Below are 288,358 nucleotides of genomic sequence, written 5' to 3' on the forward strand. Positions count from 1 at the left end.
CACAGCTTTCCCTCCTTAAACCTCCTAAAACTCCTCCCTCCTCAAGCTCATCTGATGACCTTGTTTCTTATTTCACTTAGCCAACAGAGACAATCAGAAGAGATTGCCCACATACATATTCTCACCACCAGATCTGTCCTCTACGTGTTCCAGTGCCTGACTGTGCTCCTATCTATGCTAAGCCCTCCATTTGTGCATTGGTCCCACCTCCTCTCAAAGAACATCACTCCTGCAGCATCCGTTTTTTTCTCTACTGGATTGTTCGTGTCAGCATTCAATGTGCTCTAATATCCATGTGGAAAATTCCTTAGATTGGAAAATGTATCTCCATGAGCAGAGGGTGTGGAAATACCAAACACAGAAAGAGGCTGGCCACTCCAGTTTGGTTAAGTAGTTGAGTTTATTAAGGGAAACGTACACATGAGGTGTGTCTTGTGTGGTCTGCAAGACTAAGTAGCTCTCTTCACCATTTGACAGAAACCAAAGAATTATAGAGGGTAAAAGAGGGAATAGTAACAAGTACTAGTGTTGGGGGCAGAGATGTTGATCATGCTCTGTTGACCATGATTGTGACAGGGGTGGGGCGCCTAATAGGAACAGGACCATAATTGTTTAATGATGATTCACTTTACTAACTATAGATAAGAGGTTTCCTTACAGGCCTGGAGAAACTGGAGGATGTGCTGCAAGAAGAAAAACAGAGCTGTAAAAAAAGATAAGAGATGCCTTGGTCCCTGGATGAGTCCATTGCCTAGAAAAGGAAATGCATTTCGAGAACAAACAAAGGACACGATGTGCTTTCATTTGGTTGCTGTGCCTGGAGCCTGACTCCCTGCAGAAATTTGCCTCAGGAATGCTGGCCATTCTCTGGTTCCGGGAGCTTTTAACACCATTGAAAATTAACTACCTTGTAATTGGACTTGAGGGTTCTGGAAGGAGACACATACCCTGCAACCATCCTCCCAGGCCTTCCCCCTTGCATGCAGCCTTCCTTCATTGTCCCTATATAATCAGCCAGCTAGTAAAGGGAGGGTAAAGCAGGTTTTTCAGAATGACCTTACTGCTCTCCTATATTGCCCGCATTATTGGAATAAAGGCTAATATATGATTCAACCCAGTCTCTGCTTAATTGGCTCAAGTGGCAACAGGCAGCCTGGACCCACTGTGTCCAGTTTCACTAGTACACGAATGCAACCAAGTATGGGAAATTACATGCTTGATCAGGTCAGGACAATGTCTAGGAACCAACATGTAGAGGGAGGCAAGGTAAGGGTACTGGGTTATCTTAGACTGAATACCAATTCATTCTAAGTTGGGGTTGTGGTAAACAATCTCTGTGCTGACCTGGATTCAAATCACAGGCCTGGCAGCTGTCCAGTCATGGAGTTGTCTGAGCTCCACACCTCCCATTAACTCTACATCCCCTTTCAGTTACTGCTCCCACGTTTCTGCTCCCTTTTACAGCAAAACTCTTTGAAAGAGGTATGAGACATTCTGCCCCCACTTTCTGTCCTCCTATTCTCTTTTTATGAATCCATTCCAATAAGGGTTTTTATTCCACAATATACATAAATTGTTCTTATCCAGGTCGTAAGACTGCCGTATTGCCCAATCCAGTGGTTATCTCTCTGCCCCATCTTTACGTTTGACACAGACAGTCCACTCCCTTCTTCATCATCTGGCTTCAGGGACACCACACTTCTCTACTGTCTCACAGGCTGCCCTTCTGAGTCTCTTCTGCTGGTTCTTCCTCATCTTCTTGACTTCTAAATATATAGTTTAGCTGTCCAAGGCTTTGTCTCTTTTATAATTCCTGTCACCCCTAAGGCGTCCCACCTAATACCAAGGTTTAAGGTCCATCCTATAATCATGACTTCCGTATTTATATATTCTCTCCCCTGAACTTCAAACTAATCTATTGGAGTATCTATTCACCGTCTCTACTTGGATATCTAATAACTGTTTTATGGTACTCTATCCAAAAATGAATTCTCGATGTTCCTCAAAACTCATCCTCAGTCTTCCCCCCTTCACAAATGAAAACTCTATTCTACTATTGGCTCAGGCCGAATCCCTGAACTCATCCTTTATTTCTCTGTTTCTCTCAGGTGCTCAAGCAGCGTATCTTACAGACTCTTTCTTTGCACTATATCTAGTTATCTGACCACTACTCACACCTCCGCTGCCACCGTGCTGGCCCGACAACCATCATCTCTTGCCCAGACTCCCAGAGTGGTTCTCTACAGGATCTCCTGCTTCTACCCTGTCCCTTTCTTTCGACTCTTTTCATACAGCATCCAAAGTAAAACTTTTACAGGCATCATCTCACTAGGTAGCTTGGAGTCTCTCGGCTACCTTTCTTAGCGGTATTTTAGATGCCAGACTCAATATACCAACAGAACACTTAGCATATAGGTGGGCCCCCATCTCTGGTATAATGCTAAAACAAGTGTACTTTAAATTGATAATAATAAACACTCTTTTGTTTGAGTGGCAGATGGTTAGCATTGGTGCTTTAGTGGATAAGTCTATCCACAAAGTCTGGAGGGGAGAAAATAAGTCAAATACAGAAACCAGGACTCAAAATCCACTCACAGCAGCCACTCAGGACAGAAGCCCCTCAAGAGAAGCCAGCAAAGGATATAAATCTATATAAGGTTTTGAGAAAACACCCAAGTAGGAAATCAAGGTAGCCCTATTATGTGACTCTGTTTCTTTTTCTTCTTAACATTGATCAAAAACGACTTGGTTTTCATTTGCTTATTGCCTGTCTCCTCGTTTTTAAAATATAAACTTAATTTGATTTACTTAAATTAAGTTTGTGATTAGTGGCCTCTGTCTCCAGTGCCGACAGAGCGGTTGGCACATAGTAGGTGCTCAATCAGTATTTACAGAATGACTCGACACAGAATTAGCTTCACAAAACAGTGTTTTGCTTTTGAGTTTTTATAAATCAACCCAAAGTCGTTTCTTTCCTAGCGCACAACTAATTTCTCCCTTTTATTTTGAGGGTAGGTGAGGATGGAATAAAGTGCAACTTTACTCTGGGTTTACTAAAAGTGGAAGCGCGAAGATTAATCCAAGTATTCTGATGACATTACCCGGAGAATAACACGGTTCCTGTTCCAGCTTTGCCAATTACCGTTCACAATTCCCTCATTTGTGACGTGGGGACAATTATAGTACCTTTTATAGGGTTATTGTGAGGGTTAATTGAGAAAATAAATCCACGTCAAGGCCGTGCGGCAGCGCCTCTAACTGCAGGGACAGATGCAGGTAATGGACCCGGAGCTCAGCGCTGGGCGCGCCCCCTGGCGGCCGCCGCGCCCGCGGCCCGACCCTTGCGCGTCCGGCAGGAAGCGCGCGCGGCGGCGCGGGGAACGCGGATGCGGAACCGATCCCGGCGGAATGGCGCGCGCGGGCGCCGGGACCTCCCAGGGCCACACGCCCCGCTTCTTGCAGACCCTTCAGACCCAGAGCGGAGCGGAGGGGGCGCGGGCGCGGGTGCAGGAGGAGGACCTGAGGCGGTGGGGTCTGACAGGTCAGTGGTCCCGGGCGAACTTCCGCCCGGCCGGCCGACTCGCTGGGACTCGCCTCTCCCGGGCCGGGACCCCGCGCCACCAACAGTGCTGGGCGCCGCGAGGGGACCGTCTCGTGGGCTGCTTTCCTGCGGGAGCCCCTGCGGCGGGGCTGGGCGGAAAAGAGCCCCTCCTGGGGCCAGGTGGCCGCTGCCCCGCTCGCGCAGCTCGCGGGTTGGCGGACGCTGCTGGGGTGGGATTCCCGGCGCCCGGCGCTTGGCGCAGGGGAGGGGGAGCTTGGTGAGGCCTTGTGCGGACGGGAGGACCTTCCTCTGGAGCAGCGGAGGGCGTGCTGGCGCCCCCGGGCTTGGGTTTACAGTTTGCGTGCCGGTGGGTTTGCAGGCCTGGTCTGGGGCTTCCAGTAGTTAGTTCTGTGAAGCTCTCAGAACTCGGCCCCCAGCTCCAGGTTTCATCGTTGACTGTGCGCGCGCAGTTCTGCGAGAAGGACCCCCTGGCTAATCCCTGCCTCTCCATGCTCTATTTGAAAATACGCGGCTAAGCCAAGTTTATCAGTTCGTCACCGCAAGTAACTGTCCATTTTACTTACACTAGCCCTGCTTTCCCTGAAGTCTCCGAAGAGCAAACCTTCATTCCCCGAGGTCTGCGGGCAGCAGGGCTGACCGTATCTCCTGCGAGTGGAGACCCAGGTGCTATTTCCTGACCTGCACTTGACCTAACCTCTCCCACCCTCGTTCTCTTTATGTATGAAACAGGGAACGTAGTGCGTGCTTTAACTGTAGGATAGAACCTTGGATCACTCATAAGGGTGTAGTGGTTAATTCATTATTTATTGGGTGCCACCGAGAGCCACATACTATAAGGTGTTGGTACAGAGGTGAGCGAAACAAATACGGGCCCTGCCCTCCTAGAATTTGTGGACTAGGTTCTGTGAGTGTTTTCAGAAGTACAAAGAAGTATTTATTGAACTTCTATTATGTGCTAGATGTCAAGGAAGTGTGAAAGTTTTGTGACTCTTGAAATGGAACAAAAGGTGCAGTTGTGTGTCCAGCTTAGAAGAGGGATGGATAAAGGATGAAGATGAATGGATAGGATACAGACCTGAAAGAAAGACCTCCCTCTGAGTCTCTCAGTGTATAAGATGTTTCTCTGTGTTTGCAAGGAGCGTGTACCCAACTTACATATGAATTTGTGGACTTCTGTTTATGTTTGGTGTATGTTGTCTAAAGTTTATATGTTTGTGTGTTTGCCTATTTCCTTGCACTTTTTTAGGGATAATACTTTCAGAACATGTGCGAGAAGAATAAAGTCATTGACTGTAGACCTGTAGGAGTGTACACGTGGATGTGTGCTGACTTAGTGAAAATGAGAAGATAGCTAAGAGGTTGCGAGCTTGCATGAATGAGTTAGAGTAAGTACACGAAAAAGTAAACATATAGACAAACGTGGAAACTTGCTGTTGGAAATGGATAAATTGGTAATGGAGGGAAAGGAAAAAATAGAAAGAAGGTATATCAAAGGAATAACCATTGAATATTATAACTTGAAATTCCTATTTCTATTTATCAGAATAAGTTAATATTCTGAGAAACTTTTTTTGTTGAGCTGGTTAAAAGTGCTTATTGATTTTTATTTTTCTTCTGGTAACAGTAGTACATGTTCTCTGTAGAACATTTTAGGGTAATTTTTTGTGCATAAAGAAAAAAATTTAATCTTTATACTGCTCTTACTGTTAACATGTTGTTATGTATTCTGTCAGCCCCTGTCCTACACATGCTTATTTCTTTTTTTCCTTCTTTTCTGAGTCAGAGCAGAGAGCCAAGGAGAGGTGCAAAAATGGGGTTTCATGTACATACTTTTTTGAAAACCATAATTAAAAAATATTACTTAGTTTTCTCTAATATCACTTTAGTGGGTATAGAGTATTTCAATGTATGCATGTGCCATAATTTAGGCTCTTAATTCTATTTTTTCCCCTCAAATATGTAACAAATTATTCACTTTTTAGAAGCTGATGGTTTAAATAAATATTTTATTCAGAATTTTTTCCTAGTGATTCAAAAACTTTCCAGTAGGTTTTCCTCCCCTTAATGGTGTTATATCCCATACATGCCAGTGAACTTCAGAAACCCAAAATATATTGGATCATAATGATATGTTAGGGCTGCTTTATTTTTGGAATATGCAGACCTTTTACTTATTGCTGTTTATGCCTGCTTTTCATTACTTGACATCCACCTGAAAGGTGGGCAAGAGAATTCAAACAACTCTTTGGTGGATATTGCAGATGGACACCCTCAAATTTGTTCCTTCTCCATCCCCTATGACTGTGTTACTGCATCCTAGACTCTAGAAACAAAAGACTACATTTCCCAGGCTCCCCGGTAGTTCTGTTGTGCTTGTGACTTGGCTTTTGCCAAGCAGATGACTAAGGAGGTTGTAAGGGGAAAGTGAGGGAGAGGCCACAGTCCTGGAGGGACTTGGGTTTTCTACATTTCTCTTGGAGACTAGTCCTAACTTCAAGGGGGTTAAGTGGGTACTGAGTATCCATTTCGCTGGCATGGATTGTGGCTGAGGCAGTAGGGTCCTAGAGCTGATAGTTGGAATAATAGCCTCCTTGTTTTCCCCCTCTAGGTAACTTGTCATTTTCTTTGGCTACTTTCAAGATATTTTGTCTTTAGTTTTTAGTAGCTTAATTATGAGGTGTCTTGGTGTGTATTTCTTTGGGTTTATTCTGTTCAGAGTTTGCTCAGCTTCTTGACTCTATAGGTCTTTTACCAAATTTGGGGAATTTTCAGCCCTTATTTCTTTGAGTACTTTTCAGCCCCAGCCTCTTTTTCATCTCTTTCTGGGATGCCAGTGAATGAATGTGGATCTTTTGTTAGAGTCCTGCAGTTACCTGAGGCTCTTTTCATGTGTTTTTAGTCTTTTTTTTTTTTAAAGAAAGAAAAAATAGTTTAATATTGAATTGGCTAATACAGAAGCAAGGAGCTTGTGCTCTAAAATACTCCCAGAAGGCATGTAGGTTACAGATTATATAAGGCAAAATCCCCAGATACCATGGGAGAGGGAGCTAGGAGCTGATTGGTCAGAGGCAAGGTAAGGGTAATAATTCATTTCTTCAGATCTTGAGGGTAGCTCTGTGGTCTTTTCCAGCATCCCAAGTTGACTTTCTCATCTGTCATGTGGATCCTATAACACTGGGCTTTGAATATAATGGTGACTAAATCTGCTGAAAAAGTAGTTTGGAAGTCAGCAAATATTTACATATTTGTAACTTCCCAGTGGAGGATTTGGCCAGTAATATTGGGGGTATAGGGATTTAGGCCATATTCTTCTGTTGAAGTCCTAGAACATAGCCTGTGTGTGTGCTGAAGTGTTTGCTTTTTGGACTTGTTGTATTTTTTATTTCTAGGGATTCACCTACGCTCTTATCAACTGGAGGGAGTCAACTGGCTAGCCCAGCGCTTCCATTGTCAGAATGGCTGCATCCTGGGAGATGAGATGGGCCTGGGTAAGACCTGCCAGGTATGTTACTTAACCTCTGGTTGAGGGTGAGAGTACTGGCTCCCTACTTGGCCTCCACTGATACTGTAGGTTGGTCTCACTTCAGTGAAATATCTTCTTACAACTCATGACTATCTTTAGCTACTAGCATGTATTTTTATACTAGGCAGTGAAATGCCTGAACCTTTATTTAGAGATCATGACCTTGGAGTTGACTTTTCTAGTCATGGGGATAGTTTTGAATTGTGTTACTACTCTCATCTTACCCCTTGACATGTAGAATTTTAGTTACTGGGCAGGGTTTTTCTCTTGTAAAGCAAATATATCTGTCCCAGGGATCAAATTGTTTCTGCCCTCCTTAGCAATACTTTATCTAGTTAAATTAGCTGGATCACTTCTAATATTAATTTCCCTTCTTCAGTGAATAGTAGGGCCACTTCCCATTTTTCTGGCATGCTAGAGAAATGCAGAGGAAGTACTCTATGTTTTCTAAAATGCCTTGGACATGTAATAGTAGGACATAGTCTAGAGACCTAGAGAATCAGACGTGGCCTCTCTAGGCATTGATAAGGAGGTGTTATGTTGAGATAGATGCTTCTGGTAAGATGACCACCAATGTAGTCCTGTGTTAACATTTGTCAATAGTAGGCTTGGACTGATGGGAAATCCAGACACAGACACCCCTTGGGTTAGATATAGAAGACTTACTTGTCCACAGGCTACTAAAGAAAGTCAGTGCAGTCAGGATACACAGCAGAGGCAACTTGATCAGAAACCATGGAAGTATAAGTTTTTATATATCAAAAAGGTTTCACCAGTTAACACAGAATGAGTGAAGTTCTCATTAGTCCTTTTAGAAGCCCAAGTGCTCCCTCTGGCTCTAACCTTGCATACACAAGCATCAAGCTGGAGCAGTTCTGCAGGTAGGCTGTTCTGATCATGTGTTGGAGACTAAGGCAAGTACACTTCATTAATCTTGGGGTTATTTACAATACAATATGATTTGCAAGTGTGGTCATATGAGGATATTTCTCAGGTTAATAAATCTAATATTCCCAAACTGAGAGCTGTGGAACTAGAACAAAGGTAGGTTTCCTCGTGTCTCTGGGAGCCAGGCTAACAGACTCTTGGACCAGGTACAAGGCTTTCCAGGCAGCCTTGTTTGCCTTGGACTTTGGAATTTTCCTGAGTCTAGCAAATTCAGAACTAGCAAATTTCACTTGCCCTTTGCCTTTCCCCAGGGTGTTTATGTAGTTCTACTTTTAAGTGCTCTAAAAATATTATACCTCCAAGTTTGTCATGCTAAAATTTTGTTTAAAATTTTTGCATCTCTGTTCATGAGGGATATTGGTCTATAATTTCCTTCTCTTGTAATGTCTTTGTCTGGGTTTGGTATTGTAGTAAAGTTAGACCCATAGAGTGAGTTGAATATTTTCTTTTCAGTTTTTTAGAAGAGTCTGTGTAGAATTGTTATTGTTTCTTCCTTAAATGTTTGCTAGAATTCACTAGTCAAGCCAATTAATTTTGTAGATATATCTGGTTTAGAGTAATAAAAGATAAATTTTTTCTAAATAGCAGTCTCAGGAAAGCTAGACAAAGTGGTTTTAATCTAGTAAGGACTTATTTATTGGGTAATTTTTCTGGGCACAGTCTGGATTAGAAAGTGATAGGTAGTTAAAGAAGAAAATTATTTCTATTATAAAGTTAATGTAATCTCAGTTAAAAAAATAATTGCCACCCCATAACCACAGTACTCTAACCACAACCATGAATAGTAGTGTATGTTTTACAGTGGTTGGAATTATAGTGTACTTATAGTTTGTATTTTAGTAATCTAACACTGTCATTGTAATTTTCCATTTTATTCTGTTCTTCCCAATCATTATTTTTTATTGGCTACTTACTATTCCATCAAGATAATTGATCATAATTTACTTAAATGTCCTATAGATGAGGGGGGTGAGTTCCCCTCTTTTTGTGCTACTTAAATTAACCTCAGTGTGAACCCCTTTGGGTATTTGCTTTTTCAGTATTTTGGATTATATCCTTAGAGTAGATTTTTCTCTGAAACAGTTCAGCATTTGGGGATGGGAATTTCTCAGACTTTTTGTTTTATAAAAGAGCTATTTTCTCTGTATATCACAGCAACCTTCTAAAGAAACTTTTCTAGTCAAAAGTGTGTACAGCCATATCCTATGGTAGGCCTATTTGGCTTTACAAACATTTTCATTTTATACTCCTACTTAAGCTTATTTATTTATTGTTTGTCTTCTCACTAGAATGTCTATTCCAAGAGAACTAGTAGTTTTACCTGTTTTGGTTACTGTTTTTTACCAGAGCTCAGAACAGTACCTAGCAAATAGAAGGTACTCTATAAATACACATAGGAGGGAGGAAGCTAGGAAGGAAAGAACCTGGCAAGCAATGGAGGCCGCCATGTGGTTGGTCATTTTTACAGTCATATCCTGACACTTGCTGTATGTTTTCAGAGTAGGCCTGATCTCTTGTGATTCTTTGCATTGTTTTCATTGATTTCTATGGTCTTTCCTGATTTTTTTTCTTTGCATTAGAGGTTCAGTTGCATAAATACTGAGCACCATTGCTTATTAACTATTGATATAATTGAGTGCCATAGATTTCCTTAGCAATTACATTGAAGCTTACATGATTTCACTCATTAGGAATGGATGACTCTCCTAATTGTTACATTATTTTTTGTAAACCAAGTCTTCTGTAAGAATTTGTGTTTTCTACAATTTGTTGTTTCTCATGTGGAAATGTGATCAAAACCGCCTTCTTTTTCTGTGTTTCAGACTATTGCTCTCTTCATTTACTTGGTGGGAAGATTAAATGATGAAGGACCGTTTCTGATTCTTTGTCCCTTGTCTGTTTTGAGCAACTGGAAAGAAGAGATGGAAAGGTACAGAGTAGATGTAGCTGAAATTTTATTTTTTGCATTGATTAAGATACTTTTCTGAGTGATATGGGAAAGATGATAAAACAACATATTGTCCTAGACAATGAGTTTATATTTTTTTCAGAAAACTCTGACCTGAGGTAACATAGATAAAGACTGAGGATGTGATGGGAGGAGGGGCCAATGGATGTTATTGTTACTATTTGAGGGTCAGTCCTCATTTTCAGTAAATGTTGCTGAACTAAAGGAGAAACCATCTTTTTCATAGTGACATAGGGAGTAACCAACATGAAAAAAGAATTAGCACAAGGCCTTTTTTTTCTTTTTTAAATGTTCATCCCACCCTTCCACTTCTATCCACAGGGACTTACCCATTATTCTAGATCAGATTGCAGAGTCCCAGGACTCTTTCTGATTGCAGGGCATCCTGAGGCCTGCACATCTGCAATCCTTCCATGAAATGTAATTTTCCAGATCTGCAACCCCTTTCCCATGACTCTGCGTTTGTGTTCATCTACTTCTTTTCTTGGATTCAGATTTGCTCCAGGTCTTTCCTGTGTACCATATACAGGTGACAAAGAGGAGAGAGTCCACTTACAGCAAGACCTAAAACAGAAGCCATGTTTTCATGTGTTGCTGACTACCTATGAGGTATCCATTTGTTTCCCTACAGCAAGGCCTCTTAATCTGGGACCTTAGAAGTTGTAAAATCCACTGGAATTATATTTAATGATTTTTGAGAGCACACATTTTTCTGGGAAGTCTACTTGAATTAGATTCTCAGAGTGAGGATGTGACCAAAGGAAGCAAAGGACCATGGAGTTCTGTATCAGTTAGATATTTCTCCCTCTTTCCCGGTGGATTTAAGGTTTCCCAGGGAGGTGGCACTTGAGCTGCTGCTTGGTTGATGAGTAGGAGGCAGACAGGCAGGCAGGGGAAAAGCTTTTGTGGACCAAGGCATTATCTCTGTTACTGGAGGATGGGAATGGAGAACACTTAGTTCCAGTCTCTGTTTAAGTCCTTGTTCTTCACGCTAAGACTGGGTCACTGTAAGCAGGACTTACTCTGCCTCCTTTTTGCGTGTCTAAGATAGCGCTACTTAGAAATTATGTTCATAACGTTTTTTATTTAGCAAATGAATAAGACTTAGCTAAACCCTGTGGTTTCGGAGTGTTAGCTAGAAACTAGCTTATTAATATAAGAGTTATACCACTATCAGCCTTTATAATGTATTTTCCTTAATTTTTCAGGTTTCTTTGAAAGATGCATCATTTCTGAAATCGTGAGTATGTTGCACTTCTTCAGAAATTGTGTTGAATGTATCATGATACCCATGTCTTTTCTTCACATTTTAGTACTTTGCTCCTTTCCCAGTGTGTCTTTCATGAGTCTTATTTACAAATAGGAGGCATTGCAGGAGTCCTACAATCTAGTCCCCTACTCATTAGCTGCATATCCTTGGGTTAGTTAGCTAATCTCCATGAACCTCAGCTTCTCCATGTGTAAAATGGGGATAATTAAATCTCTTACCTTGGATGGCTGTTATGATGATTAAATGAGATAAGGTGTGCATGGTGGGTGGTTAACAGATATTAGATTCATTAAATTGCAACTTGTATAGACACCTTCAGGACTGCTGTTTGGAGATTTTACTATAATACAGGAGGTGACTGATTTGGGCCTTTTCCTGGAAATATACCAAAGTAGAAACAGTGCTACAAAATTAACTTTTTAGAAAGGGAGTGTTAAGTAGACCTCTAGTTAATTAGTTTTCAGGCTTCATATGAGCTCATGAAGTACAGGAAACTTAGATTTAACTCTTAGTACCACCTGATAATAGGGATGACATGTTGCAGTATATAGTAACAGTTATAATGTAAATTAAACAAGAGCTAGACTTTAGGTAAGTAAAAGAAGATACATTGACAGAGTTTTATTCTCTGTTGCATGTGTAGTTATGACATGGTTAGGTGGGGATCTGCATCTTTAATATTCAGAAACTTGTTTTCAATGTGCTTATCAATATTTTAAATGTTATTTCTCATTCAGATTCTTTTGAGTTGAATTTCTTTCATCTTATTTTGAAATACTAAAGACTCAGTCATAGATTTCATGACGTCCATCCAGTATTTTGTTTCACTTTTCATTTAAGTGAGCATATGGTCTTATTTTTCTTTAGATGAAGATATGCTTTACCTCCCTTTTATTTATTTATTAATATCCAACTTAATATTTGTTGAAGATCTCTTCTCTGGAGAGACAGTGTTCTGGGAGTTATCAGAAATACCAGGAAGGTAAACCATAGAGAAGATAAACTCCAGGAGAGGGATAAGAAATATATAGGTATCTATAATACAAGGCAATATATGGGAGAAGTCTCAAACAATGAGAAGATTGCGACATAAATGTTATTAGGTACTTTATATGAATTATCCTATTTAATCTTCATGAAAACCCTAGTAGGATATTATTATCCATTTGATAGCTGAGGAAATGAGGTTAGGTAACCTGTCCATGAGTAAATTTCGGAGCAGGCGTTCAAACCCAGCACTAGTGCTGTGGAGCCTCCTTTTAAGTGAGCTTCTCAAAAGATCTAGGTACACTGAGTTTCACATTGTTCAGCAGAAATACAATCTTTCTATGTCAGATTATCTGTCTTGAATCCATTCCAGGTGAATGGATCGTCTTTATTATTTAAACATAATCGTCTTTATTATTTAAAATGCTATACAATATATTTCATCACCTATAATTGGACCTATTATTTTTAGTTTTTTTGCTATTTTAAATAATGCAGCTGGGAACATATGCAGACATGCATATTTTAAAAAATATTTTGAATTGTTGAGGGGGTGGGGCGGCAACTTCCCAGGAGTGTTTGGCTGAAACCTCTTGAGAAATTATTGTTGTAACATACTATGCTACAAAATGTGCTGTGGCAGCCAGTGAATTCCATTTTAACAAATCCAATGGGTGTATCTTCCTGGACATCTGTAACATTTTGTCCTGTTCACCATGTCCTCATTTTTAACATCATCCTTTTTAAGCTATTTTGGCACCATTGTCTTCACTTTTCTTCTCAGTCTGAATCTCAGCTCTGCCTCAAAATACTTTTATGACCTTGACCAAGCCACCTAATCTTTCTGAGCTTTAGTCTCCTTGTTGGTAAAACGAACACAATAATGTCTACAGTAAAACCTTGATATAAAGGCCCGTCTGGCGTGGCTCCGTGGTGGAGCATCGACCTGGGATCCAGGATTTCGAGGTTGATTCCCGATCAGGGCACATGCCTGGGTTGTGGGCTCGATCCCCAGCAGGGGACGTGCAGGAGGCAGCCAATCACTGACTCTCTCTCACCATTGATGTTTCTATCCCTCTCTCCCTCTCCCTTCCTTTCTCTGAAATCAATAAATCAATCAATAAATAAAATTAAAAACAAACGAAAAAAACTCGATATAATGGACTAATTTGGGTGAGTGGGTGTCCTTTAACGCTGAAAGTGTGTTATGTGATAAAGTAGGTTTTCCAAAGGCATACGTTAAAAAATTGACAAATTAGTTTTTACTTTTGTAGACACGTTTGTGTCATTAAAATTAAGTATGTATGAAAAGTTTAATTTCATAGAAAAGTTTTCTATATGTGTTACTGTATTTTTAAATTTATACTGAATAGGTCTAGTAAATGCGGGCATTCACCAGTCACCAACAGTAAACAAATGCACGCAACTGTGGCATGGCTTAGTGCACAGTGGAACATCCTTAAAACTGGTGCAGAGTCACGCCACATGACAACAGAACCAGTTACTTCGAGATATGGTGTGATCACATGCTAATCATTTCCTGAACATTGTTTTTATGAGTGGTGGCTCTTGGATCTAAACATGTATACTATAGTTGTAGATATGTAATATTTATTTATGTTGGCAAAATTACTACAGTGTTTATTCCAACACATGGCCTATATGCTAAAATTTGTTAAAAGTAACAGTGAATTAAAAACAAAAAAAATAACCTGTTAATTTAATTATAAGCAAATCTTGGTTAAAAGCATTTTAAAATTAACAGGGTGTTAATTTTCACATGTGACACATGGAACAGAGATTTTGTCCATTAAATCTGAAATCCATTAAATCAAGGTCTGCAAAATTGAGAATTTACCATACTTACCATATTCTTGTAGATTGAATAATGTACATGTGGAGCCAAGCTCAGTGTCCGGCACACAGTAGGTGGTCATAAATGTGTCCTTTTGCTTTTTGTCTCTGGCTCCTTCCTTTCTGCCTTCAATGCATAGCTCTTTCCTATCTTGAAAAATAATTTCCTTAATTTTAGTACCTTATCTGGATATTGTTGTATGCACATGGTAGTCTCTCAGATAAGAAGGCAATCTGAGTGTTTCTAATAGAATGGGCTTAATATTCATCTTCCCACCAAAACTCACAGTTTTGTAGTAAGACTTTTGGATGTGAGATATGTGTTTGAGTTACACAAAACTGAAAGCTTGGATTTTTCTCTCACAGCTTCCATTGGAGTGTTCTTGTTGTGGATGAAGCTCACAGGTTGAAAAACCAAAGCTCCTTGCTGCATAAGACACTTTCGGAGGTAAACTTCTAGGATAGTCTTAGTTTTTATATAACTCCCTTGTAAAAGATACTAGTTTAGGCTTGTATAGAGCCAATTAAGTTGAAACATTTTTTTCAGTCACCTTTCTGCAGGGTTGAATGAACATTTTGTGGGTGACAGCAGGTACTTAATATAGCCTAACTTCTTCCTCTTATCTTTACTAAAATCTGGTTATCCAGTGAATATGTTTCTGCACCAATAAAATACATTGTATTTTTGGAAATGTTTCAACTGTCTTTAAAGGAGCAATTTCTTTAAAAAAATAATTTTATTATAATTCTTCCGTCTGTAATAGCAGATATATCCGATATATTGTACCCCCCCCCACCCGCTGTTTACCTGTTGAAAAAATTTGACAGTTCACATAGAGCCACAAAGAGACTGATTTCATGCCATTGAATATTACCTTCAATCTTTCTTGTCTTTGTCATACTTTTGAGTATGACACCCTTGATCTCGTTTTCTTCTCTTCATCTCTGACATCATTCTGGCAAAGTAGTTGAGAAATGTCATTGTAGCCCTGAGGTTTGCCATCTTTTCTGAGGGGCAAGTGCAACAGCTTGTGCATGTAAAGTGCCCTTCTGTTTAATCAAGTAAAGGCTTGTTCATTCATGAGACCACATGTGCAGATTTCTGTGACTATCATTGAAGTTTGGTTCCTGTCCTATAATCAGTTAATAAATTGACAGATCATTTAAAGAGAAATCTTAGATCTGGATTTTATATTTACTGGCTAAAAGTTGCAGTTTTTAGCATTTTAATGCAGATATGGCCACTATTATTGGTCCTGTCTCAAATATTGCTATCCCCCAGTGACTCCCTCTCTGCTCTATTGCCTTTTGCCTTCTTTTTAGGGACTTAGAACAGTGTCTCTTCCCCAAGGGGTTTACATATGCTGTTGTCTAATCTTATAAGGGACTGCTTCATAAACTACCAAGTTAGTTTACCAATTTACAAGGGGAAGAAGAGAAGCAGGTATAGTAAAGGAACACTAGGTTTGGGGTGGGGAAACTAAGTTCTGTGGCTGGCCTCAGAGCCTTTTCTTGTTATTTATAAGAAAACTACGGTTTAGAGGGATTAAGTGAGGAAATTTTTCTATGGCATCTATGCATCCTTTTGAGGTAAGGTATAAATTGCAGATAAGTTGGTTGGAAAAAATACATTTACTGGTTGAGCTGAGAGGTGGGGAGAAGGTTACTGCCTTTCCCCCTTCCTAATATTGTTTTCAGCTTGTTTGTAAAAGTTAGAAACAACCTAAATGTGAAACAGGGAATTGGTTATCTAATTTATGCTATATTCATACACTACATTTACAAAGTAAGGCTACCATGAAAAGTTAAATAGAAGGATATTTAATAACATGGAAAATATTTGTAAGATATGTTACACAAAAAAGTTTACAAAGTGTTATACAAAATAGGGATTGTCTCTGGATTTGTTTTTACCCAATTATAAGTTTGGATGCCAAAACAGACATTACTTTGAATAAAAATGTTAACTCGTCTGATAGTGTAAGTTGATTGTAGTGACCAATAGCCTTAGTTATCTTTGTGACCTTATGTTCTTTGGTCATATCTCTTTGCTTGGTGAACACACATTGCAAAAATCTGATCTGGTTATTGGAAACTTATTTTCGACCAGTTTCCATACTTGAAATACTATGAAAACTTTGCCCCCAAAGCAGATCAAGCATGAATGGCTGGATACTGATTAGACATTTTAAAAAGAAACAAAAGAGATTACCAAAAAAACCAAAACATATTCCAGTCAGTTTTAATTGATTGTGTTATTTTATCTATTACCTTTTCTTATGACAAAAAGAGTATCTTCTTATGACTTTCTCCCAAATAAAAATATGTAAAGATAAGACGAAAGTAAAAACCCCTAAATATTCTACTCCTCTGTATATATTAACATTTGATATATGTACTACCATATCCTTTGCTATGAATATATATACTCAAACATGAATTTTCACATATATTATTTAAAAAATAAAAATATATTATTTTAAATATACATACTGTATTTTGGTATTTAAAATTATATATATACATAGAATATAGCGTATCCATTTTGCTGTACTATTTAATTCAAATGGTATAAGTTCTTGTTAATGTCAGGTCAGAGGTCTGTTGTTACTGTTTTTCCTAACCTTTTACTTCATTAGTCACTTACTCTTGATGTCATCTGTTGCTCAAAATGGAAAGAAAGAATTTCTGTCTGGAAATGTTCGGAAGTCTTGATTTGTTATATATGACGCACTGTAAAGTTTTATAAAAGGATATTCTTGTAGTTTAGATCTTGTTTGTGCTTGTAGCTCTGGGGCCTGCTGCTATAACTTTAGGCTTCTCAAACTGCATGAGAATATGCTATGTACCTCTGATGCCTCCCTCAGTAGACTCCCCCACAGGTGATAACGTAGTTTGAATCCCCATGTAGATGGAATAATAATGACCATATTGAATACTCATGTCGTACTTCAGAGTTCACAAAGTGATTTTACTTACATTCTTATAATGGTATCTCCATCACAGGGTTATTATCCTCTTTTTATAGTTGAAACTGAGAGGTGTTATTTCCTACATCAAACAAACAGTATACAACCTGAACCTGAGCCTTTTGATTTCATGTCCCTGTGGTCATTCCGTTAAATCATGCCTCTCTTTGTATGGGGAAAGGTTGTGATGGGTAACTCAGTCTTGCTTTCCAATGTTACAGGCTTTTTACTTTATTTCTTTTTGTATTTGAGTTCTCAGTAGTCTTTAGTCTTCTGCTGACCGGAACTCCCATCCAGAATAGCCTCCAAGAGCTCTACTCCCTCCTCAGTTTTGTGGAGCCTGATCTCTTCTCCAAGGAGCAGGTGGAAGATTTTGTTCAGCGTTACCAGGATATTGAGAAGGAGTCTGAGTCAGGCAAGTGCCCTTCTGACAAATTGTTCCCGAGATGTCTGGCCCCAGAAACTGCCCTAGTGCAAAATAGGTGGTGGTTATAGATAGAAAAGAAAGAATCAATAACCATATGGTACCTTCCAGGAAGATAAAGTGCAAACATCAGATGATGGCGGATTTCTTGTGTTGTCCCAGTTGTCTGCTATTCATGACTCTTATTTGTCACATGATTCTACAATAGGGCTTCTTTGGGTGATTTTTGGAAGAAATCGAAAGTGTCTGCTGATTTTCAGGCTTTATCTTTTTTTAACATATAATTTCTATAAGGACTTTAACTTTCTGTGTTACTTCCTGAGGCAGAAAAGTATATGGGTGCTATAGCCCCAAAATACTGTTCAGCATTCTACAGCACTGGCACTTCTTTCAACACTGCACCAAAAACAAAAGTCTGGAGTGGATGTGTGGTGGAAGTGAAGGAGGGAGTCCTTTTTCACTTATACAGCTGCCAGTTGTAGGCTGCTTCCTCTCACATCTTTGCACCTCTGCCTCATAGAATGATCTGTATACCCCTATAATATTATCCCAGGCCGATTATTCAAAACAAATGTTAGGCATTCTACTACTGGGTATGAATGTCCTCGGTGAGTATGAGTTGGAAAGGCTTCTCATACAAAAATCCCCACACCTCAGGCTGAAGATTCCTCGGGGAACCTGCTCTGATTGCCGGATAAGATGTTAGGGTTGCCGGATAAAGTGTATGGCACCTAGTACAATAATACATGGGACATACTCGTATTAAAAAAATATTTGATATTTATCTAAAATTCAAATTTAATTGGACTCTTGTATTTTTTTGCTGTATGTGGCAGTTGTACATGCAGTGTAATTCTGATTTTGGCCAGTTTTTGAAGTTTATCACACTTAGGGGAGGAACAAGGGAATTGAAGTCAGAAGAACTAAGTTTGAATGTTATAGCAACAGTAGCATCTAGCTATGTGCCTTTGGATAAGATGCTTAATTTTTCTGAGCCTCACTTTAAAAATGGGGAAGTATTACTTACTTGCCCTGTACATTTCTAAGATGTTAAGCTGATCAATGAGATTATTAGTCAGAATCAAGTTCTTTGAGTATTCCTAGTTCTTGAGTTAAGAGCTAGTAATGATTTCAGAAGGAATTGGAAAGAACCCAATGAAGGAAGAAACACTGAGAAATTACCATATTGGCTTAGAATGCAGAATTGGCATGAAAATGAGAAACAAAAATGAGTTGCTGTATGTTTTCTGCTAGTTGGTCTTACTTCCATCCCACACTTCGGCTGTTTGTGGTTTTTTTTCTTTTGTTAAATAGCACGTGAACTACACAAAGTGTTGCAGCCATATCTGCTGAGGCGAGTGAAATCTGAGGTAGCTATGGATCTTCCCAAGAAGACAGAAGTAGTGATATACCATGGCATGTCAGCACTGCAGAAAAAATACTACAAGGCCATTTTGATGAAAGACCCAGGTAATCAGAGGGCACTTGTGTGTTTGGAAACTAAATGAGGATGTGGTCTTCATGCAGGGAAATATTTTATAATCACACTAGCTTTGTATAGCAAGACTGTGGGATGGAATTTTGTATTCTGAATATATTCAAGTCTGCTACAGTGAAACTGGCTGAATATCTTTAATATAACTCAGATGTTATTGGCTGTTGCAGTTGTGAAACTTTCTCCCCCTACTCCTCCACACTGTTTTCCTTATTGCCTGTAGTTAAGCAAACACTTGTAGGTGTTGCAGTCTTGCCTTTCATTTCATCACCCTGTTAGATACTTACATTTCAAAATGCTTTTGTTGAATCAGATCCACTGGGAGGAACTAGGAATGAAAGGGAGAGATAGGAGTGGAACAATCTCAGTTTGTATTTTTTTGTCCCTTGGCTCCAGAGCAGCAGTTAAAGAAGGAAATTTAGGATTTACAAAAGAATAACAGTACTCCTGAGTTCAATTTATAGTTAATTTATAGTTCAATTTATAGTGTCCTTCTTAAAACAAAGTGCTGGTTAAGGAAAGTTCTTATGGACGTGCTGTTAATTCTTAATGCAGTTCAGTGAAATTTGGGAGGTTGATACAAGTTTGAAAGATATATTATTAAAATGAGTAAGATTATATATGGAAACTTAGAGGGTTTCTTTTTTTTTGTTCAGTAGTCCATCTCTCTGTCTCTCTCTTTTTAAAAAAATTCCAGATGCATTTGAAAATGAGATAGCGAAGAAAGTGAAACTTCAGAATGTCTTATCCCAGCTTCGAAAGTGTGTGGATCACCCATATTTGTTTGATGGTAAGGCAGTGCTTTTTCTCACATTACTTTTTGCCGGAGCCAGCCGGCAGGCGAACGAGGACCTGATTGAGGGGGTGAGGATTAGAAAAGAAAGAAAAAGACAAAAGGATGGGATCGGGAGGGCCACAACCAAGGCAGAGCTAAGTTAAGCTGAGTCAGGCTGAGGCCCCGAGTTTATTGATTACAAGCCTTTTATAGTGCAACCAAACAATACCCCAAGCAGTGAAACAATGCCCCAAAGCAGTGACCTTTACATATTCAAATTCCCGCATATCCGCACCTGATTATCGAGACTGGATGTCTCCAGGTGCAACCATAAATCTCTTTATGCAAGGCTTCCATTTCCCGAAAGCAATGGTAAATCTTTAAACTACGCTACAGGGGGTAGAGGTGCTAGCTCAACCGACCCACCCTGCGGGTCAACGTGCCAGAGATTTCTCTCTAAGGCGACGCTAGGGTCGGCGAGCCCCTGGAGAGACTCCAGGGCAACACCCTACCAGGGAGACTATTCATGAGGGGCAGCCAGCCGGCTCCCCACATCTCCCCCTTTCTTTTCTAAACTACAGACTTAGGCTCTAAGACTTTTGGGCGGGTATGCAGGTGGAGAGTATGTAGTCCTATTTTTAGGACTTTACCAGAAACATTTACAGGAATCATTACAAAGGTGGGTTGATACATGACCATAAGTTGATAGTTTAGAGATACATTATACACACAATTACTGATGGTACAATTATTGCAATGGATCTGCCAATATGAGGCTTCCCGAGTAATGTTTAGGGCGCCCACGAGTAGGGCATAGGGCGGCGGGACACAGGCCTGTATATTGCGGAACTGCTGTGTCGGCCCCATAAGGACTGTAGTATTTCCCCGCTCGTCACCAGTCTGGATGTCTCCCCCCATGGCAGCAACGAGTCGCCACAGTTGAGTCTGAAATGGCCCCTGGTTCACTGACCAAAAGGACTCAGCAAGGGCCTTCCATTCCGGGCCTGCAGCAGACCAATCATGGATTGGGGACCCCCCAGTTGCATTGATTAATATACCAAGTTTCCCTCTACAGTTCATCCAATGTGGTTGTTTTGTATGATTGGTGAAATCAGGTTCACAGATAGGCACCCCTTCCGGGGGATTTGTGGCACTGCCCACAGCGATCTTACTGGGATACCATAGGTCCACATGCCAACGTGTCCAATCTCCATTCTATGGTTCTGCACCATCCTCCTCGTCTGGTCGGTCAGTCGCGCGAGGGTCTCCGTCACCGAGTTCTGGGGCGCTGGGTTCCGTCGAGGCGGGGCTCGGCCGTGCATGGAGAGGTTTCTCATCCGGTCCACGAGTGTTCTGGGACACGTGTCGTACCAGCCTCTCCGGGAGCCACCTCGGCGCTTCGGCATCCTGTGGAAAAACACACACATGCCCTCGGCCCCATATTAATATCGGATCTGGCCCATGCCAAGCCCCATCAAGCGGATCCTTCCATCTCACCAAGGCTTGGTGCTTAGATGAACTCGGCTGCCAAAGCCGCTGGGCTGCAGAGTGACCTTCAGCATCCAAAATTAAAAAATTAAGAATAAAAAGAGCATGATTTAACTGATTCTGTGGGGTTAGGGGGTACAGCTCCCCCTTTTTTATTTTAATTAATTGATTTTTGAGGGTGTTGTGTGCACGCTCGACTATGCCTTGGCCCTGTGGGTTGTAGGGAATTCCAGTCTTGCTCTGAATTCCGAGTTGGGCACAAAAATTCTGAAAACGCTGGCTGGTGTAACCAGGGCCATTATCAGTTTTTATTATTTTAGGTTGTCCTATAATGGCCATGCAGCGTAAGCAGTGAGCAATAACTTGAGTACTAGATTCACCCGGTAAGGCCGAGGCTATTATAAAGCCTGAATATGTGTCTACTGTAACATGAATAAATTTTTGCCTACCAAAGCTAGGGATATGAGTGACATCCATTTGCCATAGATGGTTGGGAAGCAGTCCTCGGGGGTTAACTCCATAAGAGGGAACAGTAGTAAGAACAGGACATGTGGGGCAGTCTTTTACTATTTGACGAGCCGCCTCTCTGGTAATTTTGAATTGTAATCGGAGAGTATGTGCATTTTGGTGGTGTAGGGCATGGGATGCCTGGGCGGCGGGCACTCCGACGAGGTAAAGTCGGGTAGCTTCGTCTGCCCGTCTATTGCCATCAGTTAGAGGCCCAGGTAAATTAGTGTGGGCGCGGATGTGCCCAAAATAACAAGAGTGACTGCGATTTAAAATGGCTGTTTGTATGGCCAGAAATAATTGTTGAACAGTGGAGTTAGTGGTGCCAATAAAGGGCACAGTTTCAATATATGAGAGCCCTCGGACTACATAGTGACTGTCAGATATGATGTTTATAGGCTTGTGTGCAAAGTCAACAAGCACCCGACATACAGCAGCTAATTCAACCTCTTGGGCTGAAGAATAGGGGGTGGTCCATCGGATAACTCGTTGCTCATGCACATAGGCGGCGGTGCCCGATGAAGAGCCATCAGTAAATACCGTGTCAGCATCGGGTAAAGGCTGGTCCGTCACTATCTTAGGAAAGATAATAGAATGCCTGAGAAAAAACTGTAAAAGTTTATCTGGAGGATAATGATTGTCTATCTGTCCTGGGAATTCAGCTAGCGCAATGCCCCAAGGTGAGCATTTCTGGAATAACCAGTTTATCTGGGCCTGAGAATAAGGCACTAAGATGGCCGCAGGCTCTCGTCCGAAATATCGGCAAGATTCTTCTCGAGCCTGTTGGATAAGAATTGCCACATGCTCGTAATAAGGGGTTAACACTCGAGCAGGTGAAGATGGGAGATGCACCCAGCGGAGTGGGCGGTCCTGCCATAGGACGGCCGTGGGGGAATGGGTGGTGGCCAGGATGCAGGCATACCAAGGCTTGTTATAATCACAAAAGGTCGCCTGCTGTGATTTTATGGCTGTCTCGACCCTTTGTAGGGCCGCCCGTCCCGCCTGTGTGAGTTGTCTTGGGGAAGACGGGCTTGAGTCACCCTTAAGAATGTCAAACAGGGGTTTTAATTCTCCAGTGGTTAGGCTTAAATAGGGTCTGATCCAATTAATGTCTCCAAGCAGCTTTTGAAAGTCATTTAAAGTACGGAGGTCGTCCACTCTAAGGGACACCTTCTGGCAAGAAAACAGGTCAGGCTGAAGATGAAACCCCAAGTAAGCAAATGGTGGATGACGTTGCACTTTCTCCGGGGCGATAATTAACCCCTGCTTACTTAAGTCCTGTTCAAGGTCTGCAAAAGCTCTAAGTAAAATTCCTTCCTGACTAGCTGCAATTAATATATCATCCATATAGTGACATAAATAGACAGTGGGATAGATCCGCCGGACTCGGGACAGAGCTGCGGCTACAAATTTTTGACACAAGGTGGGGCTATTTGCCATCCCCTGCGGCAGCACTCTCCACTGGTATCGTTGCATGGGTTCTTTGAAATTTGCTGATGGGACACTAAAAGCAAATCTCTTGCAATCCTGTGGATGAAGGGGAATAGTATAAAAACAGTCTTTCAGGTCAATAATTATTTTGAAAGTATCTCGGGGGATGGCCGCAGGAGTGGGCAGTCCTGGTTGAAGAGCACCCATAATTTCCATAGTCTCATTAACTTTTCTTAAATCCTGGAGCAATCTCCACTTTCCAGATTTCTTTTTAATAACAAATATGGGGGAATTCCAGGGGGAGTTAGAAGGCTCTATGTGGCCCTGCCGGAGCTGGTCCTGCACCAGGTCCCTAGCGGCAGCTATTTTCTCCTCAGACAGGGGCCATTGATCTACCCACACAGGCTGATTTGATTTCCATATTATCTTATCAGCGTGGGTAACAGGAATATCAAAGGCCCCACCTAAAAATACCCTAGGCCAGCGCGACTAGGGCGCGGTTGAGGCTGCAAGGGTTTTGTGATTCCAGTTCCGGCCTTTTCTGTGCTAGGGCAAGCAGGGCACGCTCTCGGGGGTCTAGTATGTTAACCCCTGCCTGTCCAGCGTGCGGCAAGGCAGTCCTCGCTGCAGCAACACCAAAACCCGTCCCAGGGTAACTAGGGGGGTCTTGTTTAAGGTCTATCGGCGGGGGGTCATCAATACCTCCTCTCCACCCGCCAGAGTCTGGACCCTGCAAGAGATCTCTCATCTGCTGTAACATTTTCTGCATCTCCTCCGCGGTAACTGCGGAGGGGGTAGGGCCAGATCTTTTTGTGCATTCCTCTGAAAGGAATGCAAACTCCCCATATCTCTCTCTCTCATACTCTGCAGCGGCTTCTTCAAGATCCCCCTCTTCCTTTGGTGTAAGTCTATCAGGCCGACTATTGCCCACAAGGGGCCCCGGCTCAAGCGGGGGAGCGGTGGCCACATCCTCAGAGTGTGGATCTTTCACAGAGTCAGCACGGACCTCTAGGGGAGGATTCATGCGGGTGCCTTCATGGCGTGGGTCAAGGCTATCCCTAACCAAATTCCAAAGAGAAAAGGTTTCTACTGGCATCTTTTGGGGTCCATGGGCCTGAAAATATCCCTGCAAGCGTTCTCCTACCTTATTCCAAGTTTCTAAACTCACTGTGCCCTCTTCAGGGAACCAGGGGCACACTTCCTCCACAAACTGCAAAAATGTACGCAGTTGTGAGGTACTAACCTTGGCGCCCCTAGAACGGAGCATTGTTTTCAAGACTTGTGCGAACAGCATTCTACTATTTTCCTGTCCCATGATTTCCTTACTCCCGATGTACTAACCGCTCTCCCTGCTACTACGGTTGCACTTACCGAGCAGCGTGGTGCACCTCCTCCGAGCGGTGTCCTCTACCGTCGTCCCAGGTTTTCAGGTCCCTGTTCGGGCGCCACTTGCCGGAGCCAGCCGGCAGGCGAACGAGGACCTGATTGAGGGGGTGAGGATTAGAAAAGAAAGAAAAAGACAAAAGGATGGGATCGGGAGGGCCACAACCAAGGCAGAGCTAAGTTAAGCTGAGTCAGGCTGAGGCCCCGAGTTTATTGATTACAAGCCTTTTATAGTGCAACCAAACAATACCCCAAGCAGTGAAACAATGCCCCAAAGCAGTGACCTTTACATATTCAAATTCCCGCATATCCGCACCTGATTATCGAGACTGGATGTCTCCAGGTGCAACCATAAATCTCTTTATGCAAGGCTTCCATTTCCCGAAAGCAATGGTAAATCTTTAAACTACGCTACAGGGGGTAGAGGTGCTAGCTCAACCGACCCACCCTGCGGGTCAACGTGCCAGAGATTTCTCTCTAAGGCGACGCTAGGGTCGGCGAGCCCCTGGAGAGACTCCAGGGCAACACCCTACCAGGGAGACTATTCATGAGGGGCAGCCAGCCGGCTCCCCACAACTTTTTGTTAACATTTCTGTGGCCAACATTATAGCAGAGTTTTTCAAAAGAATTGCCTGTATTTACTGTCTACTTTCCCCCATTTTATTAATATTTTTATGTTGATGTTATCTAATATATTGGTCATATTCAAATTTCTCCTGTTATCCCCTATAACGTCCCTTATGGCTGTTTTTCTTTTCTCTTTTCAAGTTCAAGATCCAGTCATAGATCCCATGTCTCTTTATTTTCCAGTAATTTAGAAATATGTCATCTTTTTAATTTTATTTTTTGCCCTTTTGGGTCTTTCATGAAACTGACAAAGAATCAAGGCCATTTGTTTTAGGAGATGTCTTATAATCTGAATTTATCTGATCATTTTTATATAATAAGATGTCTCTCTGTCTTGAACCCACTCAGCCTTTCACCACTGTTGTTCCTAGTTCACCAATGCTCTCCATGTTGCCCAATCAATGGTTGTCAGTTCACATTTTAATTACTGTCTCAAAAGCTTTGACCAGTTGATCACTTATTTCCTGTTCTTCACTTGGCTTTTGGGGCAGCACTTTCTCTTCTCCACCTATGTTACGTTTACTGCTTCTTAGCCTCCTTTGCTGCTCTCCCTTTATTTTATGGATGTCTGTCGATTCCTCTAAGTGCTGGTTTAGCTGCATTCTATACAATCTGATATGTAATGTTTTCCTTTTCATTCAAACTGTTTTTTTTTTTTTAATTTACTGATTGGTAGCTTTTAGCACATTTCCAGGACTTCTGTGGCTGTGGGGGCTCTAGTATGGATAGGAACAATGCAGAAGGTTTGCTGCAGTCATTTTAAGGGAATCTTTGCCAAGTAGTCCTATGAATTGTTGTAAAACGTCACAGCATCCTAATTAGGTGCATATCAGAACTTTTTTTCCCCCAGGCATGGGGTGTGCTGGGAACATATACATTTTGAAAGAAGCCTTCCAGGTTAATCTGATTGCCATCCCCAACCTGAGAATTTACTAGAGTAGACATCTAAGCCTATTTCTTAATTTGTTTTCTAGAATGAAAGCCTCAAGATTTCAATTTTGGGTCTCTTTGGCCTTTAGCATCTCCCTGTGCCTCAGTTTCCTAGAATTGGTTTGTTCCTTGAACAAATATTTATTAGGCATATTGGATGTGCCAGCTCTGTGATTGATGTTAAGCAGCTCCAAGATTATCATGCAAATAAACAGTTATATATTGCCTTAAAGAGAGACAGGACTTGGGCCCATTATCAGTTAGAAGGAGTTGGGCCTTTTGCTGTAGCCTGGCCATGGGCTTCTCCATTCATAGAGTCTGGCCTGACTGAGGACACACTATTGAGACTGGACTCTTTCTTTTCCAGGTGTGGAACCAGAGCCTTTTGAAATTGGAGATCACCTGATTGAGGCCAGTGGGAAACTTCACCTGCTGGATAAGCTGCTTGCATACCTGTATGCCAGGTAGGTGATAGGCTCACATTTTGTATTCTGAGCTGGTGACTGTTAAAACCAGTATAATCAGGAACTCACTGATTTTTTTAGACTAATTCCAGTTTTCAAAACCCTTATTTAGGTTTTACTCGTTCAACTACACCTTCCACCCCATTCCTTCCCATCCTACCCCATCACCTCAATAATTACTGTTTCCTTTCCTGAATTACTACAACACTTAGGATCCTAATCTAGCACTTGGCCATGCACTGCCTTAATCTGCTATCTGGTTAATTGAAGTGTATTAACCAAATCACTCAAGCTGTATTGTTTAATTCCACAGGGACAGAGATAACATCAAGCATTTCTTTTTCAGTTGCCTGTTGGTACCTTGTATTGAATTGGCACATAGTAAGGGCTTAATAAGTATTTGCTTTTGTTAGTCTGTGATATTTTGGATTTAACTGAGGAAGAACTTGGGAAATTCTATCTCTGAGACACGAATTGGGCATTGGAAGACCAGGTTACTTCTGGAGCCTCTAAAGGTTCAGCTAAGTGTTCAGTAGCCTGATATCCAGCCTGTACCTGATCCTCCTAGTCCCCAAAAGAACAAAGTAGTCTAGAGAAGTTCTAGCTTCCAAAGAATTTTGAAGTTGTCCCTTGGGGCATTGCCCCAAGTGGGCCTGAACCAACCTAAAACTTCAGGTTTGGCAAAAGCACCCAGCATTAGGAATATTTTATTGGCTCTGATATACCTACTGTGTGTTAGAATTGGAGAACGGCCCATAAATGTCTTCTCTCTAACCATTTTATTTCACTTGTTGAAACTGACCCAGAGTGGTCGTGTGACTTGTCTAAGGTCAGGCAGCCAACAATTGGCAGAGATGAGATTGGAATTGAGGTCCTCAACTTCAAGTTTAATGCCTTTTCCTATTTGGGACTAGCATCTTGAAGGAATTCGTCATAATTCTTCCTGTTACACCCATTGCAAGCTCAGATTACATTAGGTTTCCTAATGAGAATATTGTTTTGACAGTGCCATACTTCTTTGTTGTTGCTTTAAGTGTAACAACTTAAAATAACGGATAATATGGGGCTCTGGGCTTGACTTCATTCTTGACTTAATCCATTTTGCCTTCTCCTTTCCTCACTCCTCTTTCTATATATAAGTTTTCTCATGTATTATAAGGGATATCACCTGCCTGCCCCATGGTTCTCTAAACTAATGCTTCATAGACTTTTCAACCAGCATAGCTGTAGAAGAGAAGATAGTGACTTTACACTCCCAAGTAGAGAATAGCTGTAGAGGGCTGACCACAAGCTCTTCAGGGTTTTCAGGATTTTTTTTTGGTGCGTTTGAATTTTACATTTTACTCTTCATGTATCTTTATTTATTTGCTGTTAAAATAAAAATTTCTTCCCATTCGGTAAGTTGATATTAGAGAGAGAGGCACCTTGGTTATTCTAGGGCTTCGTACACTCCCTGGTGCATTGACACATGCCCCTGGGAATATTCCCACTCTGCTTTGAGAACTACGGCTCTGCAGGATACAGCTACATTTGGACCTATGTCCTTACATGAGGCATTTATCATTTCTGAGGAAGTCTCTGTAAATGATTATGATATTTATCTACTTCAGTATTTCATTTATTTATAAACTTGCTTTCTTTGGTAAGTTTTACGTGAAACTTTTTTTTTTCTTGCCAGGGGCCATCGAGTTTTACTTTTCTCCCAAATGACCCAGATGTTGGATATTCTCCAAGACTACATGGATTATAGAGGTGACATCCCTTGGCCACTGAATTTCTCCAGCCTTTTTTAGACTTAACAGTTCAGATAGGTTCATGAAGAATAACCTAGAGTGTGGGGATGTTACACAGGAAAGTAGTAAAAGAACGATCTCAGAACCAAAGGAAGATTGAAAGTAGAGAAGTGTGTGACCCAAGGATTGACAGCAGGGTGGAGACTTGTGGGCAGAAATAAATACATATTCCCATTGGTGATGTGATTTAAAAATATGGGTACTGGAGAAAATGTGTGTTGCAGAAATGCTGAGAATTTTTGCAAATGTATAATAAGTAGTTTTAGTGAAAGGAGCTCTCATTGTACTGCAACATTCAACACAATGGTCGAGTACCTATTTAGGATCAGTAGAAAAGATGAATACTGAAATTACAGAGATCCCACATATAAACCAAGAAAAAGGTAAATGAAATTTTTTTCTATATAGACAAGGAATTTAAGTTACCTGGGAATCTTTAATATATAATAAAATTTATGTGGGATGGTAGGAAAAGGCTGTAATATTTGTTGATTTTGAGATCAGTGGTGGTGCAATAGCAAATCCAGACCTTCCTATTTAGGAAATGAACTTGAGACTTCCGGTCAAGATGGCCGCGTAGGTAAATACAGTACTTGAATCCTTCCACAACCAAATTAAAATGACAACTAAACTACAGAACAAGCATCATTCAGAACTGCCTGAAAGCCACCTGAATGGAAGTCCTGCAACTGGGGATTTAAAGAAGAAGCCACATTGAGACTGATAGGAGGGGCGGAGACCCGGAACTGGCTGGTCCCATACCCAGGTGTGGCAGTTTAAAATCAGAGGTACCCTCTGAGGAGCGAGGGGCCCCAGCCCCATGCCAGGCCTTCCAGCCCAGGGTTCCAGAGCTGGGAAGAGAAGTCCTTATAACTTCTGGCTGTAAAAACTAGCAGGAATTGTGGCTGAGTGTGACAGAGGGCTGCTAGAGTCTTAGGCTGTTCCTCTTAAAGGACGTTCATATAGGTTTACTCGTCCATACGCCCTCTGAGCTGCAGCACTGGGGTAGCAGCTTGAAAGGAACCAGGGACATATGGGGAGGAATTGAATTGTTCTGGCATCAGGGCAAGAGCTAGAGTAGGGGGAGTGACACAGCTTTCTGCCAGACAAAAGTGCTGGCAGAGGCCATTGTTCCTTTTCTGAGATACCCCTCCCCACACACACAGCTGACAGGCAGGCACCATATCTGAGTTTCCATCAACTTGGCTCACAGTGTTCTCCCTGTCCCTGTGATTCCCTGAGACCTGCACCACCCAACTAATGGGCCCACCTAAGCGGTTCCCAGTGGCTTTTCCATTCAAATAGCCTCTCTTGCCTCATGCTTCGGACTTTTCTAAAACCTTTCAAACAAGCAACATCTGGCCTCTATATACCCCATACTTTTTACTGAGTGGCCTCAGGCCCAGTGCTAGTGGCATCCAGCCCTGGTTCATAGTTTGGCCTTTCCTGGGGACCTCCAAACCCAGCACAAGTAGCAACCATCTACAGATCACTCTGTAGATTGTGCCAGGTGACCCCCATGCAAGGCACAGATGGTGACTGACCTTGTACCTCCCGGGAGGCCCCAGAGCCAGTATACTTGGTAGCCTCAGAACACACCGGATTACAACCCTACTACCTCCATGAGCAACACACTCAAGCGCAGACTTAGTGAGCGCCAAAGTCCCACTGAAGCAAGTCATGCTTCATAGGGTTGACTCCTGCACAGCAGCTCCTCCACTGTAGTCACAGCTGATCCTTGCAGCCTATCAGCCTTGGAGGGGTTAGTCTCTCCCAGTGATGGCAACAGCAGTCAAGTCTCAATTACAACAAGACAGTGCACACAGCCCACACAGCGGCACACTTGGAGTGCCCAGCTCAGGTGACTGGGGAGGCTGTGCCACTGGGTCTTACATAACACCTACTGCATAAGGCCACTCTATCAAGTCTGGGATATGTAGCAGCCTCTACCTACTACATAGAAACAAATATAGGAAAGTATCTATATTTAGAAAAAGAACTAAATGAAATGGAGACAAGCAAATTATCAGATAAAGAGTTAAAAAAATGGTTATAAGGATGCTCAAGAAACTTAGAACTTCAACAGCATGAAAAGGATATTATAGAAACCATAAAAAAGAACCAGTCAGAAATGACACACATTAACTGAAATGAAGACTACATTACGGGGCCTTGACTGGGTGGCTCCGTTGTAGCATCATTCCATAGTTGGTTCGATTCCCGGTCAGGGTACATACCTAGGTTGCAGGTTTGATCCCTAGTCAGGGTGTGTATTTGAGGCAACTGAGAGATGTTTCTCTCTCACATAGATGTTTCTGTTTCTTCCTTCCTCTCTCTAAAATCAATAAACATATTCAGATTAAAAAAAAGAATACAGGGAATTTCCAGTATAGTGGACGAAGCTGAGAATCAAATTAGCAATTTGGAATATAAGGAAGCATAAAACACCCAATTAGAACAGCAAAAAGAAGAGTCCAAAAAATGAAGGTAGTGTAAGGAGCCTCTGGGATAACTTCAAGTGTACCAACATTTGCATCATGGGGGAGGAGCTGCCAGAAGAAGGGGAAGAGCAAGAAATTGAAAACCTATTTGAAAAAATAATGACAGAAAACTTTCCTAACCTCGTGAAGGAAATAGACATACAAGTCCAGGAAACACGAAGTCCCAAACAAGATGAACCCAAAGAGGTCCACACCAAGACACATCATAATTAAAATGCAAAGGTTAAAGACAAAGAATCATAAAAGCAGCAAGAGAAAAGCAGTTAGTTACCTACATGGGAGCTCCCATGAGACTGTCAGCTGATTTCTCAACACAAATTTTGCAGGCCAGAAGGGAGTAGCAAGAAATATTTAAAGTGATGAAAAGCAAGGACCTACAACCAAGATTACTTTACCCAGCAAAGGTAGTATTTAGAATCCCAGACAAGAAAAAGCTAAAGGAATTCATCACCACCAAACCAGTATTACATAAAATATTAAAGGGTCTTCTTTAAGAAGAAGGAAAAAAAAGATAAAAAATATGAACAATAAAATGGCAATAAATACATAACTATCAGCAATTGAATCTAAAAACAAACGAACAGCCTGGCCAGGCATGGCTCAGTGGTTGAGCATTGACCTATGATCCAGGAGATCTCAATTTGATTCCCAGTCAGGGCACATCCCCAGTGGGCAGTGTGCAGGAGGCAGTTGATCAATGGCTCTCTCATCACTGATGTTTCTATCTCTCTCCCTCTCCCTTCCTCTCTCTGCAATCAGCAAAGATATATTTAAAAAAAATAAATACAAACAAAACAAATGAACAAGCAGAACAGAAACAGACTCATAGATACAGAGAACATTTTGATGGTTGCCAGATTGGAGGGTGGTGGGAGTATGGGTGAAAAAGGTGAAGAGATTAAGAAGTACAAATTGTTACAGAATAGTCATGGAGATGTAAAGTACAGCATAGGACATATTGTCAATAATATTCTAGTAATGATGTATGGTGTCAGATGGCTACAAGATTTATTGGGATGATCACTTATAATGTCTAATCACTGGGTGTACACCTTAAACTAATATATTGTATGTTAACTATAATTGAAAAATAAAAAAATGATTAAAAAAGAAAGAAATGAACTCATAGACAGTCTCTGAGAGCCACTTGATACTTTCCGGTACTGTAACCTGGTCCAGTGGACGCTTGCAGGAAATGCCATTGGCACATTGAGGAATCCCCCGATTTATAAACAGGACTTGAGCATATAATTCTCCTCTCCAACATGGGTCTGTAGTGAAGTCTGAAGCCATCAGGCAGGCTCACCCACCAGCTCCCAAGTGCTTGTCTTACTGCTTGCATAAATAAGAATTGTACCTTAGCAAAATTGGAAACTGCCACACAGCATGGTCCACAGTGTGCTTTAGGGTTGCTCGGGATAGTCAATATTGAATATTAAGTCCAGGAATGCCACGTATATCAAGTACATGTATTTAAAACAACCGGAAGAGTAGATTATGGTAAGTTCTTTGGTAAAACAATAAAAAGACCCCTAAATTTAGATTTTGCCTGTGGAATTTGCTTAAAGTAGGGGTATGCTTGTATATGGAAAGGGACAAAGTTAGCATTTGGTTTTGAGTTGACAGTGTTTTATACTGCACAGAGTATTTGAAAAGGGTATTTGTTTTCTTCCTGTATGTAAAGGCTACAGCTATGAGCGTGTGGATGGTTCTGTGAGAGGAGAAGAGAGATTCCTGGCCATTAAGAACTTTGGACAGCAGCCCATTTTTATATTTCTTCTGAGTACCAGGGCAGGTAAGCCACATCGGCATTGACAAAAGCAAATAAGGGGTGATATAGGACTTTTACATCCCAACACGTAGTAAGTTTTTCTTTATTTCTCTGAAAGTTGAAGTCAGTACTGAGGAGTATAAAAAAAGGATATTTAGGTAGTTGCCATAAGTTTATCAAGGTACTGGACTTCTGGCATGGTGTTCTTTTATATCCAGCCTATCTTAGCTGTCATCTCATCAAAGAAGTAAGGCTGAAACCTGAGGTCATCGGGTAGTAATTCTAATCTGCTTTAACTGTTGACCTGGAATTGTCCCAGATTTCAATAATTTTGTGAAAAATTTTATTCATAATTCAGCCATGAATTTATTAAATGAAATAAGAACTTGTCTACTACTTATCCCTTTTCCATAAGTAGCTCTGGAATAGTATTGTAACAGGTTAACAAAAATTTAGTGTTTTTTTAAAAAAAATTGGGATTATGGGGATTCAAAATGCCTGCAGAGTAGGTAGAAGCTACATTCACCTCCTCCCAGTGTAAAACTGGATTTACAGCTAAATTATAAATCAATCAACCTGAATAACCAACTGAAGACTAGCTGAATAGAAGTCTTATAATAAAGGATGTACTAAAGAAGCCACATAGAGATTGGTAGGAAGGGTAGAGATACAGAAAGGGCTGGCCCTTCACCCAGGTGTGGCAATTGGAAATCTGGAGGGATATCTCAGCTACAAAGGTTCCCCCTGAGAGGTGAGTTGTCTCAACCCCATGCTGGGATCCCCAGCCTAGAGCATCAAAGCTAAGAAGAGGAGCCCACATAATATCTGGCCATGAAAATCAATGGGGATCCTTTTTGCCAGGGAGAGGTGGGGAAGTCTGCTAGAAACCTAGGTGTTCTCTTAAATAGCCAGCACACAAGTTCTCGTTCTCACCTGCTTACTTGGGGCTCCAGTAGAGGGAAGGCGACTCAGAGCAAACTGGAGTCATATGGAGAAGAACTGAATTGTGTGACCCTGAGGAGAGATCTGGAGGGTCAGACTCTAAGGTCTCTGTGCTGAGTCCTGTCCCACACCACCTACAGATGCCATCTTCCCTGAGTTAAGCACTTCTAGCCATGTAGCACTAGCCTGGGAAGTGCACTAACCTGGTCCTTCTGACTTCTCATGGCCCCCCCTCCAATGAGCTCGTGCCCTGCAGAAAAATCTGCTGCAGTTGGATGCAGTGCGCTCTGCCTTGGGGAACAATTAAGGAGATTCAAGCCCACACCAAAACACATTATAATTTAAATGGCAAAGGTTAAACACAAAGAGAGAATCTTAAGAGCAGCAAGAAAAAAATCCAGTCAGTTACCTACAAGGGAGCTCCCATAAGACTGTCAACTGATTTCTCAACAGAGACACTTTACAGCAGAAGGGATTGGCATGAAGTATTCAAAGTGTTGAAAAGAAAGGACCTACAACCAAGACTACTCTACCCAGCAAAGCTATCATTTAAAATTGAAGATGAAATAAAGAGCTTCCCAGACAAAAAACTAAAGGAGTTTATTACCATCAAACCAGTATCACATACCCATGACTATTTGGAAAATACAAATTTGTACTTCTCTCTTATGTTTAAAACTTTTCTCAAAGAGCATGTGTCCTTTTCCACAGACTATAATAAGTGAACCAACCAAGATTTTTAAATGGAAGAGATTTAAAATAGCTTCATGGCACTACAGTATTCACTTTTGCTGCTTACCACTGCTCCCCTCATTCTGTTACTTTCAGTAGTTAAATTTTCCCAAGTCAGGCAATATGAGCTCAGGGAGCACTTTTAACCAGTACAGGTTTCTGGAGTTGGAGATGGGGGTGAGTTTGAAGGAAGAGGCAAGTTATTTTGACAGATCCCAGTTTATCAATCTGACCTCTGTAGCCTGTGTCTTTCTTTTCTAGTCCCTAGTCCACATACTGCTGATCATATTCCTTTATGCATTGTTTTCAGGTGGAGTTGGCATGAACTTAACAGCAGCAGATACTGTTATTTTTTTTGACAGTGATTTCAATCCTCAGAATGACTTGCAAGCAGCCTCCAGGGCTCACCGAATTGGCCAGAACAAGTAAGAGATTTAAGCATCAGCACTTTTCCGCTTCTTGGCTCCTCAGTAGTTACGGGTTGGGGAGGAAGGTGAGGAACACAGTCCGGGTGATAGTCTCAGACTGGAGGCCAAAAGACCGCTAGGTGTTAGCCCAGGTTTACTGCTGACTGTGCAGGACACATTCTCACTTAAGTCTCACTTTGTTAAAGAGAGCAAAATCAAATTGTGAAAGGACTAGAAGGAACCTTCAGAAGTTATTTAACTCATCCTTTCTGAGTTAAGGTCTAATTCAGTTAAAAAATGAATTTATGGTGTTGTGGAACTAAGCTAAAAAGATGGATTTTACCCTTTGTCCTAAGGATAATTTAGGTCTACCAGAGATTTCCCTCTGCCACAGATAAGGAATCTCAGTTCTGGCCACCTCATCAGCCCTTTCTTGACTCTTTTGGGAAAGTTCAGTGAGAATCTTTGTGAGGTCAGATCTCTCTAACAAATGCTCAGTCCACAGATAGCAGTCTCCCTTCAGCTGTGCCCCAAACATGGCATTTTGGGTTTATTTCCTTTTAGGTGCATCAACCTTGCATGCTTGCACCCATCTTTGCAGACTCTGATAGCACACTCCTCTCCTTTGACTTCTGTACAGGTCTGTTAAAGTTATTCGGCTGATTGGCAGAGACACTGTGGAAGAAATAGTTTGTAGGAAAGCTGCCTCCAAGCTGCAGCTCACCAGCATGATCATAGAGGGAGGCCATTTTACTCTGGGAGCCCAGAAGCCTGCAGTTGATGCTGACCTCCAGGTATAATAGGTTGTTCTTCCCTTCAGAATATTTTAGGACTTAAAGTCGTTGTTCTCTGTGATGAGAAAGTAAATGAAAAGAACTACCATTGCCCTGGCTGGTATGGCTCAGTGGGTTGGGCATTGTCCCATGAACCAGAAGTTTGCTGGTTCTATTCCTGGTCCAGACACAAGCCCAGGTTGTGGGCTCGGTCTCCGATGGGGGCATGTAGGAGACAGCCTATCGATGTTTCTTTCCCACATCACTGATGTTTTTATCTCTCTCTCCCTCTCCTCTCTCTCTGAAATCAATAATAAAAAAAATAAAACGGTAGTTTTGGTTTTGGAGTCTCTTTTTATGTTGTTTGTTTTTTTGTTTTGTTTTGTAAAACAATCCAATAGTAAAAGAAGTGAGTATGGTTTAGTAATTCTAAGCAGTATAGCATTCTTTTTTTAAAAAATATATCTTTATTGATTTCAGAGAGAAGAAGGGAGAGGGAGAGAGAGAGAGAGAAACATCAGTGATGAAAGAGAGTCATTGATCTCCTGCATGCCCCCAACTGGGGACTGAGCCCACAACCTGGGCATGTGCCCTGACTGGGAATAGAACCTTGATCTCCTGGATCCTTGATCGATGCTCAGCTGCTGAGCCACGCTTGGCTGGGCAGTATAGCATTCTGAAGTCCTCAAAGAGGTTCATTATCCTGCAAGGAGAACATAGTAGAAACAGGTAGATGCAGATGTAGTGAACATTAATTGAATGCCTACTGTGTGCTAAGTATTATATGAAGTGCTTCTTTCCAGTTGTTTTTGTGAATGTGAGTAACAACAGAATGAAGTAGGCACTATCTTTATTCTCATTTTAAGTAATTTGCCCAAGGACACTCACACTTAGGACTCCAGTGCAAGTACTCTCCAACCTCCAAGCACATGCCCTTAATTACTGCAATATATTGCTTCTCTGAAAACACATGGAGTCCCTTAATGACTGAGACACATCACAAGTGAAAGTGTAAATACAAGGTGAATCGAAGGGAGTGTTCTAGTACGGACCACTCCTTATCATAAACAGTGGGCTTGCTTTTATTTTTGGTGCCAGTTGCCAAAGCCAGTCACCTTGTTGTACATACCAAGGTTAAATATCGGTATAGCCAGGTGTGTTCATGCTTAGAGCTAAGTTTTTCCCCAAGCTATTACAGAATACCTTAAGCTTTCCAAATGACTCACAAAACAGACCATCTAGAGATGATTGACCCAGCTGAAAAGGAGAAAATGTAAACAAGGAGTCAAGGTGTGAATCCAGCTTGGTTTAGAATCTCAGAGTAAGTGCACAGTTGGAAGTAGGACATTTAAGTCAGGAAAAATGATCTGAACTCTTTAGGTGGTTCCTATAGCCCTAGGGAATGTGCTGAGGGTACTAGGGAGAAGGGAGGAGAGGCAGGATAGTGCAGCGCCAGCAGAACAGCTGGGAAGGGGAAGATGAGAAATGGCTTCAGGCCCAGCAGTCAGGAGTTGTGACTGGCCTTTGTGAAGGCGGTTTGCATAGAGCACTGTGGTGGGAACCAAACTGCCAAAGGATAAAACTCTGTTAATGGCAGAGGTTAAGTACCCTGTGTAGCCTTCTCTTTCCAAGTTTGGCAGGAGGGGTGGGAGAATAGCTAACAGGGTCTCTCACTTCTCATGTGGCTATTGAGAATGCCAATGAAAAAGACTCTGTCCGAAGTGCAAGAGATTACTGTTATTTTTCAGAAAAAGAATTGGAGGCTCATAACTTGTTTTTATTATTGAGAATTGTCATAGTCAACATCTCTGATCATCATCTATCACTTTCCTGTTTACCCACTGAATAGTCTCCCTGGCAGGGTGCTGCCCTGGAGTCTCTCCAGGGGCTCGCCAACCCTAGTGTCGCCTTAGAGAGAAATCTCTGGCACGTTGACCCGCAGGGTGGGTCGGCAGAGCTAGCACCTCTGCCTCCTGTGAATAGTCTCCCTGGTAGGGTGCTGCCCTGGAGTCTCTCCAGGGGCTCGCCGACCCTAGCGTCGCCTTAGAGAGAAATCTCTGGCACGTTGACCCGCAGGGTGGGTCGGCAGAGCTAGCACCTCTGCCTCCTGTAGCTTAGTTAAGATTACATAGTATCCTTTGCTTTAGGGAGTAGAAACCCTGCACAAAGACCTTGACTTGGAGACAGAGTGTCTAGACAAACAAGAATGTTTGTGCAGAGCAGGAACTGGGTAAAAGGTCACTGTTTTGGGTATTGTGGTTTGGGTGCACTATAAAAAGCTTGTAATCAATAAACTCGGCGCGCAGCCCGGCTCAGCTCAGCTCAGCTCTGCCTTGGCTGTAGCCCTCCCGATCCCATCCTTTTCTATGAGTCTTTCTTTTCTAATCCTCACCCCCTCAATCAGGCGAACGAGGACCTGATTGAGGGGGTGAGGCGAACGAGGACCTGATTGAGGGGGTGAGGCGAACGAGGACCTGATTGAGGGGGTGAGGCGAACGAGGACCTGATTGAGGGGGTGAGGCGAACGAGGACCTGATTGAGGGGGTGAGGATTAGAAAAGAAAGACTCATAGAAAAGGATGGGATCGGGAGGGCTACAGCCAAGGCAGAGCTGAGCTGAGCTGAGCCGGGCTGCGCGCCGAGTTTATTGATTACAAGCTTTTTATAGTGCACCCAAACCACAATACCCAAAACAGTGACCTTTTACCCAGTTCCTGCTCTGCACAAACATTCTTGTTTGTCTAGACACTCTGTCTCCAAGTCAAGGTCTTTGTGCAGGGTTTCTACTCCCTAAAGCAAAGGATACTATGTAATCTTAACTAAGCTACAGGAGGCAGAGGTGCTAGCTCTGCCGACCCACCCTGCGGGTCAACGTGCCAGAGATTTCTCTCTAAGGCGACGCTAGGGTCGGCGAGCCCCTGGAGAGACTCCAGGGCAGCACCCTACCAGGGAGACTATTCATGAGGGGCAGCCAGCCGGCTCCCCACACCCACTATCCAACTACTAATCATGGGGAGATAAGAAAGGCCCGCCATCAGGGAAGGAGTGTTCCTGGTATCACTTAGCAAATCCCTGATACCCCAGTGTTTGTTTTCATGAGAACTGACCGGACTTTGTTTTCTCCATTCAAGTTGGGTGAGATACTCAAATTTGGTTTGGATAAACTGCTGTCCTCTGAGGGGAGCACCATGGATGAAATAGACCTGGAGTCTATCCTGGGAGAAACAAAAGATGGCGAGTGGATCTCTGATGCCCTGCCTACTGCAGAAGAAGGAAGCAGAGAGCAAGAGGAAGGAAGTGAGTATGGGTGAGAGCAGCACCAAGGGTACAGCCTCCCTAAGCTAGAACATGAGATGAGTCCCAGGGAAAGAACTCAGTACTGCTTCCTGGGACATCTTTCCCCACCCAGCCTTGTTTTCATCCTGGGCACACTGCTTAAGACTTACTTGGTTCAGGAACTCTTTCTAGACTGACTGTACACTGTCTGGCTGTTCTCTTATAGCTGAACTTTGAATCAAATTGATATTGATGCTTATGGTAGTATCAATCTCAAGGATTTTAATTTGTACCTTTCCTCCCTTAGTTGCAAACATCTCCTTTATTAGTAAACCCTTCTGTCCTTAGTATGGTGCTCTTCACATACCGATTCCTTTTCTGAATAGTACAATGATTTGTTTCTTAAATCGTAGTTAATACTGATTGAGTGTTCTGTGCTCGATCAAAAGTGTGCACTGTGTCATGCTCTTTATACCTAGTTTTTCATTTAATCTTCACAGTACCCCAGGGGTGCAGGTACTGTTAATTTTAATTTTTTAGTGAATCAATACATGTAAATCACGAGATAATTTGGTCATTTTCTTAATTTTTCTGAATTTGGTTAACATTTGTGTTTCTATTCTGAATATTTGAATTTCTGGTTTGAATTGTTTTTTTCACATAGCAGCTTTGTAAAGATGTTCCCTGATGTCTTATGGTTGTTTTAAAATGACTGTTTTTCTGTACCAGTGGTTTCTAGTCTTGTCTTGTCATGAGTTTCCTTTACCAGTGATTCATGATCTTGGCAGACCACTCAACCTCTTTGAGCCTTTGTGTTCCCATCTGTAAAATGGTCATGTTAATGCCTGCATCTCTCTCTTAAACAATTGCAGAAATCTAATGTAATAATGACGTGAAAGTGCTCTGATAGCATAAAATGCTATTCAAGATCACACTGTTGTTATTGTTATTGCTGGCCTGTTATCGCTCCCTCCTTCTATAGACACAATAATATACTGAAAAGGGTACACTGGCCTTAGAGTCAGAAAATTCTGCTGCCTTTATTTATTAGCAGTAAGAATTGGGGAGTCCCTTAATGCCTGTCTGAGTCTCAGTTTTCCCTTTCTTAAGTGGGGTTAGTTATACCAGGATTGTGGTGAGGCTCATGAAGATGCTTCATGAGATTTGGAAAGACTATTGTAAATCTAAGGGATTTTATTTATGATTCCTCATTTTTTCTTATCAATTTGTGACTTGTTTTTTTAATATTGCAGAAAAGGAGGGAAAGAGTTGAGTATTAAAAGTGTATTCAGAATATGTTCTTGGTTACCTTAATGTCGAGAGATTTATGCTGAGGAATAGCGTGGCATGAATGAGTGATAAGTGATTCAAGACTCAACTGGATGGAGGTATCTAACAGAGACTCATGGACTATCTAGAGATGACCAAAAGTGCTTTGGCCATGCTTTGTCCTTTGAAAAGTAAATGTGTGACATCTCCATTTGGATCCCAAACCCATCCATGTCAGTGGGATCGTAAATGCAATACCTTCATCACAAACTAGTCTTAGCACATTTAGAATACAGGTTGTTCTTTTGTTCACCCTGGTTATTGCTTTGAATAGAACTAATCCACTTTTCTATAGTATCTAACATTTCTCTTTTCATGTTTTTAGAAAATCATATGTACTTATTTGAAGGAAAAGACTATTCTAAGGAGCCCAGCAAAGAAGACAGAAAATCATTTGAGCAACTGATGAATCTTCAGAAAACCCTTTTGGAGAAAACTGGTCAAGAGGGCCGGTTACTCCGAAATAAAGGCAGTGTAAGAACTATTAATTTATGCCAGAGTAAATTCTTCCAAATTCTCATTCTAAGAGAACAAAAATGATAAAATGATGCTGAGTGTGATTTATTAAGAAATAAGTTGTAAGTGTTTGTTGAAATATAAGTATAATTACCTCGGCCAGTATGTGGAGTGGTCTCCCCCTAGCCATCTGCCTTTTACCAGTCTTCAAGCCTTCAGTCTTTCTTTCAGTCAAGATGAGTAGTAAACCCTACTTGTCTGAAGTGAAGTTGGACAGGTCAAAACTGAAGAAAACTAGTACTAAAGAAAAAATATTCTCCCCTCAAAGGCAACTATCCAGCAGGAGAAAGTGTGTTCAAATATTGTAAAACGAGGATCCCCCGAGAACAAATTTCAGCATTGCCCGAGTGTCTTGTGTTTGGGCTTGCTTTTTTGTAAACTTTTGTGTTGTAGAACTTTTAGGCATCTAAGAAATTCTGATGTCTTCTGGCTAAGAGGTCAGGGGTAACCAATGTTCCCTTACCTACATTTTTAAACTTTCCATTGGTGCATAAATTCCAGCTGGCAGATGCTGTCAATAATCTCACCATTGATGGCCTTCGTGTGTGTAGTTCTTGTACTCCCTGTGAGATAAGCCACTTGTTTTGTAACCTTTTGTGATGGGTGCTCCATTGCTCTATAATCTTCATGAAGTGACATGCTTTTGCAGCTTCTTGCAGTTTATTTTCATTTCTAATGTAGCAAAAAAAAAAAATAATACATATAATCACTAAAAACTAGAAATATAAATATAATTAACTGTACTGTAGTATAAAAACTATGTAAAAAGTTGGCATAAAAAACATTAGGAAGGACAATTTATTTTGCCACTTAATGCAGGTGAAAGCAGCCTGTCCATCTAACCCACCCCTGGGATCACTATATTACAGCAGAACACATACCCTTCTCTTCAGAACCCTGACCCCATGTCATTAAGAGAGGGTAGCAGTCAAACAGTATCTCTACTGTCCACTTATTTGGCACTTACTATGTGCTCATTGAATGCTAGCTATCAAGCTAATCATGATGTTGAAATATTCTGTTTAAGAAAGAAATATAATACATTGTAGGAAGATTTCCATTAAGAAAAACGGTTAAACCTCAAGTGGTATCCTGTAATACGGTATGCTTTCAATTTTAAAAAAGTTATTTTTCTGAAGTACCTTATTCCTAATGAAGTTAATCAAAATGGCATATTGCTGTACCAGTCATGCCAGTGCTTTGGTTGAGTTTAGCGCACGATGTCCTGTTCGCTGTGCCAGTGAGATGTGTGAAGGAAGTGCAAACTGAAGCGTATTCCTGCCACACAGGGTGGTGTGGAGATGCAGTGTTTTGTGAAATATTAAGCATGTTGCTTCCATACAGAGTGTGTTCTAGGGATGAATGGAACTCACGAAGGAACAGGCAGCCCCCAAACTTCTTGGTTATAGATCTTGTTCTTCCTACAGGTTCTCATCCCAGGCCTTGTGGAGGGGTCTACCAAGAGGAAGCGGATCCTGAGTCCAGAAGAGCTGGAGGAGAGAAGAAAGAGAAGACAAGAAGCAGCAGCCAAGAGAAAGAAACTAATGGAAGAGAAAAGGAGGAAAAAGGAAGAAGTGGAACATAGGAAAAAGTATGTGTGTATTACTAATAAAGCCGAGGGTCACAATTGGTAAAGGAATCACGATTGTATAGTGAGTCCACAGCTGAGCAGCACTTTAAAACATTTTTTAAATTTATTGATTTGAGAGAGAAAGAGGAAGGGAGAGAGACAAACATCAATTTGTTGTTCCACTTATTTATGCATTTACTGGTTGATTCTTGTATGTGCCCTGACTAGGATGAACCCCACAACCTTTGTGTATTGGGATGATGCTCTAATCAACTTAGCTACCCCGCTAGGGCTTGAATATCACTTTAAAATTACAGAAAGCCCTAGCTGGTTTTGCTCAGTGGTTAGAACGTCAGCCTTTGGACTGAAGGTGTCCCGGGTTTGATTCCAGCCAAGGGCATGTACTTTGGTTGCATGCTCGATCCCTGGTCCCAGTCGGGGGTGTGTGTGGGAGGCAATCAATTGACGTGTCTCTCTCACATCGTTGTTTCTCTCTCCCCCTTCCACTCTTTCTGCAAAGCAATAGAAAAAATATCCTTGGGTGAGCATTAAAAAAAAAAATTAAAATTGCAGGAAACTTCTATAAAGCTGGTATCTCCTATTGGTAACAGAATATTTTTTTAAAGACTAAACTTTACCTTAAACAGTTTACTTAAGTGAAAAGTCCTAAGTGCCTAAAGCAGAGAAGATACACTCAGTTGAGGCAAGAAAATTTAAGATTTTATTGTAGCTAACAAAAAGTAGTTTATTCACAGTCCCATTTAGTCATGTTCTTAAGAACAAGGACATCTGTTGGCTGCTCATTATTGAAGTATAGTCAGGAGGCAGCTAAGCTAATCCATGAGCCTTCTTGTGTATTTACAAATAGGCAGAAATTCACTCGGGCTGAGTTTCTCATTGCATTTCCACTTGGCCCTCAGTGTTTGTGCATAGCAGTGTTTGTGAATGTGCTGCATGGGAAATCGTGATTCACCTGCTTAAATTCCTTTTCTCTCTGTCCTGTTGCAGGATGGCCTGGTGGGAGTCTAACAAGTACCAGTCCTTCTGCCTGCCTTCCGAGGAGAGTGAGCCCGAGAGCCTAGAGGATGGCGAGGATGAGAGCTCAGCCCGACTGGATTATGAAGATTCAGACCCAGCCCCCATCCAGTATGTCAGTGGTGATGTCACCCACCCACAGGCCGGGGCGGAGGATGCTGTGATCGTGCACTGTGTAGGTAGGAGAAGTAGTAGGGGCCCAGGGTGGGCGCCTCAGTCCCTGTGGTGCCAGGAACCGGAGGGTGAAGCAGAGCCCTGGCGCGCGGGTGACTGATGGGCCCAGTGCGGTCTTCGTGTGGTTAGAAAAGGCGAATTTATCAAGAGACTTGGATTTGACTCGTCTCTTGTTTACCTGGTTGGGTAACCCAGCCTTTCTGGGCCTCAGCTTCTTTATCCATATCATGGGATAATATCTACACTGTTCTCTTCGTAAGATTTTTAAGAGTGAAAGGAGGCAACATCTATAAGGCAAATGAATCCTTTGGGAAAAAGCAAAATTCCAAGCATGTTTCCCCATCACGACTTTTGCACTTTTTATTTTTTATTTCCTCTGCCTGGGACCCTCTTTCTGCAGATAGCCACCATCAAGCATTGTTCAAAGGTCTGTGTGTCAGAGAGCTCTCCCCTGCTAGCCTCATATAGAACAGGCCAGGCCCCATCCTCACCCCTGCATTTTTCTGTCCCCTTTCCTACCTTATTTTACTTGATGACACATATCACCGTCTGACATATTACGTATTTGTTTCATTGAGCTAGAAAATAAGCTTCACGGGAGCAGGGTTTTTTGTTGTCCACTGCCATAACCCTAGTGCTTAGAACAACGCCTGACACGTAATACATGCTGACAAGTACTTGTAATATGAATGAATGACTCGAAATACAAGGTACTAACCAGCTATGTTAGCACCAGCTTGAATAAGTCGTTTAACCTTCCCTCTTCCTTACCCTTAAACAGGGAGTCATGTATTGTTGTATATCAGTGCTTCAACTATCTTTATGTTACATCTACTCCCCATCCTTCCCCAGTCATCTCCCAGGATTTACAGACGTACTACAGAGATTTTGCTCTTTAAGAACACTCAGTTTTTCGATGATTTCCTGTTACCATGGCCAGATATATTACAGAAAATGTAAACATATTTGAGAAATCCAACTTATGATATTCCTAGTAAATTAGATTGATTTTCCAAAGGGAAGTCTATTTGTCTACTAGTCTATTAGGTGTACCTTTGTTTTTTTAAATTGTGGACTGGACCTTGCCTATAGAACAAATTATTCTCTTTATTCTATCAGATGATTCTGGACACTGGGGCAGAGGTGGTTTATTCACAGCTCTGGAAAAACGATCCACTGAGTCAAGAAAAATATATGAGCTGGCTGGGAAAATGAAAGGTAAGGAGCACAGCAGGAAGAAGGGGTAGGAGTGGAATAAGGGATGATATTTAGGACAGGAATCAAGTGGGTTTAAAAAGTAGTAGATAAGGAGTTGGAAGAGCTGGTTAGAGTCTGAATTCTGTCATCAATTAGCTAGTTGTATTGTGACTTTGAGGCAGTCCCTTATCCTCCCTGTGCCTGAATGGGAAAAGATATTTGCAAATGATACATCTGATAAAGGGTTAATATCCAAAATACATGAGGAACTTGTGCAACTTAACACCAAAAAACCTCCCAGACAATCCAATTTGCACTGGCCAGTGTGGCTCAGTTGGTTGGAGCATTGACCTGTACATTGAAAGGTTGTAGGTTCCATTCTCAGTCAGGGCACATGCCCAGGTTGTGGGTTCAATACCCAGTTGGTGTGTATACGGAAGGCAACTGGTCAATGTTTCTGTTTCACAACAATGTTTTTCTCTCTCTCCCTCCCTCTTCCTCTCTCTTTGAAATCAATAAGAGTATATCCTCGGGTAAGGATTACAAACTAACACCTGGACAACCCAATTAACAAATGGACCGAGGACCTGAATAGACATTTCTCTAAAGAGGACATACAGACGGCCAAAATGAATAGATGCTCACCATTGCTAATCATCAGGGAAATGTAAATTAAAAACACAGTGAGATAGCACCTCACACCTGTCAGAATAGCTAGCATCAGTAAATGAACAAATAACAAGCACTGGTAAGGATGCAGAGGAAAGGGAACTCTTGTGCACTATTGGTGGGATTGTAAATTAGTGCAGCCATTGTGGAAAACAGTATGGAAAGTCCTCAAAAAATAAAAACAGCCGCCATATGATCCAGCAATTCCACTTCTGGGTATTTATCCGAAGAAAACAAAAACACTAATTGGAAAAGAGATATGCACTCTTATGTTTATCGCAGCATTATTAGTAATAGCCAAGATAGGGAAGCAACCGAAATGTCTATCAGTAGATGAATGGATAAAGAAGATGTACATATATACATATTATTCAGCAATAAGAAAGAATGAAACTTTGCCATTTGTGAAAACATGGATGGACCTAGAGGGTATTATGCTAAGTGGAGTAAGTCTGACAGAGAAAGGCAAGCACCCTGTGATTTCACTCATATGTGGAATCGAAACACACACACAAAACAGATGAACAAAAACAAAGCAGAAACACCCATGGATACAGAGAGGAAGCTGACGGCTGCCAAAGGGTAGGGTGGGCTGGGAGGATGCGAACAAAAATGAAAAACAAAACTCTTCTTACAGTATTCCCCACTTCAACATGCTGGCCCAGAGTAGGGGAAAAACGTGTAAAAATACCTCCATAACCTAATGCTAAGTGTAAGTTCCAGAATATGGTCAGGCCCTCTGCGGCCAATGTATTAAGTCCTTGCCCAAGAAACAGGTGACTTGTTGTGAATCTTACTTACAAAAAAATGCACCTTTCTCATTGCTTGCAGAGAATTTTCAAAGGTAACACTCTCACTCCCTTGGTTTTATTTTCCTATAGACAATAAAAAATTGAATTGCCAATTTGTTTAGGTGAATTATTCCAATTGTGGACTTGACCTTGAGAGCTCAAACTTACCAGATATTTTTTGAGCAGATTTAACAGACATTTTTCTTTTCAATTCTTATTGATTCCATTTGTATTTCTGAGTAAAGAAGAATATTTTTTATACTATAAAACCTTGTACATGAGGCAGGAAAGAAATATGTTAATCTACCTTAGCCAAGTAATTTCTGTTCAAAAAGTATTATTTTCTGTGTGTAAAGTACTGTGCCAGACTCTGGAGGAGGTATATTTTTGTAAAAATTGAGCTTTTTGGGGAAATAAGCCCTACCTTTATGACAGTGGTAAATATAAATATCAGGAAAAAATGATTCAGCTTCCAAATGGCCCAGGTGACACTGAATTGAGAGCTGGAAGCTACTCCAAGGACTGAGCTCTTTAAAGACACAGAAGTGAGGGCACTTAAGAGAATGTCATATCCACCTTTGAATCCCCAGGGTTGGAGCACAGTGCCTGCAATAGTAGGGCGTTCAATAAATGCAAATAGTAAACGATTATAAAATAAATATAAAATAGAAAAAGCTTTTGAGGAAAAAAATGAAGAGTGCCTATCTAAGACGGTGACAGTCCAGGAGAGCGAGAAAAGGCGAGTTTGAAACCTGATTGGACTCACTCTGTACTGAACTTAATGATCTTTCTGTTGCTCCTTTTTATTTTACCTCAGACTTGAGTTTGGGAGGTGTCCTTTTATTTCCTATTGATGATAAAGAGTCAAGAAACAAAGGGCAAGATTTGGTAAGTGAAAAAAACCACATCTCCTATCAGAGCTGAAGTATGGCTCCTGTTACCTCCTCTTGAAACCGCTCCTACTCCCACTGGCCTCTCTTGCTATATATTAGTTTGCTAGGGCTGCTATAAAATACCACAGACTGGGTGGCTTAAAAAACTAAAACTTATTTTCTCACAATTCTGGAGGCACAAGTCCAATATTAAGGTACTGACAAAGTCGGTTTCCTCTGAGGCCTCTCTCCTTGGCTTGCCGGTGGTTGGCTTCATGCTGTGTCCTCACATGCTCTTTCCTCTGGGTCCAATTTCTTCTTCCTATAAGGAGGCCAGTTGTATTGGATTAGGCCCCACCCTAAAGGCCTTTTTAATTTAATTACCGTGGTAAAGGTCTTATCTCCAGATGCAATGACATTCTGAAGTACTGAGTGTTAGGGCTTCAACACATGAATTTTGGGGGGACACAATTCAGCCCGTAATAAGCAAATTGAGCCTCACCTTCCATTGCACCCCCCCATGCTTCTGTTCATCACAGCATCTGGAGCTCTTTCCCCTAATCCCTTGTTCCCTCCCCTGACCTACAGGGCAGGCCCCTCCTAGTTGCAGAGAGTTTAATGTTGTCTTTTTATTCTCAATACTTCATGCAGTATGGCTCACAGGAAATGCTCAATAAACATTTACTGAACGAATAAGAAAACATGACTAAAAACTCTGAGGGTTTCATCATTTGTTACATGAAAAGTTCTAGAAAAGATCTTGTTTGCATTTTGAACAGAGATCAAATGACTGGTAATCCTGGTGGTTGCACAGCTTGAGCATCAGCTGGTGGGCTGGAGTACAAGAACCTCAAAAGGCCTTTCTGCTCCTAAGATTCTGAAAAATTCCTTCTTTATCCTTGAGAGCATTTAGAAAAGCCAGCATGTCTTGGACTCAGGTTTTAACCTGTCTTAAAAAGAGTAAGAAAAGCTTATATAAAGTTGCCTCAAAATAAGATAAAACAATTGCAATGGGGTGTGAAATCATAGATTTGGTAGTATATAGCTGTTCAGGCAGAGCATTCAAAAGAGGTGGAGCTAAAGCTTGAATGGTCCATAAAGGGCTGTGTCTATTGGGGGACTGCTCACACCCCCTCCAAAGGCAGGTCACTGAGTTGGCTGTGTAGCCATCTCTCTATGTTAGCTATTAATGATGGTTTCTCCTAGTTGGCCTTGATTGTGGCCCAGCACCGTGATCGCTCCAATGTCCTATCTGGCATCAAGATGCCAGCCTTAGAGGAGGGCCTGAAGAAGATTTTTTTAGCAGCAAAGAAAAAGAAAGGTAAGCTCTTCCATTAGTTCTCAGGAGTAGGTGGGTTTCTGTTTCCAAGCATGTAATATGATTTTTAAGGGGTGAGAAATGTCAAGAACCTGTTCAATATATGTGGTAAAAGTCCCGACGTGAGAGGTGGCAGAAGTAACCACCTTGTCATCTTGTATTTGTAAAGCCCTTTTTCCTTCCAAATATCTTTTCTATCCCTGTATCCATGATCTCTGTGCACCATCTGCATCCACTGGGATATTTATATCATGATTTTACAGATGAGGAAGGAGAGCACCAGAGATGAAGTAAACTGGTCATAGGCAGTTGGGAAATGCTCTCTATTGTGTCCTCTCTTGGAGAGTCACAGTCTACATCAGCAGACAGTTCTCTGTGAAAAACCATAGTTTAGTGTTGTTTCCAAACTATAGAGTTTGTTGAACTAATTGACTTGTTAAAGAGTCTTTGCTTATTTTAATTACATCCCAACCATCGATCATATTCTGTTTCCATTGCACCTATTTATTTCCAGGGCCTGTAGGCCTTTGTGTTCAGTAGAATTATTTTTCTCTATTACAGCCCTTCCCCAGAATATTTTTGACATAGTTGCATGCTTTGAGTGGGATGCTCCATGATTATATACATTTGGTTCACTGGAAACCACAGAGTGACTAGGAGTAAAGATTATTTTTTCCTATGTACATATTATACCCATCAATCCATTTTTGATGAAGGAAGACATCATAATCTATTCTTTTTTCTTTTCAACAGCAAGTGTCCATCTTCCACGCATTGGACATGCCACAAAAGGTTTTAACTGGTATGGTACTGAGCGACTTATACGGAAATACTTGGCTGCAAAAGGCATTCCAACTTATATGTATCCTTTTGTTAACTCTTAATAGTGTCCCCTCCTAGTTCAAAAGGGAAAATGTCTTAATCCAAGGCCAAAACCTCCTCTGCCACATTTTTCACTCTGCCCTCCCTTAATGAGAAAATAAGAAGCACTTTCTAACTTGTATCAGAGAAGACAAATACATCCAGGCCTTTCTGGGTGCCAATAGCTAAATTAAAAGATACATGAATGGGAGAATCAATTGAACAATTGCCATTTGGTATCATATCGAATCTTTTTCACAAAACTTGAGTATTTCCTGCAATGGAGGTCTTCTGGCGATGAATTCCCTCATCTCCCGTATGTCTGAAAAAGACTTTATTTCTCTTTTATATTTAAAGGATAACTTTGCTGGATACGTTATTCTTTGCTGGTAATTTCTCTCTCAGCATTTTGAATATTTAATTCCACTTTCTTCTGGCTTGTAGAGTTTCTGCTGAGAAGTCCGATGATAACCTAATAGGCTTTCCTTTATAGGTAACATTCTTTTTTTCCTCAGGTTGCTTTGAGAGTCCTTTCTTTGTCATTAATTTTTGACAGTTTAAATACACTGTGCCTTGGAGAAGGCCTCTTTGGATTGAGGTAATTAGGTGATCTGTTTGCTTCTTGGATTCAAGGATGTAGTTCTTTCCATAGGTTTGGGAAGTTCTTATCCACTATTTGTTTGAATAGGCTCTCTGCTCCCTTTTTCCTCTCTTCTACTTCTGATATGCCTGTTATTTTTATATTGCATTTTCTGATGGAGGGATAGTTCTTGTAGAGTTGTTTTTTTCTTATGCTCAAGCCTCTCTTCCCTCTGCATTATTTCTAGATTTCTATCTTTGATATCATTGATCCTTTCCTCTAATTGATTTGCTATGTTTTCTAAGGTCACCAATTCATTCTTCTTATCTTTAATTGATGTCTTCATCGCCAGGATTTCTTGTTAGGCTCTTTTTTAAAGTTGCAATCTTTTTGGTGAAATATTCGTTTTGCTCATTGTTTTCTGAGCTTGCTAAGTTGCTTGTCTGTATTTTCTCACATCTCGTTGAGTATTTTCAGAACTGCAATCTTGATTTCTCTTTTTGTCACATATTTCCATGTCTTTAAGTCTTTTTTCTGGAGATTTTTCATTTTCTTTCCTAGCTGCCTTGCTACCTTGGTTATTCATGGTTGGATTTCTTCTCTGTCTAGGCATTAATGTGTGAATACCACTTCTCTAGCAGATTAACACCAAGAGGTCTTTCTATCTTTTCCCAGTAGGTGGCGCTGAATCACAAGCTCTTTTTTTTTTTTTTTTTTTTTAGCTCTGTGAGATACCAGCACTGTCACCTGCAATATCTGTAGTCAGTGTAGCTGCAGTGCCCTGGGGTGGGCGTGGGCTGGGGGATTCCCTCCAGGTTCTTTGTTGTTTTGCCCTCCTAGTGATGGTGGTCTCAGTGCTCCATTAGGTCTCCCTTGTACCCTGACCTGGGACTGGTCACAGAGTGTATGTACCCTTTTTTCAGGGAGAAATGTAATTCTGCAGTATTTGTTCTCCTGCCTCCAGTTAATGTGCTTTGCAACCCTACTCCAAGGGCAAAGGGAGGAGATCTCTGGGAGGTTAAGGGGAGGTGGCCAGGCTTTGTGGCTTTGTTTCACTGTCTGAGTTGCCCACTGCCTGGCAACCATCTCCCCTTTCATGTGCTGTGTTCCTGCCCAGGATACTGTTAAGCCACAGTTAGTACTGCTCTCTCCTTCACCGAGTCTCTGTTTCTCCCTGCCAAAGGGTGTGCCTCCTGGCTGAACTTCGCAGTGAGCTCAGCCTGCTGGGCAGTGTTCCTGGCTCATATCACCCCCACTACCTTTTTGCCTCCCCCTTTTGCTCCACTTCCCCACTGTTAGGTGTTTCACTGTGCGGGTCTCAGGCGTATTTGTGAGTTGAGCAGGGAATCTTTTGTTGAGATATGGCTCTTCAGGTTGTTGAAACTTCCAGGGTGAGACCAAAGGGGATCTCTCATGCCACCATTCCTCTGATATAATCTAGTTTTGCTGGACTAGTATTTTTTTCTAATGACCTCTTGCTGTGTAAGTTAGAATTGTTTGAACTATTACAGTAAGTCCAAAATTGACCCACAGATGTTATAATCATATAGAAACTCTATCTTTTTTACTTAGATTATTGAAATTAATTCACTCAGTGGTGGTTTTCAAGGTATTTAAATTACTATAAAAACTTAGCAGAGAAGTCATGTTTTATACTCTTGCACAATTCAGGCAGTATTCAGAGCATTTTAGTACATCAGAAATAGCAGTAATAATTACTAACAACATCTGAAGGATTTATAACATGTTGAAAGGGAATTAAAGGCATACTACTTCTGGAGTGGTTATTTCAACAATTATTAAACTGGACAACTAGTCGTTTTAGTAAAGTTGATTTTAAAGTGATGAATTGTATCTTCCATGACTGATCTTATCAGATATTACTTTCCCAGAAACAAGGCTGTCATCCTTCATTCACAGCACCCATCTTCCTCCTCAGGACAGCTGGTGCCTTAAGAATCAGCTCAGACTCAGATCCAGCCTTCAGCAACCAGCTAAGAAGATTTTTGCTCAGAACTACTGTAATAGAATATTTTAGAAAGGAATTGGGATCTGGTGGGCCTCTGAGATATATCTTTTTTCTGAATTCTAATTTTGTTCTCCTGGATGTGTTACTCTGTGTTGGTACCTGTAATACAGGGATGTATAAGTTAGATGGGAAAGTCCTTTGGAAGTTTCTCAGGGCCCCAGTTTGCATAGCTATTTGAATAATAATAAATTTTCTATCTCTAATGGTTTTGTTGCTTTCTTTCCCCCAATCTAGATTTCTTCCCCTCCATCAGGTTGATTTTTTTCATAAGGGAAAGGCCATATGGATTAAGGGGAAATGAAAGGTAATAGAACAGGGTTGCTCTGGGAGAAGGAAACACCTTTGGCCAATTCCAGTTTATGCCTTGAAAGGACTGGACTCTGAGGTGGCAGAGGCTGAGCAGTGAACTTCCTGATCCAGATAAGTGGAGCCTCTTCTGCCCTTCTTTTCACACTACTCAGCCTGGAGAGCTGAAAGAGTACACATTGGCCTAGAGGCCCTTCAAATGTGACATCAAAGAAACAAGAGGGTCTCCTTTCTTCCCTCCAAATTTAGTTCAGCTTCAAGGAAAAGGGGAATGGTAGAAATGGCAGAAGCTGACACAGAATGTCAGAATGGGGAGGGCAAGGGGCTGAAACCACCAGAGAAGCAGTCATAGGGGAGACACCATGTAAGCTGTAGATTTTTTGTTGTTGATTTTTTTTATTGAATTCATTGGGGTGACATTGGTTAAAAAGATCATATAGGTTTCAGGTGTACAGTTCTAGATACATCATCTGTATGTTGCTCTGTGTGCTCACCACCCAAAGTCAAATCTCCCTCATCATATATTTGACCCTCTTTACTACCCCCTACCCCCTTCCCTCTGGTAACCACCATACTGTTGTCTGTGTCTGAGTTTTTGTTTTTCCTCTTCATTTGCTGCTTTCAGTTTTATATCCCACATATGAGTGAAGTCGTATGGTTCTTAACTTTTTCTGACTTATTTTGCTTAGCATGATATTCTCAAGATCCCAGTGATATTGTGATAACGATGCATGGTTCCAGTTGGGGTACTGGAAATAGTGAGGGGAACATTATATAGAGTATATGATTGTCTAACCGCTAAGCTGTACACCCGAAACAAACACGTAATAAAGAAATAAAAGAGATCCATTCATGTTGTCACAAATGGCAGTATTTCATCTTTTCTTAAGGCTGAGTAGTATTCCATTGTATACATGTACCATATCTTCTTTATCCAATCATCTATCAAAGGATACTTCAGTTGTTTCCATGTCTTGGCCACCATGTATAGTGCTGCGGTGAACGTAGGGGTGCATATATCTATGCAAATAAATGTTTTCAAATTTTTCAGGTAGATACCCAGAAGAGGGATTGCTGGATCATATGGTAACTCTATTCTTAATTTTTTGAGGAGGTTCATGGTATCCCAGAGTCTCTCTGCTATTTCTCTTTTTCAAATAGCTATTTATGATGTACAGGAATAAAATACTGTAGAGGGTACTGAAAAATGAAGACATATTTCCTCCTCTTACGAAGTTAACTCTCTCCTGGCCAGCATGGCTAAGTGGTTGAGTGTTGACCTATGAACCAGGAGGTCCCGGTTCAATTCCTGGTCAGGGCACATGCCTGGTTGCAGGAGGCAACCAATCAGTGATTCTCTGTCATTGATGTTTCTCTCTCTCCCTCTTCCTTCTCTCTGAAATCAATAAAAACATGTTAAAAAAAAAAATTAGCTCTCTAGCTGAGTGTTGACCCCAACTCCCCTGTGGACCCTGCAGCATGTGTGTCTTTGGCGACTGCCAAAGTGCATCAGCTACTGGTGTCCTGTTTCTGAACCATGGGCAGAAAGACATTTTCGGGCAGTGGAAATGGAATGAAGGGTACGGGCACATCTGACAGATGGAAGTTCAAAAGCAGAGCTCAGCATGGCCGGGACTGAATTTTTAGAAGAAAGCTCTTGGTGCGGCTTTACAAGATGCACACTTCTTCATCCCTAATGAGCAAAACACTGAAGCTTCCAAAAAGGACTACTTAGAAACTTTGAGGTGGAGTGGGGGGAGGGTGTGTGTGGAGGGAGAGCATGGAGGTTGGTGCTGAACTGGCATTTGTAAACACACCTAATTTTTCACAAGAGTGAACATGGCTTCCTATTTGATAGAGAAAACAGGATGACTAAATATATGAGAATTCTTGGAGCCCTGGCCTGTGTGGCTCAGTTGGTTGTCATCTTGTGGACCGAAAGGTTGCCGGTTTCCATTGAATCCCTGCACCAGGTTCAGATTCAGTCCTTGGTCAGGGTGTGTGTGGGAGGCAACTGATTGATATTTCTCTCTTTCTCTAAAAATCAATAAAAATATTTTTAAAAATTCTTGGAAGTAATAATTTCCATTTATATATAGGAACCATGTGGAAGGAATCATGATAAATGCTCAACATTATTATTTAAAAGAACTCTGTTAGGGAGATGCTAGTATAAACCCTGAGCTTTGGGTTCCCCATCTGTAAGATGGGGAAACTGAATTTTAACCCAAGGTATTGGATTCCAAAGCTCATTGTCATAACATATGTATACCTCTTTGAATGCCTGAGTTAAAACTATTTACATGAGAAGGTACACTGTGCTTTTGTGGCCATAATTTGTGACTTGAGGCTCTTTTGCTGCCAGCTCACGTGGGTAGGTGGGTCCCTGTTAGGATATTACCCCAGAATTACCTAGTTTCCAGGACTGGGCTTATGCTTTGACTCCAGTTTTCAGTGCCTCCCTAAGGGCTGAAATTGTGCTGAGTCCTTGTGTAGGGCATGTTGCCCTTCTACTTGTGAACAGGCCTGGATGATACCTCATTGGGAGTCTAATTCATCTTGGAGTACTGGGAGATACCTATTTGTCTCAAAATCATTGATACTGGCTGTCTTGCATTTACTAATGGTACCCTAGGTATAAGCATCTGACCATCACATGTCTTCTCTGTAGCTATACCTGTGCATTTACCTGGTGAGATGCCAATTACTTGATTATAAATGACTTTCTTCATGTTATAATTACATATATAGTGTGTGCACATATATATGACTATATACATTAGGGATTTATGTATAATGTATACAGTTTTTAATGATGTGTGTAAATAAGTTTCTTTAACTATGACTCATTTCAGAATAATACAAGGGTGCTAAGAAATATTTGTGATGAAAAACAGGCAATGGTAAGGTTGAGACTAATGAGGTGGTGAGAAAAGCTTTTAAGTAGACTTCAATTCAGATTCTGGTTCAAGGTGAGAAATGTGATGGGGATCAAATTACTTCCTTGAGTCTCAATTTTTTAATATATAAAATGGAGATATTAATTATAACCTGAATTGTAACCTAATTCAGGGCTGTTTTGAATATTAAATGTTAGTATATGTAAAGCTCTTCTGCCCTGCACATAATAAATGCTGAAAACAGCTATTATGATCATTATTAAAATGAGCATGACATACATCTCATAAGGTTGTAAGTATTTGCTATACAAAGTACCTGGTTAACAGATGTCCAGTAAATATTTTTCATTGAATCCTAATTTCAGAAAAAATAATAGCAAAGCAGGAATTAAACATTCTAAAGTTTTTATTCTGTTTATTTCACTTAGGACGTTTTGTGGACATTAACTAGGGTACTTAAAAGTCATTTCAATTAGGAATCTTTTTAGTCCTTCATCAATTATTTCAAGTGTTCTAGTTTCAAATACATTCCTTTCTTCTACAAACTTTTGAAAGAGATGAACACCTCCACCTACACCAAAATAATGTGCTTTGCTGGCCAAAAGCACCCGCCCATTTTTACCTAGCAATTGAAGGAATGTTTGGTGCAAAGTACCATAATAGTCTGGATTGTAAATGGTTTCTGAGGTGAGAATGAGATCATATTTTTCAAAGAGTTTTTCACTGGTTAGTACAAGCTTACAAAACTCAGTCCACTCCCCAGAAAAGAACCGGCATTGACTTAGTTCTTGGGCTACTTTTGATTTCCTGCATCTTTTCACATCTGGTTCGTTTCTGTCATTTTCTTCATCTTCCGAAGTGGAGTTAGCCACCACATTAGGTAAGGTTACTTCATCGATCACCATACTGTTATAATCTTGAAAATGAACTTCTCTTGCCCCTTCCTTGAGTGCAATTAAACCCAGCAACCCTGATCCACAGCCAAGATCCAACACTCTTTTCCCAGCAAATTTCACTTGGGCCTTTGTGAAATAAGCCAGGAGGTCAAAGGTACATTCCCAGATTTTTAAGCCTCCTTCATAAACACCGGTAATCAGATCAGAGTGAGAAGAAAAGCTTTTTGAAATGATGTTTTCTCCAGGGAAGTTCTCTTTTAACAAGATGGTTTTCACTATTGATACGTTAACGTGCTGGAGACCCGGTAATGTTTCTATGACTTTATTTTCTAACACTTTCTTTAAATCTTCAGGCACAGCATGCTCTTTGGCAAGTCTCAAGCAAGGCTGTTTTTCATGAGGCTCCAAGTTCCCTGAACTGTTAGCTACATCGAGTGAGTTGTGTGTGTCTTGGGAGGGAGCTGCATGTCCCACTGACTTAGGTCCCCACGAGTGATCCTGAGGCAAGTCAGACTGCTCTGTAAAACATTTTGTGTCCCTGTGTTTACCTTTTTGACTTTCTGAGACTGAAGACTCTTTTGAGGAATTCGGCGCCAAAGCTTCATCTCCAAGGGGCGTTAATTCATTTTCCAGATGGTCTTCTATAGTGAAATTAAATTGGAAGGTCATCCTTGCACAATCCTTCAATTCAAAGGGAGACTCCTCAGCTTCTGGATGGAATTGATGAAACGAACATAAACCTGTCTCAGTTATTCAAGTAATTTCATTTTGGTCAATTTCTCTTTAGCAGCGCATACAGTTACAAATATTTAGAGATGTTTCCAAATGACTTTTTAGAGGTGTTTGCTTTTTTTTTCTCCCCCAGTTTAACTATGGAGAAAAAACAAAGAGAAATAAAATTGTTAGTAAAAAGCAAAATGACACATTTCCTTAAAATATAATATTAAACAGCTCCCCCCCCCCAGCTATACAAGTTGCTTTTTCTATACAAGTTGTGAGGGAGATAAAGAGATTTGGAAACACACCACCTCTCAGGTGTCAAAAGCTGGATTAGAGAATGAAAAGTAAAAACAAATAAAAAAAACAAAACAGCAACAACTAGAAAAAACAAAGTCCCAAATTTTGGGGAAGGAACTGACAAGCCTGGCTACTTGGTGTATGTCATCTGTCATGACCCAGCCCAAATATATTTACCTACTATACTGCCAGAATCTCTTCACTCAGTCGGTTCCTGTTTCAAGTAACAGGAACCCAAGAGTTTATTCTGGTAAATGTGTAGCCCTGTAAAAACTTGCACGGGTCTGCTTTGGTGCAAGTTCATCCAAATGACCTCACTATACTTAGTGGAGACCAGCAGCCCTAAGCGTATGGGAGTGGGGTGATTTTGGAGTAATCAGTAAAGGTTAGTTTGGTGGCAGAAAAAGCACAAAATAAGGACACTGAACGTTTGGAGAGTCCCGTAGAAAGTGGAAGCAACTTTACTGAGACTCTTATCTGTATCTACGGTGCTATATCTGCTTCAGATTGCACAATTCTGGCAGGTGGGGTCTCTATTCCCATTACACAAGATGTACACAGTAGGGTCACACGGTTGAGTGGGCAGGAACCGGGCCCAATCCCACTCCCAGGTGTGCAATCTCAAATCCCCCTGGGGCCGAGGGTAGCAAATCTGGGGAGTTCCGGCCCTCACCTTCCCAAAACAACTCAATGCAACATTTACAAGTACACAGACCTGGGGATGCTCACAGCTCTGCAAGCGGCCAGCTCACCGCGGCGCGTAGAAACCCGACTTCCGGCCAAATGCTCCGCGCTAAAAGAGCGCACCAGTGAGTCGAGTCCTCCACCGGCCAGGGAGGCCTGGCTTTTCCCAGCCGCTCTGGGCCCGGGCTCGACAAGGAACGCAGCCCGCTCCCTCTCTATGGTTTTGGCGCCGGCGGAGAGCTCGCAAGGCCTGCCGGGACTGGCGGCGTTTCCGGTCTCGGCGGTGGCGGGAGTGTTTTGAAGCCGCTCCTGGGCGAAAGCATGTCTCAGGAGCGCGCGGTCCCGGCCAGCGCCGTCCCCTTGGAGGAATTAAGCAGCTGGCCGGAGGAGCTGTGTCGCCGGGAGCTGCCGACTGTCCTGCCTCGGCTTCTCATATCCTTCGCTGTCGCTGGCACCCAGAAAGGGGTGGGGGGCAGGTGTCGTACCTTTCTCCTCGGCCGAGTCACAGCCACCGCCGGGTCGTGTGGCGTTCCCGGGGGCTGATCCCTCTCAGTTCTTTGTTGGTGAGCGAGATGGAGCAGCAGGGGACGGAGGGCGAGCGAGGACCGTGCGTCCGAGAGCCAGGGCATGCCTAGCTTTGGGACTGCTAGGGCTTGCAGAGGTGTCCTCTGCCCCATGACTGGAAGTGGGAGTGGCGTTTTCGTCCATTCCTCTGTGCCTTGGAGTTTTTCTGTACTCGTCAAGTGCAGTTCAGTGTAAATACTCTTGGACAGGAGAGCGGAGGAGACAAGGACTGAGCTGTAAAGCGAGCCCTGACTCTAAGCTGGGTGGTTTGTGGATATGAATAATACCTTCCCCAGTACTGTGAGATTTAAAGGAGGCAGTTCTGCCGTGGTGCCAAGTCTGTAAAAGATGTTAAAATGCTCTTCTCCTCACCCTCTCCCACCTCTTTTCCTGTATTGCTGATTAGAAGGAGTTGCTAATTTTTGTTACTGGTTCCATCTGCTGGGGTTGAGTTGCTTGATGCCTCTGTTGTACAGGTGCAGACCATTTTTTAGTAGTCTTCGTGCCTTTGTGGTTGTAAATGTGCCGGGAGTCCTCACCTTTCATGTTAAAAGGTAGTTTTTTTCTATGCCTTTGAGCTCACCTTCAACATAAAACTACACTTAAAAGAAAAAGTGACCTTCACTTGAGAGAGTCTCGACACTGCACAAATAATTTTTACAATTAAAGCCAAAGACAGGTGTTATCATCCCAGAGACATGATTCATCTAGGCATTAGCACCCCCCCACTAGGTACTGAAGCCCTTTTTTTGTGGTTGTGCAGATATGCAATTGCCATCCTAAAGGATTTTGACTTCGGAAACAAAATAGCTGTCCTTCTCAAAGACATGTACTAGGTCCCTATCATGTCTCAGGCAGGGTGGCAGGCTTTGGAGTAACAAAGATAAGGAACATGGTTCCTCTTCTTCCCTTCAAACTTATAGGGGGAACTTCAGTAATTGAAAGTCAGCATTCCCACCTGATTTTGCATCTGACACTTATTCAGAAGGACCCACACCTGCTCTTCCCCCACTTGTCTTCATTGAAATACAGCAGGTCCTCGAATAACAATTTTATTCAAAGTCATTTCATTATAAAATAGGAACTTAACTCTTGTTTATATCAATTAACCTATGGAAAAATTGTTTTTTTAATACATTGTGTTGCTTTAAGCCACAGAACCAATGGACAACATTGAGGACTTACTGTAAATGGATTCACAAACCTTGAATCCTCACATCCAGTCAGCAAGTTCAATTGTCTCTGACTTCAAGCTGTATCTTGAATGTGTCTTTTTATCTCCATCCCCAGTTGCTACCACTTTATTCCAAACCCTCATCACCTCTCACCTGGACTATTGTTAATAGTTTCCTATGTCCTCTTCTAATCCAGTCTTCAAAAATAGTTATGAGTGAAAGACAGATCTTTCATTTCCTTTTTAAATCAGCCCCCAGTGGCTTGTTAACAAATTAGAAATAAAATTCAAACTTACCTAAGGCCCCATGTAATCTAAGCCTTGCCTTTTCCTCCTTCCTAGCTCACTACATTTCATCCACGAAGGCATGAAACGCCCCTGCTTCGGGGTCTTCATGCTTGCTTGTCCCTCAGCTTCGTTTATTCTCCCAGTCTTTTTGTGCCTTTTGGGGTCATTATTCAGGTCTTGGCTCAAGTGTCATCTCACTTGGCCCTTTTCAGAGCCCTCAACTTTAGGTAGGTCCCCCAAACCCATTCTGCCACACTTTTATTTCTTTGTCCTGTTTGGTTTTCTGAAGAGTACTTTATCATGAACAGAAATCATCTTGTTTGTTTTGTTCATTTTTCACTTTTCCTCACAACACTGTAAGGAAAGGAGGAGTCATAACGGCAGGAGTTTTCACTGCATTATCTCGGCACCTAGAACGGTGCCTGGCACATACTAAGCAATGAGTAAAGGGCTAAAAATATTGGGGTTTTTAAATGCCTGGAAGTCTCATTAATGATATTTCTTTTCTACACGATTTTCAACAAATTAAAGTTTGCAGTAAATCAACGGTTCCGTCACTGAAATATAATTATTTTAATGGTTTGCACTTTACATATTATTTTCCAGTCTTTACTTGCATGCCTTAGTAATCATAACTTATGTTTAATTTTTAAGAGGCTAGACTTTTTTTTTGACCTTTGCTGAAATTTCTCCATAAGGCAAGTTCTATCCTACCAGACTCAAATAAGTTAATGACTCTACCTCATTTTGAATGCTGCTGCAAAAAATATATATACATCATTAAGTTTCAGAAGAAAAATCTTATTAATGTGATGGGGTTATGGGATATTCATTTTTCTTATTGACACATTCTTTAATGATTCTTTTTTTTCCCCTTTTCATTGTTAAATATGCTTTTATTTTTTATATATTTTCAAATTTTATTTTTGTTTAAAATATTACAGATGCCCCTTTTTCTTAATGATTCTTATATTGGTTTTTCATTGTAACATTTCTAACAATTCTTTTAAAAAAAAAAAAATCTTTATTGATTTCAGAGAGAAGAAAGGAGAGGGAGAGAGAGAGATAAAAACAATGATGAGAGAGTCATTGATCGAGCCCGAAACCAGGCATGTGCCCTCACCTGGAATCGAACCTCATCGCCTGGGTCTTAGGTTGACGCTCAACTGCTGAGCCACGCCCGGCCGGGCTCTAACAATTCTTGGTGGTATACAAGTGTATGTTTTATAATGTGATTATTATTAGGATAATTTATGGTAACATATTTTGTAAGCTCCTGCTGTGTGCAGAGGAGTTTCAGTCTGATGAGGCTGGTAAGAAAGGTATGAAAATAATATGAAAACAAGATAGAAAAGTGGTGAGTGACTTAAGACAGATACAGATAAAGTATGGAAATGCTGAGAAGGGAGAAATTGCTTTTCTGCATGAGACACCAGAAATCATGGCTCATTGTAGCACTGTTTTTCAGCTGTCAAAAATATTTTATGGCTTACACATAGCTTGAAAAGGCAAGAATATCCCTGAGCAATTTTGAAAATATTTCCATAAAGTTTTTAAAAAAATATTGTTTGTTTACCTAGTAAGCATTAACTTTTTAAAAACGAATTTATGCCAGTAATTTGAGCCTAGTTTCAATCTCTTAAGGATCATTGCTTAAACTTCAAGAATGGTCCTTTTAAGTTTTTTCTCAGTAGTGAACTTCCTATTACTGTGATCTTCCTTAATTATTTTACTCCATGTATCAACATTCTGACAGTTGGATTGAGCCTATTCGTAAGTAAAACTATCTTAATTGTATGATTTATTTTTATGTTAGTAAGATCTGAGTCATACTTACCAATATAGCATTGTATTCCCTTCAAATTGAATCTTTTCCTATTGTAGTGTTACAGCCTCTATAACCTTCAGTTACTTAAAATGCCCAAGTTCCTCCTAATTACAGTACTTAAGAGTTTTAAATTCCATTTTCGATAGATAGCAAATGTGTTCTGTTTAATAGTGTATGTATAAGCACAATGTAAACTTTAAATGTTAGTTGTTAAACTGTGGTTAGACCACTGTGAAACATAACTTGCAGTCTACTGCTTTCAGCCTCTAACATGTGAAGTAGCTTTAGAAAATAGTTTCTAGGTTACAGAAAGCTGATTATTTAGGTGATGACACATTTGTTAATTGGAAAAAGTTGACTTTCTTTATGTCTTCATCACTCTTTCTTGACGTGATTTACTTGGTTAGCCAGGAGAGGAGGTAGAGAATAAAGACTAGACAGTAGTTTATATTTGTTTTGAGTGAGAATGGTTGTGGAATATTTGTTTATAATTTGAATCTGTGTTGCCTGTTGGGGTCTAATTTTTTTTTTTTAAGGAATAGAATTATTTTTTATCTGAGTATGAGTTACACATATTCATTGTAGAAAATTTGAAATATGCAGAAAAACATGCAGAAGACTGTGAAACACCCATGGATCTGAAATACTTAAGATTTTAATAGAGAACATTCTCACTGAATTTCTGTACATTCCTTTCAGATTACCTTTTATTCTTTGTATGTACATGTTTACATGTATTAAAATCGCGCTACTCTTTTGGGACCTTTTTGTTTAATTTTAAAGTACTGTAAACATTTTTTATTGTTTTTACATAATCTCTAAGTCACTTAAAGATCCTATTTATTAAAACTACTCACATCCATTAAGTGGTTCTTAATTGCTGGACATATTTTCCCTTTTTTAGCTATTATTTCAATTACTTAATAGGTCTCTACATAGATTATGGTGTTTGAAACTGTACAGCGCTTTCTGTGGGTTGTGCTTACATAGTCTCCCATTTGGAAAGAGCATGATCATTGTTTGTTGACTGACATCACTTAATATTCCTACAAAATGTGTTACTATTTTGCTTTATAGAAATTCTGAAAATCATTGTAGAAATGTTTTTACCTCATATGAACCACCTGACATTGGAACAGACTTTCTTTTCACAAGTGCTGCCAAAGGTACAGTACTATTATTAGGTGTACAGGTTATAAAACAAAGACTGTTAAAATCTAACCCCTGTTTTAGATCATTCTTAATTGTGGCTTTTAAAAAATGTTTCAAACATATTTGTCATACAAATAAAGTAGTAGAAAATAGAGCTCATGTGAAAATATGGTGGTGTTAGAGTAATTAGATGATTAAAAATTATTATATTTTCAGATATATTTCTGAACTTAAATTATTTGTAGTTAGTTTTAAATGCTCTTATATTGTAGTGCTATTAAATGAAAATTTGGAATGGGTGATAAAGGTAGCAAGTCCTTTCGTTGTGTCTTCTCTCTAGAGTTTATTAGTAATTGTTGAATAGCATTGTCTAGAGAAATGGACCCAAGGTTTATTAAAGAAGTCTTAAGATAAAAATGGCTGGAATACTGGTAAAATCAATTAACTAAGAGAAAACATCATATTTACAGATTACTGTTATTACTTTTTAGATGTATGATACTTTTTCTTTGAAAAGCTGTCTTTTTTTTTTCAATTGAGAGAATTAAAGGTACTTTGGTGCCAGGATGAAACATGTATGATAACTTGTTCTCTTATTGGAACGGAGCTCTTCTTAAGTTTAGCTTTGAGGCAAGTAACCGTCAGAATTCCTTTTACTCGTATTCACTTGGTTATTGTCTATCTGAAGAACTTCTTAGCATTTCTTTTCACCACCAGGAAAAGGTCCAGCTGCTACATACATGACAACAGGATGTTGAGCATCAGCAGGCCTGTGGGAAACAGTGGGAAACAGGACCCTCTTTAATCACCTTGTCTTGTTGCTGGCGTGCTTATTTCTGCAGTGCGTAGGTCGTTTAAATTGTTTAGAAACGTCTTAGAATTAAGATCTTAAGGTGGCCAACTTTTCACAGGTGAAATACTTAGTTCTGAGGTCACATATTGTGCCTCTAACCCAGGAAATGTATTTTGAGTTGATTGAAAAGGGGAACTGTATGTAGCAGCTGGACCTTTGCTGCTGGTCAAGAACAAATTCTAACAGCAGCTAGACCTTTTCCTGGTGGTCAAAACAAATGCTAAGAATACAAGTGAATAGGAGATTCTACCAGAAATGGATCTTGTAAAAAAATGCCCATATGAATGTTGACTGGTTAAGACTATCATCTTTTATTATGAAAAGAGTAGCGCTTATATTTGTTACTTCACCAAAAAATGAACTATGAATGATTTTTTTAATTGTTGTTATTAGATTCAAACCACAGAAATGTAAAATAAGTCAATTTCTGTCTGAGGTCTTTTTTTTTGAAGACCGTACTGTAGAATGACTATATATATTATACAGGGTGGGGCAAAAGTAGGTTTACAATTGTCCATATGGAAAATAATAAATAATAAGTAATAATACAAGAATAAATGCTGTTTCACATACATCAGTAAACCTACCTTTGCCCCACCATGTATATATAAAACATATATTTTAGACTTAATTAGATGCAGTTGTTAAGCTAGATAATATTCTAAGGATGTTACTGATGTAAAAATAAAAGTCATCTGATTTTTAAAAGGTATCTTTCCTTTCCATTGATTTCTATTTATATTAATAACCTGCTTTGTTTTTACAGACTGTGAAATTATTTGATGACATGATGTATGAGTTGACCAGTCAAGCCAGAGAGCTATCAAGCCAAAACTTAGAAATCCAGAGCACTCTAAGGAATATTTTACAAGTAAGTCAAATGTATTAGAAAAGGAGAGACAGAGGGAGCTCAAAGAATATGAGAATTTTTATACTGATATTAATTAGCCTTGTATTCTTTATGTGGTGGCCCAGTACTGGAATTATATTTATAGAATTAAAGATATGAATACATAAATTCTGAAATTTTTTGTACAGTTTCATGCTGAGTAAACATCTAAACTCTTAAAGGAAATTGAGTAATTGAGCTAGCACGCCCTAACTAACTTCAAAGCATGTGGGCAGAATGCTGCCATGTTTTTTGATGTGTGGGTTAGGATTCCAGCTTTTTTTTTAACCTAATGGCTAGCTAGTTGTCCCAGTATGTGTAGTTCTGATAGACTGAAATTCTATGAACAGAGGTACAGTGTCCGTTTTGTTCACTGCTCTACCCTAACCCCCAGTCTGACAGTTTTTAGGTGCATAAAAAATATATTGTGAATGTAACATCTTTCCTTATTTCCAGACAATGGTACAGGTCTTAGGAGCTCTTACGGGATGTGTTCAGCATGTCTGTGCCACACAGGACTCCATCATTCTAGAAAATATTCAGAGTCTTCCCTCCTCAGTCCTACATGTAATCAAAAGTACTTTTGTACATTGTAAGGTGAGTAATGGGTTCAGGTACACTGTCAATGGCCTAGAATCCATGGGCAAAGGGACTAAGTACAATAGTATTTGTACATAAGATTTTACATTTTATCCTGTATTGCATACATGTAAATTTTTTTTTTTTTTAAATTTCAGAGAGAGGAAGGGAAAGGGAGAAGGAGATAGAAACATCAATGAGAGAGAATTATTGATTGGCTGCCTCCTGTATGCCCCCTACTGGGGATCGAGCCCAAAACCCGGGCATGTGCCCTGACAGGGAATCAAACTGTGACCTGGTTCATGGGTTGACGCTTAGCCATTGAGCAACACTGTCTGGGCTGCAAATATTTTAAAATAAGTGGTTATAAGGAGGTGATAAAAAGTGGGCTTTTGACCTAGCTGGCATGGCTCAGTGATTGAGCATCAACCTATGTATGATCCTGGAGATCATGGTTCAATTCCTGGTCAGGGCACATGCCAAAGTTGAGGGCTCGATCCCCAGTAGGGGGTGTGCAGGAGGCAGCTGATCAGTCACTCTCTCATCATTGATGTATGTTTCTCTCTCCCTCTCCCATCCTCTCTGAAATCAATAAACATAATTTAAAAAAAAAAAGGGATTTTGCGTTTTGTTTGTTTTATCTTCCTCTCTATTAAGAAAGAAGTGGTAGGATTTGTGTTGTGTTACAGGGGTGCTGAAATAGTTCTGTCATGAAGTTGGGGATGAATTCCTTAATGATTAGGTGTTGTGAAAAGACATTAACTCTTGTTAGTTCATCTATGCATTCCTTAGGCAGCTTTAAAGTACAAAAGCTGGCCTGGGATTTGTGGGTGACAGGCAGTTTTGATACTGCTATTTGTTGGGTGAATGAAAATCGTTAAGTAATTAAAGCTTCTCTTTGGTGATAGGGTGCTACATTGTCATGCATCCAACCTAATGTTATTTATCTCCTTTTTAGTTTTATATTTGCAAGGTCTTGGAAGTCAGATCATTTGATACATGCTTGCATGTCTTGAGTGCACTGTGTTTAATGGATTCACTAAACATTTGTTTAATGAGTAAATATATGATTCAGTGAAAAGCATTAAATTGATGATCTCTAATAGAGTGAAAGTAAATTGGCTTTTGAGCTTTTTATGATTTGTCTTTTCTCTCATTTTCATTTGAGCAGAATAGTGAATCTGTCTATTCTGGGCGTTTACACCTTGTTTCAGACCTCCTCCAGGCTCTTTTCAAGGAGGCCTATTCTCTTCAGAAGCAGCTAATGGAACTGCTGGATATGGTCTGCGTGGACCCTGGAGTTGATGAGAATGATGACATTTTAAATATGGTAATTGGTGAGTGAAGAAACTTATTATTCAATATATAATGTGTACGGACTATACACTGTATACTAGTTAATTATTGAACCCTGATATGGCCTCAGGGTTTCTAAGAGCAGCAAGAGAGGGTAACCCTCAATATGTAAGCATTTTTCAAGTCCTGGCTTACCTTACATTTATTATTGTCCTGTTGGCCAAAGCAAATCATATTGCTAAGCCCAGAGTCTGTTGAAGAGGACTGCCCAACAGTGTGTGGACATAGAAAGGGAAGTTATTGTGGCCATTTTAATAAATAATCTCCCACAGACAGGGTAGGAGCCTTAGATGAGAACTGTGCAAATTAGTTCTAATTCTTCCTCGTTAGGATTTCTTTCCTTAGGTTCATGTTGTCATTTTAGAGTAGAAATATATACATACAGAATATTTCAGTTACAATAGGGTAAAACTTTATTCCACTAAACATTTTAGTTTTATTTAGGTCATAGGGTAGGTATAAACTTCAGAAGTTAATTTTCCATAATTTATAACAACCTTAAAAGTACGACATTTATTTTCAGTAATTATTTTGACAGTTTTTGCACACTTCATTACCTATTTTAATAAATGTCAAATTTTTCAGGAGATGCTTTTAAGTGTAGGAGATACTCATGATATTTCAATGTCTTAAATGTTCTGTTTTCTTCCTTTGTAGTTATTCATTCATTGTTGGATATCTGCTCTGTTATTTCCAGTATGGACCATGCATTTCATGCCAATACTTGGAAATTTATAATTAAGTAAGTTTTTTTGTTTTCACTTTTTGTAATTTTCCATATCTCAAATCTTAATTATTCATATTAGATTGCATTTAAAACAGTTCCTGTAGGTGTATATAATGTTCACTGACCCTGCTGTCTGATGATCCAGATAGTCCTACATGTAGCTCCCAAACCAAATTGGACTTTACCCTGCAGCCTCTAAAATAAAAAGATAAAAATAATTCTCCCTAGTTAGCTAGTAGTTCTGAAATAATGGACCAGGGTCAGACTGACACTTAACTCCTTGCCTGCTGCTACTGTTGTTAACCATTAAGTGCCCTATTTCCAGGCTGAGATGAATTAGTTACAATTAGAGCTGAATATATTCCCTTCATTATGAGCTTTTGAGTTGTTCAGCTTGAATCGCATTCACAAAGTAATTATAACAGCACGAAGAAGGGTTACTAGGGAGAGGCCTGCAATGTTTGTCAGTTTCTTAGGTGCAGGAGGAGCTACAGTTGAGATGTGAAAACGGTTAAGAACCTCTACACACATGCCTAAAACATTAAAGGTCAATGTAGCACTTTCAGGTCTTGGGTGTTTCAGGTCTTAGGTGTTTTTGCACTACCAGGTCATTAAGTTTCCAACAACTAACAGAGCAGTGGTTAGAAGTGTCAGCTCTGAGCCATGCTGCATTTTGCGTGAATCTTTTCTGAAATAACTTACTCTTCCTGAACACTTGGGCAATTTGGTTAACTTCTGTGAACCTTAGTTTGCTCATCTGAAAATAGGTGTAGTAACAGTGGCACTTTTTTAGTGGTCTAATAGAGTTGAGTTTATCAGGGTGAAATGCTTAGAATGGGTGCATGGTACATAGTGCTCAATGAATTAGAGTATCACTATCATCACTATCACCATCACCACCCTTATCACAATCACCATCATCACCACCACTATTATCATATATCTTCCACTCTTAATCCCTTCCAATTCTCTTTCTACGTAGCATTCAGACTTATCTTTTAAAAATATAACCAGATCATGTCACTCAGCTGCTTAAAATCCACTCCATTTTACTGAGAGTAATCACCTAATCCTCTCGGGGCTCTGCTGTCTTCACCAGCCTGTCTTCGCTGCTCTCTGCCTGCACTTAGTTCCTCAACTCTCCTGGAGCCTTGTCTTGGCTTACCTCTTCCGCTCTTCTCCGTCCTTTACACCTTGCCTAACCCCTGCTTATTGTTCATTTCTCGGCTTAGGTGCTGCATCTTCATGGTAGTATTCTTTGATTTCCTCACCCTAAGGGTAAGTTAGATTAGACCTCTCTGTGGTAGCACACTGGCCTTTTCCATCTTCACAATGATCACCGCCATAGTTAATTATTACTTAATACTTGCTTGTGTTGGCTGCATGTTCTGTGCAGATAGTTCAGAGGTTATGTCTTCATTCACCTCCATATCCCCAGAGCCTAGCAGAGTGACTGGCACATAGTAAGATTTCAGTTAATATTGTACATGGAGAAATAAAAGAAATAGTAACTTAAACTGATGTAACGACTTTATAGGTAAAGTCGGCATATCTTAATTATGTCATGTGTCGTGTGCACTGTGAATTTTTTACATGTTCCTTCATATTTTTGTGGTTATGTTTCTCATGGTGATTGCACTTTTTACTCATTTAGGCAGAGCCTTAAGCACCAGTCAGTTATAAAGAGTCAACTGAAACACAAAGGTATCATCGCCAGTTTGTGTGAGGACATTTTGTGCTCCTTCCAGTCTTGTTTACAGTTAGCGGAGCAGATGGCCCAGTCAGGGACACAGGTATGTATGCTCCCACAGCACTTAAACGATGGCTCTTACTTCCTTTGGCATTTAGTGAATTGCATTTGAACCCGTGGGTCACGTCACTCTAAGGGTTTTAATTTGTTTCATTTGTGTTTGTTTGCTTACCTGGAACATTGCATTAGATTCCTGTCTGCTCTCATTCTCACTAGGGTCCACCTGTCCCTCCTCTTTACATACTAACTAGTTGGTCAAGGCATTCTCCTCACCATCCTTTCATTCTTTTGTACTCTAAAGCAAAAGTCTAATGCTTTAGCCTTGTATTTATTTAAGATCATCTTGATAGAGGCACACCCAGCCTTTTCTTTACCAATCCCATGTAGCCTGCGGTGATGCAATATGCAACTCATGTGTATGTTTTCTAAACTCTATATGTACTTGCATTTATTTTGATTTCAAAAGTTATAGTGTTGAATTAGCATCCCATATATGAGCCATTGTATTCTAAAAATTTATTTCTAATGTGCTTACTGGTAATTGTAGTTCCTTTTCCTATGACAGTGTTGTACCTAGTGCCTTTTGTTCTTAGACTAGCCCTTTAAATTTTATTTAATTCATAAAGCCCTAAATTAAAGGATTAATAGTACTCAGGACCTAACAGTTATATATTTCAGTGGGAAAAACGAATTAAATATTTCTTCCTAGAGTAATAGAAACACATTCCTCGAACTGTAGACCTGCAAGCTGTCAGAGGAAATTCTTTGTACCTGTGTTCTTCCCCGCCAAGCATCTATGGGGAAGGCGGTATAAGGATTTATCCAGTCCCTAAACACTAGTAGCAACTGGTGGGGCAGGGATGCTCTGGGAAGACAGATGCTAGCAGAGGATGGAAGTGTGGGGAGGCGTTTTGGAGGTGCTTAAGGAGCTGAGGAGTAGCTTAGGAGGGGACTGACCTTTTCCCTCTTGCTTTTCTTTCTCTCTTATCTGTCCTCTCCTTATATCCCTTCTTTCTCTTCCCTTTTATTTTTTTCTGTCTCCACTTCCTTCGCATACACTTTCTGGTTTCCCCTGACCTTGCTGAAGGGAGAGGCATTAGGTTGGGCATCCCAGTGTCACAGCAGGAAGGTTCACTCTGCCACCTCTATCCTCAGAAATACAGATAAGTATACATCTGTATCCTCAGCCCCAACCTCCTCTTTCCCCAGTTCCTTCTTGCTTATCCTGACACCACAGCATCCAGCCAGTTAGTGCTTAGAGAGGAAGATTAGACAGAGGCTCTGGACAGAAGTGAGACGTGGAAAGCCCATCAACAGGATAGATAGTCTATAGTGGGAGAGAAAAGAAGACCAAAGGGTGCCTGGTGAGGGTGGCTATTTGCATTAACGTTTATAAGTTCAGCTCATATCAGCTGTTTGTGGGTGAGAATCAGGATTTAAATTGTAAGTTCTCCTAACTTCCAAGCATGTTTTTATGTTTTTCCTTATTTGTGAACATTTGGGACCAATAATTGACCATCTGTATACTGTCCATCTGCTGAAATGAAGCTTGCCATGGTCTAGAGTTTCTGTGTTCTTCACTCTAAAATTCTGATGAGCAGCGCCCTCTCCTGTTCGCTATTGATATTTATTGAGGAATCAAACTATTAAAGTTTTCCACGTAGTGTTTTCAAAAATGTCTAAATAAAAACACTAGATTTAATTAGTTGTGAGCTGTTAATGGAGGGATTATGGATATTTCAGTCCCTGTGTTTGTTTCCTAGGCTGCAGAAGCAATTTACCACAAACTAGGTGGCTTACATGAAACAACATTTATTCTCACAGTTCTAGAGGCTAGAAGTCTGGAATATGTCAGCAGGGCCTTGCTCTCTCAACCACTGTGGAGCAGAGTGTGCTCTGTGCCTGTCTCTTAGCTTCTGGTGTGGCTGGCATTCTGTGTAACCCTGATCTCTGCCTCCACTGTCACATGATGGTATCTCCCTGTGTCTTCACATCTTCATATAAGACCCAGTCAGTTGGATTAAGGGCACATCCTACTCCTGTATGACCTCATCTTAACTAATTACATCTGCAATGACCGTATTTCTAAATAAAGTCACATTCTGAAGTATTAGGGGTTAGGACTTCAGCGTATCTTTTTGGGGGACGTGTATTCCATAATAGCCCTAAAATTGACAAGATATTCATTCTCTCTTAAGTCTTGAATATGCTTTCAAAATGAGAATGTTGTGTTAGTCTTTTTTTAGCATATAGTCTTTTTTTTCTTTTTTCTTTTGTTCCCTCTACCCTCTAGCATATAGTCTTTTATCCATCAATAATTTAGTTTTTCTGCAAAGATAGGGAAATTTATTTGTAAGGCTTTTTGATACAAATTTAATTTCCACTGTAATTCCTACTTTTATTTATACATTGCTTATAGAAATTTGTATTCTGAAAAGAAACATACTTTTATATTTATTGCTACACTTGGATTTATTGCCTGCGCATTTAGTTTTTAATCAGTATTTTTTTTGTTTTTTTTTAAAGAAAGGAAGCATGGGTACTCACTGTTTTGAAACATTGAATAATAATCTTCCTTGATTATGTCCCAGCCCCCTCTTTGTTGGCATTGGGATGCAAACTTTCTGTTCTAAACAGTTCAGTAAATCAAGGATTTACGTTATACACTTGCTTTTTGAAAATATAAAAATAAAAGCTCTAGCTTAAATTGGTATGCTATTTAGTAATGAAGTAAAACTAATCTTCAACTAAATCTTGTACAATTTCCCCTTGAATGAGAAAGGAAAATTTAAGGTAGGCAGACATTACCATTCATTCATTTAATGAATATTTCCAGAGCGCTTGTTCTGTGCCAGAAACTGTACTGAGGGCTAAGTTAGTCACACTTTCTGCCCTCAGCAACTTATACTGTATTCTAGCTTGGGAGACAAATAAGCAGGTAATTTATAGAGTAGTGTGATCTGTGGAGACCTGGGGGTATGCTCATGAGGGTAAAGAAACCCAATCATGAAGTCAGGGAGGTTTCTTGTAATACAACATCTAAACTGAATAAAGTTTCTTATTGAGTCAGTGTAGGTTTATCTTTAATCTCTATTTGTGAACTTCCGTAGCACTGTAAGTGTTCAGGTTCATAATTATCAAAGAAAGGTGAATATTCATCTCACCTATTTTTGCTGAGGAAAATTGACTATTTCATATATTTTTAATATAGGTCAAAATGAAGAGTCTAATTAGTGGGTTATACAATTCCGTTTTGATTTTTTTAATTAAGGTTTTGCTATATTGTTGGAAAGAAATTGAACACAGTTGATGAACATTAAAGTTAAGACATTTTATTCATAAGAAATTATTCTCAAAATTAAAGACAGCAATGTATCTATTTGACATAATTTTATGGTACTAATTTAAAGCTCTTTGGATTATAATGTGAATTACACATTTGGGTGACATAACTAATACTTAATGAGCTAAATTGTCTTAAGTGTCAGACTCTGAACCTTACAGTAACCTTAGTATAAGCCACATTGTAACCCCACAGAGAGCTTAAATAACATTCCCATGAACATGTAGTAGTTGGGAGTGGGCAGGATTTCAGTCCAGGCAGGATGACTCCATAGCCCTCTAACTCCCTTTCATACACATAGCGATTGTGGCATTACCCAGAATTTTATCAGTTTACAAGTGTACTGCGCACTCAGAAAACCCTCATCTGTCACATAGCTGCCTAACAGGGAAAGTGAAATGCTACTTTCCTTTGCTAGAGAGAACACAGATAAGGTTTCAGTTTATTTTTGTGGGGTTAGGGAGTAAGTCTTAACAGATAACATACATTTAAAAATAATAGGATTATATTATGCATATTCTTTTGCAACTGATTTTTTACTTAATAATCTATCTAGTGCTTACTGTTTCGTGAAGATCCAACTACCTGATTCTTTTCTGTTAATCCTCATCTGAGGATGTTTTTTCCATTGATTTTTTAGGGGAGAGTAGAGGGAGGGGGAGGCGAGAGAGAGGGGGTGGGTATCATTGAAACATCGATGTGAGAGAGACATATCGATTGGTTTCCTCACACACCCAGGATTGACCCTGCAACTGAGGTATGTGCCCCTTGTCCAGAATCGAACCCAGACCCTTCAGTCCGTGGGCTGACCCTCTAACCACTGAGCCAAACCGGCTAGGACAGGCATTTAAATTTCTTTCACTTTTAGATTGACCCACAATGTTCACCTCTTGCTATTACATACTGATTTATTTTCAGTAACATGGAGTTTAAATTTTTGAATGATCTCTCATCATTTGGTGTTTGCTTGTATCGTTCCTAACAATTCAGAGTAAAATTTTCTTGGAAAATTTTTTCACTCTAAGTTTTAATAAGGGACATTTTTAGAAAAAATTATCTCATTTACAAGTTAAGCTAAGCTAATTTCACATTCTTTTTTTATTTATTATGCTTTATTTCCTTTTTTGAAACAGGATAATGCTGACTACAGATTATTTCAGAAAACACTTAAATTGTGTCGTTTCCTTGCCAACTCTCTTCTGCACTATATTAAGGTAAGGCTTATTTTTTATAATACGTAAATGTGAATAAATTATAAATTAGCATTTTAGGAAGACCTGTGTATTTGGGAGTCATCAGGAGAGCAGTATAATTGAAGATATGTGGACAGAATAGTAGTTCAGGCAGATTATTTATTTGGAGAGATGAGCAGAGAGTGCTTACAGCAGTCAGTGAAAGAAGCATCATTAGTAGTAGATATTAGTGATTTTAAAAAAAAGTCCGTATTACTCTGTTTTTGACCTTGTCCTCCTTTTTGAGGAAAAGATAGGATCTCCAATGACTTTATTGTAGTCAAAATATAGTTCGTGGTCAGCACACCGACTGCTCATCATTGTCATCCGATTTGTGTGCTGCCTGACATGGTCCTTGTGGGCACCTGCTGTGCACTCTGGTAGGCTGGCTTCTCTAACCCTGGTTCCCTGCATTTTACAGGGTGTGTATTTTGGCAGAGGCAAGCAGTGGGAGGGTAATGCTGACCTTGTAAAATGAATTTGGGAGCCTTCCCACCTCTTCATTTTTTTTTGGAGTATTTTGAGAAGGATATGTATTATTCTTTGAATGTTTGGTAAAATTCACCTGTGAAGACATCTGGTCCATGGCTTTGTTTCTTGGGAGTTTTTTGATTACTGATTTGATTTTGTTAGCAGTTATTAGTCTGTTCAGGTTTCCTGCTTCTTCCTGGTTCAGACATGGAAAATTGTATATATGTAGGCATTTACCCATTTCTTCCAGGTTGTTCAATTCGTGGGCATATAATTGTTCATAGTATTTTCTTACAATCCTTTGTATTTTTTTTTAAAAATATATCTTTATTGATTTCAGAGAGAGGAAAGGAGAGGGAGAGAGAGATAGAAACATCAGTGATGAGAGAGTCATTGATCGAGCCCGCAACCCGGGCATGTGCCCTGACTGGGAATCGAACCCCGATTGCCTGGATCCTAGGTCGATGCTTAACCACTGAGCCACGCCCGGCCGGGCTATCCTTTGTATTTTTGTGATCAGTTGTCACTTCCCTTTTGTTTCTGGTTTTATTTATTTGGGCCCTCTTTTTTTTAAATTGATGGGTCTGGTTAAAGGTTTGTCAATTTTAATTATCTTTTCAAAGAACCAGCTCTTGGTATCATTGACCTTTTTTGTTTTCTTATACTTTATTTTGTTTATTTTTCTTTTCCGATCTTTGTTATTTCCTTCTTTCTATTCACTTATTGAGCATCCTTATAATCAGTGTTTTGAACTCTGCATCTGGTAGATTTCATTTAGCTCTTTTTCTGGATTTTGTCCTGTTCATTTGGGATATGTTTCTTTGTCTCCTCATTTTGGCTGCCTCCCTGTGTTTGCTTCTATGTATTAGGTAGAGCTGCTACATATCCCAGTCTTGGTAGAGTGGCCTTATGTAGTAGGTGTCCTGTGGGGCTCAGTGGCACAGTCTCCCTGGTCACCTGAGGTGGGTGTCCTGAGGTGTTCCCTCATGTAGGTTGTGTGTGCCCTCCTGTTATAGATGAGCCTTGATTGCTCTTGGCACATCAGTGGGTGGGATTGAGCTTCAGGCTAACTGGCAGAGCTCTAGCAATATAGTTTGTTCTTCAGTGTGTCATTTGTGAAGCTGGTTAGGTGGTTCTCTGGTGAGGTCTGAAGCTGGCTATCAGGTCTGTTGGTTCTGGAGCCTCTTGGGAGGATTCCAGTGCAAGTCATGGTCAACCGGCACTTGTTCCTGGGTTTGGGCCATCTGGCAGGAGCTACAAAGCAATCTGCTGTTGGTTGCCATTAGTGCTGGGCTTGGAACCGTTTGATGGGCACCAAGATGTGAGCTGAAGTCAGCTGCCAGTTGTGCCAGGTTTATGTCAATTATTTGAGGCTACCTTCCAAGCCAAGGTTGGCCGCTGCTTTTGCTAGGCTTAGGGCTATCTGATGGGCATTACAGTGGGAATTGTTGAAGTAGTGTAGCAGAGGCACAGAGCACATTGAGGCCAGCTGCTGCTTTTTTTGGGGTTTGTGAGATTTTGGGAATGTATGCAGTGTAAACTTAGGCACACTGTGTGGAGGAGCCACTGGAAGAGGTTCCACAGGGCTTGGGAGTTGGGCTGGGTTTTAGAATCATTTGGGCCAGGGGAACAGGAACAGTGTTAGCCAGGTTAATGTAAATGGCATCCAGGGTGTGGCAAAAGTTGTGACTATGGGAAAACAGTTTATTAATTAATGCGTTGTTTTCCATATGAACAACTGTACACCAACTTCTGCCCCACCCTATATTTGGCGCCCAGCTGGTCCATTTTGGCAGTGTGGTGGGACACCTCGACAAAGGAACAGTGGCACTCTGCTTCTTCAGCCCTCAATCTATAGTTAGTTCAGATCCTTTCTGTGAGTCCCTGGCACCTCCTGCTGGGCTACTGCCCTGTCCTGAATTCCACATCCTGTGAGTATGTGAGTTCATGTGCTGGCCCTTTAGGAGGACTGCCTAGGACTCCAGCAGCCTCTGTCTTACTGGGATACAGTCCCTTATGGATTTTACAGCCAGATATTACGGGGGTCTCCTCTTTCTGGCATTGGTGCTCTGGAGCAGGGACCCCTCGCTCCTCAAGGGAGGACTTTTGCAGTTGAGATACTCCTCCTGTTAAGGGCGTGGGTCCTGCCTGCTCAGCTTCTCTGCCCTCTTACTAGTCTCTTCATGGCTTCTTTGTATCCCTTAGTTGTAGGAGACTAGTTTAGCTAGTCTGTAGATGGTTCTCAATGATGGTTGTTTTATAATTCAGTTGTAATTTTGATGTGGTTGTGGGAGGAGGCAAGCACAGCGTTTACCTCCTCTGCCGTCTTGACCAGAAGTCCTAGTTGTGCCATTTTTTTAATCCTTTCCTACCAGGGGAATTTTTAATTTAATCATCAGCTGTTTTTCTATGTCCTATAACAATAAGAAATACTTTTTTAACTTTCCAAAAGATAGCCTACCATAATGAGTGGAGCCTTAACAACACTTGAAGCCCATCCTTGCTGGGTTTTAGCTGTGTGACTTGATTATGTTACTGGATACTTTAATTTCAGCTTTCTGTTCTGTGAATTGGGGACGATGATAGGCCATAGGATTTTTGAGGGACTGAAATTAAGTAAACTGATGTACATGAAGTCTCTGGCAACATGTCTACTGAGCACTTAGTTAGAGCTCCGTGCATGATAGTTGCTAATTGTCATTTTGGTGATAGTCTTTGATGGAACTTTTATTTTTATTTTTTATATATCTTTATTGATTTCAGAGAGTGGAAAGGAGAGAGAGAGAGACAGACAGAAACATCAATGATGAGTTATTGGGGATTGAGCCTGAAGCCTGGGCATCTGCCCTGACTGGGAATAGAACTTTGATCTCCTGGATCCTAGGTCGATGCTCAACCGCTGAGCCACGCCCGGCCAGGCTGGTGATAGTCTTAACAGTAAATAATTTTAGATGCTTAGCTTAATCCTCTTTTATATTCTCATGCAATAATTTTTTTTTAATATGGCACATCCAGGATTTTATTTTATTTTTTGCATGCCCTTGTGAGAGATGTGTGTTAGAAAAGTACATTGTATATAAAGAATTAATAGAATTGTTCTATTTTAGGAATTTCTTCCTTTCCTCTCTGATTCTTGCTGTACATTGCACCAACTTTATCTCCAGGTATACAGGTAAGGATGCCATATAATTATTAAAATGTAACGACACCAAGGCAAAGATTAAGTATATGTCATTTTAAAATAAAACATCAGAGTCATTTTTCTTAATGTTTTAGTAAATTTTTATTTGTTTGCTTAAAATAATTGGGGATGACAGCTTTTAAAAAAATAGATTCCATGTGGGTTTAGCATATCTTTGTATTCTTAACTAGTGCCTTATATCAAGTGATGAATAACTAGTGTGATAAATACCAAAGGCCAAAAAAAAGAAGTTATACATACACATGTGTATTTTCTATTGGCATATTGTTTTTATCTGTTTTTATTTTATGCCCATGAGACTTAAATCACTTAGTAAACTCTGTCTCAGAAATAATATGAATTACAGGATGGTATCACACAGATAGGGGATTAGTGACATTTGAAAATCACAGTTACCTTAGAAAAGCCCTCAATTTGACCTAATCTGTCAACTCACTTATCCAGGTCCTCTCATCTCTCCCTGATCCAGCTAGTCTCCTAGACAACTTTTTCATACTACTCCCTCTTCAGACTCCCTGTGTCTCCAGCACCTTCAACCGATTCCTCATCGTCAGTGTCCTGTCACTGAGAAAAAGGAAGCACGTGGAGGAGAGCTCCCCTACCCTCCCTCCAGCACAACCACTCTGCCTTTATTTAGCCTATAGATTTAGGCCCTTGTTCTCACGGATGAACTAGCTGAGGCCAGCCAGCCTCTCCATTGGTGTGTGGGATTCCGCCCTCTCATGTGCGCAGGGCCCTCACCCTGGCAGTTACCCCTTTCCGCTTGCATTGTCAGCCTCCCTCCCTATTGTATCATTCCCAGGAGAGTATCAATGTGCTGTCATTTTTCCCATCTTAAGAACAATACAAAACAAATTCTCTCAACTCTACATTCACCAAATTTCTTCCCATTTCTCTGCCTCTGTTATACGTGGATTTTTTTCAATAAATACTGTAAATGTATTTTCTTTGTGATTTTCTTAACATTTTCTTTTCTCTAGCTTACTTTATTGTAAGAATACAGTATATAATACATGTAACACACAAAATATGTGTTATTCGACTGTTTATGTTACTGGCAATGCTTCTGGTCAATAGCAGGCTATTTGTCAAGTTTTTAAGGAGTCAAAAGATATACACAGACTTTTGACTGCGGGGAGTTTGCACCCCTAATCCCTGCGTTGTTCAAGGGTCACCTGTACTTTATTTCTTAACTATATTCCAGTCAGACTTTCTCTTCCTCCACTTCACCAAAACAGCTCTGGTCAAGGTCATCTGTGACCTCCATGTTGCCATATCCAGTGGTCAGTTTAGGCCTCACCTTAACTTGTCAGCAGTGCTTGACCCTTTCTTTTGAACTCTCTTCTGTTGACTTCTAGGACATCCCTCCCTCTTGGTTCTCTTCTGATCTCACTGGCTGCTCCTCAGCTGTCTCGGCAGATTCCTCCTCTTCTCCGGAGCTTCTTTAAGTTGGGTTGCCCCAGCCCTCAGTCCTCAGGCCCCTTCTCTATGGTCATTTAGTCTCAAGACTTTAAGTTGATATCTCTCCTTTTAATGTAACTACACTTAAGCTGACCCAAACCAGACTCTTGTTTCCCACCCATTTCATCCCCCCTCCTCCCCATACAATCTCCTCTGTGGCTTCCTCATTTCAGTTTAAATGGCAGCTTCCTGCTTCACATTGATCTGGCCCAAATCATTGCTGTCTCCTTTAATGTTTTTCTTGTTTGCTAATTAACCACATGTGTCAAGTCTATGGAGTTTCATTACCTTTTATATATGTCTTTCACCTTACTTATAATTTAATCCTCACAACTCCAGATCAGTGTCACAAGTGAAGAGACTGAGAGACTCAGGGAGGTCAGATGAATGAACCAAAGTCATTAACCACATGTGGTTAATTAGCAAAACTCTCTTGTTATCGCCTTTAGTATAAATATATATATTCACTATGTATATACAGAATGCAGCCACTTCTCACCACCTCAGCTGCTACCAGCCAGTCCCATCCACTATTATTTTCTTGCCTGGATTTTTGGAAAGGAGCATCCAGCCCACTGTCTCTGCTTCCACCCTCATCTCGCTCTACTCTGTTCTTCATACAGTAGCTAGAGTGAGTGACAAACATAAGTTAGGTCATGTGACTTCCGTGCAAACCCTCAAATGACTCAGTATTCAAATAGAATTCAATAGAGTTTCCTGTCCACTGTAACCTTGTTTTTTTTCCACAGCACTTATTACCACCTGCTATGCTATGAACTTACTTGCTCCTTTGTTTAACTGCCTCCCTTCATTAGAATGGACACTCTATAAAGGCGGTGATTTTGTGCATTTTGTTTACTGCTATATCCTGGAACAGTGCATGGCATGTATACATAGGCATTTAGTAAACATTCTTCAAATAAATAAATTAAAAATACATCATTTGATTGAAATGCAAACACTTTGATGCTCAGTAGCTGTAGTTCAAGTCTATGGAGTTTCATTACCTTTTATATATGTCTTTCACCTTACTTATAATTTAATCCTCACAACTCCAGATCAGTGTCACAAGTGAAGAGACTGAGAGACTCAGGGAGGTCAGATGAATGAACCAAAGTCACATAACTAATGACTGATGGATGGGTGCTTTTTCCATCACACTACAGAGGCCCTAATGTTTATCTTAGGTGTATCTTTTTTTTTTTTAATTCCTCACCAAGGATATGCTTATTGATTTGATTTGATTTTTTAAAATATATATTGATTTCAGAGAGAGGAAGGGAGAGGGAGAGAGAGATAGAAACATCAATGATGGGAGAGTCATTGGTTGAGCCTGCAACCTGGGCATGTGCCCTGACTGGGAATCGAACCCCGATCGCCTGGATCCTAGGTCGACGCTCAACCGCTGAGCCATGCCCAGCCGGGCTGCGTATTGATTTTAGACAGAGGAGAAGAGAGACAGAGACAGAGCATCGATCAGTTGCCTTCTGTACATGTCCTAACTGGGAATTGAACCCATAACCTTTTGCTGTATAGGATGATGTTCCAATGAACTGAGCCACCTGGCCAGGGCTTAAGTGCATCTTTTTAAATGTTATTATTTATCTCCTGCAGGACAGGGTGCTTCCATGTATTGTCAAGTGTGCCATAATTAAAATAACGTGGCAAAAAATACTGAATACATATTTCACATAGGTTTTGATGGAAGTTCAGTTTAAACCCCATTACTGAGACATTTTTCATGAAAAGGTAGCATCTCCCTTGAGCATCATCATGCAGTTTAGTTATTGTAAAGCTCTTGCTCCTGAGAAACAGCATTAATTCATAGTAAATTCAGCATTCCATCTATTTTAAGACAACTTTTAATAGAAATGATTATGCCAGAATTTATCAGAAATATCTTTTTACATTTAATGTTTTTACTGGTTATTTAAGATTCATATTTTTACAGTATTTTTAAAAGACACCAGTGTCAAAATGGTACTAAAATGAATTGAAACAGTCCAAATATTTCACTAAGATTCTTCACTTTTAATTTCAGGTCAGAGCCTTGTTATTTAGTTCTGAAGTTCTTCATCCAATTATGGTGTCAATTCTGTAGTCTGAATTTTGTTTAATAAAACACATGATACTTATTTTTTAATATATTCTTACTGCTTGAAGAACATCATTTTGCAGTACTTATCTCTTCCTGAAATTAGAAGGTAGCTGTTAATAACTGTTTCCCTCCCTTTCCAGCAACTTTCCACCCAGCCTGTATGCTGCCAGGATTTCTGAAGCCCAGCAGGAGGAGATAGCGGGCGCTTTCCTGGTTACCCTGGATCCACTCGTCACCCAGCTTCTCACCTTCCAGCCTTTCGTGAATGTGGTTTTGGACAGTAAATTAGGTAAGCTTCAAAACAGAGTTAATGTTAAAACATCTCTTATTAATTATGACATGTTAGAGACGGTTATATTCCCTTATGTAGACATCTTTATTTTAAATTTCAAATATTTTATTTAAAATTTCTCTTTTTTCTTCTTGGAACATATTTCTCATTAAAAAAATATTATGCCTCTAATTTCTTTACATATCACATGAGGTTTCTGCTGAAAAGATGTAGAATATGTTTTTAACAATTTGTTGTAACGTGATGAATGTGTTTTTATTGCTTGTAAGAGCTGCCATGCGAACTACAGTTTCCACAGTGTCTCCTGCTGGTTGTCATCATGGATAAGTTGCCCTCTCAGCCCCCAGATGTGCAAACCCTGTGGTGCACGGAGAGCCTGGTCTCAGGAGCTGCATCCAGGTAGATGTGCTGTTTCTATCCAGTCATACTGTGGAGGGTTTAGGAAGCTGTATAGCTTGGAAAGATCTTGAAATTACATTTTTTGTTGTGTCAGATATGCTTGTTAATAATTACTGTAGACTTCATGCATATGTTGCTACTTTATAAAAATGCCCACATAAAATATATAAATATATAGATGCTAAAACTATTTAAATTTTGTTCAGTGTTTTAGAAGGTATTGCCTAATAATGTCATAAACATCGTGCGTTATGGGGTAGATGTAATTATGGGGTAGATGTATCGAAAATGAGCTCTGATGGAGAGCGCGCCGGACGCTGCACGTTACCTCCTGGGAAGCGCCACTTGTATTCCTCCTCTTCCCTGGGATCGTTGCTTTTCCCTGGATATTCAGCCTCTTTAGCCCACTCTGCACCACTCCCTCGTCAGTCTCCCTAAAGCCCAGCTCTGCGCTCCCTGTTCTCAAAACTAAAGCGATGTGCCAGGCTTCTCAGCTTTGGGTTGGAAGGCGTCCCATTCTGTCTCAGTCTTCTACTCATCCTTTCGCTCATTTTCTACACGTACACCTGGCTGCTGTCAGACCTGTTATTCATGTTTACCTTGTACGCATGCTCTTGTTGTCTTTACCCATTTATATCTTGTCTATTTTAAATGTTATTTAAATCCTCTACAAAGATTTCCTAAGCCATTTCAATCATAAAATGACCTCTCCCTGTCTGAACTGTAATGTTCTAGTTTATATATGCTATCTAGCTATTTATTTTTTAAATATATCTTTATTGATTTCAGAGAGGAAAGGAGAGAGTGATAGAAACATCAATGATGAGAGAGTCACTGATCGGCTGCTGCCCGCAACCCGGGCATGTGCCCTGACCGGGAATCGAACCCCGATCACCTAGGATCCTAGGTTGACGCTCAACCGCTGAGCCACGCCTGGCTGGGCTCTAGCTATTTATTTAAACATCAAGTTTCTTCATTAATTTTGTCTTTGATTTTGAATAGTTTAGTTCTGTGATAAACAGCTGGTCAGTGATATAGAATGTCCAGGCAAATTCTTGTCGTTAAGGACTTTCTCTAATAGTGACTTGTATTTTATTTTTATTATACATATTCACGTATTGGAAATGTATACCTCTTGAGACATTTTGCTTTGCTAAGACAACCCATGATATGTTATATTATTATACCTGCTAATTATTAAACGTTAATAATGTTGGGTTCTGTATTCTCAATTTCCCTGCAGGATATCTCTACTCAAAGCCATTTTCTGCAGTTTTGAGCAGTGTTCTGGTGAACTCTCTCTACCTGTTCATTTACAGGGAGTAAAGGGTAAAGGGCAAGCCGAGGTTGCTGTCTCCTTGTATCAGCATGTCTGTGTTCACCTGTGTACATTTATCACTTCCTTTCACCCCTCACTGTTTCCAGAACTGGTAAGTTCATTACTTGTTAAGCTAAGCTGAGGTTACTATTTTGTTTTTTTTTTTGTTTCGGTGAAATTGTGATTTATATTCAGAAAAAAGTGGGAAGTTAATGTATGTTCTTTTTGACTGTCATTCTCTGGGCTTACACATTTATCTTTTAACTCAGTTGTGCCCTAGGAAATGTAATCCTAGAGCTTGGCAGTATTCAGATGTAGTATTCAGTTAAAACATTTGAAGAAACATTTTGGGTGGGAAGGTATGGAAAGACTGTGGGGAGAGGAAAAATGTGTGGATTTTACCTGCCTTAGTTTCACACACACACAAAAAAAGGTAGAGAGTTGTATGCAGCACCAAGTTTCCTGTAGATCTTTGGTATAATATATTTTTTAAGTGGAATTGGATTAGAAAAGATGTTGAAGAAATTCTCGGGAAAAATTCTTAGAACTTATGTGTCAGTCTCATTTAAGATATTACACAGTGGGTAGTATCAGCCATGTTAAATATTGTCTTTGGATTGTTAAAGGCAGAAACAAAAGTGTAGGCTTATATGTTACCTATGTTGTTTTAACAATTTCAGCTACTCAGAGAATTCTGGGTGGATTGCAGTGATTGAATTACCACAGTTAAAACCAGATTTGAATCTCCATAGCCCAGCGTGGTGCTCGATATAGTAGGTGCTGAAAAACTGCTGCGGGACTGGCAGGCAGCATAGCCTCCTTCAGATTCTAGGAAATAGAGTCTGTCCCTTGAGGGTCTCCTGCAGTTTGTGTTGTGACAGCGTTTTGTTTCATTGTGAGAAGCGGAACATGAATGGTAACTTACCGTGAACTGTTTCTCTCATCAGGATGCCTCTCTGCTGGGGGCGGTGCTGAGTGCTAATATGATCACCGCCTTGTTAGCGATGGACGCCTGGTGCTTCCTTGCTCGGTACAGCATACTGCTTTGGCGTTTGGATTGATTTATAGTAGTGACGACAGTAAATGATTTTAGATTTGTACTTTATAGAAAAGTTCTGTCTCAATACTGCTTTGATTTCCTATCATAGTATTCAATTAGGAACCGTCCCCTCCTTTCTTTGGTTGAAGTCAGTAGATGACTGTTGCTTAGGTGGCTTTGTATGTGGTGATATTCCTTGGCCATGGGAATAACTGTGGCTTAGAATAGTTAGTGCTTTATGGAAGTTTGTCCCCTTGCTTTTCTGGATAATTATATAAAGAACTGCCTCCTTTACATTGCAGATATGGGACTGCTGAGCTATGTGCACACCATGTCACCATAGTGGCTCACCTGGTGAGTAGAGTTGCAGGCCTAAATCGAGATTACAAAGTGGTGTTTTAAATATAACGTCAAATTAGTTTTTTCATTATATAAGTAACTTAGGTTCATGAAAGAGTAAAATTAAAATTACCTATAATCTTATCTCCCAAAAAGAGCTGCTGTTAACACTTGGCATATAAAAGCTTGTAAAAGCTATGATTTTAGGCTAATCTCTTCTGTCTTTTCTCAGATAAAGTCTTGCCCTGGAGAGTGCTATCAGCTCACCAACCTGTCGATACTACTGCGGCGTCTCTTCTTCTTCATGGCCCCAACTCACCAGGTAAGAATGTTCTCATTGTCACTGTCTCTAAGCAGCTGCTGAGGATTGGGTTCAGACTCTTTTTAAGGCTTTTTTCCTCCCCCCCATTTATTCTACGTTTAAATGTTGATGACATGATATGAACAAAAAAATTTTTTTGTTAATAGTCACTCGATATTTTTTCCATTGATTTTTAGAGAGAGTAGAAGGGAGAGAGGAAGTGGGGAGAGAGAAAGAGAAAGAGAGAGAAACATTGATGTGAGACACACGTCCATTGGTTGCCTCCCTTGATCTGATACCTTGTGATAACACTGTTCAGTTAAAAAGTTTTTAAAAATACTAAATCTAGAAGCTAATACTTAGCTTTTGTGCATCCATCCATCCAACTGTCTTTTGTTACTCATGTTTCTTTAACAATTTATTTTAGGTGGAGTTTATCCAGAAATTTTCCCCAAAAGCAGCAGAAAATCTGCCTCTGTGGCAACATATTTCTTTCCAGGCTTTCCCTGCTGAGCTTAAGAAGCAGGCTGCTCATGAGGTCGCCAGAGTAGGTGCTGCACAGAGCAGAAGGTGGTTTGGCAGCAGTCGCACTGCAGGGGAACTAGAGTCACTGGCAAGTAATCAGTTCGACTGATTTGATTCTTTCGGTAGAGGTTGGCTGAGCACGGTTTTAGGAACTGGGGATAGGTTGTGATAAAATGGACCAGTCTCTCCCCTCAGGTTAGACACTCAGGAGATTTTCAGATTTTTACATTGTGTGAAAGGCTCTGAGAAACATCCTGTCTTGAATGATGTAAATTACAAGTGGGCTAAGTGTCTGAAGCTTGACACAGTGGACATTGTGAAACACATTATGAAATTCCTTTATCTATATTGTAGTATTTTTGCTGACACGGCTCTGGGTCAGGCAGATGTCCTTCTGTTTGACAGGCTACAACCCCCATGTTATGCAGACCTACTCTGAGCCTTTAGAATGCTCTCTCTTAAAATAGTGGAATGAAAAAGAAATTCATCTATAAGAAGTAATAAATATACGATTTTGAAAAATGGATCGATTATAGTACATGTAGAATTATCCAGTTTAGTGTTCATTTGCTCATGCATTGATTCAAATATATTTTGAGTGCTCTTATGTGCCGAGTTCTGTTTTAGGCATTGGGCACATCAGGGAACAAAACAAGAATTCCTCCTCTCATGGACTTAAATTCTAGATTAGTGAGTCAGTAAAATAGCTGATAAGTATGCTTATCAGTTTGTGATAAGAGGAGAAAATTCAAGCAAGGATGGGGACAGGGCCTTCAATTGGTTGGGGGAAGATAAGTTCAGGATTTTTGTGGGGCTTATATTTCATTCCTGAGTGTACATATTCTGATACTCTGTTATTTAATGGCACTTGACCACAATTATCATAATGAAGACATCTGTGTATATCCAAAGGGAATAAATGTATTTATGTGCCTTTATTTGGGAGAACTATTAAATACCTAATTAGGAGTAGGCTAAGTAGCTTAGGTTTTGCATTTATTGTGCACTAATTTCTGTAGTAAAGACAAAAAATACTTTGTATTGGATAAAATAAAAGCACCTGTTTTCTAAAATTGAATAAATCTTTGATGTACGACCAAAAACTTTAGTTCACTAGGTCACTTAACCTGTTTATTTGTAAAAGGAAGTTGGTAAATCTTAAAGAGCAGTATGGTAATTACATAAAATTAAGTGGGTTGCTGACATATGGGTGACAGGCATTGTTACTATCATTCTAGTTCCATGGCCTTCACTCCCACCACACCCCAACCAAGCCCTCTCCTGGCCAGAGGGGGGGGTTGGGGGGTGTGTGATATGGGATATGTAGCTAAAAATGAATCCAGAAAAGGTATCTTTTAGTCTCCGATTCTAGATAGTGTATTTCTTTTTAAAATTTCTTTTTATATTTAATTCTCACCTGAAGGTATTTTTTCCATTGCTTTTTCAGAGAGAGTAGGGGAGCGGAGAGAGAGAGACATTGATGTGAGATAACCACATCGACTGGTTGCCTCCTGCACGTGCCTTGACTGGGTATTGAACTCGAGACCCTTGGATACTCAGGCCAACGCTCTTAACCACTTAGCCACATGGGCCAGGGCTGCTGCTTATTTTTTTTTAAAGAATAGTTTATTGATTTTTAGAGAGAGAGGAAATGAGAGAGAAACGTTGGTGTGAGAGAAACGTTAGTTGGTTGCCTCCTATACATTCCCTGACCAGGGATCGAACCTGCAGCCTCTCAGTGTACAGGATGATGCTCCAATAAACCAAGCCATGCTGACCAGGGCTAAATTGATGAATATTATAAATTAGCTTGGCCATTCTACTTGTATCCAACATATTTATTAAAATGTTCTTTTTATTTCCTTATTAAATTTCAACTTAAAAAGAAAAATATTTAGAAAAATGAAGCAAATATTTCTGTGTTAAGGAAAATTAGCTTTAATAAAATATATTAAAGAAGTAGCTGAAAAGATGGCTTTGGGTCTTACGAATACAATTCCACATGGGTTTTTACGAAGAGTTATGAGTAACTCTTACCCTCTAGAACGGCTCAGCTCCTTTAGGCTGGTGTCTAAACTCGGGTCCTTTTCCTGTCTCTCCGTAGAACATGGTGCTCTCTGCTTTGCTCGCTGTGTGTAATTCTGCTAATGAAGCTCTGGATGTTGGACAACAAACTGCAGTTATGGAAGCCGGAAGTCAGCTTTGGGCTTTTCTAAACACTAACCTGGTAAGGAAAGCAACTGATGATTTCCCTGAAGAATAATGTATTGAAGAAAGAGAATAGTATTGAAATTTCCCTGCAGAGTAAAAGGGGTTTCATTTCTTTAGGTGCTGGGTAGAGCTTGTGATTATAACTGATTTGTACTCTTTCAGCAAGTTCTTTTATGAGTGATTGAATTAGATTAGTAAAACCAGAACCTAGTAAAGACCATGTCAGACCAGCTAACAGTTTTCAGGACCAGTTGGACCCAGTTTTTAAGCCTGTTCCTCTGTTGTTCCTTTTTTCTCTTGGGTTAGTTTAGCCTGTTTTGTGATTCTGGGTTCTTTTATAGTATCTTTTGGGCTTAAAGGTGGAAGGGGCAAGTAGATGGATGAATCAGCAAAGACAAAGCCTAGTGATGAGCGATATGTGTAGAATGATATGTGTCCCTCAGGGTATTAGAGTTTGAAAATATGCATTTAAAAATCTAAATATGATGTTTGTTTCCTTTGACTAAGTAGAAATAAATGTTGACCTCTCGCTGTCCTGCCTGTGGAAGCAGAAGGCAACAGTCACACTTTTGGGAAATAATGGACATGGTTTTGTAGGTGTTTCAGCATAAAGTTTATGTGTGGTCAGATTTCCCATCTGTAGTATTTTCACTTCAACAAGCCCCCTGATCATCACAAAATATTCTATAAATATTCATTGAGGAGCTCTCTGCTGGTGACATAACTTACAATATCACGAGAGAAACAATTATGTAGAGAGGAGTGGAATTTTAAGACTCAGGATATCCAAGCTGTTCAGAGGCAGAAAAAAGTAATTAGATCCGGGTTTGCATCGTGGCTCTGCTTTTTCCTATCCACATGGTCTTGAGCAGATGGTGTGACCTGCCCCTGTTCTTCTTAGTAAACTAAGGGGAGTATCTGCCTCAGAGATTTGTAAGGCATAAGTGATGTAATAAATAGGAAGAACCTGGGTATAGAATAAATGCTTATTATAAAAGGCTGCTATTCACATGTAATTGAAAATTTTCACCAAAATTATTTTTCTTATTTAAGGTAACAGGTCAGCCTTATGTTCAACAGACACTCAGCCTTTTATTTCCACTGTTGGGATTTTTTATTCAAACTCTAGATCCTCAGCTGATCAGTCAGGTAAGAAAAGTGAGCAAGTGAGTCCTTTGTTAAGTAAGTTGTTAAACTGTGATGCTTAACTCTTTAGCAGTCTTTAATGATTTGTTGCGCAGTTTGCTTGTTACCTTTCTTGTTGAGCTGCATGGAGCAAAGTAACAAATTTGCTTGTCCAGGGATGTCTCATTTCTTCCTTCTAATGGAGTATTGTTAGTATACTGGGCTGTTAATCCAGCCTTTATCTGTCATATCTCCCTGATAGGGAATAATCAGAACTTTTCTGTTGCTGTTAACTGTCCAGAAAAATCCCTAAGATACTGACCACCTGGCCCTTGTCAGAGTTGTGTGGGACCTGCATTCATAGCATTTTCAAAGGCATTTCAGTAGTCCTGGGAGTGAGGGCTGTAACCAACATGGACGAGGGCTAATCCTCATTGTTTGAGGAGATAAAACGATTCTGAAAGAAGAGTACTGCCGAGTTTTCTCCACCCCAGCAGTTGTGGCCAGGACAGGCAGAACCGGGGTCACTGTTGGGGGAGCCTGAGGTGTTGCTCAGTTAGGCCTCCTTTGGAGGTTCTAGACCAGTGGGGAGAGAGAAGGGAAAAGGCCTTTAGTTTATCTGAAGTGGTCTAGAGGCTCTGGTGATTGTGTACATGAAAAATTTAAATATTTGTTAATTAGGTATATATTTAAATTACTTGTAACAAGGATTACTAAATTACAGAGAATGAGGGTGGTAAAATTCACTCAAATTATATGGAATACAACAATTTGAATTTGTTGATTCTGAAGGTTCTATCCTTTTATGAAAAATCACTGATAATTTTGATGTAATTTTGCCTACCTTTAAGAAATCCAAATAACTGAAGTTCTAAAATTTCAGCATAAGTAAATTGTTCACTTAGGCATTTGCCTTTACAGAAGACTCTCCTTGTTCCCTTAAATCTGGGGTTGGCAAACTAGGGCCTCCTGACTAGAATCTGCCCTGCTTTCAGCACAAGAGCTAAGAATGATTTTTACTTTCTTAAAGGTATGTAAAATAAAATACAATAAAGTATGTTGCTGCAAAATCTAAAATACTGACCACCTGGACCTTTACAGAAAGTTTGCCAAACTCTGCTAATAACAAGGAACTTCTCTCACTAGAATTTAAAATATAGAATTTTCCAAAGTTTGAAAGAAGAACATTGGCACCTGGTTCTTTAGGAACACTTTTTTTTTTTTTTTTTATGCAGTGTTGGTAGGAATAACGCTGAAGTAACGGATTCAGATCATTTGTTTTGTTCAGATCCCCCCTTCATGAAGTTTAGGCTTTGTGGAGTGTTTGGCTCTTGCAGGTTTTGCTTTGTTTCCCCTCCCACATCACCATCAGAATCTTGGGACATTTCTGCAAAATGACTATTCTTCGGTCTTTACCTCTTTAGGTAGTAGCTCTGCAGGCCTCACTCCTCAAATTAGAGCCTCCAGACCACGTTCGCTTGGCAGTCCTTGACTTTGCATCTTCTCTAGGAAAACTTTTCATTTCTCCAGCTGTCCAGGTAAAACACTTATTTCTGTTCCTGTTTGTTACAGAGACCCTGCAAGAATGTGTAAGGGGCTTCTATTGTCTTCAATTCTGTGGACTGGTGACAATGAAAGTTGGGAAAATGAATTTTGTGAATAGAGAGGGACTGTCAAAGTAGAACTCATTTTAAATTATTTTCTTTTAGAAAAATATATATTGATGCATATATATGATGCCTGTAGTTTGAGATTTTCTTTGTGGGCTTTAGCACATGAAGTTCCTGAGCAAAGAAAACTGTGTGTATAAGGAGGGAATTGGATAACTTAGTGAAGTTAAAATTATTCTTTTGGTTTTATACCCATGAAAGGGAGATTGTTTGAATGTGTTGCAAAGTATATGTAGTTGACAATTGGGTATTTATTTATGACACTGTACTGGGAAGGTCTGGCAGTTTACTTGTTGAAGAAGACCGTCCTCAGTTCGTGTCGCTTTCTTTACTGCGGTCACAACCCCACAGTTCCAGATAGCTGGCATTTTCCTCCTCCGGGGGACTAGGAAGAGCTCACTGATAAGGACCTTCTGTGAAACTGGAGCAAAACTATAATTGACATTACAGGTTGATTAAAATTTTGAAACCAAAAATTTACCAGGTTTCTAAAGGGCTTCCTTATTTGTTCTCAGGTAAATGATGCTGCAGTGTTTCCTTCCATCACCTCAGATTACATTTCATGAGATAAACGTAGCTGTTGTTCTCAACTGTGTGGGCAAAAGTAGCCAAACCTTTTTAGCATAAGAGTGTGTTCCAAAATGCTGCTGCATTTGGATCCTAATGGGCTCAGAACCCATAGAACAGATGTTTTTATTAGCAGAAATTACCTTGTATATTTCTAGGAATGTGTATATTCCCAGGAGTGAAGTTAAGGCCTGAAGAAATTTTGGGGATTCAGCAGCAAATGAGAGGCATTTAAAACCATGAGATAAGATTGATTCATTTAAGAAAAAAATTACTGAGTTCTTGTATGTGTGTCAGGCACTGTTTTAATCACTGGGGATTCAATAATGAACCAAAAGAATCCCCTTGCTGAGGCCGCAGACCAGTGAAGTGGTGATGTGCAGTGTATAGGACGGTGGGGAGTGCTGTGGGGAGAGAGCTGGGAATAGAGCATGTGGACGTGGGGCACAGCTCTAAGTGGGATGGTACAGTCAGTGGTGACATGTAAGAACCTGTAGCCAGTGGAGCAGGCCATGCAGGTATCTGGCACAAGCGTCTTCCAAGCAGGGAAAAGGCAGGTACAGAGGTTCTGAGCTGGGAGTCCGTCTGGTACACTGAGGGCGCATCAGTGTCACAAACAGAGGCAGCGGGCTTACAGGCCAGGGTCAGGTCCCTGGTTTATATGAGGGAAATGTAAGATTCAAGCAAAGGAGTGACATGACCAGTGTGCATTTTAATACGTTAGGCATATTGCATTTACTCTACTAAGGTCTTCCTCTGCTTGGTTCTCTTTAGGACAAAATTGTGCCCAACCTGTCTTCTATTTTTGCTTTGCTGCTGGCTGACAGGAACTGGCTACTAGAACAACATGCCTTGGAGGCATTTACTCGATTTGCGGAGGTAAGACCCCTCTATGGCAGTGACCTGAAAGCATTTCAACATTTCAGACACTCCAGAGACATTGAAGAACTGCTTCTGTATGTTCGTCATAAAATTTTTTGCCACAGGAGTTATTACTAAAGATGAGGCATCAAGAAATAAAGTGAGATTCCTCAGGTCCTGTGGGTAGTAGCAACCCAACAGGCATTCCCGCAGGGCTGCTAACCCAGGCAGTCTCCCAGATGCTATTTTGGGGTTGGATGGTAATATGTATCATCTCAGACTATCCTGGGGTCAGGTTGATGAACACAGACCTGTTATTTGGTTCTGTGGAGGTGGTGATCCTGCTGTGGGTGGCTCTTTCCCTCTTACTGTGAGCTGCTCAGGGACACAAGGATGATTGGGCAGAATTAGCGCTTATAGCTGTATATTTTGCAGAATGTGGTATTTATTATCATAAGGTACCCCAAAGAACTATGAGCTAATTGTCTCATAAGTGTCTTTTTGCACTATTTTTTAAAAATGCATCATGTATGTATATTTTCAACTTATTGAAATATATTAAAATTGGTCTTATTTTTAATAGGAAACAAATCATGAAGAGATAGTCCCCCAGTGCCTCAGTTCTGAAGAAACTAAAAAGAAAGTTGTATCCTTTCTGGAGAAGGTATTTATTTTATACAGAACCAAAGGAATGGTGTCACTCTGTTCTTAACCAGGCAGACTGTCTCCTTAGCTTCTTTCTGCACAGTGCCTCAGCCCAGTGGTGACACGTCACAGAAGTCAGACACATGGGTTAATGCCTGTAGCAGTGTGAGGACCATGACTGTGATTAGATTCCCACATGGACTAGTGGGTCTGAGAGGCTCATGTGCACCACTGTGGTTCAGATGTAACAGGCACGGCTTTTCTGCACTGACAGACAGGACTGACTTTTTTCAAGTGTTTTTACAGTTTGACTCAATCCTACATCTGTGCATCTTTTGTCACTTCCATGGGGATAGTGTTAGGGTTTAGTGAAGCACTAAGATGATAAACACCGGGGGAAGCCAGAGCAGTCTCTCACTGCTGTCCTAGCAGAGAATGCTGCCTGCTGTTGACCTGGTCTTTCATGATCTCCGGCAGACGGGGTTTATAGATGAGACGGCAGCTGCCAGAGTGGAGCGTGTGAAACAGGAAAAAGGGATTTTCTGGGGATCCTTGGCGACACTTACGTTAGAAGAAGCAAAGTGGTCATCTTTACAGGTAGGACTGCATTGCAGTATGGGTCAAACTGTCGTCAGAAATTCTGCCCTCATTACTTAAGGAGCAAGCAAGGCAGAAGCTAGTATGGTTCTTGTTCTCATGTTGAATATCAAAATAAATAGATCTAGACATGTCAGATCCTCCTGTTTTATGGAAGGTGCTCTTTTAAAAATCATTTTCCCTCTGAAAGGTTATGAATACCTAAAACAGGTAGGACTACAGCACAGTAAGTTTTGAACATCATACTGAATGTCCTGTCGACACACCTGTCCGTTACCTGTAGTGGCCTCTGTCCTAGTTTGTGACCCACAGAGGAAAACCTTCCAGAATGTTTATCTGATCCATTCCTCATTTCTCAAATCATCCTAATAATTTTTGGCAGTGTCTCGAAATCACATCTGCCCATTAAGAGGCAGAAATCTGACACCATTGAGGATATTTAAAATTTTTTTTGAGCACTGACAGTATATTTGGAATTGTAATCCTCAAGAAGAACAATGTTCTGGTAAGTTTTTGTACATGTTAATAACTTGTTTTCAAGACTATTATGCCTAAAGTCTGTGAAGTTAAATATTCTACCAGTAGTATAAGGAAGCCCTCAAGAATTTATGACCTTCCTTAGGCAGACAATGATTCTAAACGGTGTCTTGGCCCTTAGCCTGGCTCCAAAAGCCTCTGAAAGATCACAGCTCCTCAGTTATAAACTTAGCATTAAAAGGAAGCATCAGTCCACACGTGGGGCTTTATGGTAAAGACGTATCAGATGTTCCTAGACACCTGCGAAGTACCGGAGGCAGCAGCACTGATGGTGTTCGCTCCCTGAATCACTGTGAGAAACAAAAATACCTTTGCATATATTTCCAGGTGGTGACAGAATGTGGCACCCTTGTGAACCAGTGACTAGAATAAGATTTGCACATACAGCTTTTTATAGTTTTAGGATCTTGGTTGTGTTTAGAACAGGTATCATGACATTCATTACTTACCACATTTTTCTTATTTGCCAGCCTTATGCGAAAAGAGCCCGCCACGAGCCCCCCTTGGAAGAAGAGTACAGGTCAGCACTGCTGGCAGCAACAGGGGCCCTGGAGGCAATTGAGTTACTGCTGCGGAAGTCCCGTGCTCCAGACTGGCTTCCAGAGAAAATGCAGCTGCTACAGGAAAAGATTGATGAGCTAAAGCGTCATGGGCTCCAGGATGAAACGTGAATGGACTGGGCTGCAGCATTGCCAGACGGACTGGGTATGACTGTCATTCTCCAATGTAGTTTGTAAATGAAAATATTAATGTAATTATGTCTATACATTTTCTAACACATAAAACAACTTTTGTAAAGTTAAAAATAGTCTTTATTGGATGTGTAGAGAACAAGATTAAGGGCGATATTTCTCACGAAGAACTTTGGTACACATAATACATCTGGGAACAGTCAGTACCTTCCCAGGTCCCCTGGGGCCACTCACTCTGGAAACCGTAAACAAATAAGCTGCCTAAGGAAACCTTAGCAATTTAAAATCATTTATATACTTAATAGCTAAAATTTTTGGGTGTTGTATTTTATAATAGTTTACTCTTCTCACTGTTAAAGAAATGGCACAAAATTAAGCTAGTCAGCTTGAAGTTTTTGTATTTATTTTCTTTACTTCCAGAATTACCTGGCCTTAGTCAGAGGCACAGGCTCTTTCCCCAGCTTAGGCCACACCCAAGGTCTCTCTCTTCCTTGGCACAGACTGGAAAAGCTCCTGGTGTGAGAAAACAGGATGCTTTGGGGTTTTCTTGTCTGCAGAGCCTGCTTTTGAGGTATTAGTATGATTTTTTAAAAAAATCCTTTTTCCTAGAGTTTAACTCACAGCCATTGTCACCAGCTGCTGTCTCCCCAGTTCAGCTCCCCGGCGTCTCCCCAGCCTTCAGACTCCGCCTGCAACGACACAAAGCCAAGGGCAGCCGCTGGGATAGCATCTCCACATTTGAAAGGTCAGCATTTTACAGGGCGCCTCACACTTGTCTTTGGTGCCAAAATACAATTCCTGATGCTCCTAAGTAAAACAGCTTTCTAAGCACCATCTAATCCAACCAAGTCCTCCCGATGGCACCTTACTCTTGGTTTATTCCCTTTTCCAAGTAAAAAGGTGACTATTTACAAGTGGCCACTGAGCACTTAGCCGCACTGCTGCATTTTTCTGGGGAAGGAAAGATGATAATAGGAAGTGACATTACTCACTTTTTGCTGCCCTGATCCTTTCCACCAATTGTGCACAGGCGTCTCTCCCCTCGGCGGGAAGACAGCTTGGAGTCTGTTACGGAGGGGACAGGTAGCTGGTGCCCACGAGGGAAATCCTTACCTCAGTCATTTCTGCTGCAGCAAATTTTGAGGAAAACTGCATCTCTGGTGAGACACCATCCTTGTTGGGGACCATTGTTTCTGTCCTCAGTTCAGGTAGAACAAGAATAGTGCCTGAAGGCTTAATTTCGGGGGTCATGTCAGCAAACCAGTCCAATTCCGGGTCCTGCACTGGCTTCTTTTTCACTTGAATGGTGAACTCCTCTCCTAAACCAAGTTCTGAGGGACCCTTAGGGCGCCTTTCTTGTGATGACACTTTTGGTGGCTTAGCCTGGTCTGGGCCATCGACGCTTGGGGCAGGACTGGTCTTTTGGGGTTGGCTTGATGCCAAAGGCTTGGTATTGGCCTTCTCTGTGAACGGAAGTGAAGTGGGAATGGCCTTGTGCTCCCCCGAGGTAACAGTAATTCCGCCTCCTGGGCTCACTGCAGTGCTGAGACTGTCGTGCTCAAGGTCATCCCAAGTCTCTGTCACCTTCAAGTTCGTGAAAGGGGACCTGGCAGCCTCCCGGGGCTCTGGAGGCCACACCTGTGTGCTGACATTTCTGCTTTCAGGCTCCCCGGGCTCGCTCCAGTCAGGCCACTCCTCAGATGCTTGGGGTGTTGGCAGGAGGTTTTCACTATCTTCCAAGGTGTTTTTCACGTCTGAAAGTCCATTCAAGGGAAACGTCCTAGGCTGAGAAAATCGATCACCTGTGGGGATATGTGCAAGAACGGATTTAAGGGAAAGGTAACAAGAAATGTACAGATGTTATTTCTTGGAAATATCCTTGCAGACATAACTACAAAAGCAACAATTAGTGCTTCCTATACTAAATACTGGAACAATTGTGTTAATCCAGATGATGTTACCCTTGATGTCAGTTGTGTGAAGCCTGAAACTGCCTAAGTCAACATATTTTCATGTCTTCACTTGAAAAGGTTGCCTTTGTGTGCTCAGGGCATGGGGAAGCCTGTGCAGTGTTGTGACTACCGGCATTTCCCCAGACTTACTGAACCACAACACTTTTCCCATGCACACCTATCAACGTCTCCTGGAACTATTACTCTGATACGATTTGGAAAATGCTGCACTGAGGCATCAAAAGTCCAAAGTAAAGAAAGTATCTGCTGCAAAAAAGGATTCAAGCAATGTCAACCTGCCCCTTCTCCCAGCTGTGAAGAAAAGGTAGTTTATCACCCCGTGGCCCAGAGGGGCAGGGTGACACCTGAGCTGACTTCTCTTGTAATCAGTCTCAATGTGCCTGAAAGGCCCTTCATTTTCAAAATTTAAACTTATTACTCAAGAAAAATGTTCACTCAAGCAATGGAAAAGCTATATAAACTTACTATTTCTACCTGTCTGGGAAAGAGTGTTGTAGGAATCTCGCTGTCTGTGCTTCTTGCTGTCGATGGGCCTGTCACCAGAAAAGAAACCTTTAGGAAATACGCTAGAGGGGCTCTCCGAGACCGGCGAGGTCTGCCTGTGCTGGCTGCAGACGATGTGCGTGGGAGAATCTGAAGATAAACAGAAACTCCAAAAAATGAGGACAGTAAACCGCATCTTGCTATAGCACACACGGTCAGGTGAGCAACAGGTTAAGGGAAACAGGTATATTTAACAAATAAAAGGTAAAGTGCAGGGAGAAACATACACCTAGTATTGAAGTGGATTACCTGTCCTAGAGGTGTGTAAGGACAGGCTGAGTGTCCACCTGGTGGTGGTGGAGTTGGACCAGAGAGACAGAAGCTTAGGACAACAGCTAGTTAGAAAAGTTAACAGCCTTTAAAACCAGGAAGTTCATACTCAAGAGTGGGCATTCCTCAAAAGGACTGAAACAAAATTTTGGTTAAATACTTCCTCTACCTTAAAAAAGTGAGGGGAGTGACCTGGGCTCAGTCACAATTAGGCCACATCTCCCCTCCTCGTGCCCTTAACCCTCTTCATCCTGCCACTGTCCTCCCTGCCGAAGTCTGATTTTTCTTAACCTAACATGTCCTCTGAATTGTCTTCCTCATCTCTCAGCAGACTTAATAAGTCTGGCCATACAGGAAAACTGCAACAGAGCAGAATAAGAAAATCTCTGTACACGCCCTTGCCCAGTGGTCCCCCGTATCCTTGGGAGAAGGGCTACTTGAAAAGTCTAATCTGGCAAGTCAGTGGTATCAGACCTGATGTGTCTGCTAAGTCATGAGGAAAACCTAGTTTAATAAAAGTTCACCTGCAGCTCTGGCGCCTTTCAGTCTAAGATGACGGGGTGACCCAGGTAGATGGTATATAACATGTCTAGAATGAGAGAACTCCAGGCAGTAAATAACACCAGAGGGAGGACTTCTGCTAATTCAAAATACAAAGTTGCCCCCCAAAGACTGACCCCCTAAGCCTTATCTCCAAAGTTATACAAACCTTCCTCTGCCTCCCAAATCCCTCCAGTATGAGACATGAGCAAATTGCTCACTTGCTGTTTGGCAGCACAGACCTCACCCAGTTTAGTGAGTACATTTCACAGTTGAAGAGGTGGCAGCAGCTTCTACTCCTCTCCGAGCTGCTTCACTGACCAGTGGTCAGAACAAAGGAAGAGCTGAGCTCTCCTCAAAGCTTCAGGAAGCCGGTGTTGCTTTAAAATTTTCTTGGCATCAAATTAGAGCCCAGTCTGATGATGGTTCTTTTCTCATAAATTTCCCTGCATCTACCCACTATCAGTGAGGACCGGATTAGAGAGCCGGAGTCTCACAACAACGTCACTGTGCTACTCAGGGTTACACACATAGGAGCAGAAAAGCAAAGACCCTTTACAGCCTATGAAGACCAGGAATGACTGCCACCTCTCAGGTAACATGCGGCGGGAGCATACCAAAAATAAGGGTTTCCTAGAGTACCTAAACAGTTTTTCACCTAATAGGCCAACTTAAGAACTGTTAAAACTTTATGGAAACTGACATCTACCAAAATTTTAAATAACGTATATTCTTTGACCCAGTAAGTCTACTTCCAGGACTTGTTCCTGCAGCAGTAAAATCTGAAATAAAGATGTGTGTCTAAGGATATCTAGTGTACTGTGTAGTGGTTAAAAATCCAGAAATGGATGTAACGTCCATCAACAGGGACGTCACTGAGGGAATTATACTCAATGAAGTGAGGCAGCTGTCAAAAGGTGAGCTAGAGTTTGTGCTGACCTAGAGGCCAGCCCTGATAAGCTGCTACACACACAAAAATTGAGCTGTACAATTGTGCACAGTATTTTCTCATTTCTGTAAAGTGTGTACACATACAGCTGTCTTTTTGTGGCGTTAGAGAAAGGGATGAACGAGTTCCCACTCAGCCATTCCTGTCCCCAGGAGGAGTTGGGAAGGAAACTACCAACTGTTCCCTTACACTTCTCTGTATCATTCGACTGAGTACAACCACCTGCATTACTTGTACAGTGTTAAAAAATCTAATAAAATAACAGCACTTACAATAAAGAGACCTTTTAAGTCATTCTTACCTTCTGGAGAAAGGTCAATAGTTTTTGTAAAACTTGGGGCAGTGCGTTTGAAGATCTTGGTTCTCTGCCCTCCCACAACCACCTCTGGTCCGAGTAGGGAGACCAGCACGGCGAGGCTGTGAAGCGTGATTGCCACCATGGAGCTGCTGGTATCACGCAGGCCCAGTAGCACCTAGGAGTGGACAGGCAGTGAGTGTAGACAACCACGCTGCCTGCGATCAGGCTGTGCTTGCTCAGGTGAACTTCATTTCTTAGACGTGTGTGTTCTGGGGCAGTAGCGTGCACACTATTGTGGTCAAGGACCTACATTTTCCCTCCCAATCCATCACAGAATGATCCTAAAAACTCCAGTAAAGTGATTTATGGTCACTTGTGAGTAGATAAACGTCCTTGCCTCCTCCCGTGACCACATCAAAGCTACAACTAAATTACAGAACCACCACCCCTGAGGACCACCTGACTACTAGCTGAAAAGTCCTATAACTAAGGATGTAAAGCAGCAGCCAGAGCAAGATGGGCAGAAGGGGCGGAGACAAGGAAAAGCCTAGTTCCACACCCATGTGTGGCAGTTAAGAATCGGGAGGGATATCTCGTCTGCTGAGGACCCCAGGAGGAGTAACGGGTCCCAGCCCAGGTTCCAGTGCCAGGAAGGAGTGCCTACAACATCTGGCTGTGAAAACCAGCAAGGACTGCACTTGAGAGGCAGGGCTGCTGGAGGCCCCAGTGTCCTCTTAAAGGGCCAGACTCGCACACAAACTGGCTCAGCTCCAGCACAGGGGCAGCAGCCCAAAGAGCACCAGGGCCACATGGGGAGGGCAGGATCGACTGGCTTCAGGGAGAGAGCTGGAGGGTTAGGAATCAGGGCTGCTCCCTCCAAGGCCGGAAGCACCGGCAGGTACCATTGTCCCTTTGTGGACAGCCCCCCCCCCCCCCCCCAGCAGCAGGTGCCAAATCTGAGTCTCATTAACATGGCTAACACCTTTCACCGCCCTGGTGATACCCTGAGACTCCACCCAACTCCGGCCCAGTGGAACTTCTTCCAGCGGCTACACAGCCAATGCTAACAAAGGCCCAGGAGCCAGCAGAAGCTGGGAGGCAAGGAAGGATTTGAACCTGGAGACTTCAGGGAGCTCTTGCCTGCCGACACCCTGAGTTTGTCCTTTTGCCTCTAGAACCAAGAGAGAATAAGAGTTCTCTTGTTTTAAGCCACTGTTTTCTATCACTTGTTCATCAGTCACAGGAAACCCGAGTGGGCAAATCCTAATGAGGCTCCCAGGTGACTTATGAAGCTGAAAAGCCCTGATCTCACAACCTCTGTCCCGCTCGGTTACAATTACACGAGTTATGAGCAGTCTGTTCCCGAAGCGTTCCAAGAATGCATGCTCCTCCTGCCCAAAGAATCAGCAAATGATTCTAGTTTTTCTCAGCTTCAGGCCATTAGTTTAACCGATTGGCTTCAGTGAACGGGACTGCCATGCAGCTTTAATTTCAGCTTAACTGCTGCCTCAAGGCCTCCTGCACACTCATCTGAAAGCCAAAGCCCTCTTCCTCTTTTCAGCCTCACTGATCAGCACTCATGGGGCCCACCCCCTTGCCTTCCAGCTGCAGAACCCTGGGCGCCGACGGTCTCTGACCTGTGGCAGGATGACTGTCCTCAGCTGCTCAGGAGTGAAGTGCTCCACGTAGGCCTCCAGGTGTGACAGCAGCACTGTGCGCACATGCTCCTCGTGCACTCGGAACAGCTGCAGCAGCACGGGGATCACCCGTGAGCGGAACAGGGCCGGTGACAGCAGGCCAGGGGTCTCTCCAGGCGCATCACCTGCCCCAGAGCAGAGATGAGACAGATGAAACACAGACTGCCATTTCAGAGAAGGGTGCTAAGAACCAGACACATCCCAGTACCCTAAATTCTCAGGCCCCAAACCAAAAGGAAGCTTTTTGTTGACCCAAAATTCTTCTCAAGGCTGAATTACAAATACACTCCACCTGACAGAAGTGTTTGAAAAATACAATATCATTCTTAATGTACTACAAAGAAAGCTTATATTTTAATAGAACCCGGAACCAATAACTCTTTATACATTTATGCTTACTCCATGGGGAATTTTATATACTACACTAGACTGATACTGTTGCAATTATATCTGTAAGGACTTGGCGCTGGAGAGCTGTTGCAGTTGTGGGAATCTTTAAAATATGTATAATACCCCTGTCCTCGCTGTCCCAGAACCAGGGGATCAGGCATACAGACAAAATTTTAGAACGCTCCCCAGATGACTCAGATGTACACTCCCACCTAAGATCCGAGTAATCAGATGAAAGCCGAAAGCGTTCTAGCGAAAAGTTCACAGCTAAGGGAATGACATCAAAGTAGAATATAAAGACATTCCAGTTGTAACAGTTACTGAAACACTGCTGGCTTAGATTGAGACTGTCTAGTAAATTCTAAAAGCAGGACTCTCCCCAACTCAAAATTCTAGAGTCATATTAATACTATACTCTCTAACCTGATATGTTACCATCTACAGTGCTGATAAAGTCACAAAGTTTCAAAGCAATAACCTCATTTCACATTCAGAAAAAACCCTGAAGTCCCAAGAAGTGATCTCGGTGCTTTTCAATTTTTCCACTGAGAAAAGAAGTGGGTGCTTTGGGGAAGTTAGGAGGGGTAGGCCCCAGCGATTCGTCGCAAATGCACAAGTCCCTGAAGACATGTGCCTCGCCTCACACCTGCACGTGCTTTTCATGTGCTGGTCCTGTACATGTGCATGCACGTTTGTGACCCTGTGTGTGATACCTGCTGACCACAGGAAGTCTGACTTTTCAGGAAGACGCTCCATGTCTGTGCTGTGGGCTCTGGGCCCCAGGTCTGAGTCACAGTTATTAGGGGCCAATGCTGTTCCCCACTTCCAGAAGCAACATTAACTACACCATGCAGTAATCTCACTGTGCTCAAATATGGACTAATAATCCCCAAACTCAACTACCAATAAGAGTTTGGAAAAAAAATTCACCTTTTTTGGGGCCAAGCAGATGAGGAAGGAAACTCTTTACAGCCACTGGCTCTGCAAACACCAGCTGATTAAGCAGCAGAGGCACCAACCGGGATGCTATCAGTTCCTCCGACAAGCAGCTCACTCTGTCCAGCAGAAATCTGTGGGCAAGGAAGGAAAGCCTGGGAACTGGTCGCGACACTGGGTCAACTCCCGTGCACGCTTCAGACCATGCGGCCTGTCTCCCACTCCACCTGACATGCATTCTGAAATGAAGCTAGCGAAGCTGCCCAAGTCAGCCCCAGGTAGTTAAGAAGAATGCAGGTGAGAGGCAAGGCCAGCTCGTCAGCACTCAGACCTCCAACCTGAGCGAGGAAATGTTTTCAGCATATTGCCCCCCATTAACATCAGAAGTGTCCTTTCCCCCCACAGCCAGAGGCTTGCGAGTCAGTCAAAGGTGCTTCCCCAGTGTAAAAGATGTGGGATGTGAAATTATCCAAACTTCAAAGTAAACAAAGCACAGGCTTTTGTTACTAAACTTATTAAAACAGCAGGTGTAAAAATCCTTAGTTAACAAGGACACAGATACTAGATGTTAACGGTAATCCGACCCCGCTATACAATCAGCCCCCACTTTAATCTCCCCCCGCTTTACTAGGAAACAGGCCACTATCCATCTACAGGCCCATCCACATCCCTACTCATCCCTACCTCCTTTCCAGGCATCCAGGATGTGAGGGCCTCCTCTTATTTTTAAGGCCACCCAGCCACTGTCCCCACATTCCCTTCCCTTCCAAGATCGCCAGCAGTCCCCAGCATGGCTGCAGCTTCAACTGGCCCCTCCTCTCCTCTGCTCCCACCTCTTCAACCCTTAAAAATGTCCGCTCAACTCCACTGAGAAGGAATTTCCTTCCTCAGCAATTCTACGTGCTCCTTGCTGTGAACTCTGCAGGTTCTACCCCACACCTACCTTCTCCCCTTGCCGGGCTCACTCTGGGAAGCAGCTCCTTCTGAGACAAGCTCCACTGCATTCCTGTGGCTCCACCTTCCCGACACGCTCCCCACCTGGGAAAACCTGCCTTCCTGCTGAGTCTCCTTTGACCACTGGTCCCTTGTCTCACTCGTCAGCCACTCCTCCTCCAGCCCCTTAGCAGGTCAGGTCTCCAGGGTTACAATTTGGGCCCACTGTCCTTTTCATGCTCCCCTTCTCTGGGGGAATGTCACCAACTCTAGCCTGATGAACCCTAACAGTCATCTCCAGCTCATCAGTTTAAGCCGCCTCTCCTGAGCTTCAGACCCACCTGGCCCAGAGCCCATGCACATCTCCATGTGAAGTTCCACAGACACGCTAACATCAATTCATTTCCCCTGCACATGAGGTTCTCTGCCCCAGAATCCTAATTCATTTGGTGACGACCACTAAGGCTTGCGATTTTATGTTTTAAGTCTTTCTTATCTTGGTGTCTTCTTTGTACATGTGGCCTCATATTTACTGCCTTGACTACCTCGGGTCAGTCTAAGGGATCCAAGCCCTCTGCCTAGAGCACCTCCCTTTCTCCCCCGTGGTGTTCTCAGGACGCCCCGTGAGCTCCATCACTGCAAGGACTCTCCGGCTCCACCTGTTTCCCTCCCCAGATCTGTTGATCCGAGGGCAGAGCAGAAAGCCTGACACGGAGCAATGCTCAATAAACTTCGTTAATAAACCAAATGTCTGACCCACCTTTCCAGACCACCCGATTTCATGGACTCACAATTTTGAGGTGTTAACTTTCTGAACTTACTTAAAGAATTCAGTTTTTTCCTCTTCACTCTTCAATGTTAAACTTTTCAAGAAATTCACAACTTCTAGAAAATCATTCCTGAATGCCAAAAAGAAAAAAACGCAGGACAATAGATTAGAGAAAGCATGTCAAACACTGAAGCACAACCAGACGACACTGTAGTAACACTCAACAAGGGAACATGCTCCTGTGCCTTGCAGAAGGTTCTGTTACAACTAAGTAGCTCATGGGACAAATATCACGGAGTAAGCCCACAGGGAATCTAATACAGTGGTGCCTCGGTTTTCAAACGCCTCCGTTGACGAAGGAAATGCCTCGGAAGCTGAACATGCCCCGGCTTCCGCTGAGGGCAAGATCCTGAGGCCCAGCTGTCGGCTGCTGATTCCTCAGTTTTCGAACGTTTCACAACTTGAACGGTTCCGGAATGGATCACATTTGAAAACCAAGGTGCCACTGTACTGAGAATCAGAGAGATCTGGGGGGACGATACACCCTAAACACACACCGTTGTGGTAATGGGGTGTGGTCAGATGCGACACCTGGGAGAAACGGTTCTCACTACGAAACAGCTGTTGCTTCTCAAGTCTCCTTTGCCGAAGTGAAAACTGTTAATGAAGGTTGGGGAAGCAGCTTTCTCATACACCCACAGGAATCTTCGCATTTCTCCTGCTGTGGCTGTTTGGTCATTTTTCCCAGCCAGGCAGGGAAGAGGGCCACTGCTGTCCATCCTACTGTCCTGCCCTCTGGGATGGTTCCCTGGGAAGGAGGCTTCCCAGGCAGCCTGCAGCCCCAAGAAGCACAGCTGCCCTGGGCTCCTCACCTCACACTTACCCCGTTTCCCTCGGGCTCAGAAGCAGATAAAAAGCCCAGATGTCTAACTGAAGTCTAATCAACCTGGCTCCGCTGCCGCCAGGAGATGCTGGCCCGGCCCCCGGACTTCGGGAAGGGGAGCAGGTGTGATTTTCTTGCTTTTCTCTGCCCTCGAGAGTTCTAAACTCTTACCACACACAGTGACGAGGGAATCTGTCTACTGTGCAGGATGGCCTCTGTGTCAAGGTAAATAAAGCATTACTATGAATCACCCAAAGAATGTCACAATACCTTGGTGAACACTCCTGTAAGGAAAAGGCTTTAGAGTTCCTTGGAAACAAATGACAAAACCCTAATAACTACCAGGAAACTGCTCCTCTGCCTGCATAGCAACAGCTCCCCTATCCTATTCCAGAGGTAAGTGTCCCCTCGGGGGGACATCAGCTTTCTCTTTGCTTTGTTTTCCTCCGGCTCTCAGAATGCAAACTAAAGAGTTTTAGTTTAAAACCTGACACAGGGCTGGCTTTGCTAACAAAAGTCACGAATGTAGAATTAACCTGAGCAGTTCATAGAAATAAAAAAATGAAGGAAACAAAACTCAAACCCATCTTGAGAGGCTCAGGAACGTCTGACCCTGGGACAGTGTCATCTGTGCCTCTCCCTCTAAGCCCCCCTCTCTGCTGTGCCAGCCCATCTTACTAAAAGAAAATCTTCTGCCTAAACAAACGTAAGCTCATGTCCAGCCCCCAACAAGAAAATTTCAACAGTAAACTCACATCAGTAACTGGCGGCAGAAAGGAGCGGCCACGTTGATTAACTCCCTCCATTTCTCACAGCTGAGCCCAGGCCCCAGCCTAGCTTCTTCCCCACCAGGCGCCCTAAGGACCTGGCTGTAATGCCAAGGGCCGGCCTCCTGACAACACATTTCTACAGCTTCCTGTCTGTGACAGGACCCTGAGAGGTGAGCTGGCTCCCTATTCCCCACATGGACAAGACTCAACCTCTCTCGATTAACAAAAGGGGCCGTAGCATTTGTTCCACTGCAGCGGATGCGCGGACAGCAGGTGGTGGCAGGGGGCCGCGTGTTCCACCAGGTCCCTCACCTGAAGAAGTCATGGGACAGTAAGGTGCAGAGCGCTGGCCGACGCTGTGGGATGGGATTCAGCAGAGCTGAGTGCAAGGTCTGTTGGAAGCTGCAGAGAGCGTCCGCTGAAACTGAAATCCAGAGCGACAGTTAGTTTCCAAGGCTTCTCCCTCCTCTCAGGGCCTCTCTAGCTGGAGACTGACGAGAGCAAAAACCAACCTGTAAAAGCCCAAACAAACAGAGCCCTGGCTGTTGCGAAACAGCTTCCAGTCCTGAAGCCAAATTCCCTGGCAGGTGTAGGAAACTGTCCTGCCAACCCCACCACAGAAAAACCCACCCCAGGTGCCTCTGTGCCCATGCCCTCGTTCTGATTGTCTAACTCAGCTTGGGCCTAAAGGAGGTAATGCACGAAGGTGTGTGGGCCTTGTCACCCGGGGTGGCTCATCCAAAGAACCCTGAGTATCTGAAGGACGGTATTTTCAATTCTCCCAGGGATGGCACATAACTGCGACCATTGTAGACCAGTGGAGAGCAGGAGTTCATTGCGCACAGGGGTGCCTGCCTGGGGCCTCAGGGTCTCATTCTCGAGTACCGAGGCTGGGGCAGTTTAGAGCCGACAGCTGGGTGGTGCCTGTAACTCCAGGCGCGGCATCAGCCTGGTGGGAGAAGCTGGGTTAGGCCTGCACGAAACCTCAGCAGTGGGGTACGGGCCAGTAAGGGGCCTAACGGGCCATGTCCCCAGGACACCTAATGGGTGGCTGGAGGACGGTGGTGCAGCTGCCACTAGAGGACTTAGGAGAAAACGCTTGTTCAGTAGTATGGGCTTAAAGAGGCAACAAACGGAAAAGCTAATAAGTTATAGCCAGATGAAAAAATTCAAAAGGACTCTGAAGGAATAAAGATTAAAAAAAAAAAAGCAAGTTTGATTTAGAAATAACAAATTCTGAACCTTACTCTGTTCACCTGTTACAGATAACAGAGTCCGTAACAGCACGCACTCACTGGCTGCTTCAGTCTTCAGACCATAAATAGCATCACCAATTAGTAAGATAATAACACATGACACTGATGGCCAGAGTTCAAGATGCTTCCTATGGAAAGTTCTTTTAATGAGGCAAACTGGAGAAACCTGGGCTTCTCTCCTCCCGCTGCTCAGACCTGCCCACAGGTCACTGGCAAGCACAGGGCCCTCACTGCAATGGAGGCCTGCAGGCCTGCGAGCCCATGCAGAGCAGGCCATGGGTGGTGCACTTGTCTGTGGATGCAGCAGGTTAATGCCAACTCACCCTGTCCACTCAGGATTGTAAGCAGCCTTTCCACCAGCGTCCCGAATGAATAGGCGTCCCGCGCATGTCCGTGTGACTCCGGCAGGGTTGTGAATTCTGGCGACTAGAAGCAGGGGAGGCCATTAACACTGGAGGAGCTGACTCACAAACCATTGCTAACTGTCTCTGAAGCATGTTCTCCCTTTTTTGCATTTATTGTACTCAAAGCTAACCGGAGGATACTACTCTAGTTTATAGGCTTTTAATGGCTATAGCTTTCAAAATATATGTGACAGCAACCCAGAGTAAGCAATAAATCACTATTATTCACTATCATCAGCATACACACGTGTATAAATACACATACAATGGAAAACAAAAGTTTCATAAAACAGTACTAAATATTACTACCTAAGATGCCCAATGATATTTTTCTGTTTTTTTTTTTTTTTTTTTCCACCTTCAAATGCCAGTTAGAACCCTTAAATTGATTTAAGACCCACCTATCACCAGAAAATCACTAGTATATACACATAATACTGATCTGGATAAACCTGATTTACTTCAAATCTTAGGTTTCTATTTAAGTTTGTATTTCTAGTTGGGTTTGCATTTCCTGTAAGCACATTTAGACGTCACTTTGGGGATCAATATTTGTTTACAGTGGTTATAAGAACAGGTTTAGAGAGAACAATTGCTTTCGACTTTACCGGTAAGTATAGCTTTCTCTACCAGCACACAGACGTAATGATCACTCTTGTGTGCATGTCGGATTCCTAACTGATGGCCAGACAGGCCGAGTGGTGGTTGTGTGCTGCCTCCCCTCTTCTGCCTTCCAGCAAAGTACAGCGACACCATGACACAAGGAGGCGGCACCAACCTGTCTACACTGAGGCCCTTCTATCTTTGTTTAAAAAAATATATTTTTTAAAAATTATAGTTTATATTAAAAATTGTTTTGTATCATTTTCAGGTGCACAGCAGAATGGTTAGGAAAATCATACACTTTACATAAAGTGATCCCCGATATTTCTAGTACCCACCTGGCACCACATGTAGTTATCGCAATACCACTGACTATAGTCCCTGTGCTGTACCTTACATCCCGTGACCATTCTGTGACTAGCAATCTGTATTTCTTAATCCTTTCACCTTTTTCACCCAGCCCCCCATGCCCCCTCCCCTCTGGCAACCGTAAGTCTGTGCCCTGTATCTATGGGTCTGATTCTATTTTGTTTGTTCGTTTATTTTGTTCTTTAGATTCCACATATCAGACAGACTGCTCCATGTAAGCAATGTCACAGGTATAGGACCAAAACGTCAGCTGCGTGTCAAGAGAAGGCTCCCTGTTGTGGGGATGAGATTACTCCCAGAAGCCTTCGAAGCCACAGGAATTAGAGTCTTCTATAGTTCAGTGAAGAAAGGGGAGGGCCGAGAAAGGGGTTGTGAAGTGTCACACTCAGGTGCACAAAGAATGGCGTGTATCATCTTACCGTCTCTTCAGGAGGGATACACGCCGGGTCTCTCACTGACCGAATGCTCTGCAGAAACTACACAGAGAAATAAATAAGGAAAGGAATTCATGAGAATGTTTGGTAAACCAATCTGACATCAAGTGACAAAAACAGCAGTGAGCAATGGAAACAGCAGCCATGATACGGTCCAGCACCGCCACCCATCAAGTACACAAATTTAACTCCTAATTGAAAAAGGAAACAGGCCCAGCACAGTGAGAGGCTCCAGTAGGGACCCATGTCAGTTCCGTCCCTCCCACTTCAGCTGGTCTAACAGACACCCCTGCTGTTGGAGGCACCTGCCATCCCACACGGAAACTGGAACCTTCTCCCTCCTACACAGATGCTAACCAGCGAGGCTCCTCCACTGCGAGTCAGTCGCAAGGCTCAGAGCCCCGTGAGATATAAAAGTGGAGGATCTTATAAGCTACTGAGACAAAACCAACATCACAGAACAAGCACATTTTCACTGATACAAAGATTATTTTTTAAGAGCTCCTAAGTCCCAAACACCATTCAAGGAACTAGGAATATAAAAAGAATGCAATCAACTCCCTGTGCTCAGCCTAGAACATAAGCTACGAGTTTCAGCAACACATGCCGAGGGCCACAAAGCACAGGAGTGATTCATGTTGGGTCGGAGGCCAGGGAGGGCTTCGCAGAGGACACCGAGCTCAGTCTTCCACTGCAGCTCCTCTCACATCTCCCAGAGGGCCCACGGCAAGCAGGGTGCCCAGCAACAGAGCCGCAGGCAGAGGAGGAAGCCGGCACCCGAGACCACAGCGAGCAGCGGAGCAGCCACGCAGGATGGAGCTCAGCAAGGGCATGTGAGCTCCGATGGAGCCCACGGGCGGATGGGGAAGAGACGCGGCCTCATCTGCCTCACGTGTGGAAGCGTCTGGAACATGTCCCAGAAGGAACTACATGTGGAGATATTATTGAGACTAAGGTGATGTCTGGGAAGCAGTCAATGGGCGGAAATGATAATCAGGAGCGTCTTCCAGGTGAAGTGGCGCCTGGAAGAGGGAGAGCCTGAGGGTGCGGTCCCGGTGGGGCGGGGCCAGTGGGGGCAGGGCTTCAGCGGGGGTATTACCATAGGAGTGGGTTTCCTTTTCTCGGAAAGAATGAGTCTTGTGGTAACATGCACCATGGTGAAAACAAGAAATAAGACAGAGGACAGAGGTTCATCAGCTTAAAAGGAACATTCGAAGGGAGATCTGTGCCGGACAAAATTGTATGACGTGCCACAGGCAGCCACACAGCCCACGGGTCCTGATTCCAGCTCCTAGGACATAATGTGTGACCTGTGACAACTTGGACGATTGTGCCACAAACAATAAGTTGTACCTAATATGTGCCTGGCACTATCTGGGTGGAGCTATAAAGTATAAGACACTGTCACACCTGGCACAGACAGACACATATGGGCCATTTCAATGTTCAGCATGACATGATACCATTAAGTACAGGAGCAGAGAGGAGGGGCGCTAAACTGAAAATCTGACCAAGGCAGTTTACCTCTCAGCCTCAGGCTCCTCAGCTATAAAATAACAATGAAGAGTAAGTGACCCCAATGCCCTGTGAAGAATAAAATCCCACAATTCTAGGAATATGAGCACTGACAAAAAAGTCAAGTCTCCAAACACAAGATCATGACAACACTGAAGGAAGTCCCTGCAGAGAACCACACCAAACTACGCCATCAAATTCTGATAACGGGGCTGTCACCACTCACCTCCGGGGTGGCCTGGGGAACTCGGCAGACTGTCTCCATCCCTCCCAGCTTCCAGTGCCCATCTTCACTCACAAACACGGATGACAAGCAGACGTTGTTGTGTGTTAGGTGTCCCTGGAAAAGAGGAACAAGAAGAAGGCTGCCGCTCCAATTTTCAAAGCAGAAATTTCAAAGAACTAAGTATTAATCACCAAAAAATGGCCTGGCCAGTCTCACTTGTGGCATCCTAAATGGAAGCCTGACTCTCGGCATGACAAGCTGAAGGAGCCTGCCTAAGCACTTAGAAAGTTTAGAAAAAGGGGGAGACGCCAGGGAAGGGCTCAGTCACCTCCCCCGCATGACGAGGCCCATTAAGACACAGGCCGCTGCTCAGACACTGCACCCGTTCCCACGGGAGTCAGGAGATACGTGTCCTTAAGCATGAGTCTACCAGTCTTTACAACCTATGTGTTTGCCTCTCATGCCTGTAAAGATCAAGTTTCTTTGCTCCCACAGGTTCCTGTTTAAATCTTCTGAACTCAGACCCGTGTCACCTGAAGTCCTGTCCTAGTAGACCTAAGAAAATTCTGCCCGAGGAGGAGGAAATGGAATGATAAAGATGGCCAGAAACTCCACAGAGCACTGCAGAGCCACCACCATAAAAAGGCCGAACACCCGTGAGGGGTGAAGTACAGGCTTTCTTTTCCAAATCATGAATCATTCCCGCAGACAAGTACATTTTAAATATTTTACCTAGTAGAGCAAATATGTACCTACTTTTATATAAAACATTCCAAGGCATATACTTTTTAAAGGAAGGTTTAGAATAGTGTGGATGGTATGTCTCCATCTGAGAAGAAATGAAGGAGAGCCAGTGCTCGGGTTCGCTTTTCCAGCACGGACTTCTGGACTGAGGGCCCAGCACCGTGAAGGGACAGGACGTTGTGCTCAAGGATGGCGGGGGGCTGACTGTTCCTCTACGCTCGCCACACTAGTCAGACTTTCCGCCAGGTGCAGGTGCCTTGTCTATCAGAGGGCATATCCCCCAGAGCAAAGCATAGCAGTTCCTCTATGTGAACCTCAGATACACTTTTAGGAGAAGATAAACCCAAAGTGATATTTGGAGACTCAGTCTCCTGTTAATAGGAAACATTTTAAAAACATATATTAAGATGAAGCAAATGCAAGTGTTTCTAACCTGTGACTGGTGGTTTTAATCTTGGGGAGCTGCCAAAGGCCCTACCATGTCAGAGTGTAAACTCCACTAGCAACAGTAACTCTAACCTGTCCAGACACGACCCAGCAGCGACCCAGCAGCAGCCAGTTTATTCCTGAACTGAAAAGGGCGACACAGGGCCAAGAGGCGGTCTCACTGGTACAGAGTACTCAAATGGGAAGAGATGTGTAAAACTCTGCCTCTTTCTAAGAAATTATCATTTTCTTTTCAAAATTGAAAATGGAACAAAACTACTGAAAATGAAGAGGAACTTTGGTCCACAGCTGAACTGATGCTAACCCTTTGTCTTTGTTTTATTAACAAATACCAGCCACAGCTGTATTTACCTAAGTCTGTAGGTAAAGACTTAGCCAAAGCTGGAGGGAGACTAGTAAGCTGAAATAGTCTGTCACTAACTGCCAATTCCAAAGAAGAGGAGCGTATGACTTCTACACACAGCATAATTTACAGTCTACCCCTGGCTCCTGTGTCCAGGCCACTCACTCTGTCGTGAAGGAAGATCAGAGCCAGCAGGATGTCGTAGATCCCAGCACAGACCTCGGCAGGGGACAGCGTTTCCAAGGCCACTTCCAGAGGCTGCACCCGCTCAGTGACCAAATGAATGCCATCTGCCTCCACCGTGCAAGACAAGAATCTCAGCAAGCAGGGGTGCCGCAGTGTCTTCAGGTGCTTTACAAATGCAAACAGAAGAGTCTGGAGGTGAAGACGCAAACCCACATCCACTGGAGTTTCATATGTGTCACAGGAAAGGTCAGGAAATGGACACTTTCATTCAAGCTCCTTTCCAGCTCCCTTCCTTCCCCAGCTACCCCCCATCTTTCAAATGAGGCCAAGAATCTCTGACTTGTTTTGACTTTATTGACTTTACCAATATTTAAATAACTACATAAACGTCCAATGCCACTATGCAGTGTAAGCCAGACAGCCTGGCCCTCCCAAGGGTTACTGCTCTGACTTGAACAAAGTGCCCAAAGCAACCACCTGAGAACTCTGAGAAGTAAACGAAAGCATGCAGACCAGGCCGTGTCTCAGATTTGCATCTTAGGAGGAAGAGTATTTCTCCCTGAAATGTGCGCCTCGAGGAAAAATTCACTAGGCTTTTCCGTGTTAGGCTTGAGTGACTGTCCTCTGGGTTATGTGCCTTCTTTTACCCTCCCAGGGCTCCGGGCAGACAGCAAGTCAGACGACTGCTGCCTGGCTCAGTAGTGGCCTAGAAGCACAGTCGATATACGTTCACCTGGTTAATAAATGAAAAAGTAAATTTCATTTTCACTTGTTTATTTTAACCCTGCATGCCCAGCAAAATTCTGGGTCCAAAGTGACTCCTTGTTTGTTTACTGAAGGAAGAAAGAGCTCACTGCCTGACCCTGAGCAAGAGCCCTGTTTGGGGCTCCCTTGGGCATAGTTATGTATAAATTCTGCAAGCGAATTTATGGGAAAGGCCAGCAGTTAGCAATCAAACAGAAATATTTCTTAACTAAAGCATCTGCTGCTCTAGAGAACACAAGGAGAGACAAGGTGCATGGGCTGAGTGTAACTTGGACAGGTTTTTCAGTGAGCACCAACTGGAGGGAGGAACAGCACTGGTTCTGGGGAGAGAGATGACTGTGGCTGAGTGGGGGAGCCTAGAAAGTATTTGTCCCCAAGTTCCTGACACCTGGCCCACCATCCGCAGTCTAAGTGCTATGAGAGGGTTCTGAGCAAGGACCTCACTGTTCAGCAGGGGCAGGACTAGGTGACTGGTCGGGATGCCTCCTTACCCAGGCTGAGTGTGACACCCAGTCATGACTAGAAACTAGGCCCATGTTTCAGGGATCAGTTACGACTCAGGTAGGCAGAGAATTAACTCAAGCCTTCAGGGCTTAACTTTTCATTACTGTCTACCTCTGACTTATTATTTCACTGAGAATTACACAGAGCACTTCTTAACTATAGCCCCAATTCACTTGCAGGCTCTTAAGACAGGAGAAAGCCATCATATAATGCTGTTGAAGAAATATAACGCAATAACCGAGAGGCCTAAACTAGGGAGCACACATTTCAGGGAGAAATATTCTTCCTCCTAAGATGCAAATCTGAGACACGGCTGGATGTTCTGTCTTTAATGCCCGCTGCATCGCAATACCTCAGGAAAAGAGAAGATAGTACAGTTCCTAAAATATTTCTTTCCCGGCCCACCATTAATACACTATTGAAATACTGTCAATACTTAGAGCACTTGTGCTGAGCTAGATAAACTCTCTTTATCTTACATCAGTGATGTGAAGTCACCTCCCAAGCTTCTCACTACAAAATACAATCTGATACGGAAGCCACCACACTGAGCTTTATGAAGCTTTTGACTATGCCTATGGTCCCTGACCACGTCATGCAAGTTGGGGACACTCCCGTGAAGTAGGGACAACTATGTTTTTAAAGGCCATGAATAAAAATGCTGTTCCTATGCTCCACCTCTCTTGGCCTTCATTCATCTCATATTTTTCGTAGTAAAAAGTACTAACTATTAAGGGGTCCCACCGCGAACCTTGGCGGCCTTGTTAACCTTGGCTTCATTTTCTCTCTTGTACACAAACACCGACGCGACTCTGCCATCCTGCAGCTCGGCGGGGAACACGGCTAGTCCAGAGGGCAGGGTGACTGGGGGCCCCTTCAGCGCACAGCTCTTCAGGGCGCTGCTCTCCGCTCCCATCCCTGGGGCCGGGGGCCACGTGTAGCCCCTCCCTAAGGCCACGGACCTGAAAGGAAACAGAACATGGTCAAACTTCAGGTCTCTGCAACATGAGCCAAGGATCCAGGTGTGGCCTCCCCAACCTGCCAGTTTCGACAGTAAACTAGGCTGCTTGACAGTGAAAAGGCGAATGCTCGCCAAGGTACCGCTGGCCCTCAGCACACACACTTGACGTTCAGGGTGGGCGGCGGGCAATCACACAGACTGGCATCACTCACATCCCTAACCCGTTCACACACCTGCCTCAAGGGTTGCAAAACTCCAGTAGCACTAAAACTTCTCTGTGTCTAAAATAACTTACAATTATCAAGGAAAACAATATAAACTGGAGACTATTTCTAACAATGATGAAAAACGTTAACAAACGGGGAGCTCATATAAACAAAGTAAAACCCAGTGGAGAAATGGGACAGGAAACAGCGCACTGGACAAAAATGACAACAAGCAGAAGAAAAGGGAAGCCTCGCTGCCCTTCAAAGTTGTGCTGATAAGGGGAAAGTGCAAAACTGTCACCTCAAATGCTAAAAAGTCCCCCATACATGAGATTCTAGAAAATGCAAACTACTTTTAATGACACAAAACAGACCCAGGGTTTCCTGGTGGGGGGGCCCAGTCAGAGGGACTGGGGACAGGATGGCAAAGGGGTATAAGGAAACTTTGGGGGGGAATGGATACATTCATTATCTTGATTATAATGGTCATAGTGATGGGTGACCACAAATGTTGAAACCTGTAAAATTGTACACTTTTAATATGGTTAGTGTACTGTATGTCAATTATACTTCAATAAAGATGTTTGAAAAAGAAATCCATATTGTCTGCCTATCCCTGTATCTATGTGTGTGCGCACACCCCCCGCCCCCCCGATACTGAAGTGTGAAGAGAGCTTTGTTGCGGGTGTCAGACTGGGGTGATTCAGATGCACACAGACATACACAGTGGACCTGCCCTGTCCAGATTTGTCTTTACAACAGGGATACAGCTTACATGGTGACAGCAGGTGACGCCCAGCAGTCCAACAGGTAAAGCAGCGCAGGGTCTGCCGAGTGGGCACTGGACCTGCTGCGAAACAGGCCTGCACCCTCCCCGAGTGCCAGCCAGGACTGCAGGTCCACAGTTGCCAGGTTGTGTCCTTGGTCAGAAGGAGCCAAGAGCCTAAATATTTACGGGGAAATGTCCTTACTTTACAATGTTGGCTCAAATTTTTTTTTAAAGCCTGTATAGGCCAAACAACATGTCTGAAAAATAAGTGGCAGACTTCAGTTCTGGCTTTACTATAATTTAAAAATTACTAACTCCAGCAAACAGATAACATGGCCAAACACTCTACGTAGGCCTTTAAAATTTGAGTTTAAAGTCTTCCTCCTTTGGATAAACATAAACCCAATAATCCTTATACACAGACCCTCGACTTGGTGAATGAAGATCCACAAACTTGCTATGCTACAGAGTATGTCACACTGCTCTAGACACATGCCTGAAACAGAGAGTTCCAAGTGCTGCAGACCCACGTGTGCCACTATATAAGGAACACATGGCAAGGGGCTAACACTAGCTAAAATGGACATCTTTCAGAACCCAAGGATGATTCTGGAGGTAAGAAGGAAGTCAGGCGCTGGCCGGGTGGCTCGGCTGGTTGGAGCGGTGTCCTGTACATCAAAAGGTGGGTCCGATTCCCAATCTCGGCGCGTACAGGAGGCAACCAATTGATGTTTCTCTCTTATGTGGATGTTTCTGTCTCTCTCTCAAATCAATAAAAAAGTGTTTCAACTACATGTAACATTCACCTTTCTATGGTGAGGACAAAAAAAATGCGAGTATATGTAGGATCACGGAGAAAAGCAACTATGTTAATTGTCCTATTCCAGAGAAGGTGCAGTGCCTGCCTAGCTTATGATAACACCCCAAACCCTGCTGAGTAGGGTGGGTCAAGGTTAGTACTTGGATCTCTCTCTCCCCCTCTTAGACACAGTTAATGGGTCAGATGCCTACCCAGCACCGAAGGCCCATCTCTACACTTTAGCCACCTCTGGGACGAGTGGTCTGGTGGTCTCCCCCAGGAATTTGAACGAATAAAAGGTATTTTTGTCCATCAGCAGGTAAAAGGGGGCCATGAGGTAGAGACAGGGCTACAGCAAGCCAAAGCCATGTGGAGGCAGACACTTGGCAGGCACAGAGGAAGCCAGTGGGCATCAGGAGGGTTGCGTAGCAGCATTTACAGGGCACTTGACTACCCCCAGCTCTACATCCACTCCCTCCCTGCCTCAGTGACCCCCTTCCACGCAGGGAGCCTCAGGGACACTCAAGAAGCTGAATGGGTCTGTGTTCTTTGAAACCAATTGCCATTTCATAAGCAGAAAACTGCTGCTCTAACACCTCCGGTCTGCAAAACCAGTCGGACTAGGGCAGGGGTGGAGAACATTAGGTCCATAGATATGGCCAGCAAAATCATTTGGTCTGGCCCTGCCAAGGCAACCGTAGCAGGACTTGAAAGTCGATAAATCTAGGAGCTTTTTTCATAGCTAACTTTTAAGTTGATAATTTTGAATGGCCCGTGAATGATGTTATAAATATCCAAATGGACCCTGGAAGAAAAAAGGTCCCCCACCCCTGAACTAGGGCACTGAGTTTGAGAAGTGTTGCTCTGAAATGTCTCTCTGAAGCTGGACTAACTCTCTTTAGCCACAAAGGACGGCTTTCCAAAAAATCAACAAGAAAAGGAAAACCTGCATGGCAGACACTCATGCTGTTCATTTAGTTTTAATATGAGTCCCCAAAGCAGGTAAGAGGGCCACAGGATTCAGGGGCAGTGCTCTGGCTGGAAACTTACTTAGTCATTTCTAACCAACAGATGCTTCCTCGTGGCAATGCTGGGCCTTGCAACAGCTATTCACCTTTGACTTAGTATCATGAACTGCCCTGAGATAATTAACAGCTTACGGTCATGAAAGCTTTAGCAACAGGTTCAACTGGTCATTTTTCTTAGCAGTGAACATTTTGGGTCCTGGGCCCTAAGAAATACCACTTAAAAACTAAAAGGGAATGACTGCCTTTCCTGAGAGAACTCAAGAGAAAGATTTTTGAAAAAAGCATGATTAATGTCAACAGACCGGTTCTACCCTGTGTCTGGGGCAAACATTATTAGGGAGAAATAAAAAGATGTGGTGTTGACTACAATTTGAGAATGTCTTAAAAGCAGTAATTGTTAATTCTTTACCCCACACAATTGTATCCTAAGAGCCATAGCAGTGCTTTAAAAAGGGTAACTTGGCTCAAACGGACTTACTGAAATGTAAGACCGTTAAACAGTAACATTTGGATTTCCAAAACGCTCGTTTTGAGGAGTGAAGGGGAAAACACAAAATCTTTTAGCTTTGAAATAAGTCACAAGAAGGGAGAGGACACCCTAACACTGTGCTGTGAGCATGAGTGTATGGCAGAATCTGCCATCTCCACTCTACAACAAAGTGTTTCCCAGTTTTATCACAGAGGCCGTTTCTGACTTGAATATGGTCATAGTTTTGTGTTAGCCTGTGGTCCTCCATTCCTTGGCGTCCTGGGGCAGCACCCCAAGTTCCTGGGCCACCTGTGGATCCAAAAGCTCTGGTCTGGGCCACTGGGCACCCGCGTCCTCTGCTGAACAGCTGTCCCTCTGCTCTTTCCCCAACAACGAGCCTCCAGGATCTTGGTCCCAGGTCCCCTAGCTTGGGAGTGCCAACGATAATGGCCTGCCCTGTGAGTTCCAAGGTCACCCTGTGAGGGCTGGCATCTCTGTTATCTGGTGATAACGTCACTTGGGGTCCTTGGCTTTTCGGTCCGTTTCGGGTGCACGTCCCGCGCTCCAGCCCTGCCAGCTGACCGCGATACAAGAGGGGGGATGCGACACGGGGCTGCACATGAGCTTTAAGAACGGCGGTGCCAGTGATTCCGAAATTCAGGGCGACTCGGAGGGTTCACGTGGTTTCCTGCAAACGTTTCGTCTTTATTCTCAATACAAAGCAGGACGCCCAGACGGGCGCCTGCGGGGCCTCTGGGGCAAGGGCCGGGCCAGGATTCAAAACGAAGGCGGTGTCCAGGGGTCCCCCTGCTCTGGCGACACCGCCTGCCCTGGGGCCAGGGGACCCAGCCCCCCGCGGCCGCCGAGGGGGCGCTCGGCGTCGCCGGGCTGCCCCTCACCTGTCCCACCTGCCCGCGAGGCCCGGCTCCGCGCTTCCTTCCAGCGTCCGGCCGCCAGCGCCGCCCTGGGCCGGGACCCCGCCACCCCGCGGAGGGGCGCCCCGCAGGCCGCAGGGGGATGCGCGGAGGCTGCGGGCCGGGCTCAACCGGCGGCGGGGCCGCGCCGAGCTCGCCCCCAAGCGCGGACCCGCGAGCCGGGCGCGCGCCCACCGCCCATCGCCAGCCCCTCCCCGCGTCCGGGCCGCACGGACAGGGGCGCGGCGTCCGGCGCCCTGTTACCTGCCGGAGGTGGCGGGAGGCGGCCGAGGGTCTTGGCTCTGGTCCCTTTTTCGCCCCCTGATGACACCAATCACCCTCGCTTCCCCTGTGAGGCTCCAGCCACTACACCCACAGTCGTCTGGGGTCTGGTCCCTCCGCCACCATAGAGACTGGTCCGGAAGCCGGACAGAATGCCAGCCTGCGGCCCTCCGACGCCACCACCGAGGCTCACGAACCCGGAACCGAGCTAGAGCGGCCGCATAGGTGACGCTCGGGCCGGGGCCATCTTGAGGGCGGGCGCCGTGCCTGCCTCGCGGCTCCCTCGCTGCTCGCAGCAGCCTGTTGGGCTGTGAGCAGGGCTCCTCTCGCTCAGCTGTTGAGTTGAATTCGCCAGTTAGTCTGGACTGTAACGTTCAGGCTTTTCGCCCGGGGTTTTCATTTGCTTTCCGCCCGAATCAAAAATGGCCCGGGTCGCTTCTAACGGAGAGCTGAGGGGCGGGGCGGAGGACAGTGACGCCACGCACGCCGCGGCTCTGATTGGCTGAGCCACGCGGCCCGAAGGGGCGCGCCCTGGAGACCGAAAGTCTGAAGTTACACTTAAGTCAGGGAAGGGTCACACTGGCCCTCTGGGACCTATAATTAATATTAATGGTTTCAACCTAATAGGCTGTCGTGAGAATAAAATGAATTTACGTAATAGTTTTAAAACCACACGACTCGGTGTAAACGCGATCTCTTTTCCCTGTTGTCATCTGCACGGTCGTGGTCCCCATCGCCCCTACTTAAGGCGCCGACCACCTCACAGACGGCAGCTGACCCAAATCATCCGATCACCTAAAACTTCTGGGTTCTTCCTAGTCGATAACAGTAGCTGAAACTTTAAGATGGATAAAGGAGCCCACAATTTCTTCACCAAGTTAAATGAAAACAACTAGCGGACCAACCGTTGCCCCTTAATCAGAAATGTATTAAATACTTATAAGGAGGCAGACACAAATCGCATTTAATCTGTCCTAATAGCTATTAGGCGGAAGCCGAGCTCTCTGTACTAAATCTGCACTGTCCTATAGAAATAGAATTCGAGCCACATAAGTAATTTAAAATTTTCTAGTAGCCACATTTAAAACAGAATGAAGGTAATTTTAATATTCTAACACAGTAGACCCAGAAGACTGTCATTTACACATGCACTCAATATAAAAAATTAATAAGATACTTTACATTTTTGTCCTGTCTTCCAAACCTGATGTTTATGGTTTAGAATGTGGACCAGCCATGTTTCCAAGCTCGGTGGTCTCACGTGGACAGTGACGGCCGTGCCCGAGGGCGCCCCCTAGAGGCCTGACCGCCACCTTGCAGGAGAGTGGAGCAGCAGAGGGACCGCTGCTGGAGGCGGCATTATCATCATCGTGGTCGTCGGCATCAGCACCTGGCAAACAGAAATCTTCCAGACCAGTGACAGAGCCGGGGCCATTACGGATGAAGCCTCAGATGACATCCCCAAAGCTGGAGGCCTCCTTGAATGTTTAGACCCTGTTTTTTCAGGAGTAGAGGGAGCATTTTCTAAAATATTTTAGGCAAAGCACCTATCTTGAATTCTTTTTAGACAGCATTTCTAATGTACATTGTGATTATAAACTGTTGTTTCTGCCGATAAAAGCCCTTTTCTGACACTATGATAATTAGTAAAATACCCGGCGTCATCAGAGATCAAGGTGCTTAAAGTATTTGTAGCTCCATCTCTGGAATGTGGCCTTTCTGGTCTGGTGCTAGCTTGCTACCCCTGGAGTGTTTAGTTCCTAGTTACTAGAATGCTACTTGCTTCCAGGGCATACCTTGAACCAGTTGACCCACACAGAACATCACACTGCCCATGCTGAAGAAGTTTAAAGCCAACCATAGACATCATGACACCCATGTCATTGTGAGAAAGTGCTTACAACACAGTATACATGTTCTAGAGCGTGTAAGCTCATGTTGCAGACTGTTTATTCCACAGGTATTTAACACACACCCTTTCTGTGTCATGCCCTGTGCTGACCACCGAGAAAAGAAGGAACAATCATTACAGAAGAGTCGGTGGTTTGAGTGGCCCAAATAAAGTTTTTTTTTAGTTTTTTTTAGTTAAGGGGTTGAAGATGTGCTAGTACCTTAGGGCTAGAAATGTTATTTTAGTTTTTCAAAGTGCCCTGCCCCATTTAAGTTTCATGCTACGGTGTATGAATCCGGACCTGTGCTCAGCGGCTCATTTTCCCTGACATTCACTCCTTGCTCATTGTGAAGGGCTCACCGTGCGTGCCAGCTTCTGCTCCAGAGATGAGGGAGGCACCAGCACGCAAAACCACCTCTCTGCTCTCAATGGACCTCACATCTTAGGGGTTAGGGGGACAGACAGACAATAAGCACATAAGTGAACAAAGATAAGTTCAGCAAATGATAAATTCTATGAAAAAATAAAACAAGGTAATGTAACAAGAGTAGCTAACACGTGTCGAGTACTTCCTGTGCATTAGATACTTCATATGATGTTCTTCCAAGCACTTTGTAACAGGGTGTAGGAAGTTAAGCTATAGAGTGTTTGCTTTGTCTTTCTATTAATGTCACTTATTATATGTATTTAATCTTTGTACATATGGCAAATAACAAGACAAGTTGCTTAGTATTGAGGTTACTGGGATGGAAGCAGGGAGACAGGTTATGTCACTGACCAAATAGATAAGCTTGGGCAAATCATGTTCTCTCTCCTGGCTACAGTTCCTTCAACCAAAAGAATTTGACAGGGTTGCTTCTAGGGCCCTTTCCAACTTTAATATTCTGTGGCTGAAATAGAAACTAAGACAAATGTATGTTTTCAGAAAGATCAATTAGGTTGTAAGTTCAAACACACAAATCATATCTCAGTCACATATTCCCTCAGAAGCATCATCTTCTTCCTTAGACATAGGAGGTAGTTTAAAAAATCTGTTGATTATATTTAAAATTTTTATGTGATTGGTTCTCAAGTAGGTAGATGGACTGGTTTATTTCAAAGGCTCTTTCCAGCGCTACTATTCTATGCTTAGAATACAAATCAAGCCAATAAATAGTGCAGCAGATCAATGAGATCTAAAACACAAGGACAGAAGTCATCTGACTTCTCCAGGACAAAGCCACACATAATTTCTCCCACAGCAAGTGTTCAAGCAAATATCTATAGATTATAGCTATTTTATTTGCTTTAGTAAATTTTCAGTATTATAACAGTTATTTTTAAAACTCATTATTAATTACAATATGTTTCCATTTCTTATTACCTCAATTTATCTTATAATAACAAGTGAGCAAATGGGAAACAAGTATCTTAGTGAGCAAAATACTGTTCCTTAGTTTTCCTCAATGAGACCTATAATTACCTTTTCCATACTTCAGATTTCACAAATCATAAATAAAAGCCCAATACGAATCTAGTTTCATGCATACTAATAGATGTCCCAGATTTTCTATATTAAAATCAGAAGGGCATGAATTCAAACGGCTGAAGAGACTATACTCATATATAACATAACTTATGGCATATGTTCCATTGTTAATTGAAAACTCCTAGTTAATAACTTTGGGAAGCAACCTTTCAGGCACATGGCGTGGAATAAAATGGTGACGTCTTTTTATAAATTTTTAGGGAAGCACATGTCACATGAAATACTTAAGAGTTTACAAGGGGGGAAAAGGGGCAGGGAAAAATAAAATTCATATGCACCCTATATAAGCATGTAACTCCTAATGAAATACACTAAATAGAAACACATGACTTTCTCTAATTCATTTGCACTTTGTTTCTTTTTAATAGAAATTAAATTAGTCACTTAATGTACATAATGTAGTGTTTGTTTTCCAGTCTAGTTGCTTTTCAGCATCCACTTCTGAGTGTCATGGGAAATGTTATCCAGCATCAAGGTGTGGCTCGATGATGTACTTAACACAGGATGGAGAGGGTGGAGTTAACCTGCAGCTAACAACATGAAACAACAAAAACAAGCACAGACCGCAATAATATCAACATGCATTATTAGCTCAAGATTCAAAGTCAACCCAACCCACACAGGTTTCTCCTAAGCTAAGGGTACATATGGAAAGGGACGACTTTAGCGAGATCCGTAGCCATAGTAGTAAGGTTCATCAGGGCGGAATCCATACGCTGTGGCTGGGCGTCCGAGAAGGCCAACCGACTGGCCAAAGCCATCCATTCCAAGGCTAAAAAGAGAAAAAGAAATAGAATTTATATTTTTCATCACACATCCACAATGCAGGTCAAATAAGAGGACTGGACTTTACACCCTCAAGATTCTCTTCCTAGCAGTGGAAGTGATTGATGTGGATATTAATCCTTTACAAATACAGCCATAAAACTGTGTATGATAAATATTTACTTGTAAGAATGTGTGTTAAAATGTTGGGAACCACTGTAATCAGGTAACCAAGACAAAGAGGAGGACAGATCAGAGAAGTTTCAATAAATTACATTCATATATGGCTTTTATGCCAGAATATGAAAAGATTTTACTTGCTAGCAATGATCAGAAATACAATGCTGTGGAATAAAACCGTAGTGCATTTTGCTGTTTATAATGAGATCTCTTTCATATGAAGATATAGGACTGATCCACTATTAGAAAGGACACAGTTTGATTTTAACAGTAAACACTCACTCAGAGCCAAATCACACACTAAGCGTGTGAGTAAAGAGAGAAGACAGGAAATTTCACAGAATTTCAAAGTGAGCCACATTTGATCTGCAATCCTTCTGACTCCTCAGTGCAAAAAATTATTCAATAGTACATTTCTTTTGAGTAACAGCAAGTAAATTATGCATTTTGGTTCAATTTATTCCATGGAAATAGAAGCCCAAAGATAGCCTTTAGTTATAGACAGCTGGACAATGGATGACCTCTGAGTATTACTTTATAAAAAAATTATTTTCATCCATTAGTCAATTACTTGGATGAGAATCTGTTCTCCAGAGCACTTTTTAAGGTTCAGAGAATTACCCAACACTTAGCAAAACCACGAGCTTTATTTTGCCAGGCAAATATGGCAACTGTAACATGCTCATGCACAGCTCATGCAGTGGGTGCCAGTGAGCTCATTTCCAATCAAAGGAAAGGGTCTATAATGCAGAAATGTAAACTCTAAAAGTATAAATGTATTTAAATGACTTAAGATGATTTGAGATTATATTAGATGGAAAACACTTTTCTTATAAGCAAAATCTCAATATGATTAAACAATATACCCATATAGCCACTAACTTCCTTTCCTCTCACAGCTCAAAATGAGATGAAAACACTTTAGAAGTAACTTTATCAAGGTTTTAAATAATGTGTGTGCCCATGTGCGCTGGGATAGGACTTAGTACTAAATGTAAAGAGTCATAATATAATAGGGCGTGTTAGTCATGTGCATCTACCTCTCGGGAATGGAATTTCTGAAACAAGTTTAGGTGAGCATTTGCAGTGAGTGATGCCAGATAACTCAAACTTTTGGGCTTCATCTATAATTTATGAAATTTTTAGGCCTGAATTTCATCTTAAAATTGCAAAATATTAGCACGCCCCTCCTCCCTTGGTCCCACAGGAAGGTTAAATTTTATATGAAGGGAAATATTACTCCAGAGGTGGCTTTCAAGATGTCTGAGAAATCAGTGGAGTCCATGAGCTCAGGTACACCTGTCTCAGTTTAAAATCAGGGGAACTGGCTGTTGAGATTTTTCTCCTGAAGCACTAAGGCTAACAAATACGTATCTGAACAACTCTCCGTATGTGAAGAGTGACTGCAGAGCTGTGGGTTTCACCTTCCTTTTCATCTTTCTACCTATTACCCGCCTTCCGCCACTCCCTACATATTTAGCCTCTCTTCTGAGGCTGAGCAGCAGCAGACTTAGGTTAAACTTGTTAATTTTGTCTTTCTCAACCTAAGGGCTATGGTGAGATCTCTCTCAAGAGCTTGGAAACAAGCAGCACATAGCAGATCAGCGAAGAAATATCAAAGGCACCTTGGAAACAAGCTCTCGCTGAGGAACTGTGACAAATGACTAACTGCCTGAGGGAGGAAGACGAGCCTCAGAAGGGAGTCCGTCCGCCCCTGGCACAGAACAAGGAGCTCCGGAGGCAGTGTTGGTAGAACTGCCCGAGCCATTCCTTGGGGTGACCTCTAACAACGCCTGACCATCCTGACAAGCTTGTCCTCACTGAGGAAGGAGCCTTAATACAGGGTCTGAGAGTCTGAGATCATTATACATTCAAACTGCAAAACTTTCAGTTTTGTATTTCTAGGACCAACAGGCAAACTTCTGATCACTGCTTTCCCATGGGGCTTGCCGACAGGGTAAAGAAGAAACTGAGACGTTTTCTGATTTGCCTGATGGCTATACTTTCCATTGTAAATTGACAGGTGGATACTATAGTTGTTAAAAATGTCAGTCGCACTGTTGGTGAAAACTTGCACCCCAGTCAGGGAAAGAAAGACGCGACCTAGAGCTCTGATGAGTTGCGGTGTCTGAGCTGCAGGTTTCCTGTGATTAAGTTCTATTTGCGTAGAGATCTCTGTGTAATACAATGTCAAGGACAAAACGTCTTGAACTTCCAGAGAAGGAGGATTTGAAGCCAACTCCATTCTTTTGCGACGCGTGGACATTTATTCACCCTACTTCCCCCTGCAGGATAGGATGCGGCCTTGTTAATGCTGAATCTGGCCCAAAACCAGGAGAGCCCAACAGCAAGTTCTCCTTTAAACAGGGGACAGGCTCTTTAGGGAAGATCTTCTGGAAAGGGACAGACCACGAATATAAAAGGGAAGCGTTGCAGCAAAAACACTGCTTTCCAACGCACTAAGACTCCGCTGGAGTCAAGAGCACAAAAGGCGCCTGCCTTTCCTCACCGGGGACCCTGGAAGCAGGGCGCCTGGGCGTGGGGTGCGCGGCTGCTCTCGCCCTGCACCACTGAGCTGCTTCGGGCAAGCGTACAGCTGGCTGTTTACACGGGTCTCAGTCCCGCACGGCCGTGTGTCTCCGCATGTGCAGGTCCTCTTCCCGGGCCTCCTGACCTATCCACAGAAGCTGTGTGTCCCTCCAGATCAGAACATGCCACAACGAGGCCACTTTTTCTTCCCAGGACTAGTTATGTAGTGTTATCTGACCTGTATTCTCAATGTCTAGATATCAGATTTTAGAACTTTAAATTAGAAGGATACCACAATGCAAGATCTCTTCCTGAAAATATATAATTCTAGCTCAATGAAAATGGTTATCGTTTGTTGTGAAAAGACAACTAGGAAAGGTAAGGCCCCCCAACTCCATCTGCTATTAAATTTTGTGATCCAAGAACAATGATTTTTGGGTACCTAGAAAGGAAAATCACAAATTCTTCATAAAAGAAATTTTATATTTAAAATTAAAAAAAAAATATAAAACTACATCTATATTTAAAAAAAAAAACCCAAAACACCTTTAGAAATCTAATTAGCATTCAGCAAGCAGAAGACTGGATTTTCTGTAATATTTACAAGGCTTCAAATAAATTTTTAACAGCATTCATTGGAATTCTAAACTTGAGATAATGGAGGGGGAGGAATCCAGCCATGACAGGTGACGTATCACATGCAGCACAGTACACGGGGGACAGCAGCCGGGGAGCAATCCCAGGCCCTCTGAGGCTCTCATTGAACTTCTGGGCCAGAGCTGACATTCCCACAGGAAGGGAGGAAAGCCACCTACCTCTGGCTGCTTGGGAGGCTTAATTAGTGCATGTTTGTAAAGCACTTTGAAATCCTTGGGTGAAAAGTGCTGCGTAAGTGAAAAGTATTATCGTTATTTTATTAAAATGAGATAAAAGCAACACAAGTCTTTTTTTCCTTCTTTGAAATCCCCTAGTCAGTAAAATGAATGCAGAGTAAATAGTGAATATATTAATGGATGCTAAAAAATAGAAAGAATAAATTCCAGCCTCGCTCTCTTTCCACAGGCTCACAGAATCCTTGTTGGACACACTTCCAGAAATCGTCTAGAGCCCGTGCTTTCCCCGCACCAGCATCCCTGACAGGGCCACCCTGTTCCCGGAACACAGGCCTCGCTCCACGGTGGGCGCAGTTTGTGCCACTCACGGCCACGGCGGACTGTTGCAAAGTCCCTTGTTACGCCGCTCTGATGTCTGGCTCTGTCAGTCCTAGACTCACCCTCCGGAGCCACACGAGAAGTCAGATTCTTCTTTAATATCTATTTTACAACTCCTGTTTAGTCATTCCTCATGCCATGGTCTCTAAAACCTTTACCACCTCTCTTGCTCTCTAAAATAACTTCACTTTTTCAGTATTTTTCTTAAAATGAAGGTGAAATGTGTCATTTATAATGTGGTCTGGAACCAGCATAGAATACAGTGAGATTCTTTCCGACTCTGCCAATGTAGGCTGAAACAGCACTGATCTTAAACAAGTTCTCTAAGGCGTCATTGCCACAAAGTGGCTTACACTGAATGTGTGTGTTAATTCTGTGTACAGACATATGAAATTTTCACTTATAACTACCATGCTGAATCTCTTCTTTTAACTTTGGGTCTTTCTTTAGGGATTCTGTTCTACCTAAGACAAAATCCTTTATGACAATAAATTTATGCACAGGGAATAGTGAGTCTATTAATAGTGATCCGTAAGATAATCAAAGGCTGGAATTCTTTTGGGATTGAGCAAGTGATACGTTATGGTGAAAGTCTTGGGTTTATGATGTAAGCAAGTGGTGGGAGATAAAGCTAGAAAGGGGGGGGTCAGGATAGATTCTGAAAGTTCTTCACATGCCATGTTAAGAACTAGACACTTGGAGAGTTGTCATGGTTTTTAAGAAGGGGAACAACTTACTTCTGTACTTTAGGAGGACAATTGTGATAATAAGAGGCATTGAGAGGCAAGAGCACGGGGAACATTTAGGAGCACTTTATGTCTGTCCATGTGTGAAGTCATTAATGAGAGCTCGGAGAGGCACTGGCAGAAAAACAATGACCAATATGCCATAGTTCACGACCAAAAGTTAGGATTTAAAAAACTTTTTCTTGAGTTATACACTTACTTGGGAACTGAGAATAAAGGGGAAGAATATCAAAATTGGCTGAAAAATTTAGAAGTTATAGTTAGTTGTGAACAAAACAAGTTTTGCCCCTTTCCTATGGGAATGCGCTCCGTCCAGTAACTAGAGGCTGCGGTGTCCCACGCAGACGAATCAGGTTTGTGTCTCTGTTCAGTAGTAAGGGCGGACTATCGTGGCAGAGTGAACATGTGTTTCTCAATGTTCTTATACAGTCACAAGGGAAGTGTTGATTAAGTGAGATAATGTCTATAAGATTATACCTAACGTTTGTATAGTGATGTACTATTAAATCGAGATCTAAGCGTTTGTAATTTACAGATCAACCACTAGATGGCGGGCTTGTCATATCACTGAGTATTGCACTTTTACAAAGTTTTAAAGCAACCTTTACAGAACTTAAATTTCTCCGCATATTGACCACTGACAGAACGTGGTTTCCATTGCTTTCTCATATAATTGATGTCTTCACTTTATAAGTTGAAACAATTTACTTAGAGCTAAGCAGGAGTATCTTTCAGGCACATGCAAAGTGGCTGCAGGGCCTATCAAAATGCTAGAAGAGCTGTTGTCTTGGACACTAACCAGTGTAACATACTCGCGAGCTAAAGCACTACTGTTGTAGAACGGCCTCTACAATGCTCATGGAGCTGCCCGCAGCATCTCGTTCCTATCATTTACATGTAATAAGCCCCTATTTCGGGTGGCTCAAAGGTGTTGCTGCTTTGGACTTGAGCCTTCGTGTTACTGAGAAAGTGAGCAGTTAGGCGGTTTTCAGTGGGCTTCACCAATACATATCAGGGTCAGCTGTCATTTCCCATTTAGTTTTCTTTAATCTTGTAGATGCATGATTATCAATTTTCCTTTTATTATGATAAAACTTAATGGCTACAGAATATTAAAGAATCATATTTTTAGTGAAATCAAGCTAAGTAATATTTCCCCCCAAAATCAGGGACAAATGATACAAGTAGTGGGAAGTTGTGTTTAAAGTAATCACGTGGAATTTATTTTTTTAAAAACTTAAAAAAAAAAGACATCTGTCAGTTCTAAGGGGAAAAATACCATTGGCAGGTTCTTTTAATTTACTTACTATACTGAGATGCTTCCAACAAAAACTAACTTGTACTAATGATGGGAGAAGCATGTGTAAAATAGTCATGACTTTATTACAAAAGAAAGAAAATCCTTTTTATTAGTGCTCCTGTATATCATTCAATTTAACTTCTCTCATTACACATCTTAATCTGTTGTTTAAGCATTTCCCGAGTCTATTTTACTGATATTTTTATGTGGAGATGTTACAGCTGGTACTTCTTCATATTATATCATCATTTAGTTTTCTATCCTTTTACTTTTCTTATGTTTTACAGTCTCACTGAGATTTTTCTATTAACTCTGCTTCTTGGGCATCCTGACTCCTACTGTTGCATCTGACAATTCTCCTTCATGACAGTCCTTTCTTTATGAGCTCTGTAATATTTTATTGGGCTCAAGTTCAGGTTTATTTGTTTTTGGGCCTGTCTCTTGGCCCCTGAGCTTGGAAATATTTCTACAGAGAGGTTCTTATTTGTTTATAACCTTTCAAGCCCCTGGGGATTTCATTGTCCTGAATCAATTTTAATAATTTCTGGACTTGGGGTTCCCTCAGTTAGACTATACAGTCTCAATTCTGCAACTACTCATATATATGGAGCAAGCTGGTGAATTAAAATCACGAGATCTCTTTTCAACTGGTGAGAAAAAGGCAGCGCTTTGATGTTCCCGACTTTATACAGGGAATTCAGCTCCATCCTCTATACTGCGAAACCTATACCTAGTTCAGTCTTCTTGTGGGTGACTCCTTTCTGTGCACGTGTGTCACTGGGGGTATTTCCGATCTTTGTGAACTTGGCCATAAGTGATAAACTGTTGTCACCTTTCGCCCGCCTTTTCTACGCATTTGTGTGGGAGGGGCCCTTCCGAGTCAGCTCAGTCTGTGTCTTGCTGGACGCCGCTCCCACTTTACTCTTCCCTGCTCTGCAGTCAGGGAAAGGATTTATAGGCTTCGTACCCTGTGACTCGAGACTGGCTGTCTTCACGAGAACAAGGATTTGGAAGAAACAACTGAGCCATTAGAAGATGTTTTCTTTTTTGCAGCAATTAACAGAAAAAATACCCTAACAGGTACCTGGTGGAAGCTCTCAGATGTGGTTTCCAAGCTGGTGGGATCACTCACTTAAATCTATAAGTGGTCTCCAACTTTTTACAGCAATCTTTTAATGAAAGTATCTTTAACTTCCATTTCTTCAATGAGGTACAAGGACTGCTTGCAACTGGCAGTTCTGTAGTATCAGGGCAATGCCTCATTTCACACCCCCAAATGTGCGGGAACTCACCGAGCTGCTTAAGTAACCCCGAGGTCAATAAACTGAGTCATTAGCACCTCCTTTGAATAACTGTTTGTCTGTTACTGCTTCAACATTTATATAATCTGTCATAATACCCTTGCTTCTTAAGGTACAAAAATTACTGCTGTAGGCTTAGCGTAGAGACTCTAATGTGAGTAGCAATGTTTTCACAGGGATGGTTTAACCGTCCTGTCTGGGACTGAGTGAGTTAAAGGCCGAACACCACAGCTAATTACTCTGTAATGCTAACCTTCGTTGCTGGTTCATTTTGAGAGTCTTTAAAATATGAACTGTGTATTTTACCCCTATGCACTCTCTTAATGATTTGTTTTTTTAGACTGAAATCACTTCCAGCCATCAGTTATACTCTTGGTCTCTACATATGCACTTCTCCAAGCACAAATATTTCTTTTTCCTATTGGTCTGCCAGCCCTGTCAGAGCAAATTTCACTTTAAACTAAATGCTATGATACTTAAAACCTCTTGGATTACTTGGGCTGCTAGTGTGATCTATGACCTTCCAAGAATGACAGCTGAACTTTCCAATTTGCTTATACTGCTTGGGGAACGAGAAAGCACATGCCAAAGAGGAAAATGTTTCTGATGTTGAACAGAGAGGAGAGTTCTTGTTGGAGGTGGGAGCCGGAGACTATTAGGTACTGAAAAATACTAATAAGAAATGAAAAGAAACTAAACATGCTGTAAAGTCTAAGACCTCGAGCATAATTCAAAAGTTGATGCTGGTACTAAAAACTTTTGAGTCCAGTTAAAATATGAATAATGACCTCCAGTTAGTGTAATTTAAGCACCAGCCAGAATCTTAAAGTGATAATGTACTATCAAAATGAACACGTTCAGGAGCTGGAACAGAACCCCCGGTGATCAGGAGTACTAACACAAAGTGGGCTGTATCAACTCCGTCTTTCTTTATAAAACAGCAGTCTGACATATGGACATAGTCAACGAGGTACCATGGCTACCCAACGTGCACGCTATCCCTACTGACATATCAGTCTCATAAATGGAAATTACTGTTAAGCTTCTGTTAAAACCTTGTCTCCAAAGTGCTTAAATAAATAATATAGTTTGGGAATATTTCGATATAGTTTTGAAACTTTTCACTTTCTTTTACTATCTTACATAAGAGGTGGATAAATGTTTGTTGTGAAAAAACTCAAAAGTCTTATCAAATATAAGAAACTTAATGTAAAGTTTCCAATTTATGTCATGTCTACTTATTCATTTACTTGTCTCAATTTTTAGGCTAAATAACCTACAAATTATCTTTTGCTGATAAAAATCAAATGGTGGTTGAAAAGTAAAGACTTCTTTGTAGCTAAATCAAACTAATATGTTTCTAAAATTAAGAGTACAAGAATGGATAACAGAAATAATATTTAAACAAATTCAAAGTGCATGATTTAAAACAGCTAAGCATGAAAGTATGACTTTCAGTAAGTTTATATGATCAAATATACAATAAAAAGGCATTTCCTTGCATTATGATAACATTTTAAAACCTCTGTGTTGGGCAGTGTTATACAAACACTTTCAGCCACTAACTCAGTAATTTCAGTAATCAACACAGGTCAGATAAATATTTCATAGCCATCTGGTGACCTCTAGAGCATTCAGGACCCCAGTATACTATATCCTGTACCAACACTGCATGTAGCGCTAGAAGAACAGGTACTAAAGTAAATCTCCACTCTTAAATTTTACGAGCTCTCTTAGTCCTTGAGAATATGTTATATTATGGATCTGTAAAAACAAATACACAAACAAATCCAAGCTGAATTCATTTTCTACTTATGTCCAAGGCTAACTTTAGATTGTCAAGATACGGATGGACTTAAGTCCTTCTAATCAACCAGATGCAGTCTTCTGATGATGAAATGAGGTATTTTCTTATAATTTTCACAGAATGGGGCTAAGCACCCTTTCGGCACATTGAGTTGATACCAAGCAAAGTCAGTGTAGATTGGAAAGTATAAGTATACGATCCTAACAAATAGTTTTTTTACTTGTACCCTACTATCATCTTCTAAATTAACTATTTTCAAAGCAACATAAGGAAACTTTTAAAATACTGATGTATGTAGGCATTTCCCTCCCTTAATTTAAGGACTGGCAATTATGTTTATTAAATTCAGCAACACTAACTTAAATATGAATTTAACTCCTGAACTTTTTACAAGTTATTGGAGTGCAATGACCTCAGAAACAGAATATCTGGACATGATTTCTGTCTCTACTGCTAACTTGTTTCAGTATGTATCTGTAACTTTCTTTGTCATGATGATTTTTGTAAAATAAGAATAAGGGCTATACCTTTTAACATCTGTCTGCCCTGAGACTGTGTGTCCAAGTCTCTTACAAGAACGGTATAGTGACTCTTACACACTTGGTGTTGTTATTGTTGTGACATATGAAAATAATAGAGCCTTCCTTAAAATACTTAGAAAATCCTGGCTCCTGCCACCTAATCCAGACAGTGAAGAGATCTCTATCACACCTGGCACACTTCTCACACATGCTTTCTGGTCACCCTCACGGGTTCTTACATAATTCATAGAGAGTTATGCCCAAGCACAGGCAACTAATTGCTGTTGCACTAAAATAATGCCATGGCCAATCATACCTTCCTTTTACCTTAGCGAGAGTGGACACTTTGTATAAACGGGATATGCAATCAAAACCCTTCAGATTCTATGTCATGACTAATGCAAATGATACAACACTTTTAGAGATGAAAAACACTAGGAAAGGCTCTTTACATGCTTTCTCGTCTGATTTTATATTTAGTGAGTTTATTTTGAAGTACATAATCAGGGGTAAGGCTTTTGGTTATTTCACGCAAATCATCACTTCTTACCTTGCACACATTTCTGCTCTCAGGTTGACTGCTATAGCGTTGGCTTCTCTTTGAAAAGGGTGCAGGCACAGAAGTGTTTAGGGTGGGGTATTTTCATTTTGGGATGTTTGCTGTCTTGGGGTTGTGTCAACCTGACAATCTGGGACTTAGAAGCAAAGCTGGGCAATGGTGAGGAGAACTCTCCCTGGAGATGGGAATGCAGCTTACATTCTTGAGATTACGGGCAGAATAGGGTTTTAGGCAGTATTTACATAGGTGCCTTGACCCTTAAACAATGCAGGTCTGAACTTCGTGGTTGGTCACAAGTGTCTTTCAATGGACCAGCACTGGAGCCGCATTGTTCAAAGGTAAACTCCGGGTGGGAATCTGCGTACGCGGAGGGCTGACTGTAGTTACATGCGGATTTTTTACTGCCTTGGAGATCAGCATCCCTAACCCTTGCGCTGTTCAAGGGTCAACTGTATACCTATATTAATTATTTCAAGTATGCAGGATAAGGAAAGATTACAAACTGATTTATTTTAAATGACTACGGTGCCCACTTGCTGATGGCAAACAGTACTTCCCTCCCCCAGAATCTGAGAGATAAAGGCAAGTTGCAACAGTAAGAAATTGTAATAGTTTCTTTTTCCCCTTTGTGTATACAGAGAACGAGTTAATTATAACAATTCAATAGTTATAAAGTCCTTAAAACCCAGAAACCTTTTAAAAAAATGTTTTAGAGACTTTTAAGAATTCCTGTTCATTTACCACCTCAAAAGCTATCTCAGCATGAAGTTTTAATATCCATGTAAATATAGCTTTATGGGTTTCTTGTATCAATTTGAAAAGTTGTAATTTTAAGTTACAGTTGCAATTTAAAAATTTACTTGCCTAACTATGTCCCTAGAAGCCTCCCCCTCGTTCTCATTTGAGGGGCTCTAAGTTAGCCACTCAATATTGTCCACACAAGTCTGGATTCCTTTTTAAGATTGCTTTGCCTTTTAATTTCTGACAGGCCAATATGAAGGTGCTTTGATTTTGGCTGGAAAAACCTGAAATGGAAAGAATTTCTAAAAAAGTGGGATGTATCAACTTTAGGTAAAGCTACACAAAGAAAATAGGCCTAAAATATGTGTGTGTGTGTGTGTACGTTTCATTACATTACATGAGGTAGAATGCAGACTTATGTCCACAAAAGAGAAGATATTCAGGAAATCATCAATCATGCTCCTGTTTAAAAGTCTATTAAAAATACTTTAATCTTTAACTTAATCAAAGGGCACAAGAAAGCATTTGTAGATTGTGTCTCACTGGTCTGAAATGAGACCATAGAAATATGTAGCTTTTACGTAAAAACTGACATACACATACATAGATTTTATATTGACCAATAATTAACTTTAATAATAGAAGTATAAAGTTTAGAAAATTACTAATATTCTTCTCAAATATAAAAACAAATAGCATTTGAAATTAGATTCTATTACAGAGCCCTACTTGTCTCTTTGAAATAGGTTTGAGTTCTATTTAATTGATGGAGGCATGAAGTAGTTCAGAGATTACCAAGTGACTTGGGCTACTACTGAAAGGCTGCATATTGGCCTAAAATTCCTACAGGTAAAATCCACAGAACTATAGTACATAATTAATCCTCTTAACTCCAGACATCTCCTCCATTTTCAAATAATCATCAATGGAGGTTTATTGCCTCTTTAAAATGAGAAAACTGGATCCATTTTAACAAACCTTTGTAATCTAAAACTCTACTGAATGTTTTGAGAATTCATCAATAGCCATTTAGTCCCTCCCTCCCTTCGTAAAATGAAAGATTTCTACTCAGTTAAACCTTTGCTCATGAGATGGGAGGCACCAAAAAAAATCAACATTTATAATAAACTCTTTGATACAACAGCTTTTCTCAAATCTCATGATTATTCAAATTATGTCTTGTAGGACATAGATGTGTTTCTAAAGAAGCATTATCTCTATTACAAAGTCATAACAAGCTGCCGACTGGACCAATCCTTCCAAAGAGCTTACTGTTATAACAAAGAATTTACTCTTATGTAAATTCTAGTGACTTACCAGACCATCACAGTTAAAAGAAAACATTAAATGCACATCCCCTACCTTGATTATATCTTTATCTTATATGCTATAAAGTTAATTTAATCTGTCATCACAGACACTTTAAGAGTTAAAATATCTTTTGGAAATAACAACCTCCGACAGCACATATGCTATACTTCTGATTTACTAGTTACTGACAGCTCATTAGTTAAGACCCAGGGACAGGAAAGAAGACCAAGGAAGCCCTTTACCCACTTGAAGCAGAGCATAGAATTTGTTTCTACAGGATGTGGGCTATTTGATGATGAAAAATCACACAAAACCTGTTAATACTGGGATATTAAAAGTTCCTTTTCCCAATAATGAAAAAAATGTTAATGACAGAGCGCGCGGGTGCTCGGTAAGATGAGTGCTTCTCAGTGTCCTCAGTGGGACATGTGGTAGTATAATTCTCGTGCACTGAGGATTTCTTAACTTGATCGTAACTATGAGGCAGGCATCTTCATCTATATAAAACGCTACAATTCAAAAGACGTTTTGATCTTACATAGGTCGTTAAAAAATCTCCCACATAGCACAGGCTCCTACCAACAATGCTGTAATACAAGCATGTAATACTGAGTGTGTGTATCTTGATTCTATATTTAATAAATACAGGGTGGGCAAAAGTAGGTTTACAGTTGTGAGTACACGGAACACTTTATTATTGTATTCTTATTTATTAATTATTGTATTATTTTCCGTATGAACAACTGTAAACCTACTTTTGCCCCACCCTGTGCTCTATACATTGTACATTTGAAAGGATGATACTGAAATAGTAAAGATTAAATATAAATTTAAGACACTGTGAAAAAGTTAACACTGAAAATAAAATACAGCCCAGGAAATGGGGGAAGACATGTATGTGTTTGAATGCTGGCTTGGACCCTGATAACTCATTCACCAAACAAACATCTACTGAGAACCTAGTGTGTGCCAGGCCCTGTGGGCACAACTCTGAATAAGACAAGTTGCTCTTCTGGAGACTATTCTTGTGGAAGAAGGTAAATAAGTGAACAAAAAATAACTAACTGACTGACTGACTAACTAACTAACTAATTAAATGATTAGGGTGCTAAGGCAGACAGTAATAAAATCACAGGATGGGGGAGAAGGGGCTTCTTTGGTAGTTTTGTCAGGATGACTCTCGAGGGAGTGATGCTTGAGCTGAGACTTGAAAGAACAAACCAGTTGCTCAAAGTCAAAATAATTTTCAACTTAAATACAAAGGTGCTGAGGTGAGAAGGAGCTTGGTGCGTTTCTGAGGGTTGGAAAAGGGCTCAAACGGGGTGGAATTAGTAAGCAATTAGGCCACTTGCAGGAGATGAGGCTGGAGAAGTGGGTTAATGTCAGATACTGCAGGACTTTATAGACCATGGTGAGAAATTTAAACTTTAATATTGGAGTGTGGGAGGCCACTGAAGGCAGGTGAGACAGGATCTCATTTACACTTTAAAAAGAACATAATGGTTACAGAGAAAAAAAATGCATTGCAAGGGAAGGTAAGTGTAGAAGCAGGGAAGTTAATTAAGAGGCTACTGAATGGTTTGGGTGACAGACACTGGTGGCTTGGACTAGGCAGGGTACTAACAGTGGAAATGAAAAAAACATCACAGCCAAATTTGAGACACAGTCTAGAAATGAACACCACAGGTTTTGCAGATGGTCTGCACTGGGGACAGTGGTGTGGGCGAGGAAAAGGGAGGAACCAAGGTAGACTCCAACGTTGATGGCCTGACCCGCTGAAGGGTGGTGACATGGACTGAGATGGAAGATTAGGGGAGAAGCCTGTTTGCATGTGGGAAATCAAAGGTTAGGTTTGATGATTTTATCAAACAATCAATGAGATATGTTAGTGAGAGGACTAGGCTGGTGCTCAGAGGGCTCTCGGATAAAACATATGCTTTTTAAAACATAGTATTTAAAACCACGGGATCTGAATGAAACCCTCTGGGTGATGGTGTAGTGAGAGAAGAGGGCCCCCAAAACTGTGTGTATACAGAACAGGGCCGATGCCCTGAAGTAACCAGCATTTAAAGCGGCAGAAAACATTAGGAAGGAATGGAGAGGGGGAGGAAAATCAGAAAAAGGAAGTATCTTGAGAGTTGAAAAGGGAAGTTTCACAAGCAGGACCTGGACACTGCTGAGAATGAAGGAGGGTCACTGGATGTGGCGAGGTGAAGACACTGGTGATCTTGACAAGACTGGGGAAAGTGAAGGGTGGAGAGGAGACTTCTGAGAAGTATGTGTGATGGGCAGTGAGAAATGGGCAGTAGTTGGAATGTGATGTGGGGCCCATGAGAGTGATTCCAGGTAACATTCATAAGCTGATGAAATGATCCCACAGAAGGGAAGAGAGATGACAGCAAAGAAGTCCTTGCGAAGGCAACAAGGGGAGGGGGCCAGAGCAGAACGGCCTGCCTGGGCTTTGCGCAGAGGACACTTCCTTCACTGTAGGAGGGAGGAAGGAAAGGTGGGTGGGAATAAGAGCAGACGCTGAGCGGTGGGAAGAAACCTTGGGCAAGCTGCTTAACTTGAGAAGCTTTGGTTTCCTCACTGTTAATGACTCCCCGCCCGAGCTGCGAAGGGCACAGCAGACCAGGCTGCCATGAGCAGCGAGCAGCACGCTGCCGGCACTCAGGGAACAGATGCTTCAGCGAGTGCCATCAGGGTCACTCGCCGACAGGTCGCGGACGGTTATTCTAGAGAATCACATTTCAAGTAACTGAGTTAGGGTAAAGATGAAGTCTAAGTGACACTGAAGCCTGAGCTGCTTCTAATTCTTTCCAGCAATTTCATTTAAAGCTGGGCTGGACTGTTCATGTTCCAGAAACAAACTTTTCTGACCAATTTCACTTATTTGTTTGAAGTTTAAGAACAATAAAAACTTTAAAAAATTAATGTTTATCCTGTGCAGAAATTTTCTGTGGACTTGGAATCCAGAACTTCAGGTGGGTGATGGACTAAGGGTCTGACGCGATTGAATGTTACGGAAAAGCGAAGCAGCAGACTACAGAACAGCGCCCCCTCCCAGGTCTCAAATTCTGTTTGAGCCGCCACCATGTTCCTCCACGTGGGAACTCCGATGTTTCCGTTTAAGTACACACAGACCGGCTTATTTTACAGTTCAACAGTTCTCCATTCTATCTAACACCTTCTGAAAGGCCCGGGGTAGTGCTGCGCCTCTCTTTTAAAAAGTTCAAATCACTCCTTTCTCTTTTGGGTAACTAAAAATAGGCACTTTCCCAAGTGGGTCCTCTGTTTTATCAGGAAATCTGACGTTGCTGGCCCAAATTTAGAAATATTATTCTGAGTTTCAATACAATTTCAGTTATTGTTTTTATGATAGTTATCTAAATCAATGAATGGGTATTACATACTACTGATTTATACTCAACATTTTAATTTTTATGAGAATACAAATAGCTTTTTCTGTGGAATCAGATGGCTATAAGATAACAGTAAATGTGACTTTAATGCTAAGAAACTAGAAGCTGATTTTTAATAATACTTATTTATGTTATTATGATCTATATAAATGTATATTAATAAAATATATTTATCAATGGTTATCATCTAAAATGGTCTTCTAAGAGTGAATTTCTTGATGGAGATAAGTTCCAGTTACCAACCACAAAATAAGACAGTAAAAAAGATAAAAGGTATAAGTGAAAAATAAATTTAACAACATATATTGATTGAATCAAATAATGCCTCAACCAAGAGGTTTCATTGTAAGGAAAAAAAAAGCAAATAAAAAATAATGAGATTTTATTTTACTTCAGCATGAAGATGTTTAATGATGTATAAAATAGTTTCCTTAAGTGTGATTTTAAATTTTCTTTGATTTATTTTACAAATATTTATAATACTTCCAGTATGAATACAGCCCCATTTGATATGATGGTTCAATGGATGCTTTAACAATGTAATTTTAACTTAAGAATAGCTCTTATAATGTAGAGACCAAGTTTTTTGAAATCCTTTAAATTCCATTAAATACTACGGAATCTTTAATCAAAAGTTAAAAATAATGTTCTGGCTTATTAAATAAACACTAAGTGCAAATTTATGTTGAAACTGAACATGCAACATAATCAAAGAGCTACCAAACTAGTTTATTTGAAGAGAAAGAACGGCCTGGCCTTTCAGAAGCACTAAAGTATAGACTCACTTGGAGTCTTAATGGTGGTACACATGCATGTGCCCCGACCCCCCTCACCCACCTCCTCAACACATGCACACCTTTCTCCTCTGTTTGTTAACATTCTAAATCTTTCTCCCAGGTTTGGCCTTGCAACCACTTACTTGATAAAGTAGGTCACTTAAAAATAAAGAAAGCCCAATAAAATGAATTACAAAGCCGACAAGATTAAACTGATTGCACCGTTTTCATACATTGTAGCTGAAATTCTGCAAATATGCAGTTGGCTATGGTTTGGCATTTAACAGCATGTGATCAGTAAGGAGGAGGAAATTTTATTCTCATTAACTGTTGCAGATTTACTGCAGTGAAAAAGAGCTATGTAACCCGAGATGTGACAGTACAGAAAGATCAAAGCCATGGACTGGAAACTAAATAAACCCTCTGGCTACTTCCTGCAAGGAAAATTCACTTTGGCAATGTAAAACAGAGCCCAGTTAAAAACTACTCTGTTTTATGAGCTGTCATAGCAGCTCAAGTGGTTTGGAACGGCTGAGTTTAGAACATTTTATTTCCTTGTTTTTGTCTTAGATATTTCTGTAAGCAGTTTTATAGACCCCTTCCCCCCCCGCCCCGCCTTTTTAACACAATAACAAAAAAAGAAGAGAAACTCTTTTCTTTTGGCTGAAACTGAGAAGGTTAACTGCTAAACTTATTAAAGCAGGCAGATCTTCATGTGCACATTCCTTTCTCATTTACTATAGTTTAATATTTTGCTCTTAGATTTATTTGGCAATACATTTGCTTTAATAATTCATCAGCAATCTGTATAATTCCTATTCAAAATAAGTGCAAATCAGTTTACAGAGCCCACGTGGCTCATATCCGAGGGGTGAGCTATTGGTAATAGCACATCTGGAAGGACTATAGAGAATATGGGAATTAATTAATATTACATTTAAAATCCCATAGGTTCTTGGTTTCATCTGTTTTTTCAAAAAATATTTAAGAAAAAATATTTGGCTTAACATTTCTAACATAAAATTTTAAAAATTGTTCATAAATACTTAAATCACATTGTTAAGTCAATCAAAACACAGACAGGCTAGAATAAATCAACCTTAAATTAGAAAATATTCCTGAGTTTAGGAGTAAGCTCAGTATCATTGAATCCAGACTTAAATGAAACAAAAGATGACATGCTCTCTTTTCCTTTCTCTCTTATTTTCTTGGATGGGTGGTGGTGCTTATCAATCAAATTGCTTATAATTTTGTTCTTATCATTAGAATGTGACTAAGCAAGCCTTTATAATGACAATTTCCATACCATTCCCTTAAAAAAAACCAAAAAAACCTCATAATTGTTTTGAAAATAAGAGCATTCCATAGCTCAAATATGTTATAAAAGCAGTCATCTTTGCTGAAGGACTTTCTATTTTCTTCCCATTTAAATTTACAACTAATTTTTATATATCTGCACAGCCAACAAAAATGCAATTAATACATATAAAAATGTATGAACTTTAACACTAGATAATCACTCCTAAACGGTGGTGATATAATTAACTTCTCAGTCACGACTGGATTAACTCCCACGCCATTTCTTCTAGTACAAAGCTACACTGCAATTGATGTGTTAACATTTTATAGGATCTAGTCATATTCAGATTACTTTTTTATTTATAGACTCAGTTATGCTGAATTTCTTCTCCTAAATAAAGTCCTAAGAAAGTGACAATACATTCTATTTTAAATCTGGTTTTCTCTGGGAGCACCTTTGGACTTATTATACAGCTAATGTGTAAGTCCCCCCAAACTGCTCAGATCACCAGACCAAAGATTAACACAAATTTCATGAGGGCAGTTCTGTTGTCAACTTTTCTTCCTTTTAAATTTCAAAGGAAAGTAAATCACTTAAAATATTTTTCCAAGCCAGTAGTATAATTTCCCTAGGATAAAACATCTTCCCAAGTTTCCAGAATTCTAAGCCTTGATTTTTGACTTCTATTTCTATATTTCAGTAAAGTTTACAATTTGCTAATGCTGATGTGTGATAATCTAATAAAATTTGGCCTTAAAAGTTATAGGCCCAATTTGCTAATAAAACCTAATTCAATTCTCCTTGGGAAATGCAAATCATTAGTGTCCAAGCAGAGAACCAAATTTCTTTGCCTTTTCAAGCCTAGAAAGAACTTGTCTCTATAAAAAACAAATAAGACTAATATATAAGGATTCATTTATAGGCACAAAACAATAGCATCCTGTATATAAACACGAACACTGGTTAGTTAGCCAAACAAAGGACTTGCCCTTCAGACGGAGATTATCCCACTCATTTCATTCTCATTTGTTTATACAAATGGGTTAACCTGCAGAGGACTTTATGACCTAACCACTTAGGACTGGTCTCATGGTAGTGAACTAATAATTAAGGTGTTAATACATTTGTAGCAACCTTCCTCTATTCTGAAGCACCAATTTGCAATAAACCATGTCAAATGTACTAAGGCAAAATAGGTAAACAACATGTCATACAATGAAACCTACATATCTTACCCTGGACTGTAGTAACATTTGTTCTAAAACTTTCTAAGCACAGTTCACTGTGAGACGAGACGAAGACAACGGATTGGCATTTGGAGGCAGTAATGGTGTAATCCTAAGAGTGCTGGCTCTCACCAAGCTTAAAGGCTTCACTGTTTAGTAACTTCTGGTTTGGGGCTTGTCCCTTAAAAATCCCTTAGACTTAATTTCTCTATTTGTTAAAATAGGGACAATACTACTACTCTTTGCCTTATCTACCTCACACACCTGCTGGTGATCAAATGAAACACATGATGATGTAAATGCTAGCTAAATGCAAGTTATTAGTCTTTCTATACTTACATTTAGACGCCAAAAAAGCCTTAAACATTGTATTCTTTCAAACTTTTAGAAGGTTCCTAAGACATTTTCTGAAGTAATAAAAAAAGAACTGGCAGAATTGCTATGGGAGTATTTAGAAAGAAAATGTGATTTGATATAAGGATTATGTTAGAACAAGAGTCTCAGCGTGAAAACCACTGGTTTGATTTTCTAGTTAGAACTGTGTTTATGGCTCTGCCATTCTTGTTCTGTTTTCACCATCCCACGAGTTTGGGAGTAAAATGGCCACTTCTTACCTCAGATATAATTTTCCCTGTCATATAGTACTATTTCTTATGAATGGTTATATCACTTCACGAAACTGTACCACTCATTTCTGATTGGTTAATACAGATGAAAGTGGGAAGAACTTAAAACTGTTTCTATTGATTATACCTTCGTATAGCACTTATAACTGAACTTGAAATACATGCTTTACTTAAAACAATGCCATGTGGATAACCAAATATAGTTGTAATAAAAATGTGCAGAGATTTGGGTATTTTCAGATCAAGTAATATATTCTGCGACTTTAAAAAGTAAACAGAATACTGTCATGTTACTCAACCCTGCTGTTTCTATAAAGAGGTTATAGAACACTCTATGTGTTTTAATCATGGTTTAACAAAATTCCACTGAAACAGAGAAGCAACTCTTGCAAATCTCCCAAACCAAATACAGTCGAGAACAAGCATTAGGGAACCTATGCAAATCAAGAACTAAGAGGAAATAAAATGTCTAACAGTGCCTTGCATAAGTGTTCAGTAAGTTTTTTTTTTTTTTTAATTTTATATATTGTTTGATAATAGACTTGACTTAAAAAAATATATTTACATGTTAAGATTTAATAAAAAATCTGTTGTCATAATGTTTTCATACATTCAAATGAATATAAATGGAATGACTAAATGTTCCAAACATACTGTGGACTTTCACTACTGGAATTACAGATATGGCAGCGATATACTCAATTTTACATTATCAAAATATCATAGGTGAATAATGTTTTTTTCATCAAAAAATAATTTTCAATAAGAAAGCAGCAAACTATAAAGTGTCTGTGGTCAACTCTTAAAAAAGTGAAGAATTTTATGTTAAGTGAAGATCTGTTGCTAAATGTATCTATTTGTGCCTATTTTGACTTTCATACTGACTTAAATCAGAACACTGATATAATATAATCTAACACGTGGACAAAATCATGTGGCATAAAAGTAGGTGCTGAAAATAATGTTTATTCCACAATTAGGTAAGTGTACCTCACTACACTCAATGGTTCTGTTTTCTTGACATACATTCATTTATTTGTTTATGCAGGATTTATCTTTGGTTACTTCATAAGGATAAAGTCTTAGAAATGAAGTTATAGACTGAAAGGAAGTGAACAATTTAAGGTTCCTGTTCTCTGTTACCAAATACATCCCACAACGATTTCATCCATTTAAATGCCTTCAGGAGGTGATCAGAATACCTCTTTGCTTCAATACATGGGTATTAGCATTAAAAAATCCTTGGCAATTGATAGACAAAATGGAATTTGGATGCTTTATTTTGTAACCACTGTGTCTGGAAAAATTATGGAAGTTAAGAGGTGTTTTTTTTTTAAAGGTTTCATGAAGCATGTTCTCTATTGAGAAAAATAAAAGACATTAATAAGTAACAAAAAGGCGATGTTTATTTTGATAAAAATTTAATAATACACTAAATAAAGCAGTGTTTTAGTTAATGATTATCTTTAAAAGATTTCATAAGTATTTGCCAATACATTTAGTTCTTACAATACTGAGGAACAAATGCTTGGTCTCAATTTCTTTCAAAGGAAATATTTCCTGAAGGTCCTTTTCACTTTTTTTGGATCCTTTAATATAACGCCTGTACTACTGCCACAGTGATAAAGGTCACTAAAACTTAAACTGTTAGAACAAATGGGAGAGTTTGGGTTATCCATTAAAAATGGATAAAGGACTTATCAAAGAAGGGACTTTATAGGCATATTTACTTTCAATATAAAAGAAATTTTGGATTGGCCAAATTAAGGGTTGTAACAAAGAACAATTTCATTTCTTTTTTGCGTAATTGTTTTGAAATAATCTCATCGAATGGAGTTCTAGAAATAATATGTAGTTTGTAAACACTACACAATGCGTTTTAGACAGGGAATATATGATTTTGAGGTGCTTCTCTCAAGTGAAAAAACTAAGTAAATAGCTGAGTATAATCAAGGTGCCTAATAGCTACAGAAATGTCTGGTTTTTACAGGTGGAGTCCTTGTCTTAGGTAAAATTATACATTTAAAAATTTGAATGAAAGATTATTTCTTATATATTAAGGAAATACGTAATTTGTTACATCTATTCAGCATGATTTTTAAAAGTAAAACTAACATTTCAACTGATTTAATGTTTGAAAAAAATAGAGTGAACAAAATTAAAAGGTGCGTATTTGTAATATATAATTCATATAATGCACAGAAAAGGTCATGCCAACGTATTCTGAGAAAAAAGGAAGAAGAAACAGGCTGACAGACACAGAAAAATGAAAGTATAAGAATCAGAGGGCTCAGATAACGACACATCTAGTTCATTCCAGGCTCTAGTGAAATGGTCAGTGAATGACATCACTGTGGCAACTACAAAGAAGAACTCCAGGCCCTCCCTCTGAAAAACACTGTTCAAAGCCCCAAGGAAACCTAAGCAGCCTCTGTAATTTTTTTCCAGTTTATGAAAATTGGATTCCTATAAAAGAAAAATGGACCATTTTTACTGCAACAAAAACTGATTTGTAAAAGCTGGAAGCAGTTTAAAAATACTCAACATGAGGTTCTTGTTAGTCTTGAAAAGTAAGAGTTATAATAAAAACGGTCCAAAAATATGGTATGGATGCATGGTAAAAAGGGGGAGAAAAGCTAGCCTTACTCCTATTATTTTTAATTAGCTTCAATAGCAAGTTCCACTTCACTTTTAACACCAGTTCAGATTTGGGGAGGGGAAGATTTACATCTGACCTCTGGGATTGGCAACTCTATAGCTAATGCCTTGGAGCCCTAATGTATTTTGCATTACCTCTAAATGTCGGGAAATTCTGGCGCCCAGAGGTTCAGGCTGATAGTGACGCATGTCTAAAACCCAGGATTCGCAGTCCAACTGCCACATCTATTTTAGCAGACATCCAGTCTCCCGTGTAGAGTGGGATAGATGAGTTTCCAATTTTCAGCATTTCCATTTACACTGCCTTGCTGTGTTACAAAGACACAGGCCTCCGGGCTAAAATGGGCCCCTGACTGGGGCTGTAAGGAAAGGACGAATGTGAACTGCTCTCTAAGTCTGGCTTGGTTTCCTCATTTTATCAGATACGTCCTATTACTAAATCTTGCCATTTTAGGAAGAAAGTGAAGGGTTTTTCTTTAAACAATTAAAAAAAAAACTCTTAGGAAAATTAGAAATTTATTCTTTACCTTGCAGGAAGTTGGGATCATCTATTTGACCTGAACACCATGACACTGATATGTTAAAACCCGCAAAGACTGAAAAGCCATAAATACTGTCTAAAGAGCGCGTCACCTGTCACTGCCATATTATTTCATGTTAAAATTAAAACAATGATAATGATTAAAAATTCACATTTTATACATTAATTTTTTTATTATTCTTTTTTCAGATAACTTGACAGTGCTTACCTATTAAAGATATATGAAAAGAAAGAGGGAAAGAATTTTTAAGTCATTTGGACAATTTCCCTATTTAAAAAACAACTTAAAATATATAACACTTCCTCTTTTTAAAAGTATTTAAATATCAGCTTTTTCAATATTCAAAATTCAACCAAGACATTCTTCATAACTAACCCAAGTTCTTCATGTTGCCATTAAGTCAGCTTGTTCCGTCTCCACAGTGAAAGTGAAGACAAGAGTTCAACATCCTGCTTATAGTTCTTAAGAAACACTCCTATTTGCTTAAAATCAGTTAAAATAAAAATTTTCCAAAGAAGTATTTTAAGTCAATGTTGTTTGCTCTAATAGGCTTTAAATTTACCTATTGGATATCAGAAGCTGAAAGGTAGCCATTAGTTTAAAATTTCACATCTGGGACATTTTGTGGCAAAATTTTCATGCCAAAATATGTGAATAATTATGTAGCAATTTAAAATACTTAAATCTTTACAGAATTAAAAAATAAGCCAGATAAGATCTATGGTTTGTTACTATCAAAGAAGAGCACAGAAATCCTATTAGAAGAGAACCCTAACCAATCAAAAACGACTGAATAAAAGCCAGAGTAAACGATCCCAGAGGAGGAAATGCAGACAGAACCACCAAGTCTGGGCTAGGCTTCTCTGCATCTCCGCTGATCCAACTGAGAGTCCCTTCTTATTTGATCTATTACCTACAAAAGAACCCTAAGGAAATTCATTGTAAATTATTTCTCCTGGAAATAAAAAAAGAAAACGATACAGTTATGTGATTTAAGGCCTGAAAAATTACAAAGGACAAGAGATGAAAGACTTAACTTTCTCAGGGGAAGTTCTTTTTAAAGGGCAAACAATTCTCAAATCAAAATGATTATAATATATAAGTATATCACTCTTGATTTGAAAATAGTCTATAGTACGTTTTATTAACTAATCCTTTAAGCCAACATTACTGTGATGTGCCTTTTATGATACAAAAGACACTATTTAAATATTTTTACCTTTGTAAAGGAACTGAAGGTACAAAGGTAAGAGAGTTTTCCCAGTCATTTTTAAAGAGTTACTAACAGAATTAAGAAATAAAACCCTGAAATCTTTGGATGGAGTGCATAACAGTCACTGAGTACAGTTGTCGCTCAAATGGCTTATTGTTTTATAAAATAACTATTTTTGAAAACCAGAAATGAGAAATTTTGCTGAACTGAGCTCGTAAGTCCATTGTTTTGTATATTCAATTTTAATGAAAATGCTCAGGTTCGTAAAAATCACATAATTATATAAAAAATGAAAGCAAGTCTTTCTCGAATAAGTAATGAATAAATCAGTATTGTCTGCTTTCTTTAGATTGGCGATTGGCAGTATCTGAAGGAGGTACAAAAATGCTTTCTTCACAGCGAAACATAAATGGTAGAATAATTAACCTTGTAAATGCCATCAGCAAAATCTTCCATATAAATATTAGGATTATAAACCCAAATGATTTCTTCCTTTTCCAATTATGTTTTAGAAAACATTTGTGCAGGGAATTGTCCCACGATGGGAGTATAGTAGTTATAATGATTAAACAGAGCCTCTATTTAAATAATTATAGCTAATATAGACAGAAACATCAGAAGTAATCAAAAGCCATATGCTTTCTGGTATGTAACCATGTTTAACTTTTATTTCCTAAGGCAAGGAGTTTCTTACCATGATAATCCAGTACACTAATAAAACTATTTCTAAAGTGCTATTATTTACTTAAAGTCCACTACAGAATACTGAACTACATATAACATATCGCATTTCATGTAATACAACATTTTCCACCATGCTTTAAAACTTTGAGTCCTGACCATCAAAATGAGTTGTGAAACTAATATAGTGGGTTGCAATGTGCATTTCAAAAATAAAATAATAGAATAAAACAGAATGTCATTGTGTATTATAGATAGTAACAGTAATTGCTGTTTTAAGAAATTTTTGTTCTACATTATATACAGGTGTATACATATAGATAAAAAAATGTGTATGTGTGCACTGGGTTGCAATATGAAAGGAATTTCTTAATGGGGTTGTGGTAAAAAAAAAAACACACCAAAAGCTCAGAGGTCACCATAGTATGCTATGTTTCCTTCCAAATTAGGCATCATGTTTGAAAGAACATAAGTTATGGAGACATATAGACCAGATTTCAAATTACTTCCTGTAATATCCTATAGTGTGAGTTGGTTACTTAAATTATTAGAGCCTTGATTTCTTCATCTGTAAAATGGCTATAACAATACTTGCCTTAAAACATTGCTGGGAAGGTTAAAATAAATATGATGAGTATTTGTAGAATAGATTATATACAACAGATGATTAATAATGGCTGTAATACTGTTGGATCAAATGGCTTATTATAAGTCATCAATAAGAGTTATAAAATATTAGTCATAATTGTATTCTTTCAATTAAAAAATGCATAAACACATCTTCCAAAAAGAAAATAGTTCATGTTAATGAAAAGTGCCATTTTATAAGAAGAAATTAAATAAATAATTTAAAGAAAAAATAGTCTTAATGGCAAATAAGACTACAGCTATTCATTTGAGACTAATTTAATGTGAAATTTCAACGATCAGCCTAAATTCAAATATTATGCCTCCAGGAATGATATGAAGGAGAAAATACTGTTTATACATTCTGGTAAAATTTTATAATTGTAGAACAATGCTGATATGTCAGATTTCTTTTCCTTTAAATATTTTATTTGCATGCCATTCAAGGAGGAAAAGTTTTTAATCAAAGCATTAACTTGCTAAGACAGTGTTGTCTGAATAATTGTTAAAGTACACGTATTGTGTTCTTTATTTTATTTTATAGGCTTTGGAAAACAATCTGGGTTCATAAATTTGACAAAAGTACTGTCTTTTTCAATAGAAAACCTGGATTTTCCAAAGTGATGAAGCATATATGTTTTTCAGATCTGTGATTTCAATTTTTTTGCATAGAAAATGTGGCTTCATAAATTAATTTAAAATCAAGCAAGCATAATCTTGAAAATATTAAGTATTTTTTCCTCTTTAACGAAAAAAGAAAAATGAGAAATGATAAGAATTCTAGCTTTTAAATACAAGGGAAACATATATTAGATTTGGAAAGATTGTTTACCTGCCAGGAAATGAATGCTGCCCAACTATATCTCCATTTTGAAGGTGATAATCATTGAAGAAATCTGGACTTAGGGCTCCTTCAGAGGTAATTAATCCATCTAGAAAAAAGGAAAATGGTAACTAGTAAAACAGACTTGTAGGGACTAAAAAAGGAAACTATTCTATCAAGCAACACAACAGAAAATAACCCGCATATTTAACCTGGAAAGAAAGATGTTAGCATGACATGCTCTCCTCTTGCGAGTGTGAACAGAAGACTACATATGTGTGCTCCTTTACAACAATCCAGCACAACGCTCAAACGTTTACTGAGCATCTACCATGTGGCAGTACTATATTAGTACAGACCTTGAGTAAGACCACCTCTGCCTTCAGGGTGCTCACAATGACAAAAGAGAAAGGGGTGAGGCAAGGTAGGGAGGGACAGATAGTAGGATGGTCCAGGCCGAGGAAATAGAATGAGTGAAGGAGACATTCAATAGCATGGTGTCAGCAAAGTGCAAAACTTTAGTATGTCCCACATTTTATACCCACACAGCTTCATTTGCGTAACATGATTAGGGAATTAGATATTTCAAATAAGTGAATTTCTAAATAAGCAATGCTTGACAAACCTTAAAACACAAACACACAAACTTGGGTTAGAAATCTTTGTAAATATATTTTACACACCCTGTTTTTTTAAAAAGTGTACAGAACATATTTAAGTGGTTCTTGACGACTCAATCCTCATTATAAGCATCAGTTATTATACAGCAGTCCCTAGGTGGTCAGGTACATTTGACTACTTACACTAACTGGCTCTATACCACTATGCTTTCTGAGTTCTTTTCCGTTGACTATAAAGTGCTTCTTTTCCTAAATCCAGGTCTGTATTATTACTTCTTATTGATTTTCGAATAACACTATTTTCTTATTTGCTCCATCTAAGAATCCAGATAACCTATTTTTGATAGAATTTTGAACAAGTTAAGAATAATATGAGGAAAAAAAGATCTAATTTATATTTGTTACTATGCATAGAACAAATATAAATGTATTTTAAGATATGGCTTTTGTAATAACTACTTGGAAAGTTCTGAAGCCTTTTAAAGTTTCCTAGTTTGAAAGTATTCTGGGTTGTTAGGTAACCTCTAGATACATATTGGCTAGGTCACACTCACAACTCTCTTTATAAATTTGGGATATGGTAAGTAAATTACTCAGTCACCAGATGACTATTTTACACCTACCATATGCATAATAATGCTTTCCTTAGTCCTGTGGTCAATACAAAAATTACAAAACCTAATTTCTGTTTTCAAGGATCTTACATTAAGTGAAATAAATGACAAACACTTAAGATGCAATTAAATAATATAGTTCACTAATAAATGATACACAACAGGAATGGTATATGTACCAAATGAGAGCTGGAGACAGAAATGCTGCAGCGAGACTGCCGTGTCCACAGGGCTTAGAGAATTCTACTTGGGGAGAGAGGGAGGCAGAAGTGTAACTGATTTGAGTCTTGAAATATATGTAAGCATTAATGACAAGATCTGTTTCAGGAGTAAGGATATTAAAAATCAAGTAAATGGAAAAAAATAATAGAGTTGGCAAATGAATAAGTGAGGTGACTTGTGTTTCCATCAGACTCCTGTACTACTCACTTGGTACATGTATCCATAAAGACTTACATTATTACTTAATTGTTGAATTGTTAATGAATACCTTTGTTATCTGTCTTATTACTTTAGTAAATTTAAAATACTTAAGAGGTAGCTTAAAAGTGTCTAATATAATATATTTAGACCAGTTTCTATGTTCTCTAAAAGTTAAAGATTCCATAAATAGAAGACCAGCTAAACAAAAAAAAAGTAAAAAAAAGAAAAGAAATTGTGGGAAATGTCAAGATACCACAGAGAGTTGAGCAGCTAAAAAAAATTAAATTTATATGAATCTAACACTTTGTGAAAGTGTGGCTAAAATTAATAAGGTTAAGGCCACAAAAATCAACAAGCTCCTCTGTTAAATTAAAACCAAATAATTGAGGATCAGAGTTTAAGAAATCTGCCAACTTCAGAGGAACGAAGCTAAGTAAAATGCCAAAATAAAATGTATGCCACAGTTTGAAAATGAAGACAAAGATATTCAGCATGCCAGTAGAAGCAGAGATTCTACATTCGTATAAATACAACTAAATAACAAGATACCTGAATTATATTTTAAAAGTTTTTACATGAAATGTGACCTAGTGAAGTGAGCCAGGTTAGGAAGAAATTAAATAGAAAACTCTTGTCAAATTCACAACATTGTCATTTTGATTCAGAGCTCCTGTCATCTTCAAAGGGAAAAATGGGGAGAAAAGGAGAAATGGAACACAGAGCAGACTACAAACTGGGAGCTCATCAAGCAGATCAAACTAAATATTTTTCAGTTTAAAGATTCAGCCAGAAGTTTTATAAACCCAGAATACAACTAGTTTAACATTATAATAGGCCTGATATTATGTAAGTAAAACAGAGAAAATTTATACTTCTGACCTTGTTTTTTAATACTTCTAGGACACTGCAATTCACTCTGTGAACCACAGCTTCTACAGTGCACTTAATGGCTTGACAAAAGCTAGGCAACTCTGACATGTGAGCAATCTTTCTTCACTAGAATTTATTTATAACTTAATAAAGTTAAATTATACCTTAAATTAAACCCTCCACTCAAGCACCCCAACTTCTTCGGAACTATCTGTTTCTCAGCATTCTGAATCCAAAAGTAATTGTTTTCTACAAATACTACAGGGGAATAATTTATTCTTGATGACAAACTCCAGATAAATCTACAAGTGTCCTTCTCAGGCCTTGTTGCTTCAAAGGTAGCAACAAGGAACCGGAGAATTTCTTGTCCCATTTAAATAACCAGAGAACAAACAGAAGACAGGTGACATATACCAGAGCACGTTGTAAGCTGCAGAGCATTATTTACATTTAGGTTATTAAATTATATGAGGTCTTTATACCATGTTACATACAACACACCTTTCTGTGGTGTTCTGAGTAAACATGGTAAATATGGTTATGACTAAAAGGGGTAGGTACTAGAATGAGGGTGAAATCAAAGGAAATTGGTCAGCACAGGTAATTTATCAGCCTTCTGATTTCTGAGTCAGTTAAAAAACTGGAGTATACACATTGTGAACAAAAGAAAAAAATACAAAAACATTACCTTCTTATACACTGTTACTGAAATAAACTTTATTTTTTAAAGTCAAATGAAAACGTAATATTGGACTCTTTGGTGAACTAGTTAAAAGTGAAATTGTGGTTGCGTGGGAGAAAACATATCAATAATGGAGAAAAAGAAGTGACTAAAATCGACGAATTATGACTTACTTGGCTGCCTCTGATAAGACACATTGCAGAAACACATACGTAAATGCAAACTACAGTATTACAATGATTCTGAGGCAGAAGCAAACCATTTTAAGATTCGTATTCCAGAAATATATTTACATGTCAAATGCTAGGAGTAAGATTCACCACAGTTGATGAACAGCAACAAAAAGGTAAAAAGTGATTTAGAAGTGTGCAGTAGCAGTACAGTTTCACTATGAGCCATAATATGCTTCCTCTGTGGGTAAAAGTTCTAAAGCAAACAGCGTAATTTTCATGACAGAAAAGGAAGTTAATCAGTGGTTACAATCATAATAATTTTAGACTCTAAGGAAAAAATACCGTAACTAAAGGAAATGCCAGATTCCTATTTCATATGACAATACTAAGATCCTTTAAAAAAAAATAAAAGCAAGAGAGAAACAGATACATTGGGACATATTTAACAGTTTGAATATATAGAAGGCAATACTAATGACTAACAAGTAGCAAATGATATTTCATTTAAAGTAAAAGATAAGACTCAGGGAATTATGGACCACTTAACTTAACCTCTGTGGCTAAAAAGCTACCAAACCTGCTTTTATTGGAAGAAGCCTAAAGTTTCATGGAAACCCAGGGACTTAAATAAGATGGCTTTCAAATCTGTAGTATTACAAATTTCTCTGAAGTTTCTGAAGATACAACTGCACACAATAAGAGACAAAAGGCTGGCGTTATCCGGATTTCCATGACACACATCAGAGAGATACCACAGAGACTGATTTAGTAGATGAACTACTCATGGAGAATGAACTAGGTAAAATAATTAATAAACTAAAAAACAGATGGCTCGATATATAGAACTATATCTTTAAATTCACAGCAATGTAATCTCCACTGTCAAATGTCCACCATATCATCAGGCTACAGGTATTAAAAAACCACCATGAGTATAACAAATGATAATATTTCAACCCCTCAAACGCTTAAATTTATTTATTTTTCCATCAGTGGTAGCTGTTTCTAAATTTTGATATATAAAAATATATTTAATTTAGATTTTTACAAAAGCCTAAGTAGTAAATTTTAATTATAAAATATCTTACATAAAAATGTTTATGATTTTCATTTAAGAGGTTAATTTAAATAAATTAATTTTGGAAATATGCTTTAACTTTTTAGAAATATGTTTTAAAATTATAATTGTATTAAAACAACAAAGTTGAATACTGTGCTGGTTAAAAGTTTTACTCAGTTTTGAAAACTGTGATTCACACTGAAAAGTAGCTATCAATCTTCAAAGCAAGAAATCTGATTCCAAGAAATTCTGATTTCTATTAACAAAAATTCATATCATATATATTTTACATCATTTTACTTCATGAATATCTGAATATGTAAGGAACAGCTGCTTGCCATTACAGAATGAAGAAATTTTGGTTGGTTGAAATTAATGATCTACACCATCTGGTTTGAAACACAAAGCAGTATTTCATAACTACTGTAAAGTTCAGTTAGGAAGAAATCTATTTAATTTTCAAAGTAAAGTATCAACTTTCCAGGATTCAAATATCTATATCAAATATAAAAAAATGCAGTGTTTATGGGCAATTTGCACAATCCACAATTATGAAAACACATGAATCACTACATAGTAGGAAAAAAGTGAGCCATTAATTCAAATATAATTACTTTCATGCTTTTTATTTCTAATCTGCTACAGATCTTAATTAGAAATCCTTTCCTTCCACTCCTCAACTAAATGGCTTCAATGAAGCAATATTAATAGTGGCAACTGTGAAACACACTAAAAGCCAAAATATGCAAAAACTTACCAATCTTTGTGCCAAACTCATCCCTGGAAAAAGGCAGTATGGCAGAATCAGCAAGGTTATAACATGTAAGATTTACCTTGAAACAGCAGAGTTTAGAGGGAAAACACTATTGCTACGAAGGGCCTACATCATCCCAACCAGTAACCAGAGTTTACTACTTCAAAACTAAAGCAAAACCATGGCAAAATTAGACTGTTAAAATGAAATACAGGGGAAACCAAATATAAGTTAGTAAGGGATACATTTAAAAAAGAAAAATAAATATTACATTTTCAAACAGAAGTCAGAAATCTTGAAGATGTCATTTTAAGTTATATATTCTAGAATGTACTCAATTAAGAGCAATTAATTTTCCTGGCCACAGCCTCTTTTTAATGGAGATCACATAATACAAAAGGAATGATTCTGGAAAAAATAACAGTGAGCTAATAGGTTTGCTTGGTGTGTACTGATGTTACGTCTGAAATCATGAGTAGGAGACATTTATATACTAAGAGAAGTGCTTACAAAGCTTGGGAATGAGCAAAGTTGGCAGATCAAACTAGCTTGCAGACAACTGGTTACCATCTTACCTGAGCTATAGAAAAGGTCAGGTCTTTCGAGAATATCTCCTTCATGGATGTAAGGCTCAATTCGATCATCACCATACAAGTACTGCTCACTCTCATCCATCTGACGACTCTCGACCATCTCCAGCCACTGAGAGTTATGCCAGCGGAATTTTTCACTTTGGATTTTCTTAGCCCATTCTTCATCATATTCCTGTTGAAAACAGAGTCAACTATTACTCCTTAAGCTTCTGAAGGAACTCCCCTGGCACTCAGACAACAGTACTTTTATCTCATGAGAATCTGGGTGGTCTTCATTTGGGTCAGAGGAAACACTTAAAATACCTGTTCATAATTATTTTATATAATAGTCAATAAAAATCAAATACATATATTAAAGACATCTCTGTTTGCATTACCAGTTGCTAATGGCAATGGCAAAAACTGGAAAAGCTTAAATTTCACAAATTCTTTATCATGAGACCTTAGGTAAGGAATCAGACCTCAGCTTCCAAAGAGTTTTGTGGCTATAATTATTTGTGGCACTAATGACAGGTGGGGATGCATTAACATTACATCTTTTGCTATGTCTTTTTGTGTAGATAACACTTTTCAGCAGGAAAAAAAAGCGCTACTAAAGTATTTCTCCTAACTACTGAAATGGTTACTATGGAAAACAAAATAATGTTATATTATTTAGTCATAATTATGTCTTTATATGTCTATCTCCTGTTTCAGCCATGAATTCCTAAGGCGCAAGATGGCCTTGTTAACTGCTGTATCTGATAGCTGTTCACAGAGAACATCGTGCTGAATGTTTTGAAGGACAAAAGGTAAGTTATTATAAACTACAGCTGAACTTATCTAGCTTCCAACTCTTCCCACAGGTTATGGCTACTTCTGACTAATGTATTCACTTAACAGTACCACAGATGGCACAGATGAAAAAAAAGGCTTCAGGTATTTCTTATCCTAATCTTAGGGTTCTCAGTTTCAAATTCCTCTGTCACATCTTTCACAGTTTTGTTTATAGTTATCTAAAAAGGAGTGGGAAAATGCCAGCTAACAGTACCGTCCTCCAATAATCAACACGATTATGATAACTAAGAGGTGGACCAAATATACATTTTAGTCAAATAGCTGAGCAATTTTCATCCAAAGCTGAGGCTCAAGTCAAAAACTGTCATCACAGAATGAATTTCTGGGATGTAAGAATAAGTCTGAAATTTTATAATAAAGGTAATTGTTATTATCTTGTTAATAATTTACCTGTTAAATTTTAAAAGTTTCACAGTATCATTAAATCTCTTAGTGGTGTCAGCTTTCAGACTGTGTGTTCTAACTGTACATCTCTGAAACTATACAGATGCTCCTGTTCAACTGAGGTTGGTGGAGGCAGGAGATATTGGGCTATGGTACTTGCTAATGGCAATTCTGCCACTGAATTATTAAGCTTTCCTTCTTTCTAATAGTTATCTATTATCCTTATTAGTTGTCAATCTATGTCCAAATATAATTATATAAAATTAAATAATATAAAAGTAGAGCTATAATAAACATTATTACATTTTACTTTAAAAATAATAAACATTTATTAATTCAACTGTTATAATTTTAATATTTAAATCACTGAAGATTTTTTACTTGAAGTTATATTTTCAATGCTAACCTATATTTGAAATTGACAATTTAGATATCAACAATATATCCTAAATCCAAATTCTACTTCTTGTTGGCATGGTTACAGCAATTAGATACAATCATTTAAACAATCATCCAACCATTGATCACAGAAATTGCTCTGATAAAATGAGAAAATGCAGGTAAAGTATTTAGAAAACCTATAAACCTATATTGAAAACACTTAATGTTCACCTTACTGTTTAAGTAACTGAAGTAACAGCCCTCTAAGTTAGGTACTATGAGAAAATGAGGCCCAGAACACTGAGGTAATCTTTCGCAGCAGTGTGGAAACGGCAATTAAACAGAGTAAATGAACACTTGGCAGGGTCACTGTAGACGGATTCTTCAGTGAATGTGTATAATGAATGACCTCCAAGGTCAACTTTCAGCTCTCAGATTCTATGAAGGGGTCGAATTGTTGACCAAGCAATGATATGGGAGGAAGTAGCTTCTGGTCTGGTAAGTATATTGCGCACTGTATTCTCAATCATGTTCTCTCTGACCTGGCCACACATGGGAGGGTGTTTGGAAAAAAGGGAGTTGAAAAAATAATAGCACCGAGATGTTGTTACAAGTAGTTTCATTGGCTACAGATTTTAGTGGATCACTTTATTCCAAAATGAAATAAAATACTGTGGTGCTAATTATGCACAATGGGCACTGTGATTAGCTTTAAAATAATTTAGCCCAAATGCTAAATATAACTTTGAACCTCTTTGAAGTGTATGACTTCAAAAGTACAGTATATTTTTTGGTTCCACATGTGGCATAGTGTATGTGCTCATAGTTAGCTGCAAAAACTATGATTGTCATATTAATTTAAGAATGATCACATATACACTTATAGAAGACAAGGATTAATTTATTGTCCATTAAAATAAAGAATTTAATGCATAAAAAAAAGAAAAATGATATTTTGGGCAAGAAATTCTTCATTCTAACTGTTGTTTTTTTCCTAAAAGATAAGTTAGTTATAAGTCACCAAAACTTCCAGGATATGCCTTATAAACCAGAAATCCTATTAAATAAATCTACATTAAATACTGGATGGAACTAATTTAAGTGGTATTGTTTCTTTTATGAATACTAGCTTGTCTCACTTGGCAAAAGGTATAAAACTAACTTTTCATTTTGGTAGAAGAATTTAAAATCTGATGATCTGAATGAAGAAGTATTCAAGAAAGATGATAGAAAAACATATGATTTGACTGTTTTATTACAATTTAAGTTCAAGCATATGGATTCTTAGTGTAAGAACAGGAGTTAAGATCCAGTTAAGTGCCCTGGATGGTGTGGCTCAGTGGCAAAGTGTCACCTGAGCACTTCATTCCCCAGCCATGAAGGCGGGTGAGGAAGACAATCAATCGATGTGTCTCTCTCACAGCGATGTTTCTCTCTCTCTTTCCCTGTCTCTCTCTCTCTCTGTCTCTCCTCCCATCCCCATTCCCTTCCACTCTCCCTCTAAAAAAAATAATCAATGGAAAAAATATCCTCAGGTGACGATAAACAAAACAACAAAACAAACCAGTCAAATGCCCAAAGCTTATAAAATACAGGGTTTGCTATTCTATTAAGAGTAAAACTTGCCTCTTTACCAATAACTGCAATATCACAGAGGCAGGTATAACTTAAAAAATAAATTCTTAAACCACATATTCATAAAGTGGAGAAAGTAATGCTCTGCACAGACACACACAAAAAATCACGCTTATTCTAGGAGTTATCATCTCACACCCTTCTCATAAGGTTTTACTACTGTAATAATAAAACATATTTAATAAATGTAGAAATGTGTAACAAAGATATTGTTTTCTTCACAAATAGCCCTTCAAATTAAGCCTCTGATCGCCTTTCAAGCTTACAGTAATGTTGTTATTAATGAGCCTAAACATGCATGCCTGAGTTTTTAAGTAGAGACTACCCAGACTCCATTACAGAGATCCAACACGCAAACCCAAATATCCATGAGCATCCCTGGCTAACTTCTGACACGAAAGCTTGACTTGTCAGTGTCCTGGGCACAGACCTACCACCAAATGCAGTGAGACTACCCCCAATACTAATATGAATTCCTTTCGAGTTTTGTCTTCTTCCTTTTATCCATTTATGACTGAATGAACCCACAGGCCCAGGACATCTCTTATTATAAGGCGAAAAAGTTCGAGTAGCAATGATACAGAATGTACTGTCATTTTCCTTATTAAAAGTAACTCTATTCTGCTTTTAAATGTTTTGTATAGTAAAGCCCTGGATCTGATTCTCTGTGACTAACAAGGTTAACACATGCATTGCTGTTTACAGGATGCCACAATGAAAACATACGGCTGTCTCTTCAGCTTTTCGGACACAAAACAAAATGAAACAAACAAATGAAAAACCCAGCTTCTCCTTCAAGAAACATGAGACAGCATATGCTATTCTATACCAAGCTGTGGGGTCATTTAGGATATAGAAAATTATGTTTTGCAAAAGATCAAACAATGGTTCCTGATTCTGGCTATAATGACTCCACTACAATGACAAGTGGAGTTTTCACAAGAGGTGACTTTGAGATTTAATACATATGTATGGCTTGTTGGTACAGAGCACAGCGAAGATAACAGCAAAAACCTTGACCAGGCAGTATTGAGACCTTAAAGTCTCAAGCAGCTATACCATGACTTTTTAAAAAACATTTGGAGTATTTCAGTATTGAAAGTTGAAAATTATAAGAAAAAATACCCACAGTCCCTTTACCTAGATAGAACCACAATGAAAAAGAACCAGTTTTCAATGACTTCAGCTCCAGTACTAACAGCTAACTTTGGAAAATATTTTAAAACATATGTATTTTAAATTCAGAGGCTAAGTATCAAACATTATTAAGGTATACTTGTGCCATAAAACTTTGCTCTACCTTGTGATAATACAGCCTCAGGTATTCGAGTGTTTACCAAATATAGAATCTTGGAATGAAGCACGTTTGTTCTGAGAACACAAAATTCGCTTACATAATTCATTTCTTCTTTCCTTAGTAGTAAACACTGGTTAGAGTGAAATGAGATAGTATTGTTTTGCTCGCTTTTGATCTTTATGCTTCTGAAACACTAATTTTTATGTTCCAGGTTTCTTGAAAATAAAATATTTTAGTTAACGGCTGCTGAGTGTCTATTCAGCAAGTATAGTTAATAGGCTAGGACTGTGGCTCCTAGAGTTTTAGACTTTAAGAAAGGTTCAAAAGCAAATGTTGGAGACTGACATTAAATGTAAATCAACTGCTACCTACTATTATAATTTTAGAAAAGAAAGGTCATTTTAACACTAAAAATGTAAGCAAGACAATCTGAAAATAGATAAAATAGACATATATTTTCCAAAGACAAAACATGCTAACAATCTTACATTTGCAGCTCCTCCCAGCTGTGGTCTCTGCTTGCCTCTCCCTCACACACACACACCTTTGTTTTGTTTCTTTCTCTTCCACCTCAGTTAAACGCAGCCGAGGCTTTACCCTACTCCAATGGCCAGCATTCTGGAATCCCAGGCCTCAGCCAGCTTCTATGATAATCTTCAATGAGCAAAGTTTAGTAGCCATGGCAATGCCATAGTTTCTTTGTGCCTCAGAGTCTGAATTAATGTATATTAATATGGCATGGTCTAATGCAAAGAACACTGGGTTGGGAGTTAGGAGACCTGCGTTCTGGTTCCGGCTCTGATACTAAGAGAAGTATCTAACCTTCTAAAGGTATTTTAATATCTTTTGTCTCAGATTCTTCATTTCTAAAATGAAACAAATCTAAGATTTACTCAAGTTCCATTCTATAAACAAAAGTCTATGATTAATACAATTACTTCATAAAGCTGTTGAAATCATTATCCCCCACAACCAAAGAATACTGGCAGTATAAGTTTATTTTACAAAGGTAAATGGCAGCTCTAAATGAATATCTGGTGTCAAAAATTTAATGAATTCAACATTTGTCAATCACATCTATCCCTCAAACCCTTCTGCTCCAAATCTCTACTTCGCTCTTCCATCATTACCCCTTGCTATCGGGAAGTAACTATGGAAATTAAGGGATGTCAGAGTTAAGTCACAGCTAAGACATATAACAATCTGTCAAGCCATTGTGGAAATACTCTAAAAATATACAGGATGTCCCCCCAAAATGTATACGCACACTTTGAATAATGGTAAAGGCAGTGTTTATTAAAATACACTTCAGCCTGGCTGGGTGTGGCTCAGCAGTTGAGTATTGACCTAGGATCCATGTGATTGGGGTTCGATTCCCGGTCAGGGCACATGCCCGGTTGCGGGCTTGATCAATGACTCTCTCATCATTGATGTTTCTGTCTCTCTCTCTCCCTCTCCTTTCCTCTCTCTGAAATCAACAAAAAGATATATTTTAAAAAAAAAATACACTTCATTTTCAGAATTGAGCTACCAACTGTTACATTGTGTATACATTTTTGGGGGACACTTGTAGTTTATTTCCTCATTTTTGAAATGCTTCTTTTCACAAGGAGTGCACCCTGATAGCCTCACTTTGAGACTTGAGTTTGTCTAATATTTAAAGGTGCACACACAATGTCTTTTATTTTCTCCTCAGCTCCTGACATTATGATCGTAAGCGCTCAGTTTCCATAAATTCTAAAGTGTCATGAAAAACTTATGGTTTGACTTTCTATGGAATGTGCCATCTTTTTTGAAGTCCTATATCGTTGTGTTTACTACTTAACCCCTGAAACAGTACGAAGCCTTAGCCAGCCTATTATCAGAGCCTGTTCACTATCAGGAAAACTGTCACTGGCTTCCGTCACACCTTGTATCTGATTAACACAGTACAGGATAACACAGAGCTACACAGATCTGCTCTGTGTCCTAGAACTCCTGATGGAAAACAGACTTTCCTTCTCCTTTAATGTGGCAGCCCCTAAGTGAGAATGTAATATGGTTTATTTAATACAATTCTTCATACTAAATTAAAGCAGATCTAGAGTAATTTAGTTGCTCATTAAGGTTAAGTTAGTAGCTGCTAAAAAGATGCCTTTTCTATCTAAGAAATGACTTCGCCCAATGATATTATACAACATGCATATGTAGATACACATAATTAAACATGTACATAACAGAGATGCTGACTTTAATGCACATACTGCCTATTTTGCAATAGTACTGTCCTAAGTGCTGCCCTTTAGTCTTGACTGTGGCATTTCCTAACCAGACCTCACAGTCGAATTATCTCTTCAATCTCTGTTTAAAGCACTGAGGGGGCTCATTTGTGTAATATCACTTTAAATATCATGTCCAGTCAGACCACAAAGGAAAAGATAGAACTACATAAAATGTAGTTAAGCAAGAAATCATGACTTTTATCTTTCATATTATGCTTGCAGCCTTTTCAATCCAACTGTTGCCAATTAAAAAAACAATAAAGTAACATGCATAGGACTGGCAGGGATACACACACATTCATATACTACACACATATACATACACATATATACAATACATAGTAGGTCCTCACTTAAATTTGTCAATATGTTCTGTGACTTTAAGTGAAATGACATACTAAACCAATTGTACTGTAGGCTAATGGATATAAACAAAAGTTAAGTTCCTAGGGCATCTCCTCAATATTATAAATGACTTTAACGAAATGACATTATTCAAGGATCTGGTCTGTGTGTGTGTGTGTGTGTGTGTGTGTGTGTGTATGTGTGTGTGTGAATATGTAAATTCTAAAAAGCTGGAAAAAAATACCTTAAATGTCTGCCTTTCAGGTTTACGCAATGTAAAAATGAACTCTAAAAGAAGGCTAACCAAACTTATCTCACTAAACCCAATTTGACTGTTTGGAACTGAGACATAAAAGTCAAACTTACAAATCTGAGAAATGAGAATTTACCAAGACTGTGAAACAAGGAATAATGAACTTCAACTACTCTAGAAAGAACATCTTAGAAGCTTCTGTCAACTTAGAAATCTGCTCTATGTTTATAACCAACCTGCAAGTCAATTAACAGTGACTATCGTCTACTAATCTTACCCAATTCCTACCCACTCACTGCTTTTGAAAGCCTGTCCTGAAATAATCTGACCTAATGCTAACCCTCTTCCTACCCCTAGGAAACTTCCTCTATAACTTCCCTCTTAAAGATGTATGAGGCATTTTTAAAGTGCTCTCCCTTGCTGGCAATATTATTAATAAACTCAGCTTTTCTGTCTGACACAGGCTTTCCTTCTAATTTTTGGAGACCATAACAATTGAGGTCTCAGAGGTCACATGTAAACCTACATTAGTTTATCTCAATACATCAGTCTTATTAAATATGATTTTGTCTACCCTGGAATGAAGATAGAACCTTGTTTTCCAAGTTTAAAATACTGGGGCTAGCTATTAATTCCAGATTGTTGAAATACACACAATCTGCCCATGATCAGAGTTCCTAAAAGAAAAAGGGCTGCCATTAAAAATGTTAGCAATACAAACTTGTATTGGTACCAAATCACATGGGCCTATGGCTGACTACAGACAACAGACATCAATCTTTCCTAGAGAACTTGGTACATTCCTTTTCCTGTAAACATCCTGTAGCCATAATGTGCCATTGGTATGGAACATGGATGGGCAGGGCCATGTAGTCATACTGCTCCTGGAAGGCCAGCTCACGTCTAGACGATGGGACCCTAGTGATCTCTAGAATCCAGATGGTAAACCTGTACATTCTAGGGACTTTATGTTGGGGAGTTTTGTAGTCCTAGTGTATACCTTAGTAGGTAAATAGTATGTGTTTTATAAACATGTATCACATGTATGAAAACCCAGTAAAGTCAGGGGAGGAATTTCCTTGGCAATTGGAAGAATTTATGTGGTTCTCAAATACTTCAAAGTTGAAGCACTGAAGGGTAAAGGTCTGTCTGGGTTTTAGAAGCTCAGTCTGTAGAGAGGGTTCTGCTCTTCCCTTCAAGATTCCCAAAGCTTGGAAGAGAAAAGGCAACGGTCAACTGCCACAGAATCCCCTTTGCAGACCAAGAAGCTACTAGGCTCCTCTCTCCTTGCCTCCTTGCTCCTCTTGGCACCTACCCCATTCTCTGCCTCCTGAAACTACATTTAAGGCCTAGTCAGACAGGTGACAACTTGCTGATGAGGCCACAGAGACCGCATCACCAAATATGTAATACTCCATGGTGCAAAGGCTACTACCACCACACATTTGTTTCAGTTCACCAATCCAGGGCTTGGGCCCAAATACATTAAACAATCATCACTAATGTAATATTTCCATAATTTTGGGGACAAGTACTTTATTGCAGAAGGCATTATTTCCTTAATGCTTGTAAGGCATCTAATTTTTCTTAGTACTATTCCATGCTGTCCTGTCTTGAGTGAAAAAGAAGTTTGTTTTCTTAAAAATAAGTTGCCTTAAGCTGTGAATATTCTCATTCTCTCTTTTTGGGGGGGATTTTTTATTAGTATAGGACATAGTCAATCTGAGATACTAGGAAATAAAAATCTAGAAGTTAAAAGAGTCTGAAGAGATCTCATCCACTTCCATCCTAGGCAGTTGGTTATTGGGTTTTTGCTGATCTAACTGGACAGAGACTTAACATTCTCCCCTGACAGCCTATTTCTAGTGTTTCATCATCATTGCTGTGCCTAATCAAAGTTTCCCCTGTTTCAAATTAAGTCAATTTCCTCTTTTTTTACTCTTGAAAAAGATTCAGGACAAGCAAATAGCACCCTGAGTCATGATCAGTAATAGAGTCTGGGCTCAAAGAACCTAAGACTGGCAGCTATGTCCCAAGTGGCCCGAGAAGCTGTCTTTTTACTGATGTGTTAAAATACCCACTCCTCAAATTTCTCCCAAATAAGGAGGTCCAGCAAGCTAGGAGTGTAACTGTGGTCTGAGGCTAGCTGATAAATTGAGTCCAAACCCAATAAGGCACCACAGTTCAGAACTCAGCTAAGTGAACAGATGAGGTACTTCTGTACTGGAAAAGGCAGCTCCCTCTTTATGACACTGTCCAACCCCAGACCTTTCAACTAATTGCCCCATTCAGTTAACTGTCTTGACATGAAGTTTTAAAATGCAAATTCAGCCATTTGCAGGATAACCTTAAACTATACATAGTAATATGTCTGGTTAAAATATATATTCCAAATAACTTCTCACAGTTAAAATCCAAACAGTGAACAGACAATCTTCCCATACCATTTTAAAAATTAAAATGAACAGAAAATAATATAATTATCTGTACTAAAAAAAGGGAAATACTGATCCAGAGATTTAATTCTACACATAAATTTAACTAGGTCTGAGTTTTGGTCTGGTTTGAAAAGAGCATATTGAGTGACCATCATGCAATAGATGCTTCACATACATCTCTGAGAATTGAAAAAATAGTTGATATATTTATTAAAAAAATTAATGGCTAAACTGCAAAGTGACTGTGTTTAGTTCTGGCAGAAATTGCCATCAATTCCCCTGCTCCTACACAATAATTTCTCTGAAAAACAAGTGATTCTGAGATGACATGTAGAACATACCTAAAACTCTAAATCTATATAAAACCTCTTTATGTAAGAAGCTTATACTTAAAAGTTAAGAGCCCTGGCCGGTGTGGCTCAGTTGGTTGAATGTCATCCTGTGCACCAAAAGGTCACCAGTTCGATTCCCAGTCAGGGCACAAGGCCAGGTTTCTGGTTTGGTCTCCAGAAAGGGGGTGTGCTGGAGGCAACCAACTAATGTTTCTCTCTCTCCCTCTCCTTCTCCTTCCTCTCTCTCTCTCATCAATAAAAACATATTTAAAAAAAGAGCCAAAAGTCTTAATAATGTTTTAAAAATGAATTTTTTATCAGTGTAAATTCTGAGCTTTACCAAAAGACAAATTTGTCTTTACATTGAATGCAATGTCCTAAATAGGTGTACAATGTCTTTTCTCCCCAAATGTGTGGAAAGATAAATTACTTACCGCTATAATATCTAATGTATTGTCACAGACCTTTCGGATTTCATTATTTTTATCATGCATCAGATCTATGAGATATGCTGGAGCCTCTGAATAAAGTGGTTAAAGACACAAATGACATTTGAGATTGAGGCTATTAAACCTATTGGAAAATCCCACATTTCTCTAAATTCAAATGACAACTTGAAATTTAACTGCAAATTTTGAAATAAAATCATCAATACAAGATGACCAGAAACGTTTAATATTTCATTTGTTTAAAAAACAAGAATGAGAAAGAAAAAAAAAACCTAGATAAAAATGTGTAAGAAAAATAGCCAGTAAATTTTAGAAAGTACAAGGTCATATTTTGAAAATGGGAAAATAGTTGAAGAGGTAGCTCTATTGCTGTGTAGCTATAATGTTTTCTTGATCTATCTGGCCCTGCTAAAAGTTCAGAAAAGTTAATTTCACACTAAAAGAGCAACAGAAAAGAATTATAGTCAAATTCCCTATATGGTTATTATAAGAAAGGGAAAACAAGATATTTTTACATAAAAGATAAAGCCTGCAATCTGATATCTCAAAAAGAGATAAAATAATTAGAGAAAACAACAGTATATGAAAGAATATATAAGTCAGAACTAGAAAAATCTGAAATAAAATACTTCAGGAAAGAAAAATAAAAGTAAAAATCATTTAAGATATATAAAAACTAAATTTATAACAACACAAGATTAAATAAAAATAATAGATAAAAGTATAAGAGAAATAGAAGGTAAAAAGAGAAAAATTTTAAAATTAAAGAACAAATGAAAAGATATAAAAATTAGAAACAGGTATTAAAGATAGGTAAAGAAGATCCAACATAGCATAAATGTCAAAGGAGACAACCAAAGCAACAGGACAAATACTAAAAACTATAATTCAAGAAAACTTTCCTGAAATAAAAAAAAAGACAAAACTATATACTGAAAGAGCACATTTGCATACTTGGAAAAATCAAGCAAGGATGATAAATACCAAATCAAATTCTAATAAAACTATGTGGCTTTAAAGAAACAGAAACATTCCTTTGGTCATCCTGGCAAAAAGACGGACTCACTTATAACGGAAAGAAAAGTAAGTTGTCATCAGACTTTAGGACAGATACCAATAATTAGTAGACTACAGATTTCTCATTGGCAGCAACTCAAGCCAGAAGACAGTGGAAAAATACGTTCCAATTGCTGAGGGAAATAACTGGCAAGCCAGGAGTCCATATTCTGTCAAATTATTATTCAAGAGTGCGAACTAGTTATTACTCCTGCTGGGAAGGAGGGAGGCACAGGGTTAGAAAGGCTTAACTCAGAAGACAGCTCATAACCTTATCTCTGCTGAGTTGGAGACTGTCAGGTAAAAAAAGGAAATATTTTTGAGGTTGACAAGGCACCTGAAGAGGCAGTAAGTTATGACAAGGTAGGGGTCATGTCTGATAAATGATGAAAAATTTAGTGTGCTAAGAGAAAATTGTGTATAGTGAGGTTAAATGGAGAACTTTGGAAAATTAGGTTAAGGTCATGTTATGAAGGGGTATGTATGCTAAGCCACAGAATTTATATTTTTCACACGGGTAATGAAGAATTTTATGCAGCGGATTTCTAACGCAGATTTTTCTTTTGGTCCACAAACAAGCAGACCACCACAATTTAAAAAAAGCAAAGACAAAAACTCAGCTTAGATACCACTTCCACTACCATCCTTTCTTGACATCCCCAGACTTGGTTATATATCCTCTCCTAGGTATTCTGCACATGACTTTTATGACAGTGATCACACTGGGTTATAATTTTATATTTCTTATTTAATTGTCTAACTCTCTAATAGTCTATAAACTCCTTGAGTACATCTAACACTTAAAACTTTCATCTTATTCACTCTGCATGGAAAACACACCTATTTTCATGACTTCAGCTACCAACTATATGCAAAGTATTTAATATTTTCAAAACCTCTTTCTTGAGTTCCAGGTGATCAAGAATCCTTTTAGATGCAATAAACTACCACTTACTGAGTAACTCTCTGCTTTGAACTACTATAGCACTTCAAATCCATTAGTACTTATAATAATCCTATAAGGAGGCCCTCTTGCTATTTAATAATATTATGGTCATTTTATAGATGCAAGATTGTATGTTCAAGCAGGTGAAGTAGCTTATCCAAGGTCCTGCAGCTAGTAAATAGTAAAAGGTAATTAAAAATTACCTTTAGGATTATGTGATTAAAATGATTCTTAGGGTACTTCATACTGTGCCTCTTTAGGTAGGTGTAAGAAATTCAGGTAGCAGTTAGCCTGGAACTCAAGAAAGAGGTTATGAAAATATTAAATACTCTGCATATAGTTGGTTGCTGAAGTCATGAAAATAGATGTGTTTTCCATGCAGAGGGAATAAAATAAGATGAAAAGAGGACTAAGGATGGTCCTAAGGACCTTGATGGAGAAGTCATGGTAACAGAGAAGGAAGTTCAGATATGTTTGTTAAGTTCCTTAGGAATCACAGCCTGACAAGTTGATAAAATTGTCCCCAAAATATTCTACCTGTATACTGATTTGGGGACAATAACTTCCATGAAAAATAGCTTGCCCTCTAAATGTATTTCAAAGCTTGATATTTTCTACATTATTTGAACATTTGCAAGAAAAAAACACCTAAAGATGCATCTTTGGTGAATATGTGAAATGTCATTATCTATTGTAAACATTGAAAGGATACGTGTTTCCTTAATTATGACATCTCTCGTGGCTTGGTGGAAAACCATCTGGTAGAAGACATAAATTATCTGGCACACAAATTCATCATCTTCTTGTTGAGCTGAAAGAAAGAAAACTTTAAATAAAAGAATACTATGTTTATATACAAAATTTAAAACACTGAATAAAAAATCTTAAAGTGACAAGGAGAGAGATAAAAGACAATTATTTATAATATATGGGTGGCATATGTCATTTATGTCTTAGGTGTTTTTCTAAATTACATGACAGTGACAGTGAGGAAATTATTTTTTCTTTTTTAAATATATCTTTATTGATTTTAGAGAGAGGAAGGGAGAGGGAGAGAGAGAGTTGAAACTTCAATGATGAGAGAGAGTCATTGATCGGCTGCCTCCTGCACGCCCCCGACTAGGGATCGAGCCCGCAACCAGGGCATGTGCCCTGACCGGGAATCGAACCGCGATCTCCTGGATCCTAGGTCATTGCTCAACCCCTGAGCCATGCCCAGGGTTTTAAAAATATGTTTTCAGAAGTTTTAGTATATTTGGTTGTAAACTAAATAGGTTAAGTTACTTTGGAGTACAAAGATAAAGGAAGTGAGATTTTGAAAAAGAGAAATCATATCATATCTGAGTTTAAATCAGACTACTTGAGATTACTCATCTCAAAAGACCAGGGTGAAAGAACCGAGGAACGAGACTGGTTTAAGAGAACAGTAACAGTGTTTCCTGGTAGCTTTCTCTGTAGTTTGCCACCTACACGAAGAAACCGAACAAGTCAGCAACACATCTCCACTTGTTTTTTTCCTTGTCCATCATAAGAATTCTTTAAACAGCTCTAATTCGTGAAATAAATCTGGTTCTATTTTCCTCACCAGGAATGAAATAGGCTGATACCTTGATCTTGGACTTTCTAGCCTCCAGAAATTTCTATTGTTTAAGACACCCAGCCTGTGGAACTTAGTTAATGGCAGCCTGAGCAGAATAATCTAAGGTCCTAGAAGATGTGGCTCTAATAGAATAACATTAGATGAATACATTTTGTGTGCAATACGGAGAGCAACAAACCCATTCAGAGTAATACAAGGGGATGGGGAAGGCCCTGCGTAGGCCTCCACTGTCCATTCTTGTAACCATAAGCCACTGTAGCTAATTACATTAAAATTAATTAATTAAAATTCAGGTTCTCAGTCTCAATAGTCATGTGTGACGGATAGCACAGGTAAAGAACATTCTCTTCATCAAAGAAAGTTTAGAAGACAATACTACGTCTGGAACTAGGGAGGATAATGATGCTTAAAAGTAACTTCCAAATAAACTTTCCTGATTAGAAATCAAAATATTAAAAAAGGGTTTGCACAAGATAGGAGATCCAAATACAAAGTCAACAGGAAAAAGAAATGACGGGATATTAGTTGTTCAAGGACGATGAGAAGAAGGCAGTATCTAAAATTGGTCCTGAATTTCTTAATAGCAATATCCTTTTTTTCCTTTGAGTTAGAAAATCTTTTACTTACCTAGATAGTAGCTGAGAATGTGAATAATCTAGGAAGGTTAAGCATATGTATGCATAGATTTGTATTTATAAGACTGGACCAGAAATATTAAAGGTACGAGGGAGAGCATGTGGTATGGCAGACAATAAGAGTGGGGCTCTAGAGTCAGAGACCTGGACTTACTAGTGACCTATTTGGGTTCAGAAAGGAAAATATCAGCAAGTGAGTGCCCTAGATTACGGTAAAGTTCCATGTAGCAATGTTCTTAACTCTCTGATATTACCCTAGCTAATCCCAGTAAGAGTTATATTTAATTCACTTTTATAACCATACAATTTAAGTTGCTATAAGATCATTAATGTAACAGATAAATAAGATTTCATAATTCCAGACTCTATTTTATATTTGAAAACTTAAACTCATAACCTGCTAATATATTAGCATAAAAATAAATAAAGATAAGTTATAGTTCACCATTCAGCAATTCAATGAGTGCAGGGATTATCCCAGACTTGGCTAGCAATGCAGCACAAGAGTCATCCATAGACACGGTCCCGATCATTATCACCACTTCTAAAACAAGGTCATCTTCTGCAGCACCTGATAAAGTCAAATCACAGAAAGTTTTCATGCACAAAATAAATAAAAGATACTGAAAGCTATTAAATCAGTTCTTATAAATCCTTAACATGGTTATATATCTGTCTTTTTCCAAATTTCCATGTTCACTGATGACAGTCATGGGGGCGGGCAGCAGAGAAGTAGAAATTAGTTTTTGGAAATACAAATGAATGAAAATTTAAACACAGAAAACAGAAGACTCACTTGAATGCCCCAAAGAACTTTGTGTGTGTGTTTATGTACATGTGTGTGCAGAAGGGGATGGCGTTTGGTAATTTTAAAAAGGCAGGATAAAAAAAAAATAAGAAAGAAGGCAAAATGAGGAAGGTGTTAGGAAATATTGTTAGGAAAAAAGAGTACACACATATAAGAGAAGGCCTAGTGATCACCTTTCTGGAACAAAGAAACAAGAACTAGAGGTGTGGGAGAAGACGTGTTACCATAATAATGGTAAAAAATACTGCTCTAGCAGCCTTATCCACAACACAAAGAAATAACTTAATGGTTAGACAAAAGTGAGATGCTCAGCACAGACCTGGTTTTAGTTTGTCCTTGAGGTATGGAACTAGCTTGTACTCCTTCAGCACCAATTCCCAGTCTAAGTCTGGAATGGTCAAGTTTGCGAGAGTTCCCAAACACTCAATCACAAACTCCTCCTCTTCATCATTAGAGATCTGGGCTGCAAGATCCCCAACATAATCCTGAAGAAAACAGAATTTTAATACAAATTTTAAAATGAGTTCTGCATAAGAACCACTCTAATAATTCAACCCATGGGAAAGAAAAATAGGTATCAAAAGTGATACTCGTTTTAATAATTTTAAGCTGGTTTGAGGCAAGAAAACTGGAGTGAGGATGGAAGAGCTAGAGGTCAGGATCATAAAACAAAAACATTGAAACCTAGACTAAAATTTCTAGGAGTTACTCTTATAAAGAAGTTGATGATAGAAAGCCAACTTGGGTCATGAGTTAATATTTGATGAGAGCTCAGTAAAAGTCACATTTCCAAATGTTGCATTTTAAAATTTCCATTCTCAAGCCATTTCAATAGACAGCAGGCCAAAAACTACATACTTACAATAAATAAGTTTTTAGTTGGTCCATCATGCTGGGAAATGTTCCTAATCATTTTCATCAGCAGTGGGTCCTTGAACTTCAGAGCCCTCTTCATGAGCATCTTCAGCCCATTCCCTGGTACAGAAAACCCAGATTTCCCCAGTAAAAATAAGGTTTACTTAAGTTTAATCATTTTTTTACTTATAGATCACAAAAAATAACCCCCAATTTACATGCAGTAAAGCACATAAATCCTAAGTGTCCAATAGATTAATTCTGATAAACGTATGCCCATGTAATTCACACCCGCAACAACATAAAGAATATTCCCATTCACTTGAGTTCCCTGTGCCCCAGCCAATCCTGTTCTCCCCAAATATAATCACTTTTCTTCTTTCCTCCTCCTCCTCCTCTTCCTCTCTTCCTTTTCTTTCTTATTAAACATAGATTAGTTTTGCCTGTTTTGGAATTTCACATAAATGGAATTCCACAGTATGTGCTCTTTTGTGTATGGAATATGTGCCACAAGTTTTAAAAATGTACATGCTCAATGACCCAGAAAATCTGTACTTCTAAGAATTCATCCTAAGAATATAAAAATGGAAATGTGGAAAACCTCAGAGAAAGGAAAATCTCTGCATCATTGTAACAGAAAAGAAGTGGCAGCACATGAAACTTCCAAATTAGCAGATTAAACTATAGAAAATCCTTCAATGGATTATTCTGCAGCAATTGGCAATTATGTTTTATAAAAGTATTTAATCACACGGAATGATATTCAATATACTATTAACTTTAAAAAATATCACCACACATAGAAGAAACCCATTTTAATTTAAAAATATGTAGCAGCATTGCACCAAAATTTTACCTATGATTACCTCTAAATAGTGAGAGTAAAGACTTAACTTTTTTTCCTACCTGCTCATATGCACTTTATGTAACAAACATGTATATTTTTCACATGAGAAAAAACTATCAAGGAGACACTGAAATAATCATAATGCATGGCAAGCAATTCTGTGAAGATATTATACAAACATATAAATACCTAACACATTTCTATTGTACTATCTTACATTGTAATAGATTACTTTGCAAATTAAAAAGTTTTGTTTCATCTAGAAACTATTTTTAAAAATCAAACTTCAAGGGTAACTGACCTTGGTTTATAAAATGTTACTGAAGGGTTTCTACTCATGGTGTAAGAATATTCTAAGTCTATCTGACCTTTTAGTATTATAGCTATAATTTTACTTCCTTATGATTTATTTTCCATCATATGCCAATTGCTATATGATAGAGGTTATCCATGAAACTCAAAGGCACTAACCTTCACAGATAAGCTGTACATTCCTTTTGTTAGCAGCAAGATTAATGCAGAAAGAAATCAGTTCCAAGTCAATTCGTTCATCTGAACATTCAAAGAGCATCTTCATTAACTAGCAAGAAGCACAGGGAATATTTTACTCAAAAACACACAAAACCCCCTGAATCACTCTTTTATCACAATGTGTTATCTTAGGTCATATGTTGTAAATAATATATCACAATTACATTTTCAACACATAGCATGATACACTCTCACTATTTAATAACTAAATGCATAAATAGTTAATGAACTACTAGATGCTCAGCAGTAAATACAAACTTCCAAGGAAAGTGGAGAATACAAAAGAAATATTAAATAAAGCGTATGCATTTAAGGAATTTAAAGTTGTGTAAAAGTAGAGCATCCTGAGCAAAGAAAACACCTTGGACAATTTACAAGCAGGAAAGAACATGATTCCACTGAAGAGCTAAAAGAAAGCAAGCATACTGGAGTGAAGGAAACAGCGTTGAGAGAGAAGATGGTAAAAACCAGATCAGGCAGGGTCTTGAAGCACATGTTAAGGATTTAGAGCTTCATCCTAAAGATAATGAAAAGCCATTAAAAGCTTCTAAATTAGGAAAGTGTCAGGATAAGGTCCGGGTTTCAGAAAGATCTGGCCAATGTAGAAAACAGGCTGAAATAGGGTAAGGAAAACACCAGCTAGGAGGGTAGAGGAAACATCCAGGCAGACGATGGCCTCCCAGCCAATGTAGAGTAGTGGAGATAGAGGTAGGATGGCTGGAGCTATTCTTAGCAAAAAGAATCAAAGTAGGGTTGAATAACTGTCCAGATGTTGGGGTTATGGGAGACGACTGGTCAAAGATGACTCCAGGTTTCTGCACCAACATGGAGGGTGGTGCTGACATTTACCAAAAAAGAGAAACGAGTAGGAGAGAACCTTAAAGGGAAGAGAGTGATTTTGGTTTTAGATGTTGAGTTTAAGCAGCCTATTTAAGAGCCTAGTACAGCTATTCAGTAAAAGTAAATGCAAGCCTGAGTTTAGAAGAAATGTTTGGACTGGAGGCATAATTTTAGGAATTGTCACATATGGTTGACAACTAAAGCTGTAGGCTGGATCAAACTATTTGGGCCTGGGTATCAAATGAGAAAAGAATTCTACTTAAAGTTAAGAAAAAGGGAGACGGTCAGAGAAGCCACAGAGAGAAAAGTAGGAAGGGAAAGGTAGGCTACCTATGCCACTTGGCAGGAATCTAGATTTGTCATGATAAGAGATAGGGGCTATCACAGAGGAGAGATGAACAAATTTTGTGTTGTAGTTTTGAGAAGCTAGTCTTCTATTATTAGTAAATCAGCAAATTACCATACTGTATATTATGTAAAGATATTTTCCCCTAAGTCAAATAGCTAACAACATATAGAAGTTAATACATAACCTAAAAATATCTTATGTTTCTTCTTGGAGAAATACCTTTTTAGATCAACATGCCTTTCGGAAACCTGTGTGCCTTATATCCACTAAGTGAATAATAACTATCTGTTGCCTGGTTAGACCGTATTCTGTTAAATCTTGCTTTGGTTACTCTCTATGTTAGTTCCAGATAATGTCTAAGTCTCAAGAAGGACACATGGTCCACACACAAAAATCATTGTATTTCTATGTGCTAGCAACTGGAAACCAAAATAAAAAACACAAATCCACTTACAATTACTCCAAAAATAAAATACTTAGGTATAATTCTAATAAAACTGTATATATATATATATATGATCTGCTATACAGTGAAAACTACAAAATACTATAGCAGGCTGGCGTGTATCATGCCTTTTTCCAGAGGGCAGCTCTTTAACCACAAATGCTGCTGCTAATGGAATCTTTGGGTAAAGAATTATTAATTAATGTTATCGGCTTATAAAGTAATCTAAATTTATTGGATATACATTTAACAGTTTTGCTACCTATCTATAAATTAACTGCCAATTAAAATTAAATGACAAATAAAAATGTAGGTGACAATCCTCTAATTAGTGTAATTAGTATGTTTGTCATATACATTATAAACCTACTATAGATTTCTTCCAAACTTATTGATACAAGTTTTTTGTAATAACAAAATATGTTATATCAAAGCAAAGCTTTAAGAAGGCAAAATATCTGTTGCTATTTAATTGAAATTAACCTTGTGGTATGAAAACTGCCCTTCAAAAATGGAGTTACAAGTGATATGTTTAGAAGCTGAGGGTTTTTATTTTTGTAATTTCCATGTTACATCCTGTGGTGAAATAATCAGGAGGTAGATTAAAAACACACAAACATATGATTTGAAATCTTATCCACCCCCCAATCCCCAAAATCAAGAGAAATCAGGACTAAATGTGAATTAAATGTATCATGATATAGAATTAGTTTTTCATAATAAGAAAGAGAAACACTTCAACTTTAATTAAAGCATTCACATTTTAAATAATAGTTTAGTTCGAACTCTATGTGCAAGATGATGTCTTAAATTTGACTGCTACCCATGGCACTTCAAAAGTAAGTGTAATTGCTGACAACTAGGAAATATTAAAACTAGATTGTTCTGCTTTAACTATGCCCATTGTCATCTTTTACTAATTTAACAGGAAGGCACTAAAAGGGCTTCAGCCTGTGCAATGAAGAGGCAATAGTGCTCAATCAGACAAGTCCCATATTGAGTATCAGATACCAAAGACCCACGACTGAAATCACTGTGTCTAGACTCTCTGGCACCTGACTTTACTTATTTACCAGTGACCAGAGGCCAACCCCCACAGCTCTCTGTATTCACATACACCTCTACCACCCCCAACCCCCTGCCCAAACATCTTTGAATGATTATGGCAGAACTTTGCATGCCTCAGGAATCTCTTCTGACTGGCTACTCCCTAGCTCTGCTGTTTGAAGTGATGCTCTGGTTTCTGAACTTCAGCAGATAATGGCAGGCAGGAGCAAAGGGGGCTGTCAGAAAGGACGTTTACCAGCATTCAGCTAAAAAGAAGCATGTAGATCAAAGACGGGCCAAACAGGACAACTGTGGTGGAAAACATGTGGATCACTATGAAGATCCCTGCACACTGTTCTAGGGTAAAATATTAAATAACACCATGACATCATTACCTAAACATGTAGTTTGATTGGCCACTCTATTACCAATAAATACTTTTATAAGCATCTGGATGGCATTTGCACCTATTTAAACAAAACATGCATCTTAGAGGTCTAAATAACAATGAACTGTTAATGTGTACTTTTAACTATTATTAGAATACAACTATTAACTCCTGGTTATCCCCAAGTATGCTTACCTAAAACAATTCACCCACTGAGACCATTAAGATCACATGTAAAGAAAGACTTGCCCCAGCCCCAAAATTTTGCTGAATACTGACATAATAGGGAAAAAATTAGAATATATTGGATAATTAGAGGCAATAAAGTACAAAAGAAGCAAAGCAACATAATATTGGCAGAGATTATAGGACACATTGAATATATAATCACCTACTCTGAATGTTAAGTAATTTTCAAAAGTGAACTCTAATCTAATTATAGGTTTAACCTATAAAACACATATAAAAAGAGCAGCATTTAAATTGGACTATGAATGGGTCCAAAATAATGAGAAAAGATCTGCTACTTTACTAATAGTACCTTACTTTTGTATAGTGCTTTATAGCTTAGAAAAGCTCCTTGATATCCCTCTAACGTAATGGAACACTATGGCCATACTGCACTCTGCTGATCACTGAGATGAATATGAACAGCTGCTGAACCACCGCTTTCCCCTTCCAAAGTGCTTTTAGCCTTCTCATTTGAAAAATGTGTTTGCAATACTTGGTGATCTTTACTAAACAATAATCTCAAAGTGAACAGAGTATTATAGTAACACTAAAATATTCTGAACCTGATATAGTTTTATTTAATAAATAGGTTAATCTGTTGTCACAAATGAGTATAAAGCTTTACCGGTGTTATAAACATTAATTCAAAAAGCCAATAACTCTGAAAGGACAATTTTTTTAATTCCTGAAGGAAGCTTGAAAATTTCAATTTAATTCCAGATTTGCTTTCTATCATTCTTTTATTTTCCCTAAATATATAAAAATTGAGCCCTATAAAGTACAAGTTATAGGCTGGGTAGCCTTTAGGAACAAATATATTCTAGAGTATCATTTGTTTTCTCATAATATGACATCATACTAAAAAGCTTCAGGATGTTTATGACATAAGTTGATAATATAACCTCACATATTCCTATAAGGTTTGAACTTTTAAAAAGAAAAAAAAGTTGACTACTAAGTGAGTTTTAGAATATATTTAGAAGATTCTGTTCATAAAATATATATCATAAAATGTTCCGAAAACCTCACTGCAGAAATGTCTGATGTTAGAAAATTATCTAGCAAGAAAACATGCATGAATATTGTTCTAAAAGGTATGCGAGAATTTCCCACATACAAAGTTGTCAACTAATAGATAAAAATAATATCGCAAAGGTAAAATAAACAGGCTCTTATTTCTGATTCTTTATTTAGAATAAAGTTTTGTATTTTATGTCTGAGATTATACATTTTAAGAGAGAAAGGTAACTCCAAATCAAGAGTCAACAAAATAAGTTTTCCATTCCTTTTTAGTTTACATTTCTCTCCTTTATTCAATTTTATTTTTAAAAAACTCTAATCTGGATAAAAACAGTCAATCTAGGCAAGGATATTCTTCTTCTTTGGCTGCTTTCCAATTCATATCCTGTAGTCAATGAAGTTCTGACACTAAATGGGACTGAAAAAGGAACACCCTTTGAAACTGTAAAGCAGAGACCCTGGGAACATGTGGAGTAAGACTGTAGTAAATCACCTGTAATCTCCCTCTGACATGGCTACTCTTTTATTGAAAACTTGTTTGACAAAAAGCTTGATTACACTTCGCATTGTCTACAGTCTGACATGTGTTATCTCTGTAAAAAGGCTTGCCTTGTTAGATAAAATATGCTGTATATTCTTTAAAGGAAGTCTATTTCCTATAAACACACATAATTAGCTTATCTCCTGACATAAAAGGCTAAGAAGTTATCCTTGAGATTTTATCAGTTTTTTAATCACATGTAGATAACGTGTTAAAATTCTGGAATATGAAATTCAATTCTAGAAGTGTCTTACTGATTTGGGATGAACAGGAGGATGGTCAATTAATAAAAAGAGAAATTATGGTCTATTTTTTTTACTACTTATTATTTTTCAAGTAATACAAATTTAATAACTTACATTAGGCTAACAAGAAATTGCCTTTTAGGAGTCTTAAGAGCAATTACTTTTAATAAGTATGAACTATTATTCATATTCTTCTAAAGTGCTTTTAAAAGTGTTATTTTATCATATAGTATACATCCTGCAATTTTCTTTATTTTAGAAAACCATTTTACAGAAAATAATGTAATATTAAAAATCAGCCCCAACCAGTGTTTTAGTCATCAGATAATCAAATTACTGGAGCTCAGTTTAATAAAGATTAATGAAACACTAGTTATTCTATGAATGTAAATTCCCTAAGAGTAAAATCATATGTATAGAATCTCTACTCTTACAGTCCATGAAAAAAAAAAAATCACTAAACTCTCTGAAGTCAAGTAGACCTAACATATGAAATGTATCAAGGAATTGAGAACAGTGCTATAAAAATAAAATAATTTTGATGAAATTTTCCCATCAGAGAATGCAAAGAACTTAAAACCATCAACCATAACAATTAAAGGGCAAGTGACAAAGTTGTGAAATGTTTGTAATATGGCAAAGGGTTCAAATAGTTATATATATATAAATCTTATTTATTAACTATGAAAATATTAACACAACAATGGAAAAACTGTCAAGGGACATGAAGGAATAATTTATAACATTATAATATGTATAATAAATATAAAAAATGTTTGACCTCACCAATATTCATAGGACTGCAAATAAAGAGACTCCATTTTTAGAGATATGATAATATCTAGTGTTGTTAAAAGTGAAATGCTAGTTGGAAATATAAACTTATGTCTTCTTAGAAGGTAACTTAGCCACATTGCATCAAATACACAAGTGTTCATACCTTTTGACCTAGTAATTCTACTTTTAGGAATTTAAACTAAAGAAAAAATCAGAGATATGGATAAGCATTTGTATACTATGATATTTATTCCACATTTTTTCATTTGCTTATATACATTTACTTACCTCTGTTTTTATATGATAAACTAGAAGAAACCTAAACATACAACTTAACTATATTTAAATTATGGTACATTTATGCAACAGAATGTTATACAACTATTAGAAATTTTTGAAGAATGTTCAATGACATGGGAGAATACTTATGGCCTGTTCAGTAAATAAAACAATCTGTAATTACATAGAGCATATGATCCCAATGTTATTTTTTAACGATGTGAAAGGAAATATACCAAAACGTTAAGTTGATTATCTCTGCATTTGGTATAACAAAGTTATTTTCATTTTATACTGTTTGCACTCATAACAAATGTATATTATAAGAGGTTTTTTAAGGATTTTTTTTTTTTTTTTTAGTAAAAGGACATATGGAAAATGAGAGAAAAAGGTGAAAAAAATTTTTTTGGACTGCTCTTTTTAAAAACACTGAAATCACTTACCTGTGGTATACAGTCAGTGTATGCAAACATTGATTTGAAGCGGTCATCCATGCTTATGTGGTAAAGGACACACATTGCTATCTGTTTGTAGTTTTCATTGCCTACGAATAAGAAATCACGGAAATGGTGATTGATATTTATATGATTAAATTTTTTGGGATAAATCACTCCAATTAATGCATTAAAACTTTTAAACTACTGAATCAAATCCTTATGTAACCCTCTTCTAGAAATATTTCAAGCTCCCTATTTCAATTCCCAAGTCTGAAGCAAATATCTCTAGTTTCCAAAAGATAATGTGTATTTTGCAAGATACATTTTTGGATTAAAAACTAGGTCCAAACCTAAGAATTAATAATTTTCAGTAGCCCACTATATAATTGGCCTCCCCACCCTTATTTTTTTAAAATATAAAACTTGATGTAAGTTGTACTATATGGATATGGAAACATACAGTACCAACATCAAAGTTAAAAAAAAAAAAGTTATTAACGCTTTCCTATTGGGCTTTGCTATCCCAGAAGTACAGGCTTGGGAGAGTCGCCCCATGTTGCAAGGCTCGGCTCTCATAAGAACGCTTCATTCTTCTCTTGTTCTCATTGGGTTCTAAATTCCTTAACAAAGATAAGCTTGAGAAAAGGAAATCATCACAGTATAGATTACTGTCATTAGTGTATGCTCCTCCACCACCAATGCTGCCACCAACACTGTGAATCTCTCTTCCTTCTTTCCCGCTTCCTTGTGTGTGATAGAACTTAACTCCTCTCCTACAGTGAGAATGGTGGTGGAGAGGATGCGCTATGAAGATGATGAACGGACACAGAGAGAAGTCTGAGAATACTGAAGATGAGCCTCCCAATTAGCTACATGACTTCATGTATCTTTGGGGAGCATGTGCCAGGCAAACAAAACCTATAGGTGTTTCCCCCTCCCCCCATACTCCCTTCCCTCCAATTTGGGGTGAGCACAATTGAACAAAAGAAACTGGAATATGACTAGCACTACACCAGAGGTTTTTTTACCTTGAGGAAAGTGGGAAAGGAGGTGATGACAGATCTAAGGGACTACAATACTGTACTCAGAGGTCTATATAACCCAAGTTGCTGATACATTTTCTAGATTTTGTTTGGGTAAAGGTTCCCTAGAATTCAATCAATTGCTTTGCAAATACCTATAAAACTGATTTTCATCCCTTTCATATTTATTTAGGGAATGAAAAAGGGCATAAACTGACACTTGCTCTTTTATTCAGAAAAAAATGTAAATATTCCATAAATGGTCTTGTTACCCAGATGTTACTTTGATGATTCTAATTCAAATCTTGTTACATGTCACCTTTCTTCTCTAAAGAAATGCAATATATGAATGAAGATTATAGCATATAAACCACAGGTACCTTATTCATTGATTCAATAATTATACAAATGATTAACTTTATAAAAATACAGCCTATAACTTTATGACATCTAGCAGATACCTGACAGCTGTGACAAAAGACAAAGTATTTTAGGACAAAAGTGAATACCTGGAGAGAGAAGTTGCCTAGAAATAACCTGAATTCATTTCTTCAAACACAGCTGCATACAGAAAGTAGAGGCTTTCTGGCTGCCAACATTTATTATTACTTAAAGGCTAATTTGCAGATCATGTAGCAATAAACAGCCAGTAAGAGAGATTAAATGGTCCAAGGAAAATAAGAGCTTATCCTTTATTATAAGCTAGTAATCTCCTTTATTCATTGAAAGAAAGGGTATCTTAGTTCTTAAAACATAAACCTAAAAAAAACCCCACCCCCCAACAATCTTGTATATCCTAAATTAATTCAAGGGGTTGGACGGTATGATTTTCTCCTAAGAATTCATGACGAAGAACGATAAACTCCAGCTAACCAGCTATGATTCCTCCACATCCTACAAATGGCAAGCATTTCAAAAGGGCTCCTTCAACACTTACAGACCTCAATTATTCCCTAACAGCATCCCAAGTAAAAACAGGCTGCCAATCGTCGGTGTGCTGGCAGAGCACCAAACGCCCTGTGAATTCTGAGCAGAGCAGGGAAAAGACTGAATATTTTGAGAAGTAGGCCTTAATGAGTAGAGGTGGATTAGTCAAATCTGTTCAAGTAATAAGGCCAGGGTGGAAAAAAAATGGCCTAGTCATTACGCTTCTTTTGGTATTTATGGTAATAAACATGAATCATGATGAACTCACTGGCTATTAAATGCAGAGGTCATAAGTACTTCGATAGGATTTCCACAGGAATTCACCGTTAATTAGCTGGATCATTATTTGAAAGTGTTCCTGAATTATCTTAGCAGTTGTGCAGCTATTCCCCCAAAATTGGTCATTCCCAGCTGAGGGCAGTTAATGCCTTAACAAACTGGTCATTAACTCCAGTAACTGATTTTGTGGGAATTACTGCACTTATAAAATACAGTCAAGAGGTTTTGTTTTTACTTCTTTCTTTCCAAAGAAATTTGCAGCTGTAGTTCAGCTGGAACAGCTGAAGGAGAAAAAAAAAATCAGCTCTCCGGGCTGCTCTCACGATCGATATTCTGCCAATTAAAGGGCAAACGCATGCTGATGGGTTCTGAATTTTAAAATGTCTTCAGTTTTTTCATTTCTGAAGTGATTAGTAAAAACACCATTTAGCCACTAATTTTGTAAGACACTTGGGATTTTCCATTCACAGTTCAGTCACGCAGAAATATGAGTTCTGAACACCAGAACTCGAGGCCAAATTTCCGCTTCTGCAATAGACCCAGCCCAACACTTTGTAAAAACAGAGTGAGAACACAAGTTATGGGCCACATCATTAGCCAGATTCTCATTCCCTCTACACTCCATGTCTTCGTTCAAAGTAGAAAGCTCCCTTTGAAGTCACAAAGGCTCCATGAAAAGATAAAGAGAAGTGGGAATATAAGCACCCCTCTATTAGAATAGAGTAGCAGTAAGGTGACATATTACCCCTAGAAAGTCTATGTGAAGACAACATTCAAGAGTCATAACTGTCTTTAAGTTTCTTATAGAGTTAGAGCCCTTAAAGCTCTATCAATATAGTGAAATGCCACAGGCAAAACACCACTTAAAAAATAATTGCAACAGTTATTAAACACATATATTGAATATAGTGAAATATACTAAAAGTATACTGAAGGTACATTAGAACATCTTTGTTACTTTTCCACATAATTTTATGTTTAACTTATTAGAGCACATACTGCAGAGACATACCCAGTATAACCAGATAGCCTTAGTTAAAACTTGAAATTGGAGACAACAATTTTTAAGAATGCAACTACACTGGATAGTTTGCTATTTTATATTTGTTCACAGTCAAATCTAGTGAAAATTTGAGATAAATAGGTAAAAACCAAGAGTTCTTAACCATGAATTGTGGGGGGAAAATGACAATTTACAGGTTACAGTGATCATTATGAAAAGAAGTATAACAACAGTTTTTTGATACAATGTTTCATGGATAAATGATATTATGTCCGATTAATTTAAAAACTATAAATCTACCATTAAGCTCAATAGCTCTGTTACAGTAATAGGCACTCACTAAGTAAGTATTCTAAAATCCAACACTGTTGATGCAGTTGCATTCTTTTTTTAGTATGTACAACTATACATTTTGCCATGTAGCTTATTTTTCAAATATTTTCAACATGTTTTCAGTTATTTTATTACCTTGTCTGTAGTATTCTTTTATTACATCCAGAGCATACCACAACAACTTCTTTATAATACACCCTACAAAATATGCATGCTTGTGGTACAAATGATAAAGACCAAAATAAAGCCCTTAACAATGCCTGCTTTCTAGCTTACGGGTCCCCATCATTGACTTAATGTGCTTTGGCCAGCCTTTACCATCTAGAAATGGAGACACCCCAGGCAATATTCACACACAGAGTATTGGAACCAGCTGGTGATAGAAGAATCTTAAGAAAAAAGGCTTCTTGATTTAATTGGGAAAACAGGAGGAAGCATAAATTTTACTGCCATTAATAACTTCAAGCAATCTTGATATGACTCTACCTCACCCTGACGGCTAGACATGTGCTTTTTGTTAAAGCGTTTGCCACATCTCACCCCTATTGTTTGCTCACTTGATCAGGTAAGAAAATGTAGGTTTATTTATAGGATAACGGGGCCTATTAAAATTGAGAAACAGTGCAGTGGTCTATGAGGACCTGCGTTCCAAAACAGATGTGTGAAATTCCATAACAGTTTTGTAATAAACAGGCTAAATGAAGTTATTAAAAAATCTACTTTAAGTTTCTTAAGGAAACCTTCTTAAAGGCAACCTAGTTAAAAAAAAACCAAAACACCTCCTAATTGGAAAACATTATTCTGACAGTTTCCAAATAGTTTTTAATAATCAAGTCAGAAAAGGTCATTTATAAAATATTGCTCTCTTCACAAAATAAAGGAAAGCTTTATTTCTTCATTTTATGATGCTTCTGATAAATTAAAAATTAAGTCTTGATATGTAATGAAAAAACTAAATTTCATATTATGGAGAGGAATTTCAAAGGTGTTCAGAACTTAACTTTGCCAATTTTCTTTTAAGGACCTATGACAGAATGGTCAAAGAAAATAACCCTTAATCTTTAAGTGATCAAAGTTTAGAGTCCAACAGTATCTGCTCTGGCCATCTCCAACAATAAGGGAAATCAGACTTGTCTCAACAGGAAGAAATCAAACATTTATCACTTAACTCTTGACCTGGTCTGACTCCTGACATGCTGATAAAACCTTTCTACAGCCTTGGAAAACGTCCTGAAACCAGATTACCTAATGTAGTAGATCAAGATGAACCAGGTGCCATTCCTCCTCTCAAAACCACTCTGGGCCCCCTCCCAGGATACAGCGACATTTGTGTGAATTTAGAAAACCTCAGAAACTCAAATTTATCTTTCAGTGAAAAGAACGTAGTCTAATGTTACTCGGACTAAAATCTGGACTGTTTGTGAAATGACTCATGTGGGACTGTGAGGCAGGCATGACAGCACGCTACTGAACCTGGGAATCTTCATTTTCCTGCCATAACCGGCAACGCTAGCTGAAGCACAAATCGGCCATGCAAATTAGCATGGACTCACACTCCTCAAATTATGAAGAATCAACATACATACAGATAGGAATTTGAATCAAGATTTGAACTATGGCTCAAACTCTCATACTCATATACTCAAGCGCGACATGTGAACACTGACCAGGGCGGCTCTGCTAAGGAAAGGGCAACTTTAACAAAGTGTCTGAGATAGTTAACTTTGGTAGCTAACTCGCACACAGATTTATAAATTATATGTTAAAGTGCCTAATACAAGTTAAGCACTTGAAGACTTACTGAGTATGAGTTTGACCTTTAGCTATTACAATTTTTATAAATACTGAAAAGCTTAGCAATATCTCTAGGTAACACTACCAATTCCCCAATTTTTAGAAACATTCTCGTCTCTGCTCATAATGAACTAAGAAAGTCTGGCAAGGCATGGTCATCTGTGATGCTGGCTTCAACATTATATGGACTTTTGAATACTTTAAAAGAACAGTATGCTAATCCAAGATGAAACCTGTCAATTCATCTAAGTAGTGCTTCTCAAACTATCTGTGGTGTAGGGCCAGGTTTTAATTTTTTCTCTCAGTGTGTCAAAGACCAATACTTTTGTAAAGTATAATAAAATGAAATTAAAGATATGCAAAATATAAGTTCAAAATTTGTATTATTATATTCAGAAGATACAATTTTATTTAAACTGCTGTAAGTGTCTGAATGCTTATTCTCAGTTTCTGGATTTACTCATTAGCAGACCAGTAACAGTTTATACTTTGAGTATTATAGTATTAGAAGACTCCTGCCCCAAATTTACACAATCCACTCAAGATATCTACATCATGTAATGAAAGCGAAATGACAGCAATGTTTAAAACAAACCCCTAGAAACAATCAGAACGAAGAGCAAGAAGACTTTTTCTGTGCTCCTGCTCCCTTTCACTCAGCAACCAACAGCCCTAAAGCCTCCCTTCCCTTTTCCTCCTCCTCATCGTAGCTGGCATTTCTACAAGGCCTTCTATGAATTCTCTCATCTGCTTCGCATAACAGTCTTATGACCTAGGTCCTATTTTATGCCCTTATTTTCTGAACAAGACAAAAGGCTCAGTGAAGATTAATCGAGTCTCCTAAGGTGGCTCAGCTAGAGTGAAGGGAAGGAAGACGACTTGAGCTCAGCTCTTCATAAGTTCACCCCTTTCATGTGTTCCTTTCATGCACTAACCACCTAGCCACCCACCAACACTTACTGAGAACCTACCTGTTCCAGGCCTTGTTGTAGGCACTGGGTATACAGGAGTGAAAACAATGGACACGACTCTACATTTTCATGGAGCTTGTGGTCTTTGAGGCCTGGGACATGGTGATGGTGAGTGGATGGTGACACAAGAAATAAAGTAATTACATGAAAGATACATTATGTGGTGATTAAGTACTGGGGAGGAAGAGGAAAGGGACAGGACAAAGAGCATCAGGAGCCAGGGGCTGAAATTTTACATACAGCCACTAGACAGCAAAGCCTGAGGAGGTGAGGAAATGAATGACGCAAAGACTAGGAAAGAACATTCTAGGCAGCAGAGACAGGAAGCGCAGAAGTCCTGAGGGAGGAGTGTGCCTAGTGGGTTCAAGAATAGCACTTCGGCCTATGTGCCTTTAGCATAAGAAGAGAGGAAAAGAGAGAGAGAGAAAGAGAGAAAGAGAGAGAGAGAGAGAGAGAGAGAGAACTACAAGCTGTAGTTACAGAGGTGAGGAGGAGCGAGGAGAGAACTTAAAACTCTTACAGGCCCTTATAAGGAGTTTGGTTCTTCCTCTGAGATGGGAAGTCAGGAGACTTCTGTGCAGAGAAATGACATGATTTAACTTAAATTTTATCCATTCATCTACTGATGGGCAAAAAGCAAGGTAAGAAATGTAACTAAATGTCTAAGATTAAGAGAAAATAAAGGTTATCCTAGGGGAATGGGAGGGTTTCGGTCATGCCTAGAAATCCAAAAAGAAGATTAAGAAAATATATTTTGGCAAAACCAAACATGTCTTCTAGCTGTATTTAAGCAGCTAATTTGAGACTCTTGGTGAATTATTACTACCAGGAGTGTTTTCATTTAATAGGAACTAAAAGCTTTAAAGGAATGCTCTAATTCATAGTGTGCTCTGAGGACCCCTAAAGGAGATCCACAACATCACACCATTTTAACAATACTAGTGTATTATTTTTCTTTTTTTAAACTCTCATTCTTTCATAAGAAGCTATATAACATGATATACATGACATACATGATATATATCACAACAGACTGCTAAGTGAGATATGAGAGCCAGCTGTTATCTATTAAGCCTTACTTTAAAGAGATTAAAGAGATGTGCAAAATATAAAACTATGCCATTTTTCTGTTTCATTTTGGAAAAAATTACTTTTCATAAAAATATTTATGTCAACTTGTAGCAGGTTTGTTATTTTAAAATGAATAAATATTAAAAATTTTCTCAGTTTTAATTTTGAATACCATAAATATTCATAGGTATAAACTTCTCATAATTAAAAGCTCTTTGGGGATCCTCAATAATTTTTAAGAGTGTGAAGGGGGTTCCTGAGACCAAAAGTTTGAAAACTGATGTGCTAACCACTAAATTTCTATAATCTCCTGATAAACAGGGAAGACTTACAAAATAGCGGCAAAATTGTGAAAAGTGGTAATTGCCTGTAATTTATGGGCAGCTACCTAATCTTCTAACCATTAGGTTGGCTGTGCCTGTTTGATTTTTATTTTAACAAATGAAAAAATTCACATCTGATGAAACCTACATATTTTATAAGGCCTACTCCCTTGAGTTTAAACCCCTTTGGAGTCAAGTTAAAAATTGAAAAGCTGACATGAAAACTCAGAACATTACTCAATTTAAAATACGTATTAATATCATTCACAAAGAAAAAAATGTAAATAAACTCAAAATTACCTGAAAGAATTCACCAGTGAAATCTGGTAGTTTTAAAAATAAAATTATTAAGTATACACTCTGTAATACACTGTCTTTGTCATGTGATATTTAAACTTTATGCATGAACCAATGTCATGATGAACTAGGCTCTTGCAAAGAACACATTTCCACTATGCATTTATTTATGCTTGTTTCTATGCTAATCATCCCCAAGCACATCAAACAATACTCGGCTTAAGAAACATCCAGCTAAAGCAACTGAGAGGTGCAAAAACATCATTTTCCTGGTGCATCAGACAAAAAGCTAAGAAGATTTAGTTTTCAAGCTGCTTTTGAAACACTATCAGTGCATTCTCCAGGGAACTGAAGAATACACTGTGACAAGGAATTTCCTTGCCATCTCCCTACCCAGGATATTCTGACATAAGGAAGCACTCCTGAGACACATCAAGGTCAAATGGCTTAAGGACTTATGACAAGAAAATGTATTTTTAAATTATCTGATTCTTAGATGAGCCAAAAAATCTTTAAACACTTTAAAAAAGTTAACTCAATATCATAAAAACCTGAACAAACTGTCTATCAATTGGATAAGTAAAGCGAAGCTTTCCAGGTCCAACTCCATTTGCATATAATCACATTTGCACAATGATATGGCTACGATAGGTGTCCCCAATGAAAACATGAAGTTACTAGGCATAAGTAACCATGTCAAGTACAGGGAAGAAAAGAACTGGAAAGATTTGCAACTGATACTGAACTAGGCAGAGAGAACTTTAGGATTCTTATGAAGTCTTAGGAAAATAACATATCAAAAAATAAAATAAGAAATGAGGAATTTTGGTGGTATTTAAGAAAAAAACAAGGAATACTTAGATATAAGGTTTTCTACAAACTGAAATAAAATTTCTGAAACATTTTGAGGGAGAATGCCATTCTCTATGCCTCAGAAAACATCAAAACTCTTCAAACCAATTTCAGGATTAAGTGGAGAAAGAAAAATTTAAATAATAATTTCTAAAATTTCTTATTTCTTTTTATGTGTCCCTGACATCAAAGGGAAAAAATTAAAAATTCTTAAATGAAATGCTTTGTTGTATGATGAAACAATATTAAAATAAATTTGGCAATACTGAATTACAGTTCACTCAGAGCCTCACCTGGCAAAAGGGCTGAACTGTAACACATTCTCCTCTGCCTGTAATAATTACTCAGATCACAGAACCTCCCTCCATTATATATATATATATTTTTTCAGTTATTCAGCAATTCTCACAACAGCAGGGGTCGCAATGTACTAGTTAAATGTTTCAGGATACAAGAGAAGGGGATTAAATGTTCACATTGCACAGTTTTATTGGAACCTGAAAGATTCATGATTCATTGTACTCTAGTTAAAGTAATCTATTATTAAGTATAAAAAGATTTTTCAGTTATGGGGTCCCCAAATAACAATAAAAAACCTACTTAAAATGTGATAGTATTTCCAGTTGAAACAGCATCCCTTAAAAATCATTTCTGAAAAGTTCTACCACATGTATAGCCCTACAACAGTACTTCTGCATTTTCTGCATCTTTTAAAAATAAGTAATTTCTATATATAAAATGGGTAATTCTTTAATTCAAACAGTCATCTGTCAATGTGAACATATATTAAACAATGAATTTATTTCTAATGAAAAAAGCAAACTGACCACTCATATTCTACTGCATGCTCTTTAATTCCTTCTCTGTGACTACAGTGAAGAGAGTGCAGCCCAAATTCTTTAACTATTTGATTTACAGAGGGTTTTTTCCATTTCAGAAAAAATTTTATTCCCACGTAATCACTCCAAGTATTTGCCAAAGAATAGCCTAGAACAATTTAGGTTATCAACTGATCAACACATTAAAAGTCCAGGAGAGACAGTGATAGTTCTGAAGATGTGAAAGGAAAGAAGTCTAATCACTCTCTTAGTTCAATGTTTTTCAAATGAATATCAAAATCAATTGGAGAACATAAAATCAATGAGGAAGTCATAAGTAGAATTAAAAAAAAATATATATAGTGCATTATACATAGATACGGTAAATACTTCTTTGTGAAGACTTTAAAAATTATACATATTAAGCTAAATGTATAATATATATCCATAAAGTATCATGTATATTAATATGCACATATGGACATACACATCACACATCACATATACGTGTGAGTACTGGGTTGTAATGTAAAATGTGTATTACTATAGACTGGGGTAAATGATGTTTGAAAGTCTCTGCTTTAGATGAATTATTTCCTATCCCTTTAAAATCTGTTTCTCTATAATGCTTCTGTGCTACAACTTCTATATAATCATAATGGCCAAAGATCAGAGATATTAAACATCTCATTACTCAATCGAGAAGTTTAGTTTATTGTGTTAGGAGTTAATTATTTAATTTTCCACACAAGTAACATTTACATTAACAAATGTAAAAATGACCATTCCAATAATTGCTTATCAGGAAATCATTTATACACTGAATAACATTTCTTTGAACATAGCAGAGAGCACAATCAAGCAAAAATAGGTTTCTTCACAGTCAAAAGAAACATTGCAAAACTCATGCAATAAACATTACTAGGAAGAGAACATTACTAGGAAGAGAACCCTTTGGGCATTCATTTGGAATTCATTTTTAACAAAATACACACTTCAAATAAATTCAGCTGTCGGTTTCCAAGACCACAAGAGATTAGAACTATATTATTAGAGGAGAGGAAAATTGCTGCTATGGAATTGCTGCTGGTGCAGAAGAAATGAGAAGTGACAGCCAAGGACAAGAGGGGAAACAGGAAAACTGCATATAAAAATTAAAATACATGGCACTCAGGGGCTGTTCAGCAAGGGGAAATACTTGGGCACAGTAATATTTGCAGCCTTGTATAATAAATTATCTCCAGAATTACAAACCTGAATCAATGATAACAAAACCAAATAGCTAATACAGAGCACTTGAGCCCAGGCTCTCTGGCTCCAAAGCCTGTGGTTTTAACTACTACACGATACTGCTTCTCAATAAAAATTTAAATTATGTTCATGTCATTAAGGGAAATTTAAGAATATATTTAACAAAGGAAGGATGAAACCAATTTTAAAAGACCTGCATACAAAATGATTAAATATCTCTAATGGTGTAAGCCTGGAAAACTTTAAAAAGACCCATTTCTGGCTATTGATTGTTTGTATTCTGTGTATTTTTATAATAATTTCACATATGTATAACTCCCTAACATTTACTGCATTATCTCATTTAATCCTTCCCTATTAATATGTACAATTATTATTTACATACTGGAGATGAGAAAACTGACATATGGGTTAAGTCATTTGCACAATATCATATAGCTAGTAACTGATGAAGACAATATTCAAGTCATAAAGTCTGGCTCCATAATTCTAGCTTTTAATCAGTGTGCTCTGTGCTACTACAGCTGCTAGATATAGTACATATGGTTGTATTTGCTATAATGTCTCAGGGTGTACTTTTTAAGAGAGTCTAGTTAATCCTGAAAACCCAGTTAAAATTCAGAAAAATTGAAAAAACAATTCAGGATCATTAGGCTGCTTGCTCATCAATGTTCCAGTTCTAATCCTTCCAAGCATTTACCCACCTCCTTAATGTATGGCACAGCCACGTGAGTTGTTTTCATCAATGGAAATGTAAATAAAATAATATTTATCACTTAAAGTGGAAGCCTTTAAGAGAAGTTTGCAATTTCCCATTTTTCTGCTCTACCAGTCTGTGTCCTTGACTGATGCTAACATGGATCAGCACTTTCTACTCACCCATAATGGACATGCAATATGAACAAGAAATAAACAATTGTTTTTTAAGCTACTGAGGTCTTAGGGTTGTTTATTAATAATTATAGGCTTATACTCCTAATACATTATTAGATAGGCTTTTCCTGGATAGTGATGGATAAAAGGGCCATTTTGGGGACATGACAAAATAAAGTTAACAACATGATTTTATGTTACAAAAGTTCATGTTGAATCAGTTACTTGGAATTTGGCATATGCTTTTTTTCATAGGCTCACCTTATAAGGAGCCTACAGAAACTTATGAAAACCCATAATTTAAATAAAAAAAGGTGAAAATAACAGTGCCATGAAAATAATTAAATTAAAAGAATGTGAACTAAGTAACAGATATAAACTTGTAGACATTCTGAAGCACTTCACAGAAGTTGAAGGCACTGTTTTTTTTCCTCCAGTGTGTATTGATTTCTCTTTAATATGGACACTTTCTCCCTTTCCTTGACCCTGGAAGATCAGTAGATACTCTATCTGTTTACTATGAATGACTGAAATTGCTTCCGTGGCTTGTAAGTGGAATGAAAAGGAAAAGATATATGAACATTTGAAAAAACAACAAACCGCTTAAAATTCAATAACTTGTGAGCAACAAAAGACAGGGATATTTGTTAGCAAAATATGAAATGAGTATCCTGTAATTTCCCCCAAATCTCTTTAAAATCATGTTTCATAAGAGTAGGTGACTGGATATTGAAAAAAACCAAATAGACTATGAATTCCTTCAGGACAAGGACTATAATTTATTCATCTTCATACACCAGAATCTGACCTAATATTTGATACATAATTCTGCTGGATTACAATAAATGGAGAGTCACGTTATAAAATGCAAGGCCCACCAATCTTACTTTTAAAGTTTTCTGTTCTTCACTAATGCTTGTATTGCTTTGGTTCCCAAAAGCAATTTTTGAAAGTACTACTCAACAGCGTTTCTTCTAAAATGTGTAGTAAAAGTCCTGTGCAGTATTTGTGGACTGGCCAATTCACTAAACGTTCTTGGACTAATAGACTAAAAGTTTTCCTATTCTGAGAAAAGAGTAAGAAATAAGTTAAAACTTATTTTTAAGGGGATTTGGAGAACTGGATTTTTGAATTATAGCTCTGCCTAGTCTACTTAATCATAGCCCACTTAATATCACTGTACATAGTAGTTTCCTATAGTAGTTAATAAATCCAACTTTGGCAGCAGATAGCCCTGAGTTGGAATTTGAGCTCTGCTTTTTATCAGCTATGTCATCCTGAGTACAGATCTCAGATGGGGATTCCACAAGATAATGTAATTAAAGCACAGAGCTAAATGACTGGCACAGTAAATGTTCAATGTTAATACTAGTATTATAAAGAAAATAATGATGTCAATGAGAGACTGGATTAGATAGCAAAGGATAAAATTACTTTTAAATCATTGCACTACTGTCCCACTACTACTGAAAACTATTACAAAATGTTTGACTCTATGGAGAACGCTACAAAACAAGAAAGAAAATGCAATACTGAAACAAAGGAACAGAGTCTTAAAAGTGAGAATTTGCTCTCTGGTTAATAATGGCAATGGCATTTCTGGTAGAAGGGAAAAGCAGATAAACAGACATAAAAAGAGCTTGTTTAGGGAACTGTGGGGGGCTCAGCAAGGACACAGTATAAACCATGTATTGGGGAGTAGCAGGTGCCTATAAGGAAGACACCGAACAGATCAAGATCAAGGGTGTATAGTACTCTGCTAAGAAGCATTATGTGAGAGCACAGAAAAGTTAGCACTTGCATCCATCCTTGCTATGTAGATATCCTGCTAATAGCTAAAAGAAAATACTGTATTATAAACTGAATCCTCCAATACAATATTTTCTAACTCACACTATATAAAAATGCCCTTTTCTACTTAATGACAAAAAGGCGCACCAAATTTGTGTAGTTGTTAGGAGTATTTTAAAAGTATGGCAACATATAAGAAATATTTGCTGTTTTTAAAAAAATGCGGAAGAGAAAATAATTTTCCCTCTTGCTTCCCTGGTAGTAATATGTAGTTGCACATTGGTTTCATCTCACATGGGTAAATGAAATCTGAGTTAACAGTTTCTATTCCAGTGTATTCTACAGCATCAGGGGAATCCTGGCACATTGTAATTTTTCATTCATTCTGATTATTTTTAAGTTCTCAAAGGACAGAATCATTTTTGTTCAACCAACTTTTCAACACACCACTCAATTTTCCAGGGATGCTGGAAAGTCTGAGAGCACTGCCAATCATTTTAAAAAAGCATACCTAGGAGTGCGGTGAGTTTGGGCAGCAGTCCAACTTGTACCATCTTATTCCTCAGTCCTGTGTCAAAGGACAGGTTCAGTAAAAGTCGGAGGGTGATATTCAGCAGATCTTCATGTTCGCAAGGTACCATTTTTACCAGTTTTTCAACAATATCCATTTCCACCTATGTAAAATAATAATACAAATACAGTGAGGTTCTGTTGCACAATAAGACAAAAAAGATTATAAATAATTATTTTTCCATTGTACCCTAAGTAATTATGTATTAATCTATATAGTCATTTTAATTCATAAACTTCTTTGAAAGCAAACTTTTGAGGTGAAAATATACATTGCCACATCATCTCTTCCTTCCTTTACCTAACAGCATCAACTGGAATACAAATTATACCGGGTTCTTGAAAACACATGGAATACCACCTAAGTGCCAGCCTAGTGCTAGAGCAAACAAGATCCTGTCTTGGCCTTCAAGGATTCCTTATATCAATAGTCTCAAGAAGAAAAACCGTATGATCATCTCAATCAATGCAGAAAAGACATTTGACAAAATCCAACATTCATTCATAATAAAAAGTCTCAACAAACTAGAAAAGAACAGAACTTAAACTGATAGAGTATCTACAAAAGACCTAGGTAACATTTAATAGTAGAAGACACTGCTTTCCTCTTAAGATCAGTAACAAGGCAGGAAAGCCCACACACAGAATTCCTTTTTAACATCATACTAAAGAGCCCCTCTCTAGTACAATGGGGAAAAAAAAGGCATGCAAATTAGAATGAACAAATAATACTTTCCATTTACAGATAATATAATTTTCTACTTAGAAAATCCCCAAGACCTACAAAGAGCCACTGCAACTAAAAAGTGAATTTAGCAAGGTCATTGGACACAAGGTCAATATATAAAAATCAACTGTATTTCTATATACTATCAATCACAACAGATGGTAACTAAACATTGTAGTGATCATTTTGTAATGTATATAAATACTGAATTTCTATGATGTACACAAAAATATAAGATATTATATATTAATTATACTGCAATAAAAAATCAACAGGAAACTAATTTCTTTTATAAAAACTACAATTATTAATGGTAAAATATTTAGGTATAAGTCTAAAAAAATATGTGCAAAATATATATGTTAAAAACTTGAAATCATGGAAGAAATCAGGAAAGACCTAAACAAATGGAGAGCTATACCATGTTCATGGATTTGAAAATCCAATATGGTTAATCTATTGAATACTGTCAATAGAATCAATGCAAGCCCAATCAAGATTCCAGGATACTTTTTAAAGAAACAGACTGGTTGATTATAAATGGATATGGAAAAGTAAAGAATCTTAAATAGCCAGAATAATTTTAAAAAAGAATAACATTTGAGGCCATATACTACCTGATTTCAAAACTTACTATAAAGCTATAGTAATCAAGACAAAGAAGTATTGGTGAAAGCACAGACACATGGATCAATGGGACAGAAGAGAGAGGGAGTCCAAAAATAGAACCGCACATATATAGCCAATTGATTTCCAACAAAGGTACAAAGGCAATTTCATTATGGTGTAATTCAGTGGAGAAAGAATAGTCTTTTCAACAAATGGTGCTGGAACAAATGAGTATCCGTTTCAAAACATGAATCTTAATGCATACCTAGCACCATATATAAAATTAACTAAGAACAGAAGGATCACAGACTAATAAAACAAAAGAGCAACAACATAAACCCTATAAAACTTCTTGAAGAGAATGTAGGAAGATATCTTTATTATTAAGTTAGGCAAAGATTTCTTAAATACAACATCAAAATACAACCCATTAAAAGTTATTTGATATACTGGACTTTATAAAAACTAAAACCTTCTGCTCTTCATAGAAGAATGAAAAGACAAGCCACAGAAACTAGGAGAAAATATCTGCAAAACATATAACTGATAAAAGACATATTCAAAATATAAAAAAAAACTCTCAAAATTTAATAAGAAATTAACCCAAAGAATATACATCCTCTTTGTTACTCTTAAAATCATATTCTAATATGTCTTTTTGTTATACTGTATTAAAATACAAAAATTCAATTTAAATTATTAATTAAAGGATTTTTAAAGTAAACTAAATTTCCTTTAAAAATATAACTCTAAAAAGGTCACTATTAGTTCACATCAACACTAAAATGAACACATTATTTAAATAAATAATACAACCTCACAAATAGATCAGCCATCTATCCCCACCACTCCTTTTAAATAAAATTGCCACAGGCTTCACCTGTTACTAATTATAATAAGTAATATTTTTCTTTTGAAAAAGCAACAGTACATACTGGTGTTATAGAAAACTTTATAATAAAGTAACCTGGAGAGTTTTTAAAAAAAATTAATTTGTATTTCCACTGCAGAGAATGGAATGTAAAATTGCCAGGTAGTCCAACCAGTTAAGTTAAGCACTAGACACAGCCTTCTAATCATGTCTTTCAGGTTTATAAAAGCTCAATACAAAAGGCTAAATTTAGTAATTGTTTCAACAAGTAATTCCCTCTCAATTCTATATCTATAAAATGGAATGTATAGTTAATTCTTTTATTAAACTTTCTATGTAAAAGGTCAGCTTATGAACAATCTTTGAGTAAATTTATTTCAGCCTTTAAGTAATTCTTTTTCGTGTTTCTGGCAGCTATTTAAAAGTTGCTTATACTTAAGCTTGCTAAAAGTTTTTTTTTATTTTTAAAACAACAACAACATAAAGACAAAAAATTTTTCTTGAAGGCAAAGAGAAAGAATAGGAAGCATAACCTGGAGATCTTTGAGCAAATTACTTAACCTCTCTGATCCTCTGCTATTTCATCTGCAAAATTAGGAGGTAATTCACTAAATCTAAACATGGAGGTAAAGTCCAGTCAAGCTCTAAAAATCCTGATGCTATATAATGTCCTTAAATAAAATGCATTTATTCTACAATAAAAGGTGAAATGCATACCATCTATAGTAAAAATCTGGCTAATCATTCTTATGCATGGATTAACTTTCCTGAACTTCATTTTTCCTCCTTAATAAAAAATGAGGTTTGATGAGACATTTTATATTCTGAATCTCTGATCTTACCAGAAAATAATTTTAATAATATTCTTGAAATAAGTTTTGATAGAATAAACATATGTGTATTAAATATAAATTTAATCAACATATAATAGACATGCTGATGACAAATCAATTTAAATTTTGTGAACCTACTACTAAAGGTGACCTTAATCTAAACATGTAAATGGAAGACTATACTTCAACTTAAAACAAGGGGAAGCAACTATTTACCACACTCTGATTCCTCAGTATATATATCCCCATGCCATCATATTCCTCTTAAATATAAGATCAGTCAATTTTAAAAAATATTTTTCATTAATCTCTCTTAAGTAAGTTCAATCTTAAAACAATATCAGACATACAGTGACCATCAATAATTATATACTAACGATAAAGTTGACAGATATTAAACACCTGTGGGTAAAATAAAATTTCATATTTCAAGTATCAGATTGAAGGCACTCATTAAAGCTGATAAATCAGTCTTAGGTCTTCAAAGAGCATACTGTATCATTCGATAAGCATAAGCTACTTCCTAGTTCACTTGATTTTAAAAGAAGAAAAAAGAATAGGAAGAAATACTGTATATTTAGACTATGTAAAGGAGAATCCATTTATACTAATAATACATAGTGACATAATGACTTATATTAGCATATAGCTCTAAAATGGTCCTCAGTGGAGGTCAGGCCAATGAGCCAATAATTTCATTTCCCGGAATATATCCTAAGAAAATAATGAGAAATATAGGCAAAGATACATGTACAAATGTGTCCACTGAAGTGTTATTTATAATAGCTAAAATTATAAACAATTTAGATATTTGAAAACAAGGTAAGGCTAATGTCTGATCTATTTAATAAAACATTGTTCTAACAAAGACTTTTTAACAACATGGCAAAGGCAGGTAATTTTTATTCTATCTTTATATATTTCTGCATTATACATATTTTTCAGAAGGTGAAATAATACACAATTAACTTGTATGTCTCAAAGACCACTGCGATAATTCAAACAAGAAATGAAGAGGGTATAAAGAAAGAGGGCATGAACTGGCACAATGGCACGTGGAATAGAAAGAAGGGATGCTAAGAGCAGAATCAGCAGCTTGTGCCTCCCAGTTGAAACAGTAGGTGAGAAAGAAAAGACTGGGCTAAACTGAAATTCCATACACAAATATCAGAAATGCAGGAGAAAAAAATACTTCAGGGAAAAACAATATAAGGGCAGATGACTCTGAAGCACAATCTTAAGTTTAAATTACTTTCTATGTGTTATGTTTAACATAAAAACATTCATTCTCATACAGTATTAGAAAAAGACTTATCTTTTTCTATAAGCTTCAATTATCTGGAGTATAAAGTACAGTAACATGAAATATATTTCCAGTAAAGCCATTTAAGGGAGTTACTGCTATTGTTAAACTTTCATTCAGAATTATCTCAGTAGGGGGATAATGTGTTTACTTTTTATCAAAATATTCTAACTTGAAAATGGTAAATATGGACTGTTTCAATGTAAGTTACCATATCATTTTTATTCTCCATAAAAATGCTGAGTTTTTTCAAGAATGACACAACTAGAATAAGCAGCTCAAAATTGTCCCGATCAAGAGCCTTCACCAGCATGTGAACGATGTTCTTGTTCCTCATCTTCAGCTCTGTGCGTGTATCCTCAGCAAGATTCAGAAGCAAATAAAGAGCAACTAGAGAAGTAAAACAGATGAGAATTAAATGACTGGCATATTGAATCAATAACTGAATAGATCATTCCTACTCACCAAAGTAACAGAGGTAGTTCTTAGAAGAGAATATATTATTTTGAAAATTTTAACTAATTCATTCATTAGAAAACATTTATTGTTATTGAGTGCTATGTTATATAAAATAAAACATATCTATAAAATAACATTCTAATGATACTGAGAATGGCACAATAACCAAAATAAGATAATGATTCCTACCCTCTTGGAGCTTAGCACTTAATAGTAATCGAATGGAAATTAAAGGAATATGTTAGCAAATAATAAAATAGGCAGATGGGGAAAAATAATTTTAAACATGTAGAAAACAAGGTAAAACTTCAGCGACTAGGGGCTGCTATGTTAAAAAGAGCTATAATCCAAAATGTATTGTACAGCTAGAGCTGAATCTGAGGATTCTAAACCATTTTTCATTTTCAAAATGATTTTCTGATAGTCACTACAGAAAAAAACTATATGAAATTCAGTAATATAATTGTTATACTAGACAAAGTTGAGGTCACTGTCTACTAGTTCTAAGTAAAATTTCTTTTAGATACCTGTAATAAAAACAACTAGGTTGTCATAACTCATATAATTGTTCCTTTCTTGACAATGAGAATTATGTAATGGGAAAATGTCCATTTTTTCTTGATGGACAGAAAGCTTCAGAGTTAAGACTTGAAAGCTTTCTGTCAGAATTATGTAGGCTATAATGGTCAACATAATATTTTTGCTTTCCTCGAGCCACAATTTTATTATTTTAGTATTTCATTTCATGTATTCTTAAAAACTATTTCTAAACTCTTATGAATAGAAGAAATGTATGCATAAATATTAAATTTATTTAACAAATATTTGAGGTGGAAAGGTAATTCACACGAATTAAATACTTGCTGTATGCCAGGCACTATACTAGTTAATATATAAATAGTAACCGATTTTTTTTTTTTTTAAATATATCTTTATTGATTTCAGAGAGAGAAAAGGAGAGGGAGAGAGGTAGATAGAAACATCAATGATGAGAGTCATTGATCTGCTGCAGCCCAGAACATGAGCATATGCCCTGACCAGGAATCGAACCCCGATCGCCTGGATCCTAGGTCAACGCTCAACGGCTGAGCCACGCCCGGCCAGGCCCGATTTTTTTCTTAAAGTAGAATCCAAATTGTATTTAGTCCACTTACATGCAATGTAATTACTGATATATTTGGGTTTATATCTAACATCTTGTCGTTTTATTTTTTAATAAAATTTACTGGGGTGACATTAGTTATTGAAATTATATAGGTTTCAAGTGTACATTTCTATACTACACCATCTGTACACTGCATTGTGTGTTTACCACCCAAAGCCAAATTTCATTCTGTCACCATATATTTGACCCCCTTTACTCTTCAGTACCTCTCCTCCTTCCCCTTCCCGTTTGGTAACCATCATATATATATATATATGTACACACACACACACACACACACACACATATATATTTATATATATATATACATACACACATGAACTATATATAATACACACAATGGAATATTATTCATCTATAAAGAGAGAAGGATATTCTGCCATTTGTGACAACACAGATGGACCTTGAGGGTGTTTGCTAAATGAGATAAGTCACACAGAGAAAGACAAATACTCTAAGTTCTCACTTATATGTAGAATCTACAATAGTTGAATTAATAGAAACAGAGAGCAGACTGACGATTACCAGGGGCTGAGTTGTGGGGGGAAATGAGGAGATATTAGTCAAATGGTACAAACTTTCAGTTATTAGATGAATAAATTCCAGGGATCTAATGTACATACAGCATGATGACCAGAATTAACAATATTGTATTATACAGCTGAAGGTTGCTATGAGAGAACTTAAATGTTTTCACCATAACAGTAACAACAAAATGGTAATTACCTGAGGTAAAGGATGTGTTAACCTTATTGTGGTAAACATTTTGCAATATATATATAGATCAAATCATCCCATTGATACCTTAAACTTACACTGTCATGTGTCAATTATATCTCTAAAGCTGAAAAAAATCAATAGCTACAAAGCAGAAACTGAATGTACACTTGAAAGCCCCAGATCATTCTCACTAACCCTTGTAAGATTTTGCCTGTCATGAATGCAAAACCATACTAGTGAACATGTAAATCTCAATAACCTCCCAAAGAAGACTCTTTTTTATTAAAGAGAAATACTTCGAAAATTTTTACATCAATCTTCTACGAAAGCAACAAAATAATTCACTATTTAAGTATGTAAGGGTTTGAGAGAAGATTCTTACTATTGAAAAGATCACACAATGGATTAAAAATCATCTCTGAGTAAATAAATAACAAGTGTCTATATATTTAAAAACTGAGTGGGTCTTTTGGTAGAAAACAGTAAAATTTAAAACATTATTACCGATGCTAAAGACACAGAATTTGTAGCATATTAAAATGTATAAAACTCTCAATTATTCTGGTATTAGCTTTACTGATCTGACAAAAAATGGAACTAAAAGTAGAGTAAGCATGTTGTTTTTCTCAGTGTTTAAGAAAGGCAGGGGTGGGTGGGTGGGGGAGGGGAGAGATTAACAAAAGAATTTATATGCATAAATGCATAACCCATGGACACAAACAATACTGTGGTGAAGGTCTGGGGTGGGGTGGGGGGGAGTGCAGGGTAGAGGGGGTCAATGGGGGAAAAAGGAGACATCTGCAATTCTTTCAACAATAAATATAAATTAAAAAAAAGAAAAAAGAATTCGTACCTCGTAAGAGCTGTTCCTGTTTTACCACAAGCCCCTGGTATTTTTTAAAGGTTTTTTCATACTCTTTTCTCAAGGTTTGGTTTTCAGGGTCTTCATCAAGTAAACAAGCTAAGGATCTTCCATATTCACTGAAGCAAAGAAACCCTACTGGAAAATACTATGAAGAATAGCGCTATTAAACTGTATGTGCAACATTATCCAGTTATTTACTCTAACAGTTTAACTAAAACGGTATTCTCTGCACAATAGTTGTGTTAATTGTGTCATAACAGGACTTCTTAACCAAGGGTTCAAGGATGTGCTTCGAGTCCTTGGGTAAACACATGTTTGGGCTTCAACAAGTACTTGAATCCCCAGAAATCACATGCTAGTATTTTATGTATGTGCACAAGTCTCTAACTTTCAACAGATTGGCAAGTGGGTCCATGTACCAAAATGATTACTGCCTTAGAGAGTGATTTAGTTAACAGACTACTGAATTCCACTTCACACAGATGCCCAGAATAGTCAAAGGACGTGGACTAGGTTTAAAGCCTTTTAGCACCCTCTTCAGAACAGATGCGAAAAAAGAAATATGCCAAAGTTAGAGGTAAACAAAATTTAAAAATTACATCTTATTGCCCCAAACAGTCTCCTGGACATCTGCAGAAAATAACCAGTTATTTCAGTCTGACTTAAAATCCCCAAGCTCTAAAAACAACTCCCCTATTGAATGCTACTTGCATTAAAACACAAAGAAACTTAAAACTTAATAAAATAGCAATATTTTAAGAGAAATGGCCAGAATTCTGATAGTTCATTTTATATTCCTTCAATTACTGTAATCCAGGGATTCTAAGACACATTTTCCCACATCATAACATCTCCAGATTTTGGATGTGTCTTATAATCCACAATGTGCCAGAGTTTAATTGGAAGCATTTTTTTCATTAGTGGTTCATAAATAATGGTACATATAACAACCAATGGTATCTGACAATTACAGGAATATGATATGTCCTAAAGTATCAGGAACCAAACAATAACAATGTATAACTTAATGGTTCCTTAAAGTCTCATTAGCGGTCCTCTATGCACCCCTCCAGTTTAAATGAATTTTAGGTACATTCAGGAGACTTGGGACTCCAGAAAGAATCTAAAATCTCCAGGATTTTGAGTTATCCATGTGGTTTAAGGTAATGTCAGAAGATTATAGCATATTCAGAAAATTTCTAAACCTTGAAAGATCCTAATTAAGTAAAGTGAAAGCTTATGTGTGTGTGAGGTGTGAGGGTGCATTTTTATAGTGTCTTGGGGATTCCATGATGGGGAGGGAAAGAAACATGACACTTTGAACAATAGGAATAATATTTTAACTTTTTAAAAGAGATCAATACATTTGGGGATAAAAGGAAAGCTATCAGTATGAGTTGGTTGTTGATCTGCAAAAGATGTCATATAAGGACAGGCATGAATAAACCAGGACCTCAATCTAGAAGAATTAGTTGTAGAGGCAATATGATAAATATCTTCAAATATAATACATGTGATGTTGAAGAAAATATCCTATTCTATATTGCTTTAGTATGCAAGATTAGAACCCAGGGATAGAAGTTCTTGAGGAGTAGACTTTGGTACACTAAGCAAAGAACACTATAATAAATAGAATACCACATCACAGAAAGAGCTAAATGAATAAGCAGTGACATTGTTAAGGAAGAGACTAAATAACCCATTTGTAAGGGAAGTTGCAGAAAAGATTCCTCTATTGAAAGACAGGTTAAAAATACATAATCTTTAAGGTTCTTTTCATAGTTCTATCATTTTGTAGTCCTCTCAAATTTGTATGTACTAAGAAAAGTATTATTGTGATTAGAAACACAGAGTTTAAAACAAGGTTCATCACCAAATTCACATCCATTCCAATCAAAATCACCTATTACAGAGAAGGAACTACATAGGAAACAGTAATGAGCGAGACTTGAGCTAACCAAAGGATCTTAGGGCACATAAGTGTAGCTACTTAGAGATTCACCAATTCAATATCCAGGACCATTAATTTTTACTCCCTCTATCTTATCGACTAACCAAAGTTGAAACAAGATAAAAAAAAGTATATGTCAAATTATATTCATTCTGACAGTTTCAATCTTCACCTAACCTTTAAAACACTCTTGCATTTTTCATGTACTGTGAATGCAAAAAAAGAAAAAAAAATCCCAACTATCCAAACCTCATAGCAACAGGCAACAACAGTGGGGTGAAATACCACTCTAAAAGGATATCAGCTTTCTTCTTCTTAGAAAGTTCTTCTTGCCAAAGCTCATGTCTTTTTAATTCATGATCAATGATATTCATACACAAAGCTCCAATTTTATAGTGAGTGATAAGTCCATGAAACTGAGAAAAGCTTTAAAGAAGAGATTTTAGTATGTATTTAATGGAATACATTTTGTGGGTTCAGGAAATTTGTTTAGGGTAAACACTAGTACAAACAGGGTAGAAAATAAATTTGATATACATATTTCAATAAATAAATATACCCATAGCATACTAGAAATACTTGAAATTATGAGATTCCTTTAACTATATTTTAACATATTACCCTGACCCAAAATGAAATTATTTTTAAGTTAGAAATTAAACAAAACACATTTATAATTAACAACCATTTAAACTATTCAGATACTATCAAAATAAATTTTCAGACTACCATCTAACAAAACTAATACTATAACAGTACTATTATTAAATAAAACTGATACCAAAGAATAAAGTAGGAAAGTATTAGCAATCATGCCCTGGCTGCACAGAGCATCGTCCCAATTTGACAAGGTTGTGGGTTCGATCCTCAGTCAGGGCACATACAAAAATGAACCAATAAATGGATAAATAAGTGGAACAACAAATCAATGTTTCTCTCTCTCTCTCTCGCTCCCTACCTCTTTCTCTAAAACCAATTAAAAACATTTAAAACAAGTATTACCAGTCATGTTTTACATATGTTTCCTAGACAATTCATTCATCCAAGTATTTATTCAGTAAATATTTATTACCTAATTCTGGACATAATTTTAGACTAGAGGAAGGCAATTCTCTAGAAATTAGCTAGAGACTTTTTACAATGTCTCAATAAACATCTTTCTAAAGAATATACATGTAAAATAATAGATATGAATGCATAACATTTACTGGCACTTACTCTGGGTCAGACTTTATTCTAAAAGCTACCTGAAAGATGATACTATTACTACTATTCACAGCTTACAGATGAGGTAACCAAGGCACAGAGAAGTTAAGTAATGTAGCCAAGATCACACAGCTAATAAATAGCAGGGCTTAAATTCAAACCCAGACAGTCTATGTCTAGAAACCATACTCTTAAACTCTAAACAATTATACCATCCTACTCTGTGTATGTGCGTGTGATGAGTGGGCAGGTGTGCATACATGCATGCAAGTGCTCACATGTACATGCATGGCTGAGTACAGACTAAATTAAAGACAGAATAACAGAGGGGACAGAGGATCGAAAATAGAGTAAGAGTTCAGAGGCAAAGCATGGGCAGACACACAGAGGACTTAGTAAACCAATGATCTACACTCTAAACCAATGTCATACATAGGGAGAAATACAGATAGACTAGTACTTGTATTTTCTAATTTTAATACTTACCTGGAAAAACAGAAAAAGATGTAAATTATGTTTGTAGCTAACTCAACACTTTGCTTCCAGTCTTCTCTCAGGACTCTTGCTAGTGCACCAAGGGCAGTTTCTAAAGAAAAATGGGACGTGCAAAAATAATCATTCACCTTGCCTCTGGTATAAAGAGTGATTGGTTTTAAATGTCTACTTATTAATAAATAACAAAGCTAAGATAGAACTGGGACAAAAAGTAGGATGCTTCTTTCCAACACAGAAAGCTATTTTTAAAACTGAAGTTCAACTTTTACTTGAAAACTTATAACATGCAGCTTTAAGTCTATTACTGTAAAAAGGAAAATAAAATATGATTTAGATAAAGTAGTATAAATATATTTTGGGTGACAATAAAATAATAAGACCATTTATTTCTTGAGTTGAATTTCCACTTATAATCTTGCTACAGCAGTACCAATTTTTTTCTTTTTTAACATCTGATTTAAGGTGTTTGTGAATAAGTAAAAAAACTAGAACAACTCTAAAAACATAATGAGCAGTTTAGCAGGCTAACACTAGCTCCATTAAAGCAAATTAATAACCAAATAAAAGTTATACACAAAATAATAAGTCTAATATTTTAATATCATGTTAAATCGATGCCAACAGACATAAGTAAAACAAAAATCTTTCACAAAATTAGCTTCAGGGTAGATTAATAAACATCCATGCTAGATTTTTATCTTGAGAAAAGTGAAATTAATGAATTAACAAGAATTACCACATATTAAGTAAACATAAAGTAATGAGACTGTTTTCAAATTAGTGTTGTTACATGGCCTACCAATTCTTAAAATAATAAAAATTAAATAGAATATCTGTGTTATATATAATTCATAATTGAACTTTCTTTGGCACTCAGGATCTATTATACTTCATGAACTACATTATCAGTATTTATCATTGTAATGAAAGTGTTCAATTAATTTGAGCTTTCAGGCTATTCAGACTATGAAACAATAAGAATTCACTATGATATTAATCTCCTTTGTAAGAAAATTTTTTAACAAACTAAAAAAATCCTGTAATGGCATTTCGTGTTATTCATATTCACAATGCAGAGCACATATAATATATACTTGTCTCCAAAATCATTCTAGAATCAAGTAAATAGACAAAAAGCTCCAAAAAGTCCTACCTAACAAAGAATCTGGGCATTTCACCACTATAAACCAGAGGAAACAGGATTTCATAGAATATACTTTGGAATTAATGTACTATAGTATCATGACTTAGGCATAGGGTCAGTGACCTACTGTTCAATTTTTATTTCATTTTTATCCTTTAGTATAGAATAGAGAAATATCTCGATAAAATTGCAGCTACAGGAATTATACATGAGCTATCAAGAAATAGCCAAAAGAAAATTAGAGTTTATAGAAGGCATAATTAAAATTCCATTATGAATTTTTAGAGAATAAAATAAAGTAAGGAAATGTACAAAATACACAAGAAAATCACAACTATGGTATCTCTGAAAAACAACACCCTAGCAGCAAATGGAGGCAGCAGAAGAGTTTGGTGCACCCCAAATCCCTACTCCAGAGAACTGGCACTCTCTAATCCATCTGGATGCTTGCTGAAAAGCTCTGTTCTCAGCGTTTTCTTTACTTGACCTGACTCAGAGCTTGCTCTGTGCAGTCCAGGGCATTTGTTGAAAACTACTCGTAGAGATGTGGCAGTTATGTGCAGCAGCCTTGCCAGTTGTAGTTAACAAGAGGCTGACCTAAATCTTTAACAGGAATAATTGGAAAAAGATATTCACAGGGTCTTTGAAAAACTCCAACATATTTCTGGGATTCTAGAAGGCCATGCACATGTGCAGGAATATGCAATTGCCAGAGAAAGACCAGAGAAGAACCTAATCTCTCATCTCTGGACAACCTTAAGGCAATGTACAAGCAGAAAGTGAAGATAAGGGTATAAACTACCTGCCTGTGCACTGAAGACATGCCACAACACACACACACACACACAGACACACAGACACACACACACACACACGGCCCCTCAGCAAAGGCTGGGGCATGCAGTGCCAGGCATTTAAGGAAATCTCTATCTAATCATTACAGAAATAATCCAGGAAACTCATTAAACAAATGAACAGCAAAAATAAGCCCTGGAAGGAGTAGGAATCAGATTTTCAGAGTTTCCACAACATTATTTCAAAACAACAATAAAAAATACAAGATATACAAACAAATAGGACAGTATATCTTTTAATCAGGAAATACAGCGGTCAATAGAAACTGTCCATGAGGAAGCTCAGATATTGAACTTATGAGACAGAGATTTAAAATCAGCTATTGTAAATATATTCAAAGAACTAAAAGAAAACATACTGAAAGAATTAAAGAAAAGTATGAGAAGGTTAGAGAATGTCTCACCAAACAAAGAATATCATAAAAAGATACACATTATTAAAAAATAAACCAGTGGAAATTCTGCAATTGCAAATTACAATATATGAAATAAAAAATTCATTAAAAATCATAACAGCAGATATGAACTAGAAAAAGAAAGAACAAATGTAAAGGCAGGTCAATTAAAATTATCTAGCTTTAGGAACAGAAAGAAAAAAGAATGAAAAATAAATAAACAGAGCCTCAAAGACCTGGGGGACTTCAGCAAGAATAAACAAAATGGGAGTTCCAAGAGGAGAGAAGAATGAAAAAGAGTACAATGAATAGTTAACAAATAATGGCTAAAAACTTCCCAAGTTTGCTGAAAAACATTAATCTGCACATCCAAGAAGTTCCACAAACTCCAAGCAAGATAAATTCAAAGATATCAACACCTAAACACATCATAGTCAAACTGGCAACAGCCAAAGGCAAATAATTTTCTTTCTAATTTTAATATTTATAACTATAAGTTACCATTTAATAGCAGTTCTTCTAAGTTATCAGGATTTCGAGCAAGTTGCAGGATCAAAGCAGAACCCCGAACCTTGTCAGGAATATCTTCATACAATAACTCAATGTATTCATCCATGTCATTAATGTTAGCAACTTCATCAATCTGAAACAAAGAGGGAGACAGTACTCCAAAAGAACAATAATGCTGAACAGAGCCACTGTCAAAGAAATGATATTTTGTGATCAATATATTGCCTTTCATAGTAATACACAAGTTTTCAAAGGACTCATAGTAGGCATCTTTTTGTAGAGGGGGAAATTAGACCTTTGGGTGTTAGGACTCTAATACAAAAGTAATTATAAACCATATGATAAAATGGGATATATATAAACTCTAAAACTGGTCTATCAATTATAAAATATTTTAAATATGATGCAAAGTAACTTGTATCACTACAATGAACAATATTTCAAAACATAAAAAATATTTAAAACACTTCACAATTTATTTTTCTATCAAAATTATCTAAAAAACATATCCAATAAATTTTGCCTTTATCAATTAAATACTGATTTTCTACCTTTTCAGGCACTTCTAAGTTCAGTCATTTTTAAAAAATTATACATCTGTTTAATGTGACTGTATGAATTATTGATGGTAAAAGGGAACACCTTACAATCAGATTTCTATTAGATCAGAATATAGTCTTACCTCCATTCCTTCAAAAGGAGGTGGATCTTTAGGCTTGCTTGACTTTTCTTTTTTTTCTGTAAAAAAAAATATATATATATATATATTTTTTAATGAGAAGAACCAGGTTTTTAGCACTTCTGAGTAATTTTTATTTTCAGCAGCTTATTAACTCTAGCTAAGCTGGGGATCTTAAAACTGAAGTTAATGAAATAATCTTTTTTTCCTATGTATAAAATAATGCTCACCTATAATCCATCTGTTCTACTGAGAATACACTAAGGAGGGTATAAATAAATAAAAACAAATATTCCCCAACTTATGTCAGGCAACACTTTTAACTTCCTCCCTGGTTGATTTTTTGGGTAGATAGCTAAACTGGCCAACAAGAAGCAAAAGTCTTTTCTCTCGTTCCCCCGCCTAATTCACATTTAAGTGGGAATATAAAAATCAGTAAGGCAAAGAAAAAGTGAGTTGAGTAATATTAAAACTAAAATAAAATTAACAAACAAAAAGAAAAAGAAATAACTTGGGTAAAGTTAAAAGCTAAAATAAAGAGTAGTTGCTGATTCTTTTAAACAAGTAAAATTGGGATCATAAATTAAAAGGCAAATATTTAATATTTGTGTTAATCCTCACTTGTTTCCAAATAAATTCAAGAGTATCCAAAGGTGTTGAACACAATTTTGAGCCATTTGTATACTCAATTATTTTATTTATGGCAGAATTTCATTTTTTAACAAAAAATTATCAAAACTACTTCACTGATCTGGGTTAACCCAAGCAATGCATGTACATTAAAATAAGTTCGAATAGTACCAAATTTTGATTCTGTAATTAGCAAATATGTTTTATATATAATAGAAATTAGCCTTGATGGTTTTCAGAGAACAGTGGCCATTATAGATAAGATTATGTTTCTCAAGAGCTAGATTTTGCCTCAAATAAGTAATTATGACAGTGGTTTTAATTAAGCAAAGAAAAAATTGCTTAAGGTAAAGAATCATATAATCAAATACATATTATTATTTTGTTTCACTCACTTCTAGAGCAATATTTCTGACTTTGAAGTAGTGAATACTAAGTAAAAAGTTAAGAAAAGTAGTTTTTAAAAATAACTATAGCCCAGCCAGACATGGCTCAGTGGTTGAGCAATGACTTAGGACCCAGGAGATCGAGGTTCGAATCCCGGTCAGGGCACATGCCCAGGTTGCAGGCTCGATCCCCGGTGGTCAGGGGAGTGCAGGAGGCAGCTGATCAATGATGAGACTCTTATCATTGATGTTTCTCTCTCTCCCTCTCTCCCTTCCTCTCTCTGAAATCAATAAAAATATATTTTTAAAAAAGTATATATTTAATATAGTATAGCATTTCATATGTCTTCAAATATTAATACCTATACAGAGAAATATATTAATTTGACCTAACTTATCCATATATGATGATACGAAAATTTTCCTCATATTCCCCTAATTTCCGAGGAAGGAGATGAGAAGACTGATTTACTCTGAAAACTCAGTGAAAAGCTATTCTTTAGTTTAAAGATATTTTATTATAAATGCCACTGGAATTATATTAATTTGGCATTAGTAAAGATCAATTTTAACTATTTTGTACCACCCACAATAAGTACACACACATCTTTAAAAAGTACAGGATTTACTTTGCTCACTTTGAAGTTATTTAAATTATTGAAAATGTTATCTCTCATCATTTATAGACATCTTAGCAAGAATACACTAACATAAAATATTTAATAAAAATTCTTCTTGCCCTGGCCAGGTGGTACAAGTTGGTTGGATCACTATCCCGTACACCAAAAAGTTTTCAGGTTCAATCCCCAGTCAGGCGCATACAGGAGAAAACCAATCAGATCTTTCTCTTTCTCTTTCTCTCTCTCTCTCTCTCTCTCTCTCTCTCTCTCCCCTCCCGCCCCCCTTCCTCTCTCTCTAAAGATCAATGAAAACATATCCTTGGGTGAGGATTTAAAAAAAATAAAACTCTGCTTGATATTTCCCTTATAGCACTTACTAATAATTAACAAGTATACACTGAGTGCCAGTTATGTAGTTGAAAGCAATTAAGTTCAAAATGCTTAATTTTGCTTTTAAATAAGTTCACAGCCATCCAATTCACTCAACAAAAACCTATTGATCATATGAGTTAAAAACTGTATTTAGGGCTAACTAATAAAAGTGTATGTTAGGAACAAGGCATTTTATTTGCTGTGGATAGAGAGAGAAAACTAACTTGAAAAAAGTTTAAACAAATTTTCGATTCCATTTTTTTACTTAGTACAATCAAAACTTAATCCTTTATAAGTTATTTCAAAGGCACCATATTTTGGAACTCACCCATGGTGAAAAAAGACATGTAAAAGTAATACTATGCAATGGAATAACCAACCATTCAATAATCTGAGATGATTTTGCATTAAAATGTCTGCATTTTTATTTTGTTTCATTTTTGGCTTAGATTATTTGAAAATGTCATCTATAAATAATCAATCACTTAGCTCTAATATTTTATTTTATTTATTTAAAAAAAATTCTTTTTTTAACCTTCACCGGAGGATATTTTTTCCATTGCTTTTCAGAGAGAGTGAAAGGGAGAAAGGGAGGGAGAGAGAGAGAAAGAGAAAGGGATAGAAACATCGATGTGAGAGAGGCACATCAATTGGTTGCCTCCTGCATGCATCCCAACTTGGGCTGGGGATTGAGCCTGCAACTGAGGTCAGTGCCCTTGATGGGAACTGAACTGGAGACCCTTCAGTCTGTGGGCTGATGCTCTAATCACTGAACAAAACCAACCAGGGCTTAGCTCTAATATTATAATGGCTTAATTCTTGTATGAGGGAATTGAAGATAGAAGAATGATAGCAACAGAGACATTGAGGAATGAAAAGGTGATATTTTCCTAAGAAAGATTTAGAAAACATATCTTTAGGATAGTCTAAAGCATATGACATATATTTTAACATTTAAATACTAAGTCATCCATTCAAATAATAAACTAAAGGTCAATAAGAAATTGAGAAAACATAAATCTAGTTGGAGTAGAGAAAGTAGGTTTTCTGCCACAAATTCTCTCCTTTTGTTATTCCAGAATCAGTATGACAGATATTTGCTTTTTTATTCCTTATTTCAGCATATGTGCACCCAAGCCCCCGCACGCACACACACACACAATATGAAATAGAAACATCATTTTGTGTGGAACCATCTAATATAAAGCTCAACGTGTAGAAAACGAGTATGCTTGTCTATTCTTTCATTTACTTACTCACAAAACTAGCAAAAACAAAACACACACACACAAAGATTTATCTGAAGTGCAAACTACAGTCAAACAAGTCTGGTTTTGAATTAAAAAGTCAGAACTCACCCTTTCCTGACAAGGAATCGCGACGGTTCTGGAGATAGTAGAGCAGCTGCTCTACCTCATTCAGTTTTGAGGGATGAATGAGTTTACATTCTTCAACCACCTTCCGTGCCAGCGAAGTTATATCTGTGTTGGCATTGAGACTCTTAAGACGAATGCTGCAAGCACATCAGAATATTCTAACTCAGGTATTATTAGAGTAAGCGGTAAACAATGTTTCATTAAATAAATAATTTATAAAGCATTTAAATGTACATTACATAGACTCTTTTAGTAAAACATAATAAAGTGTTAGATATAATTAGTCTTAGAACAATGCAAAGCAAAGATTTTCTTTGAGCTGGACAAATGTGGTAACAAAAGGAACAGAAAACCTACATCAGCCTCTTCCAGGAAGAATGGCATTTTGGAAGACCTCATTTTAAAGCAGTCTTTCTGATGTAATGCATATAAAGTCTTTAGTCTTTGGATGTGAGAATTCATGTTGCCAAAAGTGAATCACTTTCTGACCACAGTCATGAAATCATTTATGTTTTTCAGTTAGGCACAAGATATAATATTGATCATTTCGGATTCAGCTATTCTTGTGGAAATTATGTAGAAGGAAGAAGAAAAGAAGCAGGATACATTTTAAAGCCTATATGAGGAATTCTGAGGAACATTTTATACTTGTTAGTACATTAAAAAAATAATAAACCAGCTTCTTCTTCCTTTTTAATTTAGTCCAGGAGATTCATTGGAAGATAAATTAAAAAAAGGTTGTTCAGAGTCTGGAAACAATTGCCCGTTCACATGAATTTATAGCACCACGGAGAGCTATGAAAACATAAATTTAGGTTCAGGGTGAAGACTCAAGCAGATATGTTCATGCAAGGCTCAGATTCAAAGAGAGAAACATAAGAAAGTAGCCATTGTATAGTATTATTTCTTGGTAAAGATGGCCAATATTTGGAGAGATATCAAGGTGTTAAGAGGCAGCAAGGACACAGACGTTAGAAAAAGGTCCTGTACTAAGCATCTGTGAAATCATCATTCAGATGTAGGTGTTCTCTCCAGAAACAAGTTGAGTAGGGTGAGTTAGAAATTATTCACAACTATATAGTCATCCTTAAGCCTGGTCCTCTTGGGATTCTACAAACTACCTGATAGCCTTTAATAAATTCCTTTTATGTTTAAATTTGCTACAATGGCTTCTAACGTTTGCAACAAGAACCCTAGCAATACTCTGTCCCTTTATTTGAATTTTTTTGGTTGTTTACATTTCTACCTTGTCTTTTAAAGTCTTGATTATATTTCTGTATAATTTTACTGCACATCTGAAGACAGAGGTAGAAAGGAGAGTCCATTCAGAGAAAAACTCTCCAAAGAACTTTCCATGTTTAATTTTATCTAGGACCATGGAAATCTTGACGGATTCTATAAAATCTGATTAAGAAGAGGCACAATAGAAACACTTTAAACATATATTTTTAAAATTTCTTACTAGTTTTTTTCAGAACAGTTTTAGGTTTACAGAAAAATTGTGCATAAAGTATAGAGTTCCCATATATACCTCCACTAACCCCCCAATACAGTTTTTTTGTTATTACCACCTTTGTTACAACTGATGAACCAATATTGATACATTATCAATTTACGTCCACAGTTTGCATTAGGATTTACTGTGTTGGATAGTTCTGTGGGCTTTGACAAATGCATAATGTCATGTGTCCACCATTATAGTGCTATACAGCATAGTTTTACTGCCCTATACATGTTCTGTGCTCCACCTATTCTCTCCTCCCCCACCCCCTGAACCCCAGACAACCTCAATTTTTTTACTTTAGTTTTTCCTTTTCTAGAATGTTATGTAGTTGGAATCATATAGAATGTAGCTTTTCCAGTCTGGCTTCTTTTACTTAGTAATATGCCTTTAGGTCTCCCCATGTCTTTTCATAACTTGCTAGTCAGTCTCTTTTTAGTGCTGAATAATACTTGATTGTATGGACGAACCACTGTTTGCTTATCTGTTTGCCAACTGAAGGACATGTTGGTTGCTTTCAACTGTTGACAATTATAAATAAAGCTGTTATACACATTCATGTGCAGGCTTTTTTGTGGGCATAAATTTCCAATTCATTTGGGTTAATATTTAGGAACACAATTGCTGGATCATATGCTAAGTTTATGTTTAGCTTTGGAAGAAACTGCCAAACTGTCTTCCAGAGTGGCTGTACCATTTTATACTTCTACCAGATTTTTCTATTTCTTTTTAGATCTATTTTCTACCAACATATATATTAGCAATCTGATTCATTTTATTTTCATTAACAGTAATAGACAGATTTTCCTCTTTTAGTGTGTAGGTCTCTCCTAAATACTTCCCTTATTATAAAAAATAAAGAAAAAAATGGGTAGGGTTAGAAGTTTCAGAAAATGTTACCTGGATGTTTACTGTATTATTCCTATAATAAAAAAACTAGAATCTTCATTAGGCAGCCCATATCTATTAAGAACACCAAAAATTCACAAGAAAAATACTCATTATTTTTAGACTATAACCATCAGTTTCTCATAAAGAAATCTGCAGAAACTGGGACTCTGTTGAAGATGGGCTTATATACTCCTTTGCCCAATAAAGAAGACTAAAATACAAGTCTTCTTGACCTGGGCCATAGCACTGATTAGCACCTAATTTTTTTTTTTTAGGCTTTTTAAAAAAAATTTATCTTTATTGTTGAAAGTATTACAGATGTCCCCCTTTTCCCCTCCATTGCCCCCTTCCACCCCACCTCACCCCACACTCCAGACCTTCGCCACACTATTGTCTGTGTCCATGGGTTATGCATGTATTCATATAAATTCTTTGGTTAATCTCTCCCCCCCACCCCCTCACTCCCGACTGACTACCCAAATTTAATGACAGTTTCACTTTATACCTCTCTCAACCTATATGAGTGTCCCCTCCAAACACCCCCACCCCCAACCCAGCTGCTGCCATTGATAAAACCTCTTGAGCTATCAACAGGCCACATTCTGCTTTTGGTCCCACAACATGATTCCTCTCCAGATCGTGTGCAGCCAGGACGGAGTGTCCCAAAATTGTGGTCCTTGGGTTTTTCCCTTATGGATGTTTAAATCCACTTACTCCAGCCACAGTAGGTAGTAACTTTTTCTAGCTCGCTGATGCTCTAGTAAATGCATTCCTTGTCTAGAAAGATTTCAGGTTTTCAAACACTAACAGCATTCTCATTTAACTCTCTTTAAATAAGGTTGCTGACTGCATTCTCAAGAACTAAAATCGATATTTCTCTCATGAAATGTAGATGTAGGAGGTTCTAAAGGCAAAGACCTTGCTCTGCTGGCTTCTATTTGGCAGTCAAATTAATAAGTTGTCAAGAAATTTTTCACATTTTCAAAATGTTCAAAACTCAGGCAGCAATTACAAACACACAAATGGAAGAGAGAAGGTGTGAGAAAACACAAAAATATGTGAGCATGTGAGTTAGGATCTACCGTGTATGTGTGCATACGAGTGTATTTCTCTTCAATCTAGCAAATTATCCAAAGACTCAGTTATTTTTAATGAATTATCTGTGTGATTTAGTCTCCTCACCCAAGAAGAAGACAAATTAGGGATATTAATAGATACTAGGCAGCTGCTCTTTTGGGCTGCTATACACCAAAGTTTCCCAATTGCAGCACTATTAAAATTTTGGGCCAAATACTTCTTTGTTTGTAGGTGGCTACCCCGTGCATTGTGGGATCCTCAGTAGCACCCTGGCCTCTTTCCATTAAATTCCCTTAGCACTGCTCTAGCTTTGACAACCAAAAATGTCTTCAGGTATTGCCAAATGTCACCTTGGGGAGGGTGGACAGGGCGGATCAGAACCAGTTGAGAACCACTGCTATACAGAATAAAATTCAGTGCTTCTCAGTGTGCTAAATACTATCACATGCACTCCTAGCAGTCTGAATACACTTAATACCACCGAAACACACTAAAATCCTTTTTAACTACTTCCCAAACCAAACTTTTTATGGTGGGAAGAAGGCTGGGAGAGAGTGTTAGGTAATCTCAGACTTCTTTTACTTCCAGACAACTATGGAAGGAAGGCGAGATCATTACCAGCACAACTGCAGACTAATGAAAGAGGCCAGTTCCCAAGGTGCTCCTCAAAGTATTACAAATGAAGAAAGGACAGTGTGTAGGGTATTGGGAGACATAAGCTCAATTCATTGTGTCAGAAAATGCCTGTCTTACTAGGATCTTCTAGAGGGCCAGGTTTTTCAGGGATGAATGCAAGGTGCATGCCCCAGTTGGGAATTTTGGAAATCATACCACTTTCTGCAATTCCAGGGAAGAAGGAAGAAAAGAGGATCCCCACATTAAAAAAAAAAAAAAAAAAGGAGGATCCCCCAAAATACAAATTTCCTAAATTAAGCTAAAAATTCCCACATAAACATAACTTTTAAAATGGATTTCACAAATTTTAGCTTATATTCTATTATATGTGTTTACAAATGGGGTAAATCAGAACAGGCGTTTTTCAGTAGGTTCCTATTAAGCTTACATAGACATGATCTTCCCTGAAATAAATATATCTGTATCTATAGTTTAATGTTGTCTCTGCTTCACTAAAATGAAGTATGCCATAAACATTTGTCATTTGTGCAGATTTAAATAATTTCAGATTTCTATAAAGTTTGTATAAGGTTCACAACTTTCAAAATGCATACGGGTAAAGAAAACTTACATTTTTTGGCATTCTTTTCGTTCTCCCAACATGGGATCCCCCATTTCTCCAAGAATGGTAGCTTCCACTTCATATTGAACGACGAGTGCTTTTTCTGATGGATGTACATCAATATTTCCTCCTTTAACTTTCCTGCAATGTAAAATAAAAACAGGCATAGATGGATCAAAAACTCATAAAATGCTATGGTCTTTATCTAGGTTCTAGTTCCAAAAACATGTGGGCTGGATTAACATATGCATTTAAATTGGATTTACAGTTAAAATGGCAACATTCCCCAAAGTGATCTACAGATTCAATATAACCCATATCAAATTCTCAAAACCTTTTTTACAGAAATGGAAAAGAGATAATAAAATTCATGTGGAAACACAGGGGACTCTGAGTAGCCAAAACAATCTTGTAAAAAGAACAACAAAATTGTAAGACTCACATTTTCCAATTTCAAAATGTACTACAAGGCTACAGTAATCAAAACAGTGAAGTACTAGCAGAAAGATAGACACATAGATCAATGGAAGAGAACTCAGCCCAGGAATAAACACCTACATATATGGTCAACTGACTTCAACAAAGGTGGCAAGACCTTTTATTGGGGGAAAGAACAATCTTTTTAACAAATGTGCTGAGACACTGAAAGTGTAAAATAATGAAATTGGGCCCTTACTGCACACCACATAATTAACTCAAAATGAATCAAATAATTTTAAAGGCTAAACCTAAAAATAAATAAATAAATTAAAAAAATAAAGGCTAAACCTAAAAAACTCTTAAAAGAAAACATAGGGGCAAAACTTCTTGACTTTGGATTTGGGAATAGTTTCTTTTTTTTTTTTTTTAAATTTAATTTTTATTTTTGTTTAAAGTATTACAGATGTCCCTTTTTCTCCCCAATGCCCCCCCCCCGTTTCTTCCCCCTCTCCAGTCACTCTCCCCACCATTGTCCATGTCCTTGGGTTGTGCATATATGCATATAAATTCTTTGGTTACTCTCTCCCCCTCCATCCCCCCTGCCCCCCTCCATCCCTCTGACATTTCGTCAGTCTCAACTATGCTTCCATGTCACTGAATCTATTAAATAATGACATCAAAAGCAACTAAACCCTAAAGACCCCCCAAAAAACACAAAAAACTATTAGAACTAAGAAATTAATTAGTAAAATTGCAGGATACAGAAACAATATACAGAAATCCATTGTGTTTCCATATACCAGTAATGAATGATCAGAAGGAGAAGTTAAAAAAACAATCCCATTTACAATTACATCAAAAAGCATAAAATACCTAGGAATAAATTTAACCAAAGAGGTGAAAAACCTGTAAACTGTAAGACACTGAAGAATTGAAGAAGACACAAATAAATGGAAGGCTATACTTTCCTCATTTATTAGGATTAATATTGTTAACATGTCCTTACTACCTAAAGCAATATACAGACTCAGCACAATTCCTATTAAAATACCAATGGCATGCTTCTCAGAATTAGAGCAAATAATTCTAAAATTTATATAGAAGCACAAAGACCCCAAAGAGCCAAAGAAATCTTGAGAAAGAACAAAGTGGGTGGTACCATGCTCCCTGATATCAAACTATACTACAAAGCTACAATAATCAGAACAGAATGATACAGGCACAAAAACTCCTAGAAGAAAACACAGGCATTAAACTCTTCAACATCGCTCTTAGCAGTATCTTTTTGGATATGTCTCCTTGGGCAAGGGAAACAAAAAATATAAAATAAACAAATGGGACTACATTAAACTAAAGTTTTGTACAGTGAAGGAAACTATCAATAAAATGAAAAGACAACCTACTAAATGGGAGAAGACATTCACAAATGATAATCTGACAAGAGGTTAATATCCAAAATATATAAGGAACACCAAAAACCAAACAATCCAATTTAAAAAATGGGCAGAGGACTGGAATAGACATTTCTCCAAAGAAGACATACAGATGGCCAACAGACACATGAAAAGATGCTCAACATCACTAACCATCAGGGAAATGCAAATCAAAACCACAATGAGATATCACCTCACACCTGTCAGAATGGCTATAAACAAATAACAAGTGCTTACAAGAATGCAGAAAAGGGAACCCTCATACGCTGTTGGTGGGACTGTAAACTAGTGCAGCTACTGTGGAAAACAGTATGGCGATTTCTCAAAAACTTAAAAATAGAACCGCTGCATGATCCAGCAATTCCACTTCTGGATATTTATCTGAAGGAAACAAAAACACTAGATGCATGCACACCCTTATGTTCATTGCAGCATTGTGTACAATAGCCAAGACATGGAAGCAACCTAGGTTTCCATCAACAGATGAATGGGTAAAGAAGATGTGGCACATATATACAAAGGAATGTTATTCTGAAATAAAAATCTAAAAATACAAAACAAATGAATAAACAAAACAGAAACAGACCCCACAGATATACAGAACGAGTTGGTTGACAAAGGGGAGGGAGGGACTGGAATTTTAAAATCAATGATCGTGTAAAGCTTTTTATTTTTTATATTTTATTTTTATTTTTAAATATATCTTTATTGATTTCAGAGAGAGGAAAGGAGAGGGAGAGAGAGAGACAGAAACATCAATGATGAGAGTCACTGATCGGCTGCAGCCCACAACCTGGGCATGTGCCCTGACCGGGAACCGAACCCTGATCGCCTGGATCCTAGGTCGACGCTTAACCACTGGGCCACGCCCGGCCGGGCCGTGTAAAGCTTTTTAAAAGAGCAAAAGCAACTAAAGAAAATATAAATTTAAAACTTTTGCATATGAAAGGTCACTATGACGAGAGTGAAAACACAACCCACAGAGTGGGACAAAATATTTGCAAATCATTGATATGAAAGAGGTCCAATTTCCAGAAAATATAAAGAACTCTTTTCTCCAAAGAAGGCAGACAAAGGCCAAGAAACATATGAAAAGATGCTCAATGTCAGTAGTAACTAGGGAAATGTAAATCTAAACCACAGTAAGATATCACTTCACATCCACTGGAATAGTCATAATTTTAAAAAAATGAATGTTAGCAAGGATGTGAAGAAATTGGAACCCTCATACATTGCTGGTAAGAAAGCAAAATGGTGCAGCTACTGTGGAAAACAGTTCAGTGGTTCTGCAATAAGTTAAACATATAATTAGCATATGACCCAGCAACAACTGAAAATACACCGAAAGAGTGAAAACAGATGTTTAAACAAAAAATAGTACCGAATGTTCATAGTAGCTTTGTTCATAGTAGCCAATAGATGGAAACAGCCTATATGTCCATCAACAGATGAATGAACAAACAAAATATGCCATATCTGTAAGATGGGTTATTATTCAGCTATTACAAGGAATGAAGTAGTGTAGTGATGAATGCTAAAACATGAATGAATGCTGAAAAATTATACTGTGTGAAAAAAGCTTTACACAAGCCACAAACTTATCATATACTTGTATCACATCATAAATACAATAAAATAATTACTTCTGATAATACACTGTTCAAAGTCTGTATTCTTTGCTACATTATAAGCACCACAAAGACAGGGAAAGTGTCTCATTCATCTAATACTTTTTATCACCTGGCTGAGTGACTTTTACATGGTAGGATTTCAAATAACTACTGGATGAATGAATGAATGAATGTCATTCACTTTAAAAATCCTTCCATGGTTACCCATTGCTTTTATAAGTCTCAACTCTTTACTACAGATCATAAGTCCTATATGATTTAGCCCATTTTTCTTTGTAGTCTATTCTCACTTCATTAAATAACTAGTGAGTACTTATATTTCAGGCACTGTGCTGGGTGCTGGGGATACAATGTAAGTAAGATACATAGTACCTTACCCTTCTGCAGCTTATAGATAAGCAGGAAAAACAGTAACAGTAAAGTAGTAAGTGGGTAAAGAAAAGGTATTAGATATCATGGGAACCCTGGAGGCATAGCTGACCCAGAATTTGGGGTGAGAAAGGGTGGCTCAAGAAAGGCTTTTTGGAAAAAGTGATGTTTAAGCTAAAACAGGAAAGATGAGGAGTTAACTACGTAAACAAGGCAAGTTCCAGACAATGGGAAGGACATTTAGAACCTAACACTAAAACACATAGGCATCTAAAAGAAGTTATTTCTGTAAGGCAGAAGTATGGAATTATTGGGGGAGGGATGGGAGCAGAGAGAAGCTGAAAAGGTAGGCGCTCTAACTCTAAGAGCAATGGAAAGGCATCAGAGTTTTAAGTGGAGGAAAAAATAAAAAAATCACAAGTGACCAAAACAATGCTAGGCATACACTAGGTATGTGGTGAGTATTTATTAAGTGCTATAGAATCAAAATACTAACTGGTAGCAGAACAAAAAATGAAACCCAATTTTTGCTTCTATAATCTATTACACATGTATACATAAAGACAAGAGCTTCATCAGTGATAGCTACAATGAAATCACTGAAGTTAATTAGAGTGAATCCATTAGACTGGAAACATACTGCTGTCTTGCTAAAAACAAAATATAAAAGTAAAAAAATTACAAAAGGAATACATGTAACCATCAAAGAAACAATAATTAAAATGGGAGGTTCTGTCAGACATCATACACTGTCAGTTTGGTATGACTATATGTCAGTCAGCTGCATATTTCTAATCTGAAAGCAGGTCATGCAGACTTTTTATCTATATTGTCAAAATTAGACAAAATTGAGAAGTGTATATTTCAACCTTTCCAGATTCTGACCTTATTTTACTTCAAACATGACAGTGACTCATTTGGTTTTATTTTTTGAACTCTAGATAATACGGCTTTAAAAGTAAGCAATAGGTTAATAGTTGTAAGTCATAGTCTGCCTAAGGGTCCAAATAGGGACAAGAAGCCTAAGAAAAACTACCTTCTGGCATAACTATATTACATGAAAGCACGTGAATGTTGTAACAGTGGCTCTTTGCTCTAGAATAATCTTAAAGTTGAAAGAAAAAATTTATTTTCTTCTGTCACAAAATTGACAATCAAAAATATCGAAAAGATGAATGTAAGCAAAACTCAGTGAGGAAATAAATACTGAATATACACTTGTTATGACTACGTATTCTTTTTTAAAAATGTTACTAATGAAGCCTGGTTATTTGACAGTTTCAGATATATTTATGCAAAATGAGGACAGGCAATAGACGCTTAGTCCTGCAAAGACAGTGCAGTTGGTTGACAGTCTGGCTGAATCCCTTTTAAGAGTCTATTAAAGATGAGAAGATCTTTCTGTAATGATCAGGGCTCTGCCAAGCCAGGGTAAATAAATTCAGTGAAAGTATATTATGACTTATAATAAATGATACTACCACCTTACATGCATGCTTTATCTCCTAAAAGTATTTTCACATTTGGTCCTCTCACAAGGTAATATTTGCCTGGTTTTCCGTTTTTAGATAAGGAAACTGCGTCCAAAAGAATACATGTGACTTTCCCAAGGTATCTACTCAATCAGAACAGGGATTTTAAAAATGGAGCGTCCTAATTTTGTTTTTTTTCTGTTGGATCGCTGCTAACTCCTGGTCCATTGAGAGGTATCTTTTTCATCAGGGATGATCTGATCTTTGACAGCAGTCAAACCAATAATCGCAACAGATTTACAGTTTTCTTTAAAGAGTCACTGATACTAAAAATATTTTTAAACGAAAATTACGGCCTGTTCCACATCAAGCTCCTGGACAAACCTTTTGATAATTACGATCCTACAAAAAATGATCCTGTACACACGGCAGTCAAATGGGTGAAACTGATGAGGAAAGGAGAAAGACTGGAAAGCAACATCTCAGCCCAGCCTCCCGTAAATTAAAAGCCGTCGATTCTTTCCCCTTCATCATTCGAGAACCCCAGGGCAGTGAACCCCAAACTGGAGATAGAGAGCAGAGGCGCCAGACTTCATTCCCAGGCCCCACGGGATTGCTCCATTAGGGGGAATGCGGAGTGGGAATGGGAAAGGGGAAGGGGGACGCGGGGTTTCCTCCGCCCCCCTCTCGCCGCCAGAACCAGGCGGCGCCGCCGGGAGCCGCCGAGCGCGCTGCCCGGGCCGCGCCGAGTAGGTGGGCGCTGCAGAGCCTCAGGACCCCACGCACCTTCCCCTTCCCTTTCCGTGACGTCTCCGGCGCCCACCCCTCTCCTGAGCTTCTAGCTTTGCCCAGTGACACCTCAAGGCCAACCCCAAGAACCTCTAAGGATATCGTCAGGGCCCGCGGCCAGGAGGGCGGGGCTGCGCCTTGGGGAGTCACCTTTTGAGGTATCTCGCGTCCTCCCCCTGCATGGCGGCGGCGGCGACGACGTGGGGAGAATGGGGGTGTCTGAGAGAGGCCGGCGGGGCTATTTCCGGAAACGGTGGCCAAAGTCCCCGGACCCCCAAAGGCGATGACAGGCCCGAGGCCTGCAAGGAGGAGCCCGGGCGGGGATGCAGTTACCACGGTGAGGCCGCCGGCTCCTCCCACAGCTCCCAGGCCCCAAAACACTGGAGCCGCCCAGACCCGCTCCGAGACGCCGCAGCCAGCCCCGCCTCAAGGCGCATGCGCCCGCTCGGCGGCGCCACGGTGCGCAGGCTCAGTAAGAGGCGCTGGACCCTGGGACTAATCTGACGCACGGTGCCGCGGAGCCTGGCGGCTTTTGCGGCGGACGCGGGCGGCGGTGGTTCAGGCGTGGCCGCCTGGTCACCGCCCCCTTGGGGATGGGAGTTGGGAAGAATCATCCCAGTCACCCAAATTTAGAATTTCAGGTCCTCAGCCTGAAAAGAGGGAAAGGGAATCGCTTAAGTTTTTCTTTAGAGAATGCTACAGAGCAGTCCAGCCCTCAGCTAATAACCTGTCAAGTGAGGTTTTTTATTTTGGGGCGACACTGTGGAAAAGAAACTGCCCTGAGAAGCTCTAACTAGTGCGGACAGTCTGACCCTTGTGCAGAATGAATACAGTTAGTGGCAGCTTTGATTCAGCGCCATATCTTTACATTCCACTTTGGTATCCTAGATCTAGAATGAACCCCCACACAAAAACAGCTCGTGAAACTCCACGTCCTCCAGTAATTACCCCTAAATCAAGGTACTTTTGCAATTGTTTCTTTTAAGGCAGGCCACTGTTGGCAGTGCAGGCCCTAGGGAAGAAGGGATGTCCTTGACCCTTAGCAAGTGTCATCTGCTTTTACGCCTAATCCCTTGGGCTCAGCTGTCACATCTATGCAAATGACTCATGTTCATTTATTAGTCAATAACTCTTGAGGGCCAGCTTTGTGCCCAACACCAAAGCAGGCTCTAGGGATACAAAGCAGGCACCTCCACTTCCTCTCCTCAGCAGTAATCCTGTGGCTCTTCTAGTTATATATTTTCAGTCACCTAGGGCCATGTTTACATAGTTATTCCACTGCCTTTTTCAAATGCAGTGTTACTGCAGTGCCCTACATGGAATATTAAATATAGAGACATAGTCCATACCTGCTAAGAGATATTATTTTTATCTGCCTGTCCATTCCCAGCAGCAGCAGCACTATTTATGTCAGTGTTGCAGCCATTCTTTCAGTTTTCCAGGGAAGAGTAATTGGAGCTAACTCTGACATCTTCCTCTGCATCATGCCTCTAATTAAACTATTACAAAGTTCTACCATTAAAATATTCCTGCAATCCAGCTCTTTTTCTCCATTTCCACTTCTACCTGCAAGTCTAACCAGATCTTACTTGGAATACTGCAGTTCTTTCCTAACTGGCTTTCCTGTTTTATGTTTATTCCCAAATATTCATTCTTAAAACTGATGTAAATTTTTACAAGAGTACCCAATGCACTATTTATTTACTCTCTGACCCAGGGCAGGGTAAACAGTATAATCCTCAGTTTTCTCATCTATAAAATAAGAATGACAATAGTTCATAGGTCTTAGAGTTACTGTAGTGTTAAATGACAGGGTTATATAAATTTATACCAGGGTGATTATCACTTAAATGCTAGTAATTGTTATTAACTAGGTGTTTGAAAACCATATCTTAATCATATAACTCTGGACAAGCCAATCAAGCTCTCTGTGTCTTCATTCAGAAAAATTGGAATAAATAACCACTGTAAAAAATTGAGGTTAGGAGAAAACGAGTTAATATTTTGTGAGAATCTTGTAGACTGTAAAATTACACGAAAATGCCAGAGGTTGTTATGTCAACTTCATCCTTAACTTTGTCAACTTTTATTTTGAATGCTGATAGCAGCAGTGAGTAGTTTAAATGTATTGAGAAAAAGCGGTTACTGCCTCATGGTCTTATAATTTAACTCGGGGAGAGAAGGAATACAAAGTTCCATAGATCCACCGATGACAGAATCATTTAAATACAGATCACCCCAGCAATACATCCACATTCCGAGGATGGTTCCCGGAGGGCTTTGGAGCTATAGGATTCAGGCTGCACTGCCTTGGGCATTGATTCTGCAGCTTGCTCATTCTGCAAAACTCTGTTCCCCCTGGAAGCTTTCCCTAAGCTCCACACTTCAGGTGCCTTGTCTGTTCTCCTATGTACTTACTGTACTTTACGGACATGATTTTTTTATAGCTCTGTCTTCTCCAGTAAGTGATTCAAAAGGTATAAAGTTACGGATTTCCAATTACATTTCCAATCACAGTGCTTGGCATGTAGTAAAGCTAATAATTGGTACCTGTTGCTATATCAGATGCCATGACAGCTTTCAAGGAACACAAAGTCACCAGGTATGTAAACAAATAACAAACGTATTGATGACTGTAATAATAGTGGCAAGAAGCAAGTCCAACACCGGCACAAAGGAGGAAATAATCCACTTATCATGGCAGAGAGGCTCAGAGAAGGGCTCACAGAGGATGAATAATCGGCTTAGCAGAGAGCATAATAGTGATGTTCCAGGGAGAGGCAATAATGTATACAAAGACACACATGCACGTAACACCATTGTGTACTTAGTTGAGATGGTTAGAGAATTAGGTTCAAGTGGGAGGGCAGCGAAAAATAAGTTTGGAAAAGCCAGGAGGAGCAAAACTGTGGGGGGCCTGGTATAAGAAAATGTGATATTTGGATATTTTCTTCAGACATCAGGAGCCATGGAAGTGTTTTAATACAGGAAAATTATATGTTGAAATTTATTACTTTTAGCAATATTGATTGTTCTATATTTTATCCACACACCAACATAGAACTGAGGTGTAAGAATTACATTTTTTATTCTCCAAATACATTGCTTTGAAATGTTAATCCCAATTTGCTTCAAGAAGCCATAGGAAGTCCTTTCTTACCTTGTGACTGCCTTTGGGATGTCATCAAATGGCCAGTGTGGTCCAAACAGCCCACATCCATTGGCTATTAATGCACTCATCTTCTCACTTTCCTAATTAATTTGACCTCTTGTTGCATATCCTAATGCAAAGGAGATTTCAGTTAAAAGGACCCTTTAAAATAAAATACCACCTCTTCTTGATGGTCATAACCTCTATTTTCAACTAATATAAGACAATTATGACATCACTGGGTTACTCCAAGCGTCTCACCCATATTTACAAATCTATATCCCAAGTCAAGTATTTTTTTGTTACTTTAAACTGCTTACTTATTTATTTTGTTCTTATAAAGAAGATGCCACACCATCTCTTTTCAATTTATTCCTTCAATTACATAAACTTTCATAATGATGGAAGTTTCATTTCTATTTGAGTTAGAGATATTAAGTAAATCTAATCTTTGTTCAACACACATTTTTTTTTATTTTATTTTATTTTTTTTAGTGCATATTGTGTGTTCCAGGCACAATTCAGAGCTAAAGAAGTAGTCTAGATGGGATCAAGTCAGGCAATGGCCAAATTAACAACGAAGTGTTCCCTCCTGAAGTCTTAGTAGCAGAATTAGAAAATTTTTAGAGCTGGAAAGCACAGAGCAACAGCTGCCATACACACCTCTGCTGGAATGAGCTGAAAGCTATTTGGTCCCCAAGGAACGTCTCTCCTCTTCACCTCCTGAAGAAAGATAGTGCCATAACCTGAGTGTGTGACATCCCTCTGCGTCATAAAGGGCAGAACCGGAACTGGCCTGCATTCCAGACCGCCTCCTAGCAACGCCAGTCAGAGAAAGAACTGTCAAGGTGGGTGGGAAATGAATTGGTGCTCCCAGCGTCGAAACATATTCTGTTCCAATGGGTGATATAATCCCAGCCCTTAATGAGGCAGAAATGAAATCATATGTTATTTGACTTTAACATTTTTAACTTTTATTTTCCTTTCCTTCCTCTTCCCCACCCATCTCTTCCTTCTTCCTCCCTCCTTCCTTTTTTTGGCGTGTGTGTGTGTGTGTGTGTGTGTGTGTGTGTGTGTAGACAGCACTTACGTCATAAAAATAACTGCATATTGGAAGCAGAATTATTTCTGATTTTGGAAATTTCCTGCCAAGCCCATGTCTTTTCAACACAGTCATTACTATATCAGGAGAGGAACTAGCTGTATATCAAAGGCCCTTATAAATGGCTGAAATAAGGTCAGAATCTTCCCTGTGTGTGTTAGTGACAAAACATTTAAAATTCATTTCGTTTTCATTTGCACTTCAATACCATGCCCACAGTGCCATTTTTTTTTAAGAGGGAGAGGCGAAAAATAAGGTGGGGACCCCCGGCCACTCTGTTCATAAAAGGCACCTCTTCCTGCCTCTCCCCTTCACTGGCATATGAACTTCTTTTTCTTTCCAAATGGGTCAATTGAGAGGATGTCAACATTGCTCTGAATAAAAGGTGCTAGAACGCCATCACCAAAACCAAACAAGGTGCACAAAATGCTGACTGTCCATTTACTACAATTGTTTTGTTCAGGTATGTGCACTTTCCTTTAAATGTCCTCTTGACTGGACCCTACCAAATAATCTCCACTGTAACCAAGAGGACTTGCTGGTGAAAATTCCTCCACCCGAGCTCAGGAAGCATTAACAGCTTAAACGTTTTTAGCGAGATTGGTTTTATTTTACCGTATTAAATATCTTCATGGCTCCCAGAATACCTTTTGTTTTTAGACCTTGAGATGTTGGGCTAGGATTGATTCCAAGGTTACTCTGTTGCCAGTACATTTGCGTTTATAATATCATTAAAGTTGAACAAACACGAAAAGCCTGAACTGGAAAGTCAAATATAAACTAAAGGGACACACTACTCTTTCATTTTGCAGGTCGATTTACTCAGAGCAAAGAAAAAGCAAAACAGGCCATTGAAAGCTCTTCATATCGGCTTGTTTCTGACTTCTCTTCGGATTTACATTATTATTTCATGTTTTTTATCATTAATATAGTTTGGGTTCTCTCAGAATAAGTTACAGTTTTGATCTCTTTCATGTCTTTCTGGTGTGACTTCATTGTGATTGTATGGGATTTGACCTCGATACATTTTTTGTTATTAATTTTTTATGGAATCAGCTTTCCTGAATGTTTAGAGTGTAGCAGTGATCGAGTAGGCAGTGAGCATGAGCAGAGCAGGGACGATAGGCCAGGTATGGAATGTCACCAGGGTGGAAAGTCCCAGGTGCCTAGCAATGGGCAAAACTAGAGAAAACAACTATTAAAGGCTAGGACCTCACCTCCAGGGTGACCTTCCCTCCCTTAGCATGTCGTTAGCCATGCGGCTTAGAACTCCTTAGAGGAGGAACAAGGCGGCTGGAGAATAGCTTTGTACGACTCGAATACAAGCCCTTGCATGACCACTACCTTAAGCATTAAGCCCTCAGGACAATGAGGTTCTGATCAACATCAAATTATCTTAGGAACAAAGCCTCGGGTCTGTTAACGACAGTGACAGAGTTTCGGTCAAACTAGAGATAACACTTAGCCTCAGTTGTGTTTCAGCTCCAGGCCCAGAAAAACAACGAAACCAAACAAAGCGATGCCATGGCTGACATCAGGACCAGATGCAATGACCAATAACATGCCACCCTAGCACTGACCAATCAATAGAGACCAAGACCCCGAGGGGGCACACCTGGAAAGCTGATGAATATTCTATTGTGATCCTCTCCTGAGACCTCCCATAGAATTCCTGCCTTTAAAAAACAGAGAAAAACCCTTAAGGGACTCAGTGCACCCACTCTCTAGAGCAAGCCTGCGCCTTCCTAGGCACCTACCTTTGTTTTCTTTCTCCTGAGCTCCAAGGCCCTTCTTTTGCTTCTGTAACTTGTTTCTTGAGTCCATGCGGCCCAGCTGGCTCACTTCTTTTACTTCTGTGACTTCCTAAATAAGCTTCTTGAGTTAGAGTTCTTGGCTCTGGATTCGTTCTCAGCCAAACTCAAGAACTGAGATTTAAGTCCAGTATTAACAGCAGCATTTCTAACTTCACAGACATTCCTCTTCTGCTGTTTGCCTACAATGTTAAAAATATAGCATCTTGTTTTCTGAGACTTCCTAGTTCTGTTCCCTTTCCCCACTTTTATTTGTGTCTTCTTTCCTTGACCTCTATCGTCTTTTTCTTGCTAAATGATGGAGCCCTGTTCTGATGGGTCAGGTTTGAGAGTTCCTAGGCAGTAGGCTGCTTCGCCCTATTAGAGCTGACAGCAGGTACTTTATATTCACATACTGCTGGGGTGAACAATACCTTTCTCAGATTCAGCCACTCTTCTCAAATCTACCTGCTGGACTGTTCAGGTTATTAGCTGGGTGCTTTTTAGAATCATTGCTATTCCCTCTGCTTTTTCCCCTCACAGATGCTGATAACAGTCTGTGGCTATTCAGAATTTGTCTCTACCTGCTTGTATTTTGAGATTTCTGTTGTACCTTGCTGCCCAGTTTTGTTGGGTTTTTGTTTTTGCCCTCTATCTAGGTGCTATCTTTTTACTTAAACTTTAAGTTTTAATTGTTTTTGGTACTGTCTACTTAATGCTGTGATTTTAGAGGACCCAAAAGCTATATTGCCACCACCATCTTCCTAGAATCCCATGATAGTTGTATATATGTGTGTATATATATGTGTGTGTGTGTATGTATATAGTTATATATATTTATAGAGAGAGTGTATTGTGTGGTGTATCACCAACCTGGGATACCTGAGGCCCAAGGAGGTAAAGTTATTTGCTCCAAATCACACAGCTAGCAGCAGTAGATAGATATACATGAAAGCACCTTGATACATGCCTGGCACAGAGAAATTCTTTAATGCACCCTCTTCCCCCCCCCCCCGTTGTCCCTTCTTTCCTTTCTCTGATTCTCCCTCATTTCCTCCGGAGCCTGGACTTAAACCCACTTGTTTCTGATTTCAAAGCTTCGGCAAACTCATTTAATTATGCTATGCTACTATGCCAAAGTGTGAAGTCACTGAAGTTTTGAATTCAGCAAAACCATTTAAACAAAATTAGTTTCACTAAAACCTACACTCGTCTTGCTCTGAGAACATTTTCCTCAGTGTTTTAATAAGCGCATGCTTTTCAGATGGAACCCAGTAAATCGGTGTCCTACTTTAATGAATCTACTTACGGGCCCTATATAGCCCTTTACAGCCTCCTTTCCTCTCCCACTGCCACCCGGGGAGCCGCCGTTGATACGGAGTAAGTGAAACCTGAACCTGAAAACCCTGGTTTCACTTTCCAATTTGAAACCCACCCAATTTAAAGAGATTTTAAACTAGGCCAAAATCAAACGTCCTGCTTTTGAAAAATCTTATAAAAGCACTATTTTGATTAGAAAGCTATACATTCTGAGACACAAGTCCATAAAATCCCAAGCTTCATTGGGTAGGGTGCTTGGCTCCTGATACTTGACAGAAACCGATTCATTCAAAAATTGAATGTGCCATGAAGGCCCCCAAAGAATTTGTACTGTACACTTGTCATGTAAAAACTCCAATTTACTAATTCTCCATAATCCTCTACGTAAGGCCAATTAGTAATTAGATCTTGGGGAGCAGAGTTTTGCTGAAGGTATGAAATCACCATACAAGTCCTAGGGGATGCATAGCTCTATTTCAAGCCAGCGCCTTTATAAAATCCTGTTCCAGTTTTTTGGCTCTATAATGGGTTTCCCAGGTTGGTGATACACCACACAGAAAATGCCATTTCCTTATTTTTTCTCCCCTCCCTGAACTTCCTGCCCTCACTGTGCAGGCTTAGTTCGCACTGTTTGAATTTACTTATTGTGGTTTGCATAAAATTATTCTTCACTCATCGACACGTAGTAGATAATGATTATTTGCCCATAAATCTAACAGGTACTGAGTTTTATTTACCCTCCCGCTCTGTGGGCACTCTCGGAACAAACGGGCAGTTGTTCTTGAAACCTTTCCCACTTTTATGAGATTTGGAACTGTTTCTCCTTGTTGCTTTGTGTGCTTTTTAGCAGCTTGAGGCTCCTTCTTTCATGGTGTTTCCTCTGGAGCTGGTGTGAACAGAGGCTCTTGGAAATGGTAGAGTGTTAATATCCTGGAGCGTGTCTTGCTCCATGTAAAAGATTGATTCTCTAGGCTGCTGGGAGCTGCAGCAGAAGCCGGCCTTTCACAACACACACAGATAGACCCTCAGGCATGAACGGTCACACACCTACGCTCACAGCTTGGCTCTCTGATTTCGCATGTGCAGAAACAGGCCAGGAAACCTGACCCGTGTTGATTGGAATGCTGCTTTGCATTCATTTCCAGAATATTTGGAGCCTCACATATGTTTCTCATTAATGCTCATGTTTGATTATTCTATGTAATTAAAAAAAATTAAATAAATCTGTATCAAAAATCGTCACTTTGCGTTAAAGAAGCATATTTGGCTCTCTTTGGGGGGGGGGGCAAACAGAAAAAAAAGAATGGGAATAAATATTTCAGCTCCTCCAATATATTTCCATAAATGAGAATGGCATTAAGACATAATATTACATTCGAGGTTCAAGGGATTTTACATAGCTTTTAACCAAATCAAGCACAAAGTAGCATTACTTAAACAAAGAAACTCATTGAAAACAGAGCCCATTAATAAAATGTGGTTTAAAGTTGTGTCTGTTTTAAATATATGTTCAGAATTAAAAGTTACTGGGCCAGAGACCGAAAATTAAGTAAGTCGATACCTGAATGTAATTATAAATTTGGAAGCACATTGTTTCAACCCACAAAGGGATGATTTGGTGAAGTATGACACCCTGCTTAGGCCTAAATGACTTCATAAATTTCTGAAAATAGTTATTTGAATGTATTCATAAATTTACATGACCACCTATGGGCTGTCCTCAAACTTAGCCTGGGAATGCTATGCCCCTTTAAGACAAAAGGGAAAAAAACACACCCTGTCTGTCTGTCTGTCTGTCTGTCTATCTATCTATCTATCTATCTATCTATCTATCTATCTATCTATCATCTATCTATCATCATCTATCTATCTATCTATCTATCTATCTATCTATCTATCTATCTATCTATCTATCATCATCATCTATCTATCTATCATCTATCTATCATCTATTATCTATCTATCTATCTATCTATCTATCTATCTATCTATCTATCATCTATCATCTATCATCTATCATCTATCTATCATCTATCTATCTATCATCTATCTATCTATCTATCTATCTATCTATCTATCTATCTATCTATCTATCATCTATCTATCTATCTAATCATCTATCTATCTATCTATCTATCTATCTATCTATCTATCTATCATCTATCTATCATCTATCTATCATCATCTACCTACCTACCTACCTATCATCTATTTGAATCCAAGTGGCTAAATCAACTGTTTCAAGCACAGATATCAGGCTCACATTGCCTCCTGACTCTACCTATTGTTTCAGTTTACTCTTTCATCCTGCACATTTTGGGTAGTATTTTGTATATTAGTCGTATTTTTTAAATTTTCCATATTTGTCATTTTGGGGACCTTGAGGACTCAGGGAGGGACTGCCCCTCCCAGGGTTAGCTAGTTACTAGAGATAGCAAACTTGCCTATGAGCCCACCTTTGATATGCAAACCAACCAACCAAAGCTCATACCTCCAATCACTTTCTTTATCAAACTCTCACGCACTAAGCCAATAGTCTCCCTGCTCTATGTCACCCAGGGTCAGGGACCAGAAAGCCAGGGACCATGCCTATAGCCCAGAGCCCGCCAAAATTATTCAAACTATCTGATACTAAACTAACGGTGTTCTTACCCTGCCTCATTCATTCCTTTCCACAGTAAAGGCCCTGGCTTGCAGTTTCCCTTTTTTCCTTTACCCAAGTGCTTCCCCGTGGGGCCCTGCAAGCTGTGGAGTGCACCTCTTCTTGGGAATTGTAGGTAATAAACTGTTTTTTCAATGGCAGCCACCTCCTTATCTGCCAGCCTCACCACACCTGATTAGAACAAATCCTGGGTACATTTTAATACATGGTGGCACCCATCCCTGTCATAGGCTCCTGACCTCTCTAGAGCTCTTTCTGCTTCCTAATTCCTAAAGAGTGCTCTCACTCTGGGTCATGGCTATCGTTGCTAAACACTCCTTTTTAGTGAGGTATCCTCTGGTAAAACTCTTGTCCTAGAGGAGCCTCTTGAATTACGGGGGGGTAGGCATCAGTGTACCCCTGGTTTTTAAGGTAAAGGTGCTCTGTCCTACCAGGGGAAACCCTAGCTCCACTGCTGCCCCAAGGTGGAGGCGATTCCCACAGTGATGCACTTCTGCTGGACCCACCTTAGACTCTGCCATCATCTCAAGCCCACAACTCGTCTTACCTCACTAATCGTGCTTCAGATCCCAGTTCTCCTGTGAAATATAAGTGCCTTCTGCCCAAACTGGCAGACTCATTTCCACTCTTTTTTATATTTTCTCAACCATTTCCACCCAACCATCACCTTACCATCTAGCTAAAGTGGTACCAATCCTAAAATCCTCTATGGAATCTCCACTAATACCCCTTCTTTACATTTCATAATAATTAGTTGACCATTTTATCACTTGTTGTCTTTTCCTCTCTATTTCATGTGCATTTTTCTTATCGAGCCAGATCACTAGATTTAAAAATACTTGGCACTGTACGAAATGCTTGGAATTTGGAGTCAGAGAAGTTGAGCACATTCTATTACCTACAAGCTGCATTAGTCTGCTTGGATGTTCACAACAAACTACCAGAGGCTGGGTGGCTTAAACAGAAATGTACTTTCTTACCATTCTGAAGGGCCGGGTCAGGGTCAGGGTCAGGCAGGGTCAGCTCCTTGTGAGGACACTCTTCCTGGCTCGTAAACAGCCACCTCCTCACTGCATTTTCCTATGGCCTTTTCAAGGTGTATGCACAAGGAAAGAGAGAAAAAGAGACAGCTCTCTGGTGCCTGTCCTGACAAGGACACAATCTCCTCAGCATACTAATTGGATTTTTAGATGTTAGCATGCCATTGGGGGGCATTTCCAATCTCCCACCTCATTCCCTTGTCAGTCTATCCACCACAACTTCTCTTTTCAAGCTATATAAGACTGCTTTGGAAACACCAAATTACTGTGTATTCTCATTATTGGAACTTAGCTCACGCAGTCTGCTTCCTCTGGATTTCTCTTCTCTTGCTTATTTCCCTTTTAAAGTCTGACTCATTTTTCAATGCCACCTCTCCTGGGAAAATAGTTATTGATTTTCAAGGTAGAATGCATTACTCCTTTTTCTAGGCTCCCCCAGCACTTTTGTTTAGATTGTAGACTGTATTACAGTGGTATAGCTTGCTTTACTCTTGTATTTATCACCCAGTAGAGTGTGGATGTTTTGAGATACATAATTGTGTCTTTCTCACATTTGTCTCTTACTTCTCAGCCCATTTCAGTTCCTAGAAACTTAGAGCAGTTTGTCTTTTACTCAATGGAGACTTGTTGTAATAAGTAAAGTCAGTAAGTCAGGGTAAACTTGCATTTATTGGACACTAAAGTTACATATTTATAATAAATATTTCTTTTTAAGCTATAGGATTGCATTAACCTTGGGGTTTTTTCCTATGTTAATAGTTTAGTAAAGTGGAATCCATAGAAGAAGCCGTAGGCATGAGTCTATAGGAGCTGAGCAGGGTTGTTGAGGACAGGACATTGTGGGCATCACTCACTCATATGGTTGCCCAGAGTTGCAGCCAACTCAATGGCAGGTAACACACACAAAGTGAACTGCATATAGTATTACTATAAACATAGGATGATGCTAATCATTGAAACCAGAGTGTGGATGGAAGAAGAAAAAATCCAGGGATTAAATGGATGGTTGATTGGTTGACCAAAGGGTTTTCTAAACTTTGACATCAAATGTTACCTGTGCTATTCACTGTTAGCCTATGCAAAAGTTTATGAGCAAAACAGATGCTGGCCATGGTGCTGAAGATTTAAATTGAGCGTGATGATGTCTTAGCTGTACGGTATTACACACCATCATAAAAATCAAATCGGTTGAAGTCTAGCACAACTTTAATTTATTTCACAGATTATATTTTAACATGTATGCACACACATATATATATGAAATGCTATCAATGCCCACTACTTTGACCAGTTCTCATTAGTGTTTCACAACACAGAGTAGACTGAAGTACATCATTCCTGAATCATTTAATTTTTTTTCAGGGTCTTAAAATGTGAGTGTAGTTATCTCATCACAACTCCTTGTGGGAGTACTATGAATGATTTCATAAAATTAAGGCACTGTCAACCAAATCAATAAGCATTCGTGAGAGGCAGGTACCTTCATTGAAGAAAATCAGATTTATTGTGCAGACATTAACTCTCAAGTTTACATACTGGATAAATTTTTGCTTCCAAACATAGTGTTAATACTTATAGTAAGAAGTTAGGAAAGATGCTTGGAGTAGGGGATTTCGGAATTAAGAAGAATTGTTATTAATCTTGAGACAGATTGGGTATACAATATTTTCCCCCATTATGTTAGCTTTACTTGTTATGAATATTTTCTTCCTTTCTTTTTCTAATCCTCACCAGAGGATATTTTTTTCTCATTGCTTTTCATAGAGAGTGGAAGAGACAGAGAGAAAGAGAGAGAGAAACATTGATGTGAGAGAGACACATCGATTGGTTGCTTACTGCACATGCCCCAACTGGGCCGGGATCGAGCCTGCAACTGAGGTACATGCCCTTTAGCAGAATAGAATCCAGGACCCTTCAGTCTGTGGGCCGATGCTCTAACCACTAAGCAAAACCAGCTAGGGCATGATCGTTGTATCCTTCACTCAAACAGAATTGTAAGAGTTTTGTCTCATTTAGAATGAACAATCCCATGTCTTCTTGGTTCACATTTTGGTGTGTCATACTCTCTGCTATCTTCCTGTGAAATGGTGCCTTAGTCCATGTCAAAAAAGTAATTATTCTTCCTATACTTCACAATCAATAGCTTGGCTGTATATCAGAATTCAATATTACAATAGTTTTTCTCAGATTTTTGGAAATCTTCCCTTATTTTTGTCTTCTAGCTGCCACTGCTGCCACTCGGAAGTCCAGTGATGATGGTCTGAACCATCATAATTTCTCACCTGGTTCACTGCAGAGACCCTCATGGTTTCCTTGCTCCCCCTCTTGCCTTCCACAGTCCGTTCTCGACACAGCAGAGGGGTGACCCTTTTACAAAGGGAGTCATATCATGACACTCCTCTAGTCACAACCTTACAATGACCCTCATCTCACTCAGAGCACTGCTAATGTCCTTCAAGACAGTGTACGCTCTGGGTCCTGTTACCTCTCTGTTCTCATCTCTGCTTCCCTCCACCATGTCCACTCTGCTCTGGGCACAGTGGCCTCCCAGCTGTCCCACACACATGCAAGTCCTACCTGGGTGAATTTGCACTGACTGCTCCTTGGCCAGGAAGTCTCTTCGCCCAGACACCTGCAAGGCCACACCTTCCTTCTTTCAAGTTTTTGCTTAAAACACACCTTCTCAAAGAGGACTATCCTGATCATACATTCATACTATTTACTTTTATATTTTGTCTATCACGGAAGCTCTAGGAGGGCAGAGGACTTTACTTTGTCACTGATCTAGCCTCAGTACTGAATCAGTACATAGGTGGTGCACAATAAATGTCATTTGAGTAAATAAACTGAGAAGTGATTATTTTACCTTTCTTCCACATAATGTGACAGAGGCCCTCCGTTTTGGCAACATCTCTGAGGCAAAGGTTATGTACACAAACTTTTCATCATGTTACTCCTTCCATCTGTTTTCCATACTGTAGATAGGAGAATCTTTTCAAAATGCAAACCTGGTGATCTCACCCTTCTTTACCTCTCCTTCAGATGCCCCAAATGGCCTTCTATGTTTTGAGAATGAAGACAGAATTCTTTGACACAATCTATAAAATTTAGCACAGATTGCTTCTTGCCTAAGCTAGAGGGCTTTTGCACAAGCTGTTCCCTCTGCTCTTCTATCCTTTCTTTGCCTAATAAGCTTTAGGATCAAAGCCACACTCTAAGAGTGGGAGAGAGCCTGGAAACAGAGCCCTGCAAGGGGTGTGAGCAGGCTCCTCTGAACAGAGGAGTGAACAAGCAACATTTCAGTGTCAGATACACAGGATGAATAAATTTGGGAGAGCTAACGTATAGCAGGGTGACTATAGTTAACAACAGTGTATCGTCTACTTCAAATTTGCAAAGAGACTAGATCTTAACTGTTCTCACCAAAAAAAAAAAAGTAACTGTGAGATGAGTAGGTTAGAGGAAACATTTCACAGTGTATACAAATATCAAAACATCACATTGTATACCTGAATATATGTAATTTTTATTGGTCAATTACACCTCAATAGAGCTGGGGGGAGGGGCAGAGAAAAAGTTATCACCCATTCACACTGCTGCTTCTATTATTTTTTAATCCTAGTCCTAACAACTATTAAGTCAATCAATTGTGTTAAAAAACAACCAGAAACACTGTCAAAACCTTACTTTATTAGGGAGCAGCCTCCTTGCCCTGTAATTCTGCTTTAGTTAACTCCTGCTTGTTCCTCAGGCCTCAGTCAGCTCAAGGGTGACCTTCTCAGGGAAGCATTCCCTGAGCAGACCCCATCCACCTTGGGTGGGCTCTCACAGTGTGTGTGCCCCTCCTTAGCACTCCTCACCAAGGCCCTGCCTCCCCAAGCAGGGGATTAGCTTGCCAATTCCCTTTGCCCCCACTGGACTGACTGTAAGCTTCACGGAGACAAGGGACTGGGATTAGTTTTGTTCACTATTTGACCCCTAGTGCCTAGTACAGTGTCTATCATGGTAGATGTTCTCTGTATCTAGGAGGCGGTTTCTATTTTGCTTACTTATTTTGTTCTTTAGATTCCACATAAAAGTGAAATCATATGATATTTGTCTTCTCTGTCTGACATTTCACTTGGCATATTACCCTCTAGGCCCATCCATGCTGTCGCAAATGGTAAGATTTCATTCTTTTTTATGGCTGAGTAATATTCCTTTGTATATATGTACCACAACTTTTTAGACAGAGAACAGACTGATGGTTGCCAGAAGGGAGGGGTTGGGGAGCTGGATAAAAAAGGTGAAGGGATTAAGTACAACTTGGTAGTTACAAAACAGTCATGGGATGTAGAGTGCAGTAGAAGGAATGTGGTCAGTAATATTGTAATAAGTGTGTGTGGCGCCAGATGGGTACTCGGAATACTGTGGGGACCACTCTGTAACGTATGATTGTCTAACCACTAAGTTGCACACCTGAAACTAATACAAAATAATATTCAACGTCAACTGTAATTGAAAAAGAAAAGTTAGGAAAAAAAGACTATTGTTAAATGGATCCATAGGTATAAAATAGTCTTTAGGCATCAGCTTTCGTTTTCTATTAGCTCTGTTCCACCACCAACGTTCCATGGCTCCCCCAAACTGTTAGTGTCCTAAACTTTGCCGTTTGCTCCCCCCGCCCCTTGGATGATATGCACTAAATTCTATCAAGTCAGAGCTGATCTGCACACCTGCTCTCCTGCTCGCCCTCCTCTTGTTTTCAATAATTGCCTCGTGTGGCTCTTCAGATCTGGGATTTTATTTCAATCACCATTTTTAAATATTAATTTAATATTATTCTGTTATCACAGGTTAATGCTGAGTTTATTTATTTATTTAAAGATTTTTAATTTGGTTTTTTGGAGAGAGAGGAAGGGCGAGAGAGAAACATCGATTGGTTGCCTCCCACACCGGCAACCTGGGTGTGTGCCCTGACCGGGAACCGAACCAGCAACCTTTTGGTGCGTGGGCTGACGCTCAACCAACAGAACCACACAGGCAGGGCTTAATGCTGATTTTAAATGTGGTTCTAGAGTTTCCTAACTTTAAGAAGCACCAATTTTTAGATTTCTAAAAATGGGTATATCCTAAATTTTTGTAAAATTTGGTAAAAGTCCTCTGAGTGTCTGCAAAACTTTCCTGCAACTCAAGACCTGGCTGTGACTCTCAGGTCTGGATAAAAACTTTGAGAATCCAGAGAAAAGCAGCTCAGGAGATGAGGGCAGGGACAGGAAATGAAAGCTGGAAAGAGAAGCAGCCGGGTGAGGGCTGAGTGGAGAGGTGGGTTGAAGCCAGGAATTTCTTCATGCCAAGTTTCTAATCCTTATTCTATAAAATATGTGGAAATGTAAAAAAAATTTATTGTTTTCTCATATTTGGCTTATGACATTTGGCTTCAAGATTTATTTTATTTCTGAGAGGGAAGAATTCTCTGTGTAACACTCATTCCACTGACATGCTCAGTAAATCTAGGAGTTGTTTTTCTACCAGGGGTGATGGATTTGCTGTGATCCAGCCGCGATCTGTTACTCGGGCCCACTACCGGCAGGTCCCACAGATTTGTAAAATAGATGAGTCAATTACTATCCAGCCTGCAGCTCTGAAGTGGAACCAAAGGTAGCAGACTTCCTTTGGCTTCAGGTGCAAATCTGTCTGCTTATTCTCTAGATGCCCCGGATGTGTGCACGTGGATGTAAACAGAGAGATACACTATTTTAAATTATGTCCCCGAACCTGTCCATATTCGCAACTGCTCAAAACATACATCCTGGCCAAAGAGCTATCACAACCAGGCCGGGGAAATGACCCAAGGGAGTCAGGAAGTTTACCGAGCGGGCTGTCACTAGATATTAATTCATCCAAAGCACCCTTTATATGTGGAATAATAGGAGACTTCACAGGGATCCCAGATACCTTGAATAAAGGAGGGGCGACTTTTCAGCCCCACTCCCGTGTTGTCTGGCCTCCGTCAGAGACAGAGCAGTTGGAGAGGGCAGAGAGTCTGCTCAGGGACGGATCCGCCAGAGGCTGCTATGGCCCAACGTTGGCATTTCATGGTGGTTCCCCACGATGTGCACACTTCAATTGCTGATGTCACCTGTAACTGGGATTTGCGCAATCATTCTTTTGGACATGGTGGAACTGAAAAAATAAAAACACAAGGAAACAAATGTACCCTGCTCTTAGGATCAACCAAAAGACAACTTTAGTTTAAGAACAGAAGGAAGAGCAAAACATACCTATTCGAGTAAGTAGCTTTGTGTGAAAGGGAAGATTCTCCGAGACATAAATCACGGCAGCCTCTCTCTGCAGTAAGCACTTTCCCTCCCCAGAATGATCATTTTGTAATTGGAAAAGCCCCGGAGTTTAGAGCCTGCCTCTTACAAATGTCACTTCCAAGCTTCAGTGCTAATCCAGAGGAAATATTATCCTAGTGGTCTCCGAGGCCCAATGTCTAGGTGTTGGCTACATGGTAAACTTACACGGGCCTTTCTCAGTGAGATATAGTTCTCCAGAGGACTGAATTTCTCAAGGTTTAGTACAACCCAGCCCTTTAAATAAGATTTAAGCTTCCCTTGTCAGGTTCTTTTAAGAGCTTTTTAAAGTTTTTTTATTTGCTGCTTTGACCAGGTTCTAATCCCTAGTCCCCAGTGGCAGCCCTTGGCCATCTCCACCATTTCACGTCTGGTTTCCCTGCTGCGGCTCGCTTCATTGAAGATATACGCGTATTTTTCTCTTTTTGCAGAAGAGCCCCACAGAAATAATTTGAGACGGAAATTTTCCAACAATAAGACTTTCTTGCTACTTTACTGATAATAGAACAGATTTTTTTTCTTACCATTTCCCCCCCCCATTTTATAGGAGGGTATAAATGGTGGTGGAAAAAATAAAACGACAAGAAAGAACTATAATTTCATTTTCTTTTATTAAGAATTATCTAATGTCATTTGGTTATCGAAAATGTGCAAAGATGATGAATTTTCTTGGTTAGTGTTTTATGCACTTTTACCAACTTGAAGTGATATTGAAAGATTAAATTGTGTGAAATCAAGCATTGTTGTATTTTAAAGGAGAAAGTTTGATATGAATTTGAATGTTTTATAATTTCTTCAATTATCATAAAGGAGGGAAACGAGAAAAGTACACACTCACACATCCCAAACAGATGTTTTAGGCAGGAGTATTAGCCCCCTTATTAAAGATGTGAATGCATTTTTTAATAAAATCTAAATGCTTGGGAAGTCAAACCCCCTAATGAGAGCCAACCAGCCCAGTTGAATTCTTTCCCTCCTCAGTAAGACAGGAAAGAGTCCTTCAAGGGTCACTCCAGCCTTTCCGTCTGTTAAATTGAATGACTTAACCTGAAAATTATGGGTTTAAATATTTCTTCAGCTGCAAAGGGTCATTTATCTCAAGCCCCATTTTCATTTAATAATGATTGTTGAGACCCGACTGCTGACCTTGACTCTGATTGGTTCAGACACCCAATGGACAGGTTTTCTGTTCTCCACAAAGCACTGCGAGTGGGTGAAAACAATCATCTCAACTTCCTCTTGCACCATATATTCCAAGCACCTGGAAGGTAATGGGCTTTGTTAATGACTTCCAAGTTATAATCAGGGCTAACTTTGATTAGGTGCCTGTTTCTTAAACAAAGCGTGAAAAAGAAAGGCAAACACTTCACGTCAGGCGGGGCCAGCACAGGGCGGAGGGAGGCCTGGTGGTCTGTATTAAGAGTCACACAGTGAAGTCTGTTTGCCCAATTTTGCATACTGATCTCTCATTCCAAGCTTAAAGTCTACTTAAATGCCTATTTTAGCACAAATATGCATTACGTTTATTAGGCAAGAATGACCCCTTCTGTATTCTCACCATTAATTTTCACCAAAACTGTATATAAGAACATACATTGATAATTTTATCTGAAAGTTAATTATGCTGATTTTGGTCTTTCTTTCTTTCTCTTCTCTTTCTCTTTCTCTTTCTCTTTCTCTTTCTCTTTCTCTTTCTCTTTCTCTTTCTCTTTCTCTTTCTCTTTCTTTCTTTTTCTTTCTTTCTTTCTTTCTATAAAGCAACACAAATTTATCATCTTAAAAAGGTGAAAAACAAACATATATATATACACATACATATATAATCTTTTTATTTTTTTTACTCCATTTTAGTGTATTTTATTCTTATTTTTATTTATTTTATTTTCTCCCTGAGTGGGGAGCTGGGAAATCCTGATTCAGCTATTGACATATTACTTTTATTCAGCCTTGTTTCAGCCACCACATATATATATTCAGATTCTAGTTCAAATTTTGATTCTGCAATTCATTTGCTGTGTGATGTGAGCTAATCCTAATCTTTCTAAGCCTCACTTTCCGCATTTGTAAAATGGGTGTATCACCGACCTCCTAGGGTTGTTATAAGGACTAAATAGATATTACTATTTAAAGCACTTAGCTGTTACTATTAGAAGTGTCTGCAAGTTAATACTACTTTCAGTAAGAAAATAACATTTAATTTTTTATCAAGAGTCTAACAGTGCCGTGTAGAAGCGAGTGTCTCAATTGTCTGCTGAATTGAGAAGCAGGTGCGCCACGATCATCCAAAAAGTGTTCTCTGGGGGATAGGGTGGGGTGTTGAATAATATAAGTTGTAGATAAATAGGGGTTTATCTAGGAATCTTCTTGACCTCAGTTCACGATATTATGAAGTTTTAATTTGAGTGGATTTTATCTTGAGTGGATTTTCCCAAATATTTAGCTTACACACTGCCAAATAAGCACGCTTCCTATAGGGCTTTCATGCTTCCTTTATCATTCTTACTTCTGAGTCTGTCTCCATGCTAATTTGTTTTTTAACAGTAGTTTACTCCTCACCAAAGGATCCCTTGTGAGAAGACAAACCAACCTGGAGAAACTCAAGAGTTTGCACCTCCTCTTGCTACAGTCGTATTTCTTTCCTCTACATTCACTGCTTTCCTTTCCTGCCTCGAAATGGGATGCCCGTGGTAGACTTGAGATCTACAGCACAACCTCGCTCACTGCGGCATAACCTCATTCGCTCAGTCAAGAGCCGTGTGAGGTGGTAGCCAGTAGAGCATTTCAGCTGTGAGAGAAGGATTATTCACAGAAGGAAACAAATGCAATGAGCCAGAAACTGATGTAAGCTACGCCAGTATGAGACGCAGTCACAAAATCTAACCTGACTCACAGAGATAAATAAAAGCTCACAAAGGCATTTTGTATAAACCAATGGGTCTTTCATCCCCACTCAGAAATTATGGCTCTGAAATACAGAGATCTTAGATCACTTAATAATCCGTCTCCAAACAAGTAATTAATGTCCATTTTACAGTGAAAGAAAATTAGTTCTGTAAAAGCTGAGAAATGTGCCAACATCAATTTCCAAATAAGGAATGCTGAGGAGCTGGAGTCGGTGATTGCCAGGCTCTCTCCTAGGACCTAACACCCTGACCTTCTCAGCAGATGGGAGGTTATCAAAACATCACTAAAATGTTGGGGTTAAGAACCTGCCTCTTGTTGGGTGTATTGACGAAGCCGAGTAACAAAGAAGATCCCTTAGTCGTCATCTTCTGTCGCTCAGTTTCCCCCCCAGCGACAGAAAGTTCTGAAGGCTAGGTGAAGGAGCCCCCAAAGTGCATTTCAGTTGAACTGCTTTCCATTCAACTCTTAGGTGCATCAACTACGCATAATCTCCTACATATGAGGTGACATTGCATAAAAGACAGTGCCACACTGAGTATAACCCAACAAGACCCGGAGAGACAGAAAATATTTTCAAGACCTATAGCGTATCATCAACTTTACTCAAAGATTACAATGCTAACAGGTAGCATTTATTGAATACTCACTGTGCTGTTTTACATAGAGTATATTAAGTCCTCACAACGGTCATAAGGTCTATGCTATTATCATCTTCAAGTTACAAAGAGGGAAGTGAAGCTCAGAGAGACTGAGAAATTATCAAAGTTGCCCAGTGTGTGAGTGGTGGAAATGAGTGTCTCGGCCAAATCTTTTAGGTTCCAGTTAAGAGCCTTTCTTCTTAACACCATGAAATATTCTCACTTGAAGTTTCCTGTTCTGTTTGGTATCTTCTACATTATCTCCATCCTTAGGAGAATCAACAAAGTAAAAATGAGGCAAGATGGCATTTATGTCAGATAAGACTCCATGCTGCTAGCACAGAAAACCAAACTCCAGCTGGCATTAGCAATAACACATCTGGATAATGTGCCCGCTCTGAAACAACACCGGGGCTGGAGGGACACCATATACGGACTGGCCTGAGGCTGCATGATGTGCTCATCAATCAACCACGCACTTCGGCAAGGGCAAAATGGATAGCTCAGATGACAAACTGGGCAATTCTTGAAGGCATGGGTAAAAACAGCCTCCCCCTACCCTCGATTAAATGGCTGCCCCTTGAGGTGGACAGAGGGGAAATGGGAAAATAGAAGCACAGGAAAATCAAAGTTAAGCAAATGGAATCCTGGCGTCCTATCCCAGTAAAAGATTAATACACAAATTAAACTTGAAGAAAGATCATGGTTAGGTTCCACATCTTAAAAATATTTTACTGATGATGTGTGAATTAGCTATCCTATGCTGTGTTGTAACAAATTATTTCAAAATTTAGCCGCATGAAAGAACAGACATTGATTTCTGTGGGTCAGTGACCTGGGTGTGGCTTAGCTGGCTCAAGGTCTTTTATCAGGTCGGCTGGGGAAGGACCTTCTTCCAAGCTCACTCAAGGTTGATGGAAGAATTCAGTTCCTCCTGGGCTGTTGCACTAAGGGCTTCAGTTCCTTGGCATGTGGGCCTCTCCATAGGGCAGTTCACAACGGGCAGGTAGCTTTCCTCAGAACAAGCAAGCAAGAGAACAAAAGATGCAGCCCAAGACAGTGTTTGCATGACCTAATCTTGGAAGTAACATCTATCACGTCTGCATATTTTATTGTTTAGAAGGGAGTCAGTAAGTTCTAGCGTACATTCAGGGAAGGAGATTACACAAAGGTCTGGATATCAGGCAGGAGGTAGGGATCATGAGGGGCCATCTTAGAACTGTCTACTGTAATGTGTGCATTTGTATGTGTGTGTGTGTGTGTGTGTGTGTGTGTGTGTATGTCTGTGTGTGTGTATTTGGGGTCAAGGAGTGGTCAGTGGTTGCACATGGCATGGGGACAATAGAACGTTGAGTTCTAATAGATTTTCTTGTTAGGAACATTAAATAGGTAATGATGGAAGCCATTGTCCTTACAGGAAACAGATGGCATTCACAAGTTGAGAATTTGTTAGTTTAATAAAGAGATTATTTCTTTAAAGAAATTTTTTTTTAAACATATCTTTATTTCAGAGAGAGGAAAGGAGGGGGAGAGAGAGAGATAGAAACATCAATGATGAGAGAGTCATTGATTGGCTGCCTAGCCCGCAACCCAGGCATGTGCCCTGACTGGGATCGAATCCCGATCTCCTGGATCCTAGGTCAATGCTCCACCGCTGAGCTATGCCCCGCCGGGCAATAAAGGGATTATTTCTAAAGTGTGGGTAAGTTTAGGGAAATTACAAGGAGTGGTGGTTTTCTCCAAGGTCTGCAGCAGCCTGGTACATCACAAACCTGAAGCCTGAAGCAGTAGGAGGAGGGAACAGCTATGAGAACCCGAAGAGAAGATGTCCAGACAGGAGTCATGACTTTCCACCATCTGAAGCAGCCAGCCTCTGGCATCTCCACAGGGAAGGTGTCAGGGGGATACACAGTTGACTCACTTTCCCTGAGGCTCCTGCAGGCACTGCCCATTGGATGAACCCAACCAGAAGCCAGAGGGCAAGACAGTCCACTGATGCTCTCGATACAGGTCAGCCTCCGGGGCACACAGTAATGTGGGGAGACTGGGGGTGCACCTGGAGGGACAATCGGAAGATATCCAGTTCAGAGACCAAATGGGCACTTAGGAGGAAAATCACATCCACAATAGGCAGAGAGAAAGGAACAGGCTTCCCTGACAAGGTGTTGTTTAGAGCAAGCTGGATGGAAAAGTTTGCTGACAGAGGGTATTTAGCATCAAAATAGACTTTCATATAATTGTGTCTCTTCAAGATCCTTCAAAACGGGAAACACATATCCATCTTTATGAGATGATCTGGGCGACACTATACTGATGAAAGGAGTGTGGGCGGCTCAGATGACTTTGAAGGGTTCTTGTAACTTGAGCATTCAGTGTGTTCCAGGAGGAGTGGATGAAAGTCAGGGAACAAGATCCCTTGCAAAATATTCACAACTCTTTGAAATGGAAACGAAGCCACTGCAATTTAGGGATCCAGTGAAAGCAAATCTTCAGGGTGCTAGAGGCTGTGCTGCTGCGTTTGAAGTGGCGGCTGAAGGAGGGAGGTGTGTTTTTTCCTGGACGAGGCAGGATCTCACTCAGCCCATTTCCATCTTTACTTAGCACCTGCTGGCTTGGAGTGGTGTCGCCCAAGCAATCAGACGGGTGGAAGTGCCAAGAGCCTGACCTCTGGTGCCTGCTGCCCCTCCCCCATGCCCCATGACGGCCCGTCCTGATATAGATGGGCAGGGGACTGGTTTAAAATGACAGTCTCAAGTTCGTGTAGGAAGAGAAAGCTAATTCAGAGAAACAGCCAGGCAAGCTTCCTTTCTCTGCAGGAATAATAATATCCCCGTTCTCCATGGCCCACCTGGGAGCCCATTTTGCCTTTAGATCCCGCTGGCAGAAGACCGACGATGACCTCTGTCGACACAGCATGTCCTTCATCCTTCACAAAGCCATTCGCAATGACTTCTTTCAGAGCTATCTCTACCTGCTGGAAAAAATTCCCTTGGGTAAGTGAGTCAGAGCTACCCGATAAGGAAGGAGAAATGACTGAAGGGGCTGTGTGAGGTCGTGGGGCTTCTGGAAAAGCAGTTAGAACAAGGACACTTTTCAGACACAAAGAACCCACGAGGACATTCCTTGTGGAGAGTGCAAAGGCCAAGTGCTGCTTGGCGAGTCAGCCTCTATTCCGGGAGTTCCATGCATCCCTGGGCACAGTGATTTGCTTTTCTGGGTGTTGGTTACCTGAGTACCAGGCTTATAGAAACTAATTTCTGTTTTTAATATTTTCAAGAACATAAAGGTGGGAAAATTAGGTAACTCAAAGATGAGAGTATTAATGCAGTAGTGTATCAACTAAGAGTTAAAAAGAAAAACTAACCAGTAGTAACAGATCAATGTATCCTTGGTGTGTGTGTGTGTGTGTGTGTGAGTGTGTGTGTGTGCTTATACACTCCACACGATCCTTTCTGGCCTTTCTGAGTCAGAATAATAGAGAGTTTAAAAGGAGCAGACTTTAGTTTGGTCTTTGAATATTGAGAAAAAAATTGGGGCAGCACTGCATCTCCATTTTACTTATTTCCTCTAGTTTTCGAGGAATTAGACAATAGGGCAATAAAAAGCTTATCTGGTTTGTCTGCATGACTTTTCTTAGCCTCTGTGAAAGCGGTCACTTCAGGCCACTCTTAACAGCACTGAAAAGGAAATAACTTCCAATTAATGAGTGAAGTGTCCCCCTTTGATTTATATTTCCCTGCAGAGAAAGCGGGAGCGTATGTATCAGCCCCAGTCTGTTTTCTTAAGGTTGCCTGAATGCCCCATTGTGCACTTGATGTGCAAGGTTTCCAGACGTGAAAGGGGCTACATAGTCTTTGTATTGCAGTCAAGAAGCTATATGCTAGCACCCTGCCAAAGTCTCTTTTTATAAATTCATTTCTGAGGGAATCTTTATTTCTAGACATATACTTTCATGTAATATTTATATATTTCTTATAAAAAATTTCTCAGTTTCTCATTGACCCTCACAGCCATGCTATGGGATATATAGAGTAAGTATCATTCTTTTTTCCCTGCTCTCCCCCACCCCCATCTTATTTTTTGAAATGAGGAAAAGAAAATTCAGAGATTATGAGATCTCGTCTAGGTACCAAAGACCAGGGCTCTTTCTGGTAGGTCACACTGCCTATAAATAATTCTCTTAGGACATCAATTACAATAACTAATAAAGGGCAGATGGCTCCCAAGTTTTAAAAATAATTACCAGAGAGAAAAGGAACTTGTCTCTGAAAGTAGTGGAAAATGAATTAAAAAGTAAGAATAAAACAGTCTTTTCTGAAAATCGGATGAAAATTATCTGGGACAAATAGAGTATAATTTACATTTGGCTTCAATCTTTTTTATTTTTCTACCTAGAATAGTCATTTTGATTTGATCTACTTTTTTCCTTTGTGAATGCGCTGATGGTTTATCAATGATTTCCAAACTTAAAAACACCCACATTACTATTAAAATCAAGCCTTTTGACGAAGTCTTCCAGGGAAGGCCAAGGTAAAATACAGGAAGGAGTGAAAATCGTCCGCTCCCTTGCTCTACCCTCTTAGCCTCATCAGTGCGTCCTGGGGCGCTTCTGTAGCACCCACAGGGTTCCATAAACACAGCTGGAAAACCATTAATTGCTTCTAAACCAAAGATGACTCCATTTTACTTAGTTGGTTTTCCATTAATGGGTACTGCTTATTTTCTCTGGCCCTATGATTCAGCCCAGTTTCCCCTGAGACTAACAGCCCAGCTTCCCCAAGTATCTCTTTGATTTTAACAACTGAGGGCTACTTTAGTCAGTATGGGCTAGGCTAGCCTGCACTAAGAAATTCGCCCCGAAATCTCAATGGCCAAACGTGTAGAAGGTTATTTTTCACTTTGGCTACATCATTCCAACATGCGTTATTAGGGGGCAGGGCTATGTTCCGCATCGGCATTCAGGGATCCAAGATGGTAAAGCCTCCACCACCTAAAACATCGCTAGTCACCATGGCAAGGGAAGAAAGGAGCCAAAAGTTTGCCGGCCAGCCCTTAAATATTTTGTTCTAGAAAGACATACATTACATCTGTTTAGAGACTGTTGTCCAGACCAGTCACGTGCCCCTGCCTGACAGCAAGGATGCTGGGCGATGAGAGGGGTACATGCATATTTGGTCTCTAGTAAATGTTTCTGTCGCAGGGGAAATCATTGCTTTTTAGAGGTAGAAACACCAGACATTTCTTCTTTCGAATCAGTTCGATTATATTCAGTGCAAGAGACATTTATGGAACTCTGTTCTGTGCACTGGAGAAGATTCAAACAATAAGACACTGTCTCTGTTCTTCAGGGTTTTATCATCTGGTAATGGAGGTAAATCTATAAATAACTGTTAATCCTCAAAAACTTTAAATTGAGGGTGCAGGGAAGCAGGCTCCCAGCTCTGTGAATACTCGGATTTTCTGCAGCTTTTTCTCTTCTCATGGCAGAAGCTGAAGTACCTCTAAAGTAGCGAGCTCTACAAGCTCTTAATGGTGCAGAAAGGAATCAGTACGTATGTCTCATCTGCCAGGATGACCTGCACCCCATCAGAAGGCTCCCCAAACCCTTGAGGAACTTGCTCGGCCCCCGGTTCTTGTCCCAGGGGATTATAAGGGGTATTCACGGGACGCATTTCCACGCGGCAGTTCCCCTCCCTGTTGGACTCTGGTTGCTGGGAGAGCAGAGGCCCATCCGTTTTGCCCTCTGCTGTTCCACATATTTACCATTTACCGCGGGTCCTGGCGCATAGGAAGAACTCAATTAAAACCTGTGAAGCAAATTAAACGGCTCCTTACTAAAAATGAATGGCAGGTCACCAAAGTCCCGAGTTCAAGTTCTGACAATGCTGTTGATAGAGAAGTCACCTCTGCAAGTTACTAAAGTCTCTGAGCATCACTTTCCTCAAAACTGCAGGGGGCAAGGGATCGAATGCAAGTAATTAGATAAGAAGTCAATGCTCAATACGTGTTAGTTTTTTCTTTTCCTTCCTTGGAGCCGGGCCCTTAAAGTCACCATGCAGCCTTCCTTAGAACACGTAGTACTACAGACGATAAGCTCAATTCACTGGAGGGAGTTTCAGGCGACAGTGGATTTAAGCTTTTCCATTTGGAAACGAGACTCAGCCAGCGGATGTGCTCCCTCCCCAGCTCTGCTGGGGTGTTTCAGAGGCGGCTGCCCCTCCTTTTGATGATTTCAAGGCTCCACAGAAGTGAAAATAAAGCCCTTCTTTGAAAAGGTTGGGGAGATCTACTGCAGGGCCTGCACAGAGAGCTTGTTGTTCGGGGTGATTATGGGAAGAGCGGTGGCTGCCCAGACCCTTTGATTCCTTTTTCCTTCCTTCCTCCTTCCAGCGGCCTGTGATAGGCAGCCGGTCTCACACCAGCCCGCTAGGCAGCAACCTTCCGTCTGGGCGACATTTACTGAGATAGCCCTGGCTGCACTCTCCAGTGGAAGACCCGGCTGCTCCACTGAGTACAACAGGCCTTCACAAAGAAATGGGAATGAGCCTACACTGTTCTCAGAGTTTTGCGTGTATTATCTCAGCTAATACCCACGACATCCCTATTAGGTGGTGCTGTTCCCCACCTTGCATCTGAAGAACTGCTGCACAGAGGCGTTCTGTTCCGTCACTTGCCAGAGGTCACATGCTGGTGGTGGGGGCGGTGGGGCAGGACCAGAACCCGGGCAGCCTGACCCCAGAAGTCTGTCATTTTTAACCACACAATCGTGCCGCCTCCCAGTGGAAAGGGCAACTTGACCGATAGTGTGGGCCGCAGTATAAGTTTCACCACATTTTCTGATTTGATGGGAATGTAAAGTACAGTCTAGGAAGGCCATGGGCTTTCTGCGAGATTGTCAACGAGACAGGCCAGTGAGTCGGTTCACACCATCTAGTTACACCAGCCCAAGTTCAGTGGAGTGAATGAATTTTCCAAAGTTGGCTGTTCGTCAAACAGGAAGGAGGATAGGAAAACAATTTATATAAATCTCCTGTTTGTATGCCAGTGCTCAAAGGGGTCTTTACACATACGGCCCAACCGAAGATGTTCATGTAAGCCACCCCTCAATAATTCCCCTAGCACTGTCCACAGCCTGAGTACACAGAAGTCATTGAATATTTATTAATTAGAAATTGAGCAAGAATCACTACTCCTTGACATTGTTAAAGGCTTAATCTAATGTCACAGTTAGAATAATGGTCCCATGTGGTTTAGCAGGAAGAACAGAGGCTTTGCATTTAAACAGGTGTCGATTAGGACATGGCTGTAACACTTACTTCTGTGCGACACGGAGTAAGTTACCAAATCTTCTCACTCCCATTACTCATCTGTAAAATGATGATCTTCACCCCTGTCTTGTAGTATCATTGTGAGGCTTAACAGAGACAACGTGAAGCGACGATGTGAAACTGCCCAGCAGAATGCCCAGCACATAGGTGGTGCCCACCAACTGTTAGTACCTCCTTTCACTTACCTCTTCTTAGAGGAATCAGTCTCTGAGGCGGACATTAAGAACAAGGCTCACCCATTTGCCATCACAATGAAAAGCCAGAGTTAATAAGACCATTTCCTGTAAGACACTTGGAACTTCCAGATGAAAGTCAGCATACAACTGCTAGCATTTTTCGAATTGATTTCATCCCTCACAACTTGTGGGACAGTGATACATTTTTCAAATGTTTACTGTGACCTTTACAATGCAAATGCAGCAAGATCATTTTTTTTTCTCTTTAAAGAAATGAAGAACCAGATGATTTCCCTTTTTATTTAGAAGACTTCCAGATACAGGGAGAGACGGATGAGATGATATGGGTTTGGATTTAAATAGACCTGGGTTTAAATCTTAGCTGTGTCACTCTAGCTGCTTAATCTTGGGCAATTCAGTTAATCTCTTAATGCCTTGTTTTCTTCTGTAGATATAACATTCATATGACATATTCAGTTAGATACACATGCTTAGCATATGTAGTCATATCGACATGCCTGACAAATTATAGTTACTATTTTTTAATTATTTGGGTATGCGTAATTAGCAGGATAGATAGTTCATAAACTGTACAAAAAGTGTGAGCTGTGAGTGCTTATGTCAGCTTTTCCTTACAGCCCTCACTATTTTGTTGTATTATTCAAAGTACAAAACAGTAGATAATACTCATTTACTCAGTAGATAATACTCATTTACTCAGTGAATGCTCAAAGAAGGCCTACTACGTGTTAAGCATACCAGCAAGTGCTGAGGCTTCAAAGAAAAGATGTACCTTACCCTGAAGAGGTTAGTGTAGGAGGGAGACCCACACATCACCTCAGTGGAAGGTGGGATACCGTGATAGACACTACAGGGCGCTGCAGAGAGAGGCACGGAGGAGGCAGGGCAGCTTCTGACTCCCCTGCTGCATACCCTCATCAGGAAAAATCTCCAGTACCTGCCTGGCTCTGGCCTTTTACAACTTGACAAGAGGTCAGGTACAACACTCAAGTAGGAACAGACAGGAAGACACTCAGCCAAGTGGCCAGGGGATGAGACATGTGGTGGAAACTTGAATGGATCCTGGCTGAAGTGGAAGGCTTTCCCTCCCTCCCCAGCTTTGTTGGCCTCATTTGTGTTGGAGCCTGAAAAGAATTTAGGAAACAACGAACTAGCCCTCAGCTGAAAAGGAAAAAACCCTCTAAAACTTCCAGGGTAGAGATGAGAAATACCAGACACCTAAAGCATACAGGGAACAAATAAGACCTAGAGGGACTCTCAGGACCATTCCGAGACTTGGTAATGACAACTTTCTAGCATTCTCGCACACCCAGGCCTTCGGATTCCACCAGAAACAAGATAAAGTCCCACTTCCCACCCTCCCCTGTTGGTGAAAAAATAGATATGCGTTTGTTTTTTTTTAAGATTCTACATATATGTAAGATCATATGGTATTTGTCTTTCTCTGTCTGACTTATTCCACTTAGCATAGTGCCTTCAAGGTCCACCATATTGTCACAAATGGCAGAGTTTCCTTCTTTTTATGGCTGAATAATATTCCATTGTACCCAGATACTTTTCCCTTTCTTTTCTTCCCTCCCACTCTTCCTTCCATTTTAACCATTACTTCTTTAATGACTAATTGGGAAATCTTTTTATGTAAGGCTTTACATTTCATAAGGGCATTTCCTAATTAGACTTTATTTTCTTATAAATAAAAGGCTAATTTGATCCAATATTCTGTCTTAACTCATTTCAAACCTACTGTCTCAACCTTGCCAATATACCCTCTGGAGATTCTGAGATCAATCTTCATTTGACAAGTAGGTCTAACATCTGAAATAAAGTCTGAAATAGCTATATCCAACCATTAAAAAGAAGATAGCAAATATATGCGTGAAGCAATTAATATAATTTTTCTTAGAGACATCACAAAATCTTTATTTTCACTCAGGGAAAATGAACTTGTACTCTGTTTTTCTTTCTGTAACAAGTAAACCATTGGAAAGTCTTTGGGAGTTCAGCTCAAAATGTAGGTAAAGGAATGAGTACCATATTATATCAAGAACTGAGAGTATCTAGCCTTGGTCTTAGACTATCCCAAGTTTCAGAGAGATACTGCAATCCTATAAGAATAAGCCACTAGATGTATTTCTCTAACAAAGAGGCATGGGCGGATGACTGATTACCTTATCTGAGTCAACTTGCACCACAGCAGGAGCTATCAGGAGGGGAGAACCTAGGGCTGGCCATGACACCTCATATATCTTTTTAGTGAAATGCTCCTGTCAATTAGGTGAAAATGAGAACCCAAGCCCATAACCGTAAAAACTTACCTATTGAATCTGACCCCTGCTGAGGTTGGCATTCACTTGTGGTCTAAATGTTGCTGGTATAATGGACCATTCCCATTTCCAGATTCAGGGTTTTAATAGACTCCACCAACTAGTTGACTTAAGCAGGTGATGATGAGTGTGGCTGTTCTGCTGCTTTGGTTGGATCACGGAGAGCTCTGAGCTGTGGCTTGCCTGTGATCCAAGGCAGCATTCAACTCTGGGAAGACTCGATGAACTATGATTTCCTAGCCTGGTTTGCTGAGACATACAGGGAAATTTGGAACAGTCATGTTATTGAGATGGTTACGCTTGATTTTTGTCATCCCTGTTGAATTTATAAGCATTTATTGAGCCACCTGCTGCTTGCACAACACTTTACCAAGTGCTAGAGACGGGGGATTGGTTAGGTCAGTGGTTCCCAGTGTTTCTGAACATGAGGACTTTCCTTTCAATGTTGTACGTTCTTAATCAGTAGCTAATTTGTGTATAAAATGGCAAAAATAGTCTATATATTTATTAATACTTTTAACAGATTTGTACTTTTAAAATAACAATCTTTGTATAATAATATATGTGGGAGATATAGTACATAATATTTTTAGTCTCTAGAAAATGATATACATGGGAACTGATTCCTGTATCCCTTTCAGCAAATTTATGATCATTGAAGGGCCCAAACATTGGCTCCAATGTCTTCAAGTTGGAAAAGACTGATATAACTACACAGATGGAACATATTACAATGGAACATTGCAATATAAGTGTTTATTGGATTTTTAACTTTTAGAGTCAAAATTTGGGACAATGTAATCGTTGTTCAATTCAGAGCCAAGTAGTGCACTAGTCCAATATCACAATCTTGGTGTTACCTGGAGAAAGATGTTCCTAGTTAAGGTTAAATGGATTTTCTTTTCTTATATTCCTTCTACTCAAAATTATGTCATATTTTGATTTGCTTCATATCCTGATCATAACATTTTTGTACTGTTGCATATTTTGCTTGGAGCTTTCAATTATCTTTTATTTTTGGTGGCTCAGATTAAAAATACATTTTTCTTAAGATATCACTCGTGTCTCCTTTCTTCTTATTTACTCTATTGTCCAGAATCCAGTTCATTCTACTTCTTGAAGATATTGTTTTCGAAACCTATGTTTTCTGTTGTAATAGAAACTTATTTCTTTCTAGATCTGATAAATATCTGTGATTTGGAGATTTCTTTTCGTTGGATTCCTGGGTTAATTTCATCATCTTTCATTACATATCTTTTCTTGATTTTAACCCTCATTGGGCTGAAATATAGCTGCAAGGAACTTCTGAAGAATGAATCCATAGGAGGTAAATAGTCGTTCACATTTGGGGATTAAGTTTTAGCTTCAAAATAATTTTTCCTCAGAATATTAATGACACTGCTCCATTGTTTTTCAGTGTTTCTGATGAGATCTGTGTTTTTATAAACCTGATTCTAGTCCTTTAGACAGGGTTGCCAGATAAAATAAGATGCCAGCTAAATTTGAATTTAAGATAATCAAATAAGAAATTCTTAGTATAAGTATGCACCATGCAATGTGATATTTTGAGCATACTTACATTAATAACTTATTGTTTATCTGAAATTCAAAGCTAATTTTCTGTCCTGTATTTTTATTTGCTAAGCCTGGCAACCCTACTCTTATTTAAAGATATTTAAATATCTTTAGAATCTTCTCATTACTCTTTGTGTTTTTCAAATTTCCCAAGGATATGTATAAATCCTTTACTTATTATTATTTTTAATCCATGCTGCTTGGTACTTGTTGAATCTTACAATCTCTTTTGGTTCTGGGAAATTTTCTTATATGATTTCTTTAATAATTTTCTTCCCTCCATTTTTCTCTGTTTTTGAGAATCTTGATCAGCTTGATGTTGGACCTCCTGAATTAAGTTTTTATTATAGCTCTAATCTTTTTACTTCTGTTTTCCGTATCTTTCTTTGTGTTTATATCTTGATAAGTTTATTCACTTTTATATCCCAAAGTTTTTGATAATCAAAACTTTAATTTCTAAGAAGTCTTTGTTATTGTTTAAATTACCATTTTCTTGGCATCTTATCACTGATTTATGAATACAACAGTTCTCACAGCTCTCAAAAAATATGAGCTTTTTTGTATCATTTTGGTTTAAATTCTCATTGGTTTCCTGAATTATTTCCATTTCCTTTGGGCTCAGATCTACCTTTGTCTTTCAAGCTGCCATTTTACCCCTATGTGTTTGGAAATCATTCTTTATCCACAGTTCGGAATAAAGGACAGGGTCAGTGATTCTAGGTAATGGAGACCATTTCCTCTGTTATATACTTCTTCTCTGAGCAGAAAGGATGATAAGCTCTACATGTCCAGGTACAATCTTATCAGACTTTGAATGGGTGTGAGCAGGTGAGGTGCTTGGAGTCCTCTATATACCAAAATGAGTGGTGTTCTAGGATCTCAACACTAACTGGTCTAGTTATCTTTAGGCAATTCATCTAATTTTTTTTCAATATATAGAGAAGGGAAATATTCCCACTTCCTACTTCCAGGATTATAGCTGTGATGCCTGTTGCTTTTGGGAGGGTGCAATTGTCCCCTCAATGGTTGGTCTGTAGACAGATTTTTTATTAACTCTTAGTTCTTTCTGAACTGGGCTGCAAGTTCTTTAGCTTTGTTCCATGTGCTCTATGTCTTCCAGAAATTTGATGAAATCATGAGTCCATCAATGGCCCCCTCTCATTTTCTTCACTGTGATGGGTGGAGTTTATTAAAATAATTCTTGGCGAGTATTGGGAAGAAGGGAAGACAAATGCTTGCATTCAGCTTACAGTCTTAAACCAGAAGTTCCTCCCTTTCATCCAATTTCTATCATTTCCTCCTGAATATGCTCTAATGAAAATATTTTATATCCGCAAGGATGCATTTAGGTTTACAAAACACACTTAAATGCAGAGTCATTTACCCTTAAGAAGTCAGAACACATGTTTTTCTAAAAATAAGTGTCTTAAAATAATATCTCATATGGTTTCTGAAATAGTGAAATGACACAGTATATCATAGTATAATGTTTCTAGCCCACTACCTGATACAGAATAGCTGCTCAATAAATATTATATATTTTTTATTATTTTATTTCCAGAAGATAGAGCTCAAGCACATTTTCTATAATGTTGGTACAAAGAGGTATTTGGGTGTGAGTTACTTGGAAAAAAGATGAAAAAATAGCTACTCCTTAGATTCTCATAAAACATTTGGAGCTCAAAGATAAAACTCACTGTAAAACTTGTGACATTTATATTCCACTGTAGCAAACACTATTAAACTTTTTAGTACAGTGATAAGCTATAGTTTTATTAAACCATAGGGTATTAAACTATGGAAAATGCCACATGATTATGATTTATACATATATAACAGAAGTTCAGAGGGGTTAAGAAGTTTCCCCAAGGTTAAAAGCAAGTAAGTCACTGAGCCAACTCAGACCCAGGTCTTCGAAGTTCAAACCAGTGCCTGTTCCTCCAGAACATAAATATGCAGGCTTCTAAGAAGAAATTAATGTGTGATAAGATTGAATTTGCTCTGTCATAGAAATATTAATAAGTATTAATGTTTCATTTGCAGTGAAATTGTATGCTTTAACAAGTCAAGTCATCAATGGTGAGATGCAGTTCTATGCCAGAGCTAAACTCTACTACCAAGAAGTACCAGCTACAGAAGAGGGGATGATGGGAAATTTCATTGAATTGTCCAACCCAGATATCCAGGCCTCTCGAGAATTCCTTAGAAAATTTGTTGGGGTGAGTTATCCAACCACAGCTTGGTGAGGAGGCAAAGTCCTTGCAAGCATTGAGCTCACATGCTTCTGTGTTGTGACTTAAGTCATACTAAAGCCGTATGGTGCAGCCAAGAGTTTAGCCTGAAAGCGTGCTTTAAACTGTTCAGAAAGGATGGGTGACATCAAAACACTGGTTTATCCCACTTGGCATTTCTCTCTCCTAAGCACCATCTAATCGCTCATGCTTCAGGGGAAGGTGAACTAGCAGTGCTAATATTACAATTTGGAGGTTAAGAAGACATCTCTTTTAGAGTCTCATAGATAAACCAGTTAACAATCAGGGGATTGATGAGAGATCATGCCATTTGGGATCCTGGGGTGATTTATTGATTACCTCTCACAAAAATTTGATGTGGTAAGGGAATGCATGCTTATGTTTGGTTTAAAAATGATAAGTACATTAGAATCTCTTTATATTATTTTATACATAGTTCAGACACTGCCTTGAAAGAATGTGATCCCTTTGTAGTCCTGTGTTGGGTGAAACTCTACTTCCTTACTTCCATGTCATATGGAGACAGTATAGAGTAGGGGCCAAAATCTTGGGCTCTAGAGTCATTATGGCTTCTTACTTAGTGTATAAGAAACCTTGGGCTTGTCACTTAAGTGCTCTGAGCCTCAGTTTTCTTACCTCTGATCAGGGCATAAACATACAACCTGCCCCAATGGACACGTGATGATCAGATGAGATCGATGTGTCAAATGCTTGCTTTAGTGCACATAATTATCACCCAACAAATCTAATTTACTGCTACTGCTACTAACAACAGGCTTTCCTAAAACACATTCATTATATTTTAAGGAGCTTCATTTAGTTGTCAGAACAATGAAGCTGCCGTTGGTCCTGCTGACGGTGTAAAGTCCTAACTGGCAAGCAGGTTTTGTGCCAATTCATTCTGAAGTCATTTGCTTGAAACTTGGAGCTGATTTTATTCTGATAAAGGAAACATTGTAAATATTACAAATATTTGGGGTTAGGTTGTCAGTTTACTTAATAATATTAAGACTATCCGTAGTGTTGAGGTGAAGTTCTCTTCCCAGCCAACTTCCCCGGAGCACCGAGTGTCTAAGTAGAAAATAGGATCAGGATGGAGCGCCCATTGGGGCCAAAGTGTCTGGACATCAACTGCAGCCATAAGGACTACGGAGCTGGGGCTGCTGGCCAAGGCTGTTTATAGGTCAGGTTAACCTGGAGTATTTCTAAATCAGTGTCACTGACTGATTTCCCTGAGCGCTTTTCTGAGAATGGGCAGCCACTCTGCTAAACTCATTAGAAGCATCTCTAGTTTATTCTCTACAACAGTTCTAGGAGGTAAGTACTGTTATTATCCTTGCTTTTACAGTTGTGGAAACTGAGGCTCGGAGAGGTTAAGTTGTCAAGGTTACACAGCTGGGAAGAGACAGAGCTAGAACTTAAGCCCAGACAGCTCTGTCTGACACCAAACTCCCTGCTCTTAACCATGACATATTTTTTCCATTTGTCTCATGAAGTAAAAAAATCCCTGCTTTTTAAATTTTTTTTTTTTTTTTTATGGACCACAGACTTCAACCCTCCTCCAGTCTGGCCGAGAGCAATGCCTCCTGCTTGCCCGGTGGTGAGGCTGACTTTGATCCCAGTGCATTTCAGAGGCTTAGTTAGTAATCCAGCTGTCTTGTCACTCCGCGTGGAATGCCAAGCTGACCACAGGGATGCTGGTCTGACAGGGCCCATCCACACGCCCACAGACTTGGGAAAGGAAATAGCCTGGTGCTTGCATATTTATGTTGGAAAGAGTGAGCTGCTCTTTTCAAACAAATATGAGGAGTCCTTCTTAGCAGACAAGACTCATTGTGAAGCTGTGGCCTCTAAGTACAAACATGGTCTTTTTTTAAAGAATGACATTTTGGTACTTTGACCTTAATAATCTGCTAAATGAGTATCCAGGTCAAGGTACAAGTAGAGAAGGAATATGAGGATCTGACATGATTTACTCTTGTGTTAATCAGGGAAAGTCAGATTGTCTAATTCAAAGTTTAGCTTTCCTTTCAACACTTAGTAACATGGGACTGTGGGAAAAGGTGTTCAAACTTGTTGCAAATGTGTTTACTTTAGCAAATAAATGATACCAAGATGATGTCCATGACACAGCTGACAACTTTCCTCAGTTTTAACTTTCTTGGGGAGGGGGATGGCAATTTGTAAAAAAATATCAGTATTTGCTGGTATTTCTCTTTTGACATTTCTCAGAGATTGCACAACTAAAAACTCTGGGTCTAACTTGATATGTATACTTCATGGTTTTTATACAGTGACCTTTAGCACTTCCATTTTAGTTTTAAACTCCACTAGATGAACTTGATATAATGTTCTTCAAAACAAAATATATGTGCAGAATCAAAACTACAGTGAAATTCCTATGAGTATTTTACTATGTTATAGGAATCCATATGTATAAGGACAGCAAGGGCATCAGATCTCAATACAGTCACTGCTCCGGACATTTGTGGTGTCCAAGAAGCCGTGATGCCGTCCCTGAGACCAGTCTTTAAATACCCCTTCCCGGAGGAGCTGCGTGAGGCTGAGACAGAGAAAGAAACGTGGTGCCAGCATATGGGAGGCGGTGCCAACTATGTGGAGTGGCAGGGAGTAGAGAGAACTAGGCGACAGCGGCGAGAGGCGAGAGGTACACAGGATTCTAGTGAAAGGCACCTTTTCTATTTGTAAACAACCATCATTTCAAGAATAACAGTAGTCAATACCACGTGTCTAAACTGGTGAAAAAAATACAAATCAGAGTAGGAGAGTTTTCCAGGGAGTTCTATTTCAAACGCTTCACTTCTCCTGGCCTGTTTCTTTGCCTGCGGATGTAGGAGAATCAGGCATGAGTGGTTTAAAACTCTAGGGTTGTGCTGAGGCCCTTCGAGGGCCTCTCAGGAGAATGACAGGAACGCTGAGGGTGTGAGGCCCTCCTCACTGTAACCAGGGGAGCTTCAGTCTGATTTGTCCACTGAGAAAAAGGAGTTCAGCTGTTAGAATCTTCTTGAAATCAACCCTCTGGCATATTGCTCGGAGGCCTCTCTGCTTTATCGGTCCATGGTTCTCCTTCTAAAACCACCTGCTATAATCATGTGAGCAACATGATCATAGAGGCTGGGGGTGAGTAATGATAAGAAAAATTTGTAATGATAATCTCCAGTTGAGCACACACATTTCTACTGGACATTTTCCGTAGCTTATAATAATCTCCCTGTTCTCCCCCATCTTCTTTATGTTATGAATTTACTTAGAAGCTGCTTCTTTTACAGCTGTTCCAACATAAGCCTTTAGTGTAGGCCTTTTTTCTAAATTAGTTTAAGTTATAAGATTTGAACGTGGGAGGTGGCATAGCATAAGTAGGAATGGCAAACAAATGTCCCATGGATTACCATGGGCCCTTCCCATACCCAAGGCAGACATCACCAATCAATCACAGGTCTCTTTCCTGCTGAGTGTGAATGAAGCCTTGGAATTCCTTTCGACGCGGCATTAGACAGACACTACTTAGGAAACCAGAGTTGGTAGTTGAGGTGACAACCCTAAGGATGAACTAGCTTTGGAGTCACACAGTTCCCTATTCAGATTTAAGTTCTGGCATTAACTGTGTGGCATTAGAAATCAAAGTTTCCTCACCTCCAAAGTGGGGAATTATCATTGTCTTATGGACTTGCTTTGATTATTCTAGTTACAGATGCAAAGAGCTTGCTACTTATAAGCGCTCAGTAAATCAGGGACATTATCATTCCATTTGGAAAAGCCACACTTGCTTCATTTTCTTCCTTGTGTACTTTTCTTACTATGAGGAAGGCCTTCTGGGTGGACCGAAAAGCACATTTCTGATCTTTCCTTCTGCTCAGATTTCACCTTTTGATCTTTAGCCAAATGTGGTTTTCTTGTGTGTGTTTTTTTAAATCCTTAAAAGTTCCCGAAAAATCAAGAGTAGACTTTCTTCTGGAGATCTTTATTGGCAGCTTCAAGTATCCTGTTGCTGTCATTTCTAGCACAAAACCTCCTCAGCGCCAGTCCCAGTTGTGGCCCAATCAATGATATCAGCTGAATCTTTGAGAGATGGATAGATATATATATAGGCATCTCAAAGATTCAGCTGGCCATGTATGTGGGCATATTTGTACATATCACTTTATAGAAGTAAATTTGAGAAAGTTTACATTGGTTGATTTCCCCTACCTTCACCACCTATCTATCCATCCTTCACCCTCATTTTTAAGTATGCACAGACATACTTTAAAAAATTTAGGGGGTTTTATGTCAAGTGAATCATGCAGTGTCCGGTACAAAAGCAGAGAACAGTTTTTAGCATTAAAAGACACAGGACACTTTGCTGCAATCACCTTTTATGCACCTGAATGCACTATATGGCATTCAGGGCCAGGTTTAAAGTAAAATCCTGGCCTGAGAATGAAGTAAAATCCTAGTATTCCCTCAGCTCAGGTCCTAAAAATTACCATCCATACCAGAAGAGTAGATAATTCAGAGCCCCCCAATTCAGTTTTGAAAAAAACTAAAATTTCAATTTTATCAATATGAATTGTGTTCATTGAATAAATTTTAAAAGTACTTTTAAAACTCAGGAAGGCTCTCACTTCTTTGTTTTTTAAAATAAAGTAATAAGCTATAGTTTAGGTCCATTTAGCAGTGGGTTTGACCCAAAGTTACAGTTAACAAAGTTCTATTTTCACAGGGCTTTCAATGACCCATTTCTTAGAGAAAATTACCAAGACATGAATTCCTAAAATTGCATTTTTTTGAAATTTCTTTAAAGACCTCTATTTGGGTAAAGTAAAGAAAGGAAAAACTAGAAGTGTTTGGGTATGTTTTGGAAAAGGTAGTTGAATGTTCTATAACCTGATTGTAAGTATGTGCCTGTACACATTTGTCTGAACTCACTGAAAGATACTCTTAAAATACTGCATCTTATTACATGAAATCGACCTAAATAAAGTTGACTTGAAGAGGTAATCAGAGTGTCCGAGACTCAGAGTGTCTGTACCTTTGTGCAGGGGCCGGGGAGAGCTGGGACGGACTGTGCCTTGGATTGCGGCTCTGGGATAGGAAGGGTCAGCAAGCATGTCTTGCTGCCAGTTTTCAACAGCGTGGAGCTGGTGGACATGATGGAGTCATTCCTCCTCGAAGCCCAGAACTACCTGCAGGCCGAAGGAGACAAGGTCGAAAGCTACCACTGCTGCAGCCTACAGGAATTCACTCCCCCGCTGGGGAGATACGATGTCATCTGGATTCAGTGGGTCTCTGGTTAGTCCTGCATGGCCTCACACCTGCCCTTCTCCCTTCCCCACAAGGAGAAGACGACCCCGAGGCTCATTTGAGGATTTGCAGATAGGGAACAGGGATATTAAGGAAAATCTAGAGGTCGTTGTGCCTAGAGGGGTTAGCTAGCCTTAGGCCTCCTGGGGACTCCTACAGAGCTCTGGTCCTGATTTCTCCCCGGACATCCTCTGGATAAGCCTGACAAGTTCTATCCTTAGGGATGGAGTGCCTTTGGTCCAACCTAAATTCTAGAAGAAACCTAAATACTTGAAAAACTTAAAAAATTGGGGCCAAAAAAGGTTTATTCCCATTTACAGGCAAAACTAGAATTTCTTAGATTTAAATCTCCAGGAAATGAGACAACAGCAAATTAGATTTGTGTGCGTGTGTGTGTGTGTGTGTGTGTGTGTGTCTCTCGGAGTCACAGATGAGTGACAGAGTTGGGTTGTAGGGAGGACATGGAGGGGACCCATGGGACAGTTTATCTCATGCCCATGAGGTAGACAGCCCAGGTAGTATAATATCTGTTTTACAGACAGGGCACTGAGGCCCAGTAAGAGGGTGACTGTCCTCTTCCCTAAATTCTCAAAGCCTCCTACAATGAAAACAATCCAGGCTATTAAACAATTCATGACTGAGTGAACAGACGGTCCCCCCGGTTCTTTCCTCCTCACTTTCTTTCCCACCCACCGTTCCCCCTGCCTGCCCACCTACTTGGCCTCGTCTGTAGGGTACCTGACCGATAAGGACCTCCTTGCATTTCTTTCCCGGTGCCGTGAGGGCCTGAAGGGACACGGCGTGATCATCCTGAAGGACAACGTGGCTCGGGAGGGCTGCACCTTCGACCTGTCTGACAGCAGCGTGACCCGGGACATGGGCGTCCTCCACAGCCTCATTCGGAAGAGCGGGCTGCTGGTGCTGGCCCAGGAGAAGCAGCGCGGCTTCCCCGAGCAGTGCGTCCCCGTGTGGATGCTCGCGCTGCGCGGCGCCGGGCGCCCCCGACCGCAGCGCGCACCGGCTGCGACGGGACCGAGGCGCTCCCCTCCCGGGGGCACCTTGCAGTTCACGGAGGGATGGAGAGAAGGGGTGCAGCGCGCGTCTGGAAATGACTGGTGATGTTGTGTGCACACTTTCCACCAATTAGAGAAGAACATGCAAACACTCTGGATTTTCCGGACGATAAATGGAGCGAAACATCAGAAGAAATGATTGTATACACTAAACTGTACAAGTGTGCACAGAAAGGGAGCAATGTTCACAATTCTACACTGCCCGGTCCCTGAAGATTGGCATTATAAAAGGCAGAGTAAGGTCTAGCCCCGTCTCTCTGCACTCATGCTAGATACCTTACACTTCCTTCCTCTTTGGGACTACTGCTTCTCTTAGACAAAAATCTCCCCCTAATTAAGAAGGGCAGTCAAAATAATCTTGTGAAAACAAGCCCATTACTTAATTTGGTCTTTAGTCTTTCTCTCGACAGAAAATGTATATGGTTTCACTTTCTATTTTGGGTCAGTTCACCCCCCAGTGATGTCGGATGGATGTAACTTGATAACAGAAGGCTGCATTTCAGTGATGGGGAAGCCTCTCTCCTTTCAGGAGAAAATGTTGTATCCTTGAAATTTCAGCTGTGAACATATAAGTACATGTCACTGATAATCTAATTTTAGTCATTGGCTCTCAATGCTGCTTGCTTCCTTGCGGCTGCTCCTGTTTCCTTGGTTGATATGAATGCACATTGGAAAGAAAAGGGAAATGATAAATCTGAAAAGTGAACAACCTGGATTAATTTAAGGCATTGGTTAAGTTAAAAATAATAAAATATCTTTTACAACCAAATGTAATTTAATTTTAACTGCTTTTGTCTTTAAAACACTCCATTATCTTCATGTTGAAGCTCACATTTGTATTTTGATCTATATATATGTTTGCTATATATAAAAATATGTTTGTATTTTGATGTATGAGTCTTCTATGAAATGCAAAGAATTAATTTAAGCAAAGAAGGTCTGTTGCATGGATATGCTATCACCATAAAAATCATATCTGCAAGGCGTAGCTCTAACGCAGGAGAAAACAAGCATTATAAAACATTTACTACCTTGGTAGTTTCATTTCTGTCCTGGAAAATGGTGCCACTTACTCTGTCCCTGGCACCTATTGTATGTTACCCCACACTCTAAGGTAACTTAACCAAATATGAGGTAGAGCCTTTAGTGAATGAGCCAGAGAGCAGAACCAAGTCAAATGGTGAACCATTACCGAATGGATTGAGTATGGCAAACTAGGGCACTTCAGTTTTAATCCTCCGTGTTTTGGAGCAAATTAGCTGAATCTTCTTTTTAGGCCCATCCAGGAATTTTCTTTTTTACAAACAACAGCACTCTTAATTCTCTTGCCTCTTGACTTTCTGCTTTGCCAATACTCAGATACTGATGGACACAATTATCAATTTCCTCTGCTCCTGGGCTCCTGAGCTTATGGAGGAAATAGCATAATTGTCCTTTGGATATAGATATATGACCTTTAACTCGGCTGAGTCTTTGAGGTTCATCAGTAGTCCCTTTTTCCTTCCTAAGTCGTCACTTGCCATCTCCTTAGAAATGTTCCATATTTTTATTGCTCTACACAATTTCCCAACTCTATATCTATCCTAATTTATTTGAGAAAGTAGATGTTGGAGAGTAAATTGTACCAACACCAGCCCTTTATACTGTTAATAACAAGATAAAAGAAAGAGTGACTTGAAAGGAGGGGATTCATTGGAGCTGATCACGCTGCCTAATAGGACATGTTAGGGTTTGGACATGTTATCCATAAAACAAGACAAGGTTCTTGAGGGCGCAAGTGAGGGACTGATTTTTCTGGTCCTGGGAGTAGAGTCAGAGATGTTGTAGAAGGAAGACATTTAGAGTGAGACCTACTTCAGCCATCTTCAATCTAATTCAGCGAGCCAAACACCACTGATGTTATCAACACATCTGTGCTGTGGTGTAAGTGACAGTCTACGTTAGTTCCAAATACTGTCCAGAGTCCAACTGCCCCAGAGTCATTTGGGAAACTTTTATAAAATAGAGATTCACAGGCTCTGTCCCCATAACAGTCTAGCTCTGTGAAGTGGGCTCAGATAATTTATATTTTTTATAAGGTCTCAAACTGATTCTGATCATTAGTTTTGTTTCAGGGTACTGATGGGGAAAGGGGAATGGAGCTGGGCTCTTCAGAGCAGCAGAAAGCTAAGGTAGGGCAGGCAAGAATGTGGGCCAGGTTAGGGGAAATAGCTAGATGGGAAAATCCATTCTCCACACTGATGCCAGTCTTTCTAAAGTACATATATCACCATGTCACATGTAATCTTTCAGTGAGTCCCTATCACCCCTAGGGTGAATTCCCACTCCTTAGAAGGATAATAAAGAATTTCCCGTTCTAGCCCTGACTTCCCTGACCATCCTTGGCTTTTCCATACCCCTTACAGCTATACTTAACTACTTGTAGTTCCCTGAAGGAGCTACCATTTATGGCTCGGGGCATTTATAGATATTACATCCTTAGGATAGAATGTCTCTTGTTCTTTTTTTGTCTGGTCCAGACTATTTAGATGTTGCTAACTCTAGGGAAGCTTTCCTCACCACACCCCCAGGTGCTGTTAGGTGCCCCCACTATGTGCTACCCTAATACCCTCTGTTTAATATATCATAGCACTTATGTGACACTATAATTGCCCACTTATGTGCTATTTCCTCTATTAAATTCTGAGCTCCTTAATGGAGCATTCATGTTTAGGGTCTCAGTCTTTAGCATAGGCCCTCACACTGCAGGAACTCAAAATTTTGTTGAAAATATAAAAGACAATGTTCTGAGTATTAGAAAGGCTCAGGAGGCAGTGGAGGCTAAATTTCTGGAGGCATCAAACAGGAATAAAAACAAAGCAGTAGGAAAAACCAAGGGCTTCTGAAGTCCCAGGAGCACTGGGATGTGTAAGACTGGTCCAAACAGTGATCCAACAATGCAAGCTGGACAGACAGGAAATGCACAGAAACAAGAAGACAGTGAATTCAGGGATCAGACAGGCATTCAGGAGAAGATTACAGCAAGAAAATTAGGTCCTGAGGTAAAATCCTGCCTCTTAAGAAAATCTCTCTCTCTTTTGTATATGAGTCAACCCAAGGATATGGCCAACCCAAAGCCCAGAGTTTCATCACGTGAGAGGGTGCACCTCATGAGAGAGATACATTCTAATTGTGAGTAGGTCATAACAAAGTAACTCCTAATCCTCACCTGCTTCCTGCTAAGCAACAAGTCCAAAGAACCAACCAGGCAACAGATCAAGTGCGTCCTCTGTGACTGTTGAATATAAGAAGAAGGTGCTCACCTGTACTTCAGAGATGAATTAATTGCAAACATGCCTGCAATTCTAGGTGAACTTTGGAGGACCCCTTGGCTTATACAGTGATTCACGAATGGGTACAATCTTCACCTACCTCCTCTGAGTACCTGGGCCACCACTTCTAAGCACCAGCTTACAAGCATGCCAAGTCTTAAGAGGTCGGCAATTTTATAGATTCAGGACCATCATAAAAATATAAAACAAAATGAATAAGGTCACCCATGTGAAAGATGATCTGCTTTGTATTATGGACACATTTTGGCCTTATCCTGTTTTTTTTTCCTCTCCACCATTTCCTGTGACTGGTCTGTTTTGAGTGATGTATTGGGGAGAAGATCTGTGGCAGATACATTCAGCTGCCTGTCAGGAGTAATTAAAACCAGTTGTGTTATTGCTTTCCTTGGTCCCAGCTGACGCTTTGATGCTTTGGTGTCCATGCCAGAAAACTACCTCTTATAATCATCAGAGGCCAGTGTTTTTGCAGAGGTCACTGCAAGCTAATTAAGTAAATATGTGAAAAATAGTTTTAAATTATCTCAATTAGTAGAGTGTGTGTATACATGTATCTAGAGTAGGAGTTGAAGAGAGACTTTTTAAATGATAACTGACTTGCAGAGTTAGTGATTTGGGGCCAGAGAACTATGCATATACAGCACCTTTGTATGTTCATTAAGTTGGCATAACTTGACCTTTTGCTGCATGACAGGCTGTGTTAGTTTCAGAAAGTAAACATATAGAAAATGTCCAAGAAGATCATGACTCAGTAATGGGAAAGACAGATACATAAATAACAATAAATCAGGATAAAAAGAACTAAAAGAGTGGCATGTACAATGAGTTAAAGTAATACAGAGAAAAAAGAGTGGCTCACTACACCTCTAGGAAGCTACACAGGTTCATTCATTCAACACATTTTTTGAATGCCTACTACGTGCCATGTACTTGCTCTAGGGTCTCAGGATACACCTGGGAATAAAACCCAAAGGTCCCTGACCTTGCATAGCTTGTATTTTAGAAGATACAGGGATGCAATAAATATAGAATAGTAAATTATTTTATGTTAGAAAATGGTAAGTTTTGGGGGAAAAAGGAGAAAGTAGAGTAAAGTAAGGGGGGGTTGGGATTCATGGAGGAAGGTAGTGATTTCAAACAGTGGTTAGTATTGGCTTCATTGGAGAGGTGACATTTGAGCAAAGAAATGAAGAGGGTAAAGCCATTGGCCACGTGGAGATCTGGCGGAAGAGGAAATAGCCAGTGCAAATGCCCTGTCTTGAGTGTGCCAGGCCTATCTGAGAAAAAGCAAGGGGTCAGAATTAGGGAGATGAGTGGGGTCAGATATGTAGGGTCTTTGGATTATGGAAAGAACTTTTACTTTTATCCTGATTGGGACAGGGAGCCACTGCAGAGTTCTGAGCAGAAAAATGACATGTGACTTGTTTGAAAGAGTTCCTCTAGCACTACACTGAGAAAAGAGAACAGTGGAGTAAGGAGATCAGTTAGAAACAGGCGCTGGTAAGCTACGGCTCATGGTCCAAATCCAGCTGGCTGCTTTTTTGTAAATAAACTTCTATTAGAACACAGTTAGGCCCATTTGCACTACAACAGTAGAAGTGAGTAATTGCCACAATGATTGTAGGCCTGCAAAGCAGAAATGTTTACTACATTTAGCCTTCACCAAAAATAAATAAATAAATAAATAAATAAATAAATAAATAAATAAATAAATAAATAATGCTGATCCCTAAGTTACAATATTGTAGCAATTCAGGACAGAAGTGATGGTAGATCCAATCAGGGTGGTGTCACGGAAGGTAGTGAGAAGTTGTGGATTCTAGATATATTTGAAATAAAAGCCAATTGGATTTGCTTGTGTGGGGGAATGTAATAGAGAAATCTAAGGTGAGTCTAAAGTTTTTAGCCTGAATTACCAGAGAACATAGTTTCTAGTGTTTGAGATAAAGCTGGTGGTGAAATAGTTGTCATGGTGAAAGATCAGGAATTAGAACAGCTTAAACTCAACATTTGTGAGTTTTTAGAAGACATCAAGTGAAGATGTTGAGGAGCCAACTGAAAATGCGAGTCTGAAGTTCAGAAGAGGCATCTGGGCTGGAGACGGGAAATTAGCATAGAGATGGTATTCAGAGTCCAATAGCAAGAGGACAAAGGATGAGCCCTGGAGCACTTAAACATTGAGAGTTTGGGAAGAAAAGGAAAAAACAGTAAAGAAGACTAAGAGGTGACCAACGAAGTCAACCAAGAGTGGTTGACTGAGAACTGAAAGTCCTGAAAGCTGAGTGAAGAGAGCACATTAAGGACAGAGCGATCAACTGTATTAGATCTTCTGATAAGTTAAGTGAGAGGAGAGCCGAGAACTGACCAATGCAGCTTGGGTAGAGTACGTAGGAACAAAAGTTGGACTGAGTAGTTATAAGTGAGTATGGGAGGAGAATTACAGAGAATGAATACAGACAACTCTTTCAAGGAGCTTTGCAAGAAAGGGAAACATTTGCAAACACACAAGGTAGTATCTATCAGGCACAGGAAGTAGGGCTAGGGCACTAAGGGAAACACACTGGATTCCTGGTCCCACTGAGTGGGAGGACAGGTTTAATATTTGAATGCAAGGGTGACTTATATGACTCAAAGGCAAGAGTGAAGCCAATGGAGTGATTGACTCTCGTTGATCCTCGATCTTGCTCTCAATTCTCACTTCACTGGGAGGCGTCACCGGTGGCCTGGCACTGTGTCCCACTTTTTGTCCAACCAACTGTGCACTATGGCTGTATGTATTCCACCCTCTCCATCCCAGCTGTGGGCTACAGCTGAGGGACACAGCTAAAGGAGGAGAAGAGCTGGGAAGAAGCTTCAAAATTGTCTTCAGTGTCGGAGTGTCTCCAATGACTGACATCAGGAGGTAATAGGAAAATTTAAAATCATGTAACACGTTCATGCTGTGCATGAGAGATGCAGCTAAACAGTCTCTTGATAGGAATTCTTAAAAAGAGTGCCTTGGGAAGGCAGCCAGCCCTTGCACTTGGGACCTTAGCAAGAATAAGAAGCCTGCAATCTTCCTGCACCACCGGATTAAACATGTGTACGGAAAGGGTTTGGGTTGTTGTAGAAAGAACAAAAGGATGTCATGGGCGAAATGTCTCTGACTCAGCCCCTCTAGGAATACTTGTCAAGAAGGAAAAAAGAATGTGGCAGATACGCCCTCTGTGTCTACCAGATGTTCTTTGACAATATGTATTGTTAAAACTGAAATTTAAATTATGAGAACCAGGCCCACCAAACAATGAAATTTCCGGGGGCATTTGAGTCCATCCATTAGGCCTTTCTGAGCGTTGCTCTGGGTCCAGCTACCATTTCTTGATGTGAAGTGTTAGCTTGTCTCTGGAGTATCAGCCCTTTGATGCTTTCTCTGGCTCAGAAAGACTCCTGTGCACACCTTTTGGAGTGATGGATGGCAGCTTGGTAGTAAGAGCAAGGTAATGGCTTCTCCAAGTCAATGTGCTATGCCTGGAGAGGTGCAAAGTCGGGGATAGCTGGTGTCAGGGGCAGCCGTTCATCAGCTAAACTTTGAATGGGCCAGGACCTTCATTCCTCATCATAGCGATTACATTCAGTGGTTGTTAATCTGAGGACAGGGTCCAGACAGAGATTAATAAGAAACCCTACTTAACCTTCTCTGGAATGTGGGCAGACCCTGGGGCCATGAGGCCTGGCTCTGGAATATATAGTGTAAGGATCCAGGAGCCAAAGCATCCAATGTGGAATAGTAGACCCTTGGCTAAGGAGAGATGAGTGCTCTTAACACAGGCCCTGGTCTGGGGCTTGGTGTAGATGCTCAAGTCATTCTTCTCTTGCAGGTTCAGCCTGATGATCAGGAAGAGGGATGAGGCCAGGTGACTCGTGCATGAACAGGCACATATAAATGTTAATTTCTGTGGGAAATTATGAGTTGCTCTAAGTCTGGGATGTGATCATCATGGCCCTCCTTCAGAGATGCATGTAAGAAAAGTTTCCAAGCTTTTCAAATGAATAAGAAGGACGTGATTCATTTGTTCAACTGTTCACTCATCCACTAACCTGACAAGTATTCATTTGGTGCCTAATTTATGCCAAGTATTGTGTGAGCCACCGGAGACACCATGGGGAGCAAAACAGATTTAAATCACTTTAATTTGGTGAGGGGCAGACATGAAACAAAAAATGATTTTAATTGCAGTCAATGCTATGAAGAGAACATACAGGAACAATGCTATGAAGAGGATCATGGCTCACCGCACACTTCTGCAGGTCTCTGCTATAAAGTTACTTGGTTCAAGAGGCCTTTTCCAATTCTCCCCTTTCCTCCACACTTGCTATATTTTTCTCCAAATCATTACCAGTATCTGATATTATGTCAAAACATAGCACGGACATTTTGATTTAGCTCTAGGGGCTCTGGAAGGCACTGCCTTTGCTTCTATAATATCGTCCTCGGCATTCAGTAGAGTGCTGCCACAGAGTAGAAGCTCAATATATATTTACCAAATGAGCAAATGAAAAGCAACCGCAGGGGTGGTCCACAAAACAAAACAAACAAACAAAGGAAACCACCCAAAACAAAACAAAAACCCAAACCATCCCTGTGAGAACAGAGAAACCAACACTGAGACTGAGCACATTTCCTATTTTATGCTCGGATTTTAGCTTCCAGTTATCAGGCTTCCTAGTGGATTTCTTTATTCTCACAGTTCTAAGGCTCAACAGCCCCCCTGCATTTATTTCCACGTATCCTCCCAACCTCAAAAGCCTTGCCTGGCTTTACAATGGCAGGAAGGACTGACATAACAGTACATCTGGTGACCCACTTACAATGGGCTACACTTAGAGCTGGCCTGTGTTGAAGGCACTGTTTTAAATGGACCACCCTGAATGTTACAGTAGATTGTGCCTTTCTGCCAATAAGCTCAGAAGTGTTTTATAAATAAAAAGATGATGAAGAAAAGAGTTCTCCCTTTCTCTCTTTTTTTTTTCTTTCAATACACATGCTTAGAATTTTACTGCACTAAGCACTTCAGCCCAGGGAGATGATTCTTTTGGTTCAGAATCTGCTTACTATGATTTGTTGATGCTATAGCGCAGGTTTCTATTTTGGGGTAAACTAGGGAAGGCTAGATTCCACAGAAACAATCCTCCTGGGTCCCTGAAAGGAACCTCAAGTTCAAGAGAGAAAAGGAAGGGCAGGCAAATTTACAGCTGTCCCTAGACTGCAGTTGTTGTGTATCTCCTGGCAGGGGGTTCTGCTGTGCTTGGAAGAATAACATGAAAATGCAAGCTCAGAATGAAAATGAAAACCCCACCCCAAACCTTCATCCACATCTGAAGCCAAGTCCTTTTAGGTGTGCAGGAGGGATCTGGTTGCTTTGTACAAAAAAATCATTTTCTTTTTATTAGCAAGCTCCAGGGTTCCTGGTGATCTGAAGGGCTGTTGTCTCTCAGAGGGCAGCTATAGGGCAGTTGTGGGGCAGTTGTGGGGCATTCTTGGCAGGAACAGAGGCCAGAAAGGCTAGAAATCTTATTCTGCAACATTTTCTGCCTGGTTTTTAAAGTCAAAGATGACAAATGGTTCTGACAAATTCTGCAATACCTTTGGATTTGAACTGTCTGATTGCCTTGAGCTGACCTCGAGAGGTTAAAAAACCAAACCAACCAACAAAACATAAAAACAAAAACGAAAACCAACATATCAAACCATGTTCATGGTTCCTAGCCTCCAGCCCTCCTAGTGCCAATGTGGTCCACTTGTTGAGTGATCCTGTCAGGCAGCTCTGGCTCATTACAAAATGAGTATGCCCTAACCCCACACTTCCATATGGCCTCACGGTATTCTTGTAATTGCATTCCTTGTCTACAGTAGGCAAAATGAAACACATGCTGTGAAAGGGGGTATGCTTTAAGCTGGTTCCCAAGGCAGACTTTAATAGAAAATGAGTGAGGTCTCCTTTAGGAACTTTTCCATCTGTTGGGCCCTTCCTAAAATGGGATTTCCTGATAGTTAATATTTCTCAGTCAGATAACATAAAATGCCTGCTTCTGGATCTTGCTTTTAGGTCTTCAGACCACATAGGTGATGAATTTAAGTGGGGACTATAATAAAACCTCAGCAATGTACTTGATAATCCCAAGGGAAATTGAGGGTAAGGGTAAGGGAATAAGTAGAGATGGATTTATGTAATAATTACAACCATCATTTACTGAGGAACTACTTTGGGCCAGGCACTAACTAGTTATTTTATATATATGTTCTCTTAATTAAATGTAGCCAGAGATTTTTAATTTAGAGTTATCACTGGAACTTACTTTCCAGTTTATATCCTAGGTTGTTATTTTCCTGTATATGATATTTAGGGCATGAACCTAAGAAGGTGAGAAATCTGGGTTTGACTCTTTTCTCTTTTATGTGAATAAGAATCTTAATGTCTTAAACTAGGAATGGGAATGATAATGCCTACTTAATGGAATAGATGTGACAAGAAAATTAGATACTATAATCAAGGGGTGAGTCACAGTGGCTATTCTATATTAGACACTCAATAAAATAACTCGATATATGTTTCTAGCAAGGGAAGAGGCACCCAGATCAAACTTGTTGCTATTAAAATTCTTTATATAAGGTTTTGCAAGTGAAAAGTTAGGCCATGATTCATAAAGGTTCTGAGTACCATAAAACAATGGTGTTCAAAGAGGTAGTGAGGAAAAGGGAAAGTCAGTAAACACACACACACACACACACACACACACACACACACACACACTACCCCTCAGTCCTTCAGATGGGGTCTTGAACAGTAAACCAAGGTTCACTTACAGAACTCCCATAACAAATGAGCATATGGTGAGCATTTGAGAGACAGAAACACACATCCTTCAAGGAAGCACTTAAGTTCTTGGGAATTTGGGAAGAATAGAAAAAGAATGTCTTAAACATGAGAAGAAATGAGAAAATTAGGGAAAGTCTCAGTGGTTTATTCTTTGTCAAAATTTGCAACAGGGAGTGTGTGTCTGCATTTAGACCTCTGAGCTAAGATGCATTCCTCCACTCTACGACCTGGAGAAAACGGATCTACTGCCCTTTAATCCATGACCACTGTAGATCAAGTTACCTCTTTGAAAGAGCTTTTCTTTCTCCGGCCAACCAAATGAATTGAAATTGATGTACTTAATTGTTTTCTAAATTGCAATTTTTCTCCCCCAGATGTTTTTTATCAGTGTTGAGCCCAATGGGCTCTGTCAGTCACACGGGGAGATGAAGTCATGTGGTAATAAAAGAGAAGGGGTTGGGGGAGGAAGGGAAATGCCATACAGTATGTTGTCTAATTGAAAAATGTGCCACATAAATGCTGACCTTGAAATCTGCCCCTCCCAAGGGCTCCTCACAACAAACAATGCACACATCTTCTGCCCTGGAAAGATTAGGCTTCTCTCTTTTCTCCGTTATTAATTCAGGTCAACGCAAGAGTTTCTTTTCTCTGCCTTTTTTGGGTGAAGTCACTCTACTGGAATTGCGATGCAAGGTAACAAGATTCCAAAGTGAAAGCTTAAATGCAGAAGGTAAGGGCATTGGGCCAGAGGGCGGGGGTTAGGGTGATGAAGGCAGCTTTAGCCTGAGCTCTAACCTCCTAGAGGGGGGAATGAGCACTAGCAATAATATCCATGGATGTGTCTGAGAAACAGTTACTGATAGTCCAATCTGAACGGGGGGGGGGGGGATCTAGTGGGAATATGGCACTTGGGAAAATTGAAAAGTCTCAGGTTCAAATGCATACCAAGGAAAGCTGGAAACATAAGTGGAGTGGGTAAGGGAAAGGATGCATGTGTTTCTTATAGCAGGAAGGAGAAGGCTACAGATGGAGGACCCACATCAGCATCCAAGAGAGACAGGAAGATAGGGAGAGAGCTGATACAAACAAACCAACCCTCTCCCAACTCCCCATGATGGAAAACAGATAAGAACTGACTTCAGTACGACAACAAGGGTCCAGAAGTTCCTCTGAGAGATCCTTCCAGTCCTCCACCTATGTTCGTTTGCATATGCTTTACCCTGACTGCACAAAACCAGCCCAGTTTTTTCTTAGACTCTGTAGGAAATGACTTGTAACCAATGGGATGGTAACTTAGGGGCTTTTATCAGCCCTCACTGTCGAGACCTCCCTCCAGTATGAGGAACAAAAGCCTCTTTCCTCTTATCCTGTCATCACTGAAGAAGAAGGACACCTGGTCATTATAGAAGAAACCCAATGAATCACCCACTTAATTTTTTATTCGTTTAATTGAGCTGTACCTCACATTTGACTAAAACAAACTCCAGGGACTTCTCCAAGTTCTTTGATTGCACTGGAATCTTAATGAATCAACCACTTCTTTGAAATATGAGGACTATTGCCCCAGGTTTATAATCCTTTGTAATTTTCTTTGTAGTGGTATTTGGAATAACAAGATTTAAACTGCATGAGGGTCAACCCTATATAATAGCAACGCTTTGGTGTGGGCGGAATCCCATTGTACGAAGACAGAGATGACTGGGGTTTTGCGTGGGCTCTAAAATTTACCTTAACCCCTCCTTCTCAGTTCTTCTGCGTTAAAATATATCCACTGTCCCAGGCATTGCCATGGTCATCACCATCACTTTTCCCCTTGCTCATCCTGTGGGCCCCTCTCTTCCTTCCCCTCCGTTTCCCTCCTCGCCTTCCTCTGTCTTCCCACGCCCTCGCCCCTCTTTCTCTCTCTCGCCCGTTCTCCCACTTCTTGGCTCTTTTCTTCTCTTGGGCTCCTTTTCCTCTTCTTCCTGCTCTGATTGGGTCTTCCCCACCCACCCCTGCTTCCTCCTTCTTTTTTTTCTCTACAGTTTTTTGAGTTTTCATTTTGTACCAAGATCTAGAGAATCCCGTTCCTTATGTCATCTCAGTAACAGGCCTAGATATTATTTTTAAGTGAGGCAATTGGGTATGAGGGAAATTAAGTAATTTTCCCATTCAAATGTCTAGTAGAATGTGACTCTGGTCTCTCTGATACCAAACCCACATTTTAAGCAAAAGCCTCTCTAGGAAGGGGTAATAAATATTGGGGCAGAAAGCATCAAATAAAATTAAACTTAAAGTTCAAATTTTTAGTTTGAGAGAATAAAACAATCTCGTACTTGTGAAAATTTGAAGTTAATTGAAGCAAGATAATTAAGTGTTATAGGATAAGTAAATAGTTTTTAACAGAAGAATCTATAAAGAAGAAATCATAGAGGTATGACAATACTTTGAAATATAGATAAATCTTTGTAAGTATAAGTAATTTATTAGATATCAAAGGGGGCTCTAAGAACTTAATATTCCTTCTGAAATGCACATTTGTACTATCAAGGAACAGAAGATCAAATTACAATTGCTCTACACTTTATTAAAAGAAGTCTGGACATAAGATTGCCCCAGGGCAATGGTAGTGGCTCAATTCTGTCATCAAGATTCTCTTTCCTTTTTCTCTTTTTACTTTAAAGTTGTTAGTATGTTGGCTTTTGGTTCTTAGACTTGTACCTCATTATACTAATATGGCTGCCATAGCCCCCAACAGCACATTCTTACTTCGTTAGGGGGATTTTTTTTTTCCTTGTGAGACTGTCTTTTTCAAAGAAAGAAAATGGTTTCCAGAAGTTTCTCCCACTCTACCTCCCCAGCAGACTTTCCCTTAGGCTTCACTAGCCAGATCTGAGTCACATGCCCACCTCTGATCACTGACAAAGGTAACAGAATGGCAAGTGGGGCCAGAGAGGGGGCTAGACTTCTTCGAAAGTATGGAATCTCTGCTTGCTACCTAAATATATTCAGTTTAATTAGCAGGTGAAGAGCGGGAGATGGATGTTAGATAGACAATGAACAGTGTCCACTATAACACCTTATCCATTTCCCAGAGAAAACTGTCTTCCTTAATCTCCTTCAACCGAGAGCAGACCCCTATGGGTTATTTTGTCTTAAGGAAACAAAGATGGTGAGGAAGCCAGAATCCTGTGAAAGATTAGAGTTAAGTTTGACTCTCCCTTTCAAACTTTGAGATACTCTGTTAGTATTCTAATCTAAATACCAGGAGAACTTTGAGAAGGAAAGTGGAGGAGAATTATTCAAAATTAAAGAGCAAGACAAGCTTTATTTTTTTGAGAGAGGCTATGGCCAAGTGAGGGATAGGTATGTAAGTAAGTAAACACGTGTCACTAAAGATGGATGAAGCTTTGCATGTGGCACAGCACATGAAGAAACAGGGAAAACTACATCTGTGACAACGGGGTAAAGTAGACATGGGCTCTGGGAAGGACTAAAGGACTCAAGCAGCATCCTCACTTGTTCACGTGAACCCAGCACAGTGAGCCAAGAAGCTTCAGGATATTCTAATATCCCAGATAGCTGATGACAATAATTTAATAATATAGTGCTAACACCATATTGGGCACTATTCTTAGCACTTTACCTATGTGGAGTCATTTAACTATGGTGACTGCATAATGAGGTAAGGTCTATTATCATCCATTTTTCAGATGAGGAAACTGTGGCATATGCAGATTAAGTAAGAACTTTCCCAAGCTTACATAGTTTGTAAAAGGCAGACTTATAATTTTTTGTTGTTGATTTCTTACGTTAAAAAAATTTTTTTTAATCCTCACTGGGAGAACATGCTGAGAGAGAGGGAGAGAGAGAGAGAGAGAGAGAGAGAGAGAGAGAATGATCAGTTGCCTTCCATATGTGCCCCAACTGGGGATTGAACCCGCAACCTGGGTATCTGTCCGTACTGGGAATCGAACTGGCAACCTTTCAGTGCACAGGGTGATGCTCAACCAATTGATCTACTTTAGCCAGACAATTTCTTACATTTTCCCAATATATTATTTATGTACATCTGTTCCATGTTCAATGACTGGCTCTTTCAAATAATCACATCAAGAAGCCTAATAGCATCTCTTTTCTTAAAAAAAGATTCAGGAAATTTTGGGGGTACTTATGCACTTCACTTTTGAATATAAGTGCCTTTTGGAAATCATTACTGATTTTATCAAGGAGCTTAGTCACAATCACGTAATTCAAAATGAACATCAACTGGATTAAGGGTTTTCTGAATAACTAATCTATGTATTTCACTTATATTAGAGCAATGATTTGTATGGCAAAATATAATATTTTGGGATATGACTTACATATCCCATAGCTCTTTAATGACAGTAGAATGGGTTTTTGACATTTAGGGTGATTGCAATGAGTAAACAATTGACTTGATCCAATGGAGGTCATCCACTGGCTCCTTCTTCTCTCTGCTTTACTAGGGCCACTGTGATCATATCTTCAGTTAGTATGAAGCAGGACAGCTTCTAGGAGGAAGGCATAGTTCCTTGGCAATGTCTGTGCTTTTGATAATCATGGCTTCTTCCACCATTTTCCTTTAACCTATTCAATGGCCAAGGAGCCTGGATCAATTTCAGAACCACAGTCAAATATTTAAACCTAGTAGGCATAACTTTTTTCCTTTTCATCCACTTGTATCTATAATTTCATTACATTCCTGCCAGCTGGGGCATTCACCAATCTAGTTCAAACATTTTTGGATGTCTTTTCAAGGAGCTGTTCATTGTTGAAATTCCCTAAATTATAAACAACCTTGTGATAGAGCAGGGCCCAGTCAACAGCTCCTGCTCCTCCATGAACAGCAGGTCCAAAGCTACTAGCCACTGAGGGTCCATCTAGCTACTACGATCTTGTCAAGACCAGAGGTACAATTTAACTCCAGAGTTTATGCTCTTTACCCCTATCCTTTGTTATCTCTCTAGAACCTTTATTTTTTTTAAACACTCTCAAAGTACTGAAGTGTGGCATGGTAATATTTCAAAAGCAAGGCTAATGGAAAAACTAATCAAGACTGTGTTATGGGGTTGAAGACAATAGAACACACAGAACAATGATAAATTGGATAATATTTGGAGAAAGAAATGAGGATCAGTTATATTTTGAAAAAAAACATGTTGGAGGAGAAGATATTTGTGGAGAAATAATCAGATATGTTTCAGGTTGGCTGCTAACCAACTGAGTCCTTCAGTTTCCCACCTGAGAGTAGAGCAGAGCAGGTTGATGGGGCTGCTGTCCTGGTAGTCCTTTCATTCTTTTTTCTCACCATCTCTCTGGCCTCTCTGGTTACCATGAAGCTTGCCAGCACTACTAGGCTGCTCTACCAGAGTACCTTGTCCTGTCATGGAAAAAGTGCTTTCTGATATCCTAGACACCTACAGTGGGATGGAAAATGGGTCAAGGGGCCTTCATTTTGGTGGCATTTCTTGTCTAATCAGGGATGTAGCCCTCAGTGACAACATCTGCCCATCAGACGATGGATGTGGCAGTGGGCCATCCATCCAAGGTATTGGGGCAACACCAGGATACCTTTGAGGCTTTATTCACAATGTAGTGGTTCCTTCTGTTCATCATACGGCAGGGCAGGATGTACTTTCTAAACCCTGTTTTCTGGTGGTGAACGGCATCTTTGGGCAGCAATTCAGTTATCCTTAATTAATGAAGAAACAAGTCAGAAAGCACTTTCATATAGGCATCTGCCTGAGGTCAGATGGAACCATGGAAATCCATGAGTACATACATCCCAGGCTCCATCTGCTACAGCCTCATGACTGTATTTTCACAGAATCGAAAACCTATAGCACTTAACGCATTTTAAGGTAATGTATCTCATTCAGATCTTTCTCTTTACAGATGAGAAGTCTGAGGCCTGGAGAGATTAAGTGATTTACCAAATTAACCCAGAGACAGCTAGTATGGTAATAATACATGTTGTTCGAACTAGAATCCCATACACCCGTCTGGCTTGGATTGATGACATTCCCTGGAAATGCAAAGATAATTATTACTGGGACAAACAGTATAGAGAAGGGACTTCAGACACTTGGACTAGGGCAGAGAGGAGTGCAAACCAAATGACACAGAACTTTGTTTGAAACCAAGGTTTGCTGGGTGCTAAATTACAGTCCCTTTGTTTGAAGTCCTTTCAAGCGGAGTGGTCTTCTCATCCACATTCAAGTCCAGAATCCTTCCATAAGCACTGAAATACTACTAGTAAGGGAACACGAAGGGGTCATTTACCAAGTAGCTCCTTATTTCCACAAAGAAATCATTGCTTAAATCAGGGGAGTGGTTTTTTGGAGAATTGGCTGACCCAACATTAAGCTGCAATCTAAACAGAATCAATTTGCTTTTCTTCTTACTTTTCCTTTTGCTTTACCATTATCTGTGATTTTACATTATTTTTTAAGTGAAAGTTTGTTCTGTAATGATAATATGAGCTCTTGGTTTAAAAAAATGTTTTTGTTTGTGTGTGTTTTTAATAATACAAAAAAATACCTGGCCAGAAGAAAGCCTGCATCTGAATTCTGCCCCTCTGCCTTCCAGTTCTCTGTTCTAAAGACAAACTTCTTTTCCTATACAATGTCTATGTTAGTACATATTAATATGTAATCACCTCCTTTTATATACATGGCAACATATTATTCTCACTGCATTGTACCCTGGCTTTTTTCACTTAATGTTTCTTAGAGATTATTACCTATCAGCCTGCAGATATTTACTGCATTCCTTTTAACTAGACTTAAACTTTAAAAGATTGATGAAATATATTCTATTTTATTGTTACTGTTCCTGTCTTTCTGGTGCCTGTCATGTGACCAAACGCTAGGGGATGAGGTTAACACAGAAGGTCACATGATTGGTCCAGGAAGGTCTATTGCTTCCAGACCCAAGAATCCAGGAGCCCCTCTCCATCACCTAAGCTTCCTGGGTGACTGTTCTGTGAAGTAATGTCACATTCTGACTCTCAGATGATCTTCTCGGTCTGCCTTGGAGGACAGGGTTGCTGGGGTCCTGACAGGCCAGCTTGCCTTGCATTTGTCTTCCTGTCGGTTCTGTCGGTGCTCTGTCGGTGCACTCCTAGCCTGAGATTTCTCCGAGGAGACATTGGGTTTTCCTGGCAGGCAGGGCTTCAGGCTACTCAGCGGAATGTCTCTGGTTCTACAGCTTCAGAAGGAGCCAGGAGGCTGCGCTTCCAGGCCAAGGGAAACACTGCTTCAGACTTAAGACCACGACTTGGCGGAGATGGTGGGGCTGGCTGAATTTAGAGAGGGCTCTGTCATACCCCTTACTTACCAAACTACTCTTTCCCATGAAAAGTTACAGGAGGGTGGAGTGACTCAAGAAATCTGGTTTATCTACTGCACACAACTGCCTGAGGGAAATGGGTTTCCCCAGTCTCACTTTGATACAACAGGAAAGGTGAGTGCCTCCTTCTGAGCTGGGCAAGGAAGGAGAAGGAAGCCAGAGTCAAAATCAGACATCTCGAGTCTCAGCAGCGGTCTTGGTCTGTGGTTAGACAAATAATCTTGAGGAGACCCAAATCCCCTGTTCCTTGCGAAAACAGACAGTGCCAGAGCGAAACAGAATTAAATTGTTTCTCTTTCATGGCAGCTGAAGTGTAAAAACCATTCTACTCCGACCTTGTGGTTGGAATATCTTGACACCTCATAAATTATGCTAAGGGCTCGGGGTCTGGGAGGCTTGAGGAGGCTGCAAGTCCTCATGGGTGTCAGCCCTGCACTGGCCTTTCTGATGGGCAGGCGCCACAGTTAGGCTGTGGAGGAACGAACGCAGTTTTCTTAAAGTCAGTTTCTGAGTTAGGACAAACATTTTCCTCTCTTTTTTATGTTTTCAGAGTTTGCAGGGCCGCAGGGCCTACTTTCACAAATAGTTTATTAAGGAGGCAGGAAAAGCACAGTGATAGCTCCCAAGTGGGGCAGAACCTCTCAGGGGGTTTGTCTTAGCAGAAAAAAGAAAAAGGGAACAGAGGGAGAGGAGGGAGTGAGAGAGACTCAAGATGAAGAGATAGAGAGGAAACGTGAATAAAGGGGAAAGAAAAGGGAGGAGGGAAGAGGAAATGTGGGTGAGAGAAAGATGTGGCCTCCCCTCACCCCCAACCTGGTCACAAGGAAACAAAGAGGCCTCCTCTGGAAGGAACTCTTGCCCTACCCACCTCCTGGTGAGCTTCCTTTAGCTCCTACAGCCATCTGTGCTCTACACACAGTAGGTGCTCTGTAAATGTTTGCTGAGTGGAAAGATCCACAGATTGGTCCCCAGAGAGGAAAGGGGATTTATTTTGGGAAACTCCGAGTGTGTACAGCAACATCCTTTGGAGCAAACACTTTCCCTATAGCCCTTTTAAACCATAAGGTTTAAAGAATCTGGGTATTTGTGGGTGTGTCTGGACATATTGTGTGTGGGAGCATGGGTGGGTGGTCTGGACGGTGGGTTATAAGTGACAGGGGGGCCCTTGAAAATATAAAGGGCTCCATAACTACTGTAAAAATAAAACTGGGAACAGCATGCCCAGACCTCCAGCCACGCAGTGACCAAACTTGACCTTGGCAGAGATGAATAATATTGTGGAGATGGATTCAAGAATTATTAGTCAGTGCTTTCAGTTCCCTATGGGCTTTTTTTTCAAAAAGAACTGCTGGGTGGGTTTTTGGCAAGGCAACCAACTGCAACAACCCGTCAGATTCCAGAGTCCTTCCAAGCTCTTTCTAGACTCCGCTATATTGGTGTCTTTTTTTTTTTTTTTTTTAAATTTCTGGTTCTTTTTTTCTCTAATGCGATGTCTTTTCTAGTTCCCTGTTTGGATAAAGAATGTGATTTTTCACTTGCCTCTGGTTTTAATTCCTCCCTTTCTTGGAAATTATGTCTTAAGCCTTTCTCACAGCCAGGCAGCCGATCCTGGAGAAGGAAGAGAGAAGATCGCAGGGAGCAGGGAGTAAAAAAACCTGTCTAGTTGAGGCTGCAGAGTGCAGGTCAAAGCAGCTGTCCTAGGGCACAGGCTCATGGGAATGCGCCTTGGGTGACGGCGAAGGGAGGCAGGGCCACAGGAGGTATTTTTGAGCCTGTGGCTGCAGACAGCCCACCGAGAGCAGATCCTATGCTACCCGCACCACAACTGTGGGTACCTGACAAGTTCGAATTGTTGATACAGATCTTCCTGCATATATCTGCTATCACGCTATAGCAAGCTTCTGATTTAGTTGAGATGTTTTAGAGAAACAGCAATTTCTGAGGGTTGGTAAGAGATTCCTTAAACCCTGCAGCTATTCTGGGTACTAGGTGGTGTCAGTCCTGGAAATAAAGTTTCTTGGATGCTGGAGATTGCATCTAAGGTTTACACATTAAGGAGTACTGTACTTTTCTGTGAAAGTACACTACACTGATAACAATCTTGAATACTACATCCGTATTTCCTTTATATATCTTTTTCAGGTTTACCTAATCATTTCCCCACGAATCAGCCTAATTCTTGATTCCATATGACTGTTTCAGCCTTGTAATCGCTGTGTACATCTGTATGTATTTATGTTGATTTTATGTATTTTATTTCCCTCCCATTAGACCTTAATCTCCTTGAGGATAGGAATCAGTGTAATCTTTATTCTGTATCCCCAGTGCCTGGGTTTGTTTTGTGAGCCGACGTGTAGTCAGTAAGTGATGAGCACAGTCCCCTCTCTGAGGACCACTTTAATGCTGGCCTGGCTTGTTTTCCGAACTTCATCCGTCTCTTCACTAGTCAGTGTGTGCTCAAGAAATGTGTCATTGGGTGACACAATTAGGAAAAAATATAATTCTAAAAGTATATACTACACTTCAAAGTCAAGAGTAAATTACCTATGGATTTTCCATGGCTTTGTAGGTAGCAGGATGGCATTTAAATTGTAGATATACGTTTCTGACCATAAGCAATTATCCACCTTTTAATAAAATATAAACTTGGTATTCAGCTGCTGAATATTGTTACGAATGCTTCTCTTTAGCTCTCCCTGGGGCATTCTACTGGACCCTTCACCTTTAGACTGCCTGAGTTTTTAGTCTGGTCCTATAGTCAAGGGAACCACACATGAACCATCAATTTAATACATTTGCCCTGTTTCTGAACGAGGTCCTCTGGCACCATTTTACCCAAACTACTGACTCTTGAAGTTCCAGTCCTCAGATGGAGTGTACTCACTGCTCTAGCTCACTACTTCGATCTTCTCCCCCCATACTTTCACTGGATTTCAGACTGATTCATGCTCCAGATCCTTCTCTCCCATCGGGATATTTGGCCATGGATTTGTGAAATGCATTTTTACAGCTTTCCTCCTCTTCCTCCTGCCATGAGGCCATGCATTGAATCCTGGACACCCAGCACCCTTGACGTACTACCAGCTGCTTCTTCATTCTCGTCTGTGTTAATACCCACCCATCCTGAGATTAGCTCTCTCAAGAACCTCCCCTTATTCCACTGTCTTCATGGAAAGCAACTATCCAGAAAATCTGGAAGTTAATTACAATGATATAATGCTTTGGAAACATGCACTCCTCATTTGCCTCTTAGATGATAAAGTCTTTACCCTAGTGCTCATACATTCATCCATCCATTCACCTGGGGGAAGGCCATAATTTGCCGCCTAAGATATTCAGCAAGAAAGACAGGAAACAGTCGCTTCTAACATATGAAATAGGTTTTGCACAAATGATAGTCTAGAGAGCCAAGCGGGAAACATTAAGAAAGTTTTCTCCAAATCCCTTCATTGCTCCCTTTACTATATGAACAACTTAGCCTAAAGGGCCTGTGCTCTGCTACTCCTCCAGCATAGAAAAAATAGCTCTTCTGCTATGACATTTTAGGCAGCTCTGTGGCAGCAGAGGGTAAAATGGATGAGCAGTAAAAGAAAAGGCAGCTCTTCCTTTGGCTCCAGAGACTGTGAGAAGGAGAGAGGAGAGAGCATAGCTGGGAAGCAGTCAGACTTCCCTCTCATCATTTACCATTAGGTGGGTTGAAGAAACAGGCTGGGATAGAGGGGGAGACCACCTTAGTAGCTCCTTAATCTGAGCTGAGTCACAGTCCCGCGGACTTGATAATGTAGCAAGCTGAGGCAGAGAAAGGCTCTAAGGGCGACCTTCTCCTCAGCCATGCTTGGTCCCATGTGCACAGCCTTCAGAAAGAGCCAAGAATCTGGCTAGGGAACTTGGCGGAGGGGGTGTCACTATGCTGGAGGGGGTGAAATGGCACTGTAGTGAGAGTTGCAAGCCAGAGTTCTAAAACTGGGGCCTAATGATTGTCACAGCCAGATCTCAGAGGGGTCCTAACACCAACAGGACTGGAGGTGAGGCAGAGTCAGCCAAAGGTCACTACTGAGCCCTGCCGAGCCCAAGCTAAGACCGATTAGGTGGCAAGTTACACTGACTACAGGGCACACAGCATCCACACGAAAGTATGGTATCCCAGAGACATAGGAGGGAACGTTGCTCTTGAGGACCCTGCTCTTCCCTTACGGACCTTGAGGTCCCACAAGTCCACCAGCTCCTCCTCCTCCTCCTTGTCTTCATTCATTCATTGGTTCATTTACGCACCCTGTCTTTAAGCAGGGGGGAGGAAGGCTTACAGATAGACAGGAAATTTTTAAGAAAAAGATGTTGAATACTTCCTACACAGATTGTTTAAATTATTGGATCAAACTGAATTTAAGTCTGACTGGATTTTTAGTACATTTGTTCTCACTACCCTTTGAAGAAGACCAGATTGTTTACCAATGAAATACTAAGCCTTATAATTCATTGTTTTTCTCATTTGCGGTGAGGTAAATTTTGTAACTCTCACCACATTATGATTGATAGTAATGAAATAATTTGGCTTCTCTGGGATATGAATATTTTAATAGGTGGTTCTAAGAGGCCCAACTTTGTAAATTAAAGGACTTAATTTTAAATTTTAAAACAGGAGTTGGCAAACTACAGCTTGAATACCAAATCCGACTCACTGTTTGTTTTTTTAAATAAAGTTTTATTGGAACACAGCCATATTCATTTGTTTACATATTATCTGTGGCTGTTTTCATGTTATAACAGTAGATCCGAGTATTTGCAACAGAATCTACATGGTGCTCAAAGCCAAAAATGTTTATTATCTGGCTTTTTACAGAAAAAGTTTGCTGACGCCTGGTGTAGAATATGGTTTTATTGAGCATCTTGTCCAGCCCCCTTTTTAGACACTGAGACCCTGAGAGGTTAAGTGGCATGTCCAAGATCATACAAAAGTTAGGGGAGGGGTCAAGTAACAAACCATGGGATTTTAAACATGGTGAAAAGCAAGTGGGGAAATCTTTACAGAGCTGGGTTCCTTCAAGCAGCTTTATCTTAATATTCCTGAGATGAAATGATTATTATGAACTAAACTTACTAATAAACCCTAGAGGAAAATAAAAATAATCTATGAGAATTCCTTTCAGCCTGTGCAAACCTGTTTTTTTTTTAAATGGACAGACTCAGTGCAGTCAGTATGCGCCTGCTACACCTAAGACCTACATTTTGGGTAATTCATATGTTCTCATATATTTGATAAATGGGTGCCAAAGGGGGGTCCGATGTGTCATGTTGCACAATTTAAGAATTTGGAAAATAACCTTAAAACTTGATTGCTGGAATCCCAAATGAAAGTCCTCTGATCTGTTCTAAGAGGCTGTCAGGGGAACACGAGCAGCATAGCTCAGTGCCACCTCCCAGTCTCTTGAAGGAACTGGGCCACCGAGGAAGAGAATGTAGAATGGCTGCCAGGCTGCTGCTTCTGCCTCTCCTTCCTCAGAAGAGTCCTGTTCTGTTCTCTCACTGCATTTCCCAACCTCACATCACTGCACTTGGGAGCGTGCCCTTCACTCCCATGTGGACATAGGAAGGGCTGTTCCGGCCTCACCTCAGCGCACCCTCTAAGCTAACCTGACATCTGCCCACTCCCTTGCATCATGCTCCCTGCTCCCGTCGCCTGTGCTCTGCTCCTGTACTTTTCCCGACTTGTTGCCTTCCCTCAGGTTCATCGGTCAGCTGTCCTCCATCCTCAGATGTGACTTCAGGGTCCCAGTCTCTATCCTCTTTTTGTCTCCTTGTGTATATTCACCTGGGAAATGTTATTTATGATCCTGGTGTTAATTGGTAGCCAAATCTGTCTTCAGCCATGTCTCTCTTCTTCTTCTTCTTTTTTAAAAAATATATCTTTAGTGATTTCAGAGAGAGGAAGGGAGAGGGAGAGAGAGAGATAGAAACATCAATGATGAGAGAGTCATTGATCGGTTGCCTCCTGCACGTCCCTGGCTGAGGATCGAGCCCGTATCCCGGGCATGTGCCCTGACCGGGAATCGAACCCCGATCTCCTGGATCCTAGGTCGACGCTCAACCACTGAGCCACACCCAGCCGGGCGTCTCTTCTAAACTACAGAACTCATATCCATGTTTCCACATAGCACCTCCACTGGGTGTCCCTCAGTTTGACTTTCTCAAACTCAGACAGTCCAAAACTGAAGCCATAATCTTTCCCCTAAACCTGACACCTTCTCGATATTCTAAACTTATCACCATCTTCTCAAACCCCTCCAGTGGTTTCCTAGAGCTGCACAGAATCAAGTTCCTAAATTCCATAAAGACCTCCACGACCTGGCTCAGCCAGCCTCCTCTCTTTCTTGGCCTCTACTCACCCCACCCTTGCTTTCTTCTTCCTGTGTTATTTTCCTCTTCCTTTACTCTAAGTTGGAATCACTTCCCCTTTGTCAACTCAATGAGCATCTCAACTTCCAAGATTCAGTTTATACATCACTTCCTCTACAATCATGCAACAAGCCACTGGACACTAAAGGAAGTCTAGAATCCTGGCTTCCTTATCTCTGTATAGTGGTGGGCTCTGGAATTCATCAGCCTCACAGAGCAACTTTGTGGCAGCAACCTGCTCCTCGCTGGGCAAGACTTTAACTGGCTGCAGTTAGTTGTGGAATTTTCCAGTTCCCCTTCCATCTGGGATTATCTTACTAGTCTCACTTTAATAGCTATGGGGCCAAGTGAGTCGTAATTCTTGGAGTAATTTAGTCAGAGCACTGTTAGTGAAAATCCTTCTAGAAAAAACAATGCAATAACTAGAATTCAGATAATCTTGTTAGGGTGAGCATATAGTACTTTATTCAACATTTAGTACATTACAAAAAGGCAGCAAAATGGGGTTAAAAAGAATGGACTCTGGAGTCAGGGTGCCTGAGTTAGAATTCTAGCTCAGCTGTTTACTGGCTTTGTGACTCTGGGACAGTTTCTTAGCCTCTCAGTGCCTGTTTCCTCACCTGTAAAATGAGATGGTAATAATAGTACCCTTCAGATAGGGTTATGGTGAGGTGTATATTTATATTTATATATGTATGTATACATACGTGTATGTTTCATGTGTTATCCATTACTATTTTTAGCTTGTTAGATGGCCAAAGGAGAAACCGAAGTTCAGTAGCCATGAGAAAGATCAAATTCTACTAGAGGATTGAGCAGCCGCCTTCTTTTACACCATTAAAAACCACCACCGAATTCTCAACTCTCCAATTAAACCGTATGCTGAATAACGAGTTTGTATATCTCGTGTTTGTTTAGCACATTATACTAGGCAAATAACTTTCACTTACATTTATATTAGGTAGCAGTAAAAACAAGGAAAGAATGAGCAGGCTTTTGAACATGCAATTCTTTATTTTATGTGCAAAGCCTTTGATGAATGTTTCCTTAAATAGCTTGAGCAAGCAATTACAGAAACTTCAAACACCAGGGCTCCCCGTGAATATCAGCCACTGTGCACCTCAGTCTACGCAATCTCTACGGCGCCTGATTCTCATGACAACCAAACCCCAAGGAGTAGGACGCACAGCTAATATTGTCGTAATTTTATGGAGAAGAAGATAATAAAAAATAACACAAGTCCTATGTTTTCTGACTCCCTAATATGCTGATCAAGGAGCCTGGTGATACAAAAGAAACTAGAGAGATCCAGGGAATAACAAGAAATAAAAAGAAGTTCAGCAAAGAAAACAGACTTATTACGTATCGGCCCCTTGCTCCCTAGTCAATGCTTTGGTGCCTGCTATTAGTACATCCATCTACTTATCTCTATTTCTAGCATCACCAACTAGACTGGTCCATGCTACCGTGATCTTGCCTGGATTGCTGTAACATCCCGTTAACTGATCTCCCTACCACTACTCTGATACCCTGCTAATCTGTTCTCCAATTTGTTGCCAGAGTCACCTTTTCAAAATATAGATCTGATCATGTCACTGCTTTCTACTTAAATGACTTCAGTGGATTTCCATGGGTCTTGAGATAAAAAAAAAATTCTTTAACCAGGTTTACAAGACCCTGCCTGTATCATCTGGCTCCACCTGTTTATGGTACAGATTGCAAGTGATTAAAACCCATTCCTGTGACATAGATGGTTTACATTTCCCAGACTCCCTCGCTGTTAGGGCTGACCATGTGACCGAGTTTAACTAATGAAATGCAAGCAAAAGTGATATTGTGCAATGTTTAGGCCTGACCCATAAAAACCTTTGATTTCATCGCTCATGATCCTACC

The 288,358-nt window shown here is 39.5% G+C and overlaps 6 protein-coding genes across 28 annotated transcripts; 3 read left to right on the plus strand and 3 right to left on the minus strand.

The window, feature by feature from the left end:
• Positions 1-3,345: 3,345 nt before the first annotated feature.
• CHD1L (chromodomain helicase DNA binding protein 1 like) lies at positions 3,346-51,944 on the plus strand. Of its 5 annotated transcripts, XM_081121186.1 has the most exons (24): positions 3,346-3,541; positions 4,131-4,225; positions 6,952-7,064; positions 9,857-9,963; positions 10,497-10,611; positions 11,211-11,242; positions 14,480-14,561; positions 17,335-17,497; positions 18,821-18,976; positions 19,699-19,791; positions 26,510-26,606; positions 28,285-28,358; positions 32,585-32,695; positions 34,656-34,770; positions 35,393-35,546; positions 38,656-38,821; positions 40,455-40,603; positions 42,073-42,236; positions 43,224-43,429; positions 44,544-44,642; positions 46,899-46,969; positions 48,160-48,274; positions 49,025-49,133; positions 51,590-51,944. In XM_081121186.1, exons 1-24 carry the CDS (start codon positions 3,387-3,389, stop codon positions 51,666-51,668), a joined length of 2,820 nt encoding a protein of 939 aa, XP_080977312.1. In that variant the 5' UTR covers positions 3,346-3,386; the 3' UTR covers positions 51,669-51,944. The 5 variants fall into 5 exon arrangements, with proteins under 5 accessions (XP_080977312.1, XP_080977313.1, XP_080977316.1 ...); XM_081121187.1 differs by lacking the exon at positions 4,131-4,225 and having other exon boundaries at positions 3,350-3,541; XM_081121190.1 differs by lacking the exons at positions 3,346-3,541; positions 4,131-4,225 and adding an exon at positions 4,809-4,947.
• Positions 51,945-55,337: 3,393 nt separating this feature from the next.
• Positions 55,338-57,663, minus strand: METTL18 (methyltransferase 18, RPL3 N3(tau)-histidine). Its single transcript, XM_081120867.1, has 2 exons — positions 57,576-57,663; positions 55,338-56,553 (listed from the first exon to the last, which is right to left on the minus strand). Exon 2 carries the CDS (start codon positions 56,510-56,512, stop codon positions 55,391-55,393), a length of 1,122 nt encoding a protein of 373 aa, XP_080976993.1. The 5' UTR covers positions 56,513-56,553; positions 57,576-57,663; the 3' UTR covers positions 55,338-55,390.
• Positions 57,664-57,846: 183 nt separating this feature from the next.
• On the plus strand, positions 57,847-93,738 carry FIRRM (FIGNL1 interacting regulator of recombination and mitosis). 4 transcript variants are annotated; one of them, XM_081120743.1, is made up of 24 exons: positions 57,847-57,975; positions 61,303-61,343; positions 62,476-62,564; positions 64,170-64,274; positions 64,749-64,889; positions 66,043-66,208; positions 66,885-66,969; positions 68,609-68,747; positions 73,181-73,261; positions 76,858-76,922; positions 80,652-80,800; positions 81,073-81,202; positions 82,446-82,632; positions 83,468-83,550; positions 83,862-83,913; positions 84,131-84,220; positions 84,627-84,812; positions 86,829-86,951; positions 87,989-88,084; positions 89,485-89,598; positions 91,072-91,176; positions 91,742-91,822; positions 92,281-92,400; positions 93,408-93,738. In XM_081120743.1, the coding sequence occupies exons 1-24, from the start codon at positions 57,866-57,868 to the stop codon at positions 93,606-93,608; spliced, it is 2,739 nt and encodes a 912-aa protein (XP_080976869.1). In that variant the 5' UTR covers positions 57,847-57,865; the 3' UTR covers positions 93,609-93,738. The 4 variants fall into 4 exon arrangements, with proteins under 4 accessions (XP_080976869.1, XP_080976870.1, XP_080976871.1 ...); XM_081120744.1 differs by having other exon boundaries at positions 84,699-84,812; XM_081120745.1 differs by lacking the exon at positions 62,476-62,564 and having other exon boundaries at positions 57,933-57,975.
• Positions 93,732-119,063, minus strand: SCYL3 (SCY1 like pseudokinase 3). 15 transcript variants are annotated; one of them, XM_081120757.1, is made up of 15 exons: positions 117,787-118,158; positions 114,319-114,486; positions 113,128-113,338; positions 111,087-111,296; positions 109,388-109,501; positions 107,632-107,688; positions 106,160-106,262; positions 104,893-105,004; positions 102,980-103,057; positions 101,220-101,359; positions 99,840-100,024; positions 98,206-98,377; positions 96,068-96,235; positions 94,743-95,431; positions 93,733-94,318 (listed from the first exon to the last, which is right to left on the minus strand). In XM_081120757.1, coding segments are annotated over exons 2-15 (2,301 nt in total). In that variant the 5' UTR covers positions 114,321-114,486; positions 117,787-118,158; the 3' UTR covers positions 93,733-94,258. The 15 variants fall into 15 exon arrangements, 12 of the variants coding, with proteins under 12 accessions (XP_080976876.1, XP_080976877.1, XP_080976878.1 ...); XR_013997657.1 differs by lacking the exon at positions 117,787-118,158 and having other exon boundaries at positions 93,732-94,318; positions 94,622-95,431; positions 96,077-96,235; positions 111,087-111,272; positions 114,319-114,458; XM_081120750.1 differs by lacking the exon at positions 114,319-114,486 and having other exon boundaries at positions 93,732-94,318; positions 96,077-96,235; positions 111,087-111,272; positions 117,787-118,244.
• A 2,499-nt stretch (positions 119,064-121,562) lies between these two features.
• On the minus strand, positions 121,563-222,028 carry KIFAP3 (kinesin associated protein 3). Of its 2 annotated transcripts, XM_081120429.1 has the most exons (21): positions 221,682-222,028; positions 215,427-215,558; positions 210,694-210,848; positions 207,331-207,386; positions 206,640-206,781; positions 203,737-203,836; positions 202,346-202,470; positions 200,082-200,180; positions 197,096-197,274; positions 192,483-192,645; positions 178,373-178,473; positions 171,708-171,816; positions 170,397-170,509; positions 169,854-170,019; positions 169,172-169,297; positions 167,204-167,302; positions 164,475-164,560; positions 153,860-154,049; positions 148,098-148,197; positions 125,513-125,581; positions 121,563-121,995 (listed from the first exon to the last, which is right to left on the minus strand). In XM_081120429.1, the coding sequence occupies exons 1-20, from the start codon at positions 221,711-221,713 to the stop codon at positions 125,536-125,538; spliced, it is 2,319 nt and encodes a 772-aa protein (XP_080976555.1). In that variant the 5' UTR covers positions 221,714-222,028; the 3' UTR covers positions 121,563-121,995; positions 125,513-125,535. The 2 variants fall into 2 exon arrangements, with proteins under 2 accessions (XP_080976555.1, XP_080976554.1); XM_081120428.1 differs by lacking the exon at positions 125,513-125,581.
• A 23,163-nt stretch (positions 222,029-245,191) lies between these two features.
• NTMT2 (N-terminal Xaa-Pro-Lys N-methyltransferase 2) lies at positions 245,192-263,418 on the plus strand. The gene is made up of 4 exons (XM_081121247.1): positions 245,192-245,469; positions 255,944-256,119; positions 261,195-261,444; positions 262,190-263,418. Exons 1-4 carry the CDS (start codon positions 245,316-245,318, stop codon positions 262,573-262,575), a joined length of 966 nt encoding a protein of 321 aa, XP_080977373.1. The 5' UTR covers positions 245,192-245,315; the 3' UTR covers positions 262,576-263,418.
• Positions 263,419-288,358: the final 24,940 nt, after the last annotated feature.

The sequence above is a fragment of the Miniopterus schreibersii genome (genome assembly GCF_964146895.1).
Source record: "Miniopterus schreibersii genome assembly, chromosome: 19".
Classification (NCBI taxonomy): domain Eukaryota; kingdom Metazoa; phylum Chordata; class Mammalia; order Chiroptera; family Miniopteridae; genus Miniopterus; species Miniopterus schreibersii.

What these genes read in the sequence shown, in the direction of transcription:
- CHD1L (XM_081121186.1), top strand. Translation starts at nt 3,387, where the DNA reads ATGCGGAACCGATCCCGGCGGAATGGCGCGCGCGGGCGCCGGGACCTC. An exon ending in GAGGCGGTGGGGTCTGACAG is followed by an intron (nt 3,542 to 4,130) that starts GTCAGTGGTCCC and finishes TACTTACACTAG; the next exon opens with CCCTGCTTTCCCTGAAGTCT. An exon ending in GCCTGGGTAAGACCTGCCAG is followed by an intron (nt 7,065 to 9,856) that starts GTATGTTACTTA and finishes TCTGTGTTTCAG; the next exon opens with ACTATTGCTCTCTTCATTTA.
- METTL18 (XM_081120867.1), bottom strand. Translation starts at nt 56,512, where the DNA reads ATGACCTTCCAATTTAATTTCACTATAGAAGACCATCTGGAAAATGAA.
- FIRRM (XM_081120743.1), top strand. Translation starts at nt 57,866, where the DNA reads ATGTCTCAGGAGCGCGCGGTCCCGGCCAGCGCCGTCCCCTTGGAGGAA. An exon ending in CAGTTGGATTGAGCCTATTC is followed by an intron (nt 61,344 to 62,475) that starts GTAAGTAAAACT and finishes TTTGCTTTATAG; the next exon opens with AAATTCTGAAAATCATTGTA. An exon ending in TGGCCCAGTCAGGGACACAG is followed by an intron (nt 68,748 to 73,180) that starts GTATGTATGCTC and finishes TTTTTGAAACAG; the next exon opens with GATAATGCTGACTACAGATT.
- SCYL3 (XM_081120757.1), bottom strand. An exon ending in TTCCCAGACAGGTAGAAATA is followed by an intron (nt 95,432 to 96,067) that starts GTAAGTTTATAT and finishes ATATCCCCACAG; the next exon opens with GTGATCGATTTTCTCAGCCT. An exon ending in CTGCAGCAGAAATGACTGAG is followed by an intron (nt 94,319 to 94,742) that starts GTAAGGATTTCC and finishes GTGTCGTTGCAG; the next exon opens with GCGGAGTCTGAAGGCTGGGG.
- KIFAP3 (XM_081120428.1), bottom strand. Translation starts at nt 221,713, where the DNA reads ATGCAGGGGGAGGACGCGAGATACCTCAAAAG. An exon ending in TGTACAGCTTATCTGTGAAG is followed by an intron (nt 170,510 to 171,707) that starts GTTAGTGCCTTT and finishes TTTCTGTACCAG; the next exon opens with GGAATGGGCTGAAGATGCTC. An exon ending in ACTCATTGAATTGCTGAATG is followed by an intron (nt 167,303 to 169,171) that starts GTGAACTATAAC and finishes TCTTTCTTTCAG; the next exon opens with CTCAACAAGAAGATGATGAA.
- NTMT2 (XM_081121247.1), top strand. Translation starts at nt 245,316, where the DNA reads ATGGCCCACCTGGGAGCCCATTTTGCCTTTAGATCCCGCTGGCAGAAG. An exon ending in GCTGGAAAAAATTCCCTTGG is followed by an intron (nt 245,470 to 255,943) that starts GTAAGTGAGTCA and finishes TTTCATTTGCAG; the next exon opens with TGAAATTGTATGCTTTAACA. An exon ending in CTGGATTCAGTGGGTCTCTG is followed by an intron (nt 261,445 to 262,189) that starts GTTAGTCCTGCA and finishes CCTCGTCTGTAG; the next exon opens with GGTACCTGACCGATAAGGAC.